The sequence below is a fragment of the Halichoerus grypus genome, chromosome 6, assembly GCF_964656455.1.
Source record: "Halichoerus grypus chromosome 6, mHalGry1.hap1.1, whole genome shotgun sequence".
Taxonomy (NCBI): domain Eukaryota; kingdom Metazoa; phylum Chordata; class Mammalia; order Carnivora; family Phocidae; genus Halichoerus; species Halichoerus grypus.
This window is the reverse complement of record NC_135717.1, coordinates 95915592-96203949: the sequence shown is the minus strand read 5'-3', so window position 1 is coordinate 96203949 and position 288358 is coordinate 95915592. Positions and strand designations below refer to the sequence as shown.

General features: G+C 38.9%; 2 protein-coding genes, 1 non-coding gene and 2 pseudogenes across 3 annotated transcripts; 2 read left to right on the top strand and 3 right to left on the bottom strand.

The window, feature by feature from the left end:
• Positions 1-3256: 3256 nt before the first annotated feature.
• LOC118552660 (ferritin light chain pseudogene) lies at positions 3257-3850 on the bottom strand (annotated as a pseudogene).
• A 42061-nt stretch (positions 3851-45911) lies between these two features.
• On the bottom strand, positions 45912-46379 carry LOC118552659 (small ribosomal subunit protein uS13 pseudogene; annotated as a pseudogene).
• A 35507-nt stretch (positions 46380-81886) lies between these two features.
• ST8SIA1 (ST8 alpha-N-acetyl-neuraminide alpha-2,8-sialyltransferase 1) lies at positions 81887-226268 on the top strand. Its single transcript, XM_036119223.2, has 5 exons — positions 81887-82776; positions 134072-134216; positions 168166-168275; positions 174609-174701; positions 225258-226268. Exons 1-5 carry the CDS (start codon positions 82541-82543, stop codon positions 225742-225744), a joined length of 1071 nt encoding a protein of 356 aa, XP_035975116.1. The 5' UTR covers positions 81887-82540; the 3' UTR covers positions 225745-226268.
• Positions 226269-258520: 32252 nt separating this feature from the next.
• On the bottom strand, positions 258521-258627 carry LOC118552661 (U6 spliceosomal RNA). The gene has a single exon (XR_004925632.2). It is a non-coding gene; the product is annotated as a U6 spliceosomal RNA (small nuclear RNA).
• Positions 258628-260214: 1587 nt separating this feature from the next.
• On the top strand, positions 260215-272661 carry LOC118552635 (sulfotransferase 6B1-like). Its single transcript, XM_036119168.2, has 6 exons — positions 260215-260359; positions 262729-262913; positions 265362-265488; positions 269751-269845; positions 269995-270181; positions 272543-272661. Exons 1-6 carry the CDS (start codon positions 260215-260217, stop codon positions 272659-272661), a joined length of 858 nt encoding a protein of 285 aa, XP_035975061.1.
• The last annotated feature ends 15697 nt before the right edge of the window (positions 272662-288358 follow it).

The following is a 288358-nucleotide window of genomic DNA, read 5'->3' as shown; positions in this document are numbered from 1 at the left end:
AACATGTCCTGAATTGCTCTCATCTTGGTGGCTCCCCACCGAACTTGATGCCCTTCCTTATTTCTTACTAGATAAATGCCATCACATTTAGTCAGTCTTAGCTTGAGCCAGATACCTGAGGGAGATTCAAAGCCTATAGCTTTTGCACTACACCACCCAATTTCATAGAACAAGATGCATAAAAGTGTGGAGGCATGAAAATGCATGTTATATGAAAGTAACACATTATTTACAGTTTTGTAGTTTCCCCCCTTCCACCCCCCCACCCCCCCCCCCGGGGAGAGGCTTTCACAGAGTACTTTGAGAATCTGATCTAAACTCTGCAACTTTTCCCCAGAAAAATAAGGAAACACTTGATATTCTGCATACTACCTCAGGAGGTTTATTGAAACATTGAAACCCCTAGTATAGGGGCGCCTGGGTGGCTCAGTTGGTTAAGCGACTGCCTTCGGCTCAGGTCATGATCCTGGAGTCCCGGGATCGAGTCCCGCATCGGGCTCCTTGTTCAGTGGGGAGCCTGCTTCTCCCTCTGCCTTCCCCCGTCTCATGCTCTCTCTCTCTCTCCTTCTCGCTCTCAAATAAATAAAATCTTAAAAAAAAAAAAAAAAAAAAAAAGAAACCCCTAGTATAGAATCAATGGAGGGGAATAAGGAACCAGGCCGAAATAGAGATTAGGAATAATTGGGTAAATGCTATCTAAAAATTTGCCTTTTCCCCAGTAGGAAAGTCAAGATATTTTTAAGATTAGATTTTTAAATATTAAAAAACCTAGGGGTGCCTGGCTGGTTCAGTTGGTGGAGCACATGAGTCTTGATCTTGGGGTTGTGGGTTCAGGCCCCACGTTGGGTGTGGAGATTACTTAAAAATAAAAGATCTTTAAAAAAAAACCACACCAATATATCTATGGTAGGCAGAATAACCCCACCCCCTGAAAGATGTCCATGGCCTAATTTTCAGAACCTGTGAATATATTACCTTACAGGACAAAAGGGACTTCACAGATGTGACAAAGTTAAAGACCTGGAGATGGGGAAATTATCTATGGTTATCTGCAAGGGTCCTAGATTCTAATCATAGGAATCCTCAAAAATGGAAGAGGAGGGTAGAAGAGTAGGTGAGAGAGATTCCATGAGAGATGGACTCAAGCTGCCATTCCTGGCTTTGAAGAAGTTAGAAGGGAGCAACAAGCTGAGAAATATGGGTGGCCTCTAGACTCCAGGAATGGCCCTCAGCTGACAGCTAGCAAGAAAACAGGGTTCTCAGTTCTATAACTGCAAGGAACTGAATTTTAACAACTCAAACCGGCAAGGAGATGGAGTCTTCCTTAGAGCCTCCAGAAAGGAACAGAACCCTGCTAGTGGCTTGATTTTAGCCTTACAAGACCCATATCAGATTTCTGACCTATGGAACTGTAAGATAATAAACTTATTTAAGCCACTAAGTTGGTGATAGTTTGTTATGGAAGCAATAGAAAACGAATACAAAGTTCTTATAAATTTAAACTATGGCCATGTGTAAAGTATAAAATTACAATATAGTGCTATTTATGGTAATATGAAATGCTTCACAAACTCAGGATATAAGTACAGTCATATCTCTTTTATTTTTCTAATTAATTTTTTTGAATACCCACCCAACTAATTAGGATAAATCCAGAATCTCTCACCTTTGAAGTCGTCTCCACTTCTAAAATTGTCCAAGAACTCTAGGGGCTCAATGCAGTCCTCAGGACTTTAAGAGCGGCTTCCCCACCCAAGCTTTAACGTTAAGCCTCAGGAAGGTTTGTGGAACACTGTTGCGTTAGCTTCTCACTGCCACATGATGTCGCTGTTGGAATGGGTTCCGCACAGTAAAACAGTCGATGCTGGTCTCCTGCGGTGATGACGCCAAGATTCCTGCAAAGGTTTGCATGATTCTTTAGCAGGTAGTCCTATTTCCTCCAGGACAAGGAAGCTTGCCAAGTTTCAGTTCCTAGTGCTCAATCCAACTGTCAATGGAGTTGTGAGAGCTTCCTATAAATTCTGGATATCAGAGGTTGGTTGGTTGGTTTTTTAATACGTATTTTGCAGACATTTTCTCTCAGTCTGTGGCTTTTCATTCTTCAAACATTGTCTTTTGGGGAACAGAAATTTTTAATTTTGATGAAGTCGACTTTTTTTTTTCTTTTGTGGTTTGTGCTTTCTGTGTTCTTAGAAATTTTTGCCTAACCCAACATTGCAAAGGTTTTCTAGAAATTTCAGTTTTTGGCTTTACTTTTAGGTACATGATCATTTCAAGTTATATTTTGTATATGATGTGAGGTATGGGTTAAGGCTTTTCTCCCCCTTTCCCTCTCTTTTTTGCACATGGATATCCAATTGCTGAGCACAATTTGTTGAAAAGACGAACTTTTCTACATTTGATTGACTTGGCATCTTTGCTGAAAATTGATTAATTGGTTGACCACATATAGATGTATGGATTTCTTTCTGGATCTGTCATGTGTTCCACATATCTACCTTTTTTCTAATACTACACGATCTTGATTCTTCTAATTTTATAGTAGGTCTGGAAATCAAGGAATGTGAGTCCTAAAACTTGGTTCACATTCTTAAAAAATATTTCTGACAATTTTAGTTCCTCTGTTTTTTCCATATAAATTTTAGGATAGCTTTATGTTAAAAAAAAAAATCCTGCTTTTTAAAATTGGGTTTGTGTTGAATCTATAGATCAGTTTAGGGATAATTGACAATATTGAGTCTTTTAATCCATGAACATGCTATTTCTCTTCATTTAGGTTTTGTTTACTTTCTTTCGTCAATATTTTGTAGTTTTCTTTTTTTTTTTTTTTAAGATTTTATTTATTCATTTGAGACACAGAGACACAGAAAGAGAGAGCATGAGCAGGGAGAGGGGCAGAGGGAGAGGGAGAAACAGGCCTCCCGCTGAGCCAGGAGCCCGATGTGGGGCTCCATCCCAGGACCCTGGGATCATGACCTGAGCCGAAGGCAGACGCTTAACCATCTGAGCCACCCAGGCGCCCCGATATTTTGTAGTTTTCAATACACAAATCTTGTGTGTGTGTGTGTGTGTGTGTGTGTGTGTGTGTGTGTGTGTGTGTGTGTTGGGGGGGTTATATCTAAGTACTCCATGTTTTTTGGTCCTATTATAAATGGTACTGTTTTAACTTTCTTTTCTCTTTTCTGCTGCAAAAAGCTTTATTGTTTCCATTTGGTCCACAGCTTGGGAGAGGGCTCCAGGGTGGTTAGAATGCTGCCTAGTGGCTGCAGGGAGGGGCTCCGGCTCGAGCCCTGGCACCAGGGGGATGCCCGAGGGGCCCCTCAGAGGCCGCTGGGCTCCGGAGGCTTTCCAAGAGGAAGAGATACCCGCCCAGCCCGGCCTCGGGGCCGGCCGGCCTGCGGAGGTGACTCAGGTGCTCGCCACCCTCTTGAAGAGTTTCATCTCCTCACCCAGGAAGTGGGTCTGCGGGAAGTCTCCGAGATGCGCGTCTGCGCAGACGGAAGCCGGGCACGCGGGGCAGGAGGGCTGGCTTCCGGTTCTTCGCCACGGCTGCGGCAGGTTCCGTCACGTCCGTGGTTTTACGCTACTCATCTTGTCATCTTGGCACAGTTTCTACAAGTCCTAGAAGAGAGCCGGCTTCCGCGCTGGTTTTGCATCTGCTAGAGAAGGTCAGTGCCCTCGCGCTTCGCAGCCAGCTCTCGCTAACCCTCTCCAGAGCCACCTCATCGCCACAGTGGAAATAGAAGCCCAGAGAGAGGTAGATGTTGGAGACCTGCAGGTGCATGTTGACCAGGCGGTTGACGGTGGTCTCCATCTGGGTGGAATAATTCTGAGGAATCCGGGAGCTCATGGGTTGATTGATCAGTAATAAGGAGCTAAGCTCAACATAGAATGTTGGCTGGTCCCAGAGGCAGAGGGTGGCCAAGGAGAGATGCCTCCGAAGGTTGCCCCTGGGGAAAAAGTTTGCAGGGTGGTGGGAGGCTGGTAGAAGGGGCGTCCCTGGGTCTGTTCTGTCTAAACACTGTTGAAGCAAGAGACAGATCCGGGGGACCGCAGGGCACACACTGCCTTAATTTTAATTTTTCAGCAGTTATTTATTTTAGTGTATACAAATAGAATTGATTTTTTACATTGATCTTGTATCCTGCAGTTGTGTATTGATTCTAGTAGCTTTTTTTGGTTATTATATGAGGTTTTTATGTAGACAGTCATTGTCATGATTGTGCATCGGGACTCTGAATGAATATTATTTATTTTTCTTGCTCCTTACCAAAATGGCCTTATTAACAATCAGCTTATTAAAATATCAAGTATAATGTAGAGTGGTTTAAATATTAAGTATGACATAGAATGGTAAGAATGGTCATCCTAACTTTTTCCAGATCTCCGGGGTAGCCATTCAGTCTTTCACTATTAAGTATGATGTTATCTGTGGGTTTTCCCAAGGACTTCTTTGAATTTTGTCAAATGCTTATTCTCCTACTGAGATGATCATATTAATCTTCTTCTTTAGTTTGTTGATATGGTGATTACACCTACTGATTTTCAAATGTTAAACCAAATGTTCCCTCCTTTTCTGTTTTCCTGAAGAGTTTGTCTATAATTGATGCTATTTATTCCATAAATGTGTGATAGAATTTGCCATAAAGCTGGCAAATTTGAGTTTTCTTTGTTGGAATGTCTGTAACCCAAAAATTGGTTTTATTAATAGTTATGGGGCTATTCAGGTTATCTTTTTCTTCTTGTGTAATCTTTGGTAGTTTGTATCTAAGGAATTTGTCCATTTCTTCTAAATTGTCAAATTTACTGGTAAAAAATTATTAATACTGTTTCCTTATTATTTTTTTAATACCTGTGGTTCTGTAGTGATGTGTCTTCTTTCATTCCCAATATAGGTAATTTGTGGCTTCTCACTTTTTTTCTTGATCAGTTTAGCTAGAAGTTCATCTCATTTATTGATCTTTTCAAAGAACCAGCTTTCAGCTTCATTGATTTCTCTCTGTTGGTTTTTCCTCTGTTTTCAATTTTATTTGATTCTACTTTTATCTTTATATTTCCTTTATATGCTTGCTTTTGATTTAATTTGCCCTTATTTTTCTAGTTTCTTAAGGTGGAAACAGATCATTGATTTGAGACCTTCTTTTCTAATATAAGTATTTAATCTGATACATTTCCCTCTATACACTACTTTAATAGTATCTCCAAATTTTGATGCATTTTTAAAAATTTACATTAAATTAAAAATATTATATAATTTCCTTTTAACTTCCTCTTTGACTAATGGTTTATTTAAAAGAATGTTATTTAATTTCCAAGTGTTTTGGATTTTCCAGATATATTACTTGTGGTGAGAACAATTAAGATATAATCTTTTAGCAACTTTGAAGTTTATAGTACAGTATTGTTGATTATAATCACTATGCTGTGTATTAGATCTCCAGGGCTTACTTTATCTACTGTTTGCAAGTTTGTGCCCTCAAGCAACATCTCCCCAATTCCCCCAATGCCCAGCCTCCGGTAACCACCATTCTACTCTGTTTCTATGAGTTCAGCGTTTTTATTTTTAAAATTTCATTATTAATTTTATTAATAAATTGACATGTAACATTGTGTGAGTTTAAGGTGTTCAACATATTGACATATTTATATATTGCAATTTTTAAAAAAGATTTTACTTATTAATTTGAGAGAGAGAGAGCATGGGGGGGCAGAGGGAGAGGGAGAAGCAGACTCTTGCTGAACAGGGAGCCAGGCAGGGGTCTCAAAACCAGGAGCCTGGGATCATGACCTGAGCCGAAGGCAGATTCTTAACCTACTGAGCCACCAAGCGCCCCTATGTATTTCAATTTGATTACCACTGTAGTGTTAGCTAATACCTTCTCACGTCACATAATTATAATTTCATTTTTGTGGTGGGAATAATTAAGATATAGTCCCTTAGCAATTTAATGTTCATAATACAGTATTATTGCCTATAATCACTATATTGTAAAAGTTCGATTTTTTTTTTTTTTTTTAAGATTTCATTTATTTATTTAGCAGAGAGAGAGAGACAGCGAGAGCAGGAACACAAGCAGGGGGAGCGGGAGAGGGAGAAGCAGGCCTCCTGCCCAGCAGGGAGCCCGATGCGGGACTCAATCCCAGGACCCTGGGATCATGACCTGAGCCAAAGGCAGATGCTTAACAACTGAGCCACCCAGGCGCCCTAAAAGTTCGATTTTTTAAAATTAAAAAAAAAAAAATTCCAGTATAGTTAACATACAGTGTCAACAATTCTGTGTATTACTAAGTGCTCATCAAGGTAAGTGTACTCTTAATCCCCTTCAGCTATTTCACCCGTCCCCCCACCCATCTCCCCACTGATAACCACCTGTTTGTTCTCTATAGTTAAGAGTCTGTTTTTTGGTTTGTCTCTTTTTTTCCCCTTTGTTCATTTGTTTTGTTTCTTAAAAACAAGGAAGAACAAGTGTTGGAGAGGATGTGGAGAAAAAGGGACCCTTGGGCGCCTGGGTTGCTCAGTCAGTTGGGCGTCTGCCTTCGGCACAGGTCATGATCCCAGAGTCCCAGGATTGAGTTCCACATCGGGCTCCCTGCTCAGCGGAGTCCGCTTCTCCTTCTGCCCCTCACACTGCTCATGCTCTCTCTCTCTCTCTCACTCTCTCTGTCTCCCTCTCAAATAAATAAATAAAATCTTTAAAAAGAAAAGAAAAGAAAAAGGGGCCCTTGTGAACTGTTGGTGGGAATGCAAACTGGTGCAGCCACTGTGGAAAACAGTATGGAGATTCCTCAAAAAATTAAAAATGGAACTACCCTGTGATCCAGTAATCATCCTACTCGGTATTTGCCCAAAGAATATGAAATCACTAATTGGAAAAGATATATGCATCCCAGTGTTTATAGCAGCATTATTTACAATAGCCAAATTATGGAAGTAACCCAAGTGTCCATCGACTGATGAACGGATAAAGAAGATGTGGTATATATCTATATCTATGCACACAATGGAATATTTTTCAGCCATAAAAAAGAATGAAATCTTCCCATTTGCAACCACATGGTTGGAGCTAGAAAGTATAATGCTAACCAAAGTAAGTTAGAGAAAGACAAATACCATATGATTTCACTCATATGTGGAATTTAAGAAGCAAGTTTGATTTTTAAAAATTTCACATGTAAGTAATGTTATATAATATTTGTCTTTCTCTGTCTGACTTAATTTCATTTAGCATAATGCCCTCAAGTTCTTTCAGATTTCATTTTATCTTCACTATTGGCATATAACTTATATTTATTTTTAAAAAAGTTTTAGTGGTTGTTCTATACTTTTCAATATATACTTTTTTTTTTTTAAAGATTTTATTTATTTATTTGACAGAGAGAGACACAGCGAGAGAGGGAACACAAACAGGGGGAGCGGGAGAGGGAGAAGCAGGCTTCCTGCTGAGCAGGGAGCCGGATGTGGGGCTCAATCCCAGGACCCCAGGATCATGACCCGAGCCAAAGGCAGATGCCCCCCCCCTTTTTTTTTTTAAAGATTTTATTTATTTATTTGACAGAGAGAGAGAGAGAGAGAGACAGCGAGAGAGGGAACACAAGCAGGGGGAGTGGGAGAGGGAGAAGCAGGCCTCCCACTGAGCAGGGAGCCCGATGCGGAGCTCGATCCCGGGACTCCAGGACCATGACCTGAGCCAAAGGCAGACGGTTAACTGACTGAGCCACCCAGGCGCCCCTCAATATATACTTTTAATTTATCACAGTCTATCTTCAAATAACCCAAGTACTATGAAGTACTTAGGTGTGAAACCCTTCTCCCCCTCCCACACACAAAAGTACAGATTTGTATATTGAAAATACATGAAGTACTTAGGTATAAGCTATAGTATTTCTTACTTCAAATAAACTAGCATAACTACTTTGTGGTTGGAGACTATTCTCTGAATGCTTGTAATCCAGTTTATTATTTTTTTCATTCTTCTTTAGGCTCTATCAGCATCTTGGGGTGAATGCTTAAGCTTGTTTATTGTCAGTCTTTCTTAGTTCATAATAAGTGTATCTAAAGTTATAAATTTCCGTGCAGTTGCTCTTTTATCATTCCACAAGTTTTATGCATTGTTTTTATTTCTTTTATATCTGAATATTTATAGTTACTATTGTGATTTCTTCATTAGTCTATAAATTATTTAGGAGTGCATTTCTAGTCTCCAAATGAATGGGTTTCTTTCAGTTTGTTGTTTTCTAATTAAGTTGCACTGTGATAAAATATTGTGATCTGATTGACAAATTCTTTGGAAATTCTTGAAACTTCCTTGTTGCTTTTCTGTTCAATTTGTATAACTGTTTCATATGTACTTGGAAAGAAAATTTGTTGTTTATTTGTTGCATACAAGGTTGTATATATATCTCTGTATCATCCATTCATCACCTATCATCAAGTATCTATAAAATCAAGCTTGTTAATTAATTATTAACTCTTCTACATCCTTAACCAATATTTTTGTCCCCTTGATTTATCAATTTCTGAGCAAGGTAAATGTGGTATATTGATTACATTGATGACCTCTGTGAAACTGATTTTGCAGCTCCTTCCATCAAGAGGTGGAATCTGTTTCCCCGTGTCTTGAGTTTGGGCTGGCCTTCTGCCTTGCACTGGCCAGCAGAATACAGCAGAAGTATTGATGTGCCTACTCTGAGCCTAGATCACAGGTATATTTGTGTGCATCTGCTTTCTCTCTGGAACCTCTATCCTGCCATGCAAACAAGCCCTGACTTATCTGCTAGAAGATGAGAAACTTCATGGAACAAAGATAAGTCATCTTAACTGTTCATCTTGCAGTTGAATTAATTAGCTAATGAGCAGATTCATGAATAATAATGACAGTTATCTTAAGCTAGAGAGGTTTGGGATAATATTTATGGAGCATAACTAACCAACACATAGCATTAACATTTTCCACTGTAATTATGCAGTTGTCAATTTGTCTTTATAATTTGGTACTTTTACTTTTTATATTTTGAGGCTATGAATTTAGGTTTATGTAGTTTTATGATTTCATATCACCTTTGTTGTTTACATCTTTTACCAATGTAAATGTGTTTTTTATTAATGTGAAATGTATTCCCACAAATGCATTTCTTAAAAATCATGTATTTTGAGGAATATGAACATTGGTATGTCAGTTTTCTTTGGGTTAATTTTTGCCTGGTGTGCTTTTTTTCCCAAACCATTATATTTAAATTCTCTGTGGATTTTTGTTCTGATTGTGTATGTGTGGCCCACCATTCCTTTGCTTCTTTTTGTTTTCTCTTTCTGTGTTTTCAGTTGAATTCATCAAGTCCTCCCACTTTTTTCTTTCATTACCAGTTTGAAAATTCAGATTTCAAAAAACTAATGTGTGGTATTTTGTTTTTCCCCATGTGTGTTCTGAAGCAACTGAGAAATAGACAAGAGAGTGAGGCGGGCAGAGGTCAAATGCCACTTTTATTACTGATGAAGGTTTTGGAGAATGTGACTCTAAGTCTGTTGTCTGTGAATTAGGCAGAATTATCTGGTCCCTAGTAGTGCTGAGTAACCACAGAACTCCTTCCTCAGGGACAAGCGAAGTTGAGCAGAGTAGAATGTATGTTCTCTCCTGATAAACAGATCACAAGAGAGGAAGGAGATTAGAAGGCGTTGAGCTAAGTGTTCAGTTTTGTTGGAGGAGGTCACTGAGAGGATGTGACCACTGGTTGACTCATGAGGTGGACCCAGGCAGTCAGAGGCTCTTCACCCCCTTCCCTGTCCTTGGAATGTATGGTCTACCCACCATTCCCACAGTAGGAGCTGTTCCAGGGCCATAGCCTTGAGAGAGTAAGGGGTTGTTGAGACTATCTGGACAGTATACATGACCGAACCCAGCTAAGTCCTAAAAGTCTGGTGGGTAGGTGCAGGGATTTTCTTGTCTTGCAGCAAGCCTCCAATGCAAGTTTCCTTGCTTATTAAAACTGTCACTTGCCAATCTGGAGTGGGCTGCCTCTTTCTTCAGTCTCTCCTTGCCCTCTGTGTACAGGGGCCAGTTTGCAAACCAATAAATTGCCTTTCCCAAACTGTCATTCTGAGAAGTAATTTTGTCTACCGAACAGAGTGAGAAGGAGTAGCCTGAGTGTCCAAGAATATTATTTTAATAAAAATCACCCCTAGAAACACAAGTAGAGGCATACGTATTCTTAGAAAGTAAATAATGTATTCCACATCTGTTCTTTTAGTTATTACGTCCACATTTTTAATGTATTAGTTTCCTATGGTTGCTGTAACAATTACCACAAATTTGATGGTTTAAAGCAGCATAAATTTACTTTTTTTTTTTAAGATTTTATTTATTTATTTGACCGAGAGAGAGAGAGCAAGTGAGCACAAGTAGGGGGAGCGGCAGGCAGAGGGAGAGGGAGAAGCAGACTCCCTGCCAAGCAGGGAGCCTGATGCGGGGCTCAAACTCAGGACTCCGGGATCATGACCTGAGCTGAAGGCAGATGCTTAACTGGCTGAGCCACCCAAGCGCCCAACACACATTTATTCTTCTACAGTTCTGGAGGCCAGAAGTCTGACAGCAGTATCCCTGGGCAGAGACCCAGGTGACAGCAGGGCTATGCTCCTTCCAGGTGCTCTAGGGCGTGAATCTGCTTCCTTTCCTTTTCTGCCTTCAAGTCCTCCATCTTCAAACCCAGACATTTAGCATCTTCCTTCAATCATTATATTGCCTCTGTCTCTGCTCTCATCAGATCTCTTATGTGGACACTTCTGATTACATTTAAGACCCACCTGGACAGTCCAGTGTTGTCCCAATTCAATATCCTTAATCCCATCTGCAATGTCCCTTTGTCATATAAAACACTATTCATAGGTTCTGGAGATTAGGACATGGCTATCTCTGGGGGCCATTGTTCAGCTTAGCACACATATATACTTAATATTTTAGTTCTCTAACAAAAGTCTAAACTCAGACCCTTTCTATCCTTCTCCCACATAAGCCAGGACTTAATGTTGTTGTCTATGATTTTTAATTCTAGCATTTTGAAACATATACAAATTATCGTTGTTTTGAGATTACCAATGTGCTTTTCCGATGTCTACTGACTAGTTTTTGCATATCATTCCTTTCTTCTGGGTTCATTTTCCTTCTTGCATCTCAAGTATATTTTTAAGACATTAGTTTATTCAAATTTTTATCTTTTGATAAAAATTTATATCTAAAATTATTTTTATTCCACCTTCACTTTCCATCTAATTTAGTTGATTATAGAGTTCTGGGTTCTGTGGTGCCTGGGTGGCTCGGTCAGTTAAGCGTCTGACTTTTGATTTCAGCTCAGGTCATGACCTCAGGGTCATGAGATGGAGCCCCACATTGGGCTCCTTGCTGGGTGTGGAGCCTGCTTAAGATTCTCTCTCTCCCTCTCCCTTTGCCCCTTGCCCCCTCCCAAAAAAAGAATTCTATGTTCAAAATATTTTTCCCTCAGAACTGTACAACAATTCCTAGCAGAGTACCAGAACCTCTGGATGAATGAATGAGTTTTACAGATATTAGGAGAACAGAATAGTGAAAATAATCCTGGATTAGGAGTCAGATAAACTGGCCTTAAATGCCAGATCTTCTACTTATTATAATTAGGCTTTGGCAAAGCCATTTAGCATAACAATCTCACTTGAAGATGGGACCCTAATTCATACCATCCTTGCGAGTTTCAAAATAAAAAGAATATAATGAATTTGAAAACTATTTGTTAATTGTCAAATTGTACAATTTCTAAGTAATCGATTAATTATTGCAAGGTAATTAATATCAATTGACAAATGTCTCCAGGATACTGATTTAAATCTGCATGCACTTACTGAGTTTGATATGTGCCTTGCAGATGATTTAGAATTTTTGATAAGGTTAGTTTATTTTTCACTGCTAAACAATAGAATTATTTTATTATGCTTCACAGACATAACTCTTACCTGTAGAGTTTAATTATATCAATTAGTAAAAATATACTGCCACAGCAAAAATGGATATTATATAATTAAAGAATCTCTCCAGTATATCAATATATTTCTTTCATTGTGGTTTTTAAAATAACTTTAAGTATAAATGGTTACTTGGGAAACTTGATATTCCTAGCAGTAATGTTTTCTTGACAGGAAATTATTTATTTGAGATTGTTTAAGTGAATTATATCTGTAGAGAAGATGACAGATGAAGTTTAGAATGAATAATGACCCAGAATCTATGATGGTTAGAAGAGTTTTTCTTCTTTTGCATTGTCACTCGTGCAAGCATTTTTTAAAAATTTTATTTATTTATATTTATTTATTTATTTATTGCATTTTTATTTTTTTTTAATTTTTAATTTTTTTAAATTTTATTATGTTATGTTAGTCACCATACATCATTAGTTTTTGATGTGGTGATCCACGATCCATTGTTTTTGTTTAACACCCAGTGCTCCATGCAGTACGTGCCCTCCTTAATACCCATCACCAGGCTAACCAATCCCCCCTCCCCCTTCCCCTCTAAAACCCTGTTTGTTTCTCAGAGTCCATAGTCTCTCATGGTTCATCTCTCCCTCCAATTCCCGCCCCCCTCATTTTTCCCTTCCTTCTCCTAGTGTCCTCCATGCTATTCCTTATGTTCCACAAATAAGTGAAACCATATGATAATTGACTTTCTCTGCTTGACTTATTTCACTTAGCATAATCTCCTCCAGTCCCATCCATGTTGATGTAAAAGTTGGGTATTCATCCTTTCTGAGGGCTGAGTAATATTCCATTGTATATATGGACCACATCTTCTTTATCCATTCATCTGTTGAAGGGCATCTCGGCTCTTTCCACAGTTTGGCTATTGCGGACATTGCTGCTATGAACATTGGGGTGCATATGGCCCTTCTTTTCACTACATCTGTGTCTTTGGGGTGAATACCCAGTAGTGCAATTGCTGGGTCATAGGGTAGCTCTATTTTTAAATTTTTGAGGAACCTCCACACTGTTTTCCAAAGTGGCTGTACCAACTTGCATTCCCACCAACAGTGTAAGAGGGTTCCCCTTTCTCCACAACCTCTCCAGCATCTGTTGTTTCTTTCCCTGTCCATTTTTGCCATTCTAACTGGTGTAAGGTGGTATCTTAATGTGGTTTTGATTTGAATTTCCCTGATGGCTAATGATGATGAACATTTTTTCATGTGTCTGTTAGCCATTTGTATGTCTTCTTCAGAGAAGTGTCTGTTCATCTCTTCTGCCCACTTATTGACTTATTTGTTTTTTGGGTGTTGAGTTTGAGAAGTTCTTTATAGATCTTGGATACCAGCCCTTTATCTGTAGTGTCATTTGCAAATATCTTCTCCCATTCTGTGGGTTGCCTCTTTGTTTTGTTGACTGTTTCCTTTGCTGTGCAGAAGCTTTTTATCTTGATGAAGTCCCAAAAGTTCATTTTTGCTTTTGTTTCACTAGCTTTTGGAGATGTATCTTGAAAGAAGTTGCTGTGGGCGATGTCAAAGAGGTTACTGCCTATGTTTTCCTCTAGGATTTTGATGGATTCCTGTCTCACACTGAGGTCTTTCAACCACTTTGAGTTTATCTTTGTGAATGGTGTTAGAGAATGGTCGAGTTTCATTCTTCTGCATGTGGCTGTCCAATTTTCCCAGCACCATTTATTGAAGAGACTGTCTTTTTTCCATTGCATGTTTTTTCCTGCTTTGTCAAAGATTATTTGACCGTAGAGTTGAGGGTCCATATCTGAGTTCTCTATTCTGTTCCATTGGTCTATATGTCTGTTTTTGTGCCAGTACCATGCTGTCTTGGTGATCACAGCTTTGTAATATAGCTTGAAATCGGGCAACGTGATGCCCCCAGCTTTGTTTTTCTTTTTCAACATTTCCTTGGCGATTCGGGGTCTTTTCTGATTCCATACAAATTTTAGGATTGTTTGTTCCAGCACTTTGAAAAATGTCATTGGAATTTTGATCGGGATGGCATTGAAGGTATAGATTGCTCTGGGTAGCATAGACATTTTAACAATGTTTATTCTTCCGATCCATGAGCATGGAATATTTTTCCATCTTTTTGTGTTTTCTTCAATTTCTTTCATGAGTGTTCTGTAGTTCCTAGAGTATAGATCCTTCACCTCTTTGGTTAGGTTTATTCCGAGGTATCTTGTGGTTTTTGGTGCTATTGTAAATGGAATCGTTTCTCTAATTTCTCTTTCTACAGTTGCGTTGTTAGTGTATAAGAAAGCAACTGATTTCTGTGCATTGATTTTGTATCCTGCCACATTACTGAATTGCTGGATGAGTTCTAGTAATTTGGGGGTGGAGTCTTTTGGGTTTTCCACATAAAGTATCATGTCGTCTGCGAAAAGAGAGAGTTTGACTTCTTCTTTGCCAATTTGAATACCTTTTATTTCTTTTTGTTGTCTGATTGCTGTTGCTAGGACTTCTAGTACTATGCTGAACAATAGTGGTGAGAGTGGGCATCCTTGACGTGTTCCTGATCTTAAGGGAAAGGCTCTCAGCTTTTCCCCATTGAGGATGATATTCGCTGTGGGTTTTTCATAGATGGATTTTATGAACTTGAGGAATGTTCCCTCTATCCCTATACTCTGAAGAGTTTTAATCAGGAAAGGACGTTGTATTTTGTCAAGTGCTTCTTCTGCATCAATTGAGAGGACCATATGGTTCTTCTCCCTCCTCTTATTAATGTGTTCTATCACATTGATTGGTTTGCGAATGTTGAACCACCCTTGCATCCCGGGGATAAATCCCACTTGGTCGTGGTGGATGATCCTTTTAATGTATTGTTGGATCCTATTAGCTAGGATTTTGTTGAGGATTTTGGAATCCATATTCATCAGGGATATCGGTCTGAAATTCTCCTTTTTGATGGGGTCTTTGCCTGGTTTGGGGATTAAGGTAATGCTGGCCTCATAAAATGAGTTTGGAAACTTTCCTTCTGTTTCTATTTTTTGAAACAGCTTCAGTAGAATAGGTATTATTTCTTCTTTGAATGTTTGGTAGAATTCCCCAGGGAATCCATCAGGCCCTGGACTCTTGTTTTTTGGGAGGTTTTTGATCTCTGCTTCAATCTCGTTACTGGTTATTGGCCTATTCAGGTTGTCAATTTCTTCCTGTTTCCGTCTTGGCAGCTTATAGGTTTCCAGGAAGGCCTCCATTTCATCCAGATTGCTCAGTTTATTGGCATATAGTTGTTGATAATAATTTCTAATAATTGTTTCTATTTCCTTGGTGTTAGTCGTGATCTCTCCGCTTTCATTCATAATTTTATTAATTTGGGTCCTTTCTCTTTTCTTCTGGATAAGTCTGGCCAGTGGTTTATCGATCTTATTAATTCTTTCAAAGAACCAACTTCTAGTTTCGTTGATCTGATCTACTATGTTTCTGGTTTCTGATTCATCGATCTCTGCTTTAATTTTAATTATTTCTCTTCTAATGTGTGGCTTAGGCATCATTTGTTGCTTTTTCTCTAGTTCTTTAAGGTGTAGAGTTAGTTGGTGAATTCGGGATTTTTCTATTTTTTTGAGTGAGGCTTGGAAGGCTATGTATTTCCCCCTTAGGACCACCTTTGCAGTATCCCATAGGTTTTGGACCGATGTGTTTTCATTCTCATTGATTTCCAGAATTGTTTAAGTTCTTCTTTGATTTCCTGGTTGACCCAAACATTCTTGAGCAGAGTGGTCTTTAGCTTCCAAGGGTTTGAATTTCTGCCAAATTTTTTCTTGTGGTTGAGTTCCAGTTTTAAAGCATTGTGGTCTGAGAATATGCAGGGAATAATCTCAATCTTTTGGTATCGGTTGAGACCTGATTTGTGACCCAGTATGTGGTCTATTCTGGAGAAAGTTCCATGTGAGCTCGAGAAGAATGGGTATTCTGTTGTTTTAGGGTGGAATGTTCTGTAAATATCTATGAGGTCCATCTGATCCAGTGTATCATTCAAAGCTCTTGTTTCCTTGTTGATTTTCTGCTTAGATGATCTGTCCATTGCAGAGAGTGGAGTATTGAGGTCTCCTACAATTAACGTATTGTTACCAATATGACTCTTTATTTTGGTTAACAGTTGGCTTATGTAGATGGCTGCTCCCATGTTGGGGGCATAGATATTTACAATTGTTAGATCTTCTTGTTGGATAGACCCTTTAAGAATGATATAGTGTCCTTCTGTGTCTCTAATTACAGACTTTAGTTTAAAATCTAATTTGTCTGATATAAGAATTGCTACCCCAGCTTTCTTTTGAGGTCCGCTGGCACAGAATATGGATCTCCATCCCTTCACTTTCAGTCTGGATGTATCTTTAGGTTCAAAATGAGTCTCTTGTAGGCAGCATATGGATGGGTCCTGTCTTTTTATCCAAACTGCAACCCTGTGCCGTTTTATGGGAGCGTTTAGGCCATTCACGTTGACAGTGATTATTGAAAGATATGAATTAATTGTCATCATGTTGCCTGTGAAGACGTTGTTTTTATAGATTGTCCCTGTAAATTTCTGTTGTAGATCACTCTTGGGGTCTTTCTCCTTTTATAGAATCCCCCTTAATATTTCTTGCAGGGCCGGCTTAGTGGTCACATATGCTTTCAGTTTCTGCCAGTCGTGGAAGCTCTGCATCTCTCCATCCATTCTAAATGAAAGCCTTGCTGGATAAAGTATTCTTGGCTGCATGTTCTTCTCATTTAGTACCCTGAATATGTCTTGCCAGGCCTTTCTGGCTTGCCAGGTCTCTGTGGATAGGTCTGACGTTATTCTGATGTTCCTCCCTCTGGACATAAGGAATCTCTTCCCCCTAACTGCCCTTAAGATGGTTTCCTTGGTTCTAAGATTTGCAAGTTTTACTATTACATGCCGGGATGTTGGCCTGTTTTCCTTGATCTTGGGAGGGGTCCTCTCTGCCTCTAGGACACAAATGTTTGTTTCATTCCCCAGATTAGGGAAGTTCTCAGCTACGATTTGCTCAAATACATCATCTAGTCCTCTCTCTCTCTCCACTCCCTCCGGGATTCCAATTATTCTGACATTGGAACGCTTCATGGTGTCACTTATTTCTCTGATTCTATTTTCATGGATTCTGAGTTGTTTTTCCCTGGCCTCCTCTTTTCCCTTTTTATCTATTATATTGTCTTCCAGATCGCTTATTCTCTATTCTGTCTCAGTTACCCTAGCTGTTAGATTATCTAGATTGGATTGGATCTCATTGATAGCATTTTTAAGTTCTGCCAATTCAGCTTTCATTTCTGCCCTTAGAGACTCTATGTTGCCATTAATTGATTTCTTCATTCTAGCCATTGTCTTCACAATTGCTAGTCTGAATTCCATCTCCGACATCTTGGTTATATCTGCATCCATTTGTAAATCTGCAACATAAGTCATAATCTCTGAGTCTTTTCTATTTTGGGGGCTCCTCCTCCTAGTCATTCTGTTGATGGGTGTTTGAGGGAATGTATAGAGTCCAAATTATTGACCAGAACCCAAGCAAGAGGCACCTGTTTTCTTGGGACCTTAGGGTTGCTGGCCCCTTGTTTTCCCAGCCTGTCTTCTGGGGGAGGGGCCTGCTGCGCTGTTACTCAGGCAACCCTGTTTGGGCGGAGTTGCCCTGCCCCCCTGTGGTGGGGGATGGGCTCAGTGGGAATCAGTCTTTGGGGCTTTTGTTGTCTGGCGGCTTTCCCTGGCGGCTTTCAGCGTCTCTTCCATGAGTCAGAGCAGAAGAGACCGTTTCCAACCCTCTGCCTCAGAGCAGAGAGACAGCAGTCTGCTCTTCAGTGAGCTCTCCAGGCCACACTGTCTCCGTTTCTGTCCGTGCTGCTATAAACTGCAGCGGCCTGGGTTGTGCGCCCCTCCACAGCGCTCCCAGTCCTGCCTCCAGGTCGGGGCACGTCTCTGCCCTTTCTGCTTCTAAAACCGCCAGCCGCCCCCAGTTCGCCCGAGCAACCCCGCCACCCTGGGTTTCCGCCCCGGGGGCTGCCCTAAAGTCCTTTCCCCACCGCTACCGGTTTGCGAGTCTGTGCCCGGGCACGAGGCTGTCGCTCACTGGCGGTGTAGGATCCCCATGGCCAGGCACCGTCCCGCTGCCGTTTATCCTCCGGTATCTGCCCACGGCATCACAGCTCCCCGCTTTGTACCTCGAAACCAACCGCCTGCGATATTCTGCTTGTAGAGATCCAGATCTTCTTACATCTCAGGCTGGTTTCATGGGTGCTCAGAGTGGTCTGGTAGATATCCAGCTCAATTCTGGGGACCAGTTGAAATAGGGTCCCCTACTCCTCCGCTATCTTTCCTCACCCTATTTTTATTTATTTTTTAATAATTTATTTATTTTTATTTAAACTCAACATATAATGTATTATTGGTTTCAGAGGTAAAGGTCAGTGATTCATCAGTCTTATATAATACCCAGGGCTCATTACATCACAGGCCCTCCTTAATGGCCATCACCCAGTTACCCCATTCCGTGCACCTCCCCACCCCCAGCAACCCTCAGTTTGTTTCCTATGCTTGAGTCTTTTATGGTTTGTCTCCTTCTCTGATTTCATCTTGTTTTATTTCTTCTTCTCTTCCCCTGTGATCCTTTGTTTTGTTTCTTAAATTCCACGTATCAGCAAGATCATATGATAATTGTCTTTCTCTGATTGACTTATTTGGCTCAGCGTAACAACCTCTAGTCACACAAGCATTTTTCTCACAGATAAGATTTTCAAGGAAACTACTAGAAATCAGGTCGAGGGAACAAAATGGATTCTTTTTGGCATAAGGATACCCATACCCTACAAGACACAAATGTATACATATATATTTTAATAGCAGAGTCATCTAGTTAAATTATTCTTGTCTGCCTTGGTGGTATTTGCTAAGCTTATTTAGAGAAACTGGTTTATCTGTAGATGTCATCCCTATCTCTTTGTCATTCCCTGAAATTGAGGAGAAATTATCTCTATTTTTACCTGGCCACACTCAGTTATGTTTGATGGGCCTCCTCTGAATTTAAATTGATCAGATTCCTAATCCTCCACTTTGAAATAAAGTACTCAGCTGTTATTGGTTCTCAGTATAGATATTAGAAATGCTTATTGGTCTGTAAGGCTTTTTCCCCCGCACATTGGCACAAACACCTCATTTACCAAAGTGGTTATAATAGTGGAAATAAAAGCTGAAGCATCAGTTCATAATGGGTAGAAGGAGGTGGGTAGCAGCTGGGTTCATCGGGTTGATTGCTATTTGTCCCCTTGGGCGTTTTCCAGAGAGGCCTTTCAGATTTATTCTCATTATGTTGCAGAGGCATGAACCTAAAGGATTGCCACTTAATGGTCCCCACTATAGACCAATTTTCTTTCATACTCAACAGGATGGACACAGGTACAAATTTACCCCTCAGATTTTAGGTGTCAAACTGTTAACCTCTTTACAGTTGCTTTTATATTGCTTCAGCTAATCTTGGCATGTTAAGGGTTCCACCCCCACAAACACAGTGATTAGTACATAATAGGGAAAAGTAAATATTTATTACATGTAAAATGATTGAAAGCTTTTATTTCTTCTTTTTTAAAAAAGCTTGAAATGCTATTTTTTACAGCCCAAGATAAATGTTTAAGCATAAAGATGTTTAAGCTAAAAAACAGTTAATTCCCTAAGTGTTTATGTATCTTTAATAGCTTGTTACCATATTAGTGTCATGCTGTCTGAGTTTTAATCTATCTAGGAGTTACCTTGTGTGTCTTTTTTATTAACGTTTTATTCTTTGATCTCAGTGTTTCAAAGTCTTTGAAAATTTTATCACTTCTTTTGTAGGCTTGTTTTTGGAATCTCAACGCGATATTTAAAAGGTCACTAACCAAGAACGTTTTATTTGATTATAAACACCCTGGTTTTAAATACCTGCTATCTAAACAACAATCAGTCTGGGAAAGAATAAAAAGCCAATGAGGTCAATTATTCCTTTGCCCAAAATCCAAATGGATAATCTTCAATTATGATATTCATTTTGTCTAATTATTTAAAGCTTTGGCAAAAGTATTGATGGATAAGAAAGTTGATGTTAAGCCTGCCTGCCTTCCTTCTTCCTTCTTTTCTTTTCTTTTCCTTCCTCCCTTCCTCCCTTCTTTCCTTCCATCCCTCCTTACTTCCGTCTCTGCATTTCACAGAGATGTTCAAGATTTGTTCTCACAACATGACTTACTTCGTTAGAATTTGGATGTGTTTCATTGCATAAAATACCACCTATCTAAGATAGTTATATTTCCATTTAAAATGACCAGATGAAGTAGTTTGCTCTAAAGGCCACATTTACTTTGAAATAAGAATAATACTACTAGAGTGAAATTTAAAAAATAGGCTTTGGCATAGTCATTAAACCATCATCCAGCCCAGGTATGTTGGCAAGAATGCTGGTATTCAGGAAACTCTTCTGGTCCTGGCTCTTCCACCCATCTAGTATGAATACTTCTTCAGCTTAAAGTCACCTCCTTGAGGTGAGAAACTTGATCATCTAAAGCCCAATTCTAATTCTGTACCTAGCACTTACCACTCACTAGAGATTTTCTGTTCAATCTAGTCTTAAAGGGTTCAAGGTCCAGGTCAAACAATAAGACTCCCACCCAGCCGTTCTTTAGATAATTGGTGAGAAGTGCAAAACCTCAGATCAGAAGATGTGTTATGTGAAGTCTGGGGATTTTTGCCACATTTAACTGGCCCTTTTCTCTCCCTGGTTCTAGCTGGTTAGTGTATAGTACATAGAACACTGTCATCAGAGAGAGAAAAAGTAATCAGTGAGAGGATTTACACACGGGAAGAAATGTATGTTTAACCTTTATATAGCTTAGTTCCCAGGGCATAGGGAAAGGAGGGCCTCTGGACTCTTTGCAAGGTTAGAAAATATTTGGAGGGGCCAAGCAGAGACTAGACCTCCAGCTGCAGCCATGACAGACCCGCCAACCAACATGGGAATATCTGGCCTAGCTGCAGGTGACCCAATGGGCAGAAGTTAAAAAATCTTGGTTTTCAAGTAAGATCTGTCTGTCTGTACACAGCCCTCAGAATCCTATCTCTAGATGTGGCTGAACTGCCACTTTGTAAATACAGAATTGCTCCTTTGTAAGCCTGAAGCCAGCGCCTACAAACTGGGGGAGTCACTCCACGAACCCCCACATAACCTGTATATATGCACATTGTCCAGCTAAAAATCTCTATAGGCCGTGCCCAGCATGGCTACTTACACCCATTCATCTCCATGGCCTTAAACTTACTATACACCTCACTGTGTTTCTGGAGGCCTTGTCTTGGCTACAGTGACCTCTTGCACATCAGTCAAAGGACTGAAAGTAGAGTCAGAACATCAGGATTGGTTTCTACTTTGTTTCTTCTATTACTGAAAGTATCTGACTCTATTGTAATTAATTGCTTCCTGCCTGTTTCTTTCCCTGGGTTATGAGATACTCCCCAGAGAACTGAGGAAGAACAATGGAGTGCATTATTAACTAAAATCAGTGCATTACTTTTTTTTTTTTTAATAACCGTTCTGGAACAGATAATTTATCGTAGTTTGATGCCTCAGGAAACATTCCATTTTGGTTACATGGCACAGAGAGAAGCTGTCTTAAACTTCCCTCACAGACTCCTTCATATACTTGGCATGAGGCTAATGCTTCACACTGGTGTGGGAATCTTCTCTTCCCAGCAAAATTTGAATTTCTACTTCTAGATTAGAATCAAATAAAGATTGGAAAGAAGTCCATTTTAATATTTAAAGACCATTTTAGGAATACTTATATCCTGCCAGTTATGAATGTATTGCATTTACTAAAAATTGCTAAGTACACTGCCAAATTTTTGTTAATATTATAGTCAAAGTTACTTAGTTACTGGTATTTCTGCAGCCATGAAAAATGCCATGCAATTATATACAGAATATATTTTCTCCTTTGAAACGGCAAAGCCCCCGAGGTTCAGCCTAATGGCCATGCTCTTCCAGATACATTATTCATTGTAAACTAGCTTTCCAGAGTCCTACATTATGGAAAACTAATTACCTGTCACATTTTAAAACACATGTAAGCATTTTGAACGATCTTTCACCTGGTCAACTGCTTTTTTTTTTTTTTTAATCATGAACATTTTTTGGTAAAGTTTAAAAAATAGAAAAATAACAAATTAGGGAAATTTGACTAACGAAGAATTTGCCACAATTCATTATTAGATGAATGATAAGTAAGTAAACTGTAGGATGGGTAAGAGATTTATGTGCTGAGTCAACTATTAAAATGTAAGTCTTCATTGCATTTGATTCTGTGTAGGTGTTAGCCCTGAAATAGAAGTGATAAGAGATGTGTCTCCCAATTGAGGACATGAAAGACACCACTCACCAGTCGTGGGCAATACCTTTGAGAGGATTAAATTGGATGCTTTTGCTAGGTGCCCTGCTCCCTGTATATGGAGGTTTCCCAAAGCATGATATATTGAATTATATGCCTGGAGGGGGTTTTCAGGTCACCCAGACCAGTCTTATGTCCTTAAGTTCATCCTTTGCTATAGTTTTTAGGGAAGGATATTCAAAACTAGTCTCAAGTACAAGTGGTCAGAAACCCTGGGAAGTCCTGAAATAGTACCATCCACAGAACAAATATAGAGAAAAGTTAAGCAATAACAACAAACCAGGCACAATTTTTTTGAAAAGATTTATTTATTTATTTTCGAGAAAGAGAGCATGAGTGGGAGGGACAGAAGGAGAGGGAGAGAGAATCTCAAGCAGACTCCACACTGAGCATGGAGTCTGACATGGGGCTTGATTCCAGGACCCTAAAGATCATGACCTGAGCCGAAACCAAGAGTCTGACGCTTAACCAACTAATGCCACCCAGTCACCCTGAAACCAGGTACAATTGTATTAGCAATATCTAGAATACAGATCTCCTCCAGTCAAGCTCTCTCCATTAACTCCACCACCCTGCATTGATGTCTCATTAAATTTAGAATGCATTTAAAATCCGGCAAGATTCTATATGAATTGTCTCCTGCCACTCTATCTGACACTAGCTCTTATCACACTCTCACAGTGTTCCTGGCTTCCTCTGCTTCACCTACCAGAAGGTAGCTGCAATCACTGCATCCCTTACATATTATTTAATAAATATTAGGACTCCTGGGTCCTTTAGTTGGTTAAGCATCTGCCTTCAGCTTAGGTCATGACCCAGGGTCCTGGGATTGAGTCCTGCATCGGGCTCCTTGCTTACTGGGGAGCCTGCTTCTCCCTCTGCCTGCCACTCCCCCTGCTTGTGCTCTCTCTCTCTCTCTCTGACAAATAAATAAAATCTTAAAAATAAATAAATATTTAGACAAGTCTACAAAAAACGGAGAAGTTTCAAATATGCATTTGTAGGTGTATATATATAAATACATGTTTGCATGTACATATATGTATGTGATTGGTGCTTTATAGTTTTCAAAGTACTTGTTTCCTTTGATTTCTATCTTGTTTCCAGAAACTTTCTGACAGTTTCTATCAGTTCTCTAAAAACTCCCGTATTCTCAATATTAGATTATTAGGATATTAATTATTAGGACATTAGCAGTTGGTAGAAGTAATTATAAAAAAAACCCAAGTCAATCAACGTGGCTTGTTGGAGGCATTGAAAAAATAACTTAGTACAAAATAGATGGGAAAAGTTCATTTATTGCTGTCAGAAAATACATGAAAAAGTCAGTGACTCCAGTTAGAAAAGTCAGACAGAAAGTGAGATTTTTAGCACAGTCCTGGAAGCAAGGTAAGATCAAGTGCACAGATATAGAGTGGAGTGACAGCTGACCAAGATTCAATTAGTGTACGGTGAAGAAACTGCATTTAGGGGAAACCTTGTGTATCACAGACAACAGCCTCCAACCAGAGCAAAAAGTCATGGATCCTTAGACTGAAAAGCCTGTTGTGTCTTTAAGCCTCTCTTGTATGAAGACGATGATAGCACTTTCCATCATGGCACCACTGTATGAGAGTAGAAAACCTGGGCTCATGTGCCCTCCATAGGAAGAATAATTAACATATGTGTTCAGATTCTGTTTATGCTTCTGCCGTAATGGAAGTCATTTTCTAGGTCGAATGAGAAAGGTCGAATGCTTCGCCCTAGCCCCAAGCTCAGCCTACGGCACGAGCTGGCCGTTGACTACGCTGGCTGTGCTCACTTGCTCAGCTCTGAGCTTTCCCTCCCTCACTCGTGCCATGACAAAACTTCAACAGGAAGTGCTTATGTGTTACAGATCTCTGAGGTTCAGGTGTGAAATTAAATGTTTAATTTAGGTTTAAAAGCTGGACCACTTTTTGAAGAATGTTGAATGAAGGGACTATAAACAAACAGGAGGGTGATACAGACTTCTCCCTCCCCCGCCAAGTATTTATCAGTAAGTTTTTATTTATTTTTTTTAAGATTTTATTTATTTATTTATTTAATTTATTTATTTGAGAGAGGGTAGGGGAGAGCACAGAGGGAGAGGGAGAGGGAGAAGCAAACTCCCCGCTGAGCAGGGGCCCGATGTGGGACTTGATCCCAGGACCCTGAGATCATGACCTGAGCCAAAGACAGACGCCTAACTGACTGAGCCACCCAGTCTCCCTATCAGTAAGCATTTAAAAGACATAATGGTCCAGCTCACAATGGGACTAATTTGCCATGAGTTATTGTGTGGCACGTTGTATTTTCCAAAATTGACAATGCAGTGTTTTGAGTTCCACATGCTGTCCAGACCTTGCCTTTCCCCACCAAGAGGTGAAGTAGTTGTTTTCCATTTGAAATTGGAAGTAGAATAAAAGCAGTAAAGAAGTACAGGAGATACTACCCAGCTTCAGAGGCTTCATCATAAGAAGCTGATATAGTCAGTTCTCTCTCTCTCTGTCAATACTCAGCCTTGGGATCTAGCCACCATATTTTAAAGAAGCTCAAATGGCTAATGTGAAGAGACCACATGAAGCAGTCATCACCAGACAGCCAGCATTACTGCCAGACATGTGTGAGAGTGAGTTTTCCCTTGATTCCAGCCCTCAGTTTGTTATGAGGCAGTTGATAAGTAATATAGATTTCATGTTCTTTGTGCATGTTCTTTGCTCATTTGGAGGCTTACCATAACCATGTTCTATATGATTTACTTTAGGCTTCTGCATGTGTCATGCACTTCACTTGGAATGCTCTTCTCTTCTTCTAAGCAAATACACGTTCTTCATTTTCATTTCCCGGCATAATCCAAAATCTCTTCTCCAGAGTCTAATGCTATTCACCTTACTCTGCATGTTCCTTCACTCAATGAACTCATTTATACTGTATTCCTCTTCATTCATGTGTGTTTTGTTTTTCTTTCTCTTTGCTTTTTCCATGAGGGCCAAGTCCTGAATATTCAATTAGACCACCGATGACTGGAAATTACAGGGAAGCAGAGTCGGGTGGTGGGTTAAGAACATTGGTTCAAGGCCCAGACTGCCCAGGTCAGGAGAGTGGCTCTACCACTTATCAGCACTATGCCCTTGAATAAGCTACGAATATCTGTATCAGTCAGGGACCTACCAGAGAAACAGAACTACTAGGAGATCTATACATAAGTATATACATACACACACATACAGAAAACAGATTTATTTCTAGAAATTACATGATTGTGACCTGGCTAGGAAAATTTGAAATCTATTTTCTTGCCACACCAGTTGACAAGATCCCAACCCTGGGCCAGGCTAGCCATCCACCCTTTTCTTGCAAATTGGTGCTGGAATAATCTCAGTTGGACAGCAAGCAATCCATAGTAGACTTCATCCTGTCTCTGGCAGGCTCCCTCTCCCGTTCCTCTCAGTAGCTATTTCAAACCTTATTTATTCCTCCCCACTCTGCCAGAGGATGGAGGAGCCCTCCTCCTTTCTCTGGCTAGTCCCTTTGCTGAGTTTTAAATCTAAATCTCCCAATTCTAGTTCATCTCTTTTATTTTTAAGCTTTCCTCTCTTCTTATTCTTGATCTTAATATATAAACTTGTTCCTGCTCTTTCCTATGTCAGTCTTTAGCTACTGGGCCTCCCTTCTTCAAACAAACTTATTGAGAATGTAGTCCTCTTTACATCCTCACTCGCTATTTACTCTTCCATCCATGGAAACCTGCTTTCCACCAAAACTCTGCTTACAAGGTTGATGACCTAAACCATAGATCTGAGAGGTGACTAAAAAGCATGTTGAGCAATCTTGTTCCAGTCTCAGCAGCTCTGGACACTGTTTACCACTCCGCTCTGCGTGGACCCATCTTCTCTGGGCTTCTGTGGCATTGCTTTCTCAAATACTCACCTCCTTTGATATTCATAGTAATAGCTCAGCCTCCATTTGCTCAAGTTCTCATGTCCTCCAACCAAATGTGTAAGAACCTGGAGGCTTACTTAGTGCAGAGGGGCCTCTCCGTTGTCCAGGTGCCGGGGGAGGAAGGAACCGAAGACTGACAATCCATTGGGAGACTCCTTTTTCAGCTGCTATTACTTCAGTCACTGCCACTCAGCATTCCTGTGGGAAACCTGTGAGACGTGGAGCCTTCAGGGCTCTTTCTTGAACGGTGAAAATGCTGACCAAATTGAAAACATGGGTTTATCTGAAAAGAAAAGAATTAGGGAACTTTAAATGGCCAGTTTTAAAAAATCCTGCCTAATTGGGCATTATCATATTTCACATAGATTCACTTCTCAGTTACATGAAAATTTATTTTTTTTAAAGATTTTATTTATTTTTTTGATAGAGAGAGACACAGCAAGAGAGGGAACACAAGCAGGGGGAGTGGGAGAGGGAGAAGCAGACTCCTTGCTGAGCAGGGAGCCCGATGCGGGGCTCAATCCCAGGACCCTGGGATCGTGACCTGAGCTGAAGCCAGACACTTAACGACTGAGCCACCCAGGTGCCCCCAAATTTAAATATTTCTTAGAATATAGTTGCTTCAAGTAGTTTGGACATCTAAAAAATATATTTTTATATTTTCTTGGAGTTGTCAAATTAATTCTATTACCATTAACTCTCTTGGTTATTATTTATTGACTCTGTAATTTGGCCAATTCCTGGCTTATACAATGTTATTAGTGTTAAATTTGTAGGCTATATATAACCTTAGGGTATAAATTTTATAATCCTCCATTTACTGTGAAAATATATGAGATGGGTTTTAGGGATGTCAAACTGTCAAGTGTAAAGTAAAGAAAGCTAAGGGACCATATAATAATTGCCTCAATTGGCTGATTGTTAGCTATCAGAAAAAGCAATCATTGAAAAGAGGACCTGAGTGCCTTGAGGTGAATTGAGTGAGTCAGTAGTTTTCCTGAAGACCAAATCAGAAGAAATACACTGAAATCATAATAGAACGTAGGACATCAGCTCCATGTTTGTTGTCCTTTGTTTCCACCTGAACAAACCACAGCAAAAATAGCGGACATTTATATTATGCTTGTTATATACAGATGCTACTCTGAATGCTTTACATCTATTAACTTTTCAATCCTCACAACTATCCTGTGAGGGAGGGGTTATACTCTCCTCATTTTTTGTTTCATGTTCTCATGAAACACAGAGAAATGAGTTATTTTCCCCAAAGTCACACAGCTAGTAGTAGAAAAACTATCATTTCAATTTAAACTCTGAGTTCATTGCAGTAAAGGCTGGACAGAGCTCTGTGGCTCCATTTTACCAACACGAGTGACCACAGCTGCTTCTGTTTTTCATTTTAATATCTTTTATATTGCTTCCTCTTCTGTCACAAGAAAAAGACACAAAGGGCAAGTGATATTATAGAACAAACAAGTGCTTTGCCCCTGGGGTACTTACTATAGACCACAAGGCAACAAGAACAAGAAATGACTGATGTTACTCACTGCAAGGCATCAGGTAGTGAGAGAGGAGGCAGTGGCTGGCCTTGGAGCTGGGAGAGGGACATGCAAAAGTGTAGGAAGGTTTTGAGGGCATCTGCAGTTCTCCTGAGTCAGAGGCATTTTGGATATTTATAACTTTTTCAAAAGATGTGCAGTGGCTTCTATTCCACTTTACATCACTGGAAACTGCTAAAATAGAAATTACTGTGAATGCTCAGCAGATGTGGGAAAAAAAAATTTGATGGCCCTTTACAGGCTACATATAAAGTATTATCTTGCTGATACTCCTTGTGGAGGCTGAGGTGTTTGATATTTGTGTTGTTGAGGTTATAGAAATAATTATTGAATATATTTCCATTTTTTAAAAAAGATTTTATTTATTTATTTGTCAGAGAGAGAGAGCACAAGCAGGGGGAGCAGCAGACGGGAGAAGCAGGCTCCCTGCTGAGCAAGGACCCCCCCCCCACACACAATACAGGGCTCAATCCCAGGACCCTGGGATCATGACCTGAGCCGAAGGCAGATGCTTAACCGACTGAGGCACCCAGGTGTTCCTATATTTCTGTTCTTAAGAGCACAACATTTTTTTGAATGAGATGATTTTTCATCCCCAAATTCAAAGGACTGATTTTGTCTCTTTGCTCTTTTGGACTGAGATTCCACAGGACTTTAGGTCTTGTCAAATGTAAATTAACAAGGAATTTATTTTCATAATTTCAATGATAAACCTCAGCAGCCTTGACTTGAATAGTTCCTGTGAAAAGAAACTTACTACTCACAAGGCAGCTTATTCTATTTTTAAAAAGACAAATTGAAGTATCAGAACACTGATATTAGGTAATTGTCAGACACTGTTTTCACGATCTGTAAGTACAAAATATTCCTCATAGTTTATGGCTAAGCAAATGTCCGTCTGACAGAGGTGTAACCAGGATATGCTTTAAAATCTATAACTACTAGTTTAAAGGACTCTTTGTCTCCTCCTTCCTCCCCACACCTGGGTTTGGACCCAAGGTTGCCCAAATGCCGGTGCCCCACTCTGTGCTCCCCGGAGACAGGGACCTGAATCTAGGGACTCACTTCAGTGCAGTCATGTACCCGGTGTCACCACCCTGCCGAGTTCTGACACAGAGCAATTCTTCATGAAGAATGTTTAGAATGGGGGTGGGGTGGGGGGATGGTTTAGCCAGGTGATGGGTATTAAGGAGGGCACGTTCTGCATGGAGCACTGGGTATTATACACAAACAAGGAATCATGGAACACTACATCAAAAACTAATGATGTAATGTATGGTGATTAACATAACATAATAAAAAAAAAGGAAACAAAAAAAAAGAATGTTTAGAATAGCAAACCTCTGTGATTACATTTCCTAATTTTCTACTTGAGACAGTTTTTAGTTTTTCTGACCTTAAGAGCCAGACTTCTAACACAAAGAGCAGCCTTGTTTCAGAAATCCCATTGAAAAATTATACTGGTAGTCGAGAAAAGTTGCCCTTTTACTTATAATACTGACATAAACAAGTTAAAATTCTAAAAGACAAGGGATTTCTTTCTTTCTTTCTTTCTTTTTTTTAACAAAATAGCCACATTGAAGTTCCCAGTGTGGCTCTAAGACAATGGATACTACTCAACACTTATCGGGAAAAAAGGGCCAGAGAAGTGATTACTGGAACTGGATTGTGTGATATTGGATATGAAAGTCATCCAAGATATTAGCATTGTCCTAGAGAGGAAAGTTATGATACCCCAAATACCACAAGGTAATATTCGTTACAAGTGGTGCTGGAGAAATGTGTGGGAAGGAAACATTATCAATATCTTTAGCAGTTTTCCTTTAAGAATGGGAGTGTGACAGATACACATTGGAAACAGTGAAGTGATGTATTTTCTTTCCCTTTAAATTATGATGTTCTGGGACTTTCCACCCAATGAAACAGTAGGTTTCAGGGCATTAGAGAACATGCTGTTTCTTGCATGGATGCATTTAGGGCTCTTGTAAAAGCAGGCTTCTGAGAAGCAAAGTTTGTTGAGAGAGAAGAGGATTTCTACATTCCCAAACTCCTTGAAGTCTTCAGTTTTTACTAGGGAGCACAGGAAGAGGGAGAACACAGTCTATGATAGGGGTAGGCCTCTCTTGGTGTAGGGAAGGATGGGAAATCTCCAGGAAAAGAAGTAAGTGGAGAAGAAGAAAGAAGGGCATGTGGTCACATCTATGACTTCTTTTTCCCTGCTCCAAGTCAAGTTCTAGATAAGCCTCAGGTATGTGGGAGCAGATGGACTTTCTCACTTCCCTGGGCACAGGCTGGGATTTCAAGTCCCCTCAAAGGAGAACAACCAACAAGGTGCATCCCAAGTGATAGGTTGGAATGGTTGAGGGGATGCTCTCAGCAGAGGAGAGGAAGAGTCAGCTCCTCTTCTATCCTACCAAGGCCAAGTTCAGATCGTGGAGGGACCAGCCCAAGGATCTGGTCAGGACAGAGAGAAGACTACAAGTTTCCAGGGCACCTGGGTGGCTCAGTTGGTTAAGCGTCTGCCTTCAGCTCTGGTCATGATCCCAGGGTCCTGGGATTGAGCCCCACATTGGGCTCCTTGCTCAGCATGGAGCCTGCTTTTCCCTCTCCCTCTGCCTGCTGCTCCTCCTGCTTGTGCTCTCTCTCTCTCTCTGTCAAATAAATAAAATCTTAAAAAAAAAGACTACAGGTTTCCCTTCCTGCGGGTTTTAGCAACAGCTACCAGGAAGATGCCCGGTGTCCAGGCAGGATGAGAAATAGCCTGGCAGAGTTCAGGGATGGCCAGGAGCACAATGCCGGACCCAACCCCAGAGCTCCAGACCCCAGGATCCTTTTCTCCTCACGTCTACACTCAGATACTCTCTGACAGGAGAGACACTGATCAACTGAGCAATTACCTGAAATAAACAAAGCTAAACCCAAATAGGCTTTTAAAAAATAAGGGAGCCTAAGTTACCTTAATTGGCAAGTTTAATTCCCCTTTTGCTTCAAGCCTTTACAGGATAAGGGTCTCAGATCAAGATGAGAAGGCCTCCTTTATTTTCTAGAAAAATAAAGAATGCTTATTTTTTTCTCATCTCGTAGTATTGTAGAAATGCTGATTCCTCCACAAAAAACATGACTCTAGATGTATTTGTTAATTTTATTTTGTGCAGGCGCGAGTTCCCACTGAGAAAATTCTGGTTCCAAAAACAGTTTCATATTTTCATGATCACACCAGCATGATGGTCAGTGGCAAGGACATTGCTATATCCTCTACCCAGCCCTGTTTCCTTTTTTCTCCTGGGCACAAAGTTAAATTACATTTAAATTACATCTCAGCCTCCCTAGTAGTCAGGTGAGGTCATATGACTACATTTTAGTCAATGGAATATGAGTGGAAGTAATACAGGCCACTTCCAGGCCAGGCCTCTAGAACTTCTTATGCAGTCCATGTTGGTCCTTCTTTCACCTGTCAGCTACATCTAGCTGAGGATGCTGGCTGGAAGAGCCACTGGATGGAATATGCCTGGGCCCCTTGAATGATTGTGTGGAACAGAGCCCCAAACTCCACCTGTCAAGAATTGTGACGGGTCTGGGATTTTACCCTACTTGTAAGATAGCAAGTTAACCCCTTACTGTTTCTTGGATCCTGGCAGAACACCCAAAGCTCCTGAGTCAGAGACAAAGGACTTCATTATTCCTGGCAAAAGCAGTAGCCCAGTGCTTCATATTGGTTTGTGTCTATTCTTGTCTCCCAAGTTCCATTCAGGCAGCACAGGACATATGAGGGATGTATACACATGCAGTGGAAGACTTGAACACTGAGTTTGGGGAATTCACCACTTTGATAGTAAGGAGAAGCAAGACTGCACTTTGCCATGGGGAGGACATTATGTCATTTTTCAAGATTGCTCATAGCAAGTGTAACTCTGAGAATAGCTCTGGTAAAGAATAGTTGGGATCTTGACATGACCAATAAAACTGGCAATGATACCCAGGGCCCCTGCAGAACTGGGCAGGAAATAAAGCTTTAGTAGGTTAAGCCACTGGATTTTGGGTTGCTGTAGTAATTAGCCTATCCTACCTGATACATAGACTCATCTGGGAAGAACCAACCTTGCTCATCCCAGAAACTGAGAGGTAATTCCTTCTTTTCTTCTGCCTTGTGCTTCATTTTCTCTATCTACAGCTGATAAACACCCAGGGGCTAGATTTTTAGACTGAAGGAAGCATCCGTTTTTTTCTAAGGTAACTTTTTTTCCCTCAGAAATTATGACTAGAATTCAAGTATCAAGGTTTCAGTTTGTTTTTTTTTTAAGATTTTATTTATTTATTAGAGAGAGAGAGAGCACAAGCAGGGGGGAGTGGCAGGCAAGGGAGAGGGAGAAACAGGCTCCCCGCTGAGCAGGGGGCTTGATCCCAGGACCCCAGGGTCATGACCTGTGCTGAAGGCAGATGCTTAACTGACTGAGCCACCCAGGCACCCCTCATGGTTTCAGTTTTATTAGATTCAGTGTCAATGTTTTATCTAAATATACACATTTGAAAAATTTGGTCAGTGGCAATTCTGAGAAATAGGCAAAAATTTTCAAGGTGTCCCAATTAATGAGCCATTACTAAGCATAATACATATTATTACTTTTATTATACTAGTGTTTATATACTAGTAGTAATAATAATTATACTATTACTATCATTAAGTTTTTAATAGCTATTTCTTTTACTCACAATGGAAAAGTCAAGTGCTAAAAATATTGTAATAATGGGTATTGTGCAAAAGAACTAGCAGTATGATGTTTTGCAATATCCAGGGAAGCTAGCATGAACGTTAGAATGTATTTCTTCTCCATGAGCTACTATGGTGAGTTCTTTTAATGTTTAATGCTGAACTAGGAAAATTCACAAGAAGACACATTTTTCTGTGGAAAATAGTGTGAGTTAAGTTGTTACTAGGTCTCATATGGTATAAAAGTACTTTATCTCATATCAAGAGTGAAACAATGGGTTACATTGCTTGAAATAATATTTAAGATTTTCCACCACTGATAGGAGTTACAAGTATCATTTGTGTTCATAACGGTTGGATCTCTTTCATTTTAAAGATGATACTACTGATCTGCCACCTGCAGAATAAGCCCTTTGAGCCCTTTGGGTAATAGAGATAGATTCATATAGACCCACTCCTCCCACCCCCTTTCTGTCCTATTAAGGGCAAATTGTACAATATAACCTGAAAACAAAACAAAACAAAACAAAACAAAAAATTGGCCCACCAGGGGATATGAACATACAACTTTGACCTCATTGCTGTACGTTGGCACCAGTTTCTACTCAAAAGAGCAACCCTGTCACAGATAATAGGTCCCTGCCCTGCAACAAGTATGGTTTTTTTTTTAAGTTTTTTTTTTTTTTTTGACAGAGAGAGACAGCAAGAGAGAGAACACAAGCAGGGGGAGCAGGAGAGGGAGAAGCAGGCTTCCCGCGGAGCAGGGAGCCCGATGCGGGGCTCGATCCTAGGACCCTGGGATCATGACCCGAGCCGAGGGCAGGCGCTTAATGACTGAGCCACCCAGGTGCCCCTAATAATATGTTCTTAATCAATTTTCTATTTTCACAGGGTTTCAAGCAGACTGCACTATGAATGCATCACGCTGAGTTATATTTCTGTTCAAATATAGAGACATAATATATATTTTTCCTCCTAGAATTAATCTTCTGGGGTTTTACATTTTGTAAAAATAAGAATTTCCTATCTGGATTTCTGGATGACTTAATTTATGACTATCCAACCAACTTTGATGTCTGATACCCACTGTGGCAAAACTAGTGACTGTCCATAATGATATATGGATAGATGCTATTTCCTGAAGTGATTTGTTGATGTTTGTTTCTCCAGCAGATTTATGTTGTCTATTAAGTCTTTCACCACCATCTGGTATAATTAATGACTTGTGAAACTTGCCTCTTGTAGAAGAAAATCCGTCACATGGCAGACAATGCAGATGGGCATTCCATGAGATGAGCCAAAATTTCTAACAAAAAGCCTTCCTCAGCCCATTGGGAGCAGATATATGAAGAGCCCTTGCCACCTTGAATTTATTCTCCTTCCCTATTCATTGTCCCAGAACATGGGGCAGCAGCTAGACTTTGATTGTGGCTGAAATGGAACCTTTGGTTAGCAATAGGGTGAGCCTAGTCCAAACCCGTGTCGTCATCCAAATGTTTTCTTCAGACTTCACTGATATTTGCCAGTACCTTTGTTCTTCATTCACAGCTCTTTCCTTTACTCAGTATTTTATGAAATTCTATTTATTATGTGTTAGGTTATTTCCTAGACATTTAATAGTTTTATTGCTATTGTTCAGGGTATCCTATTTCCTAGTACATTTTATAGTTGGGTGGTGCCGCGATAGAGGAATGTTGTCGATTTTTACATATTGATCTTGTATTGAGCAAACTTGCTGGACTCCCTTATTCTCTGCACCAGTATTGGTTATTTTTTCTCTTTCCTTCCAATTCTTATACCTATTATTTCTTTTTCTTGCCTCGTTATGTTGTCCAGGACTTTAATACTATTTATAAAATAAATGAGATAGTAGAGGATGTCTATGTGAGTTCTCTTTATGAAATCAGATAATTGCTGTGGGCTTGCAGTAGATAGTCTATTAAATTAAGAAGTTCGTTTTCTTACTTTCCTAAGAGAAACACACTTTTTAATGGCTGTGTAGTATTCTTTTGCACAAATACATTGTTATTTATTTGGGCAATGTCCTATTGAGAAATATTTAGGTTATTTTCAGGAATGTATTTTTGCTATTACAAAAAATCCTACAGTAAAAATCTTTGTACATACTTCTTTCCACATTTGTGTAAGTATGTATGTAGGAAACTTTTCTTTTCTTTTTTTCTTTTTAAGTAGACTCTATGCCCAGCATGGAGACCAATGTGGGGCTCGAACTCAGGACCTTGAGATCAAGACCTGAGCTGAGATCAAGAGTTGGCTGCTTAACTGACTGAGCCACTGACACCCCAGTAGGAAACATTTCTAGAAGCATAACTGCCGAGTGGAGGATGTGTTCTTTAAATTTTTGATAAATGTTATCAAAGAGAGAAAGAGCTGAGCATTTATTCATCTTGTTCTGTACATTATTTCAAGTTAACTAAAGACCCTTAGTTGATGAGAGTAAGTTGGTTTTATAGAATCCCAAATGAAAATATAGGTAAGGCGATAACATTATAAATGCATCATTTTGTGATTTTCAAAGCAGTAATTGATTCAAAGAGTGACCATTAATGGATGTCAAAATCTTGAAGGGAAAAGTTGATGATTATAACAGAAGGATCGACAGCCACTGTCTGAATATACTTGTTAGGGTTAACATTGACATAGCCCAATAACCAGACTTTATGAAATACACATGAAGTAGTCTCACAAAAAAGCTTGAACCTGAATCTAGGCTTCTAATATCTAATTTCCAGTTTAATGGGAAGAGAAGGGAAGGAAAAAAATTTAAATAGCACCAGGAGGAAGCAATCAGACAAATCCAATATGGGGACACTCTACAGAAGAACCATCTTATTTCATTCACAAGTCAGTGACATGAATATGAAAGGGAGAAGTGACTTCTAAATTAACAGCTTTAAAAAATGTAACAATGAAATAGCATGTGTGGACCTTGTTTAGTTCCTGTTTCAAATGAATCTGTGAAAGATTTTTAAGACAGTTGAGGAAATATTATTACAAACAAGGTATTAGATGATACTGAAAAATTACTAAACTGTTACAAAAGAAAATAGAATTACAGTTATGTAAGAACATGTCCCTATATTTTAGTGAAACTTATGGAAGGTACCTATGATTCTAAATAAAACAATACCAGGGATTTTCTCAAAAATACTATAGTACCACCCCTCAAAAAACAAAACAAACCAAAACTAAGCCAAACCCAAACAAAAAACAACAAAAAACAAAAACAGAAAAAAAAGGAAGGACGAAAAGAAAAAGAGTAGTTGAAACAAATATGGAAAAATGTTGATAATTGTTTAATCTGAGGAATATGCAGATCAGTTACACGGTTCTCTGTACTTCTCTGTGCACTTTACAACTTTCATCTCAAGTCCTTTTTTTTTTTTAAGATTTTATTTATTTATTTGTCAGAGAGAGTAAAGCAAGGGGAGCGGCAGGCAGAGGGAGAAGCAGGCTTCCTGCTGAGCAAGGAGCCCGATGCAGGACTTGATCCTAGAACCCTGAGATCATGACCTGAGTCAAAGGCAGACGCTTAACTGACTGAGCCACCCAGGCGTCCCATCTCAAGTCCTTTTAATTATTACAAATTAGCTAAAGTCCACAGGGTTTAAAAATCTGAAACCAAATTATTTTGTTTTTGTGAATTGCAAAATACAAAAAAAAAGTCATAATAAAATTTTCTTGATCTTGGAAACTCCAAAGAAATTATAATCCAAATGTCTTAAATTACTCCCCCCCCATCCCCTGCCCGTCCTCCCAATTCTAATTTCCCAATCTCTTTTCTGCCCAGTCTCAGCCAGATGATTCTCACTCCAGTGTCTGCGTAGATTCAGGGATTCTTTAATACAGTGATTCTGAATCTGATGACCAGACTCCTTGAGTTTCTGATTTCATTTGCTTGAGATGAGCTAGGGCAGTGGTCCTCAAACTTTACTGTGCCTTAGAATCCCTGTGAAGGTTCACTAAAACAGATTGCTAGACCCTACCCCCAAGTTTGCATTTCTAACAAGTTTTCAGGTGATGTTGTTCGTTCTGGTCATGGTCTGGGGACCACAGTCTGATAATTATTGGGCTATGGAACTCACAGTTTTTAAAGGCTTGAAGTTGATTTTAATGCCAGCCAATGCTGAAAATCAAAGCTAGAGAAGCTTCAGTGGGTACTGCCTTTAATGGATATGGTTCTTTTGGGATCTCAGGAAGTTAATTTAAACATGCTTCCTCTTTAAACAACAGGCTACTCAACACAATCACAATTTCAGCCCCCTGCACCTACCCCACCACAAAATTTAAAAAGATAATATTCCCAAACTCCTAGAGAAGAGCTATCCCAAGGAAAATGATGTTCTCAGAACATAGTACTCGGTAAACTCCAAAGTTGGGAACTCTGGTGACTGAAGGAGATAGACTGAAAAGAGAAAACTTTGATTTCAGGTTCATCAGAATGTCCATCTAAGTGAGTTGTTTGAATTCCATGATCTATGAACGTCGATTCACCAGAGGTAATTATGGTACTGTGTGTTTGCACGTGAGGGGGGAAATATCCACCTGTGGATACTGTCATCTCTCTCAAGAACACAGACATTTCAATGATAGCAGACCCAGTTAGGAGGTCTTTTGTGGATCTCTACTTTTGCCTCAACAAGAATATTCAAAACCTCTTCATTTCCATTTACCCTTTGAGTGTGGGCATTCTTTGGCAGCCGCTACCATCCTTTTGTAAGCCCCCAAATTCAGGTCATGCTACAGAAGCCACTTCGATGTCCTCTTCCTAAGGAAGTGCCTGTGAAATCTGCTTCTCCTGGAAGATTTTCACATAGTCTCCACTTATGTTCCAACTGGAGAATCAGCCTCAGCAGATTCCTCAACTGAGGCTCCTCTTGTTGAATCTCAAGGGTTTGTCTCTGGGAGCATAGGATGGATGGATGCTTCTGTTATGTGCTCCTCAAGACATGTTTTCCTCAGCCTTTGTTTCAGGACTTGAGTAGCATTTCTTACTCTTATATCTTTATTTTCCCAGTTGTGGGATATATCTCAAGTACTTCTTTTCCCACTGCTCTTCCTCTACTCCTTTCAGAGAGGCTCAGCTGAGTTTTTCACATTTAAATCACTTTTAAAAATCATACCATGTACTTTTCTACTGTAGAAAATTCCAAAAAATTCCATTTTTGTTTTTAATTCTTCTTTCTTCCCAGCCTCAGTGATTTTTTTCTCATGTACTCTTTCAGAGTTTGTTTTGTGGGGTCTCCCATTGTAAGAGAAACGAGTCATTAAGGTATGGATCTACTAAAACATCAACTATTAAAGCAAACCTCACCTATCTTTCCCTTTTAAAATTGGCTAATCTGACATAGGAGGTGTTTTTCCATCAACAAAAATCTAATGCAGGCCTACACTTGATCTATTGTTATCCTGCCTGGCTCCCTTTTATCTTGCCTCGTCTTGGTTGTGTCTTTCCTTAAGAGTCCCAAATTCCATGCATTTCTTGGCATGTCCCTACAGGGCATGGTTAATACTTACATTGTCCACTTATAATAAACTTTGTGTTACTTTGAAACTCACCCAGTAATTCTTTGAATATTTTCCTCTATCCTTGGTCCCCCCCACCGAGTCTGTCCAAAAATTTTATTTGGCAATTTTGCATACTTTTCCCAGTCTTTAAGGGTGATTCCCCCAGTTGATCTCACCATGGCCTCTCTACACCTTTAACCCTGTCTCCGGTGGAGGACATGCGGTGGGTCATTTCAGATGACTATCGGAGACCTCATCTCTCTGTCTTTGTCAGATTTTTTTGGGTTCTAGTCACCCTTTATGCTATAAAACTTGTACATCTTTCTCTTTTCCAATACCTAGGGTATTGGAAAAGATCTTTTTTTTCATTTAAATATATCTATTCTGGTCTCTAATATCTCATTTTCCCTTTTGTGTCTCTCTAGTTTGCCTTCTGTCCAACTTCTTAAAAAATCTTTCTTCCTTCGGTTTAATCAACTTGTTTTCCTTTATTTTGTTTTAATTTTTTTGCTGTTTTCTGTTCTGATGGTAAGTTATTCAGACTATTGGTTTGAAACCTGTGTGTGGTGTTTATGTTAAGGACATATCCATAGATTCCTATTTTATTGAATTTTAAAAATCAAGATTAGGAGTAAATTTTTCCACTCCGCCTTGCTTTCTGAAAATTCACGGTTCCTGTTATTTTATGTTTGCTTCTATTGTTTGTAAAGATATTCCCAATTTCCCCCACCTAGTACCTTCTTTTCCTAACTCCTTTTTATATTTCAAGCCATCTTTTACTTCTTTCTTTTTATTATATTGTGTAGTCCTTCTTCTCCATTTTCAGTAGACAGTTTTACTTTTCTTGTCATCTATTTCCACTATGATTTATTAATTGGACCATGACTCATAGCTGAAATGATACTTCTTTATTTCCAAACATAGAATATTCCCGTGTTATTTTTTTATTAACTGACCTCTAGGGTAACTGAATTATGATCTTTATTTATATGACTTTAAAATTGTCTGAGAGTAGTTTGGGGGCCAACTCATGGCAATTTATGTAAATAATTGATATGTATTTGAGAGAATGTGGTTTGCAGTGTTTGTGCAGTGTTCCGTTTCGCTCCATTAGGTCAGGTTTGTAGGGTGTGCTATTCAGTATTTTATAGCCTTTTTTCTTTTTGTCTGTATTCTATCAGATACTGGGGAAAATGTGTTAAAATTTTTTCCATTTTGATTGTGGATATATTAACTTGCCCTTATAGTTATGTAAAATTTTCCTGTCTATATTTTGTGGTTATATAAATAGACACATATACATTTAAAATTGTTACATTTTCTGATATATTAAACCATTTATTTTTGTAAATGTTTCTCTAGAATCTTAAGTGAAATGTTACATAGAAGTGGTAAAAGTAGACATCCTTTTCTTGTTAACGATCTTAGGGGGAAGGCATTCTTTCACCATTAATTATATTAGCTCTGTGGTTTTTGTAGATGACTTTTATCAGGTTGAGAAATTTCCTTTTATTTCTGGTTTATTGTATGTTTCATTATGAAAGAGTATTGGATTTTAGCAAATGATTTGTGTATTGTGTGTGTGTCTATTGACTTGATTGTGTAGGTTTTGTCCTCTATTCCATAATATGGTGTTTTCCATTGATTGGTTTTCATGGTAAACCAACCTTGCATTCCTCAGATAAATCTCATTTGGTCTTGTTATATAATCTTTTATGTTTTTCTGAATTCAGTTTGGTAGTATTTTGTTGAGAATTTTTGCATCTCTATTCATAATGATATATTAATCTGTAGTTTTCTTTTGATATGTATTTGTCTGATTTTGTTATAAGGATAATACTGGCCTCATGGAATGAATGAGTTGGGAAGTGTTCTGTACTGTTCCATCTTTTGGAACAGTTTGTGAAGGATTGGTGTTAATTCTTTGTTTGGTAGTATTCACCAGTGAACCCATTTAGTCTTTGGCGTGTGTGTGTGTGTGTGTGTGTGTGTGTGTATGTGTGTGTGTGGTGGGGAGGGTTTATTACCAATTAAATCTTTTTGCTTGTGATATGTCTATTCAGATTTTCTTTACTTCTTGAATCTATTTTTTTTTTTTAAGATTGTGTTTATTTATTTGACAGAGAGAGAGACAGTGAGAGAGGGAACACAAGCAGGGGGAGTGGGAGAGGGAGAAGCAGGCATCCTGCTGAGCAGGGAGCCCGATGTGGGGCTTGATCCCAGGACCCTGGGATCATGACCTGAGCTGAAGGCAGACGCTTAACAGCTTGAATCTATTTTTTAATAGGTCATGTCTTTCTGGGAATTCATCCATCTCACTTAGACTATCTAATTTGTTGCCATTTAACTGCTCTAACATTTTTTGGGGAAATTCTTTTTTTCTATAAGTTCAGTAGTGATGTCCCTGCTTTCATTCTTGATTTTAGTAAATTGAGTATTGTGCCTTTTTTTTGTCAGTCCAGCTAAAGGTGTGTCAATTTTGTTGATCTTTTCAAAGAATCACCTTTTGGTTTTATTGATTTTCTCTTTTATTTTTCTATTCTCTATTTCATTTGTTTCCACTCTAATTTTTATTTCTTCCTTCCTTCTGCTTACATTTTGTTTAATTTATTCTTTCCTAGTTTCTTAAGATGGAAGGTTAGCTTATTAATTTGAGCTTTTTCTTCATTTTTAAAATATAGATGTTTATAGCTAATTTAGCTGTAAGCACTGCTTTAACTGCATCTCATGATTTTTGGTGCACTGTAATTTTGTGTTTATTTATTTAACAATATTTTCTAGTTTTCCTTTGATTTGTTGTTGGGCCCATTGGTTATTTAGTATTGTGATGTTGAATTTACACATTTTTTGGAAAATTCCCCAAATATGCTTCTGTTACAGATTCCTAATTTCATTCCACTGTGGCCAGAGAATATACTTTGTATGGTTTAAACTCTTATAAACTTACTGAGGCTTGTTTTATGGCCTAACATATGGTCTAAGGTGAAGAATGTTCCATACACCCCTGAAACAAATGTGTATTCCGCTGTTGTTGAATGGAGTATTCTGTGTCTGTTAGATCTATTTGGTTTATAGTGTTGTTCAGATCTTCTGTTTCCTTGTTGACCTACCTTGTTCTTCTATCTAGTATAGAAAGTGGGCTATTGAAGTCTCCAATTAATGATAGTGAATTGTTTATTTTTATCTGTCAGTTTTTGTTTCATGCATTTTGGGGCTCTAGTGTTAGGTGCTTATATGTTTATAATTGCTATATTTTCTTGATGAATTGAATCTTTTATCATTATGAAAGCCCTTCTTTGTCTCCAGTAACAATTTTTGTTACTAAGTCTAAATTTTGTTTAATATTAGGATAGCACTCCCAATTTTCCTTTATTTACTATTTTCATGGTGTATCTTTTACATTCTATCAATCTGTGCTGGAAATTGCAATGAACATCTTAACTTAAAACAACCTAGTTCATATTAGTACCACCTTAATATGAAAACTTTGACTCAGTAAAGTTCTGTTTCCTCACTGCTCCTTTGTGCTATTATTATCATAGAAAGTACATCTTTATTCATTATAAGCCCTTCAGAACAGTTTTATAGTTATTATTTTATGCAATTGTCTTTTAAATCAGATAGGAGAAGAAAAGAGTTACAAATTATAGTACTTATAATGTCTTTTATATTTCTAAATGTAGTTACTTTTATTGATGCTTTTTATTTTTTTATATGGATTTGAGTAATTATTGTCCTTTTATTTCAGCCTGAAAAATTATTATTAGTGTCTCTTGTAGGGTGTATCTACTAGTGATAGATTCTCTGTTTCTATTTATCTGGGAATGTCTTAATTTTTCATTTATTTTGAAGGTTAGTTTTGTTGGATGTAAAATTGTTGGTTGACAGTCTATTTCCTTCAGTGCTTTGAATATGTTGCCCACTGTTCTTTGGCTCTATGATTTCTGATCAAATGTGTGAACTTGTCAATCATTATTTTTCAAATATTTTTTCTTCCCCCTTATCTCTTTTCTCTCCTTCTGGTATCAAATGTATGTTGATATACTTAATGGTTTCCCACAGGTCTCTGAAGCTCTGTTCATTTTGTTTATTTTCTTTTCTTTCTATTCCTAAGTGTGGTTAATCTCGATTAACCTAGGTTTAACTTTTCTGGTTCATAGCTATGACAGTTGTGAGGCTCTTGGTTTTCATGGCTACTACAGAGCTGGCGAATGCAGATGAGACTAGAGAAAGTTTAAACATCACAAGTCTCACTACTGTTACTGTGATTCAGCCTTGAGTAAATGTCCCATGGATTGTTGCAAGCCAGTGGCTAAATTCCAGAATACTGAAAAAGTTGCTTTGGACAATATTTTATTTTATGGAGGACCTGATTTTCAGAGATCCTTATCTGACAATCCTGAAAGTACTTCCCCATGTTTTAAAAATATTTTCAAAAAATGTTAAATTTGTTTTTCTCAGTGTGCAGCTTTCTAGATAATTTCTTCTGACCTATTTTACATTTCACTAATTCTCCCTTTAGCTCTGTCTCATTTGCTATTAAAATTTCCCAATGAATTTTCCTCTTCCTCCCCCCTTCCACCTTCTTCTTCTTCTTCATAGTATAGTTTCTTTCTTAGTCCCTTTCTTTCTTTCTTTCTTTCTTTCTTTCTTTCTTTCTTTCTTTCTTTCTTTCTTTCTTTTGTTCATTCATTCGTTCATTCGTTTCAGGATCTGAATGCGTTTTCATTTCAATAACTATGTTCCTTTGAGTCAATATTGCCATTGTTTGTAAGAAAGTTTTCAAATAAGGACGTAATAATGAAACAAATAAGTACATCTTATGTTCATGAAATTCATGATTACATTTTCTAACTCTGGAAGTTCTGTTTGCACCCTTTACAAATCTGCTGGTCTTTCTTCATAGTTTTCTGATTTCTGCAGATGCTTTCACATGAGTCATTTATGTTTTCAGCACAGTAATTATAGAATTATATTTCTGATAATTTCAGTATATAATCTTTTTCATGCCTGTTTCTGCTGTTATTTCTGCTGTTTTTGCTCATTCTCCCCTGTTTCTTCCTGTTTCCAGTGATTTTGGGGTGTGATCTGTACATCTTCCCTTTAAAATTATTTGTGGAGGGGCACCTGGGTGGCTCAGTTGGTTAAGCGACTGCCTTCCGCTCAGGTCATGATCCCGGAGTCCTGGGATTGAGTCCCACATTGGGCTTCTGGCTCAATGGGGAGCCTGCATCTCCCTCTGACCCTCTCCCCTCTCATGCTGTTTCTCCCTCTCACTCTCTCTCCCAAATAAACAAATAAATAAAATCTTTAAAAAAAATAAAATTATTTGTGGAAATTCCTTGATGCCTAAGGTGAAGATGAATTCTTACAGAAAGGATTTATGTTTGCATTTGCCAGACTCCAGGGAATACTACAATCTGAGATAAGTTTAAACTAAATTCTTAATTTAAGATGTTTTCACAATCCAGGAAATATGAATATGATCTAGTGATCCATGTGTGCACTTATTTGTGTTTCTAGTTTTTCAGAATCATTCTCACTGCTCTCCTTTTCTTTCAACTGAGATGCTGTTCTTTATGAGTGTTTCCTAGGTTTGGGCCAGTAGAGTGGGTTGACATTGTTTTTACACTTATAGGGCTTAGGGTTTCTTCTTAGTTTCCTGAATTTCTCAGCATAATGACCACAAGCTACTATAGCCAAAATCCTGGTGGCTTACAAAAAATAAAAATGTACTATTTTGTTCATGTCACAGTCAGATATAAGTCAGATGGCTCTCCTGGGTTTATCTCCTTCACAGTCTCTCAAGAAATCTTTCACTTTTAGATAAAGAAGCTGAGGATCTTACAGATTACCTTAAGGGCCAGGACTGGAAGTGGTGTACAGAAGTTCCATTGTCCAAAACTAGACATGTGCCCACAAAGAAACTATGCGTAGGAATAGGAACAGCAGTCTCCCTGTGGGTTTGAGAGGAAGAAAGAGGATCTGTGAGCACATATGCTTTAACTCTCCATCCAGGACCATAAACATCCCTGAAGGCAATGAGGACAAAATCACAAGTTCTCCAGGGTCAGCAAATACTCTTAGGGCAAAAGTAGCCTCCTTGCTTGTTTTCCCTCTTGGTTCCTATCTTCACCTAAATTTAGGCCTTGGAATTGCTTACCATCTCCCCTTCTCGTCAAGGCCTTTAAGATGAGATGAAAGCATGTAAGCTGTACTCAGCATTTACAGTTGTTTTCAGCTGGAGTGATGGCTCAGAAATCCAGCCAGCCTGTGTTTCAGAAATGGAAGTCGTGAAAACATTTTCCAGTGCTTGGGCTTTTTAGGGATACCCTATTCATGTGATTCCCAGGAGCTTACGTACCCAAAATTAATTATTTGTTTGGAGCTGATAATTATTAGGTTCTTGTTTTGCAAATCTAAATAATACATGTGTGAAGATAGAAGAAACAGCATTACATAAGTTTTAAGTGATCCTACCTCTAAGCCTCATACCAGCAATTTCAGGAAGGGCCACTTTGTCTTTCTAGGTGAATGGCAAGACCCTTGGCCTTATCCTCTATCTACTTGGGGCAAAGATGATCTGCTTTTTTTTTTTAATTTTTTTATTGTTATGTTAATCACCATACATTACATCATTAGTTTTAAATGTAGTGTTCCATGATTCATTGTTTGTGCATAACACCCAGTGCTCCATGCAGAACGTGCCCTCTTTAATACCCATCACCAGGCTAACCCATCCTCCCACCCCCTCCCCTCTAGAACTCTCAGTTTGTTTTTCAGAGTCCATCGTCTCTCATGGTTTGTCTCCCCTTCTGATTCCCCCCCTTCATTCTTCCCCTCCTGCTATCTTCTTCTTTTTTTTTTTCTTAACATATATTGCATTATTTGTTTCAGAGATACAGATCTGAGATTCAACAGTCTTGCACAATTCACAGCGCTTACCAGAGTACATAGATGATCTGCTTTTTGATGAAGCTAATCAAAATTACAGATGATTTCCAATTTACCATGATTCGACTTAGGATTTTTTGACTTTATGATGGTATGCAAGCGATACACATTCAGTAGAAACTGCACTTCAAATTTTGAGTTTGGATCTTTTCCTGGGCTAGCGATATGCGGTGTAATCCTCTCTGGTGATGTTGAGGAGCGGCAGCAGCAGCTCCTGGCCAGCCACATGATCACGAGGGTAAAAAACCGGTACACTGACAACCATTCTGTACCTGTACAGCCATTCTGTTTTCCACTTTTACTACAGTATTCAATAAATAGCATGAGGTATTTCGACACTCCATTTTATTTTATTTTTTAAAAGATTTTATTTGGATGCCTGGGTGGCTCAATCAGTTAAGCGTCTGCCTTCGGCTCAGGTCATGATCCCAGGGTCCTGGGATCGAGCCCCACATCAGGCTCCCTGCTCCGGGGGAAGCCTGCTTCTCCCTCTCCCACTCCCCCTGCTTGTGTTCCTGCTCTCACTATCTCTCTTTCTCTGTCAAATAAATAAATAAATAAAATTTAAAGATAAATAAATAAATAAATAAAAGATGTTATTTGTTTATTTGAGAGAGAGAGAGTACGAGTACGGGGAGAGGGAGAAGCAGACTCCCTGCTGAGCAGGGAGCCCAATGGGGGACTCAATCCCAGGACCTGGGGATCATGACCTGAGCCAAAGGCAGATGCTTACCTGACTGAGCCACCCAGGTGCCCCAACACTCTATTTTATTTTATTTTATTTAAAAAGAATTTTTTTAGGTGTATAAACTATTTATTAACAGACAAAGCCTACAGATTTATTTCTTCTTAGACATACCCACGATGTGGCCACGGCACTCTGTGGTCTTGGTGTGCAGGCGTTGGACACCAAGTCTCCAGAAGTGGTGCAGCCCTCTGTGGGCCCTAATCTTCAGTCACTCCAGTTCTTCACGAAGTTTGTTGTCTAGACCTTTGGCCAGGACCTGGCTGTACTTTCCATCCTTCACATCCTTCTGTCTGTTCAAAAACCAGTCTGGGATCTTATAGTGGCGAGGATTCTACATAATGGTGATCACACGTTCTGCCTCATCCTCAGTGAGCTCTTGGCCCTCTCAGATTGATGTCTGCTTTCCTCAACACCACGTGAGCATATCTTCACCCCACACCCTAATTGCAGTGATGGCAAAGGCTATTTCCTGCCGCCCATTGATATTGGTGTTGAGTACTTGCAAAATGTGCTGGAACTTCTCAGGGATCACTAGAGACATGGCGGCGGCCCCAGCAACAGCGTGTAGACCTCCTGTGGAAGAGCCCAACAGTCTTTTTAAAATAGGTTTTTGCGTTAGGTGATTGGCCCAACTGTAGCTAATGTAAGGGTTCTGAGCACATTTCAGGTAGGCTAGGCTAAGCTGTGATGTTCAGTAGGCTAGGTGTATTAAATGCATTTTTGATTTATGATATTTTTATTTTGTGATGAGTTTATCAGGATATAACCCCATCATAAGAAAAGGAGGAGCTGTACTCATTCTAGTTTGCATTTTCCTCTTACTCTTGGGCAGTGCTCTGTTTCTCCAGTTTTTTCTGACATTCTTTTTTTAAATTGGTTCTGTCAACTTAGGCGTGTCCAAGCTCTACATGTGCAGGGATGGGGAGAACTTCTGTCTTGTTTGAGTTTGGACATCAAAGTGGAGAGACTTGAGACCATTTTCTTTATAGTAAGAGGCAGTATGTCTCTTGGATGCAGACTGCCTGGTGTGACCTGATCCCTTTCCTCACCTGCCATGTGTACACCTTGGGTAAATCACTTAGCTCTCTTGTGCCTTGATTTCCTTGTCAACAAATTGGGTTAAAGAACAGTAATCCATTTCATAGTGTTGATGTGAGTGTTAAGAGAGTTAATATATGTAAAGAATTTAGAACAGCTCTTTGTGCATAGTGAGCATTAAGTGTTACCTGTTATGATGGTTGACATAAAGAACATTTTATTAATCTCATTGTTTCATTCAAGCAAGTTATTATTACTATAATAAAAGTAATTAAAAAAAATGTTGTGTTCCCAGAACCATAGGTCTCAGACTTTTTGATATAGTGACTTTTCTGCCACTTACTACCCTGCCAACCTGGGTAAGCTACTAAACCTCTCATTGTGTTAGCTTTTCCATTCACAAAAGTGGATATCACAGTAGTGTCCATTTAGAATGTTGTTCGGAGGACCAGTTGAGTGAATATGTTAAACTCCCAGAAGAGGGTATGGTGTACATTATGCATATAACAAATGTGAACCATCCCCACATCTTTGTCACCACCATTGTAAAAGTCCATATGTCTCCTTTCATCTAAATCCTAACTCTCCTGGACCCATTTGAGTACTAAACAGAACTCAGGTATATAAATTATGTTTTATTTTCAACCCTGTAAATTTTTGTATTTGTGAAATGCACTAATATAACAGAATATTTTACTAAAAGTAACTGTGCTTTTTTTTTTTTTTTTTTTACAGTTCGGTGAAGTCAGTGATAAATTTCAAAAATTTTTGGCCAATATCCCTTCTGATTTTCAGGATTGGGTCTCTAAAATGTAATAAAAACCATTAACTATAGAGAACAAACTGCTGGTTACCAGAAGGGAGGTGGGTGGGGGAATGGGTTAAATAGGTCATGGGCATTAAGGAGTGCACTTGTCGTGATGAGCATGGGGTGATGTATGGAAGTGTTGAGTCACTATATTGTACACTGGAAACTAATATTACACTGTATGTGTAATTACTAACTGGAATTTGAATTAAAACTTTAAAAAATTTAAAAAGAAATGTAAAACAACCAAAACCAAACCAACAAACAAAAAACCCTATTCTAGGGTATAGAGAGAAGGGTTTCAGTGTTTAGAGTAATATGATAATGTTATCCATCTTTCATATATTATGCCAAGTCCTTAAAAATGTTGTCTCACTTAATCCTTATAGCAACATTATAGGGTAGGTGCTGTTGTTATTCCCATTTATTAATGAATATAATGAATCAGAAAATGATTAAATAAATAATTTGCCCAAGATGACACCACTATTAAATGGCTAAAGCACAAAAATTGAATCCAGGAAGTTTGGTTCTCAAACATGGACTCTTAAACAAAACGCTATGATTTGGAGGGAGAAGGATTTTACTTTATTTGTTTTTTAAAATGTTAAATGTTATATATATATGTATATATTTATATATATTAAAAAAAATTTTTTTAAATCTCTCCACCCAACATGGGGCTTGAACTAACAACCCCACGATCAAGAGTATATGTTCTACCAACTGAGCCAGCCAGGCACCCTGGGAGAAGAATTTTTTAATCCTGCTTTGAACGTCTTTGACAATTGCTTTCTCTATGGATTCTTTCTTTTCTTAGGACAATATAATCAGATAGACCTAAAGTAGGGGCAGACACCATGTGATATTTCATAAAGCAAGCAGTTTTCTGGAGGACCTTTGTGTGTAGAGGAATCCTCACTTTTATTTGTATGTCAGTTAATGTCTGTTTAATCCTTAATACAAATTTTTTTCAAGTATTCACATATTTATACAACTATAAATAAAAACTTATTTATGTAGCCAATTAAAATTTCTAAATATTTTAATATAGATTGTAATCATATTTTCATAAGTCTAACACAGCAAATTTTCTTAAATGTTTTAAAGTCTTTTAAAAATGAATATAAAGCAACACAATGATTACAAATTTTTTCTTTACTTTTATATGCAAACCAGTTTTTTAAATTTTATTTTTATTTTTTTTAAGATTTTATTTATTAGAGAGAGAGAGCACACACACAAGTGGGGGTGGGGGTTGGGGGGACAGACAGAGTGAGAGGGAGAAGCAGACTCCCTGCTGGGCTCTATCCCAGGACACTGAGATCATGACCTGAGCCAAAGGCAGACACTCAACCATCTGACCCACCCAGGCTCCCCACAAACCAGATTTTCAATGATGGATATCATGACTCAAAATTGAGCATTATCATTTTTCTCTTACAGAGAGGGCTGGGTCCATGCAACCTAGAGAATTTTTCAGCTTCACTCTTTCTCCCTCATCTACTTGAATACTTTTGTCAGAGTAAGAGTTTCACTCATTTAGATTTTCTCAGCTTTAAAAAATAGCTTTCTCTGTTTTATTTCATATATAAATTATCTGTCCACTTAACAAGGTGAACCTAAGTTTGTACTTTCTGTGCCTCTCAAAGGTGAACAATATTACCTGAGTTTAGAGATCCATTTAAAAGTAAATTCAATTTACTAACTTACTATTATTGCAGGTAAAGAAGTACCAACTTCCCAAGTATTTGAAAATATAATTCTGCTGGTATTTCACACTTAGAGCTGGTCCCCCCCCTTTCTTTTGCTATTATTTTTAATAAGTGCCACAGGAATATTACTACTTTCCTATGGAGACCAGGTGTGCAATCCTTAGAACTGTGGAAGTTTCCACTCCCAGTCACAGGGTCTATTCCTCTTCAGAGTTTATGTGGCTACAGAAACCAGGGCTCTGCAGCTTGACTCAGAAACCAACTGCAATGCTCAATATTACTAAAAACATCTCTCTTAGGTCTCTGAAGAGTCTGCTAATGGAGCCTGTGGTCTCTTAACACAGAACCAAACATCCTTATCAGAAAACCCCAAATATCAAAACTACAAAAACAAGCAGAAACCCCAAATAAGTACTTGATATAAAAACAGGTATATTTTTATAAGGATGTGATGTTAAGAGTTACAGATAGCAGTTTCCCAACCTTGGCACTCTTGATATTTTAGACTGGATAATTCTTTTTTGTAGAAGGTGGTCTTGTACATTGTAGGATATTTAGCAGCATCCTGTGCCTGGCCTCTACCCACTAGATGCAAGTAGCACCCTTCCCCCGGTTATCACAGCCAAAAATGTCTCCATCCGAGCATTGCCAAGGGTCACCTGGAGAACAAAATCTCCTTGGTTGAAAACCCCTGGTACATCATATCATAATCCAAATGTATGCTGCTATACAGAAAATCAGACCCAAGTAGAAGCTTTTTAAAAAACTTCTCTTACTTTGATATTGCTGAGTAGAGATGGAGAGTGGAGGATTCTCAATACTCCTCTTTCCTCTTTCCCTACTTTTGCAATTAACTACCACATCTACTGGCCCTTCACTCTTAATTGCTTTTTTAAAAAAATAGCTTAATTGATTAATGTAGAAAATGACTAGCTTATAAATTTTATAACCTGGATGCTTTCCATTAGATTTGGCTGGATCCTAACTCAAATGGTCTAATAAACATAGTGAATTTATTCGCTCAAAAACTGAAAAGTTCAAAGGTAGATCTACAGAAATAGATCCAGAGACTTCCATTAGGATACTATTAGGATGCAGTCTCTCTACACCCATTTCTAAGCTCTGCTTTCTCTGTGTTGGTTCTTTCTTAACTCTGTCCATGTGGTAGTAAGATGGACACTAATATCTTTAGATGTACACTCTACTAGTTCAACTTCAGTACAAAAATATTTTCCATTTACTAATAGTTTTTAAAAATCCTAAAATAGAGTCTTATTGGCTCTGAGTGGCCTGGGTTGGGTCAGGTGCCCATTCCTGAATCAATCACCGTAGTAAGGGAGCCGCAGTGTTCTAATTGCCCAAGTTTAGTTCACAAGCCTAATCCTGGAATGGGGTGGAGTCAGTTCCACTTGCATTGCATGGGCAGCTACTACAGGGGGGTTGGCTGTCACTGTGCTAGGACCAAAAGGAGGGGATTAGAGGCTGCAACAGAAAAAAACCTAAGATGTCCATTCTAAGTGTGCTCATTGGGAATGCCAGGAAGAAGATTCTGCCATGCTTTGGTTCATACATTGGAAAATAAGATGTACAGTTCAAGACTCAGCAATTCATGGAAATTCTCAGATTTTGATATATTGTCTTCTCTTAGCTTTAATTTATAGCATACTGGGAAGTCTCTGTGTATTTTCATTGGCATTTTAATAAATACAATTTGATTCGAAGGGTTTGGTGTTTTATTTTAATGAAAGAAGTTATTTCTCTATGCCATGAAGATATCCATGGCACATTATACTGTTATAAGTGTGAAAGCACCACATAGTTTATTGATAACTTTATGGTAACCTTTATCTGGCTGATAAAGTTGATTTCAATGTTGTTTTACGCTTAACATCTTTGGAGAAAGTAGTTTTCCTACATTTAAAGGATATGAGAACCAGCGTCAGACATACGCAGAAGAGAACATTTAGATAATTTCATTTTCTGAGATAGTTGGTGATGTTTTATATGCAGCTCTAGGGGAAATAATTGACAATATTTTTGTAAGGAAGAAGGCTTTAATAAATCTGTTTCATTGTGTGAGAAAGTTAATACAACTTAGTAAAAGGCAGTAACATTTAGTACCCAGTTGTATTTGTTTTCACTTTTATATCTACATTATGGGAAATGCATGCTGGCTAAGAAAGATAGAAAAATTTCATACACTCTGTTTCTTCCATTGTATTTTTTCTCTCTTTATCTTGTCTTTCCTTTACAACTCTCTTTTCTTTCCCTTTTTGCACTGTATTATTCTTTTATCCTGTCTTTTACTTTTCCTTTCTTTTCAATCCTTCAACCCTGGTCCCTTTGGGTTAGTTTCTTTAGCTCTTAATAGTTTATTGAACAGCCTACAATGGTTTTACCTAATTTTTATATGGATATGAAATTGCTACAATTAAAAAAAATCCTATCACTTAAAAATTTTTAAACTTCTCATCATTTCTCTGTATAAAAAGGTTTTTTACTAGTGAATAAGCCCATGCAGAATTAAACTTTCTATGGTGGATTGTCTTCAAGAGTCTGTTCTCTCCCTTAAAACAATTATTGCTGGATACAAGGCTGAAGCACTCTGGCATAATAAAAAGCACATAGACATAGGATCTAAAATAATGTTTTATTTTAATTTATTTTAAAACTTATTTTTGTTATAACATTTTAATTTTATATACAGTAAATTTTATGCTTTTGGGTGTCCAGTTCTATGAGTTGTGAAACACATGTACAGTCATATAATCACCACAGCCACAGTCAAGATATGTAACGTTTTCATCATCTGAAAAAAGTTTCTCATGCTGTCTTTTTGGTTTTGTTTTGTTTTGTTTTGTTTTTGTTTTTTTCTCATGCTATCTTTTTGTAATCAGCCCTGTCCTGTCCCAACTTCTGGCAACCACTTACATGTTCGTTATTCCTATAGTTCTGGCTTTCCCATGATGCCATATATTTGGAATGGCTTGGTATGTAGCTTCTTGAATATGGTTTTTTAAACTTAGCATGATACATTTGAGATACATTTCTGTTGTGTATCAGTAACTCTTTTTTAAAAAATTACTGAGTAATATTCCTTTTTATGGATGTATCAGAATTTATCACTCACCAGTTAAAAGATATATGGGTTGTTTCTAGTTTTTTTATTTTTTTATTTTTTTTTAAAGATTTTATTTATTTATTTGAGAGAGAGAGAGAATGAGAGACAGAGAGCATGAAAGGGAGGAGGGTCAGAGGGAGAAGCAGACTCCCTGCCAAGCAGGGAGCCCGATGTGGGACTTGATCCCGGGACTCTGGGATCATGACCTGAGCCGAAGGCAGTCGCTTAACAACTGAGCCACCCAGGCACCTGGGTTGTTTCTAGTTTTTGGCAATTATAAGTTAATGCTATAAACATCCAGATACACATTTTTGAGTGAACATGTTTTTATTTTTCTTGAGTAAATATCTAGGAATGGGATTGCTGATTCAGATAGTAAGTGTATATTTAGCTTTATAAGAAATTGCAAATTGCTTTCCCAAGTGACAGTACCATTTTGTGTTCCCATCAGTCATGTATGAAAGTTTTAGTTGCTTTGCACCCTCATCAGCATTTAATATTGTTAATGGCTTTAAATTTAATTATGCTATTTTAATTGTCCAGTGATACTCACTGTAGTTTTAAATAATTACTCATTATTTATAATGAATAAAGATGAAAAGCATCTATTTAGGTGCTTATTTTTCATTTGTATATCTATTTTGTTGAAGTGTCCATTGAAATTTTTTTTTTTTACTGAGCGATTAATTTGCTTATTGCTGAGTTTTTGTTGTTGTTGTTGTTGTTGTTTTTAAAGGCATCTTAGTCTTTTTTTTTTTTTAAGATTTTATTTATTTATTTGACAGAGAGAGACACAGCGAGAGAGGGAACACAAGCAGGGGGAGTGAGAGAGGGAGAAGCAGGCTTCCCGCGGAGCAGGGAGCCCAATGTGGGGCTCGATCCCAGGACCCTGAGATCATGACCTGAGCCGAACGAAGGCAGATGCTTAACTGACTGAGCCACCCAGGCGCCCCTGCTTATTGCTGAGTTTTGAGAGTTCTTTATCTATTCTAGATACAAGTCCTTTATCAGTAATGTGATTTGTAAATATTTTCTCCAAGTCTGTGGCTTCTTTTTTTTTTTAATTTAATTTATTTTTTATTTTTAAGAAAGATTTATTTTTCTTTCTTTTATTAACATATAATGTATTATTTGTTTCAGAGGTACAGATCTGTGATTCATCAGTCTTGCACAATTCACAGTGCTCACCATAGCACATACCCTCCCCAATGTCCATCACCCAGCCACCCGATCCCTCCCACCCCCCCCCCCCCACTCCAGCATCAAGTCTGTGGCTTCTAATTTCATTCTCTTAACAGTATCTTTCAGAGGCCAAAATATTTTAAACTCAATGAAATCCAGTTCATCAACTTAAAAAAATTTTTTTTATGGCTTGTGCTTTTGCTGTTATATCTAGGAAATCTTTGCTTAACTTGAGGTCACAAAGATTTTCTCTTGTATTTTAAAATTTGTATACTTTTGTGTTTTATATTTAGGTCTAATTTGAACTAGTTTTTGTTTTAAGTATATGTTATGTATTGAGGTTCTTTTTTTTTTTGCATATGGATGTCCAATTGTTCCACTACCAGTTGTTGGAACCGCTGTTCTTGCTCCATTAAATTTCCATTATACCTTTGTAAAAAGTTATTGTCTGTATTTTTGTTGGCCTACTGTAGGCTCTCTCTTCTCTTCCATTGATATATATGTCTATTTTTCATCAATACCACACAATTTTCATTAGTGTAGCTTTACATTAGATCTTTAAATCAGGTAGTATGAATCCCTAATGTTTTTTTTTCAAAATTGTTTGACTATTATAGTTCCCTTGTCTTTCCATATACATTTTAGAATCATTTTATTTCTATTTATACAAAATGCTCCTGGGATTTTTTGGGGGGATTACTTTAAATTTGTAGATAAATTTTGGGGGAATTAGCAATTTAGCAATATTGATCCTTATAATCTATGGACATAGTATATCTCTCCATTTATTGAGGTCTTTTTAAATTTCTTTCACCATTATTTAATATTTTTCAGCATACTGATCCTGCACATATCTCCTTAGGTTTATATTTACTTCATTTATTTTTTGGTTTTATTTTAAATGGTACTTTTTCCTCTCAAATTTGATTTATAATTGTCTATTGCTTGTATATAGAGATATAATTATTTTTTATATATTGATCTTTTATCACCTTGCTACATTAATTTATTAATTCTAGGAGCTTTTTTGTACTTTCCTTTGGATTTTCTATATAGATAGTGATGTGGGAAACAAAGGTAGAAGAAAAATTATTAAATTTCTTTACTATCTACGGCCCACTGACAAGTCCTTGAAACAGGCAGAGTGGCATTCCTCTGGGACTCAGCTGCCTCGTCGTTAATACTTTCCTAAGGGCAGCAGGCAATCTTAGCCCAACCCCGAGGGTCCTGTAAGTCTACTTTAACATATAAAAATTCCTTTAGAAATTTCCTTTATCTCTAACCCCCCAAGATACGTGTTGGCAATCATCCCCCAAGCATGTGGCCCACCGATATACATCTGAAGGATCTCATGACTCAGGTTTTGCTAGACGGTAATAAATGACCTTTTCCTAACAATAGCTAGTCCCCTCAGGGTCCTGGAAATCTTGTTTCCAAAAGTCCTTAGAGACTTACACTATCCCTAACCCCCCTTCCAATTTATAGGTATATAATCACCACCCCTTATGACCCCATTGCAGCTCTTTCTGCCCACGGGTCCTGTCCCCATACTTTAAAAAAATCACCTTTTTGGGGGCACCTGGGTGGCTCAGTCGTTAAGTGTCTGCCTTCGGCTCAGGTCATGATCCTAAGGTCCTGGGCTCTAGCCCCACATCAGGTTCCCTGCTCGGTGGAAGCCTGCTTCTCCCTCTCCCACTCCCCCTACTTGTGTTCCTGCTCTGGCTATCTCTCTCTCTCAAATAAATAAATCAAATCTTAAAAAATATATAAAAAAAATAAATTAAAAAATCACCTTTTTGTGCCAAAGACGTCTCAAGAATTCTTTCTTGGCCTTCGGCTTTGAACCCTAATGTCTTTCCTACATCAGATAGTACATGTCATTTGGAAATAGAGACAGTTTTATTTGTTCCTTTTCAATCTGTAGGCTACTTACTCTTTTCTTCCTTTATTACACTAGCTAGGACTTCCAGTATGATACTGAGTATGAGGGGTGGAAGCAGACACTCTTGCTTCATTATTTTTTTAAAGATTTTATTTATTTATTTGAGAGAGAGAGAGAGTGAGAGAGAGAGCATGAGAGGGGAGAGAGTCAGAGGGAGAAGCAGACTCCCTGCTGAGCCGGGAGCCCGATGGCAGGACTCCATCCCGGGACTCTGGGACCATGCCCTGAGCCGAAGGCAGTCGCCCAACCAACTGAGCCACCTAGGTGCCCCTCTTGCTTCATTATTGATCTTAGCAGGAAGTTTTCAGTCTTTTATTAGTATGTCTTAGGTAGGATATAGGGTCTGGGGAAGTATTTTTGTAGATTTCATTATCATGAGAAAAGCATTCAGTCTTTCATCTTATTTCTAATTTGCTAAAGATTTGTATCATGAATAGCTGTTGAATTTTGTAAATTGCTTTTTTTTGGCATCTACTGAGATGACTATCTAGTTTTTCTTCTGTTAATATTGTGCAGTACATTAATTGATTCTACATTGAAACAGCCTGGAATTACTAGGAAAATACCCACTTGGTCATGATTACTGTCTGTTTAACATGTTACAGATTCTATTTGCTAATATTTTGTTGAAAAAAATTATCATATTCATGAAGGATAGTTTTTATTTCTTGTAATGTCTGTGTCTGGTATTGGTATTAGAGTAATGCTGGTCTCATAAAATAAGTTGAGAAGTGTTCCTTTCTATTCTATTTTCTTGAAGAGATTATGTAGAATTGATATTATTTCTTCTTTGAATGTTGGTAGGGCATGGGGTTTTTATTTTATCTGTTTCTTCTTAAGTGAATTTTGGTAAGTCCTTCAAAGAATTATTCAGATTCATTTGAAGAATTATTCTATTTTATCCACATTTTCATATTATAGGCATAGAGAAATAGGTAGCATTCTCTTATTACCTTTTCAAAGTCTATGTGGTCTGTAGTGATACTCCTTCTTTCTTTCTGGTAATAGTAATGTGTGTCTTCTCTCTTTTTATCCTGATCAATCTAGTGAGAGTTCTATCAATTTTATTAATTTATTCAAATAATTGGCTTTTGGTTTCATTTATTTTTGCCATTTAAAAAATTTCAGTGTCATTGATTTTGCTCTTATTTTTGTTACTTCCTTCCTTCAACTTGCTTTGGTTTCAATTTGTTCTTCATTTTCTTGTTTCTTAAGGTGGAATCTTTTTTTTTTTTTAATTCTATTTAGTTAACATATAGCATATTACTAGTTTCAGGGGTAGAATTTAGTGATTTGGGCGCCTGGGTGGCTCAGTTGGTTAAGCGACTGCCTTCGGCTCAGGTCATGATCCTGGAGTCCCTGGATCGAGTCCCGCATCGGGCTCCCTGCTCGGCAGGGAGTCTGCTTCTCCCTCTGGCCCTCCCCCCTCTCATGTACTCGCTCTCTCTCATTCTCTCTCTTTCAAATAAAAATAAATAAAATCTTAAAAAAAAAAAAGAATTTAGTGATTCATCAGTTGCATATAACACCAAGTGTTCATTACATCAAGTGCCCTCCTTAATGCCCATCACCCAATTATCCCATCCCCCCCATCCACCTCCCTTTCCACAAACCTCAGTTTGTTCTCTATAGTGAAGAGTATCTCTTTAGGTGGAATCTTAAATGATTGATTGAGACCTTTTTTCTTTTCTAATACAACCTTTTAATGGTCTAGATCTATCTATCTATCTATCTGTCTATCTATCCATCCATCCATCCATCTCCCATAATCACTGATTTAGTTTCCTGCTACAAATTTTGATATATTACATTTTAATTTTTATTCAGTTTAAATGAGTTTCTAACTTCCCCACAACTTTCTGTTTGCCCCATGTGATATTTAGAAGCAAGTTGTTTAATTTTCACTTAGTTGGCTATCTTCCATTTATCTTTCTATTATTGACTTATAATTTAATTCTGTTATGGTCGAGAAATAATTTGTATAATATAACTTCTTGCAAGTATGTTAAGGTTTGTTTTATGGTCAAATATATGGTTTGTCTTGGTGAGTGTTCATGTAAACTTGAAACAAATGTGTACTCTACTTTTGTTGGATAGAATATTCTATATTCTATAAACATCCATAAATGTCCACTAGGTCAAGTTTGTTCATAGTGTTGCTCAAATCTGTATCCTTGTTTGGCTGTCTTCTTGTTCTGTCAATTACTAAAAGAAGACTCTTTAAGTCTCCAGGTATAATTTTGGATTTATTTATTTCTCTAAGTTGTATTAGTGTTTGATCCATAGATTTCAAAATTCTACTATTAGGTGAACACAAATTTAGGATTCTTGTGTATTTTTGGAGAGCTAATCTTTTATAATTATGTAATGCCCCTCTTTATCCATACTTATCTTCTTTAATATGAAATATCCTTTGTCCCATATTAATATAATAACTCCAGTTTTCTGTTGATTAATAATTGCATGGTATATTTTTTCCCTCCTCTACCTTTTTTTTTTTAAAGATTTTATTTATTTATTTGACAGAGAGAGAGACAGCGAGAGAGGGAACACAAGCAGGGGGAGTGGGAGAGGGAGAAGCATGCTTCCCGCCGAGCAGGGAGCCTGATGCGGGGCTCGATCCCAGGACCCTGGGATCATGACCTGAGCCGAAGGCAGACGCTTAACCACTGAGCCACCCAGGTGCCCGTCCCTCCTCTACTTTTAACATATCTATACCATTGTAGTTAAAGTGAATTTCTTGTAGACAGCCAATAGTTGGGCCTCATTTTTTTAAATCCAATTTGAAATTCTTTGTCTTTTAATTAATATACATAGATTATTTATATTTTATACAAATATTAATCTGTGGTTCAATCTGTCATTTTATTATTTTTTCCATCTGTTTCTCATTTTCTGTGTTCTTTTGGATTGTTTGATTTTTTAAATATTCCATTCATTTCATATTATTGGTTTATTGGATATATATTGTGTGTGTGCAGGTGTGCACATGCTGTAGGGATTACAATATACTAACCTAACCTTTCACAGTCTACTTAGAGTTAATATTTTGCCACTTCACACAAAATTTAGAAATCTTTTCTTTTTCCTTTCTTTTATGTTATACTTGTCATGTTTTAAACATAAATAACTGAAAACCCACATCAGAAAATCTTATAATTTTTGCTTTCAATGACTATACATATTTAAGGAACTTAGAAGAAAATAATTAAAAAATGTTTATCTAAATACATACCCATTTTTGTTGTTCTTCCTTTATTCTTGAAGTTCCAATATTTCCCTGTTATCATTTTCTTTCAGCCAGAAGAACTCCTTTTACCACTTATTTTAGAGAAAATCTGTGGGCAAAAAATTTGCTTAGTTTTCTTTCATTTGAGAGTATATGGATTTTTGTCATCATTCCTGAAGGTTATTTTCGCTGGACATAGAATTGTGGGTTGATAGTACTTTTCTTTCAGTACTTTTAAAGATGTTGTTTCACTGTTTTCTGGCTTCCCTCGTTTCTGATGAGAAATCTGCAGTCACTCAAATTGCTGTTCTTCTATATGCAGTGTGACTTTTATGGCTCCTTTCAAAGCTTTTCTTAATTTTTGGTCTTCAGCAATTTTATTGTAATGTGTTTGGGTTTGATTTTCTTTCAATTTATCTGAGGGTTGTTCTCTGAGCTACTTAAATACATAGATTTAGGCCTTTCTTCAAATTTGGGAAATTTTCAGTGTAATTTCTTTAGATTTTTTTTCTTTACTAGTTGTTTCTCATTTTCCTCTGTGGTGACAATGGTATGACTATTAGACCATTTAATATTGTCTCACAAGTCCCTAAGGCTCTGTTAATTTATTTTCTATTTCTTCCCTCTGTTCTTCAGCTTGGATAATCTCCCTTAATCTATTGTCTATACTCTTCCCAGTTTCATCTCCATTCTGCTATTGAGCCCAAGCACTGATTTTTTTATTCCCAATATTGTATTTTTTGGTTCTATAATTTTTATTTGATTTGTTTTTATAGTTTCTATTTCTGTGCTGAAAATTTCTATCTTTCCATTCATTTCAAGAGTTTTCACCTTTGCTTCAGAGCATAGTCATAACATTAAAGTATTTTTCTGATAGTTTGGATATCAGAGTCATCTAAGGGTTGTCCTCTCTTGATTGTTTTTCCTCTCAATAATTAGGTACATTTTCCTGGATTTTGATATTTTGAGTAATTTTAGATTGTATCCTGGACATTTTGAGTAGAATGACATGAACAGAGTTCTGTTAAAATTCTCTGAAGAAAGTTGATTTGTTTTGTTTTAAAAGACAATTAGGTTGCAAGACAAGATGGAGTAGACAAACTTTTCCTTAGGCTTTCTAATAAGTACAGCTAAAAATCCTGGACAGAATATATAAAGCAAACATAGAAGACTTTGGAAGGTAGAGAGAAGGCAGAAAGATTAGGGACATGGGACATGTGGAAAATCTGGCAGAGTTTCTCTTTGTTGATTTTGTTGTTGTTGATGATTTGTATGCCGGGACTAGATGCTAAAGAGCAACCCAGAAACATTAATGGGCGTAAACCAAAAAAAGCCCCAGGGAAAACTGCCTCTCTCTAGCTAAAAGAACAGAAAAGTGGCAGATTAGCAAGAAAGATATCTTTTACATGCTAACCACCCTAATGCAACCATTACAACCCACAATAAATAGTGGTTATATCTTCTTCAGCAAAGGCTGAGTGAAGAGGCTAGACTTTCCCTTCATCTAGCTGTGATGATACCCCTCCCCCAAACTCTGCTTGAGGTGCAGTAGAAAATACCTGGGGAGCCTGGATTTCCATCCCCACCTGGGAGTAGTGAGAAAGTATCCCTTCTCACCCACCAGCATGGTGTCAGAAAAGGTCTGCTAAATCAGAGGATTGATTTATTGATTTTTATTTTTTTTAAGATTTTATTTTATTTATTTGACAGAGAGAGACACAGCAAGAGCAGGAACACAAGCAGGGGGAATGGGAGAGGGAGAAGCAGGCTTCCTGCCGAGCAGGGAGCCCGATGTGGGGCTCAATCCCAGGACCCTGAGATCATGACCCAAGCCAAAGGCAGACGCTTAACCACTGAGCCCCCCAGGCGCCCCTGCTAAATCAGAGGATTTAGATAAGAGTCTCATAACAATATTCAAAATGTCCAGAGTACTATCAAAATCGCTCATTCTTCTAAGAATCAGGAAAATCTTAACTTGAATAAGAAAAGACCATCAGTGCCGATACTGAGATGATACAGATGTTGGGATTATCTGACAAGGAATTTATTATTTATTTATTTAAAATGGTTTTCTTTTTTTTCTTTTAAGATTTATTTATTTTAGAGCGAGAGAAAGTGTGAGTGAGCAAGAGAGGGAGGGGCAGAAGGAGAGGGAGAGAATCCTCAAGCAGACTCCCTGCTGAGCCCAGAGCCCCACACAGGGCTCAGTCCTAGGGTCCGGGGATCATGACCTGAGCTAAAATCAAGAGCCAGCTGCTTACCCATCTAAACCACCCAGGTGCCCCTCTGACAAGGAATTCAGAGCAGCCATCATAAAAAGCCTTCAACAAACAATTACAAACATATTTGAAATAAATGAAAAAATAGAAAGTCTCAGAGAAAATAGATAATGTAAATAAAAGCCTATTTTTCTGGTCCTCTGGCAAGAAAAAGAGGATTTCTCTTTGAGTTTTTGTTAGCTGTGCCTACTGTGCAGTGGGCCACCCTTGGGTTAAAGCTGGGTGATAAAGGAGGGAAAAAAAATCAGAAAACTCACTGCATTACTGGTCATCACAGTTGTTTTAATTTATTTTCCTACTCTGCCTGCTATGATTTAATTTTCAGAGCTCTCAGGTGGTTGCTTTTTGTATCATCCAGATACAACATCCAGAGTTGTAATTACATAATAGTAGATTTACTCCATCTTGGCCAGCATGGGAATCTAACAACATTTTGAAGTTAGGGTGGTTGCTGACCCACCCTGGGTTCAAAGTAGTGAAAGGAAAATGCCTGAAGAAGGAGAAACAAAATGAGGAAGAAACGGTCAGAAATACAACCCCCTGGTTATAACAAACTGCTTTAGTAAAAGTTAAATCACTGATGGGGCCAGAGAAAAATAAAGTGAGACAACATAAAGTTAAAGCAGGTATTTGGAAACAAAAGAAAAATGTGTCCACTTTGCACATTGCTGGGTGGCACAGTATTGCTAGCTAGAAGGAAGAAAAACTACTTCAGCACAGGTGAGCACCTTGCCTAAAGGGTTTTATTAAATTGACAACAAAATTAATTAAAAAACCCCAAATGCAAAATTTTGCAGTGGCATTCTCTATACCCAAGTGCACAAGTGGAATAATTGTGTTTATGAATGGAGGGCTTTGCCATTGCTGGCAATTCTACTTTTTGCTTGATTTTAATTGGTCATATTGATTAGGAATTTTTAGATTTGCCTAAACCCTCCTCTGTCTCTGGCCTGTGGAAAAAAAGTGGGTGACTCATGGAAACTAGCTGCTGCTTATTGTGCTTAAAGCAAGTAATTCTGAAACTCCCAGCATGTCAGACATGGGGAAAGCTGTTCAGGAAATCCAATAGGCTAAGATGACTGGGATGCTGTGGTTGTCTTGGTTAATTCTTTTCCCTCCAATCTTAGAAGCAAGTCAGGCAAAATCTCCTCTTTCATGAGAATGACTGATATACATTCACCATCCTTTCCTAAGGGTAGCTGAACTCTCCTGTATATTTTGACAACCTGGCAAGGTGAGGTTTAGTCTCAATCACAGTCAAATGCAAGTTCATATATGCATTAATGATAGCATGAAAGTCTCCCTCTCAGAGGAGGAAGTCCAGAAAGATTTGAGAATAACACTGGTACATTGACTAGTTGAAGATGGTTAATCTGTCTGGGCTAAGATACAAGGCTGAATTCAATTAGTTAAACATTTGAGAATGACTTGGGTTGGAGGCCACAGGATACAGTCCACACAAGGCAGGGATTACACTGATATATTTGCCAGGCCCTGCTAATAAGAAAGAGACACAATACTTTGTGGGGCATTTGGCTGTGGGGAATACCATACACTGTTCCTGGGCATCTTGTTAACCCTAATATATTGAGTGGCAAGAAAAAGAAATCTGAATTTGAATGAGATCTAAAACAAACAAAAAAATTAGGCTTTGAGAAACTTGCAGAGGGCTATAGCCCCAAACAGTATCATTTGGGTTGGCCTAATGCACAGATTGCTTTGGAGGCTTTGACTGTCTAGACACATGTAGACTGGAGTCTCTTGCAAAAGTCTTTAACACTATCCTCTCTTCCCCAAACAGCGACTTCTGGAATATTGGATTTATAGTTACATGATGCCAAGAAGAGATATGGCCCTTTTGAGAAACAATTACTGGCTTCTTACTGGGATTTAGTGGATGTTGCTCCTACTAATCAGGGATTTAAAATGATTCTCAGATCCAAAATACCTTTCTGTCTTGGGTAATGTCAAATTCTACTTCCCATAAGGAAGGAGCATTTCAGAAGAGCTCAGTGTTAAAGTGGAAATGGTATATGGATATAGGAGTACCCCACCATATACCCATCCATATACCATATAGTCCCCACTGGCCGTGGCCCTGGGGATTATAGTGTATCCATAACTATATTGCCTCCCTGCCCTTAGAACTAACAACAGGAGCTTCCAAAAGTGGCAGCTCTTAGTGCTGAATGGTTTGAATCATAGGTTTTTCTCCTTGGTTTTTTCTTTCTTGCCTTTTTTTTTTTTTTAGATTTTATTTAAATTCAAGTTAGTTAATATATAGTATATTATTAGTTTCAGGGTAGAATTTAGTGATTCTTCAGTCACATATAATACCCAGTGCTTATTACATCAAGTGCCCTTCTTAATGCCCATCACCCAATTACCCCATACTCCCACCCACCTCCCCTCCAGCAACCCTCCCCTCAGTTTGTTCTCTATAGTTAAGAGTTTCTTATAGTTTGCCTCTCTCTCTCTTTATCTTATTTTATTTTTCCTTCCCTTCCCCTTATGTTCATCAGTTTTGTTTCTTAAATTCCACATATGAGTGAAATCATACGGTATTTGTCTTTCTCTGATTGACTTATTTCTCTTAGCAAAATACCCTCTAGTTCCATCAATGTCATTGCAAATGGCAAGATTTCATTCTTTTTGATGGCTGAGTAATATACCATTGTGTTTATATGTGTGTGTGTGTGTGTGTGTGTGTGTGTGTGTGTGTATATAACATACACCACATCTTCTTTACCCATTCATCAGTCGGTTGACATCTGGGCTCTTTCCATATTTTGGCTATTGTGGACAAGGTTTCTCTCCTTGTTAAAGCAAAGTGAATTTCCTGGTTTACTAATAAAAGTTCCCCAATTGCCCAAATATAGAATGAAATACAATCTAGAAGTTTGCCGCATTTGATCACTGGCTCATAAAACCTTGGCTGAAGAAGCAAGGGTAAGTTTGAATAATGGGTCAAAATTGAGGGTAGTGTATGCATAGTACTGCAAGAACTTGACCTTGCCAAGGTCTTGATGTATAGTCACGCAATGCTTTATGGGGAATGCAATTATGGAAATACCTGTAGGAATTCCAATGGTGAATTGAAGTGGGCTATGGAGATGCCAACCAGAAAGGCCCAGCTGATGGCTCAGAAGGGGACCAGAATGTAGAGGTTGTCCTTATCCTGCCCCTGTCCTTGTCCTGTAACCACCTAGTTACTTGAACTGAGCAGCATGAAGATGCTCACGTTACGAAATATTGGGTGGAAAAAATGACAAATTCCTTTGCTTCCTGTTGAAGCTTCTAATAAGGTAAAAGACTGTATAAATGTCAATAAGAAAAGAACTACCTGAAGATGGCTTTGGGTAAGAGTCTCTGAAGACCCAGCATTTAGCTGGCAAGTGAATATATAGAACTCTTACTAGTAGTCGCGGCTGGTTTCAGTTGGGTCCTGCTTGGAGTAGACACATAATCTACTTTGGTTGGTGCTTACCCAGTGACCTAAGCAGTGGCTGAGAATACCATTTATGGTATGGAGTAGCAAGTTATACATTAATCGGTTCCCTAGATTTCACTGGATCAAGGCGTGCATTTATTGGCTGGCAATGTACAAAAATGAACTATAGAGAGTAACAATGAATGGACAGATATCATTGACTATACACAAAGTTTGGTTGAGAACTGGGATGAGCAATTAAAACATCTATTAGTAACCTGGGGGATGATAAGGCAGGAAAGATGTTTGACTCACTTTGGTGAATATATCTTTCATCTGACTACATGGGTAGTAAAGGGGAGACACTTTTGGGCAGGTTTCTAGAATGTGGGATGGGAACAAAAGGAGTGGGGCTTGATGCAATCACAACAATCCTGCATTCTTCCTATCTCACAAAATTTTTCTTTGTTTTTCTGTATCCATATTTGCTGTCTCTGGGACTGCCCTTGTGTGTCTGGAAGAAAGAGATAGTATTCAGAACACTATTTTAATTTCTCTGAATTTGGCTCAGTGCTATCTCACTGGTTAGTGGTAGATATAGTTTCATCATCCTTAACCTTTCTTAACCCTAGTCCTGTTTCCTGGGCAAACTCTGTCAAGGCTGTGCCTACTGCCTATGCCGTGGTTGGGCAGAGACTCCCACCCAGGAAGGCTGAAACAAGGTAATAAATGGAAACTGTGGGAAAGAAGTATGTAACTGGGTAATGATGCTAGGAAAGGGCATCATCACATCTTGAGAGAACATCTTAGAACCAGGAGAATCATACTTTTCAGATGTGGTGTTGAATCATAGCCAATGCTAGGAAAAGCCCCCAGATTTGTTTTCTCCTGACAAGGAGAACTGGATTAAAGCCATACTACAAGATTCACCCAAAGAATGTACTTGGGAAATTTAGAGAAAAGATACTAATCAGCATCTCATGGTGACTCATTTGAATAAGAGCACTTTGCAGTTGCCATTATGGGTATGTTATGTTGGTTGTGTTTATTGTACTGGTTCTTTTGCAGTTTCTAGAGAAGACCTATCCTTGAACTGGAGCATATGTTGCAGATTTGGCATCTGTAGCTGATTTGGTACCTTGTTCAGCTGAGTTGACAGCGTGTTAAGGCAGTTGGGCATAATGGGAGATAATTTGAGGCATCACTGCCTTCCTTGCGTGTCAGGGTCTACTTTGCTCTTTTGACAATATCAGATGTGAACACAAATGCAGTGCAATACAAGTTTGTTTTGATGGAATCAGGATGGTGCTCCAAAAGGTGAATATTGGCTTAATAAGATTATCATATATCACTGATAGTTCATTCCTGGAATTTCAAGAAGAAAAATGGCACACAGTGGCAACATTTGTTGTGCCTTAAATAATATTGGCCAAGATGTACTAAGAGGGACTTGTGGGTTTTGGGAGGTGGACTTGACATGTGAAGACAAGTGGAGATAGCTCTTATGGAGGCTTATCATCAGGATAGGAAAGAGCTGTTAAGTTGGACAAGGGTAAGTAGTGGGACCACTGCAGTCTTGACAGTTGATCTGAAAAGATGATGAAGCAATATGAGAATGGGCTTATGTAGTACTAAATTGATGGAGGATCAGGCTTGCTAACATCTCTGTGGGAAGGCATGAACCTTGACACATTGCTTGCAATAGAATCTGATATACTTAAAAGGGCAGTGCCCATGAGTAATGGAGGCTCAGTCTGGAAGAATCCATTTGTGGGAAAACTATGGCCAGCCTGAACTGGCAAGATGTCATTAGGAAGTGTGATCTTTATTTTGGTTCCATCACACCCACAGTGCCACCAATTAAAAAAAGTATTTATATTTCCTGTAATTGGTTGGGTTTTGACAAATTAAGGATCATTGCTTACCATGCAGAACAGCCTAAATCTTCTGAATCAGAATCTGCATTTTAAGAGATTCTCCCCCCCCCCCCCCACTGGTGAATCACAAGTACATCAAAATTTGAGAAACACTGAAATAGGCTTTCTCTGTCCTACTCATATTGTAGGATTGTCTCTATTTTTTCAGTAGATCTGGAAGAATCACTAGGAACTTAACCAGTTTTGATATTTGCAAATATATTATCTTGCATAAGAGAGATTTTTCAAATGCCATATATTTACCCAGAACTGCTAGGCTAAGTTTTTGTTGCTCCATTTGCACCCAAACATTTCTATCAGTAGGTGGTATGGTGTTTGTTTTAGTAAGTATAATAGGAGTTACATCTAAATCCCCATTCTGGCTTCTTTGACCTTATCTCATTGGTATTTTACAACTTTGCATTAGAGTTTTCCTGCAAAACAGAACCAGTAGTGTGTGTGTACACACATGCACGCATATACATTTATTATGAGGAACTGGCTCACGTCATTATGGAAGCTGAGAAGTCTACTATCTGCAGGCTGGGGAGTTGGGAAAGCCAGTGGTATAATTCCAGTCTGAGCCTGAAGCCTTGAGAATGAAGGGAGCTGATGGTGTAAATTCCAGTCCAAGGGCAGGAGGCCAATGTTTCAGTTTAAGCAGGCATGCAGGAAGAAAAGGGGCAAATTTCTTCTTCCTCTGCTTTTTGTTCCGTTCAGGCCCCAGGTGGATTGTGAGAGACCTACCCACATAGGGGAGGGTTACCTACTGAGTCCACCAATTGAAATGATAATCTCATCCTGAAACACCATCACAGACACACCCACAAATAATATTTAATCTGGGCACCCTGTGGTGCAGTCAAGCTGACAAATGAAATTAACCATTATACAACTAGAGAAAATTTTTTTTGTTTCTTGTCCTTACTATTCTAGCACTCTGATTACACGTCTAGGTGGTATGTATATAATTGTAGAATTCTATAACTGGAAAGACCTTCAAAATTCTCAAGCATAATTCTTTGATTTTAGAAGAAACATGTGGCCCAGAAAGATTAGGTGACTTTGTGATCACTGTGGATAGAATTTGGTATGGTGTCCATAATGACATTTGGAAAGAAATGAATATATTATGCCAGATGAAGTAGGTATTTAGTCTCCACCAGGCCTCATAAAATAGATTAGTTTACAAAGTGCACAAAAACATGACCCTGTTCAAAATTTGTTTGAACATGACCCTGCTTCTATATATCCTTACTGACAAGAACAAAGATACTTGGGTATGGAAGAGCAGGGAATTTCTTTGCTTTAAACTGTGAATTTGGGAATACAGACTTGTCTTGATAATTCTTTTTTTTCATGTTCCATGGGCACTTTGTACAATGTAAAAGTCTATTTCATGGTACACTAGTAGGAATCATGGGTAGGCATAATCACTGAATCCAGCTTTATCTCTACTAACACACAAAAGACTGGCCAGTGCTAAAAAAAGATGAAGACTGTAAACACTGTGTGAACAGGGACTGTCTGTCTTGTTTCATAGTTTTATTTTTATACCCACCATAGTGGTTTGGCTGTAAAAATGGCCTTTTATTTGTATTTGATTGGTGCCTGCTCTTAAGTAGTTTAAAATCTAATGAGAAGGCAAATCACGTAAATCTAACAGGCAGATAAGAAACAAGGTGAAAATTCAAGCCAGCTTGCAGTAGTTCTTGGGGCAATGCTAAAAGAAGTTTGTAGATACTGGCATAAAATCACAAGGGGAAAGATGACTGGCCTGGAATGCTGTGGAGGAAAAATAAACGTTTATGAAAAGGATGGGATTTTGAAGTTGGGTAAGATCTGGCTAGGCAGAGGCAGTGACAGAATTTCAAACTGATGAGGGAGCAGAAGGCAAGCTGAGGATGAAGCACAAACTGACACCCCGCAACCTCCCTGCCGGCCCCCCCCATATGTGTGACATTCCTCCCGGAAACTTCTAACTATCTTAATGTTAATACTTCTCTAGAGGGAAAACAAATTTAGCTTGATAATTGCAAGGCCTCCAGTATCCGGAGGGTCTTTTTTAGCATATGAAAGTCCTTTTGCAGACCTCCTTTTTCCTTACCTCTCCTAACCCCATAGTATATAATCAATTGCTCCTCACTACCCCAGTGCAGCTCGTTCTGCCCATGGGTCCTGTCCCCCTGCTTTAATAAAATTACCTTTTTGCACCAAAGATGTCTCAAGAATTCTTTCTTGTCCTTCAGCTCCGGATCTCACCTATATTCAAAAACTACGTCAAAACGAAGGGACTTAATGAATGAAGCAAGCACAAGAAAGGTAGGGACACGGAGTAGAATGACTTGGCTGGAGGCAATTGTTTATATGGGGATCTAAGTCTGAGTATAAAGGTTGGTGAGACTATGGTGCATCTTGCCTGCTCGGCTTTGGATTTTAAGCAACAGATGTATGTAACTAGGAGTCCTTTTTTGATTGCGGATGATGGCAATTAAAAGTTTCTTAGGTTAATATTTCAGTGGTATGCAAGATGGATGAGTGAGACGATTGCATGCAAAGAGAATGATAGGGAACAAAAAAAAATCAGAAGCAGAATTGAGATGGTAGCAGAATGGGAAACTGGATTCTAAAGACACACAAAGAAAAAATTGGCAGACTTTAGTACTAATTAGATGGCATAAGTTCACTAATGGATCATTCTTTCTACCTATAAGCTAGGATTTTCTTAAAGATGAATATTTACCATGCATAAATTTATTTATTTTATTTATTTTTTTAAAGATTTTATTTATTTATTTGACGAAAGAGAGAGAGAGCAAAAGCAGGGGGAACAGCAAAGGGAGAGGGAGAAGCAGGCTCCCTGCCGAGCAGGGAGCCCGATGTAGGGCTCAATCCCAGGACTCTGAGATCATGACCTGAGTGGAAGGCAGACGCTTAACCGACTGAGCGACCTAGGCGCCCTTATCATGCATAAATTTAATAATCATTCTTTTCGGTGTAAGAATGTTAACCCACTTTTATTAAGCAATCTCTGAATGTATATAGGAAGAATAATACCTCAAGTCCCTTCAGTTCTGTTGCTTAGGGTTACTCCCTAAAAAAGCCTAACCATTTTTAAAAAGTTTGTTAAGGTGTTTCTAGGCAGACCTTGAATAAGAATAAAATGATGTAAATTGTTTAACTTCTACATGCTTCCGAATGCTCCTTTGAAAAATAGGAATAATATATGTAGTAAATCAGAGAACTGTTGTGAGGATTAAGCGAGTGAAAATGTGTTTAAGTGCCATACTTACTATCTCAATAAATGTTAGATCCCCTTCTACTCTTTCTCCACCTTATATTTAATGCATCTGAAATATCTTGTTTTGAAATCATGGAAACTGTTGCTGTATACCAATATGGCCATTTCTCTTCAAAACTATATTTTTATTTTTATTTTTTTTAGTCGGGGGAGAGGGACAGAGGGAGCGGGAGAGAGGGAATCTCAAGCACGTTCCATATGCTCAGCGTGTTATCCTGACGCAAGTCTCGATTCCACAACCCTGAGATCATGACCTGAGCTGAAATCAAGAGTCAGATGCTTAACTGACTGAGCCTCCAAGGTGCCCCTAAAACTGTATCAACACACAGAATTTTGATACTACAGTCATGCCATGAGCAGTCTTCCTTGAATCACCTAAAAAATACATTCCATATGAACAGAGATACATTTTTTTTTTTTTTTAAGATTTATTTATTTGAGAGAGAGAACACGAACGAGCACAGGGAGGAGCATAGGGAGAGAGAAACTTTAGCAGACTCCCCACTGAGCTCAGAGCCCGACGAGGGGCTCAGCTCAATCTCACGACCTGAGATCTCAACCCTGAGATCACGACCTGAGCCAAAACCAAGAGTCTGATGCTTAACTGACTGTGCCACCCAGGGGCCCCGAAGGGAGATACATTCTTATACACCATTGATCATGTCTTTATTCAATACTTTATTCCTTTGCCTTCAGTGATACTCTTTGGATTTTCATTCCACCTCTTCGGTCAAGCCTTTTCCAACTCTTTTACATACTCATTCTCTTCTGTCTGCCCACCTGTAGTTGGGTATTCATAGCTCATTCCTAGGTACTGTTCTCTCCCTCCCTTTTTTCTCCACTAAGCAATTTCATCTTTGTCTCCATCTGTGATTCCAAATAAATATCATGCCCAAATCTCTCTACTGAGTTTTAGATACAAATAGATAGATCCCTGTCTAGATGATATCTCTATTTGGATGCCTCAAAGGCACCTTAAATCTACACATCTAAAACCAAACTCAGGTCCTCAGACCCAAATTGCTCTGCTTCTAGTGCTTGCTATCTTTTAAGAATAGCGCCTTTTGTTATTTAGTCAGAACCTGTGAGTTACCCTCAATACCCACATTTCTCTCATGTCTTTTTCAAATTCATCTCCAACTCCTGTAAATTTTATCCCCTAAATATTTCTTTAATCAACTTTATTTCCTTAATCTCTACTGCAAGCATCCCACACTTAATGATCTTCCTGAATATACCTTGGCTCCCCCAATTTTCTTTCTTTCTTTTTAAAATTTATTTTTCATTTTACAAATTGAATAAACATATTTCAAAAAGTCAGGTAGTAGCTTCAAACAGTAAGTAAATAAGTAGATATGTAAATAAACACATAAATAGTTCTCCCTGCTCCATCTTTTGTTCCCTATTCCACAGAGGCAACACTTTCAGTTCTTTTTGTTGTTTCTTTAGGTAGTTACTCCATAATTTTAAATAATGTGCTTATGTTGCCTTTTCTTGATCTTCAAAGATTTTATTTATTTATTTGACAGAGAGAACACAAGTAGGCAGAGTGGCAGGCAGAGGGAGAGGGGGAAGCAGGCTCCCCACTGAGCAGAGAGTGCTCGATCCCAGGACCCTGGGATCATGACCTGAGCTGAAGGGAGATGCTTAACCGACTGAGCCACCTAGGCACCCCTATCTTTTCTAGGCACCCCAATCTTTAAAAAAAACATTGTGTATTGTATTCTTTCTAAGGAAAATGAAGATTTTGTTATCTTATACTGCCATCTTACCCCACCCTTACTCAATATCATTTATCCATTTTTTGTTAAATTAGCATCTATTATTCTTTTATTAATAATATAGATTTAATGTATCAAAGTTTTTCTTTTTTTTTTTTAAAGATTTTATTTATTTAGTTGACAGAGAGAGACACAGCGAGAGAGGGAACACAAGCGGGGGAGTGGGAGAGGGAGAAGCAGGCTTCCCGCTGAGCAGGGAGCCTGATGCGGGGCTCGATCCCAGGACCCTGGGATCATGACCTGAGCCGAAGGCAGATGCCCCTCAAAATTTTTATTTTTAAAAAAAGGTTTTATTTATTTCTTTATTTGAGAGAGAGAGGGAAAAAAAAGAGTGGGGGGGCAGAGGGAGAGGGAAAGAGAGAATCTCAAGCAGACACCAGTGAGCACATGACCTGAGCTGAAATCAACAGTTGGATGCTTAACCAACTGAGCCACCCAGGTGCCCCCAAATGTTTCTTTTCTTGCACAGTGTTTTGTTTTATTTGGAGTTCATTATTGCCTCAGTTTTATAATGATTTAGTCTTTTATATACTTACTAGTACTGCATTCCAACGTAACACAAGTGTCTATTCTCAACACATTCAAACATTCTGCGTGGTCTCTCAGTTTCATCCTGGGAGAAGTCCTTTCTCAGGTCCTCTGTTTTCCTGTTCCAATATAGAATTGGTTGCTCTTTTTTTTCCTCTTTTCCAGCAATTTATATGATTTCATTTTTTCTCCTCTCTTAGCATATCAATTATACTTATTTCTAAACATTCTTTAGTGGCTACCCCAGAGATTGCAGTATACATTTTTAGTTAGTTTAAGTCCACCTCCAAATAATGCTATACTGCTTCATTTGTAGTACAACTACCTTATAGCAGAATATTTCTAATTCCTTCCTCTGGACCCTAATGACATTGCTGTCACTCATTTCACTTATCCATATGCTATAATCACTCTATATTATTACTATTATCTAAAGCTATTATCTTTTTTTTTTAAAGCTTTTATTTATTTATTTGAGAGAGGGAGAGAGAGAGAGAGCACACACAAGCAGGGGGGAGGGGCAGAGGGAGAGGAAGAAGCAGATTCCCTCTGAGCAGGGAGCCTGACAAAGGGCTCCAGCCCAAGATCCCAGGATCATGACCTGAGCCAAAGGCAGATGCTCAAACCAACTGAGCCGCCTGGGCACCCCTAAGCTATTATCTTTTAGATGAATTAAGAATAAGAAAAATAAAATATTTTTATTGTACCTTAATTTATTCCTTCTCTGATGCTCTTCTCTTTATGTAGCTCTGGGTTTTTGACCTAAACCATTTCCTTCTCTCAAAGAACTTCTTTTAACATTTTTCAGAGGATAGATCTGCTGATGATAGATTCTCCCAGTTTTGCCTGGGAAAGTCTCTATTTCTCCTTCACTTTTGAAGGATATTTTCACTGTACATACAATTTTAAGTTGGTTTCTTTTCTCTCGGCACTTTAAATATTTCACTCCACTATCTTCTTAAATGGCTTCTGATGAGAGATCAGTTATAATTCTTTTTTTTTCTCTCTGTGAATAAGGTGATTTTCTCCCCTTGTCCCAGCTTCTTTCAAGATTTTCGCATTGTTTTTGGTTTCTGTAGTTTGACTATGATATACCCATGAGTAGTTTTTTGGTATTTATCTTGCTTGGTGTTCCCTGAGCTTCCTGGATTTATAGTTTGGTGTCTGTCATTATTTTTGGAAAATTCTCAGCTATTTTTACATTTTTTTCTTTCAAGATTTTACTTAAATTCAAGGTAGTTAACATACAGTGTAGTATTAGTTTCAGGAGTAGAATTTAGTGATTCATCACTTAAATACAGCACCCAGTGTTCATCTAAAGCCCATCACCCATTTAACCCATCTCTCCACCCACCTCCCCTCCAGCAACCCTCAGTTTGTTCTCTAAAGTCAAGAGTCTCTTATGGTTTGCCTCCCTCTCTGTTTTTATCTTATTTTTCCTTCCCTTTCTCTGTATTCATCTGTTTTGTTTCTTAAATTCCACATATGAATGAAATCATATGGTATTTGTCTTTGACTGACTTATTTTGCTTAGAATAATACTCTAGCTCCATCCACATCATTGCAAATGGCAAGATTTCCTTCTTTTTGATGGCTGAGTAATATTCCATTGTGTATATATACCACATCTTCTTTATCCATTCATCAGTTGATAGACATTTGAGCTTTTTCCATAATTTGGCTATTGTTGATAGTGCTGTTATAAGCATTGGGGTGCATGTGTCCCTTCGAATTAGTTTTTGAATCCTTTGGATATCCTTTGGATAAATACAATTGCTGGGTCATAGGGTCGTTCTATTTTTAACTTTATGAGGAACCTCCATACTGTTTTCCAGAGTGGCTGTACCACTTTGCATTCCCACCAGCAGTGTAAGAGGGTTCCCCTTTCTCCACATCCTCATCAACATCAGTTGTGTCCTGAGTTGTTAATTTTAGGCATTCTGACTGGTGTTAGGTGGTATCTCATCATGGTTTTGATTTGTATTTTTCTGATGATGAATTATGTTGAGCATCTTTTCATGTGTCTGTTGGCCATTTGTCTTCTTTGGAGAAATGTCTGTTTATGTTTTCTGCCCATTTCTTAACTGGATTATTTATTTTTTGGGTGTCGAGTTCGATAAATTCTTTAGAGATTTTGGATACTAGCTCTTTATCTGATATGTCATTTGCATATATCTTCTCCCATTCCATAGGTTCCCTTTTAGTTTTACTGATTGTTTCCTTGGCTGTACAGAAGATTTTTATCTTGATGAAGTCCCAATAGTTCATTTTGCTTTTGTTTCCCTTGCCTCTGGTGACGTCTAGTAAGAAGTTGCTACGGTCAAGGTCAAAGAGGTTTCTGCCTATATTTTCCTTTAGGATTTTGATAGATTCCTGTTTCACATTTAGATATTTTATCCATTTTGACTTTATTTTTGTGTATGGTGTAAGAAAATGGTCCAGTTCATTCTTCTGCATGTTGCTGTCCAATTTTCTTAACAGCATCTGTTGAAGAGACTTGTCTTTTTTCCATTGGATATTCTTTCCTGCATTGTTGAAGATTAGCTGAACATAGAATTGAGGGTCCATTTCTGGGTTCTCTGTTCTGTCCCATTGATCTCTGTGTCTATTTTTGTGCCAGTACCATGCTGTCTTGATGATTACAGCTTTGTAATACAGCTTGAAGCCTGGAACTGTGATGCCTTCAGCTTTGGTTTTCTTTTTCAACATTACTTTGGCTATTCGGGGTCTTTTCTGGTTCCATACAAATTTTAGGTTTGTTTGTTCTAGCTCTATGAGAAATGCTGGTGTTATTTCGATAGGGATTACACTGAATGTGTAGATTGCTTTGGGTAGTATAGACATTTTAACAATATTTGTTCTTCCAGTCCATGAGCATGGAATGTTTTTCCATTTCTTTGTATCGTCTTCAATTTCTTTCATAAGTATTCTATAGTTTTCAGTGTTCAAATCTTTCACCTCTTTGGTTAGATTTATTCCTATGTATCTTACAGTTTTTGGTATAGTTGTAAATGGGATCCATTCCTTGATTTCTCTTTCAGCTACTTCATTATTGGTGTATAGAAATGCAACAGATTTCTGTATGTTGATTTTATATCCTGTGACTTTGCTGAACTCCTATCAGTTCTAGCAATTTTTTGGTGGAATCTTTCGGGTTTTCTATATAGAGTATCATATGTCATCTGCGAAGAGTGAGAGTTTGACTGCTTCCTTGCCAATTTGGATGCCTTTTATTTCTTTTTGTTGTCTGATTGCTGAGGCTAGGACTTCCAGTACTATGTTGAACAACAGTGGTAAAAGTGGATATCCCTGTCGTGTTCCTGACTGTAGGGAAAACGCTCTCAGTTTTTTCCCCATTGAGGATGATATTATCAGCTATTATTACTTTAAATATTTTTTTCTGTTCCTTTCTCTCTTTCTTTTCTTTCTGATTTCCAGTTACATGTATATTACCTTTTGAAATTGCCCCACACTTTAATTTGGGGCATTTCTACTGACATATATTCAAGCTTGCTGACTCTCTTCTCAGCCATATCCAGTCATTAATGAACTCTTCAAAGTGGTTCTTCATTTCCAATATAGTGAATTTTTTCCTAGTACTTAAATTTGATTTTTTATTAGAGCTTCCATCTCTCTGCTTATTAGCAGTCTCTTCTTGCATGTTGTCTACTTTTTTCATTAAAGCCTTTACATCTTAATCATAGTGACTTTAAATTCCCTGTCTGATAATTCCAACACCTGGGTCATATGTTGTATGCTGTGTCTGATTCTGATGCTTGCTTTGTCTCTTCAGGCTGTTTTTTCCCTTGTCTTGTAGTATGCCTTATCATTTTTTGTTGGAAGCCAGGTGTATTGAATAATAGGAAAAGAAGTCAGTAGGCCTTAGTATGAATTTTTATGCTAATTTGGCTGGGAGTTCATCTGTGTTCAGTGTTTGCTTTATCTAAAAGTGCTGGAGACTTCAGATTTCTCTAATGTCATTGGTTTTGTCTTATTATTGATTTTGGGCTTCCATAAGTCCTTTTCAGAGAGAATCTGTTGTAACTCATTTAGATGTAATCTACTGATGTTCTGTTGGAGCCCTAATAGTGTGGTGGTAAGATGTGGGAGAGGGAAAGTGTTTTATTTTCTTATGAAATTTCAGTCTTTCAGTGGGCCTGAGTCCCTGGGCTGTGCACCTCACAAGTAGATCATAGTTTGTTTTTTTCTTTTTCCAGCTTAAGTGAAACAGGAAGGCTATTGGGGGTTGAAGTGAGAGAAATGCCCTTCCTTCAGGTAGGATAAGGTTATGATAAGGTCTTTTTCCCTGGAAAGTAGGACTTTGTTATGGAGAATCCTTTGGGCATATTTCATAGTGGTTACTGTTTTTCTCTATCCCTGCCAGAGCACCAAGAGGATCTTTCTCAGTTTTTCACCCTGAAAACCTGGTGGGATTCCTGGCAGTAAAACTCATAGTAGTATGGAGGCCCACCTGACTCCCAGGAGTTTCTCATCCCTATGCTAGTTCACCCTCAGCTTCCAGCAATTCCACTTTTACTAATTCCAAATTATCATTGAGCTGTTCCCACCAATTTATGACTCCAGCATCTCTTGCTCTAGACAGACAGGCCTCAGCTCAGACTCTGGATTTGCCTGTTTCTCCAGACTGGAGATGGTAGTTTGCTTTATGACCTCAGTTCTTTGATGAGTACAAGAAAAGCTGTTGATTTTCAGCTTGTTCAGCATTTTTGTAAGGATGGGAGTTACAACTTCCAAGTTATGTCTGAGTTGAAACTGAAAGCTGTTAATTGCTCTTTTGATCTGAGGCACAGCTCTCTCCCTAAGAATTCCCTTTGTCTCTCTCCTGCATGAGAACCATGGACTTCTGGATCCCTAGCTCCCTCTTTTTGGTAAACCTATTATTTGAGTGGAGTATCTCCAGTATCTTCCCAGTGCATGGGAGTGAAGTTCTTCAGACTTTGCATTTAAAAAATGTCTTTACAATTATCATATGGTTTCACTCATATGTGGAACATAAGAAATAGTGCAGAGGATCAGAGGAAGGGAGGGAAAACTGAATGGGAAGAAATCAGAGAGGAAGACAAACCATGAGAGACTCTTATTAATCATAGGAAACTGAGGGTTGCTGGAGGGAGAGCGGTGGGGGAATGGGGTAACTGGGTGATGGAATTAAGGAGCGTGCGTGATGTGATGAGCCCTGGGTATTTACGCAACTGATGAATCATTGAACACTACATCAAAAACTAATGATGCACTATATGTTGGCTAATTGAATTTAAATAAATAAAAAAAATATTTAAAAAATTTTTAAAAAGTCTTTATTTTACCTTCACATTTGAGTCATACTTGAGCTGGGTGTAGAATTCTGGTTTGGGAAAAATTTTCACTAAATATTTTGATGGCCTAACCTCATTTTCCTCTCATTTCCAATGTTGCTTTTGATGAGTCTAACATCATTATTATTTCTACTTCTTTGTATGTATGTGTTTTTAAAAAAATCTTTCACAATTTTTTTTTCTAAAATTTCACTGTTATATATTTTGGTAATGGCCTTTTTAATTCATTTTATTGAGTCCTTAATGGACTCTTTAATTTTAGGATTTTTTTTTTTTTTTTTTTAGTATGACTGTGAAAATTTTCCCCTTTCTGTTTTCTTCCCCTATTGGATTCCTATTAATTGGATGTTAATTTTTCTGTTTGAGTCTATAATTTATTACCTTAAAAAGAACCCTCTTTTATCTTATTAGAGCCTACTTTCTGGGATACTTCCTCAATTTTGTATTTCAACTCTTCTATGAATTGTGTATTTGTGTGTTTACCATATTTTTAATTTTAAAGGACTTTATTTTTGGTTATCTGAATATTCCTTTTGTTCTTGCTTCATGGATTGTCTCTTATTTCTGTGAAAGTATTAATTACAGCCTTTATTGAAGATTCCTTTTGTTTTCTGCATTATCTTTCCCCCTTCTGGGTTTTTTTGCGTGTGTTTCTTGTTTATTTTGTCTCTGTGTTCATGTTGGAGATTCCCTTCAAATGTCTGGGGATCCTGGCTCTCTACTCATATCTAAGAATGAAGCTCAAAAAAGAGGATAGAAACTCCGTGAATAGAGCTTTCCTAGTGGTGGGCTTCCCCATAGGGTGTTGGTCAGGGATATTGCTGTCTGATTGGAGAGCTGCACATATCAGAATCTGTAGGTCTTCTTACTAGTGCTGTTCAATTTCTCTAGAGAGGTAACCTTGTGTTCTAAGCCAATTTAGAGGATAAGATCTAGAGGCTTCACTGCTCCTTTTAAAGACTTTCAAACAAACTCTTATTTGGTTTCATCTATCACTTCCACCTCCAGGAGTGCCTCTAATTTCTGAGCCTTTCAAGATTACTGTAGTGCAAATTAGCTTGATTCTTTTGACTTCTGTCTGTACTCCCCCACTCTGTGCCAACACACACACACACACACACCCCATCACTTGAAGGCTCAGAGCTTTCTACATTCTGATAAACCAGTTATCACTTGTTCAGTTGCTTACCTGAGTGTAAATGTTTTGACATCATTTGTCTGCTTTTGTATCTCTTCCTTTGCTTTTGTCCTTTTGAGTTTATGCCTCTTTTATTCCTTTATTGTCCTTTTAGTGGAATCACAAGAGGGAGTAGAAATAAGCAAATGCATTTATTCAGATAAACTATATTTATAGCTCTTTTAGGGGGTGCCTGGGTGGCTCATCCAGTTCAGTGTCTAACTTTGGCTCAGGTCATGATGCCTGGGTCCTGGGATCAATCCCTGCTTGGGGCTCTGCACTTTGCTGGGAGTCTGCTTATCTCTCTCCCTCTGCCCCTCCCCTGCTCATGCTCCCTCTCTCTCTCTCTCAAATAAATAAATAAAGTCTTAAAAAAAACCCTGTATTTATGGCTCTTTTCATTCTACAACCCTATTTGCTTTGGTGTTGTAACTGGCTATGAAAAGCCATATTTTTATGCTTTTGTCTCTCCATTCCAAGCCATTTTGATGAGATAATGAGAGGAGACTGAAGAAAGGATGCCATTTAATTTTTTTTTTTTACCTCAAATCATTGACAATTTTATTTAATATATTTTTTAAAGATTTTATTTATTTATTTGACACAGAGAGAGAGAGAGAGAGAGAGAGCACAAGCAGGCAGAGAGGCAGGCAGAGGGAGAGGAAGAAGCAGGCTCCCCGCTGAGCAGAGAGCCTGATGTGGGACTCAATCCCAGGACCCTGGAATCATGAGCTGAGCCGAAGGCAGACGCTCAACCGACTGAGCCACCCAGGGGCCCCTTATTTAATCTTTTAGTGAGAGATTTCTATGTGACTATTAGTATTTGTCTTCATACCCATTAGCATCCAAGCTGGCTTGTAAATTGTGTCCCATTTACTCTGATCATCTTTCCACATCTTGGTCTCTCTTGACTTCTCAATGAGAGTTTTTCTTTTTCCTCTTTTCTCCATGGCTTCAATTCTGTGGTGGTTTTGTCCCTTATACTGGCTTCCACTACAATGCTGATGTCACAAAAGTGCCCCCCATCAAGTTTACATATGGCATAAAATAGCTTTGCACATCATGTTTACTGGTTCAGTAAACAAACATTTATAGAATTTTAAAGTTGTTTAGTTCCTGTGCAAATTCTATTGTGTACTCAGATGCAGACATAGAAAATAATACCTAAGCTACCTACTAAAAGTTATTTGGATCAAGTCTGGGCTTGCCATTTGATATACAAGACCAAATACTGTTACTGCCCAGTTGCTACGACAAAGTTACATATGAAAAATGCTAGCAAAACAACCCAACACATCTGAGTGTCTTATTTGTTGGAGTCAGCAAATACTATAGACATTCAGAGCAGGAGGTCAAAGGGAATAGGAGCAGAAACCACAAACATTTACTGAATTCCTATCCCATGACGCCTGTATTTTAGATGGTTTGGGAACACATTGAGGGGGAAATTTCTAGCCACTTGGGTTGGCCTTTAATGATGTGTTGAATTTGTATGGAGGGAGAAGAAAAATACAACCCATGTAAGAAGAAGGTGGACCCCAAAATACAGTGCCAAAAATGATGCCTGTGTGACTTGGAAAGGTGAGGGCAAGGCCTGTCTAGATTTGGTGTTCATGCTAAGGAAAAGCAGGGAATGCGATTGGATTGTAGGGTGAGGCAAGAGCCAACAAATGTAAGAGAACCTTAGTTTTCAGAAGAAGGAAAAGTAGCACATTGCATTTCAGAAGTCTCTCAATGTAAGACACGACTTTGATGCATTTTTATGATGTTAAATGTGGGTACATTTATATAGCCCCTTCAGAACTGCAGTGTCATATTTTTGGTTGTTGGTTTATTTGCTATTGCTCTGCAAGTATCTCTTTTACTTGGGGAAGAAGAGAGAAAACGGGGTGGTTTGTGTTCTATTTATATTGTAGGAAAAAGGATGACAGGTGATTTATCCATAGCTCTGGCAACTATGGGAAAGATCCCTGGCCTTTCCAGAACAGAAGAAGGTGGGTTGGTTACTTCGCAGGACTTCAGGTGATCTTCATTTCAAACAATCTTTATTAGGCTTGACTATGTTAAGATATAACTTTGGAATTTCACAGTTTCCTGTCTCTACTGATTTACCTAAATAGGAGAGATTTCTGGGGCATACCTGGTCATGGAGGGCAGTGGGTCATTCTCCTAAGAGGCCTTAGTAGTGTTGGAGTATTAAGACTATGGTGGTCGTTCGGTCATTTTTGGTAAATAACTTTCCAGCAACTTCTCAAGTTTCACCTCTCAGTGGAGAAAGATGCTGGAGAAAGATACCAGGCCTCTTAGCAGTCAGCAGAGATTGCGCTGGGGCGCTGCAGCCTGGTCAGCTGAGCAAATGGAGCTATGGCCCTGGATTTTGGTTTCGTGATGACTAAGCTGACCCGGTTAGTAGGCTGCTGGGTTTCTTTGTCCCTGCACTTTCTGCTTGATGAGATGCTTAAGCAAATGGATTAGACAACCGCTAGGAGGTACCCGAGCTATGCGTCGACCGCCGGGGCGAACAGAAATGGCTAACTGTGGGTCCCTCGGCTCCGCGGGTACAGGCTGGTGGCGCTTTTCCAGGGTCGGGGTTGGGATTAGCTTGTGGGTGGGGCGAAGAAGAGGTCTAAGAACAAACGGCCCTTTAATCTAAAAGGCGGAGGAGGTGAACACCCCTCCAAGGCATTATCGTCCCCGAGGTCTGCGAGCTTGGGCACCAGCTGGCTGCACATCTGGGTGCAGCAGCGCCTTTCGATGCAGGGCGGAGTCGAGGCTGAGGATCCCGGTGTGCACGCACCTCGTCGTGCGCGCGCGTGCGGGTCCGTGAGCATTGGAGTGTATCTGAGTGTGTGTGTGCGCGCACGCGCGCACGAGTGTCGGCTGGAGCCGCGGCTCCAGGATCGGGTAATGGGGCTGGGGGCCCAGGAAGGAATAAATCTCTGCCGGCCTCCTCGCGCCTCACTGCGGGTTAATAACCAACCAGTTATAGAGAGATGAGGGTGACGGCGGCAGGGTGACAGCCCCGGCGTGCCGGCTGCGTGTGGAAGGGTCAGGTTATCAGCCAGTCTCTGCCACACTCAAATATATACATACATTGGGGGTGGGAGGTTATTTTTTATTGTTTGCCTCTATCTCCAGAGAACAAGGGCGGGAGGAGAGGCGCGCGCTCCAGGCGAGCGTCGCGGATCTGAACGGGTCGAAGGAGGCAAATTTGCGGGTGGGGGAGGGCGGGGGAGACCTTGATTTCCACCAATCCCCGGGCATTTGTCTGCGAAGTCCGGGGCGCAGCGGAAGGCTGCGGCGCGCCGCTGAATTAACTGATGAGAGCGAGTTCTTTTCTTTTTCGGGAGGGGTGGGGAGCGAGGGTCCTGGCGGGCAAGGCGGAGAAGCCCGGGGCAGGATAGCGGTCCCGGGCTGCCGTGGAAATTTCCAAGGACTTGGTGCGTCGCGGAGAGCGCGTCTGGGGGGTGCTTGGCGGTGCAGCAGCGCAGGAGGCGGGGAGAGGCGGCGAAGGGCGCAGGAGCATCTCTCAGAAGGGGACGCCGCGGACCAGTTGTCTGGGAGGGAGCCGAGCCTCTCCCCGGACCCGCGCCGAGGGCGACAGTGATGCTGCAGAACCGGCGGGAGCGACTCACCGCGGCCGCTCTCTGCGCTCTCGGAGACCCCAGCGCCCGCCTTCTGCAGGGGAAGAGACCATGACCAGAGCTCGTGACTTGCCCCCCGGCCACTTCCCCTAGAAAGAAACCCTTGAAAAAGTTGCATTTAAAAAAATCCTTGCGCTGACCTTTGGGGCCGTGGGGGCTGAAGAAACGTGCGTGCGAGTGCAAACAAGAAAACGAAAGGTGTGTGTGCATGGGGGGCCGGCGGTGGGGGGACCCTCCGCTGCCGCTTTGCCTGACGCTGTGCTGAGGCCGCCCCCCGGGACCCCGGGGCTGCGATGAGCCCCTGCAGACGGGCCCGGCGACACACGTCCAGAGGGGCCATGGCAGTACTAGCGTGGAAGTTCCCGCGGACCCGGCTACCGGTGGGAGCCAGTGCCCTTTGCGTCGTGGTCCTCTGTTGGCTCTACATCTTCCCGGTCTACCGGCTGCCCAACGAGAAGGAGATCGTACAAGGGGTGCTGCAACAGGGCACGGCGTGGAGAAGGAACCAGACGGCGGCGAGAGTCTTCAGGTACTCCTCCCCTCGCGGCTCCTCCCAGCTCGTGTCCTTTACTCCCCGTGCGCCGAGGACAGGGTCACTGGCTAGGACGGCCTTGCAGAGGCATCTCTTTCATCCAGTACTTCTTGTCCTACTCCCTTTCTTTGCCATTTCTAAACCTGAAGACTTTATCTGGGGTCCTTCCCCACCCCTTACACCAAGACATGTGCAGACACCTGCTTTGCCCACATAAAGCCTGTAAGCATTTCTTCCCCAGCCTAAGTTATAGTCAATGATTCGTCGGTAACTGGTGGGAAGGAGAATCCAGGCGAACTTTGTCCTTTGCACTTAATGAGAATTTATCTCTTGGGCTCTGCAGATGTTTGAAGCTATAGAGAACTAGAAGAAGGTAAGAGGCATCTTCCTGAGGTTAGGTGAGTGGTAGGTAACATAAATCACTAATGAGGGAGTGATGGGCAAATCTTGGGCAGGAAAAACATGGACACCTATCCAGGATCCTTCTGCTTTGTGCAGTGTGCCCATGACAAAACACAAAGCACTTACTGATCGCCTACTAAGAGCCGGGTACTGTGTGATTTTTATTGAAGACTCAACAACTTTTCCAGTAACAGATATTATTATTCCCATCTTACCAACCACAAACTGGGTCTTCAGAAGGAGGAGTTACTTCCCCGAGGTCATGACATGTCCCTTTGAAGTGTGGGAGCTGAAATTTTCATCACACAAAGCTCTACAGCTCCCAGCTTTTTTGGTGGGGGGGCTTAGACTGTAGAGGCCTTCTGGAGGATGGGAGATGGGCTTTAGGTAGATACTTGAAATCAGAAAACAAACAAAAAACTCAAGCCAGGTTGGAAATTAGAATGCTGGGGCTCAGAGGTTGTAATTTTCCTTCCTTTCTGTGAATTTCAGCTCAAGTGTCTAAAAATAAGTTCTTGGCAGCAGGGTTTGTGTAGTTAGATTGGGAGGGAAGGTAATTCTCCTTCCTCACTTCCCTGGGCATGTTGAGGGGGACACACAGGGGCCTCCACAAGGGCCAGATGCCCCTTTCCCCTTCAGGCCCTGGGGCCAAAGATGCTGCAGTTGGCTCTTCCTGAGATTGTAGTGGTCTAGGTGGGGAGTGCTTTCCTTTGCTCTGCCTAGGATCTTTGCAAGCAGTATAGATGGGCAGCTGAGAGCCAACTTAAACATTTTCACTACTGTTGGTTACAAATGTTCAGAAACATCGATGAATTACCAAAAACTTTTTAAACAGATGGTTTCCTTCTCCTCCGTGGTCGGGCCTGCTCCTGGAAAGAAGGTCAAAGAGATAATAGCCAATTCTTTCAGGGGAAGGCAGATGAATTCTTTGAACTGGGAGGGAAGACTTTCCTTCTCTTTTTCTTTAGAATTCAGTTATCATTAAGTTAAAAATAACCCTACACCCCTTAAAAGTATGTAAGGGCTAATTTTCTCTCGCCTTCACAGTATTGATTGTTGGACTCAAAAGCACCGCAACGGCATAGCATCCAGCAATTCTTTTCTCTAAAGACAGAAAGCACTTTTATCCCAAGTAATATAAGGAAATGAGTTAAGAACTTCCCATTGATTTGCAGTGAAAGAGTCCATTTTTGGTATAGGAGGAAGAATAAGGAAGCTCTTTTAGAGCATAAATTTCTTTTGCAGGACATAATCAAGTGGAAAATGCTTCATATTCTGAGAAACACAAACTGATCATTTCTGAGACAACATTTGTCCCTTGCTGTCTGTAGCCTGGAGTAATCTTCAGTGTGGCTGTCATTTGGTCTAGTCTCTATGTGCAGAGAATTACTAATTAAAATCCACACAGTATAAAAAACTGCCTAAACACATATCCCTCAAAGTTAGTGTCTGTAAAAGTGTGTAAGATGCACCATTGCTTGTTGAAAAGAATTTGGGCTTTGGAGTAGAATTCTAGACTAGTAGAATTTCTAGGCTGTGTGTGCCATGACTAGATAGATAAGGAACAGAGTATCTTTGGCAATCCACTCTATGTCTTTGAGTCTTAGTTTCCATATATTTTATTTAAATTCAATTAATTAACATATATTATTTGTTTCAGGGGTGCAGGTCTGTGCTTCATCAGTCTTATATAAGTCTTATATTACCCAGTCTTATAATACCCAGTGCTCATTACAACACATACCCTCCCCAGTGTCCATCACCCAGTTGTCCCATCCCTCCACCCTTTTCCCCTCCAGCAATACTCAGTTTGTTTCCTAAGATTAAGAGTCTCTTATGGTTTGTCTCCCTCTCTGTTTTGTCTTGTTTCATTTTTTCCTCTTTTCACAGGGATAATAACATTTACCTTGCAGGGTTGGTATAGGTTTAAATAAAAAAAATGATGCCAAGTGTTTGGCACATTTACCCAGTCAATGGTGTTATTATAATTGTCATGAATTATAATTTTCTGTATATGTTACAACTTAAATAAGGACTTCTGGCCAGCCCATAAGAATTTGGAACATTTTGCCTGCCAAATATGCAGAGAAACATTACAGGTCAATATACTACCCCCACCCCCCAGCTTCTTTACATTGAACCTAATAAATAGGGATGAGGAGTTTTATTTATTTTAATTTTATTTTTTTTTAAGAGAGCGAGTTTTTTTTTTTTTTTAAGATTTTATTCATTTATTTGACAGAGACACAGCGAGAGAGGGAATACAAGCAGGGGGAGTGGGAGAGGGAGAAGCAGGCTTCCCGCTGAGCAGAGAGATGTGGGGCTCAATCCCAGGACCCTGGGATCATGACCCCAGCCGAAGGCAGATGCTCAACAACTGAGCCACCCAGGCGCCCCAGGGATGAGGAGTTTTAAAAGATAAAAGTATCATGCTTTGTTAAGTCAAAAAAATTTTTGTATTCTGCATCTATAATAAAATCTGTTGTTTTAAATGTGGATTTTTAGTTTGTGGGTAATAGTGTATGTTTTTAAAATATTAGACAGGTCAGCCAGAGGCCTTTATTATGTTAAGAAGGCATAACTTTTGCAAACCGGTGGCTGTGTTTTCCAGTCTAAAATATCTTCTGCACAGGGGCGCCTGGGTGGCTCAGTTGTTAAGCGTCTGCCTTCGGCTCAGGTCATGATCCCAGGGTCCTGGGATCGAGCCCCGCATCGGGCTCCCCGCTCTGCGGGAAGCCTGCTTCTCCCTCTCCCACTCCCCCTGCTTGTGTTCCCTCTCTTGCTGTGTCTCTGTCAAATAAATAAATAAAATCTTTTAAAAAAATATATCTTCTGCACAAATAGAAATATATGTACACAAATATACAATATGCACTTATGTGTGGAGATAAATGCACATTCATAAACTATGGAGTGATGTCATGTATATGTGTAAATTTATACACATATTCATATATACACATATGTATATAATTGCAATCAGTTAATTGACCAATATTTAATGAATGACTGTTATACACCAGATATGAGTTAGGCCCTGGGAGATAGCAGGGAACAGGATGGACAGATTGCTTTCTCTGAGACAACTTACCTCCTACTGGGGGGTGACTGACAAAAACAAATGAGTAAAGCAATAGGATGATTTAAAGTACCGTTAAATGCTATGAGGACAAAGGAAAGTGTTTTGTTATGTGTATAAGCATTAGAATTTCAGATTACATTTTGCCCTCTGTGCTTTCATTTACTTTTGTGATTTTCTTCTCTTGGGTCAGACCTTAAGTATGACTTCTCAGGGGGGAACCTTGACAAATCTCATAGGAGAAGGCAGCAAGAAAGTCACAGAGCTGCAAGAGTTTTGAACTAGAGAGGAGGTTTTCGTAACATCCACATGGCAACAGAAAGATAAGGAATCAATTGACCGTATCATAGAAATATTGGAGAGTTTCTGTGCAACTCTTGTTGCTTCTGAACGAGTAGTCAAGCAGTGTGGGGAAATGCTGAACCAAAGTGGCATTTGTCTCTTCCATCCGGGCCTCAGCCACTTCATTTGCTTCTCTGAAAGAAACTTCAGCTCACAATTTATGCTCAAGACTTTATCCCTGGTGTCAGACATAGTAATAATGACAACAGTAACAACAACAAAGCTGACAAATTATTAGGAGCTTATAATGTGCATGACACTATGCTAAGTGCTTTACATGTACTGTCTCATTTAATTCTCCTAACAACCTTGTATAAGTGGATACATTATCATCCACATTTGTAGAGAGGAACATGCCCAGGTCCCTGCCATCACGGGATTTGCTGTAATCCCAGGGATGGGCATGTGTGTGTATAGTTAACTAACCAGCTGGACATAGGGCCATCAAAGAGAGGCAGCATAGCAGAGAGTAAAACTGATGGACTCGGGAGTTGTCAGAGCATGGTTGGAATCCCAGCTGTATCCCTTTCTGGTTGTATGATCATTGGTAAGTTCAACCCTCAGAGCTTCAGTCTGCCCATTTGTAAAATGGGGTGTGTAATAATTTCTTACAAGTTCGTGGTGCAAGTTACATAGTGGCATATTGAAAGCACCTAGAACGATGCTTGCCATATACTTCTGTTCAATGCATGGTCGTTATAACAAGAGAAACATGAGCAAAGTGCTGGGGAAGTTCACAGAACATGGCTTTTAATTCTGCTGGAAGGAGGGAAATCAGACAGGAGGTGGTGTTTGCACTAATCCTTAAAGGATGGTAAAATTGGGTGGTAGTAAGAGGTGAGGGCAGAAGGATATTCTAGGCAGGGAGAACAGCAAAGGCCAAAGCAGGGAGATGTAGAAATTCTTGATGTGCTTCCCGTATGGAAAGGTATTAATTTTCCCACAGAGAATGTAGTAAGAAGGTAGACTGGGAGGTAGACGGAGGCCAGATCACCATCTCTGAATGGGCTTGAGGTGTGGTTTGTGAAAAATGAACAAACATCAAGGAAGTATCCAAGGGCACGGGCTGTGTGTCAGCTGTCAGCAGAGTTGGCACCTCACCGTTACTGGTGGACTGGGGGATAGAGGATAACACACGCAAGTGCTCTGAAAATTCTGTATATTCACTGGGTGCTAGCCATTACTCTAAGCCACGATGTTCCTCCTTCCTTTCCCAAATTCTGAATGAAATACTACTCTAAGCATTTCTAGCTTTATGTGCCTTCGTTTCTGTCCATATTTTTGAATCTGTGGATCCCAGAAGCTTCAGATATTTCCACAGCTGCCCTGGTGGCCGCAGAAGGGCCCTGGGGGGAGGGGGAGGGGAGGGAGGCAGGTGCAGCACTCTGTGTATATGGGATGTAAGGCCTATGTTTGTTAAGGTGGAGATTTATGGAATTCACTTTAAAAGTAGTTTAGGAAAAAGAGAGTTTAATACATTTTGGTGCTTAAGAAAATAAGCTTCGATTATGTTGTGGATTTACAAATGTGAAAAAACTTCATTAGCAATAACCACAATAGCAAGAATAAATCATTAACACCAATTGGACACATAAAATATACCAGGCCTGGTTCTCAGTGCTTCTTTTTCTTGTCTTTTGTTCTCATAGCTACTTTACAAAGTAGATATTTGTATGTTCTTTGTTTTATGGATGAGGAAATGGAGATTCAGAGAGATCCATTAACGAAATGATGGTCACGTTTCCAACCCAGAGCTATTTGACTCTAACTAAGCCTTATGCTCGTTCCCTGATAATCTTAGATAAATGAGGCACTGCTGCCTCTATCCCTTAAGATCTGGCCATGAATCCTTCTCCAACGTCATCTTTCATCAGCATTCCTCTTTAGGTATAGTAGTACTGGTGAGGGTTCTAGTTGCTGAAACAAGCCAGGCTGTGTTGGTTTTGCTTGGCATTCCCTCTGCCTGGAATGTCTTTCCTTCAAGGCCACAACTTCTTGCCCTTCGCCTGGCCAATTCTTACTCACCTCTTGATGGTGCATTTACTGGTTAAGAGCAAAGGTCCCAAAGTTAGTTGTGCTAAAATTCTGATTCTTCCATTTGCTGTGTTCTTGAGCAAATCAGCCTTCACTGTCCGTTTCCTCATCTGTAAATGTGACTTTTTTTTTTTTTTTAATGTGGCGTCTTGTAGGATTGTTCTGAGAATTAGAATAGATAATGTGTTGAAAAATGCTTCTGGCATATAATTAGTGCTTAATCCATGTTACCTCTCTTCAAGGTAGCCTCCCTTAACTCCTTTCTTCCTTCCCAGGCTGTGTTAGAAGCTTCTCCTCTCTCTTTTTTTTATTGCCTTGTGCATATTACTGCATTTCTGTAATTATCAAAAAACATTTACTACTATGTGTCTACCACTATTACCATAGAAGACGCTAGAACTATAGCAGTTAACTTAAAATTTACTTTCTTGAAGTTTATGGGCTAATGAGGGGAGACATAATAAATAGATAAATATACAAATACAAATATCTGGTAGTGACAGGTGCATTTTTCATGGTGCTATATTAAAAGTATTAGTTTATTTGTCTGCCTTTTCTGCTGGCTCATTAATATTTGCATTCCCAGAGCTGAGTGCGATTCCTGGCACAGTAATTTTTGTTGAGTTACTGTGTGAATGAACGTTTCAGCAAGGTGTGGGACCAGATAGCTAATCAGTCAGTCAACAAATACTTAATGAGGTCCAATATTCTGCTTGGCCATGTGGGCATCAAAGGAGGAAATGACATCCTCTCTATTTTGAAGGAGTTCTTACTCTAAAGCAGAGTTTTTCCTCTCAGCACTACTAACATTTTGGGCTGGAAAATTCTTTGTTGTGGATGGCTGTCTGTACATTGTAGAATATTTAGCAACATCCATGGCCTCTGTCTACTAAATGAAACAAATAGATATGTCTCCAGATTTAGCAAAATGTCTCCTGGGGGGCAAAATTGCCCCTCTTGGAGAATCACTGCTTTAGAGAAAGAAAACCAACCCAATTGACAGGATTTTTTAAAATCCCAGAAAATATGCAATGGAGAGCTAAATCTGGAAACTACAAACCGTAAATGCTTTGACTACTGGAAGAGGAGTGGATGAATTATACTTTGGTAGATGGCCAGGTCTTGGTTAAAGAAAGGTAGCAAGAGGAGATGCATTTTGGGAAATTTACTTTAAGCAGCTATCTTTATTGAAAGCTTGTGTGAGAGTTGGCTAGGGTTCTCACCAGTGCACCACTTCGACCCTGGCAAAAGGAGCCAGGGGGGCCTCGCTCTGTTCCGCCTTTGGTCTCAGCTCTTTGCAAAGGGACAAGGCATCACTGGGGCCTTTGTAGACCCTGGAATTCCCTGCCCAAATGACCCAGGCCCACTTCCACAGCCTGCCTGCTTGTGTGGGGAGTTTCCCCCCACCCCCCATCCTCAGGGTGGCTTCTCCCATTGCTGTGTGCACTTCTTGGCCAAGGGATGGCCAAGGAACAGCTCTTTGTGGGAGGCGGAGGCTGTGGAAAGAACTTGGATATGGGACTGGGGGTTCACATGGACACGTGGGGGTGCCCTCCCTGTGTCGCCCTGTTCTAGTATCAAACTTCCTGGAGTTTGAGAAGCCTAAATTTGAACTGGCATCCCAGTTTGTTATGCAGGTATATTTGTTCAGGGAAAGGGATAGGAGGTTGGAATATATTTTTTATCTGTTTGTTGATTTGATTGTAACTTTTAAATATTTAGATACATTTGTGCTTTTGTCCTCTGCCTTGCAAATTGAGGTTGTTTTTTGCAACTTGGATGTCTGTTAGTCTTCATTTTGGAGAGAATATAAGGAGCTAGTTGGATCAATCGAATAATTTTATATATTAGTGTAGAGTATGGCCAGTTTGTTTGTTGACAAAGTTGTGTTAGGAAGCCAGAGCTGGTGAATTAAGAACATACAGAGTATAACCCACTGAATGAGAAGGTACAAGCCACTCATGTGGAGGTGGGATGGTGGTGGTGGTGGGGTGGGTGGGGGGAGCAGGTAGTCCCCTCAGCATCTGAGCTCCCGCTTTGGGGAAGGGAAACCCATATGGGGTCATTTTGATTGAGGATGCGGTTTTCAATAAACCCCCACAAAGGAAGTAGAGTCACAAGATTTATCAGATCCTAGAATTGAGGGGGTGCAATGAGCTGGAGGAACGGCAGCCTCTGGCCTAGGTCATGAATGAGCAGGAGATCCAGAGCAGGGTAGCAAGCACCTATTACTTTTAAGGTGGTTGGAGGAGAGGTCACTAACATTTCTCGGGCTTGACTGTAAGCGTTATTTTAAAAGGTTCCCCGGGAAAAGTAAAGCAGGAACTTATGGCAGGAATCCTAAACTTAAATTCTTATCTAAATGTCTGGACTGTGTGTGTGAGCAGGGTTATTACACTCTAAAATGTTTAGGCAGCAACTCAGAAAAACAAGTTTTTTTTTCTTAAAAGTTGTTTTTCTCATCACAGTTATAAATCATCTTGGAAGTGATGCTGACTATGTATAATTAATGCAATTTCTTTGAGGGAGTTGATAGATTTCTAGTAAAATACAGTACTTTTTAGCTTTTCATTCCACTTTGGATCTCTTGGGAGTTGTGTGACCTTGGGCAAGCTGCTTAGCCTCTCTGTTCCTCTGTTTTGTTATCCAAAAAATGGTATATATGCTAACCCACTTTATAGGCTTGTGATGATAATTGAGATAATTATTGTAGAATCCATAGCCATCCTCACCTAGCTGGTGAGATGACAGAATGCTTGTTCCCACCTAGAAAGAGTCTAGATTTTGGGGCCCCAGAGAATCAGGTTTTGATCCTGGTTCTGTCATTTATTAACTTTGTGACCTTGAAAAATTTTCCTGGCCTCTCTGAGCCTTAGCTGTGGGTGGCAGTACTTACCTTAAGAGGATTAGGTGTTGAATTATTGCTGATTATTAAGCCATAATGATGAGAAAAGCCGCTTCCTGGGACACATCTGATGCCTATTACTTGTACTTTCAGTAATGGAATATCTAATGAAATGTGACCTTATGACACACCCTCTTCTTCCATAGTGTTAGTACTAAGGATGCTGTAAAATGGCCAGTAGAATTTTAAGGAAGAGAACAGAGCCCAGTCATAAATCACCTATTCATTCATCTGCATTTACTAAATGCATGTTGTGCACCAGGTACGGGCTGGGATACAGCAGTGAAAGTTAAGACATGGTTCCTGATTTTATAAAATTTACAGTCTGGTCTAGTGTCATTAGTTAAGTTAGTAAGAAATTGAGTAATGTAGTGTTCCAAGGGCTACGGTTGGTCTGTTTCAGATAATTACGCGGAGTTTCAAAGTGATTGATTTTCTCCCTCTCTGTTGGACTGTCTTCTCGCTATGGCATTGCATGAGAGGGAAGCAGCCAAGACCAGAGGAGCTGTGTCACTCTTTTAATTAGGTGCCAGGAGGAAGCTGAAGTGAATTCAGAGTTACACATTCTCTACTATTCAGGGCTTAAGTAACAGAGTACACTACCAGAGATTTCCAAGTGAGTATAATGAGAACGGGCTTTTGGGGAACAAATTGCTTGTTTCAGTTATTGATACAACAAATATATGCATGATTTTATGTCCCCTGTACTTATTTAAAAAAATCTATAGTGTTCATTATTTGTCTGATTTTGTAAGTAATAGACACTGTAGGAAAAATTTAAATGTAGTAAAAAGGAGAAAAAAACCACTCATAATTCCGTCCCTCAGAAGTACTTCATTGTGAACACTGTTTCTTTTGTGCGTATTTATTTGCATATGTGTATTACTAAATTGTATATTTGTATATTTAGTTTTATATTCTTTTATCCACTCAGTGTTATAGCTTTAACATTTTCTCATATAATTAAATAATTTTTAACTGCCAAGCTTGTGATAAAATAGCTTTATGATTTTCATTTTGGAAAAACGTTATTTACTGTAAATTTTTTAAATGTTACCAATTTGGAACAAATTACTTTCTTCCAAAGGATCCTTATAAAGGATATCATATTTGCATGTTAGATTTTTTTTTTAAATATTTCTTCATACATTTGGTAAATACTGAGCATGGGAAATCAAAAGCCTCTTTAAAGAGTTCTGCTTTCTCAAAGTTGGCTTTTAAGTGATAAGAGCAGCACTTTGTGAAAGTAATTGACATTTAATCACCTAGAGACAAACATTGCTAATATTTTGGTATATGGTTTTCCAGAACATTTAGTGCTTCCTCTGTGTGTGTTTATAAAACAAAAATATAATGAATTTGACAGTATATTGTAAAATTTTTAATAACAATATATGTAGATCTACATCATCCCTTTTTATTTATTTATTTTAATTATTTAAATTCAATGTAGTTAACATATACTGTGTTATTAGTTTCAGGGGTAGAAGTTTAGTAATTCATCAGTTGCATATAACACCCAGTGCTCATTACATCAAGTGCCCTCCTTAATGCCCATCACCCAGTTACCCCTTCCCCCCATCCATCTCCCCTCCAGCAACCCTCAGTTTGTTTCCTAGAGTTAAGTATCTCTTATGGTTTGCCTCTGTCTCTATTTTCATCTTATTTTATTTTTTCCTTCCCTTCCCCTATGTTCATCTGTTTTGTTTCTTAAATTCCATATATGAGTGAAATCATATAGTATTTGTCTTTCTCTGACTTATTTCACTTAGAATAATCCCTTCCACTGCCATCCATGTCGATGCAAATGGTGGGTATTCATCCTTTCTGATGGCTGAGTAATATTCCATTGTATATATGGACCACATCTTCTTTATCCATTGAAGGACATCTTGGCTCCTTACACAGTTTGGCTATTGTGGACATTGCTTCTATAAACATTGGGGTGCAGGTGCCCCTTCTTTTTACTGCACTGTATCTTTGGGTTAAATACCTAGTAGTGCAATCGCTGGGTCATAGGGTAGCTCTATTTTTAACGTCTTGAGGAACCTTCACACTGTTTTCCAAAGTGGCTATACCAACTCGCATTCCCACTAACAGTGTAAGAGGGTTCCCCTTTCTCCACATCCTCACCAACATCTATTGTTTCTTGAGTTGTTAATTTTAGGCATTCTGACTGGTGTGAGGTGGTATCTCATTGTGGTTTTGATTTGTATTTCCCTGATGCTGAGTGATGTTGAGCAATTTTTCATGTGTCTTTTGGCCATTTGTATACCTCAGCCCTTTTTAATGGCTGTAAGATTTTCCTTTGTTAGAATAGTTAATGATTTATTTAACTAATCCACTATTATTAGATATTCATGTTGTGGCAGTTTCTCACCTTTGTAAATAATGCTGTGATTAACATCTTTGTGTATACATCTTAAACATTTCATCTGTTTATTTTCTTAGCATAAATTTCTAAAAGTAGTTTCTTGGCAGTTTTTTTCCCCCCCTACCATCAATTCTTATAACTGGCTTCTTTGCTTGTTCATAGAATATCTTCAGCTTTGGCTAAGGGCAGATTTGAGTTTTCCTCCATTTCAGTGTGGAAAGTGATTGCGTAAATAGAAAACATATAATGATTGTTAACATTAAATGATGAAATTCTCCTTCGGGAATTTTAAAGAGGTGGAAGCATCTAGGAAAAATTCCCATACAACGGGATGTGTACAGTAGCAGTCCCCTCACTGAGCACTGTGGCGACCTCTCTATGAGGAATTTATTTAGTGCCCTGGAAGATGTGCCTTTGTCTGTCATGATTATTCTCTTCATTACAGAACAGATGATAACTAGCTCAGTGTTTCATTCTTGTTTAAAAAGAAATGCCTTTACAGGACCATTTGTACTATTTTCTAGGATTGAAGCAATTAAAAACTGTAATTTAAAAAGAAAGTTTACTTTCTCCTCATGACAAGGTAGAGATTTCAAGGAAAATGATTAATGTCTTAAATAAAAAAAATAAAACAATTGTATGTTATGACTTATTTTAAGAGTCACTTTCCTATATACTAAAATTGGAAGTCTTGGGGGGGGATGCTTGGGTGGCTCAGTCAGTTGAGCATCTGCCTTCAGCTCAGGTCAAGGTCTCAGGGTTCTGGGTTTAAGCCCCGTGTTGGCTCTGGGCTCAGCGGGGAGTCTGCTTCTCCCTCTGCCCCACCCCGCTGCTTGTGCGCTCTCTCTCTCTCAAATGGATGAATAAAATCTTTGAAAAAAAAGTAAAATTGGAAATCTTGGGCTTGAAACTAGAACAGATCATATCCACCTGTGCAGAGGGTGAGCGTACAGTAGAAAGGCACAAAAATCCCATGATGATATTTTGTTAGGTTGGTTTTTTGGAAGTTGAGTGTTGGTGATTGGTTGTGTTGATACTGGACTAAATCATCTCTATCCTGTGTTATTCTCCTCCTTTGCACCTGTTTGAAGCAGCTATACGTACTGTTGCTTTGGTGCTTTAGGGTCAGACGTTGAGTCTTGTTTATATTTGTCTGCCTCTGATCCTCCCTCATAGTCTTACTGACCGTCTAACAAGTACTTGTTTTATGAATGAAAACATTACATTTTCTGCAAGGCCTGTACATAGCTGTCTGAATACCTTTCAGGAGTAGTTTCATTTATTACCTAATATTGAGACTCCGTGCTATTAATATTCACTACCAATTCATTTGTTCACTCCTTCACTCGTTCCTTTTTTCAACAAATAACTATCCAGAGCCTTCTGTGTGCCAGGTACTCCTATTAGGTGCTGAGAATCAAGTAGCTAGCCAAGAAGACATGGGCCTTCCCCTCGTAGAACGGATAAGCACACAGCATACATTGTAAGAAGAGCAATATTCTCCAAAATAATCTCTCAACTCCTTTTTATGGAGGAAAAACAAGCCCAAGTTTAACTTCACTTTCAGAATTTAGCTGTGTCTGTGTTTGGGCCAAAATCCTTCCTCTGGTCCACTCTGTTTCTGGCCTGCGTAGTGATTGTGAGGCCAGAGGGCTTTGTATAGTTTAGTGGTATGACATCTTTTGATTCTGGTTAACCTATGCAACATGTGAAATACTAAGAGAGGAAAAAGCCCTTTAAAACATTGCTAAAAGATACGAGTCCATGGGGGAAAGCAAAGCCCAATTACTGGTAGAATGAAAGAGAGCTAGAAGCAGGCTGGCTTGGATGGGGATTGTTTACTTTGTTTGCAACTGATCCTTTTTAAAGATTTTTTTTTTTTTTTACAGATTTTATTTATCTATTTGAGAGAGAGAGCACGAGAGGAGGTAGGGTCAGAGGGAGAAGCAGACGCCTTGCTGAGCAGGGAGCCTGATTCGGGACTCGATCCCACGACTCCAGGGTCATGACCTGAGCCGAAGGCAGTCGCTTAACCGACTGAGCCATCTGGGTGCCCCTGTATGCAACTGATCTTGACTTAACCTAGCCACCCTGCCATAATAAAGGAGAGGGAGTTTGACAGAAGGGGGAGGGGCTGGAAATAGAATGCTGTGGTTTAAGGAGTCTCAATTTGGGGTAAAAACACAGTCATTTTATTTTTTCCTAATCACTGCTCCAATACCATGCCATGGTAGCCCTAACTCCTGACTCCCACTCCCCGCCCCACTTAGCTGGCTCTAATGGGTCTTTGGGCCAATGTGGTCAAATTTTATCAATTTTTATCCATCTTGATTACTGGGACAGTCTATTCTGGTGCTTAGCTCAGTTTTGTTTATTTTAATTAATTCTTTAAAGGTTTATTTATTTTAGAGAGTGAGAGAGAGAACATGAGCGGGAGGGGCAGAGGGAGAGGGAGAGAAAATCTCAGACTCAACGTTGAGTACAGAGCCCCATGTGGAGCTTAATGTCATGACCCTGAGATCACAACCTGAGCTAAAACCCAGAGTTGGGGGTTCAACCAACTGTGCCACCAGGAGGCCCTCAGTTTTAGTTTATTTTAAAGCACAATGAAAACTCCTGTGGCTACCCTTCCTGCCTGCTTTGGCTCTACCTGAACCTCCAGGAGCATGTAGTGGAAGTGTGAAGGGCCTTTTCTGAGGTAGAGCCCTACTCCACCCCCCTCTGGGAGCTACCTCTTCCCCATTGGGTAGGGAGGACATTCACAGTCCTTTTTCTCTGTTAATGATTGTGGCTTCTCAGGTGAATCCTAACAGGCTGCCCACCTCTTCTAAGGCAAACTGGTCTGGTTCCTTCACGTGGTGGGCAGCCTTCATAGGTGGAATACCAGTAAGTGCTCCATCCACAGACAGCTCCCCATTCTTGCCACCCTGAAGGGATTTTTTACAGCCCACCGCCTCCCCGTCTCTTTCCATTTATGTTTCTTCTTTCCAGCATTGCCCTTAAAAATAAAAGTTATTTTACTAGCAAAAATGGGTTTATTTGGGGATAGTGGAAAATTGCAATTTGGAAAAAGCAACGGTTGGCTAAAACCATAGGCTAGGCCAACAAAGGAGAGGAACGTTATTTTATGAAGAAGGAGGAAGTTGAGAAGGGTTGTTCTAAAGGAAAGTCCATTGAAGGAAGGCAAAAGTTCAGGGTGATGATGGTTTCCCATTGGCTGAGTTGCAGGGGTAGTTGATTTCTTGTAAGAGATGCAATGTACATCTTTTCTTGTTGGGAACTGTAATTGATGATTCTTCCTTGTTGGTTCTTCTGGGCGGGGGGGTGTATATAATTGATAATTCTTGAGGTAGAGTGGTACGGTGTGAGGGCTCCCCCTTCTGGCCTCCTGACTCCCATCGTAGTGAGGTTTTCCTTGGTTAATTTTCACAGGAGATAGCGCAGAGCCAGCGCAGGGCCAGTGCCGCAAACAGCCCAAGCATAACATGCCTGTTTCTCTTTATTGAAGACCCTCATTGTCTTTACAAGTGATTCTATTTGAACATACCCCACCCTTCTTCTTCCTTTGTTGGCAGGGAGAGACGGCACTTGCTCTACATGAGGCAATAGCCTCATGAAAAAACATGGCACTCCCAAGTCTGTGCCTTTCCCCTGGTCCTACTCCATGTGAATCAGCTGTGTGGCGAGAGGACTGCTTCACAGTCTAGTACTACTTAGAGAACCTGTGGGGAGGCGGTTGGCTCCAACTTCTGGCCGCTTTCTGAACCTAAAAAATAGGGTAATTAGCACATGTTGGTCTTAATTCTGGCTTCTGACCATAACTCCCAGATAAGAGAGAAAAACCTCATATTTTGTTACATTTATTTCCTGGGTACGTTTCTGTACTGTCACAAAATTCAGTCATACTGTTTCTTAAACGATCCCTGTGGGCCCCAGAAATCGGGAAATGCTCAGTGGGTCAGTTCACTTTCATACTGAACAGGTGATCAGGGTTTCTTATCACAAACAAAACATTCAGTGGGGCACCTGGGTGGCTCAGTTGGGTAAGCGTCTGCCTTCAGCTCAGTTCATGATATCAGGGTCCTGGGATCAAGCCCCACATTGGGCGCCCTGCTCGGTGGGGAGTCTGCTTCTCCCTTTCCCTCTGCCTCTCTCCCCTGCTTGTGCTCTCTCTCAAATAAATAAATAAAATCTTAAAACAAAAAAACAAACAAGGCGTTGAAGAACCCCCAGCCCCCTGTTTTGGGGGCTTACCACAAATGTCTCCAATTGTCACCATGCCATTTAGAGTCACTCTTCTGCTGCCAGTTCTTCCTCATTTCCTTTTCTTTCTGCTCAGGAAGCTTGGGGGCAGACTGCCAAGTATGCTGGCTAAGCAGACTCCAGCTGGGGAATGTTATCCCTTTGGGCAGGCACTCCCAGTCTTGATTTTCTTGAGTGCTCCCTCCTCTTCAGGAAAGGGAAGCAGGGCCACTCCTGAACAGGTTCCTCTCACTCCTAATTTCCCTTTATGTTGACCAGGGTTGGGGGGTGGTTGTGTGGTGGGGCTGGATCCAGATCACCCCCCCAAACTCTGCTAGGGGTCTGGCCATATATCCAGTAGCCCTCTCAAGTCAGTGAAGGGTACTTAGCAGCAGTGTCTCCAGATTTGGATGTAAACCATGATTCCAGCATAAAATCCCACTGAACATCCTGTTACAAGAGGAAAGAACCAATAAAGAAACTGGAAGATTGCTCCTAAAGTATCAAATTTCAGGATTTATAACTTTTAAGCAGTCTAAAAAAATTCCCTTTGGGCTTTTAGAGTAGAGATAATCTATGGAAACTTAAGTTCATGTTTAATGAACATTTATTGAGCACCAATTATGTGCAAGTACTATGCTAGATGCTTTCATGTGCAAAATAGCAGTCCATCTTGGTTTTAAAAACTCTTGGTTTTAAAATCAGCTCCATTTCTGGGGCGCCTGGGTGGCTCAGTCGTTAAGCGTCTGCCTTCAGCTCAGGTCATGGTCCCAGGGTCCTGGGATCGAGCCCCACATCAAGCTCCCTGCTTGGCAGGAAGCCTGCTTCTCCCTCTCCCACTCCCCCTGCTTGTCTTCCTTCTCTCACTGTGTCTCTCTGTCAAATAAATAAATAAAATCTTTGTAAAAAAATAAAATCAGCTCGATTTTTTAAGCAATAATGATATTTTTAGTAGCATAGTTGTTATTTATTTTTTATCTGCCATATGCTAGGCACTATTTTAAGGACTTTACACAGTGTTATCATTTGGCATTCACAAATACTCTGTGAGGGAGGTATTATTATCCTTATTTTACAAAGAATCAGGCTGTGAGTAATTATTTCTTTAAGGCCATTTAGATTGTAGGTGGTGCTGACAGCTAGCATTTAAAGAGTGCTTACTATGTGTCAGACCCTCTTTTATTTATTTATTTTTTTTAAAGATTTTATTTATTTATTTGACAGAGAGAGACACAGTGAGAGAGGGAACACAAGCAGGGGGAGTGGGAGAGGGAGGAGCAGGCTTCCCAAGGAGCAGGTAGCCCGATGCGGGGCTCGATCCCAGGACCCTGGGATCATGACCTGAGCCGAAGGCAGACGCTTAACGATTGAGCCACCCAGGCGCCCCTGTCAGACCCTCTTTTAAATACTTCATGTATGTTAACGTCATGATAACAGCCCTATAAGATAATCTGCCCCCCCCAATCACACAAATTTACTATTTTATCCTTTTGTAGGATAGAAGTTTAACATGAGTCCCAGTGGGTTAAAATCAAAGTATCAGCAAGCTGCAGTCCTTTCTGGAGGCTCTAGAAGAGGATCCATTTCCTTCCTCATCTGGGTTGTTGGCAGAATTCACTTCCTTGTGGTTGTATGGTGGAGGTGGCCATTTCCTGGCTGGCTGCTAATTGAAGGCTGGCCTCAGCTTCTAGAGGCTACCCTCATTTCTTGGCTCATGAATCCTTTCCTTCTTAAAAGCCCCCAGGAGCAAGTTGGGTCTTCTTTTTTTTTTAGACCTAATTTTTCTAGAGCAGTTGTAGGTTCACAGCAAAATTATGAGGAAAGTTCAGGGATTTCCTGTATACCCCCAGCTGCATATTTACATAGCCACCCCAATGATCAGCACCTTCCCCAGAATGCTGCCTCAACTGATGAACCTACATTGACACATTATAATCACCCAAAGTCTATAGTTCATCTTTTCAGCCTTGGCGTTGTTCATTCTAAGTGTTTGGACAAATGTGTAATGACACGTATCTATCATTATAGTAACATACAAAGTGGTTGCATTGCCCTGAGAATCCACTGTGATCCACCTATTCATCCCTCCTTTCTCCCTCAATGCTGGGCTGATTTTTTAGTGTTTCCATAGTTTTGCCTTTCCCAGAATGCCATATAGTTGGAATCATATAGTATGTAGCCTTTTCAAATTGGCTTTTTTTCTCTTAGAAATAAGCATTTATGTTTCCTCTATGTCTTCCTGGCTTGATAACTCACTTCTTTTTAACGCTGAATAATATTCCATTGTATGTACCACAGTTTTTTTTATCCATTCACCTACTGAAGGATGTCTTGGTTGCTTCCAAAGTTTGGCAGTTATGAATTATAAAAAACCACAAACAGTTTGGCCTCACAGATTTAAGGCATTAGCATACCGACTCAATAAATGTTAAAGAGGTGGATGCCCAGCTAAGTGAATATACAGCTGAATAAACTCCTTCAGGTAAATACCAAGGAGTATGATTGTGGATTGTATGATAACAGTATGTTTAATTTTGTAAGCAACTGCCAAACTGTCTTCCAAAGTGGCTATACCATTTTGCATTCCCACCAGCAATGAATGAGAGTTCCTGTTGCTCCACATCTTAGCGAGCATTTGGTGTTGTCATTGTTCTTGATTCTGGCCACTCTAATGGATATGTAGTGGTATCTTATTGTTGTTTTAATTTGCATTTCCCTGATGACAAATGATGTGGAGCATCTTTCACATGTTTATTTGCCATCTGGTGAGGTGTCTTAAGGTCTTCAGACCATTAAAAAAAAATCAAGATGTAATTAGCATATAATGTTATATAATTTTCAGATGTACAACATAATGATTTAATATTTGTGTATATTGCAAAGTGATCACTATAGTAAGTCCACTTAACATCTGTCACCACAGTCACAATTTTTTTTTTACTTGTGATAAAAACCTTTAAGATTTACTCTTTTAGCAACTTTAAATATACAATGCAGTATTATGAACTACAGTCACATTACATCCCGAGCACTTACTTATTTTATGATTGGAATTCTGTACCTTTTGATCATCTCCATCCATTTTGCGTACCCCTTACTTCTGGCAACCACCAGTCTGTTCTCTGTATGTATGAGTTTGGTATTTTGTTTTTTTGTCGTTGTTGTTGTTTGGTGGGGGGCCCATTTTTAAATTGGATTGTTTTCTTATTATTGAATTTTAAGTGTTTCTTGTGTATTTTGAAAAGCAATTCTTTATCAGCTGTGTCTTTGCAGATATTTTCTCCCAGTCTGTGGCTTGTCTTCTTGTTCTCTTGACATTGTCTTTCACAGAGCGAAAGTTTTAAATCTTAATGGAGTCCAATTTAGCAATTATTTCTTTCTTAGATTGTGCCTTTGGTGTTGTATCTAAAATATTGCCATACCCAAGGTCATTTAGGTTTTCTCCTATGTTATCATTTAGGAGTTTCATAGTTCTGCATTTTACATTTAGCTCTGTGATCCATTTTGAGTTAATTTTGTGAAGGTATAAGGTCTGTGTCTAGATTAATAATTTTTTTTTTTTTTTTTTTGCATGGGGATGTCCAGTTGTTTTAACACTATTTGTTGAAAAGACTAAGACAGTCCTATTTTATTGATGGAGAAACTGAAGCAAAAGGAGCTTTAGGATCTCACTCAAAATTATGCAGTTAGGAAATGGTCTTTCTGGCTCTAGGGCTCATGGGCGTTAGGGTTCTAGGGCCCCTTATTGTGCCAGACTGTTCCTTTGCAGTAAGATCAACATTGACATTCAGGGCTTCAAGTTAAATCCTGATGCCTCCTTATACTGTAGTGTCTTATTACAAAGGAAAGAATCTCAAATGGAAAAATTTCAGTCTATGAAAGTGAATTAATTCTTGTTGTATTCGACTATTGTTAATATCCAAGACCACTTTTACTATTTACTCCTCAATGATCCTGCAAATAAAGCAGTGTGCTCAAGCCTTGGGCAAGCTGTCTCTTTCCTTCTTTCTGCCTGGCATCTCTGATTCATCCCAGTGGCTTAATTTTAGAGGTTTTTTGGGCTCTCCTATCTTGCTGTCATAGCCCACTTGGTTATTTCCATTTATATCTGTGAGGTGGATGCCAAGAAATCATACAAACTATGCCATGGTCAGGGAGACTAAAACCTATACAACTGTGAGAAACAGGAGTGGAACAGCCACTGTTTGGAGACTTTTTCTGTGTTACCTAAAAAAGGAAGTTATTCTTTGTCTTCTCTCCATTGTGGAAATCCCCAGAAACTTCTTTCGAACTCAGTCACTGTCTCTGAAATTGAATCTGTGTGACAATATTTTGAGTTATTCTGAAGGATTATCTAGACGTCTAATTTCTTTTTTTTTTTTTAAGATTTTATTTATTTTTTGACAGAGAGAGAGACAGCGAGAGAGGGAACACAAGCAGGGGGAGTGTGAGAGGGAGAAGCAGGCTTCCCGCTGAGCAGGGAGCCCGATGGGATCATGACCTGAGCCGAAGGCAGACGCTTAACGACTGAGCCACCCAGGCGCCCCAGAGGTCTAATTTCTGTTAGAAGTGCAATTTCTGTCTTTTGAAAATTATTTATAAGGTAATGCATTTTTATTGTAAACATTAAAACTTTATACAGGTGTATATTAAGCAAGCATAAAAGTCTTCTCAGTCTCTTTCCCTAGAGGTAAACAGTGTTAATGTTTTGATACTATCATTATTCCAGGATAGTAGGTGTAAACTAGGACTATTTCAGACTAACCAGGATATATAATTCCCCTACTGTATATGAGTTTTTAAAAATTTAAATCTATAGAAACATCTAACTACACTCCATATACATATATTACACATAGTGATAGCTTCTAATATGGCTCCTAATGATCCCCACCTCCTGGTATTCATGTGTCATCCCCTCCTTTTGAGTGTGGGCTAGATTTAGTGACTTACTTCTAGAATTGAATGGAATACTGCAGAACTGATGGTATGGCAGTTCTGAGATTAGATTTATAAAGACGGTGGCTTCCATTTTGCGTGCTCTCTTTCTCTATTGGGTCGCTTGTTCTGGGAGAAGCCAGCTCCCATGTTGTGAGGACACTCAGGCAATTTGGAGCTGTGGTAAGGCACTGGTGAGGAACATGTGGTGAGAAACTGAGGTGTTTGGTCAACAGCCAGCAAGGAACCAAGGCCACCAAGAGCCACATGAATGAACTGAGAAGTAGACCCTCCAGCTTTAGTTGACTGCAGCTCCCGGCCGATAGCCTGACTGCAAGTTCACGAGAGACCCTGAGCTTATCTAGCTAAGACACTCCTGACCCTCAGAAACGGTGTTAGAAAATAAATCTTTATTGTTTGAAGCTGCTGAATTTTGGAGTAATTTGTTATATAGTAATGGATAACTGATGTATTTATTAAGTAATAATCAAATCATATAAAAATCATTTTTGACAGCATCTTCTTTTTGCTACCCACAACATATGGGTTAGTGGATACCTCATTTAGTATGTGTGGCACAAAGCAACATTATCTTATTTTTTAAAAAAGATGGAGAGAATATGAAATTGCATTTTAGGGTTGACCATAGTATCTTTCTTTTCTTTATTTTTTAAAATGAGAAATGGCTTAACAAACATCCTGGAATACATTTTTCTGCTTCTGTAATTATCTCTACAGGATAGCTTCTTAAAGGGAAAATTTCAGGGTCATGAAATAAGACATTGAATTTTAAAATTGATATTTATGAATTGTCTTCCAATTGAAGTCATCTTTTTTGTGACCAAGAGCCTGTTGGCTGTTCCAATACGGAATATAATTAACCTTAAAATGTTTTGCTAGGGCGCCTGGATGGCTCAGTCCGTTAAGCATCTGCCTTTGGCTCAGGTCGTGATCCCAGGGTCCTGGGATCGAGCCCTGGGTTGGGTCTGGCTCCTTGCTCAACGGGGAGTCTACTTCTCTCTGTGCCCCCACCCTGCTCTCATGCTGTCTCTCACTCTCTCAAATAAATAAATAAAATCTTAAAAAAATGTTTTGCTGGAGTGCCTGGGTGGCTCAGTCGTTAAGCGTCTGCCTTCAGCTCAGGTCATGATTCCAGGGTGCTGGGATCGAGCCCCGCATAGGGCTCCCTGCTCAGCAGGAAGCCTGCTTCTCCCTCTCCCACTCCCCCTGCTTGTGTTCCTGCTCTCGCTATCTGTCTCTGTCAAATAAATAAAATAAAATAAATGTTTTGCTAATATATAGGTGAAAAATTGTAATCTTAATTAATGAGACTGAGCTTCATTTTACGTTTTTTTATTACTATTATTCCTGAAGATTTCCTCTCCTATGAAGGGCACTTCTAGGTCTTTTGCCTATTTTCTTCTTGAGTTGTTCATCTCTTCCTTTTTGATACCCAAAGTGTCCTTTGTTAAAGGACTGTGGCTCTTTGCCGTATCTGTGGCATATACTTTTCCCAGTTTGTCTTTTGTCTTATGTTTATGTTTATAATTTTTTTTGTGAAGACTTTAAAAATAATTAGCAATCAACTTCATCAGTTTTTTCTTTTATGGCTTTTGAACCTTTGTGTCATGATTCCTGCAGCCCAAGATATTTTCATCTAGTATATTTATGATTTAATATTTTTACATTAAAATTTCTGACCTATCTATGATTTATTTTAGTATAATGAGGGAGAGATATCCAGTATTTTCCCTGTATCTTCTAGCATCATTACCCAACAGCAAAAACAAAAATCTTACCTCCTTCCACTCATTTGACATACCAAGTTTACCCATGCTAGATAATCCTATCTGTGTGGGTCTATTTTGGAAGTCCCACTTTTCTTCCATAGCTTTATCTGATTAATTCTATTCTACAGCCATACTGTATCAATTACTGTAGCTTTACAGTATATTTTAATATCTCATAAGGCCAGTTATTGTTTTTTTTGCCAGAATTTTCTTTGTCATTCTTTCATATTTTTCTCCTAGGTACAATTGAGATTGCTTTTCAAGTTCAGATGATTTCTGTTGATATTTTTATTTGAATTTCATTAATTGATACATTATTTTAAAATTGAAACTTTCTATCCAAGAGTAATATATGTTTACTTATATATTTAATCCTTGTTTTATTTCCCTAAGCAGAGTATATAGTTTTTTTCTTTTAGATTTTGCTCAGTTCTTATTGAGATTACTCCTAGATATTTTGTTTTTGATGCTATTTTTTTTTTACCAAGAAGTATCTTGTTTTCATAATTATTTCTGTGATTATTGTTTATATATAGGAAAGTTATTATTTATTTATAGGAAGCCACCTTATTTAAGTTTCTTAGTGTAGTTTTTTTTTGTTTTGCTTTGTTTTTTAGTTTATCCTCTTGGGTTTTCCAGATATGCACTTCTATATTTATGTATCTTATACATAATGGTAATCTGTTCTCTTTCCTAATATTTACTTCTTGTGTCTTATGTTCTTTAATGGGCATGCTTTCAGCATTTCTTCAATGAATTCAATGCTGGATTTCTTTTGTCTTCCTATTCTCTGTCTGTCTTCTGTTGAATCTTAACTTCTCATCAGTTTTTAGCTCTGTGATTTGGGCAAGTTACTGACATGAAGAAAAGTGGAGCTTAGAGAAGTAGGGAGTGGCTGAGCCAGAATGCAAACTCAGGAGTTTCTGGCTTCAGGGCTCACACTCATCTATTTTCTCTGTTTATTCTTCTTTTCCTCCCCTCCTCTCCCCTCCCTTTCCTTCCCTTCCCTTTCCTCTTCCACCCCCCTTCCTTCTCTGTCTCTTTCTCTCTCCCTTCCTTCCCCTGCTTATTGTTTATGGATCCTCTAAATCTAGTCACCAAATTTCATCCCAAAATGTATCCTGTCTTAGTAGCTTCGGTGGAAATCTGCGGTTGATATAATAAGCATCTAGATATACCATTATGGTGATTGGAAGCAAGGTATGATTGGATGTCTGACTTTAAGAACAGTAGATTTCATCATTGCCTTTCTATGAGAGGGTTTATTTTTTGGAGGCAAGGGGCTTCCTGAATTGGTTTATTTGTTTGCCCTAACCACTTTCATCTTTTCCAAATTATTGAAACTTCATAATTTCTTCACTACTTCAAGACCTCTTGCTGCATATTCTCTTGTCCTTCACTACCATAAGGTCCTCAGTTTGACAGGAAACACAGATCACTGAGAGAGGCTTAAATCAGATGACTCTGGTTTCTGGAAATGTCATTACTTTAGAAAGGAGCACAGGAGGAAGGGAAAGAAAATAGTTCAGATTTTTGTGGAAAAAAGGAAAGCAAAAGGCAAACAGAAGTTCTCTTCAGAAGAGAGGAAACAGTGATAGGTTTAAAAAGTTGATATGTGTTAAATTTGCTATATTTTCTCTGCATGAATCTTATTTCAGAGGAAGATTCGTTGCTCTAAACTAAGTCTTTTGTTAGTAAGGCGCAGGTCTATCTTGGGTGGTTGTGATAGGGATGGATAAGGAGTAGGAGAAATGTCAAAAATAGGAACCTCTTACTTGCAAGTGGTAGTATTTGCAACTCTACTTAGCACATCTTTTTTTATTCAACAGATCATTGTTGAATTCCTACTATGATGATAGCTTTGATGGGGGGAGACAAAGAAAGGGTAAGGCATTGTCCCTGATATCCAGGTGCTTTTAGCTAGTGGGTCAGACAACTAAGTAGTGGTGCTTAGGAGTAGAGAAGAGTGCTGAACTTACTCCTGAAGGATGAATGGTATTTGAATCAGCAGGGAAATGTAATGGCACATTGTGAGCCTGGGAAAGACAGCATGAGAAATGGTTTTGTTTGTAAGTTAGTGCTGAATGGCTGGCTTCAGCAGAATTATGTGGGTATGAAAATGAAAGAAAATCTTGAGCAGTTAGGACGAGGTTCAATAAAAGTTTGTGAGCTACTGGAAGTTCTTTGGTGTGGAAGTAACTTGATAACTGTGATTAGGAGTACAGATCTGGTATGGCATGGGGCAGATTGGCAGAGGCAGGGACAGGAGCTCAGAGGCAGTCATGCCAAGAGCCCCATGGAGAGTGCAGACAATGGGATTAGCATAGAATGGGCAGATCTAGGAGACTCAGCAGAAAACCCTCTAGATTAAAAATGATTTAGTAGAGTTAATGGCAAAGAAGGAAGATATACAATAAATATGGTTTGAGCCTCAAGTGCTACTATTCAAAACTAGACCGACAGGCAAATTTGACATTATCTATGTACTCTCATCCTGAATACATCCATCAGTCATGGAATCTGGGCTGAAATGGCATTTTTTTTTTCCTGCCAGTTGAGCTAGTTACCATTTTACTTTTTTATCCTTAAAGTTTTTTTCAGTTGTTAGATGGGATTCTTGATGTGTTCCCGTAATGCTTTTATCCATTATATGTTGAATTATCTTCAAACGATCCTCCAGTAGATGCTCCAGTGAGTGAAAAGCCAAGGCTATCACCATGATGGCATAAATAGAGGAAGAGGTTAAAAGCCTGTTAGAAAACATACTGGCCGGCTTCCTTCTCTTCTTGATAACAGGAGATAACTGTATTTGAGCTTTTTTTGATGACTAAAGATCTATAATGAATGCTGGTACTAATGAGCATGGAGGAAGGAAAGGGAGGGTGTAAGGCTGGGCTACTTTGTCGGTTCCTCTGTTTTAGCCCATTTTGCAGTGGATGTTTATGCACCTGGTAGGATTGAGCTAGTAGGGGTCTGGATAGATGGGGGAGGCATACTCCCTGACATACATATTCTCTTCCTTTATTCTTCTCAGATAAACCAACTCAGTGCTTTAAGGACCACAGAGTGCTTATTCTAGGTGTCCCCCTTGCCCTGCAACACACCAAAACATAGACACATACACACATGGAGCAAATACAACCAAGTACTTTTTCAATAGACAAACTTTAAAAAAATAAAAATCTCTAAATTTGCATTATGAGCAACTACCAAGGTATAAACAGAGCATATCTACTTGTGCCAGGTATCTGACCACCAACTGATCAGCCCATATGGCCTAAGATACCTTCCCACTGGCACCACATGCCTTTGGCTCCATGGACATCCCAGCATATTCCAGATATAAAAGCACCTGTTGAGAAGTTTAAAGTGTACTTACCATAAAAATTGTCAAATTGAGCTTATGCATAAATTAATCAATTCTGGTACCATTTGTGTATATTCCAATGATTCTGTTTTGTTGTTGAACATCAAGGGTATTTGGCTTAGTTGTCTAGGTTCACTGAAATAGGGTGACCTTTTTTTTTTTTAAAGATTTTATTTATTTGACAGAGAGAGAGACAGCGAGAGCAGGAACATAAGCAGGGGGAGTGGGAGAGGGAGAAGCAGGCTTCCCGGCGAGCAGGGAGCCTGATGTGGGGCTCGATCCCAGGACCCTGGGATCATGACCTGAGCCAAAGGCAGACGCTCAACGACTGAGCCACCCAGGCACCCCTGAAATACGGTGACATTTATGAACAAGTGGTTACCCAAACTCTTTGGCACAGGCTGGAATTCTCTTGCTTCTTATTTTCAGCTCCCTTGGATATTATCCCATTTCTATCCCTGATGCTTTATGTGTAGAAATAACTCCTTCAGCATGTGTTCTGTGCTTTTCCTATTTTCTTTGTTGGCAAACTCAAGTGTGTTTATTTGGTGATTTTAATGCACTGAGTTTTGTTGTCCTTCTATATCACCTAGTATTACTTTATGTGGAAAGATAAATTCAAATAGTAATGACAGTAACGATGGCTAACTTTGAGCAATGTGACAGGTTCCATGCAAAAGGACTTAAATGCATGATCTTATTTAGTTTTCTCTGCTAATCTATAAGATAGATACTATTTTACTCTTATTTCCAGTTGAGAGAACTGAGGCTTAGAGAGTTTATAGGAACATATACAAAGTCTCTTATGTATTAAGAGATAGGACCAGAATTCAAATTCAGGTTAGCTTGCTTCCAAAGCTTACTAACCATGGGCTATTATTATACCAGCACATTTATGGATGAGTCATATTTGAATTGTAAGTAATACAGATAGGTCTCAAATTAAATTTTTCGAAAATGATGGCATAAAATACTGTCATGCAAATACTGATCTTGACATGCCAAATGGTTAGTCCAATAATTCAATAGAAACTAAAGTTATTTGCTAAATTAATCAAAAGTTCTGATTAAGACTTTTAGAGAACCTAAGCATTACAAAGAATATGGGATGCTTGGTTTAGCAGAGTTTTTTGAATTTGCGCATATTGACTACAATGCTTTTTAGATATTCAAGTATCAAATTATTTTTTAAAATTTGCTTTTTTCCCCCATTTCTGTGATGCCCTTACTTGTTTGGCACACCAAATACAAACATAGTCTGCCTTTTAGTTAATTCAACAATGACTAAGGTAATTTATATTTACAAACAAGAGCAGTAGCAATTGAAAATTACAGCCAATTCCCCACAACACTGATGATGCACTGATAAAACATGTCTTTTCTAACAATTGTGGGAATTTCAAAACTGCATGTGTCAGGCACAAAGGAAGCGTTGTTACGTAGCCAAGTGTTGCACAGAAGCCAGGCCTCTTTGTAGAATTTTGAATGACATCCTTGGTAAACTCTCAAAACGTGATGATTCTAGTTCTTGAATACTAAATTTTAATAACTCTTAAAAAATGAACTTTGTAGATTGTTAGTAGGTGGTCCTTTGTCACAAATAAAAATCAAAATCTAAGAGACATGCCGTTCATTGGTTATAACTCAAAATCTAAGAGACATGCCTTCGAACAAGTCAGAAGTGTCTGACTGTCTGCATCATCCCTTCATGTCCTGTCAATAGGACCTGTTGGTCCAGTATCCTGGCCAGAAGCAATCAGGGAAATAGAGGAGGGGGAGTTTTAAAGCTGGTTGGTTTATCTATGTATTTAGAGGAAAGGGAGGATCTTATTAACATTAACCCATTACCTTTGGAGTATACATTATAATTTACGGAGTATTTCAGTTCATCTTGATTTTCATTTAAGTACTCAAAAGTAGGTGTGGGATCTTTATCAGCATCAGCATTTTACAAACAAGCACCAGAGAAAGAGAGTAAGTGACTTGCCCAGCATCATACTTGCTAATTCTTCACTTTTTTGAATGTTACTCTCTGCCTTTTTGCCTATGGGATAAAGTTTAAACCTCTCCTTTTTTAATAGATTTTATTTATCTGAGAGAGAGAGAAAGAACGCACAACCAGGGGGAGGGGCAGAGGAAGAAGCAGGCTCCCTGCTGAGCAAGGTGCCCGACGCGGGACTTGATACCAGGACCCTGGGATCATGACCTGAGCTGAAGGCAGATGCTTAACCGACTGAGCCACCCAGGTGCCCCTAAAGTCTTAAACTTCTTAACTAGCCACATAAAGCCCTTCATAATCTGGTCTTTGCCTACTTTCCAAATTTAATCTCCTGTGTAAACTATGGCATATTTATTTGCCACGTGTATTCTGCCTTTCTAATCATGCCAAGTCTTGTGGCTCTGTTAATCGTGTTCAGGATTTCCCGGATTTAGGATTTAATGGGGAAGAAAGTCATCAAATAACCAAATAAATGGACAGTCCTGATAATTTTATATTTTGGCAAATAAGGAAATGATAAAATACCAACTTTTCATTAAAGACTTTATATGTTACCTCAAAATGTAGAAAGCACACAATCTCGGGGAAAAAAACTGGCTGCTAATTAAAAATAAAATATAAAAGCCTCATTCATCGCCTGTATTTTCCTCATTTTGCCAGAGACTGTTGAAAAAATTATTCTGGACTGGCACTGGCCTGTGGTGTTTGGGAACTTTGTGCCTTTGTACACGCTGTTTTCTCTGTCAGGAATTCTCTACTTTTTCCCACGCCACTAGCCTTTGGCCTGTCTGACTAAATCCTCTTAGGCCTTCGATTCTCAGTTTACATGTTGACCTTAGAAAATCTTTTCCCGTCTCCCTCCACCTGTTCTCTTCCCCCTCACCACCCCTCCAGTTATCTCTTCTCAGTGGCATTCTGTGCATCTTCTTCCATGCCCTGATAAACTGTGCTGGGGTTTATTTACTACTCTCTCTCCACAAGACCTGAGATTCTAGAAGACAGAAACTGCATCTTATTCACCCCCTTTCCTAAAGTTTAACACATAGTCTTTTGCATACAGTGTGTAATGAATATTTAACAGATGAATTAATGAGTAAATGAATAATACCTGTGTACCCTTCATGCCATTTGTTTGTGTCTTGTGTAACTCCCGTGACCTTCAGTTTTAAACGCAGAGGATCCCTTTGAACAAACACAAACACTCATTGAATTGAATTAATTTATGGGTTTTAACCTCATCAGTTCTTTTATTTTTCTTTGTTAAGGAAAACTAATTATGTTCTCCATTATCAGAGTGTCTGGGAACAGTCTGCAGCTGCTGTCTGAAATATCTTCATGGGCGTTAATGCTTCTTTCGGCCCTTCTGGTCAGGTTGTGTTTTTCTTTCTGTCTGTTCACTTTTAGTTTACCATGATGATGATCACATTTTAATTTATTATTATGGCAAAAGGAATGTTGTGTCCTGCTATAAAGTACATATGGAGAATATTCAGGATTTTTTGTAGTCTGATCTTTCTAAATCTACAGAGGCTTAAATCCTTCACCTTTTTGTTATTGTTCTTTTTTTTTTTAAATTTTATTTACTTATTTGAGAGAGAGAGTGAGTGCACACAAGTGGGGGAGGAGGGGTAGAGGGGAGAGGAAAAAGCAGACTTGAGCAGGGAGCCCGACGTGGGCTCCCCACTACCCTGACCCGAGATCATGACCTGAGCTGAAGGCAGACGCCCAACTGACTGAGCCACCCAGGTGCCTCCTTCTCCTTCTTTTTTTTTTTTTTAAATAATCTCTACACCCAACGTGGGGCTCGAACTCACAAACCCAAGATCAGGTGTCACATGCTCTACTGCCTGAGCCAGCCAGGCGCCACTCTATTATTGCTCTTTTTAAAAAATTTTGTCAAAACAACTTTTTTTTGCCTTTAAAAAAAAAGATTTATTATTTATTTATTTGAGAGAGAGAGAGAGAGCACACAAGCAGGAGGGGCAGAGGAGAGGGAGAATCTCAAGCGGACTCCACGCTGAGCTCAGAGCCCAATGTGGGGCTTGATCTCATGACCCTGAGATCATGACCCTGAGATTATGACCTGAACCAAAACTAAGAATTGGACACTTACCCGACTGTGCCACCCAGGTGCCCCACTTTTTTTTTTTTGCCTTTTAAAAATTTTTGTCAAAATAACTTATCTAGAAAAGCTAGCCATAGCTTCTCATAAGATTCGGTAGTAATACAGACACTCTCATTTGGGGACATATGACCTCTAGGCAATATAAGTTACTGGGTTGAGCATTCTTCCAGATCAAAAGATGACTGTGACTTGCATTTTTCTGATTGACTCTTAGAGGGGAACTGCTTCTTTGCCTTTCTCACAGACATGCCTCCTGTAGATAGGAAATTGCTGAGATCTCTTCCCTAAGGTTGTACAGCCATGAGAAGCCCAGGCTTCAGTCTGGGCTTGGACTTACCTTGGAAGAAACATTAGCTTCTCGTCTTGAAGCTCTTCCTTTGCCTTCCTTAGCATTCCCTTTTGTTATAAAAATAAATTATATTTATAGATTCATAATAATAATAACTACAACTATTTATGAGCACCTCCTATTTACTAGGTACTTTATACACCTTATTTACAATACTTTCAACTAATTTTGTCACCATTTTATGAATGAGAAAGCTGAACAACAAAAGTTTAAGTGGTTTGGCTGAAGCCATGCAGTAGCAAGTGGCAGAGTTAAAGCTATATGACCCTAAAGTTTCTGTTCTTTGCATTTCACCATGCTGCCTTCCTCATCAGGTGACCTGTTTCATAGCTATGTGGTTTTGTGCTGCTGCTTAACTCCTGCAAAGAGAAATAAAATATCTGACTCTTGGGACTGTTTTGAGAACTAAATGGGGTGGCACACATATGAAAGGACCTGGGATAGTGTCTTGTGCATAGTAAGAACGGAGTATTTTTCTTAATTTCTTGTTTTTCCTCTGTGTTGTTCTTTCTCCATTGACCCAACCCTATTCTCCAACCTCAAATTTAGACGTCTCCTGATGGTCTGTCCTACATCTATTCTCTTTTGTATTTCTCTGCAACATAATGTTAGTTCTCTTGGGTCGAGTATAAGGAATGTGGCTATGACTCAATCTTTCATTATTATTAGAATAAAAAATGTTGGGAACCAAAGTTTGAGCCTTGGGACATAACCACATTTAGGTGAGGAGAAGAAGTGCTATTTTGTCAGGAAAGAGAGAAAAAAAAAAAAAATAGGAGGTTGTTGGGTATATTGATACACTGTCATAGATATCCAGGGAGGAGGGGCTTGTTGGAAGGAAGGATTTGGTCAACAATGTCAAATACCACAGTGGTCAGGATGAATAAGAAGTGAGGAAAGGCCATTTGATTTGATTTGGTCATTTGGATATATTTGAAGACCTTGGAGAGGGCAATTTCAGGACAGCAAATGGGCAAATGAAAAGGTTGATGAAGATATAGGGGCAGTAGTGCTTTAATGTGTTTGGTTTGTGAGAATTCTCAGAGAGAACTTATCATATCTTAAAGATATAGCATATTTGAAGGGATTTTTCCTTAACTTAGGACAAGTATAAGTATTTTTATGGACAGAAGTTAAGGATTTAGTTATGAAGGAGACTTTGGGGCACCTGGGTGGTCAGTTAAGCGTCTGCCTTCAGCTCAGGTCATGATCCCAGAGTCCTGGGATCAAGTCCTGTGTCAGGCTCCCTGCTCAGCGGGGAGTCTGCTTCTCCCTCTTCTCCTCCTCCCTGCTCATGCTCTCTCTCTCTCAAAAAAATAAATAAAATCTTAAAAAAGATAAAGGAGACTTTGAGGACTCCCTCTCCTCTTCTCCTGAGGCACTCCTTCTCAGAAGTCACTTCAATTCCATCTCTGCTTCTAGGAAACCCAGCTTAAGACAATTGATGCAAAAGGATCCTTCTTTTCATTCTGATTTTTCAGTTTCCAAAGATGGCAATGTAGGAACTTTCCTTTTCAGTTTCCAAAGATGGCAATGTAGGAACACACCAAATCTACAGCTATGTATGGATCATTTCTCCCTGAAAAAGATCTGAAAACAGATGAACTGTTTCTCCATAACAAAGGATAAAAAGACCACATTAAGACGGTTCTTGACACACCCTCAAAATGGGGACATATCAAGAATGTCAGGTGGTTTAGACAATCACAGAAGTTTGAGGGACAGAGCTAGGGCAAGGTTGAATAAGAAAGTTCATCACCTACCCAAGGCCACTTCAAGACAGAGGTGATTGTTTCACTTAATATATAGAAACAAACACAGAGAGTCAAGCAAAATGAGGAAACAGATAAATATGTTCCCAGCGAAAGAATAAGATCAAAACTTCAGAAAAAGACCTTAATGATATAGAGGTAAGTAATCTACTGGATAAAGAATTCAGAGTAATAGTCATAAAGATGCTCACCGACCTCGGCAGAATGGATAAACACAAAGTGAAAATTTCAACAAAGATAGAAAATATAAGAAAGTACCAAACAGAAGACATAGAGCTTAGGAATAAAGTAACTAAACTGAGAAAATATACTCAAGAGGTTCAACAGCAGACTGGACAAGCAGAAGAATGGGTCAATGAGCTAGAAGATAAAGCAATGGAACTCATCCAGACAGAGCAGCAAAAAGAAAAATAATTCTTAAAAATGAAGCTAACTTAAGGGACCTCAGAGATAATATCAGGTGGAGTAATATTCACATTATAGGGGTCCCTGAAGGAGAAGAAAAAGAAAAAGGAGCAAAAATCGTATTTGAAGAAATAATGGATGAAAACTTCTCTAACCGAGGAAAGGAAATAGACATCTAGCTCCAGGAATACTAGAGAATGCCAAATAAGATGAACTCAAAGAATCCACACCAAGACACATTATAATTAAAATGTCAAAAGTTAAAGATAAAAAGAGAATCGTAAAAGCAGCAAGAGAAAAATAAATTGTTACTTATAAGGGGAACCCCGTAAGGCTATCAGAATATTATTCAGCAGAAATTTTGCAGGCCAGAAGAAAGTGGCATGACATTAAAATTGCTGAAATGAAGAAACTTCTAACCAAGAATACTCTACCCAGCAAAGTTATCATTCAGAATTGAAGGAGAGATAAAGAGTTTTTCTGACAGGCAAAGGCTAAAGGAGTTCATAATTGCTAAACCATCCTTACAAGAAATGTTGACACACCTACAGCTAACATCATACTCAATGGTGAAAAGCCAGAAGATTTTCCTCTAAGATCAAAAACAAGACAAGGATGCCCATGTTTGTCACTTTTATTCAACATAGTTTTGGAAGTCCTAACCACAGCAGTTAGGCAAGAAAAGAAAAAGGCACCTGGGTGGCTCAGTTGGTTAAGTGACTGCTTTCAGCTCAGGTCATGATCCTGGAGTCCCTGGATCAAGTCCCGCATCGGGCTCCCTGCTTGGCAGGGAGTCTGCTTCTCCTCTGACCCTCCCCCCTCTCATGTGCTCTCTCTCATTCTCTCTCTCTCAAATAAATAAATAAAATCTTAAAAAAAAAAAAAAAAGGAAAAGAAAAAGAAAAAGGCATCCAGTTTGGAAAGGAAGTAAAACTGTCACTATTTGCAGATGACATGATACTATATATAGAAAACCCTAAAGACTTCACCATACAACTGTTAGAACTAATAAATGAAATCAGGAAAGTCTCAGGATAAAAAATATAAAAAAATCTGTTGTATTTGTATACACTAATAATGAACTACCAGAGAAATCAAGAAAACAAACCTATTTGCAGTCACTTAAAAAGGAATAAAATACCCAAGCATAAAATTTAACCAAGGAGGTGAAAGGCCTATATATTGAAAAACTCTAAGACACTGATGAGAGAAATTGAAGAAGGCACAAATAAATGGAAAGATATTTCATGCTCATTGATTGGAAGAATTACTATTATTAAAATGTCCATACTATTCAAAGCAAGCTACAGGTTCAGTGTAATCTGTATCAAAATTCAAATGGCATTGTTTTTTCACAGAAATAGAACAGATAATTCTGAAATTTACATGGAACCACTAAAGACCCTAAACAGCCAAAAAAACAATCTTGAGAAAGGAGAACAAAGCCAAAGGTACCATGCTCCCTGATTTCAAACTATATTACAAAGCTCTAGTAATTAAAACAGTATGGTATTGGCATAAAAACAGACATATAAATCAATGGAACAGAATAGAGAACTCAAATAAACCACACATTTTTGTTCAACTAACTTTAAGACAAAGGAGGCAAGAATATAGAATGGGGAAAGGACAGTTTCTCCAATAAATGGTGCTGGGAAAACTGGACAGCTACATGCAAAAGAATGAAACTAGACTACTATCTTGCACCATACACAAAAATTAACTCAAAATGGATTAAAAATTTGAATGTAAGACCTGAAACCATAAAATTCCTAGGAAAAAAACATAGGTAGTGGGGCACCTGGGTGGCTCAGTTGGTTAAGTGACTGCCTTCGGCTCAGGTCACGATCCCAGGGTCCTGGGATCGAGCCCCGCATCGGGCTCCCTGCTCGGCAGGAAGCCTACTTCTTCCTCTCCCACTCCCCCTGCTTGTGTTCCCTCTCTTGCTGTCTCTTTCTGTCAATTAAATAAATAAATAAAATCTTTTTTTTTTTTTTAAAGATTTTATTTATTTATTTGACAGAGACACAGCGAGAGAGGGAACACAAGCAGGGGGAGTGGGAGAGGGAGAAGCAGGCTTCCCGCTGAGCAGGGAGCCCGATGCGGGGCTCGATCCCAGGACCCTGGGATCGTGACCTGAGCCGAACGCAGACACTTAACGACTGAGCCACCCAGGCGCCCCTAAATAAATAAAATCTTAAAAAAAAAAAACCCAAACTTTAAAAATAAAAAACACAGGTAGTAAGCTCCTTGACATCAGTCTTAACAGTGCCTTTTGGGTCTGACCTCAAAGGCAAGGGAAACAAGAGCAAAAATCAGCAAATGGGACTACATCAAACTGAAAAGCTTCTGCACAGTGAAGGAAACCATCAACAAAATGAAAAGGCAGCCTACCAAATGGAAGAAGATATTAAGATATTTGCAGATCACATATACTACATGTGGTTGATACTCAAAATATATGAAGAATGCATACAACTGAGTAAAAAGAAAAACAAAAAACAAAACAAAAAACCAACCTGATTAAAAAAAAAGGCAGAGTACCTGAGTAGACATTTTTCCAAAGAATATATACAGATGGCCAACAGGCACATGAAAAGATGCTCAACATCACTAATCATCAGGGAAGTGCAAATCAAACTATAATGGGCTATCACTTTACACTTGTCAGAATGGCTGTTGTCAAGAAGACAAGAAATAAGTGTTGGTGAGGATGTAGAGAAAAGGGAACCTTCATGCACTGTTAGTGGGAATGTAAATTGGAGTAGCCACTATGGAAAACAGTCTGGAGGTTCCTCAAAAAATTAAAAATAGAACTATAATATGATCTAGCCATTTTACTACTGAGTATCTTTCAGAGGAAATGAAAATACTAATTCAAAATGCACTCCTTTGTTAATTGCAGCATTATTCACAATAGCAAAGATATGGAAATAACCTAAGTGTCCATTGATGGATGAGTGGATAAAGAAGATGTGGTATATATTTACAATGGAATACAACTCAGCCATAAAATAGGATGAAATCTTGCCATTTGTGACAACATGGATGGACCTTGAGGGTATATGCTAAGTGAAATTAGTCAGAGAAAAGGAAATACTGCATGATTTCACTAATAGATAGAAATAAAGAAACAAAACAAACAAAATAAAACAAAACCCGACTTGTAGATGCAGAGAACAGATTGGTGATTGCCAGAGTGTAGGGTGGTTCGAGGTGGGGATGCAAAATGGGTGAAGGGGATTAAGAAGTACAAATGTCTAGATATAAAATAAGCCACAGGGATATAATGTACAATATGGGGAATATAGTCAATAATATTGTATTCTGTATGGTGACAGATGGTAACTAGACTTTACTATGTTGATCATTTTACAATGTATATGAATGTTGAATCCCTATGTTGTACAACTGAAACTAATATAATATCGTATGTCAATTATACCTCAGAGAAAAAGGAGACTTGAAGATGCTGGAGAGCAGAGATAATTGGTTGGTTAATCTATATAAATTTTGAAGAAATCCTGAGATTATAACATCAAGATCAGAGAGAAAAATCAAATTAATCATATTTTTCTCCATGTGGTTGTATTATTTTTTAACTTTTAATTTCTTCTTTACTCTTTTTAATATTTTCCAGATTTTCTATACCAATCATGTTACTTTTTATTTTCAATAGCTCTTAAAAATCAGATTTAAAATGGTAAGGTAATATAAATTCACAACACTAAAAAGGCATAGAAACACATAAGATGAAAATTAGAAGTCCCCACATACCCTAAAACCCCATTTCCATTTCTTAAAAGCAACCACCATCAAAATTATTCTTGGTAGCACACATTATTTTAAAATCAGAAAATATTGAAAAATCACAGTTAAAGTTAAACTTGAAAAGGATAATACTGCCTGGCCTCTGATTTCCTGACCCCTCTTGAAAGACTAATAAAATTATAAGAGAGGAATATAAATAGGAATAAACTTGTAAAAATGAAGAGAATGGAAAAGGAGACAATAGCAGAGAAAAGACATCAACAAAATTTTAGGAGATGAAAAGCAGATGGCTCAGTGATATCTGACCAGGAGAGTACAGAAATCTAAAACTTGCCTGCTTGCAGCTGGGAAGCCAGCAAGAAGGGAGCCAGTTCATGTTCCAGAATTCCCGAAAGACTCAGCAATTAGAGGTGAGTGCTGATGACACTAAAAACAGGAGGATTGGTTGGAAGTGTTCCAGATCTCCCCTTACCCACAAACACAAGAAGTTGCCCTTGCACATCTGTTAGAAGACTGGGGATGAAACAGAGACTCTGGATGTGGGACATCAGATGAAAACAGGGGAATTAAGAGAAAGGTTGTGTTATGAAGAGTGAGACCTCAGCCTCACCTTTTCACTTAGCTCCCAGAATGTTATCAGTTAGGCTTATATCTTATCAAGAAATTGGGAAGTTCTTCTCTGGGGAAACTGACTAGTGTAAGAGAAAAAGCTGTGGATACTGACATTTGGGGATCCCCTCGTGAAATGTCTGGGTCCCTGCTGGATCACACTCTGATGAGGCCTAGCAGTTGGTAATCACTACCCAAGTATAAAGAACTTTCATTCAGTTGTTTAGTACCTCATTCTTAAATGTAAACAGGCAGCTGTGGATCTGTAAATATTTCTAGAAAGCTTCTACCATGAAAAACAGAGAGCAGAATGAACCAAGAGAAAAAACATACACCAAACAGACAATGCAGGAAGCAAGAGAACACATAAAAAATGTTCTAACTGGGACTCACACACACACAAAATACATTGTATTCACAAAGACTAAAAAGCTATGAAATAAAACTTTTTGAAGATAAAGAAGAACTTTTTGATATCAAAAATGTGGTAGTGGAAATTAAAAGGTCAGTAGACAGATTTGTAAGATAATGTTTAGGAAATCATTTCCCCAAAAGTAGAAAAGAAAAAGAAGTGAAAAATAGAAAAAAAAAAAAAAAAAGTCTGGATAATAGGAATTCCAGTAAGAGAAATAAAAGAAAGGGAGAGTAGAAGTTATTAAAGAAATAATAGAAGGCTGGTTCTATCAGAAGGACCTATTTCCTGGTTGCAAGGGACCACCAAGTGTCCAGCAAAATGAATGCAAAAAGACCTACCTAATGCATATTATTGTGAAATTTCAGAATCCCTTGTTTAAGATCTTAAGAACTTTCAAAGATGAAAAATGATTATAATAAAGTGATTAGATGTCAGTGATGCTAGATTTCTCAGCTAAAACACTGGAAGCTAGGAAACAATGGGTAACAACCTTCAAATCTGGGGAAAAAAAAAAAATTCTAAATTAAGGTTTTGTACCCAGCCAAACTAAGAAGTGTTTTCAATATTCAAAGGCTCACAAAATGTATTTTGCTTTCACCCTTTCTCAAGGAGGAAATAGAGTATATGTTACACCACAATGAGGAAGTAACAACAAAGGGAAAAAATGGATAGAGGAGACTGGGTAATACAAGGCAGAAAAGAGGGAAAGCAGTTCCCAAGATGACAGGTGGTTTATCGAAGTTGTAGAGGAAACAGCCCAAATTAGAGCAGAGCAGAGGCTCCAGAAAAGATGTTTCCAAGAAAAAAAATTGAGCAGATTGATTTCCTGATGTATTTGACCACATTGAGAAAATGTTATAGTTCTTTGAAGAATGAGAAGAGGAATTATTGAAAGGTACATAATACATGAAGCAAATGAAAAAAGTTAGGCAATAACTAACTCCAGGAAGAGCAGATTTTAAAAAGCCTACGAGAAAGAAAACAGAGTGATAGTATATACTGCATGACTCAGCTCTTAAATTATACTTGGAGACTCATTATACTATAGTAATATTTCTTTAACTAAACAGTTTTTAAAGATTTTATTTATTTATTTGAGAGAGAGAGAGAGCATGAGCAGGGGGAGGGGCAGAGGAAGAAGCAGACTCCCTGCTGAGTGGGGAGCCCAATGTGGTGCTTGATTCCAGGACTCTGGGATCATGACCGAAGCTGAAGGCAGACGCTTAACCAACTAATCCACCCAGGCACCCCTTAACTAGACATTTTTATGTAATTCTGTAGGGAATGTGGGGTGAAGAAAGTCTGTGTGTGTCTGTTTGGGGTAGGATTAGAAAGTGCTATCTTCATCTTCCATAGTAGTAAGTCAATAGTACAAAAATTTGGAAAATAAAAACAGCAGTATTTGAATGATAATCAAAATATGAAAACTGTTGCCTTTTTGATCTAGATGTGGGGGTGGGGAATATGAAAGAATCTTATTTTGTTGCCTTGGGGTACTTTATTTTTTATTTTTTTATTTTTTAAAGATTTTACTTATTTATTTGACAGAGAGACACAGTGAGAGAGGGAATACAAGCAGTGGGAGTGGGAGAGGGAGAAGCAGGCCTCCTGCTGAGCAGGGAGCCCGATGTGGGGCTCGATCCCAGGACCTGGAATCATGACCTGAGCTGAAGGCAGCCGCTTAACGACTGAGCCACCCAGGTGCCCCGCCTTGGGGTACTTTAAACTCTGTACATATTTTGCTTTGCTAAAAATAAAAATTTTTTAACAGATGATATAATATCTTCTTTGAGGCAAGGGGACCCTATTAGTATATATCCTTTAACTCAGCAAATACTTTTAAAAATTTATCCCAGGAAGATAACTGTGGGTGTGTTCACAAATCTAAGCATGAGAATGAATGTTTACCACAGAGTTGTTTGTAGCATCAGTAAACTGTAAGCAGATTAAATTCCCATTTCAAGAGGGCAAGCACTGATCTCATCTTGCTTAGTGCTCTATCTTGTTTAGTATCTTGTGTCTCTGGAATTGTATCTGACACATACTAGGTACTCAATAAATATTTGTTGAATATTTACTAAGGGAATAGTTGAATTAATTCATAGGAAAAATGCACACAAAACAGTCCATTAACAGTGGTTATCTCTGTCAGGAGGGATTATCTGTGATAAATTATTTTTGCCTATTTTTCTAATTTTATTTTTGAAAATTTCAAAAATTAACAGTTTAAAGTTATAAATTTCTAAAATTTAAAAAATGGTACATTAACATTTTAAAAGCAACCACTAATAAAGAGGAGAGTGTTGGCAGTCCATGGAGGTGAGGCTGAGATTGTTTTATAACTATACTGTATTTACTTCTGAACTTTCTGGTGACTCAGACCAAAGGACCACTTAAAGCGTCAAAATAACTCTCATTGTTTGATAAGTGAAAGCATACATTTTTATGTGATTAGAAAGAAATCCTCCTGACACTAAAGTCAAAGAAGAAGTTATGTAGATAAACAAGACCACAGAAACTTAATAGACATTATCTTCAACTTCAGTTTTATGGAAAATTAAATGCTATTCTTGATGTAGCTCTTTCTTACACTGACCCTCAAAAAAAGCGTAACTTTGTATGGCTTGGTGAAGGCATTTAGACAGGTTGATTAGTTAATTCAGAGACTTCTCAAATTTTTTTTAAAAGATTTTATTTATTTATTTGACAGAGAGAGACACAGCAAAAGAGGGAACAAAAGCAAAGGGAGTGGGAGAGGGAGAAGCAGGCTTCCCGCTGAGCAGGGAGCCCAATGTGGGGCTGGATCCCAGGACCATGGGATCATGACCTGAGCCAAAGGCAGACACTTAACCACTGAGCCACCCAGGCACCCCAGACTTCTCAATATTTACATAGGTTACAGTTCCAAAAGAGTTTTTTAAGGCCAAAATAACCAATTTTTAACCTTTTGTTCCCCAATACATTTCTACCCAGTGGAGTGTGGGTTTGTCCTTCTACTTTTTGTTTTATAGCCAATTTGGTACATTTTCTCCAAATGGTTAGGTGTTGTATTCATTGAAGGATTTTGAGGCAACTAAACCATTTCCTTCATGATCTCATGTGAAGGATTCCTTAGCAGGTCATCCCTCAGCACTTGCCCCTGTACCCTGTAATGGGCAGGTTCAGAGTGGTCTTGAACATAGGCAGGCATCCCTGGCTTGCTGCACATTTTCATCAGCAATAGTTGAACCATTGCTTTCAATTTTTTTCAGAATGCCCTACCATTACCCTAAACTGTCATTGGGTTAATAGACATTTGGCATCTGTGCTTTTTCTTTAGCAATAAACGCAATCATTTCTGACTCCTCCAGTTGTATGCAATCTTGTTAACCCCTAAGCCCTGAATACATCATAGTATGTTTATCTGGTCTCTAATTTTCAGCCTCTGCTTATCCTTTATCCACAAACTAAAAAAAAATTCCATTTCATCTATTATTTTCTTTCTCTTTTGCCAATTGTTGTTTCTTTATTCGCTCTTTGTCAAATGACTCATTTCATCTATATTTGTAATATCCTTTATTTTCTCAATGCTTTCAGTTTTAAAAATCATCTCTACTCTTGTTTCCATTTCCAAGCCTACGCTTCTTCTGAACTGTTGCCATCAGCTCTCTCAATACCTCTGTACTTTTCTGTCATGATGGGGGTCAATGATATTCACAAAACAATTCAAAACTAAGTACAAGTGTAGTGAACATAGCAATAAGGTGAAGGATAATGGGTGGATGCGATGAAAATGCCTGCCTGATTCTTCTCACAATATGTTGGTGGTAAGCTAAGTTGACACGTTTGACCTGGAAAATATCTCTGTCCCCACCTATGAAAGTTTATAGGGTGGATATTTGAAAATAGTTGCTTTATTTTTTTTTTAAAAGATTTTATTTATTTATTTGACACACAGAGAGAGAGCACAAGCAGAGGGAGAAGCAGGCTTCCCGCCGAGCAGGGAGCCTGATGCGGGGCTCTATCCCAGGACCCTGGGATCATGACCTGAGCCGAAGGCAGTTGCTTAACCAACTGAGCCACCCAGGCTCCCTGAAAATAGTTGCTTTATGTAATGTGAACAGCTGACTTGCTCATCACTTGACTTCATATAAAGACTCTAGCTCCGAGTAGCAAATGAGTTAACAAACACATCCTTTCATCGCTCCCAAATACCTGTTCCTTTAACCACACATTTAATGGGAACTAGGTGACAGTCAAAGGTTGTTGACCACCTGAAATGCTGATGTTGTGCTGAGTAAAGAGAGACCTGTATGTTTTAGAGAAGCAGGTGGTACCGTTAATATTCTGTTAAGAAAATTGAGAATTCCTGGCTGTGTTGTGTTGTTATACAGACTTCCATCCTGTGGAAATGGGTCATAGCACAAAGCCAAAATTTTTCTCAGAAAATAAATTTGAATCTGTTCAAATACTGGAACAGTTACTCACAGAAATAACAGAAGTGTGTGCCTTAAATCATAAAAGAGACAATTAGGGTCGGGCATAATTTCAGGACAAATGTTCCAGTCCTGCATCTAATAGGCAGTAGAGCTGAGGTGAATTCAGGGAACTTGACTCCTGAACTTCACCCCCTAGAATTTACTGCTCCCCTGGTTATCTTAATGTTTGTTGATTCAGTTCCCGAGTTTAGAAAAATCTGTGTTTTGGAAAACCCGTAATGCAGTTGTCTCCTCCTTTTTGTTTGCTTTGCCTTCCTATAACGTTCATCTTTCACAGAAATAATCTCAGACTTAGGTGTCATTAGAAAAAGAAAAGATGTTTCTGAATAGAATTCTTATATTTAATACATAATGGCTGGCTTCCTAGTACAATTGAGGAGCACCATTGACCATGATTACATAAAGAAATCCCTCCTGCATTCCATCCTGCTGTGTAAACCTGTACATTGGAGAAATAACCCAATTATAAATAGTGTAATTTGTAATTTGGAGTATTTGCCATTTGGGCAAGTTTAAAACTCGGTGGAGTATGGGGGTTTATGTGGACTGGTGGCTGTGATCTGAATCTTATTTTCAGAATGCCATGTTCTCCTGGACAACTGCTCAGCTGCCATCTGGAGTGGACACACCTGCCCTTTCCTATGCTTCTACCCAAACCTGCCGAAGTGAATTCACTGCATTCCTCCTTTTAGATTTCAGGCCACTGAAAACATACTGTCCAAATTTGGTGCATATCCATTTAGCTATTTTGCCATGATCCTGCTAATAGACTAAGAGAGAAATAATTTTATTTATAAAGATTAAACATATATAATAGGAAAATTTTCTTTGTCTTTCAAATCCCTACATTTTTCAAAAGGGGAAAAAAAACCCCAAACAGTACGTATAATGGTTTTCTCATTCGTAAGTATAATGGTAAGTGATTAGAGGAGAGTGAAAATTGGAGAGCCGAAGGGTGAAATTGCTCTGGATAAGAGAGAGAGGTGATGGAGAGAGGATGGCTGGGTTGGGGTAAGAGGGAAGGATAGGATTGTGTCTGGGGAGAGACAGGCATCCACTGGAAGATTTATGAAGTTCCGTGGTGTGGTGACCCTGCCCCCTCCATTACAATTTCAGTAAAATCCAAATGTCTTTGTATGATTTTGGAATTGGATTTATTCTGGAGGATCTGTGCTTGATGCCACAAGAAGGTTAGTGGTGCAGGTAAAAGCCACACGTACACCACCTTACATGATCCTCTCCCCCTGACGTGCTCGCCCCATGCTATCTTTATTAGAGCTTCACTGGTTTCCTCCATGTTTTTGAACATACCGGGTGGATCCTGCTTGAAGGCCTTTGCACTTGCTGTTGACTCTACCTGAGCGCTCTTCTCCCAAATAACCACATCCTCACCTCCTTCTGTTCTTTACTCAGTTATCCACTGACAGTGAGGACTTACTTAGCCCCCTGTTGAAAACTGCATCCCCTGTCCCCAAACCACATCTTTTATCTTGTTTGTCTAGCTTCTCCATTAGAATTTAAGAAGGCAAGGTATTCCCTGTTCCCCTTCCCCAATCTGTCCCTACTGCCCAGAATAACACTGGGCACATTGAAAGTGTTCAGTAAATATTTGTTGAGTGAATCGAATAATGACTGCTGTCCAAAGGAGCCCAGTTACTTCCTGTTACCAAAACAGCAAACAGGCGATTCTCAAAGATTAATATTAGAATCTTTCTAGCTATATAGATAAGGGCATAAGTAGGAAGACTGAAGAAAAGCATTCATTGAAATCCTTCCTGGAAAAAAATTTATGTGTTTTAATTCAAATAATGATGTGTAGATGTTAAGTACATTACAAAACAAACATGTATTAGGGAAAACTGGATCATCCTTGAAATATTTATGTTCCAAAAGTTCCTCCTTTAAGTCTGCTGTTCCTGTTTTAGAGAAATGCAAATTACACATGGCAGTAATCTACCTTTCTTTGGAACACTTTTCCCTTCTTATGCAGTCATTTCAAATGTGAAGAATAAAATGCTGCTAAATAAAAGATTATTTGCTGTCTTCAGTAGTATACAAGAGCTGTTTTTCTGTTTTTGTCATCCTGGCAAATTGTCTAGAAGATTAATCTTTGAAGAGACTTTTTATTATATCTGTAGAAAACATTATTTTAAGCAATAATCTAATGAAAGTATTTCTCCTCCACACCATTCAAGACAATTTTACAGAAAGATAAGATGAATACAAATCTCTACCCTGTATTGAGTGTGTATTTTGAGTCTCTTGGGTCAAGGATGTAAGCTATTATAGGGGTCCATACTGTGAACAGAAGGTATTGCCCTTGTCTCAGAGAGGGGCCTGTCACCACTTGCTCTCGCTCTCCTGCCGTGGGTAGGGCTCTGCTGCTCGTTTGGAGCAACTGCTACAAGTTCTTGTTCTATATCCTGGACACTCAGTCATAGTGACTCCTGACTTTTAAGCTTGCTTCAAAACTGACCATTTAAGACAAAGATTCCTTGAAGTTAGGAGGAAAAAATAACGATGTTGGCTCAAACCCTACCTCCCATAATCTTGGTGAAATCTGCCGTTTACTTACCTAGAATAAGAAATATCTCTGATTTCTCTGTAGGCCACCAGATTCTTCACTTAAAGAAAAGCCCTCTTTTATTTGATGCTAACTGTTTAGCTTCTAGTTTTAATAGAGTGAACATATAGTTTATCCAAATAGGGACATGTTTAGGAATGGAAGGGAGGTGACTATTAATAATTATAACCTAGGATTGTGTGAGGCAAGCTGAGTATTATGGTTCCTAACTATGAGGGAGAGTGAAATGAATACTTATTGAAACCATGATATGTGCTAAGTGCCCTTGCGGGTGCGTGCTCTCTCTCTCTCTCTCTCTCTCTCTCTCTCTATATATATATATATATATATACATACATACATACATATATATATAAAATCTCACTTTCAAAGCCATCCTCTGATGTGGACCTTGGGCACATTTTCAACCATGAATCTGAGGCTCTGAGACACTAACTCAAAGAGTTAACATATAATAGTCTAAAAGGAATTTTAGGAACTCGATTCAGGAGAGTTTACAATAAGGACTATTGATTTAGCTATCTGGAGGAAATACATTAGATACATTTTTGGACAAAAGCCAGGCGGTAAAATCAGTAATTGACTGAAGTCAGATATCACTAGAATAGAAAGAACTTTTTGAAGACAAGATTAAACCTGAAGCCTTATCAAATATTTTAAAAGTCAAATTTTGAAAGTTTGATGCTACAATGAAGGAAACAGACTTTATCAGCACCATCAACTGGTGGGCCACTCCTGTGGTTCCCGTGCTGTGGGTCAGTGATCCTAAGGGGACACTTACTGCAATCAGACTAACCTTTAGTGCACAGGATAAGGAACTTGGGATTCACCACTCAGCAAATCTCAGAAATCTTTGGCCTGTTATTACTGAGCAATGTTTACCAGTCTACAGCAGTTATTTTGACAAGCTTTTGTTTTTTTGGTCTCCATAGACTAAAACCATAAGGAATTGACTTCACTTTGAGTTTTGGTTAGTGAGAACAAAATGCGCCTTGAGATTCTCTTGTTTCTGTAATATTTTCTTCTTTTCTTCCCACTTGTTATTTATTCATTCAATCAACATTTATTAAGCACCTGTTCAGTGTATCAGCCATTGTTTCAGGAGATGGGGATACAACAGTGACTCGAAGACAAAAGTCTCTCTCCTCACGGAGTTTACATTCTGGGACTTGGGGAGACAGACAATAAGCAAAACTTTAAACATACAGCATATAAATAGTGTTAAGTGCTGTAGAGAAGAATAAAGCAGGTAAGGAGGACGTAAAGAATTCTCTATTATGACTGGGTCATGATGCTTTCTCATGATGTCAGTTTTGGGAGTTTTTCTTTCTCATGGAATTTTTTAGGGGCAAATTTGGCATTTAATTCCTCATGATAAGATACAAAGCTTCCAACTAGGACTTTTTTTCTTGAACAATTCATTGTCTAAATGGAATTAAGTAACTGAAAATTACATATAGCTCCTAAAGTTTAGCTTGTTAATATTTTGAATGCTAGCACATCGACTAATTCTACAAAGATTTGAATTATCATATAATCTCAACGCTGTTATTCTGCCTCACATTATTATTTAAAACTTCATCAATATTTGTTGGCAGAAAAATGCTATAGTATTTTTCCTAAAGTTATCTTCCAAACACACTTTTCTCTCAGCATATGCTTTCACTGACAATTTGTTCTCCTATGTAGTCAATAATGCTTCATAATTCAAAAGTACATAAAATTAATAAATTTCACAATAAATTTATTATCAGCACTTTCTTCTTACAGAGATACATTTAAACTTCCTCTGACTGATAGAATTTCAATATATAAAACAGATAAAGAGATTTTCACTCTGGTTACTTCTAAATTGCTCATCAGAATTTTATTTTGTTTTTACTTTTTTATTTGAGTGTAGTTGACATACGGTGTTACATTAGATTACTTTCAGGTGTACAACATAGTGATTCAACAACTCTAGATGTTATGCTGTGCCCATCACAAGTGTAGCTGTCCTGTGTCACCATACAATGCTGTTACCATTCCATTGATTCTATTCTCTGTGCTGTACATTTTGCTTACCAGATTTTTAAGTTGCATACTTAGTTATAAACTGTAAACTCCGACAACACTTCCTGTGTGTATTGCTCACATCAGTACCCTGTTTAGATATTATGGTGTTATAAATGTTTACACAAACAGTTGTCACACGCACATTCAGGGATGCAGAAATGGCATTGAATTGGATGTTTGGCTACTTGACTATTCAGCCTTCCAGTAGCTGGGTATGAAGCTGAAGTAGAATAGCAGCTTTTGGCCAAACGTGAAACAGCAGTGGAGCTCCCTTTCACCCCTACTTTCTCAAATTTAGTCATTCCTCAGGAGGGGCCCAGTAGGGAGAGCCATTGGACTGACAGCTTCCCAGCCTTCTTCATCTCTGGTGACTAAAGTGTTGAACATGGCATCTGAGAGAGTCTCAGCAAGGTTCATTTTGATACTGGGCATTATTAACTGAGTGAGTGGGTTTTCACCCTTATTTGCCTGTTTAGTTTCCCCAGTACCTTAGTCTTCCTTGCCGGTGGACACAATCAGTGAAGGTGGTTCTTTTGGCTTAGTTGATACGCAGGGCTTTCATTAGAAGGGGATGAGAACCTGAGTGAGTTTTTAGCAAGTGGTTCCCAGGCTTCATATTTACCTTCTCGATGCAACTATGGCATCATTTGATATGAACTCTGCTGAAGCTTGAATTCGAATAATAAAGAGTATTTAAATTTTGGCTCTGCTACTCAACTTACACTCATCCGAAACTTAATAATCTGCAAATTTAAACCTGAACATAAAAATGGATTTACTGGGGCGCCTGGGTGGCTCAGTTGGTTAAGCGACTGCCTTCGGCTCAGGTCATGATCCCAGGGTCCTGGGATCGAGCCCCGCATTGGGCTCCCAGCTCTGCGGGAAGCCTGCTTCTCCCTTTCCCACTCCCCCTGCTTGTGTTCCTCTCTCGCTGTCTCTCTCTGTGTCAAATAAATAAAAATCTTTAAAAAAAAAAAGGATTTATTTTTGCTTTTTTTGACCCTGTGATTTTATTGTCTGCTGCAAAACAGAAGCAAATAATGAATAGCATCAGTGCAAAGCATGAGAAAGGGGATGGGGACCAAACTGACTAAAAATGCTAAGAGCTGGTGTATGTCTTCTCTCCAGGATCACCGGCGGGTTGGATGGAGGTAAAATCCAGGATTCAACTGTCAACAGTTTCTTAGTATTTGTGTTGTGTACTCTGATGAAGAAATGTGTCTTGCTGTCTCATACCTCTGTAACAGCTTCCCTACCTCAGATGACTTGCTTCCTCCTTCTTCCTGCCTGCTCCTCCCAGGCTACAAAACTCAGAGCAGGAAGTCCTTCCTCGAGCCCCGAGTGTGACTTCATGCCCTCTTCTTTCTGAGCAACCACAGCTGTCTGTGCACATCTGCAGTGGTGCTGGTCACATCCTCCTGCCTTCATAAGTAGTGACATGCTTGTTGGTTGCCCACCTCTTGAGCATGTTTTCTGAAGACAGGTCTGGTTTTTAATTCAATTTTTATATCTGAAGCACCTAGCACAGTGTGAGGCGAGGACTCTGTAAAAACCATGACTACTGCTTCTACTATGGCTACTCTTACTACTGCTGGTGGTACTCTTCCTACCACTGTTGTTGCTGTGATTGCTGCCGTGGCCAGTGCTGCTGGTGAGCTAGTGGTACCCTCCCAGGCCTGGGGAGTGCACATGCTTTCACACTGTGATCCCTTTTGGGCACCTTCCAGAGAGGGCCATGGCAAGGGACGATGAGGAGGCATGCTGGATGGAGGGAAAGGTTTGAGAGTTATGATAGGAAAAGCACTCCCATATTGCAAATGGTGATATGATTATTACAAATTTGCTATAGCTCTTGGATTTTTAAAAATAATTGTACACATGTGACATTTTCATTTTCTGTTGAGTATTTGGTTTTCCCACTGATTGCTCTGACCATAGTGATGCTGCAGGAAGAGATGTAAATTTGAGTCCATCTAACACACATTTTATTAATAATTAAGCAAACACTTATTAACCTAATGAACTTGAACAAGTCTCTTGGCCTGAGCTTCAGTTTCATTACAAGTTTATGATAATGTAATTATCTCTTAGTTTTTTTGAGGATGAAAAGAGGAAACCAGCGTGAAAGGGATATATAAGCTGCCAGACAAAATGAGGTGTTATTATATGGCTGTGGCCAATTTTTCCTCTTTGTAGCACTTTGTACTGAATGGCAAGTTTAGCTTGGTTTGGAGGTGAGAGCTATGGTCTGGTTGGAAGTACCAGACATGAGGTTAAAAAAAAAACAAACCAAAACAACAGAACTGGGAGCAAAGCCATGCCCCACCACTTCACTAGTTATGTGACCCATGATAAGTTCCTGAAAAAAGAATCTTAAAGCTATTTAGCTCCAAGGTCATTCACTGTGAGGATGAAGTGGAAAAATATCTGTAAAGGCACTGGGTACATTGCAAGTGCTTGGCCATTGTTTAGAAAGTATTCCTTCAGGGCAGAGAATGGTAAAGGTGAATCAAAAAGGTTCTGAACAGGCAGCATGCAGAGGAAAAAGCCTAACTCGTACTGATGTGACCTGAGTAAGTCCTGTAATGGCCCTAATTCCATTTCCTCAGATATGAATTGGGAGTAATAATAGTTTCTTAATTATCTCTTAGGGTTATTGTAAAAACTGAAAGTGGTAAAACATCACCAGACCTGTAAGAGTGGCTCAAAGATTTAGTTTAGAGTCATGCCTCTGGTAATTCTCTTTATTTCCAAAGATTGTCTTTTTTTATTTATTTTTTTAATCTTTTTTTTATTATTATGTTAATTACTATACATTACATCATTAGTTTTTGATGTAGTGTTCCATGATTCATTGTTTGCGTATAACACCCAGTGCTCCATTCAGTACGTGCCCTCTTTAATACCCATCACCAGGCTAACCCATCCCCCCATCCCCCTCCCCTCTAGAACCCTCAGTTTGTTTCTCAGAGTCCATAGTCTCATGGTTCATCTCCCCCTCCGATTTCCCCCCCTTCATTCTTCCCTTCCTGGTATCTTTTTCTAAGATAGTCTTTTTTTAAAAATAGATTTTATTTATTTATTTGAGAGAGAGAGGGCATGAGCAGGGGGAAGGGAAGAGGGAGAAGCAGACTCTTTGCTGAGCAGGTAGCCCGATGTGGGGCTTCATCCCTGGACTCCAGGATCATGACCTGAGCTGAAGGCAGATGCTTAATGGACTGAGCCACCCAGGCACCCTCCAAAGATAGTCTTAAGCCATGTCTAATTTTATATTGATGGAATATAGTGTCTAGGATACTCTTTTGACAAAATGCAGGCAAGTCACTGTAACTTGACTGCCTCCATTTCCGGCCACCTTTTGGGTGATGAAACACTGAGAAGAATCAATGAAGATGAAGGAGGAGGGGAAAGAGGCACAGCTGGTAAGAAATGGAAAGATGATGTCAGAGCAAGAAGTGATGAAAATTCTAGCAATTTTTTTTTAAGTAGGCTTCCATGCCCAGCATAGAGCCCAACACAGGGCTTGAACTCACGACCCTGAGATTAAGACCTGAGTTGAGATCAAGAGTCGGATGCTTAACCAACTGAACAACCCAGGTGACCCACAAATTCTAGCAACTTTGATAAGATAAAGGCTTTCTTCCTGAGCCCCTCTCCCCTGTCCTTTCTTTCTTTCTTTTTTTTTTTAAGATTTTATTTATTTATTTGACAGAGAGAGAGGGAGACACAGTGAAAGAGGGAACACAAGCAGGGGGAGTGGGAGGGGAGAAGCAGGCTTCCCGTGGAGCAGGGAGCCCGATGCGGGGCTCGATCCCAGGACCTCGGGATCATGACCTGAGCCGAAGGCAGACGCTTAATGACTGAGCCACCCAGGCGCCCCTCCCCTGTCCTTTCTGTGGAAACCCTTGTAAAGAGGAAGCAAACCAAAGCACGCTGGAAAAGCCCCATGTGGTGAGGAGAGTACCAGGGCCCCTGCCTGAGGAGGCAGGCCCCGGACACTGACTCAGTGTATTCATTTCGGCAGCGAAGTTGGGGCTATGTAATAATGACATGTATTGAAACTGTACAGTGTGTGCCACCTGGACATTTTTAGTGAATTCTCAAAAATAATGTCAGGCCAGTTGTGAAGCTGAGATGTTCCCCAGTTATGGAGTTAGTAGGTGGCCGAGCCAGGATTTGAACCCAAGTACTCCACATTACCTCCGCCTTTCAGCTTTAAGCTTCTACACCATGGTGGCCAAAGATGTCTGAGCAAGCAGGTCTGTGGGGGCACCACTCAGAAGTGGTTTATGTTAGCAGTTTGTTTTATTGGTCCTTCTAAAGGTAGAGCTGGGGAATAAGCTACTTTACTCCTGAGAGCTCAGGGAATAAACAGAGTTGGTTTCTGACAGGTTTTTATTTTTTTTATTTTTTTATTTTCTGACAGGTTTTTAAATCGAGAAGAATGTAAATATTGGCTTGTAGACTAGTAACAGGGCTTCCATTGGAGGGGCAAGCAGAAGAGCAGCCTGTGAACTAACCCAGAGGAGTGAGGTGACCCAGGAGACCCTGGTATTTCGGATGCTAAAGGAGTGGGGATCCCTTCTCAAAGGTCATGGTGCTAAACTGTGCCCAGTACTGCTAAGAGGTCAGACCAAACAAGAACCAAAAAGGCCCATGAGATTTACCAGTTAGAACGCAGATGGCTTCACTAGTGTTTGAAATCAAATCACTCATCTCATTCTGTTTCTATTTAAAAGGATTTCCCCCAGGCGTCGTTCTTTAATTTTGTCCCCAGTTTTGGGGATTGTGCCTTCTTTTGGGCCACTCTGTGCATCCGCTACTTCATACAGCTCATGTAAAGTGGCTTGTCAGTGAAATTATCCCCCTGATTGTTAAATTACCATGAAGATACACTTCTGCTGCAGCTGCATAGCTCAGCAGTCTCCAGAAGACCCTCCAAATCTTTTCTGGACCAGGTTGTTAAAGTCAATCAACAAATCTGCAATTATAATGATCATGTTTGCCTTCAAACATATTTTAGCTGCATCTGAGAGCTAATGTTTTTTTTTTTAACTTTTTTTATTAAAAAATATTCCAGTCATGCATTTTGATGGCTGGAAGAGTGAATTAATAGTAGTCTAATCACCCTGGAGACACAGATGCTTTTGTGAGCTGGCACTGAGGTAAGGCTGCACATCTCGGTGGGAATGGCAAGTGAATGCGTCTGCCGCTCGCTTAACCTGCTGTTCTTTTCTCTCTCTATTTTCTCTCCTAGGAAACAGATGGAAGACTGCTGTGACCCCGCCCATCTCTTTGCTATGACTAAAATGAATTCCCCCATGGGGAAGAGCATGTGGTATGATGGGGAGTTTTTATACTCATTCACCATTGACAATTCAACTTATTCTCTCTTCCCCCAGGTTAGTATAGTTTGTTGTTGCCTTTCAATTTAGTTTCCTGTGTATCTTGATATCATAGGGAAAAGATAATTGAGTTTGCCTAATTAATCAGATCTCCTTCCTTTCATCTCCTCTCTTCTTTTCTTCATTATAAATGTTTTTCTTTATAACTGTCACCTTCTTTGGTGAAGAAATCACATAATGTTTCCATGCAGGGGCAGAAGTAATAGTTTTCCTAGCCCTTCTGATTTGAGAATATCAGGGCTCATATGAGCCCTTCTCATATGAGACTGAAGGGAGCGAGCAGAGAAGGAAGCAAGATCAGGAATTGTGGAATTCTCGTGTTTCGAGGTTGGCTGTGGAATGATCTTGAAGATTTGCAATACTGGAATATTTTCTTAGGACTGGTGTTGCTCTCGGGGACTGGGGACCATATGGTCAAAAGTTTGCTTCTTAGAGCTCTTGGATCTTAACCCTGTGGTTAGACACTGTTCTGAAGTGGAGGAGTGGTGGATAGGGAGAGAAAGGATTCCACTGCTTTTGAAGTGGTCTAAATCAAGCCTTGTTTACTTAAGGTTTTTCTTCTTGGTTTCCTGAGCAATGAAATCAAATGTTTTACTAAAATATATGCAGTGAAAGGGAAGAGTAGAGAAATCGTTATTTCTAGGGAGCCCTAGTTGGAGAGGGGGATGGTTCTTAGGTGCCATTAGGGAGAAATGGAGAAAGGAAGCTTGGCCTCACCAAGTCTTCAGGCCACTCCTGGTTTGGCCAGATGATTAGGCAGAAAGGGAATTCACAGTTAGGGTTGGCAAACAGAGCTGGACCTTTCATGTATCTGTATTAATAGCGATGAGTCTTCAAAGGAGGGAGCCGATGAAGCTGAGACCCAGGCCCTGCCAAATCCAAAGACACGTTTTCTATGAAATAGCCTATCTCTGCTAGTTCATCTCTAGATGTGTTAGTTGAACTTAATGGTCTTAGTGTGTAATGATGTTTTTAAAAAAATTTTTATTTTAAAGTAGGAAAATAGAAGGTTGCATTCATGGCCATCATCCATGTGTTTTCTCTCTCTTCTCCATTTGCCCTTGGGAGGCTTCTCAGTGTCAGAGGAAATGACTAAGAATTATAAAGTGTGAGATTGAATTTCTTCTCCATTTCTTACTAACCAAATGCCCTGCTAAGTCACCTAACTCTTCTGAGACTCAGCTTTCTCACCTGTACAGTGGAGAGAGCAGTACCTGTCCTCCCACCTCACCGAGTTGTGGTCAGGATCAATGTGGATAATGCATGTCCATGTACTTTGAAAGTACACAAAGCATGATGTCAATGTCCTGGTTCATATATCGCATCTTCAGATTGAGGAATGAAGGATATGATTGCATTAGTCAGGGTTTAAGGCAGGGAACAGGAATCTACCTAGGTATTTTTTAGCAGAAAAATATTTCTTATTGGGAATTAGGTGCTTTAAAAAGCATTAGAAAGAATGGAGAAGTGGTAGTCAAGAGGTGGCTCCTGGAATTACTTAGTTCAAGAATTTACTGCCATAACTGTGGTTAAGAGATCAGAAAGCCCCGGCTGCCGTTGCCATTAACATGGTCACAACAGTCTGTGACAGAAACAGGGTCAGGAAGATGGGTTCCTATTCATCTTCTTCCAAATCTCCCTCAAGTGCATCTAATGGGGAAGATTAATTTGCATCTGGAACATTAGTTGCAGAGAAATCCAGGAGAGGCAGTTTTTAAAACAATCAAGCTTCAGGGCGCCTGGTGGCTCTGTTGGTTAAGCAACTGCCTTCGGCTCAGGTCATGATCCTGGAGTCCCAGGATCGAGTCCCGCATCGGGCTCCCTGCTCAGCAGGGAGTCTGCTTCTCCCTCTGACCCTCCTCCCTCTCATGCTCTCTCTCTCTCAAATAAATAAATAAAATCTTAAAAAAAAAAAAATAAAATAAGACAATCAAGCTTCAGCAGGAAGCTAGGAAAAAGATGGAATAGAGGGTGAACAGGCCAATCCATGGTACCCTTTATGTACAAAACCTGATATCAACTTGCTATGAAGTGAAGAAGAGATAAGGAAGCAATCTTCTTTAAAGCTCATCAATAGAAACATTTTTAAAGAAATCCAAAATAGTCTTTTTATACACAAGGGCTTTCAGTCATCCCAACTGACTTCTAACTTTGTGCTAGCAAATAGATTTGAAGAAAAAGATGATTAAAGAAATACAAACTAGCCTCCTATCTTATCTGTCAGGTGCAGCAGTAAGATAGCAGGAAACATTTCCTTTTTAAAGCGTGTGCACATGAATTCTGTGCTTCTTTGTGCTGGTTGCAAGACCAAGGAACCATCCCTGAATAATAAGGAAAAATGTTTTCTCTTAGGAAGCAGAAGTCATTACATCATTGTGTGTGTGCAGTCATGACAAAGAGCTAAACCAATTCAATGAATAGATGTTTTTTTTAAAGTTACACATGTATTTTTCTGCTGAGATTCTGAAGTGACTAATTTATAGAAATCCCGGAAAATCAGTTTGCAGCAATAAAAAGGATGGTATATATCCCTGTGCCCTCACTTCATTATTATTCCTTAGTGAAATATTCCTACGTTGTTACCAGGAAGCTAAGTTACCGGTTAATTGATATGCTTCATTCATATTCCTGTGGGAAGAAAGTTGTGTGTGCTAGTTAGGCAGAAAGGCAGCTAAGTGGGCTAGGCTCAGTGTTGTTGGTTGAACAAAGCATCCCTTCTTTCCCTGAATTTCAGCAAAATAATGCCAAATCACTCATTCTGTAACTCAGATGTATAATTCTACATCACATTTTAAATTATATAGTTTAAACTGTTAATCTTAATTTTATTACACTTTCCTCCTAAATGCTCAATATATGTTAGCTGTCATCATTATCGTTATTCTGTTGCCTACCTTTATCCACTGTTTTTTTCTTGCTCCTGGGGTTGTTGCCAAGAAGCAATACAAGGTCCTCCATGTATTGTGCAAGGCCCTGCATCAAGGCTGGAGGGTCCAAGGAGGGTCCAAGGAGAGCCAGTGTGCATTTTATTTATTTATTTATTTATTTATTAAAGATTTTATTTATTTATTTGACAGAGAGAGAGAGTGCATAAGCAGGGGGAGTGGCAGGCAGAGGGAGGGAGAGAAGGGCTCCCTGCTGAGCAAAGAGTCCAATGCAGGACTTGATCCCAGGACTCTGGGATCATGACCTGAGCTGAAGGCTTGAGTGGCTTAACTGACTGAGCCACCCAGGCGTCCCGCCAGTGTTCTTTGAGATGCCAGAGTGAATCTCCTTAATTACAATTCTTTCTTTCTTTTCTTTCTTTTCTTTCTTTCTTTCTTTCTTTCTTTCTTTCTTTCTTTCTTTCTTTCTTTTTCTTTCTTTCTTTCTTTCTTTCGTTGTTTCTTATTTGGACCTCTGTAACTTCCTATAGTGTTATTATCAAATTCATTCAGTTCCACCTCATATACAGTTATCTACATAACTACATATCCACATGTTACAGTTTTCTGAAAGTCCTTATCTGCTGATCTCAATACCATCTTGTGAGCTTTTGAGGAACAAGATTATTATTTCAGTGTTGGGCCTAGTGCAGGATTTCCCACTTGATAGAGATATTCATTTCCAGCTGCTTGTGTTTGCCTAGGGCTCCCTGTCTTTATCCTGCCTGGGGTGATCCACTGCAGTGCCCTGGCTTGAGCAGTTGGAGACCAAGCAGGACATTTTGATGCAGCTATTTCCAATGGCTCTATAAATGTATTTTCATCAAGTATTGGTTGAACATTATTAGGCTTAAAGGGCTGAATTTTAACTCTTACATAGATTTTTCTAGAATATATAGTGTGTGTGTGTGTGTTTGGAGGGGACATTGTTTTTTTTATAATATATATTATTTTTATCTTTTTTTAAATTAACATATAATATATTATTTGTTTCAAGGGTACAGTCTGTGATTCAACAGTCTTACACAATTCACAGCGCTCACCATAGCACATACCCTCCCCAATGTCTTTCACCCAGCCACCCCATCCCTCCCACCCCCACCACCCCAGCAACCCTCAGTTTGTTTCCTGAGATTAAGAGTCTCTTACGGTTTGTCTCCCTCTCTGGTTTTGTCTTGTTTCATTTTTCTGGAGGGGACATTGTGATGGTGAGTGTTCCTACTTTGAGAATACTCCCATCCCCTGGGTCCCCACTTCCTTCCTGCTTTGCCAAAGACTGTCCCTTTTAAGTATGCATGGTCCCATGTGTGTAGATATTACTTAAATAAATACTCTTTTGACCTAAAACATATTCATGCCCAGAAAAAGCATAAATTTCCTTGGAAATGAGCGAGGGAGCAGCAGGAATGTTAGAAACCACAAGTGTGCAGTTATAATCTGAAAAATATTTCCTTTTAGTGTAATAAAAACACAGTCAGCTCACTATTGTCTTATATTGTGCTGAATAGTCATGTGATATAAATCACAAGCCAGACTAGCCATTTTTTTTCTCAGAATATCCACCCAAGGCCATTTGTAAAGAATCACAAAGCATCATTAATGCACCCCAGACACACTCATTTCCAACTCCTCTGGTTGCCATAAGCTCTCTGACGCGTTCCACTTGGCCTGGACCTGCATTGCCCTTGGCCTGTGGGAAACCCAGCAGGACATTTTGAAGTAGTTTTGTCTAAATGGCTTTGTTAAAATGAAAATACACATTTTTTTTTTTCCTTTACAGTCATGTGCTTAATAGAATCATCTGAGCTCCTGGATATCCCTGAGTCTCACAGCAATTTTTTTTTCCTGCTAATGAAATTTGGATTATACTATATAATCTACAGCATTTGGTAACTTGTTTTTTTACTTATCAATATTATTGTGATAATTTTTCCAATCACGTACCTTTTTGACTAGAAGGAAACTAAGGGGACTAATGTTTGGTGGGCATAGATCTTTTGCCAAGTCTGTGTTAGGTTCATGTTGTCAGGCTTATGTTTGCCTCCTTTATAATAGAAACTTGGCATAGAAGCTTAGTGGAATAGGTGCTTATTTATCTCCCCAAATAAGGAATTAGCAGGTTGGTAGTTGAGGGTCAGATGATGGCTATACAGTGCCATCAAGCTCCCAGGCTCCTATCTTGATACTTGAATGTACTTAGTTGATGGCCAAGGGACCTTCCAGTTTTGGTGCAGGATCCCGCTAGGAAGAGGGAGGAAAGAGAAGAGGGAATATGGAACATATCCTGCTGATGTGTCAGTGGTCAGGATTCAATCACGTGGGCATGTCTAGGTGCAAGAGAGGCTGGGAATTTTAGTATTTCAGCTCTAGGCAAATGTGCTACATGTGCTGGCCTATCCTCTCTGCCTCAGTTTCTTCTCATGTTATCTGCCTCAGTTTCTTCTCATGCTATCGTTATGGCAACTCCGTGTGGACGTTCTTATGGTCTTCATTTCATGGATGAAACAGACCCAGAAGAGTTAATAAACTTACTCAAGGTTCCAGAGCTGGCAACTGGAAGGGCTGGGACCTGAAACCTGGCCTATCTGATTTCAAAGCTTCCATTGTTTATTATCTTGCTTGTTTTTATTTTCTTAAAAAGACATTGGTTCTTGTGGATTAGTTGTTCATTCTTATCACTCAGTCACCTTGAAACCATTTAAAGGTATTTCACTTCCATTATATGAATATTCTTAGAAGAAGTGGAGAAATTTCTTTTGTAGATACTTGAGAGAGAAACATAAAGTGTAGATACGCAGGTTGTAAGATCCTATACAGTACTGTAGCTTCCCTTTGAAACTAGTTTCCAGTATGGCACTGTAGTTTCCCTTTGACTTTGAGCTCCCTAGTGGTCCCTAATGAAAGGAGAAATAAGACCAGTTACATTATTTTGATTTTTATAAAGTGGGTTCCTGGACCCAGTTTCAACATGTGTGTGGAGGCTTCCCACATTACCAAGCAATTCTCAGACACCAGCTGGGTGTCTTCCAATTCAACTCAGTTCTGACACTATCTACCCAGTGATAACATCACGTTCCATAGACAAAGGTCTCAGTCCCACAAGACCACCCTCTACTTCAGACCCCAGTTGCTAAGTCCAAGTTGTTACCTATGCTTCTGACTGAATGGCTACAGATCAGAGGTTCCCATGACCTCTCCCTGAGTTTGATTAATTTGCTAGAACAGCTCACAGAACTCAGAAAATCCGCTTACTCACTATATTACCGATTTACTACAAAGGATATTAAAGGGTACAATCAGCTGCCAGATGAAGAAGGGCGATGTCCCAGACAAAGGAGCTGCTGTTCTTGTGACGCTTGGGGCCCTTCATGGTGGCAGTTGGAAGTCTTCAAGTCCATCAACCTGGAAGCTCTCTGAACCCCATCCTTATAGGGTTTTATGGAGGCTTCAGTACATAGGCATGATGAAATGATTGACCACTGGTGATTGATCCAACCTCTAGCCCCTTTCCCTCCCCAGAAATCAGGAGGTGGGATTGAAAGTTCCAGTCCTCTGTTCATGGTTGGTTCTCTGGCAACCACTGCCACCCTTAGGTGCTTTCCAAAAGTCACCTCATTAAACCTCGTTGTTGTGGAAAGAGGCTTGTTATGAATAACAAGATATCCATTTCATCTTTATAATTCTGAAGGGATTTCAGGAACTGAGGGCAAGAGACCAAATATTATGATAACAGGTGCTACCAATGCTCTTATCTCTCAGGAGATTCCAAGGGTTTTGGGAGCTGTGAGCCAGGAACTGTGGATGAAGACCAAAATATATGAGAAATGTTTTTTGATCATCTGAATGATGAAATATATATATATTTCTTATAAATCACAATGTTGCATCTATAATAGAGAAATCCAGGTTCTCAAAGGGAAGCAAGTTAATCTTTGCACATTGCTTCTTTATTAGAGGAATCATTTTCAGATCATTTACTCTATTGCTCTTGGCCAAGTGCCAACATGAGAGAACTGTGTAGGGAATGGAATTTAAAGATCTGGGTTCTAGACCTGTCCTTCATATGATGACATTTATGATTCCAGACAAATCATGTGCCTGTTGTCAGCCTGAATTTTATTCAGTTCAGGACTAAAAATACCTGGTCTTCATATTTCAGTGTTATGAGAAATCAAGTTAAAATGAGATTATGGATGTAAAAGTGCTTTGTAATGAAGGCGCTATACAAACATATAATACTGTTACTGTTATTATCTGCTAAAGCTTTTATGGCATGCAAGCATTTCTTTGGCATTTTGGTAATACTAGAAACCAATGGGGAAAAAAAACACTACTAGAAAAGGAGTGAAGTTAATTTTCCAGTCCGGTGAGTAGTAAGAAGAGATAAATCTGTTGAGTCGGGGACTTAGGGAAATAGAAGGTAGTCATAGACTCTACCGGTTGTGCTTTTGTGTCATTATAGTTGGATAATAATTATGATAAACTGAAAGTGCAGTATGAGATAAGTTATTTAATTTTTAGTGAATTAAGATCGTGTATCTAAATGAATTCATACCCAGTATTCTTCAAATTGCTGTGTAACTGAGGAGATGAGGAGAGTGGATTGTCACAGGACGTCCAACTATCTGTTACCTTCGTAGGAAAGGAAAGCAAAGGATTAGAAGTGAGGTAGTACATGGAGTTGCCCCACAGTGGAGCTGAAGGGTAAACTCTAGGTTTCCTTCTTCTGCAAATGTAGAAATAATTACAAATTAAGACCTTTCTCTAGTGAACATTCACAGATTTTCTATGGTTGAGAACAAAGTGAAAATTAAATGTAAGGTGCATTGTGTCAAGGTGCAGAACCTTTCTAAAATATTTGACAGTGTGCAAAATTTAGTACAAAGATTGATTATGGCTCAGGCTTCTAGCTTCCTGGGAACAATTGAAAAGGATGCATGATGCCAATTACCACTGAGTCAAATCTCATTCAGTAGGTCTGATGGGAGTGATAACTTTTTTCAGGAGGTGTTATTGTTCCATATAACATTTTCTCCTTAGGTTTGGTGACATGACAGGGTTTTCCTGTAGAAAAAGCTTGTATATCCTCGTTTTTCTTTTTTCCAATTGGTTTCTTCATCTTCGTCCTTCTTATAGGCAAAGGCCTAGCTGTAGAAGGGAATTTACATCCGATTTTGCTTTAGTTTTGAGCATTTGAATGCTAGTAGGCCTCTGTTTCATTTCTGCTATTGATATGTTTATATGCACTGCTTACTTATATTAGACATCTTTTTTAGATTTTATTTACTTATTTGACAGAGAGAGAGCGAGCACAAGCAGGGGGAATGGCAGAGGGAGAGGGAGAAGCAGGCTCCCCGCTGAGCAGGGAGCCCGACTCAGGACTTGATCCCAGGACCCCGGGATCATGACCTGAGCCAAAGGCAGACGCTTAACTGACTGAGCCACCCAGGTGCCCTATATTAGACATCTCTTAAATGCATAAAGATGCATTTGATTAACTTATAGAGAGGTATCATATCAACACTGACTTTCTCTGGCTTAATTAATTTGGTCAGGGAATGAAAAGATACTAGTGAGTACAGAGAACATTTTCTTAATGTTTGTATTTGTTCAAATCAGTTCACTCTCTGTTCTGCTAATTGGCCTGTAATTTTCACACGGGAGATAGCACAGTATGCTTGTCATCCCTCATGGCCTGACTGGTCATATCCTGTGATCTGTAGGGTTCTGAACTTCTGGGTTGACTTGCCCAACAGGATGGGGGAATTGGTGGGGTGAGGATAGCAACGGACTTCAAGTTCCCACCCTCTAGTCTGGAGATTTTAGTAACTGGCAGCTTCCAAGAGGTAATGGCCAGAAGAAGAGAGGACCCACCCTTCTAGAGGCTTGGGAATGGATCATTTAGTCAAGACAGAAACTCAAGGGAACAAGGTGGGGGTCCCCAGCATTGGGTTCGTAATTAGGGACTGTTTTTGAGAACAGGCTGAAGCACAGTTCTGAGACTGTTTGTGAGCTGGGCACTGATTATCTGGAAGGGCACCCTGGGGCTGTGTTTTGAAAATAAGATGGAAGCCAAGTCCCCAGAGCCACACCTCAGGGTCCAGGCTAGAAGACCGAAGGCATAACTTGATGGTGATTTCCAAAGCTGTGGCTGACCACTCGCCAAACCATTCCCCTAACGGCCAGGATTGATCCACATTTCCCTGGGCTCAGGCTGAATATGCAGTGGCCCCAGATGTGGGTTTAGGATGTATATAGAGGCTGAGAATGAAGCCTGATAAAGCAGAATTTTTCAGACAGAAACATAAGGTTTTCTCCTATGCCTAGCTCTGTGGAGACTGACAGAATGGAGGGAGCAGCAGCTAAGTAAAGGAGAGAATCTAGGCGGATTGTTAATTAAGACATTGTATTGGCAGCTTGTCAGAAAAATAGGTGAGAGGATAATCGTGGTGGAGAAATGTAGGTGGTGAGAGGGTGGGGGTGTGGGTCACTTCTGCTGACCGTAAAGGAAACAGTGTGCTTTTGGGGGATAACCAACATTTTATATTCTGAAAACCCCCCCTTTTTTAAAAAAAGATTTATTTATTTTAGAGAGAGAGAGTATGCATGAGCAGGGGAAGGGAAGAGGGAGAGGGAGAGAGAGAATCTCAAGCAGACTCCCCACTGAGCATGGAGCCCCATGTGGGGCTTGATCTCACGACCTTGAGATCATGACCAGAGCCGAAATCAAGAGTCGAACGCTTAACTGACTGAGACACCCACGTGCCTCTATTCTGAAAACTCTTATGCATAGGATTTTTCCCCCCTAAATGCTATTTTTTTTCTATCTACCCAGCCTTAGAGTTTTAGCTCTTTGCTAAGAAAAAAGAAAAGGTGCTGAGAAAAAGGCAATTGCAAATCAAATTTATTCAATAATCTTTTTATCTGAGGTGTTCTGCTACTAATAAAGCACTGGTTAACAGCTGCTTGTAAAATATACATAATCTAATTATTTTGCTTAAATTTTCTTTTCCTAGGGTTCTGATTTTATATACATTTTGGGTCTAATCAACTGTTCAGATAATAGCCTATATTCACCAAGTATTGTTAATTCCGAAGCCATAACTTAAATTTGCCAGTTGTTTCTTTTTTTGGAGCCTGACATAGACTTTGACAGCAGCACGGAAGGTCAACAAGAACTGAAATGACTATGGTTCACGGGTCTTCTAGGTGACTGAGATGGGGAGTACTGGGAGATTTCTTTAAATCCAAAGGCTTGTGCATTAGTGGACTCGGGAAAAAATATAGTGCTTCTATATGACCCATGAAATTTAGAACAAATCAAGAATCTACAAAATAAAGTCAGAGTTCAAACTAAATGTAAAAATAAGGCTTTGAAGCATCCGAAATTCCCTTTCACATTTGTTGGACTTACCACCTACGTGAATATGCCCTGCTGCCAGCAAAACTGTGCTTTCCTAAAATTTTGATGATTCTATATAGAATAAATGTTCAACCATTCCTTCAGGTATTTACCGAGCAACTACTACTGAGTGCTAAATACTGTGCTAGTTTCTGGGGAAATAATGGTAAAATGGAGTAAAAACAGACTCAGTCCCTTCTCCCATTGGGTACTATCTTCAGTGGCCCATAGGTTCCCTACCTTTCACATGTTCAGAATTCAGCTCCTGCGCTCCCCATCCTACTTCTTTTCTCTATTCTCTGTCCCAGGTAATGACCCATTCAATCACTTAATCTGGACACCTGGGTCTTAAGTTTGAATCCATCCTCCATACTAACCACTATCCAAATCCAGTTTTATTTTGTGATTATCTCTTGAATTTATCCCCATTTTTCTTACTTCTCTGCCACTGTTAGTTCAACGATTATCAGCATTAGATGGACTAATTCAAGAACTAATAGTTTCGCTACTATGAACTTGCCTCCCTGCAATATCCTTCACCCTGCTGCCAACATTGTCATTATAAAATGTGAATCTGTTTACTTCTCTCCTCACTGCCCGCCATGGAAGCAAGAGGAAATGGCCACACAACACACTCACCAAGCTTGTGAGAGCAGTTTTTACGGGAGAAAACTCATGGAGAAGGATAAGTAGCAGCTAGCAAATACCCTGTTATCTGATACATCAGATAATCTGTGCCTTTTTATGATTAGAAATGATGAAATTCTAGATGTTCTAGACTCTAGAAAAGGGAACCTGAAAGTGAGCCAGGCTTTTTAGTTGTCTAATTAGGAATAGATGCACTAACGCCTTCCCTCGTGTGATTCAAATACTGATGTGATATAATAGTACTAGGATAGTAGTAGAACCTTGTCTTGGCCTGATTTATCAGCTCAGTGTTTATGGGTAATGGAAAGTCCTCTGTAGCCATGACTGGTAGCTAGGGGACAAACCTTGCAGATGAAGGTGAATGACATAGCTTGACCAGAAGAGGATGTATCAATCAGCTCATGGTTGGACAAGAGCTGTCCTCTTTCCAGGGATCCCAGCCTTGCTGTTCACTATCTTTATGTCTGTAAAACCTTCCCAGTTCCCTCTCCTAAATCTCCATTACCCTGCCATCGTAATTTAAAATCTGTTCTTTTTAACCCCCATAATTTGTATATCTCTGGGTTACTGTACTGTTGAATAACAATTATTTGTTCACATGCTTTCTGCTTAGCAGACTATGAGCCCCTCGAGGGCAGAACCTTAACAGTGCCTGGCACATAGCATAGCAGGTGGTAAATGAAAATGTGCTGAATGAGCAATAGAAAGGATGTCTAATCTTTCAAAACCTTTGCAATCACATGCGTCAGCCTAATTCTTTTGGAAGGAGGTGTTCCTCACTAAAATGACCCAGGATCAGTTGCTCATAGACAACAGCATTAGAAGAAGGGGGGTCTGGTGATAGCAGTAATGCAGAGTGTTAGATGGTGTGTCCACAGTCACCCTGTTGGTGCTCAGAACTTCATCTTAATCTTGAGATGACAAGGTCATACAACTTTAAGCCACAGCTTTGGGGCTGGATATGTAGTTACTTTGCTTTTGTTTTGCTATTCTTATTCACTTTTAAAACATATATATTTTTTTATTATTTTATTTACTTATTTTTTTGATGAGGGTTTATTTATTTATGTATTGTAGTTTCAAGTTTTTATTTAAATTCCAATTAGTTAACATGTAGTGTAATATTAGTTTCAGGAGTAGAATTTAGTGATTCATCACTTATCATATAACACCCTGTACTCATCACAACAAGTTCCCTTCTTAATCCCCATAACCGATTTAACCCATCCCCCTGCCCACCTCCCTCCAGCAACCCTCAGTTTGTTCTCTATAGTTAAGAGTCTGTTTTATGGTTTTCCTTTCTTTTTTCTTGTTTACCTATGTTCATCCATTTCATTTCTTGAATTTCACATATGAGTGAAATCACATGTGCTTTCTCTAACTGACTTATTTTGCTTAGCATAATACACTCTAGCTCCATCCATGTCGTTGCAAATGGCAAGATTTCATTCTTTTTTAGGGTTGAGTAATATTCCAGTGTGTGTGTGTGTGTGTGTGTGTGTGTGTGTGTGTGCGCGCACGCATACACCACATCTTATTTATTCATCAGTTGATGGACATTTGGGCTCTTTCCGTAGTTTGGCTATTGTTGATAATGCTGCTCTAAACATTGGGGTGCATGTGTCCCTTCAAATCAGTATTTTTGTATTCTTTGGGTAAATACCTAGTAGTGCAATTGCTGGATCATAAGGAAGACATATATTATTAAGAAGTTGTTATTGAGGGACGCCTCAGTGGCTCAGTCAGTTAAGCGTCTGCCTTCAGCTCAGGTCATGGTCCCAGGGTCCTGGGATTGAGTCCCGCATCAGACTCCTTGCTCAGCGGGGAGCCTGCTTCTCCCTCTGCCTGCCCGCTCCCCCCCACCCCTCCTTGTGTTCTCTCTCGCTCTCTGTCTCTAATAAATAAATAAATAAATAAAATCTTTTAAAAAAAAGAAATTGTTATTGAATAGAGCTGAAGGACATTTTGAAGTTTGTGAAGGTCATTTCTTTCTCTTTCTCATATCTATTTCTTTTTTTCCCCCATTGCCTCCACCATCCTATTCCAGATGACAATGATCTCTTGCTTGGAATTTTGCAATAGTCTCTTACTGGCCTTCTTGTATCTAATCTGGCTTCTTCTCCGGTCCATAGCCTGAGTTATTATTTTAAAATGCAAATCAGATAATGCCGTCACTTTGCTTAAAACCCTTGATTAGCTTCCCCTTGATTTCAGCATAAGACTAGCTCTTTACCGCCCACAGGGCTCTTCCTTATCTGGTCCCTGCCTATGGCTCCAGCATGCAATTCCACAGTGTTCCTCTCACCTTTTACACTGTGTCTTAACTTGTCTTCTTTCACCTCCTCAGAAACACTAGACACTCTCTTTCTCTAGAGGTTTTCAACGCACTGTCTCTTTTTCTGGGAGACTCTTGTCTACTTTTACCTGGTTCACTTATGTTAATCCCTTAGATCCTGTTTGAGTATCATTTCCTCCAAGGGGCCTTTCTCCCAAGCACCAGGTACCTCTCATTTGCAACTTTGTAGTCAATTGTTTAAGTATTTGATTCAAGGTTCTGTCTCTCTCTCTCTCTCTCTCTCTCTCACTAGCTGGGAAGCTCCCCAGAAACAGTGTTTAATCTGGGAGGTTAATACCTGGGACATACAGAGATTCAGTAAATTTTAGTGGAATGAATGAATGAATGAATGAAAGAAAGAAAGAGAGAGAAAGGAAGGAAGAAAGGGGCTGCTTGGTTTTGCTATAAAATCACGGGCTGTAATTCTGGTAGACCCCACAGCCTACGTTTTGGTATAAATATAGAGAGACTTGGAGTGGAGGGGAAAACCCCCACATTGGAAGCAATCTGTTTTGGGAAACCTGAGACAGAAGGACTGTCTCAGACTGGGCCTTAAGAGAAGACTGTGGAGACGGTCAAATAGGGTTACAGTGAGCCGCCTTTGTCACTGCAGCTATGTTTTGCCCATGTGTGGTTATTTATCAATACCAGCCTGAGGTACTGCAGTGAAATCAATCTTATGAGACACCACACTGGAGAAATTGCTGCTCTTTCTGAAGATTTAAAATCATTATCAGAGATGTCAACTTGGCCAGTCTCTGCCCTCTGTCTGATGAGAAATAAATGGCGGAAGCAGGGATGGAGCCAAGAGCGGGGTGACTCCTGGGTCTCCTCCCTGTCGTGAGCTGGCGCCCCCAATCTCCAGGCCCCTGTGTTGAGACCATGGTGCTCTCTGTTTTCCTCAGTCTTTCAACCATCAGATATTCCTGCACCAATTTCCCCACAAAATGAATGTGTGGGATTTGTATTTTGAAATCATGGATATTATAATACCACCATCTTTTAAATTAACATACTGCTTCCCTGCTTGTTTTCAAGTTATCTTGGCTCAGCTACTGAAGGAAAACATTTTTTAGTCTTTGTAGCACTGTGAGCCAATAGGTTTAGGAAACAAGCCAATCAATATGGCTTCCAGACAACCTCTTGCCAGAGGCAGTAATAATATTTTAACCTCTTGGAAATTTAGAGAGGAAAAAAAATTTCAGCCAGATTATAGACACTAGATTACTCTGTAGTGTAGGCAGTTGGAACAATCATCCTTTGACTTGAAAACTTCGTGACTGTTCTAGAAATTAGTAAAGGACATAAATTAATCCTCTAGAACTTCTTTTTTTTTACATTGTAATCACATTTCATGGAAATAGCCTTGTAACAGAAAGAGTGAAATGCTGTGCAGTATTCAGAAGGAAGAATGGAACAGGTCAAAAATTAAAAGTAAATGTGACAATCACTAAATTCTTAAGGCATTTTATAATGTTGTTGCTGACCTTTTCTATAATGAACAAATAGAGGCAAGGAAAGATTTAGAAGATGAAGATTTATGTTTAGGGAAATAAATAGTGGTAACGATTTATAAGATGTGAGGTAGATAAAGTAAGGGCTAGGAAACTTTGTTGGTAAAAGGCAAATTATTATCATTTAAATAAAAATAGTGGCAACAAGATGTCATAGATAATGTCATGTCCTTAAAAAGAGAGTGCCTGAAGGAAACACAAATTTTGTGTTTTAGGTTGTATTATACCATGGGAGTCTTGGTGAATCATGTTTCCAGATGGTTGAGAGCAGCTGTAAGAAGAACAGTGGAGGGGGTATATAGTGAATGGAGACAGGAGGGGCAGATGTGGGGAAAAGGGCACTGAAAAAATTCTAGAAAACCAGGAAAGAGATCAGAGCAATATGGTTATTGGAGCTTTCATACTTTAAAGTTATTAATAGCTAATATTTACTGAGTGATTTCTAAGTGCCAGGCTTGGCACTTTTTATAATTATCCCTTATTTAATTCTCTTAATGCCTCCATGGAGGTAGTTTCTTTTATTTACCCTCATTTTAGAAGAAGAGAAAGCTGAGGCTAACAAAGGTTCCTTAACCATCTTAAGGTCACATGGTTAGTAAGTGGCAGAATCTCTGCGTATATAATTTGTATGCTTAACCGTATGTCCTCCATGACTTGAGAGCTATTTCCACGACCTGGGCACTTAGAAGATGACTGACAAATGATTTGATGTATTATGTTATATATATAAATATGGAATCTGTATTGTTATTGTTCCATCTGCAAAGTGTTCTTCAATTAAGATGTGCTTGAGAAGTGCTGAGGATTAGATTGGCCAACCCCGAACTTTCTATTGCCAGTGCTTCCTTGGGGCTTGGCATTATGTTTAGTACACTTGAAAGGGAATCATTCTAACCTCGAAAATCACCCTGTGAATGTACATTTTTTTCTCACTCAGTCAATTATGGCATATGTGAGCCAAATGGTCCATCAAAGCCACTGCTGTCAGAACAATCCTACTCGTAAGTGCAAAAAAGAAAAAGGAAATCTCTGTATGCATGGGAAATGTAGACATCATGGACTTACCTGATAGTATGTGAAAGGCTACCAAAATTCCAAGAGGGACAGGGTGTCTAGGAAGAATGGATGCAAGTGAATATGGCCAAATAAATTGAAAAAAAGATATTTAAAATTTTTTTATTAAGTTTTTAATTCTAATTCCAGTATAGTTAACATACAGTGTTATATTAGTTTCAGGTGTACAATATAGTGATTCAGCAATTCTATACATTACTCAGTGCTCATCATGAGAAGTGTATTCTTAACCCCCTTCACTTATTTCACCCATCCCTCCACCTGTCTCCCCTTTGGTAACCATCTGTTTGTTCTCTAGAGTTAAGTCTGTTTTTTGGTTTGTTTCTTTTTTACTTTTTTTTTTAATATAAAAAAATAAATAAACCAAGTGCTAAAGGCTAGTGCTGCTATGGGGGCCTGTAACACTCGGGGGGTAGGCCCACTCTCCGAAGAGAGCAGTGGTGGGGGTGGGAGCCACCTTTCCCACTGGCCTTCCCAGCCGTCCAGGAGCTGGTTGCGGCACACCGCCGTCTTTTTTACTTTTTTTCCTTTGTTTCTTTGGTTTGTTTCTTAAATTCCACATAAGAGTGAAATCATATGGTATTTGTCTTTCTCTGACTAACTCATTTCATTTAGCATTATACTGTCTAGCTCCATCCATGTTGTTGCAAATGGCAAGATTTCATTCTTTCTGATGGCTGAGTAACGTTCCATTGTGTATATATACCACTCTTCTTTATCCATTCATCTATCGATGGACACTTGGCTGCTTCCATAATTTGGCTACTGTAAACAATGCTACAATAAATATAGGGAGGCATATATCCTTTTGAATTAGTGTTTTTGTATTCTTTGGTAAATACCCAGTGTTGGATTACTGGATTTAAGGTAGTTCTATTTTTATGTTTTTGAGGACCCTCCATACTGTTTTCCAATGAGGCTGCACCAGTTTGCATTCCCACCAACAGTGCATGAGGGTTCCATTTTCTCCACATCCTTGTCAACATTTGTTGTTTCTTGTGTTTTTGATTTTAGTCATTCTGACAGGTATAAGGTGATATCTCATTGTAGTTGTGATTTGCATTTCCCTGATAATGAGTGATGATGAGCATCTTTCATGTGTCTGTTAGCCAGCTGTATGTCTTCTTTGGAAATACGTCTATTCATGTCTTCTGCCCATTTTTCAATTGTAGTATTTGTTTTTTGGTGTTGAGTTGTATACAAGTTCTTTACATATTTTGGATACTGACCCTTTATTGGATATGTCATTTGCAAATATCTTCTATTCAGTGGATTATCTTAGTTTTGTTGAGTGTTCCCTTCACTGTGCAGAAGCTTTTTATTTTGATGTAGTCCCAATAGTTTATTTTTGCTTTTATTTCCCTTGCCTCAGGAGACATATTTAGAGAAATGTTGCTATGGTTGATGTCAGAGAAATTACTGCCTCTCCTCTCTTTTAGGATTTTTATGGTTTCAGGTCTCACATTTAGGTCCTTAATCCATTTTGAGTTTATTTTTGTGTATGGTGTAAGAAAATGGTCCAGTTTCATTCTTTTGCATGTAGCTGTCCGTTTTCCAGCACTGTTTGTTGAAGAGACTGTCTTTTTTCCATTGCATATTCCTGCCTCTTTTGTCAAAGGAAAAAAGATATTTTAATGACCTTTTGAAGATGTTTTAATTCACTAATTATTATCCTATGATAAGCACACATACAAATAAAGCAATAAATATAAACTGCTTAAAACTATTATGCTATGCGAAATAAGTCAGTCAGAGAAAGACAAATACCATATGATTTCACTCACAGGTGGATTTTAAGAAAACATTTTTATTTTAAATTAGAAATAATAAAGTTTAATTCAGTCTCTAAATATGTAACATTATAGATAAAATGTTTAAGCAATATTAATGAAAATCAAATATATTAGAGAAAATAAAATATTAAAGAGTGGGTTCATTATATTTTGGTAATTTGATAAGGTTTTGTGGGTACACTCTAAAGCTGTAGTTTGCCAAGAACTTACAATGTGCCAGGCTTTTTGCTATGTGTTTTATATGTATTATCATATAAGGTTTATTTTATTGTTTCCATTTTACATGTAGAAACTGAAGCTGAGACATGTTAAGTGACCCGTTCAGATCTCCCAGCTAGCAACTAGTTCCAAGCTGAGATTCCAAACTGAGTCAGAATTTGCACTCAGACCTGTTGAACCAAACTCTGAATTTACCCACTTAAGCCGCATTGCCTTTCCTCTCAGATTAAGTAATACATCATAGAATGATTACAGCACTATGAAGTTTCTCCCCTGGTATGTCTGAAATAGCTGGCATAGTACATACGGAGATTCCCATTGTGTTTTTCTTATGGAAATGGATGAATGTGTACTCAGCTGCTTTTATTGATAGGACCCAAGTTGTTTCAAGGTCGCTGGATAGGGAGGTTGAGACATAGGTGCTCTCAGGCACAAGAGGTGCCAGTGAACCTGGTACAGTTTTCTGGTAGGTAATTCAGCAATGTAGATCAGAGGCCTTAAATATGTGCTTATTATCTGACCCAGCAATTCCACATCTAAGGATTTATTTTAAGGATGTAACTGGACAAATGCTCAAGATTACATGTGTCGGGTCAGTGACAGCATGAGGAAGCCTATGTGGATGGGTTAGGGACAGCAATCTTGTTGAGAGGTGGTCTTTTTTTTTTTTTTTTTTTTTTTGAGAGAGAGAGTGAGTGAGGGAGAGCACAAGGTGGGGGAGGGGCAGAAGGAGAAGCAGACTCCCCACTAAGCAGGGAGCCCGACGTAGGACTCGATACCAGGATCCTGGGATCATAACCTGAGCCAAAGGCAGATGCTTAACCGACTGAGCTACCCAGGCGCCGGAGAGGTGGTCTTGAAGAGGCTCTTGCACAGTGCTTTAATAAAATTAAGCAAGCTTTATTTTTGTCCAAAGGGAAAAATAGAGTGGGTTGGTCCTTCCTTCCCTATTCACCTTCCTGGATTTGCCACAATTCAAAGATGTTTATAGCAGCATTGTTTAACATAGTGACAAATTGGGAACAACCTAAAATATACACAGTAAGGAATTGGTTAAATTTTGAATCACCTATCCAGTGAAATAGTACACTGGTATTAAAATAATGATGGAAAGATGTCCATAATATCATGTTAAACCGTATGAGTAAGATGATCCCATTTTGGTTAGAAAGTAACAAACAACTGTTTAGGATGAGAGGTCTCAGTCATCAAGGGCTGAGAAATCACTGTGGGTAATATCTGACTATCTCTTAATGTTATTTTGAACTGAGATTAGGGAGACTTCAAAAATCCTGTGGTCTGTCTTCTGTGTCTTAGAATCATGAATTTTCACAAACTGCCTTAAAAAAAGACCTATTATTTCATTTTGGGCCTGGCAAGAAGAGAATCTTTCCCCATCTTTGGCTAAAAGTTTCTTAAAACATATATTTTTCTGAATAAGATTTATACTTCTCTTTAACCTCCCATCCTGAATAAATATAAGATGCCTAAGACCCTGCCTGGGTTCTAGAGTTTAAAATGCAAACTGGGTACAAGCAAGCCAAGTGTGGCTCTCAAATGTATTTTATTCAGCCTTTACAATCAAAAAAATTATTTAAAATATATTGCCAACATTAAAAACTAGGAGATTTCACATAGAATTTAGTAGCACTTGGATAAAAAATTAGAATATCTGGCAGCACTGGGTCCTATGCCCATCAACAGGGTCTGAGGAGTTCCTGATCTTTTTGGTTTTGTCATGTATCCTTTGTTTACCACAGTCCTTAGCATTCCCTATTGCCTTCCATCAACTTCTCTTATGCTCCTTGCCTGGATTCTGTAGGCATTTGATTTTGGAACTCCTGTGTGCTAGACTGTGTTAGCTCAGATGTGTATCCTTAACCTTTACACCAGTGGTCTGAAATTGTTAACAGATTTGCTTCATTTGCTTATATTCCTGGCATTTCTGGATCAATCAATTAATCAAAACATCTTTGTACTTACTATGGCCACTATATAATGTCAGAGGTTCAGATTTACAAGACATGATTTATACCTTTGAGCAACTTATTCTCCACTTGTGGGGGATGAGTGTATACATAAAATGGCTAGCAGATAGTACTAAATGCTAAGTGTCTAGAGTGTCAGTTAAAGGGAGTGACATTGCTGTAGGGTTCTTTTTGTGACAGTGGGTAGGACTGTGGATGCTGATCCCTGAAGATAAGGTTGGTCAGGGAAAGTTCTGGAGAAGGAAGACATTAGGTTGTATTTGAGAGTTGGTAGGATGTGGTGGGTTACAGACTTCATTGTTCACATGAATTGTGTAGGGGAACTTCAGCTTCTCCAACTCTACCCAGAGCTGAAGTGGGACCAAGAATATGTATCTTTTCTACGCATTTTAGGGTGATTCTGTTATATGTGGGCCACATGATAAAAAAAGGGGAAAAGATGACTCAAGCAGATAGGGTAAAATAAGCAGAGATAAGAGTGTGAGTGGAGAATTTAGAGACTATAAAATTCAGCTGATTCGAGGCTTATATGTGCAAGTCCTGGGAGATGATTGAGGGAGCAATGCAGGGAAGAGAGGAATGCTCTAGGAACAAATTCTTTTCCTTTTTCTCACAAGAAAGAATGACAGATACTTTTTGTTTTTGAGGGAGACAGAGACAGAGACAGAGTGCACACATGGGCAGGGATGAGGGAAGGGGCAGAGAGAGAGCCCAACGTAGGCTTGATCTTACCACCCTGAGATCATGACCTGTGCATAAATCAAGAGTTAGTCACTTAACTGACTGAGCCACCCAGGTGCCCCAACAGATACTTTTTTATAAAGGGGGGTGGGGTGGGGAGAAAGCAGAAGGAGCCAGTTATTCTCAAAGAAAATATTCTCTGCTTGATTTCTTCATTTTGTCATGGAATAGTTATATATGAGACAATACTAGGTTTGCTTTTTTAAGAAATTAATAATTTAATAGTTAATTAGCCAGCAATTGATCCTGGTACTGTTGTTAAGGTGCTCAGTCAGTTAAATTGGATTAACAGTTTAATAGTCTGCTGCATTACTGAGTAATTGCACACTCTTTATGGTTGAAAACAAAATAGATGTCTTAATTTACTCCACATTTTAGTGCAACAAACATTAAGCTGGAGGTCAGGGGTTTTGCCCCAGTACTTCATAAAAGGCCTAGTATATGGTTGTTTGGAACCCAATAAATACCTGCCAAATATCTTTAACTGAAATGTGCTTGATATTTGTAGTTCTTAATTTCCAGGTGAGGGGGGAGTTTGATTAGATTAGTAGTTTTCTGTACCATCAATTTCCTTGGCGTGTCTAAGTGTCACTTTCAGAAATAAGAGGCACCAAGAGAGGTGCCCACCTGCACCTCAAACAGCATCTTCTCTTTTGTTTTTCTATTTTTGTTTTTTAATGGAGATTTTCTGCATAAATCTTATTTGAAAAACAACAGAAGACTTCCATTGTGAAACAAAAGAACATCAACAATAATAAGTTTGAAAGTCTCTGAAGTACTGAAGAAATGATTTGATTCAATTTCACATATATTTACAAGCTGCTATGCACAGCTTTAACACATAATTCTCATGACTCATTGAGCATAAATGAATTCTTATGTTCCTCTGATCTGTTTCAGTTTTTGAGCAACCCTTGAACTTGTAGAAGATCTTATTGGACATAATACCTGCAGACACTTCATGGTTCTTAAGGGTGAAAAATGACTTGGTAGGTAGATAATAGGGTAGGGAGAGTGGGGGGAGGTAGGGGAGGAGGCATTGTAGCAGCCTCAACAAATGTAGGGAGACAAGAAATTCAGGCTATTTTGGAGGAGAAGCACAGTAAATAAAATGGTGTGGAGGGAATATGGAGTGTGAGCCTAGGTGATGTGGTGTGAAACAAGAAAGAACAAGGAGTTTGGGGTGTTGGGTTCTGAGTGCCTCAATGAAGATCTCAAATGTTTTTGTCTATGGATGGTGGGGCAAAAATGGTACATTTTGTACGTTCTTTGTAGGGGAGTGACTTGCACTAGATTTTGTTTATTTAAAGATTTATTGAGGGATAAGCAATATAGAAAGAACTGTGCATATTGAATGTGCATAATTTTATGTGTTTGGACATATGCAAACACCTGTGATAGCATCACTTTTGTTTTGGAAGAAAAACTAGTACATGAGAGTGAAGGATAGATGGTGGACAAGAACTAGAATCCGACAATAGTAGTAAGCCGTTACAAAATTTTTGCAATGAGGTGAGGCGCCAGGGTGGCTCAGTGGGTTAGGCTTCTGACTCTTGGTTTTGGCTCAGGTCATGCTATCATGGGTCATGATCTCATGGGTCATGGGATTGAGCCCTCCCTTGGGCTCTGCCCTCAGTAGGGAGTCTGCCTCTGCCCCCATGTGCACATGCTCTCTCTCAGTCTCTCTCTCAAAGAAAATAAATCTTTAAAAAAAATTTGCAATGAGGATGGAAAGAGGAGAGTAGAAGAACCTCTGCAGAGGTAGGTGATAGGGTGATACTGAGAGAAAATGACTCCCAAGATTTCTAAGCCGTGTTCCTGAGAAAATATCGGTCCGTTAAAAATATGGTAACAGTATTGATCACTTACTTAGTGCCAGATGGAGCTCATTTAAGCCTCACAACTGTCTGAGGTGGGTACAAATGAGAACACTAAGGCACTGAGGTTAAATAAGTCACCAGTGGTCATAGAAGAAACGTTAAGTCAGGACTCAGATATGGTCAGGCAGGGCTTGAGGGCGATGCTTCTCAATAGGAAGATGTACTGTATTTGCAGAGTAAGATTCTTGCGGTGGTACTTCTACCTCAGGAGTTGAGAATGCAGTCTAGCAATGAATGGCATGAACTAGGTTCCTGCTGCTGCCGCCGCCATTTTGTGCTCTACTACTAAGAATCACTGGAGGCTACCTTTGAAATGTTGTGCATACCCTTCGTAGTCCTTTCCTTTCCACCATGAAAAATCTCCCCTGTTTGAGAACTGCGGCCAACCTCTGGCCTAAAGTAGAGGTACGGGCCTTCCTTGCTGCTTTGGCATTCATGGGTCAGAAACAATGTCAGTAACAAATTTCAGTTAACTGGGAATTGATTATGAAACATTTAATGAATCTGCTTAATGGTCCCATGAACTGATGTAATATTTGGCTTCTAGGGGTTGTGTCCCAACTATAGATTATATGTGAAAAATACGTAATACTCCTTGGAATGCTTATGTATTATTTTTTATAATGGATTGAATCAAACATTTTAATGGAGAAATAGTACCCAACACATAAATATATCACATTATTCAATTTCCAGAGATGCATCCTGTGTAGAAAGAATATTAACACTGAGTTTATCTTTTTTAAATCACAATTTTATTAGTGGAATGGGGAATACAAATCTTAGCATCAGCTTTCTGGAAATTCACTTTCATATAATTGAAGGACAATGAAAGGTCTTTGAATGGTATGGATGTGCAAATATTCTATAATTAGTACTTATATATCCCCAGGAAAAGTTGTGGGTAATGTTTTTTAAGGGTTCAATAATTAAGTATCTATAATGAGAAGCATTAGTCTCTGAAATAAATTAACTAATTACTAGATATTTTCATCATAAAAATGCTTACACATGCAAAGTAAGAAAATAGCAGAAATTTTAATTTGGATTTCCAAGGGGCTAGTTAAATGACTGAAAAAGCAAATACATATTTGCTTATTTACCAGAAAGGACCAAAGCTGCTTTTGATTCAGCTGCATCTTGTCATTATTTTGCCTGTTAGCTGGATGCCATACTTACTAGGAATTTGCTTGGGGGAAGTTGTCAGTCCTTAGTTGAAATAAGAAAGTGGGGTACAGAGATAAAGAGATGTGCATCTGAAGAATATTGTTGGAGGGTTGGGGGCTTAATTGATGCACTGGTTAGAATGTAGTTAGGTCCTTGAGCGGACAGTGCAATTAAATATGTCAAGGAGGGCATAATTAGATGGGTGGCTGAATGGTGTAATTACATTCATAAGAGGGGGGCTGTAATTAGATGTAAGACAGGGGGTGTATTTAGATGCCTCAGTCGAGGATATAATTAACATATGGGTGAGAAATTAAATTATGTGTGTGGGTGAAGCATAATTATGTGTGGGAGTCCATGTGGATATGTGGGTGAGGGTACATAGAAATGAATGGGTTGGACTATAATTAGAAGTACAAGTTCATATTCCTATGGACAAAAACTTGAGATTTTCATCAATAAGGGCAAGCATATGTTTTGACATAATGAGTAATAGTCGCTGGCATATAGCAACAGCCTTTCAAGCCACTTCAAGGGTTGCAAATCAAAAGCTCTGCTTTTCTGTTAAGATTTGAGACCCACATCTAACATTGATAGTGATTCCTCTTCTTAATAATGGCACTTGGTAGTGTTCTGAATACTGAGTGGTCTGGTAATATTTCTAGCTTTAAAACACAACTGCATGACATGGAAGACTTGTTCCCCTTCCTATCAAAGAGAAGTGTTTGGAGGGGGTAGTCGGGCAAAACAAACAAACAGACAAACAAAGAGTTTTCCTTTGAATTGTGAAGCGTGAAAATAAAAGTCCAACTTTTTTAGCTAAAAGAGTATCAGCATAAAGTTCCACGTGTAACAAAATAAGGAAAATTTAGCTTGATAGCTTCACTTATTTTTTTAGTTATAAAATAATACTTATTTAGAAATATTTATGGCATTCTCCCTTTCCTCTCCTCTCACCCCCCAATATGAAAACAACCAAGCAAGGAATGTAGGTTACAGGTGAAACAGGAACAGAAGTGGTAGAAGGAGGCTAGAGAAAGAAGAATCTAGAGCAAGGTAGATGCAAAAGTTATTTGGTGCATCTGGAAACTTACATTGAAGCAGTGAGAGTTATGATTGTTGTCATTAACGCTGAGTTTATCTTTTTTATCTGATATATCTGAGGTATCTTAAGTTTAAAACAGTGGACTATTTTGTTGCCGTCTTCAAAAGCAAGAGAGTATTTAAAAATACTACTTTGTTGCTTAGATAAATTCTTGAAATTAAAGATATTTCATTGGCCATTAGTTTGCTTAATCTGATTCAATCTATTACTCAATTCTCGTGTCTGGGCACTGCAGAGCCTCCTCTTGTTTGTTCAGAGCTTAGATTGTTTCTGGCCGAGCTCCACTATGGATAGAATTGTCAACCTTAAAAATAAAGTAGCCAATTATTTTACCAGGAAAATGAGTTTATTTAGGAATAGCAGAGCACTTGCAATTTGGGACATGCAAACTGTAATCAACCCTAGACAAGTCTGGAGAACAAAGGAGAGGGGGGTTTGCTTTTAGAGAGGAGAGGAAGGAGTTGAGAGGGGTGGTTCTGAATGAAAGTTCATTGGAGGAAAGCAAGAGTTCAGGTTTGTGGTAACTTCTCATTGTCTGGGCTGTTGCTGGGCTAGGACAAAATCTTCTTTTTCCTCCTGCTGGGGTAGGAAAATAAGCTTCCTCCTGCTCAGGTAGGTAAAGTATGCTGCAAGTAGTGGTACAGGCTTGAGAGCTCCTTCTTCAGGACTTCTCAACTCCATTTTGAATGAGGTTTTCCTTTACTCATTTTCACAGAATCCAAGTGGGTCACCTCTGGGATTTTAAACTTTTTGGCTTCCTGGTACTCCTAGTAGAAGCCTAGATATAAGGTTAGTTTTTTTTTTATAACTTGGATGTAGGGACATTATAGCCTGCCCCCAATATCTGGTTTTGCCCTATAGTGGTTCTATAGAACATTTTTTATTCTTCAATTTTTATTTCACATCAATGCATGATGCTAATTTTTTACATTGTAGACATGCCTCAAAGACTATTGTAAATTAATTTGTATCAGAGGTGTTTTTACTAAAGTGTTGTGTATTCCTGTAAAAATAGTTACTGCAGCATTGTTTAATCCAGTTCTCTATCTGCTAAGTGGTTAACAGTTTTTCTTTTCTCCATGTGCCTCCTCCCCTCCCCGCAGGACAAGCTCAGACTCTAAAAGGGTTAGTGATTGACGGTGGTTAACTCACTTCCTCGTAGAGATAGTGTAATTATCATTCAGGACATCTAGTTATGTCTATGGGATAGAAGATGAGTAGGCACAGAGTGTCCTCATGTTAGTAATTGAAGTCACTGGCCCTTAGTGCTTTGTTGTCTTGTGTGATTGCACATGAAGAGGAAGAAGTGAGGCATCTTGCTTTGGAAATGACTTTGGTAAATAATGCTTCATTCACTTAATTAAAAAACCATTCTGGGATGCTCTAGAGCTATTTACATAAGGCACAAAAAACATGGCTTAAATTCTTCAGATTTTAATAGCATTCTTCCAGAAGTCATATTGTAAGCCAGGAATAATTTATCAGGTGGTATTTGTAATTTGCTTCTGAAAATGTCTTCTAGCCTGTAATAAGTCTCTTCACCTTCATTTATGCCATAAAACATTAAAGACCCTAATTTTTGTCCTTTTTTTTCTTTCAACTTTCTTAAGATTATTTGATGGACCAGAAATCTCAACTACTTTTCTTATGCCTAAAAACTTGAGATCTCAGGTCTCAGGGTCACTTCCTCATAAAGATGTCCTATAACTATAGCACTCTGTACTTTCCTATTGTATTTATTAAATTCTGTTTTTCCTGTTAACATGTTAGCTCCATGAATGGGGTACATGTCTATTTTGTTCACCAGCATATTCTCAGTATACACAGCAGCTTCTGGTCCATCAGAGGTGCTCAACAAATAGTTGTTGAGTGAAAAGGTAAGTTGGACATCAGGCTATTTAAGAAGAGACCCAAGCAATGTAGGCCATGGGCCATGATAAGGATAAGGGATAACTCAAAAAACAAAATTGGCGATGGCTTTATTCATTGGCTCTTATTTAGAGAGTGGCAGGGCTCATGTCTGTTCTTGCAGTTTGGAGATTAAATTATATATCCATTGTGACACGAAGAAAATTCCACTTTAGGGGTGCCTGGGTAGCTCAGTCGTTAAGTGTCTGCTCGATCACGAGCCCCACATCAGGCTCCCTGTTCGGCGGGAAGCCTGCTTCTCCCTCTCCCACTCTCCATGCTTGTGTTCCTGCTCTCGCTCTCGCTCTCTCTCTCTCTCTGTCACATAAATAAATAAAATCTTAAAAAAAAAAAAAAATTCCACTTTAGGTAAGGTACCGGTGAAAACAGATTAGATGTTCAACAAAAATCTGATTAAATAATTAACATATTAAACAAATAGTCGATTATCTGCTCTGTGCTTACTTGGGATATAGAGTGTTGAGCAAAAAAGATAGGCTCCTTGCAATGATTCACACACAAAAAATGTACATTTAAAAATTCATTAAATTCGGGTGCCTGGCTGGCTCAGTTGGTTAAGCGACTGCCTTTGGCTCAGGTCATGATCCCCAAGTCCTGGGATTGAGTCCCGCATCAGGCTCCCTGCTTAGCAGGGAATCTGCTTCTCCCTCTGACCCTACTCCCTCTTATGCTCTCTCTCAAATAAATAAATAAAATCTTTAAAAAAAATTCATTAAATTCATTGATTCATAGAAGTAGTTGATATATCCTCAAAGGCCAATGATAAAAAATATTTTGTTCAAGACCAATATAATTCTTTGAAGTTGAAAGTATCTCACCCAAAGATAAACTACATATTATAGTAGTCTAGCAATATACAGATACATTTTTTCCTAGAGAATTAAATTTTTTAGTATATAGTAATGTACTAATGCCATATATAGGACTTCAGAGTTTCTGATGATGTTCAATGCCTCACCTTATTTTAATTCTCCTAATCATACTGGAAGACAGATGGGATAGTTATTATCATGCCTGACTTCCTGTGAGGCACTGAGAGTTTGAGGGGACTGGCAATCCAGAATATGAATTCCAGATGGTTAATATAATATAGTCATTAAGAAGATGGCCATTAATAGATGGGACAGTGATAGGCAAAAAAATTTGGACAAAGATCCATCAGGTGAATTAGTGGTCCAGCAATATTTTGAGCTCATCCATATGGTTGATCTGCCTAATTCATTCTTTCATTTAGAGAATATTTTTTTGTTGTTTGTTTTTTTTTTAATTGAAGTACGGTTGACACACAGTGTTACATTAGTTTTAGGTGTATAACATAGTGATTCCACAAATCCATCCATTATGCTATATGCTCACCACAAGTGTAGCTACCATCTGTCTGTCCCTATATAATGCTATTACAATACCATTGATTATATTCCCTATCTTGTACCTTTTATTCCCATAACTTGATCATTCCATTACTGGGAGCCTGTATCTCCCAATCCCCTTTACCCATTTTGCTTATTCTCCCAGCTTCCTTCCCTCTGGCAACCATCAGTTTGTTCTCTGTATTTATGGATCTGTTTTTGCTTTTTGTTTGTTTATTCATTTGTTTTGTTTTTTAGATTCCACGTATAAATGAAATCATATGGTATTTGTCTTTCTCTGTCTAACTTATTTTCACTTAGCATAATACCCTTTAGGTCCATCCATGTCACAAATGACAAGATCTTATTCTTTTTTTTTTTATGGCTGAGTAATATTATGTTGTGTGTGTATGTATAGGTATATGTGTGTGTGTGTGTGTGTGTATACCATGACTTCTTTATCCATTCATATACTGATGGACATAGAGTAGTATTTTTTAAGGTTAGCAGGAGGAGTTTTATAGTATACTATATTCTCAGACCCAGTAGACATTTTCTGGCAGGGGTACAAGGAGATACATTTGAAAAGAAAGGATGCAATGCCTTAATAAAAAAATAGTCTTTGCCAAAATAGTAATATTCATGTGGAAACAGATGACCAAAAGTTCTTTCTAGGTACTGTACCCCAGAAGGAGAACGTTGCATTCACATATTCTGGTTGGCACTGATCATTGCCAAGCTGAGATATTCTGTATTTAAAATAGCACAATGACAGTATTATATCAATTAGTTAAAATTCCACAGTGCTTTCTCGGTTAAGTTTTTCCTCTCTGTAAAGCTTTGGTGAGCTGTTATTGTGCCCAGAAGAGTGTGTATGTAGGCACTTGAGAAATATTTATTGAAATGAAATTGCTTGTGTGAGGGCCAGCAGTTGACCAAATGGAGAAGTAGCAAGCAAATATTAACAGAAAAAAAGAAATGGCTCCCCCCATCCCTGGCCTTTAGTTCAAGAGCTTTTAAAAAAAAATTTTATAGTATATGAATATAATAGTTACATTTTACAATTGTTAAGGTAGAGTTAGACAAATCACTCTATTATCATGTTTCCCCAAGCCCCTGGAATCTCAGTATTTTGTGGCTTGAACAAGTCAGTAAACTGTGCTAGAAGGAGGAAAGGGATGAAAGAAGAAGGGAAGGAAGAAAGAAGAAGGGAAGGAACACCGTACCAGGAGCTCAAGGAGATGTATGTACAATATCTCATATAATCCTGTGATATTAGCCCTCTTTGGAGACAAGAAATGGAACACTGAGGGGTTGGACAGCCTGCCCTGTAGTCCCACAGTCCTACAACCTGGAAGTTAGGAGGTAGGAGGCACCAGCTTTTTTTTTTTTTTTAAAGATTTGTTTATTTATTATATATAGGGAGAGACTGCACATGAGTGGAGGGAGGGGCAGAAGGAGATGGGGAGGGAGAAAATCTCAAGCAGACTCTCTGCTGAGCACAGAGCCTGACACTGGGCTTGATTCCACAACCTGAGATCATGACCTGGGCCAAAATCTAGAGCCCATTGGCCAACCGACCAAGCCACCCCAGCGCCCCTGGAGACACCTGGCTTTATGTTGCTGCTGCTACTTCTGCCCTTTCCCAGATATGCTGCTTCTGTGCCCAGATTCTTACCTGGAAGCCTGGGGTTGCTAGTCAGTCTGGTTCAAGAACTCTTTTTTTTCTTTTCTCTTTTTTTTAGATTTATTTATTTTAGTGGGGGAGGGGCACAGGAAGAGGGAGAGAATTCTCAAGTAGACTCCCTGCTGAACATGGAGCCCAACACGGGGCTCAATCTCAATGATTTTAGAATCATGACCTGAGCCGAAACCAAGAGTTGGATGCTTAACCAACTGAGCTACCCAGGCACCCCTCAAGAACTCTGACAACAATGAGGGAGGGTTTAAGTTGGCTTTTACAAGGCAAACTAAATATTATTATTATTGTTATTGTTATTATTAATTATTATTATTATTTTATTATTTGGGGGGGAGGTAGAGAGAGAGGGAGAATCCCAAGCAGGCTTCATGCCCAGCACAGAGGCCAGTGCAGGGCTTGATTTCACAACCCTGAGATCGTGACCTGAGATGATATCAAGAGTCCTATGCTTAACTGACTGAGCCACCCAGGTGCCCCACGGCAAACTAAATATTAGTTGAGGATGAATGAGCCCACACTCTTAAAATAACTATATAAAAATAGATATGCAAATAAACATGTATAACTCACTGAGCTCAGATCAGGCTTCTTCTTTTTTTTTTTTTTTAAGATTTTATTTATTTATTTGACAGAGACACAACGACAGAGGGAACACAAGCAGGGGGAGCGGGAGAGCGAGAAGCAGGCTTCCCGCTGAGCAGGGAGCCTGATGTGGGACTCGATCCTAGGACCCTGGGATCATGACCTGAGCCAAAGGCAGATGCTTAACAACTGAGCCACTCAGGCGCCACTCAGATCAGGCTTCTGTCTACACTGTGAACCAAATCTATCCTTGTTAAGGTTACCAAGTGACCTTCACGTTGTTAAATCCAGGGGGCAATTTTTAGCTATTATTTACTTTATTTATTAATCTCTTTATTATTGCAAATCTATTGCATTTGCTACCATTTTTCCCCTTCTTTTTTGAGAAACCTTTTTTTTTTTAGCTTGTCTTCCCAGACACACTTTCCTGTTGTTTTTTTTTTTCTGCCATTTTATTGGCCACTCCTTAGTCTCCTTAGTGTCCTGACTTCTTGTTGGAGTGTCCCAGGATTCAAGTCTTTGACCTCTTCTCTTTTCCGTCTACACCCATTCACCATCTAGTCTCCTAACTTTAGTTCCCTACTGTATGCTGATCACTCCCAGCTTTCTCCAGGAAAGACCAGTTCCCTGGATGTATTCTCATATTTCAGTTGCCTCCTTGACACTGCCATTTAAATGTCTAAAGGAGATGTCACACATGACATATTTAAAATTGAACTCCAAATCATTTTCCCCAAAACCTGCTCCTCTGTAATCTATACCTCAGTAAATGGCAGGTCCATCTTTACAGCTGTTTTAGCCAAAACCCTTGGCATCATTCTTAATTCCTCTTTTTTCTCTTACTCTATTTCCATTACCTCAGCAAATCCTGTCAGCTTTCCTTCAAAATTTCTCCAGAATCTGCTCACTTCTCACCATCCCCACTGCCATCACCCTCATCCAAGCCACCAGAATCTCTAGTCCACTGTTACAGGAGACTCCTGACTGGTTCCTTTCTTTCTACCCATGACATCTTGTAGCCTGTTCACACAGAGACAGAGTGGTTGTTCCAAAATATGGCATAACGTCACTCCTTTGCTCTCCCTACCTTGACTTGATGTTCACCTTGGAACAAAACCCAAAGTCTTTATCATACCCTTCAAGGCCCTACAGAATTTGTTCTCCGGTCTCTCCACCAGTTAACTCTGATTTTCTCTTCTACTTGTCAATCCCCTGCTTACTCATCTCCAGACACAATGGGGTCTTTGCTCTTCCTTTTGTACCCCATGAATGTTCCTTCCTCAAGGTCAGCAACAGCAGTTCCCCCTGGATGTCCATAATGCCCACCACCTCATTTTCAAGGATTTGCTCGCATGTCTCCTTTGAGGTCTTCCCCAGCCACCCTATTTGAATTGCAGTTCTTCAAAAGCCATTTCCTGATTGTTTCATGCCAGTGATTTGTTTCTCTGCACAGCCCATATTGCCATCTGACATACTGTTCATTCCACTCATTTGTCTTTACTCATGAGAATGTAAGCTCCATAGGAACAGGGATTATTACATATGTCCCTGTCACCCAGAACAGTGCCTGGAACATAGTAGGCACTCAGTAAATACTTGTGGAATAAATGAATAGCTAATTTGAGCATATAAACTTAAATCTGCATCTAACATAGATCTAACCAATGTATTTCTTTTTTTTTGCACTTTTATTTTTTTATATATAAATATATTTTCTTTTTTAATTTAAATTCAATTAATTAATATATAACGTATTATGTTTCAGGGGTACAGGTCTGTGATTCATCAGTCTTATATAATACCCAGTGCTCATTATAACACATACCCTCCCCAATGTCCATCACCCTGTTCCCACATCCCGCCACCCCTTTCCCCTCCAGCAACCCTCAGTTTTTTCCTAAGATTAAGAATCTCTTATGGTTTGTCTCCTTCTCTGATTTCATCTTGTTTCATTTTTTCCTCTCTTCTCCTATGATCCTCTGCCTTGTTTCGGTAGATCTAACCAATGTATTTCTAATGACTTCAAACCCTCCTTAGGACTGACTGAGGAAAATGCCACATATAACCCTGGATCAATCTGGACGTGTTAGAGTGCTGGCCTTTGCCTGTCTTTCTTCTCTGTATCCCGCTCTGGAGTTCACTAGACTGTTCTCTGTTGTAGTCATGCAGGGAATTCTTAATTGTCTGTGGGCAAATGCTTAGACCTTACCATTTAAATACTGTATCTTTATCAACTATATTTTCATAGCACTGGCTGTTCCTTTCACATACTAGAAATAGAGGAAGTAAAATTTTTTCTTGTGCTGCATTAAGTGCCAACCTCAGCTCCTAGTGATCACACAGACTCTTGGAATTTTATTTTTCTGGTTTAATTACTTTGGGCCTATGTGAAGCTCTTAGAGTATATATTCATGTATTTCATTTATTCTTCTGGTATAATTCATATTTGCTTCAAATTCATGCAGAATGGCCTACTTAATATCAGAATGGTTATTTTATGTACCAGTTCTATAGATGTAAGTTCTTCCTCCAAAGAACTGCAACCAATAAGTATTGTTTCAGCAAGCAGGAGATTCTGTACTTCGTGGTTCTTGCTGACCCAGCTAAAAGACACTGAATGACGCATTTCACTTCCAGGGGCTATTGCTAGGTTTTGATAGTCCCTGGTACTATAAATAGCACTTCAGGGAACACTCAGGTACACTGGACATTTTCTTTGCAGTTCAGTTCAATGTTTGCAGAAAGAAAGTCACATGCTGTCTGGTTTGCACAAGTCCCTTGCCCCTTAGCGCCTCCCAAGTTCTAGACAGACCCACCCAGAGTGTACATTTTCTCATAAACACAGCATTTACTTTCAGCATACTTTATGCCTTTGTTTATACTGCTTCTCTGCCTGGCAAAATCCTGTTCATCCTTTAAGATTCATCTCGAGTGAGAAAGCTTTCCCTGAGTTGGCTTGGCAGAAATTTGCCCTTTTCCTCCTGTGTGGGATTCTCCACAGCACTTAGAGCATACGTCTTCTACAACAATTTCAGCATTACGTTAGAGTCTGTTAGATAAGTTTCTATGTTCATAGTCCCCCTACATCCCAAACTGTGAGTCCTGAGGCCTGTGACTTTCGGTATCTTTTTGTATTTACCCCTAACAGCGTAGGCAACACTCAGCCACTGTTTGTTGAGTGAATTGCAGATTGTAGGAATGAATGAAATTGCATTCAGATAGGGAGATAGAATCCATTTGAGCTTGTTCCCAGTTTAATACCTTTAAAACTAATCTATGCTTAGTATGGATTTTTCTCTTTTCCCTAGCAGCCACTCTCTACAATGTACATGGTCAGTTTGATTCAAAATATGTTATATTTAAATACACTTCAGGGAATTAATTTTTTTATTATTTATTTATTATTTTTTTTTTAGTTTCAAAGGAACAGGATAGTTTATTCCTTACAGACTTCTTGGCATCTTTCTTTCTCCATGCTCTTTTGGTCTGCCCAGTCTTCAATCAAATTCTTCCAACGGGTCTGCTGTAAACAATGATTTTGTGAGCGGTTGTGTGTTCTCTGCAGTGAAAACCCGCCTTGTTTTCTGTTGCTAGGCAACCCCATTCCAGCTGCCCTTGAAGAAATGCGCGGTGGTGGGAAATGGTGGGATTCTGAAGAAGAGTGGCTGTGGCCGTCAAATAGATGAAGCAAATTTTGTCATGCGGTAAGAGAGAGCACCCACAGCGCGGCCTCTGCCTTCTCTCCTTTTCCCTACCCCTTCCACAAGCCCTGGGGCCTTTCAAAGCTAGTCACTTGTGATTAATCAGTTGTAACTGCTCTTTAGCTTCCCTTCAAGTTCATATACAAGTGAGTGTAGGAGAGGGCCAGGGAGCAAGGGAACATGCCCCAAGAAAGTACAAAACCAAGAAGGGCTCAGACGTCCTGGGGAGACCCAAAAGTAGAAACACTTAGATTTTGCTTTAGATTTTGCTTTAGATTATATAGTCGGGTGATAAAAACTTCAAAGATTGTTTATAAATAAACGTTTTCATTTATTCATTTCACTCTACACCCTTTTCATCTTTGTTTTTCACAAAAGCATTTGTGAGTAGCAAGTGGGATTTGAAGACAGATCTGATCTGTGTACGGCTGGGACAACTGGAAGGAAGGTGGGGGCAGAACTTTTGAGCAGCGAGGAAGTTTGGTTGAAGGACTGAGCAGAGTGGTGACATGTATGTCACTTGAAGGGGAACACAGGAGGCTTCTGCAGGGGTGTGTAAAAAACCGCTAAGATGCATCCAGCCAGGGGTAGAGACCATCTACCTGTAGTGGCATCAGCCTGCTGTGTTGGGTGATTTTGACCAGAAGTGAAGACAGCAAGTGATTGGATTGACATGGGTTTGGGATTGTCTGGGTAAGAGGGAGGAAGGAGGGGAGTGACAACACGGAGAATCCTGGCTAGAGAGAGTGTGAGGTGACATACCTTGAAGTCTGGGCTGGATAGGAAGTGGGCTCTGAGAGGCATGAACAAGAGAGGAAGGGCACCAAATGGGGCCCAAGGACGGTGGGTTTTAGTCTGCTGCCTGCATCTACCTGGGAGTGGTAGCCTGCCGGGAACTGTTCCTCTAATTGTTTCAGACCTGTGGGGCCCAGATACACAAGTTGCCCTTGGCCCAGAGACAGGTGTTTAAGGGGCATCCCTTGTGTGTTCTGAAAGCACCTGCTGGTTTAGGCAGCATGGATCCACAGGAGAGTGCCAGACTGGGGCATACCCTTCCACAGACTTTGGCAGGGCAGATGAGTGCTAGGATGCTGGCACATACACCTGCTGAGTTTGGCATTTTACATCTTTTAAAGGGGGGAATGGGAGCACCATTCCAGGGCAAGCAGCACCAGCAAGGTAGGAGAGTGCAAAAATGGTGCCAGCACCTCCATCCCTGGAGAGAGTTCCAGCAGACCCTTGCCCTTCTGGCAGATGCTTTAAGATTAGCCAGTGAATTTCTTTCGCATATGGTCTAGGTGCTTTTCAGCTTGCTGTTTTTGCACTGGGACCCAAGGTAATGAGCCTGTGCATGAGCCCTTTTAAGATGGGAGTCTCCGTTTCCTACAGTCCTTTGGGTCTTCTAGGTATAAGCCATGCTGGTTTTCAAAGCCAGATGTTTCAGATCCTGTCTCTCTGGTGCAGGTCCCAAGGGTTGGGGTACATGATGTGGGGATCAAATACCTTGCTCGTTAGGGATATGCTCTGTATTTGTGAGATCCCTCCTACTTGTGGCTTGCCGTGCCAAGAATAGGGTTTTTGACAAGACTATGTCTCTGCCTCTCCTACCTTTCTTGATTTGGTCCTTTTATCTTTTGTTGTGGAGTTGCTATTCAGCTTATTTTCAGGTCTTTTCCAGGGAGAATTATTCTATAAGTAGCTGTAGATTTGATGTACCAATGGGAGGAGGTCAGTTCAGGGTCTTCCTATGCCACCATATCGAACCCCTGCAAAGAATAGGGCCATTTTCATAATATATTTGAATTTCTTAAAAGCCTCATTTAAGGTTTACAATATGGGAGTAATTAAGTGTTTTTTTTTTTTTTTAAAGATTTTATTTATTTATTTGACAGAGAGAGAGACAGTGAGAGAGGGAACACAAGCAGGGGGAGTGGGAGAGGGAGAAGCAGACTTCCCGCTGTGCAGGGAGCCCAATGTGGGGCTTGATCCCAGGACCCTGGGATCATGACCTGAGCTGAAGGCAGACATTTAACGACTGAGCCACCCAGGTGCCCCAATTAAGTGTTATAAATTGTTTATAAATTATTCTTATTTGACCACTTATGGTTCTACTTATAAATGGTTGCTTCATACATATTTTTTGGGTGCCCTGAGAAAATTCGGGTAGTATCATACGTTCAAGTTAAACATTTAGTGAGTACATATGATTAGAAAGCACGTAGTATGTCTGATCTTAGACTATAGGGTGCATGGAGAGTTACAGTGAGAGAACAGATCCAAAAATAGCCTTACCTGCACACAGTGATATACCACATTACAGTTCAAAGTGTTTTTCAGTATTAGGATATAACAGTATTATAATTTTCTTTGCTTAGACATTTTCAAGTACATTTTCTTATCTTTTTTTTTTTTTAAGATTTTATTTACTTATTTTAGAGAGAGAGAGCATGAGCAGGGGGGAGGAGCGGGTAGAGGAAGAGGGAGAAGCAGACTCTGGATGAGCAGGGAGCCCGACGCAGGGCTCGATCCCAGGGCCCCAGGATCATGACCTGAGCCAAAGCCAAATGCTTAACCGATTGAACCACCCAGGCACCCCTCAAGTACATTTTCTAATGCTAAACATCTATTTCTTGTTTTTCAAAGTAAACATTTGCTCTATAGTCCAAAGTAACACTTTAAAAAATAATATTATTGAATACAATTTATCTGGAAGGTCTGCAAGACAAAGGTAACATGCTTGCATCTTGGAGATGATTTGTGTGGCTCAGGGATATAAGTGAGGGCAACATCATTTTGGTGCGGTAGAATTATGCTCAAATGTGTGTTTTACATACTTAAATATGCGTAACACTTTTAAAGTTTTTATTTAAATTCCAGTTAACATGCAGTGTAATACTAGTTTTAGGTGTGCAACATAGCGATTCAGTACTTCCAGAAACACCCGGTGCTCATCACAACAGGTTCACCCCTCAGTCCCCATCACCTATTCAACCCATCCCCCTTGCCTGCCTCCTCTCTGGTAACCGTCAGTTTATTCTCTATAGTTAAGAGTCTGTTTCCTGGTTTGCCTCTCTCTCTCTCTCTCTTTTTCCCTATGCTCATTTGTTTTGTCTTCTAAATTCCATATATGAGTGAAATCATATGGTATTTCTCTTTCTCTGATATATTTCACCTAGCACAATACTCTCTAGCTCCATCCATGTCACTGCAAATGGCAAGATTTTATTCTTTTTGATGGCTAAGTAATATTCTATTGTCATGGAATGACACTTATCACTTCTTTAACACTTCTTTATCCGTTATATATCACTTCTTTATCCATTCATCAATCAATGGACACTTGGGCTGCTTTCCTATTTTGGCTATTGTAAATAATGCTACTATAAACATCAGAGTACATGTATCCTTTGAATTTGTGTTTTTGTATTTTTTGGGTAAATACCTAGTAGTGCAATTGCTGGGTCGTAGGGTAGTTCTAGTTTTAACCTTTTTTTTTTTTTTTCAAAAAAATTTTAAAAGATTTTATTTATTTGAGAGAGAGAGAAAGTGAGAGCACAAGCAGTGGGGGGAGGGGTAGAGGAAGAGGGAGAAGCAGACTCCCTGCTGAGCAGGGAGCCTGATGCAGGACTCAATCCCAGGACCCTGGGATCATGACCTGAGCTGAACCCAGATGCTTAACCAACTGAGCCACCCAGGCGCCCTATTTTTAGCTTTTTAAGGAACCTCCATACGCTTTTCCAGAGTGGTTGTACCCGTTTGTATTCCTACCAACAGTGCAAGAGGGTTCCCCTTTCTGCACATCCTCACCAATACCTGTTGTTTCTTGTGTTGCTGATTTTAGCCATTCTGAGAGGTGTGAGGTGATATCTCATTGTAGTTTTAATTTGTAGTTCCCTGATGATGAATGATATGCATAACATTTAAAAAGTAATTTTATGACTTTTTTCTATTTGAAGATTCCTCTTCACCAAGCCCATTCCCCTGCTACCTCTATGCCCCAATTCAAAGAATATTTATCTTTCATCAATTCTGTGATCACATCTTTTAGGATCATGAGCACAGTTACTAACACACATTAGCCATTAATATCTGTTAATTGTGCCAATGAGCGATAATGCAAAGTTTGAAACACTTTTACACAATTATGCCTTATTAGAAACAATTTGTATTAAATGTGCCTTTTCTATAAATCTATGTTATTATCAATTTAGGAATCGAGGAACTAAAATTACAGTGTGCTTTTTCTAAGAGCTACAAGGAAGTGTCATAGACATTTGCACTTGAAGAACTTAAGACAGATATTTACACCAAAATGCAGTATCATTATTTTCCAGAAATGCATTTATAAAATATTATCTTAATTACTTTAAGCATTTCCTTGTGTTGTAGGATTTGACAATCAGTATCCAGAAGTTTTTCTTGAGCTTTTACTGTGATAGAAGGTATGAAGGAACCCAGGCATATGAGCCATGGATCAAACTACAAGGAACACACAGAAAAACAAAGTATTTGTTCATTAAAACTGACATGTTTCATTAATGACAAAACAGGTTGACTGCACTCTCCAGCAGTATTCAGAGGTTACAGTTTTGGTATAATGTGTTTGATTCTTGAATGTTATGAAGGACCATCAAGATCAAAGCTTCCTTAAGACATAAATGCTCAAATTTTAGCTTATGTTTTATCCTGAAAGTCACCTTCATCTTTGCAAAGATCAGTTTAATCACAAGACCGTAGTCAGCACTCCTGCCAGATGAGCCTGGTTGGTAACACTGAAGCTCACTCCCTCACAAGGGTCTTCAGAAACTACACGGGATATGGTGTGACCATGAGACTATAGACACCTCAAGAGGAGGCCCTGTGACTTGGCTCTCCCTGCTCCCCAGACCCTTACAGTGACCACTCAATGGGCACTCAGCAAAAGTCACCAACTTGCTGACTAAATAATCTGTGGGTAGCTGCCTGAAGATCCAGCATCTCTTTACTGTAGAGCAGATGAAAGGAAGATTCCAAATCAACTGAGACAAGTTCCGCCCAAGATGCCCTGATGTGGTAGGAGTCACAAGACAAATACAAGACAACATCAAGGAACTTGAGCTGATCAGCTGAGTGGGTGCATGGACAATTCCATGTCCTGGGGAAATTTGTGGGGTAAATTTAATAGTTGGGGGATGGCAGAGACCTTAATGTTTATATCTCTTTACCTACAAATAAATGATGTTTTAGTTTAAGTAGGCAAGAGTTAGAGATGCTCTGATATGGTAGGAGTCAAGTTAGAGCTAGGGGTAGAGAGGAGAAATTAGGACAGAGTAATAAAAGAAAACCTAATGGGATCTACAGACTCATTTAGGGTCTTCATAAAAAGTATATATTTGATTATAAATATATTTCTGATACACGATATTTTTGAGTTTTTACTATGTGTGAGGTATCAAGGTAGGAACTTTTTATACATTTCTTACTGTAATCCTTACAACAACCTCATTAAAGAAAAGTTATTATCCTCATTTTGTGTCATGAGGAAACCAAGGCCAGGCAGATGAATTAACTTGCCTGAAGTTCCAAGGGCAGAAAGCCATGGGATTTGGATTTGTAGTTGCCATATTTTCCATTGTAAACATTCATAAGACATTGTGGCCAAGGAAAGCAATCGGGGCTGGGGTGGTGTGTGTGTGTGTGTGAATGTGTGAGAGAGGGGAGTTATTTTTGTCACCAGGAAAACATCACCTGTACTCTTTCCCTTGGCTGAACTGGGACAGTGGAGAATCAATGCATTTCTTTAGATAACAAATCATTGTGTTTCACCAGTAGTCAACCCATACATTGATCATGTACACAGAAGCTGGACATGCATTGATTTAGGTGGCAGAGTTTGCTCTGAATGTACTGTTATAATTTAGAATTTGGGAACAGAAAGAAAACCACAAGCAAATACAATTCTTCCCTGTGTCTTGAAGTTTCTGGGTATACAGAGAACACTGCAAGCCCTGTGTCCTTAGTGTACCACACCCTCCTGAGCTCTAGTTTCAAGCCTAATACTTCCTGTCCTACCACCCCCAAAATATTTTGAATGGAATAAATTCATTCTAGTTAATGTCTCCTTTTTAATAGATTACTTAACTCTGTAGTAGTTGACATTTTCTTCTAAAACAGGACTTGTTTTTATGACTGCGTTTTGAAGATGGTTATAGTTAATCATCTAATGACTGTTAAAAGGGAGAGGTGATAAAAATGATTATTTGTGAGTTGAGCTAGATCTAGTAAAATTCCTATTTGTCATGATAACTGACTTGATTTAAAAATTGTAAATCATTCTAAAATGTTTTGTTTCTCTAGATGCAATCTTCCTCCTTTGTCAAGTGAATACACTAAAGATGTTGGATCCAAAAGTCATTTAGTGACAGCTAACCCCAGCATAATTCGGCAAAGGTAAGAGTTTATGACTTCTGTTTGTGAAGAACTAAAGAGGAAGGCCTTTGAAGTATTTAACATCTTAAGGCAATGAACATAATTCAGTTTGAGAAACAAAGAAGAAAACCATCTGGACAGGCAGGAAGGATGAAGGAGGGAATTGTAAATAAACTTAGCAGGATTATGGGAATCTAAACACTATTTTATGCTTCTTCTGGGATTCTGTTTCTTGCCTTTAGAGATGGTAGAAATAACATGAGAATCCATTGTTTTACTCAAAGAAGCAATACAGTCACCTGCTTACTCATATCTACTACTTTCTAACATGTTGGCTTTAGTCCCAATTCATTGATTGGCATTGATTGGTGAACTGAATTAATATTAGTTTTGTTAAAGAATAAAAAAAAGAAATGACCCATCTACTGCATATGTATGCATGAAAATAGCAAAATTGTCAGAATATACAGGAATGATATACAGGAAGGATGATATTACATTACCTTATATTGCGTTCAATCAGATTTGGGAAAGCAGGTGGAAAATTCTTGCTCCCAAATCAGTTCTGGAGATCTTAGACAGCTGCTGTGGAAGCTTTTGGGGGTTGGTCTCTAGTTGACAAAGCCCATCAGTAAACTATGGGTTGTTTCTCCAAGGATTGCTCATTGTAGAGAATGACTCAATCTCTGTGAAAAGAGAAGTGAAACATTGCCTTATACTGTCCTGCATAGCTAGCAATTAAGACTGAAATACCCAGACGTTGTGGGCTCAGGCACTTGTCATCTAAGGGAATCTTATTCAAGTGACCAGCACATATGTGCTATAAGCAATGTTGCACTACTCATTTTGGTTCATGAGTAAGCATTCCCATATAATAAATGTCTCGAAATACAACCAAACAGTTCTTAATTTTGGCAGATACTGTGAAATCACCTCTCCAAAATGTACCATTTACTTTCTCTTTTGTAAAGGATAAGACTGCCTGTTTCCCAATACTAAAAACAACATTATGTACTATTAATCTTTTAAATTTTTGGCAATTTATTGGGGGCGAGATGATATATTATTTTTTACTTCATATGCATTTTTTTTTCTGAATACAGCAAGGGCTGAGTGAATATTGACTGTTAGTATTTTCTCTGTGAATTGCCTTCTTGTATTTTTTGCTCATTTTGTGCTATTTTTCTTTTTAAAAAATATTTTCCTGTTGGTTTATAGGAACTGTTTATATTATAGGTGTTAACTGTTTATATTATAGATATGTTTGCTGTATATGTAGCAAATATTTTCTTCCAGCCTATCATTGATCTTTTAACTGATGTCCTTTCAAAATTTAATATGTTTTATGCAATGAAATTTGTTAGTCTTTTTCTTTATGGCTTCTTTAAAAAAAAACAATCTTTCTTTGGATGATCTTCCTTACCCACATCCCTTCCATTGAAAAAAATATTGTCCTGTATTTTTCTAGTGCATTTATAGTTTCATTTTTCATATTTAAGAAATTTAACCCAGGGGCGCTGGGGTGGCTCAGTTTGTTGAGCGTCCAACTCTTGATTTCAGCTCAGGTCATGATCTTGGGGTTGTGAGATTGAGCCCCACATCGGGCTCTGAGCTCAGCATGGAGTCTGCTTGAGATTCTCTCTCTCCCTCTTCCTCTACCCCACCCCCTGCTTGTACACACTCTCTCTCTCAAAATAAATTAATAAAATATTTTTTTTTTAAGATTTTATTTATTTATTTGACAGAGAGAGAGACACACAGTGAGAGAAGGAACACAAGCACGGGGAGTGGGAGAGGGAGAATCAGGCTTCCCACGGAGCAGGGAGCCCGCTGCGGTGCTCGATCCCAGGACCCTGGGATCATGACCTGAGCCGAACGCAGATGCATAATGACTGAGCCACCCAGGCGCCCCATAAAATCTTTAAAAAAATATTATTTTAAAAATCCATCGTTATTTCCTTGATCATTTTTAAGTTATCTAATTTTTTTGGCATAAGCTTAAATTGTCACCAAGTATGTACTTTCAGTGTATTCTATATTGTGCATATGCTTTAAATATATATTGCCAAAATCTCAAAAGTGCAGATTTAGCTCTTTGGATGTTACACGTCCTCAGTGTTCTTTGTCAAAGTAATTCGTAAGTTGAGCTTTCTGTCAGAAAAAGGCTGACCACCTTTTAATTCAAATAAGTGTTAAAATCTGACCCATATAATCATTTTACTTCTGAATTCTAATTATTCAACATATAAGTAAGGTATGGGAGTTGCCAATAGTTTATCCCCTGGATAAAATGAGGTATAACCTCTTTGTATTTCTTATAAGGATCTTTTTGCTTTTTCTCAAGGGACACTCCGTTAGACACTGTGTATCTTGGAAATGTTTTTTTGCTGGCCGGAGTGGTTTTTACACTCTGGGACAATGCGTCATTGTAACATTTGGGTGGTAGGAGGTATGCCTTTTGTGAAGTGGAGGAGGGAAAATTATGGAAGTAGAGTCTGGAAAAGAGATAGTTGCCTAGACTGTCAGATTAGGCTTCAGCAAGTAAGTTTTAGAAAAGTATGTAAGTGGAAGTTGAGGATTTGGAAGTTTTGGGAGGAGAGGGAAGTAAAAATGGAAGCTTCATAAGGACAGTGTTGCCAAGGTGCTCATTCAACAATACTTTTTGAAATCTGCTCTGGGACAAGGAATACTAACTTGAATGAGACACAACTGAAGTTCACACCCTGAGGTTGCTCACAGTCAGCAGACATTCCCGTGGTCCTATTGAATGGTCTATACCAGGGTCTTGGGGGTTCCCTGCACCACTTCTGAAATTTATAGAAAAATTTCATATATGTGCATGTATTTTTTTTATCAGATTTTCCATGGGTTCCATTACTCACAAATGCTTAAAATTTACTGGCTGAGCCTGAGTCATTCTACAGTAGCATGATGTAAAAATAGAGATGAGAGTTCTCAAAGCTTGCTTTCAAAGAGTTTTTCAGTAGAGTTGAAAACTCAATTAGCCATTTGCCCATACCAGGAGTTCAGTATATATTGGAGCAAATGATTGTTAAAGATAAAAACTGAAACTTAATTGATTGTCCTATTATGACATTAAGAATTCATTTTTATGCTTTGAGGCCCCAACTTGGGAAATGATTATTTGCTGCCACTAACAAAGAGCAGCAGAATTCTGAGTGTGTGTGTGTTTCCATGTAAGCATATTAGGGTGTTAGTATAGGTGTGAGCAGCTTGGGGTCAAGACTCCTTCATCTGTGTTCCTGAGACCCCAGCATGTTGTTTGGCATACAAGATGTGCAGACCGAATGTTTATGGAATGAATAAATAAGTGAATAAATATATTTTAAAATCTCCTTTAAACCAAATTTTACAAATCAAATTTGAATGATGTGGTTTGAATTGTCTTATAAAAGGAGATTTTTTTTTCCATTGGTGTCAGTTAAAATACTTATGGTCTTAAGATGAGGAGATGACTTTTTTAGTAACAGAGATTTCAAAAGAGTATTAGTGGAATACTCAGGTGGGAAAACTTACTCTTTTTTTTTTTTTTACAGTTGACGTGAATTAGGAAACAAAAAAGTTTTTAGGACAAATGGAGTGTAAATCAGTGGTAGAATTAACATTTTAAAATTTGTAAATGCATAACTTTTAATTCATTAGGATGATATGAAACCCCAGTATTTATGTTGAGGTTCTTAATATCAAATAGGGCCTGGGTAATCCCTTCCCATACAATTGGAACAGACTTCATCCAATGATTATTGCCTCTGATTTTGCTAAAGACAACTGGGACTGTAGCGATATTAGCAGGGAGAACAATTATTTATTTTATTTATGTACCTTAAAGATAATGTGAGAATTCAGGAAAATAACTTTGATCTAAAGAAGGTTATAGCAGTTTCTCTTTAAAATTCTATATGACTCACGTCTCAGACTGTGTTCCTAAAACTTCTGTATCTGTTCTGCTGGATGACTTCTTTTTCTTTTCTCTCCAAACTCGGAGCAGCTTATCGGTGTTTGCATCAAGGCTTGGCATTCACTGATAGCCGTTCAGTCTAACGTCTGTCATGATATAAGAGAATTAAAAAGCAGATACTAAAACTGGAACTAGGGAGAGCAAGTAAAAGATAGGGAAGAGATGCCTCTAAAAAGGTACAGATCTTCATGAATTTGTGTCTGAGAGACAATATTACGTAGTGGTGAGGAACACAAGTTTGGCTTTAAACGGATTTGTGTTCAAATTCTGGTGCCAGTACTAATGTGCTTCTACTTACTGGCTGTGTAACATTAGTTTCTTAACCTCCCATCTGTCAAGTGAGAATAAAATTGTCTTGAGGATTGCTGAGAAATAAATGAGATAATATAACTGTGTCCAGTAGAAGCTGTTCTGACTGACATCCAGCGTCGCTACTCAAGAGGATTCTCCTTTTGGAATACATTTTGTTCTTGGATAAAACATATTTTCAAATGTATTATTGGGCTTATCAAATTCAGGGACTCTCCAAGGGTATCTTCACACTTCTCCCCCAAACTAAAAAAACCCTAAAAAACAGAAAATCAGGGAACTAAAGCCAACCGTGAGATATAAAACTCTGATCTCAATGCTAAGATCAGGAGACCAAATCCAGGACCTACCATACTAATGTGTGTCCTGGGAGCAGTGGAGGTGAGCGTGGCACCAAGAACCCAGCTCCTAACACAGAATAGTTATTACATCAAGTGTCCGTTTATTTCCTTCCTCCCTCCACCCCGCCCCCCGTCATCTTCTAATCCTTAGCATTAAATAGCAGTTCAGAGCAACTGTTACTCTAAAAGCATTGGTTCATAATTAGTAGATAGATATTGGAGTAGCCTAAATTCTCCTGGTAATTTCATGCAGGTCCATTGAGAATGGGTTACATCCCAGTGATAAAACATTAGGGGTGGACTCAGCAAGAGTACCAGTTTAGGAATCTTTACACAGGATTTATATTCACACCACCATACCAAAAATTTGTACCTGCTCCTCCTCAGCCTCCTTTTTAATATGTACTTCAGTTGTATAGTTTTCCTAATCAGCAGAATGTCAGTGAGTTTCAATTAGAGTGGAAGGAAAGGAAAAAGTGAAGGTGGATTTCTGAAAACCAGTGGGATGGCATTGGCTGTGTGATCTAAGATAAGTTACTCAGCCACTCTCTGCATATAGCATGGCAGGAAAAATGTTGTTAACAGTTGGCACCAGAATTTTGTTTAGCAAGTGTGCTGCTGTGTATGGAACTCTTTCTTGCAGACTTCTGGGAGTTAGGGAGAGACTCGGGAGCATGGTGTTGATTCCAGAGTTGAATGTGAGTAGTAGAAAAGTATAGAACCACTGGGATGAGCCAAAAGAGAGGAGATAAGGAATAAAGAAGGCTAGAGAAGGGAGAGGTGGTGAAGGAGCAAGAGAGAAATCTCTGGGAACCTTAGGCAGGTTGGCTAGAAAAGAACTGAAATGTCTAAAATCAGTTGTAAATGGTTTTCCGGAAACTATGTGTTCTGATATTATTTCCCCGTGACCTCCCTCTCACCTTCTCTTACTCTTCAGATTTCTAATATATCCAGGCATTTTTATATATGGTGTGTGTGTGTGTGTGTGTGTGTGTGTATAAATGGTGGAGGGACTGTTTCATCTGGGATCAATATGGTCTGTGCTCTGAATGATGGCACTTAGGGGCAGAGAGGGCCTTGAAAATGTAATTCTACTAGGAATATTCAGATTGAAATCCTGGCAAGTGCTACACTTGTACTGACTGCATGCCCCTTTGGAATGTGGAGGCACCCTCTCGACTCACAAAGATATTCAGTTAGAGCCAAGGCATTTGTGCCCCAGCTTAACTGTGGGAGGCAACCTTAAATGTAAAGTCTGAAACTGGCTAATTATCTTACCAAACTCCATATGTGCTAAGAGCTTCTTTGGGGAAGATGGTGGGGGTCCATCTGTGAACAGTTCCATTTCGTGGAGTTCATTATGTATGCAGTGATTCAGATTGTTCAGCTATTAATGAACTTTACTAATTATCCTCACACAAAAGGCCAAGATGGTAGTAATTATTAGTATGTCTGTGAATGTTGCTATGGTCTCTGTGAAAATTACTTTATTGTTAAATTTATATTTGTAATTAATTTTACTGGAGCATATGAACCATGTGGATTAAATAGAATGTAGTTTTAGAAATTATTAATTATAATTGTATTTGATTATATATTGGTTAAAATAATGTTATATATTCTTATTGAAAAATGTTTGGCTTTCAACTTGAATTATAAGAACATGTCTCTAGAAGTTTCTATTACTAAATTGCTTTAATTTGTTTAATAGAAGGATTTTTTTACATCAGAGTTTTAGTGTTTGGCTGATCTATAAATCATGATATGCATTTTGGCTTACGTTTCCATTATTAGCTCTCATATCTGGATCTCTGTGACACAGGGACGCACACCTGCACACACAGCAACAGCCAAGGAGGAGAGCATCTTAAACATCAGAGTTGTGGTGTAAGTGATGGACAAGGGCAGAGTATAAATTGATAGGACAGATGGCATATTTGATAAATTACTATTGCAAGTACTAGTGAAGGGAAAGGCAGAAGGCAGGCATGCCCACAAAATAAAATGATGTATTTTATTGATTATGAGATGTACCATTTTTTGTATTTTAGTATCTCTGAGACTGAGCTGCCTTTTATAGCCTCTGTTGAGCCGGTGGGAGCTGAAGCATAGTTGACACTGGCTGAGGGAGGAGGCCCTTGGTCAGAGCTGCTCCTGTCCTGTCATCCTAAGTGATGTTTGTGCATCATTGGCACTGCACATATCAAGTTTGATTGGCATCTAAAATATCCCTGAAAAGTTGGAATATCTACTGGGTATTAAAAAAGACATGAAAACAGATTTATAAGCGAACTAATATTTCGGGGAAACGATGGAAACAATTCTATATTTTCTTGTAAAGCAGCAAAATAAGAGGGAAGAAAATCACCCACATAGATGCAACTGTATTAGAAGTGGTTGGTAAGCTGGACGCAAAGTGATTCTCTATATCACATGCCAAAGGGTGCAAGTGAAAGCAGAAAAAAATCTCTCGAGGATACTGCGGGGCGATCCATAGCACTATTGTAAAAACACTGAGTCCTGGTTTCTTTTTCAGTGTTCTTCTTTTCTGTATTATTGGAAAATAATATGATAACATCTTCTATGTGATGAAATATAATGTCTTTTATTTTTATTTTTTAAAGATTTTATTTATTTATTTGAGAGAGAGAATGAGTGAGAGAGAGCATGAGAGGGGGGAGGGTCAGAGGGAGAAGCAGACTCCCTGCCGAGCAGGGAGCCCAATGTGGGACTCGATCCTGGGACTCCAGGATCATGACCTGAGCTGAAGGCAGTTGCTTAACCAACTGGGCCACCCAGGCGCCCAAAATATAATGTCTTTTAAATAAACGATACCTGCTAGTTACTCAGAAATTTAAATGATTAGATAAAAGAGATAGGAACCACCCTTTGGAGGAAAAGAGCCACGTAAAAGAGAGCATCCAAAGCCCTGCTTAACTGTGAGGCATATGGGACTGGCGCGAGGAGAGGCAGGTGGGGCAGGGATTCACGTCGTCCTGATCCTTCAGTGAGAACATTGGTGACAGACAAGTTGAAAGATACGCTTCAGGGCGCCTGGGTGGCTCAGTCGGTTAAGCGACTGCCTTCGGCTCGGGTCATGATCCCAGGGTCCTGGGATCGAGCCCTGCATCGGGCTCCCTGCTCTGCAGGGAGCCTGCTTCTCCCTCTTTCTCTCCCCCTGCTTGTGTTCCCTCTCTCGCTGTGTCTCTCTCTGTCAAATAAATAAATAAAATCTAAAAATAAAAAAAATAAAAAAAAAGAAAGATACGCTTCAGTCAGATATGAAGTGGCCGACTTGGCCCCAGCCTAGGTCTTTGGACTCTCTTCTCTTGGGAAGTAGTTGGAGATGCCACCTAGGGGTGTGTAGCTGGTATTGCAGCTCAGAGAGTTCTGAATAGGAGAGAAAAGAAAACTCTAAGAGGCCCATAAATGACTTGACCATTTATTAAAAGGGAAAGGGAGGATTTATTAATTTAGAAATAATTGGGTGAAACTCCTGGGGAGGCAAAAAAAAAAAAAAAGGAGCGATTTCTGACTTTGTAACACTATATTACGATATTCTGCCAGCAACAGGAGATATAAAAGAGTAGAAGAATACATGTTCAGTAAATGTTAAAAAACACCACAGGAAGCCACAGGATTACTACTTAAACATGATGAACCAGCAGGAAAAAGACCACAGGCTGCTACAAGTTAATACAGGAAACCTTTTTATGAAGATGTAATTCACAGTATCTCCTATTTCCAGTTGTTTTTTGGAGCTGTGGAAAACAGAAGCACCCCATCACAAAATAATTGCTTGTAGTGGTAGCTTTAACTAACCCCTAACCATTTCCCATCTGGATGAAAGGCAATTACTTGTTTTCAGGATAAACTGTGATTACCCCTTACCATGTTCTCTGCTTCTGTTTTCCTCTATGCTTTTACAGTCAATTCTCACAGCTAAATTATCTCATGATATTTTAACTGTGAGATGTTCTTCTTTAAATTCTTCAAATTACTTTCCTTCAAATGAGGCCAAGTCATTGTCCTCCCTTTCAAGCCACCTCTCTAACACTATGGGGCCCCTTCTCCTCTCGACCGCTCCTGCCATTTCGCCACTAGCGTGGACCTTCACTCTTCATAGTGACTACATGAGGCTCATGAGCCACACTCTCTGCTTGGTGTCTTTTTTTTCTCATAGTGGAATAGTTTCTGCTCTTTACTGCCGCCATCACCCCCTGTTAGATGTGTTTACAATCCAAAGAGGGGGCAGTTAGCTAGTTCTTTCACATACCACCAAGAATTGCCCACCAGTGGATGAGCAATCCCACAGCATTTCTCAAGTCCATTTACTTGCCCACTTCCAGATGACTGTACCATATCTTCCCCTTCGTCGAACCCCCAGCACATCCTCCTCATCCGTCTCCTCCAGGTAATAACCTTGCTTTCTACTTCCCTGAGAAAACAGAAGTGATGAGAAGGAAGCCTGCTCTCACCCTAGAATCCCAGTTCCCCCTGTGAATACAAGTACATGTCTTGTTTCTTCTTTTCCTTGTCTTTTAAATGTGTCTCTTTGTAGTAAAACTTTCCAAATCTTAGCCAGTTGTTTAAATGGCATTCAGCAGTATCAACCATGAATTTCAGTCCTGGAATCTTATATGTTCTAATATTTACCTGATGCAAGGTTGTTAACCTGGAATCCTCCTTTACCATCATTTTAAGAATTCCCTTCACCTTTTACCTGTATTGGATCTCCTAATTCATATAACCTGTATCGTCTTCCTTGGATTATTTTTTTCATTTTGGTGGTGCCCATTCTCCCATAGCTTCCTAGGGAAAGGTACGAAGTTTTGGGATCTTGCATGTCTGAAATTATCTTTAGTCTACTCTCATACATGATTGGTATTTTTGCTAGGATTTTATTTCTAGTTTGGAAATCCTTTTCCTTTAGCATTTTGAGGATATTCCTCCAGTGTTTTCTAAATTCCAGTGTTGTTTGAGAAAATGGATGTCATTCTCATTCCTGATCTTTCATATATGACTTGGATTTCTATTTCTCCCTGCATTCCAAACTGGTCTTCTCTTTACTCCCGCTCCCATACCCTTCTCCCCAGCCCCCCACCTCAGTATTTTGAAATTTCATAATGGTGTGCCTCGTTATTGGCCTGATTTATTCATTGTGCTAGTACTCAGTGGATCTTTTCAGTCTGCAAGTTCATGTCCTTCCACTTTGGAAAAAGTACTTAAGCTGTTTCTTATCTTCACATTGTTAACTGCAGTGTCAATTGTCAGTTCTCACCTTACTTTACCTGTTAGCCCCACATGATATATTTGATCCTTCTCTCTTTCTGAATTCACGTTTCTCACTTAGCTCCCAAGTCAATACTTTTGATTCTCCTGCTGTTTCAAAAACCACTACTTCTTGGTAGATTTCTGGCTTCCACTCATCTCTTAACCCTATAAACACTGGAGTGAAGGAATCGATCCTTTAACTTCTTTTTTTCTCTGTTTATTCATTCCCTACAGGATTTTTTGCAGTCTCATGGCTTTAAATGCTATCTATACTCTGATGACTCCTAGATTTGTACTGCATCTATTCTTTATCTCCAGACTCCTAGGATATATTTCTTTATCTCCAGACTCATATACCCAACTCGCAGCTTGGCTAACCTATTTGGATACCTAATATGAGTATCAAACTTAATGAGTACAGAACTCCTAATTTCCCCTCTCTAAAGCCTATGTGTTCTACCATTTTCCTCATCTCAATAAACGGGAACTCGATTTTTCCAGTTGCTCAGTTCAAAAGCCTTGGAGTCTTCCTTGGCTTATCTCTTTCTCTCACACCTCACATTTTATTAAATCCAAGACCAAATTATGAGGAGCCTCCTTTCAAGCATTGTAACCATTTCTCACTTTCTCCACTGTCACCACCCTCGTCCAGGCTGCCATGATTTCTCTCCTGAATTATGGCAATAGTTTCCCAACAAATTTTTATGCTTCCACCCTTACTACTTGTGCCATTTAGTAGCTTATTATGTCTCAGCTACAACCTTCCTATACCTTGTTTTGTGATGCTAGACCCAAGACTGTACAAATCACATTTTTCCTTTGCCAGTTGAGTCCCTGTGAGGCTTTCCAATAGTGCCGGTGGGGCACTAGACAAAGGCTGGAGAAAGAAGAGGGGCCTTTGTTCTTCCTGTTGGCATCCTGTGGTTTTCCTGTCTTCTTGTGGTTCTTGTGAGTATAGCCCTAGCAGCAGCTCCTTTCCATAGCAGTAGCTGATTCCAGTTGGCAGTTTTTTCCAGCACTTTCAAACCAGTCAACACAGATAAAAGATTCTTATTCTTGACTTTTAGTCATTTGGCATTTGGAATACTACAACCCAGTCTGAACAATGTAGCCTGTTACGTTTCTGTGTGGCCATCCCAAATTCTTATGCTTCCTTCCTCTCTTTTCAGGCATGTTCTTCCTACATGGGCTTGTTTTTCTACCTTGAATTTCTGTTTCAGTCTGTAACAACTATTTTTTGGTGATGCTCTTTCAGCTCAGGGAAAAAATGGCTTATGTTAATTAATTTGATCAGTTGTTTGCCTCTTACCTGTCAAGGTGTGAAGGTGTTAGGGACAGCAGTGGTGATGGTGAAGCAGTTGGAATGTCAGGTCAGGATCCCCAGCAGGGCATGAGGTCTTTGGAAAAGCATATGCTAATTATATATTTAAATATTTATATTTGGAAAATTTGAGGGATTTCCCTTTTACTTTCACAATTCAAATTATAGGAAGCCAAGCCCAGCAATTTTGGTCGGGGGTTTAGTATTTGTAGAAGATCTGTGATTCTTAGAGGAGGTCACACCCACCTTGAGAAGAACATCAGAATCTGGAAAGGCAGTGACCCAAGAGATCTTAATGCTTGTTAAAGAGGAATTTGGGTTAAAAAAAAAGTCTGAGAAATTCCGCTTTACATTGACCCTTTTCCCCATTTTGATTCCCTTCCTCCTGTTTCGGGTGATGTGGTGTTCCTTGGTTCCAAGAGTCCTGTCCCCAAGGCAGAGCCCTACGATTCAGATCTTCTCAATGCCCAGTCCTTATCTTTTCTTCTTAAGATGATAACAAGTCATTTGATTAGCAGTTCTTTGTTGAAGTATTAATGGTTGATAGTGTGTTAATGTGCCCCCCCCACAGTGGTTTTACTGGTACTACCTGGAGGAAACAAGTGCTTTAGCAAATTAGAATAATTCTCTCCCTAAGGAAATGCAGACACCTTGACTATTTTGGAGGGGGTGGTGTTGGGGAGGCATTTTAAGCAAAGGATTAGAAAGAAATCTTTTTTTTTTTTTTTAAGATTTTATTTATTTATTTGAGAGGGAGAGAGTGAGAGAGGGAGAGCACACGAGCAGGGGCAGAGGGAGAGGAGAAGCAGACAGACCCTCCTGCTATGCAGGGAGCCCACACGGGGCTCGATTCTAGGACCCTGGGATCATGACCTGAGCTGAAGGCTGACGCTTAACGACTGAGCCACCCAGGCGCCCCTAGAAAGGAATCTTTAGTATTGTTTCTATCATACCATTTGTATGGCTAGTTATTCCTAGCTGCCACAAGATTAATGACAGCTTATGGGAAACAGACTCTATTTTTCTGAATTGCAAAGCCCCATCTACTTCTGTCCTCTAAGACCAGAGGCTCTTAGAAGGTTGTCTCCTTCCGGGGTTCCATCTCAGCTCATCGTTGCAGCAAATTCTGTGAAACAAAAAGCCTGCATTTCTCAAATATTTGCTAGATAATACCCGTGCCTGATAGCAGTAAAAAGCCCAGAAGGCAGAGGTTTCATAATACAATTTCTCATTAGATGAAAAAGTTTTCTGATTAGAAGCATTGTGCTACCATGCAAGAGCTTTCAGTTATTATTTGTTTGAACATAATTCTTCTTATTAAAGAAATGTTTGCAGATAGAGGTTTAAAGCCCTAGAAGATTGAAACTAGTGGTTATTAGTATTTACATTACTTGACCTCTGTTGCACTTAACCCTGTGGTTTTTGGCTTCCTTGAAATTCTTTTCTCCCTTGTGTCCCCACATACCTCTTTTTCCTCTTTGTCGCTAGCTTCCTTTGCTGGATTTCCTTTCATCTATCCCCTTAATGTTGGTGTTCCCCATTGTTGCCTCTCAGCTCTCTTTTCTCGCATTGGCCTTCCCTTGGGGAAAAAAAGCATGTTTTTTGGCATTTATAATACCACAACAACCCAGTCTGAACAATGTAGCCTGTTACATTAGCATAAAGTAGAGGAATTTATTTCTATGTGGCCATCCCAAACTTTTATTCTTCACCCTCAGCTGTAAGGACCTCTGTCCAGATCTATCACGGGCCTTGGTCCTCTTCTGTGCTTCAGACTGCCATGGGTCTACCAGCTGTCTCTATTTAGAAGCTCCTCACATTCAATATATCCCCAAAGTGAATTAATTATCTTTCCCATCGAATCTTCCTTGTCCCTGTAGCAGTGATTAGCACCACCCATCCAGTCAGAGGCGACTGACCTTTAAGTCACCCTTGCATCCCCTCACTCCGTCATCTGTGTCTACTCAGCTGTCACTATTACTTTCACGTTATTCATGAACTCTGCCCTGTCTCATTATTTCCACTGTCATTGCCCTGAGCTGAAATGGTGTCTTAAGATCTTCCTTCAGTCCATTTTTTCCCCTACCATACAGATTTGTCTTCTAAAATCCAAAATTAGAAGTTTGCCTGGCTCCCCATTACTTTCTAAATAAGCCACGGCTGACCACCATCCTCCACTGCTTCTATCCATTTGTCTCAAACTCCACCATCACTCATCACTCCCCAAAGACCATGCTCACCAGGGCCTCTGCACACATTCGTGATGCCTTCTGCCTAAATTGTCCTCCTCACGGTCCTTTACAAGGCTTAGTTCTCAAAAGGCTGGATTCTGCCTTTTTTATCTTTTTGTTCACACAAAGTCAGTCTTCAGCAAGTAACTGGGTTATTATGTGCCATTCTGGTGAAATGCTTTATTCCAACTTAAAGTAAATCACCATAAATTAAAAAAAAATAGACCAAAGAATCATAAGAGAACTGAAAAATAAGGATAAGAGAAAATCAAATGCTGGAATCTGCAGGGAATTTCCACTAACTGCAGTGAGGAGGGAGTTGAGTCAAGAGTCATAATCCTAAACTAAGACTGCTGAACCAGAATAGCACAGAAATCTGGGAAGAAGATGGGAAAAGACTATGAGTCAACCCCACTCTATCCACTGGCAAAGAAACACAGAAAATCCCAAAGCCATGTGAACCCTTCTTAGCTTGATAGTGTCATGCCCATCCTTCTCCCCAGCAGTTCTTCTCTTTCTTCATCCACTTGGGAACCATACTTCACAATATTACAACTGCCATGGGTAGAGAGTGACAGGGAAATGCAGTGGTACTTTGCACGCTGTGGTGTGTAAGAGCTTTAGGAAGATGTTCAAGGAGGAAAGATATGAGAAAGAGCCCTAAGAATAGTCTAGCTGGAGGTGCAATTTTTACCTCCATCACTGACTGAAGAAGAACTGAAGCCTATATATGACTCCCTAGCAGTCAAACCAGTTGGAGTAAAAGATCCTCCCTTGATCCAGCAGAACCATGAGATGAATGCTTGCAAGACACTGGAAACCAGGCTCAAAGCTCAACGGTTTGGTGTTCTCTGTCGGTCTAGATCCAAGAGAGAAAATGTAGAAACACCTGAATGATTAGTAACTGCGGGTTAGAAGACACCATGCACCCATTCTGTAGTCAGATATTATTCTGGATCAGGTTTTATGATTCTCTCTCTCTCTCTGTTTACTGTTTAAGAAAAATAAATTTAAATTTTAAAAATTTGGTATAGATCCCCCAAAACATTCTGCAACACGAGGGAAAGCAATTTAAAGACCCAGAGGGAAAAAAACAAATAAAAATTCTTTTCCAGAGGGAATAAAAGAAAAAATTCCAAAGCCTTAGCTTGATATACTCAATATGAATTGACCTACTCAAGGCAAGGAGCATTTAGGAGAACTGAGAATGAGCTGAAGGTGGAGATGCAAAGGGAGATGGCTAGGAGCAGGCAGAATTGCAAAGAAAGGAAGAAATTTCACATTGGACACAACAAAGAGCAGAGTTATAGTGCAGAAAGTAAAGTTTGTAATATTTCAACTTTAAGAATGTAGAGAAAAAAAAACAAAGATGAATATAACAAAACATAAGATGGAGGAAAAAGAAAGGAGACCCAACATGTAGGTTACAGGTTTTCCAAAGAAAAATCAAGAAAGAAAAAAATTAAGCCATCATCAGACCCAATTTATTTATTTATTTTCAAGATTTTATTTATTTATTTGAGAGAGAGAGAGAGAGCATGGGGAGAGGGAGGGGCAGAGGGAGAAGCAGACTCCCTGCTGAGCAGGGAGTCCAATGCGGGGCTCGATCCCAGGACCCTGAGATCATGACCTAAGCCGAAGGCAGACGCTTAACCCACTGAGCCACCCAGGCACCTCCATCAGACCCAATTAAAAAAATATATTAAAAAACTAAAAAAAAAATTTTTTTTAAACAGGACCTGAAACAGGTCCACAGATTAACATCACCTATCACATTCCAGGTCAGATTAATGGGGGAAAGACTCACATTAGACATATTCTGACAACATTTTTACATTCCAAAGATAACAAGAAAAATTTTATAAATATTCAGTCAAAAAACATGGTTTACTTATAAAGGAATAAGAATCAAAGTGGCTTCAGACTTTTTCCATATCATTAAATTCCAGGAGAAATGTCACAGTAGGTATAAAGATTTGAGAAGCCAAATTCTTTATCCAGTCAGGTTGTCATTTATATATAATACAAGGGTTCACAAAATATTTTTGTCAAATACCCTTCTCTCTCTCTCTTTTTAAGGTTTTTATTTATTTGAGAGAGAGTGAGAGTGCACACGTGTGTGGAATGAGTGGGGGGCGGGGGCAGAGGGAGAGGGAGAAGCAGGCTCCCCACTGAGCAGGGAGCCTGACGAGGGGCTCGATCCCAGGACCCTGGGATCATAACCTGAGCGGAAGGCAGACACTTACCCAACTGAGCCACCCAAGGTGTTCCTGTCAAATACCCTTCTTGAATTACTTGGATATTAACATGTTATATGTGTATCTCTATTACAACTAAGAGGCAACTATACAGAATAAGAAATTTGCAGTATAAGGACTAATAATTCAAAAATAATTAAAAATGCAGAGACTTTAAAACAGTAAATGTTTTAAAACCAGCTCTAGGGATAGAGAGGAAAGACCTGATTTGTAGTTTGATGGCTTCTGCAGTGTAAGTACTGCCATCGTGGCCGATTTCAAACTACCAAAGTGATGTCAAACGTGCAGTCGGAAAGAAAGGTGTGCAATTGACTTCTCACATGCCTTTAGGGGCTGGCTGGCTTCAGTTGGATCAATTAGTTCACAATTTGGGGGAAAAACTTTTCAATTTCATCTCAGACCGTATACCAAAATCAATTCTGTACTCATTGTATTAGCTTCTCAGGGCTACCACAACAAATTACCACAATCTGGGTGGCTTAAACCAAGAGAAATTTACTCTCTTACAGCTCTGGAGGCTAGCAGGTGGGAATCAAGGTATCGGCAAGGCCATGCTCTTTCTGTGTCTCTAGGGAAGTGTCCTTCCTTTCCTCTTCCTCTCATCTGGTGAGGGCCTGCAATCCTTGGCGTTTCTTAGTTTGTAGACTCATCACTCCAATCCTGCCTCCGTTGTTATGTGGCATTCTCCCTGTGTGTGTCTATCTCTGTTTTCTCTTATAAGGATACCAGTCATTGGATTAGGCCACATCCTAATCTGCTATGACCTAATTTCAATTTAACCTAATTACATCACAAATACCCTATTTCCAAACAAGGTTACTTTATTAGGTTGTGGGTGGACATGGATTTGGGGGTGGGGGCAACACTATTCAACCCAGTATAGGATTAACATAAAATAAAACATAAGAAACAGACCACACAAAAAGTAGCATTGATGTGAATACTTATTTTTTTCTGAGGATGCACGCAGTACTTTCTGCTGGAAGAAATCATAGGAGGATGTTTTATACATTTGAATCCAAAAATTTTAAATTTCTTCTGTTCAAAAACATGAACAAAATTGAAAACCCAACAATAATTTGGGAAAATACTCATCAGATATAAAAATAAAAAGGGTAGGGGCACCTGGGTGGCTCAGTCGTTAAGCATCTGCCTTAGGCTCAGGTCATGATCCCAGGGTCCTGGGATCAAGCCCCACATCAGGCTCCCTGCTCCGCGCGGAGTTTGCTTCTCCCTCTCCCGCTCCCCCTGCTTGTGTTCCCTCTCTTACTGTGTCTCTCTCTGTCAAATAAATAAATGAAATCTTTAAAAAAAATTAAAAAGGGTAAATCTCTTGCATATATAAAAATAGTGTATAAATAGATATAAAAAGCACAGTCTCAGGAGATAATTGGATATAAAGGTGGAAAAGTCACAGAGGAGTAAATACAGATAGCTGGCTTATGAAGTTAGTAAGTGTTCAACCATATTAATAATGAAATACATTTACATTAAAACAGCAGCGTGCTATCTATTTTTAACTTTTGAAGTAGCAAAAATAAAGAGAAACGATAATAATGATGGTGTATATTCTCATGGGAGAATAATGTGAGAGTGAATTAGTGCAACCTTTCTTCTAGAAAAACAAAAGAATTGACATGTATCAAGAACCTTAATAATGTTCCTACCCTTTGAATTCATAATAACATTTCTAAAAGTCAATCCTAAAGTAATAATCTTCAAATGTATAAAGCATAAAGAAGTAGAAATCAAAAAAAGTATCAAAGAATTAAGTATTATCTTGAGCAATTAGAAGTGCTCTATTGAGGATTTATTCCCGAGAATGTAATCTATTCTAGCTAGTTTAAGCATAAAGGGATTTATTTCAATAGATTTTTGAGTTGTCGGCAGGATGATGAAACACGAGGGAGTGGAGAACAGCTCCAAAGCCCCGCTGTTGAACTTGCTGCGCTCAGGAGAGTGCAGAATCAGGAAGCCTCCCACCACACGGTGCAGCCCCAGCTCCAGCAGCTGGCTCCAGACTCCTGCTACTTGAGCCAGAATCTCACTTTAAAAATGGACCCCATCTCTCCCCTCCCTTAACTCAGTTCAGAATTCAAGACAGACAGGTGCCTCCTTGGCCGAACCTACATCACAGCTAGAACCCTGGCTGTAAAGAAGTCTGGGAAGTGCAGTTTTAGCTTTCCAGCTTCTGAGTAGAGGAAGATACAGAAGAAGGTTGGAATGGATAGTGTGTGATCCAGTCCATATATTTGCCACACTCTAAACACCCAAAATATAGGAAATGCATTCAGTGGCTTTCAGTGACTTTAGAGGGGCGCCTGGGTGGTTCGGTCTGTTGAGTGTCTGTTTTCCGCTCGGGTCGTGATCCTGGGATCCTAGGATCGAGCCCTGCGTCAGGCTCCCCGCTAGGCAGAAAGCCTGCTTCTCTCTCTCCCTCTGCCACTCTGCCTGCTGTGCTCTCTCTCTCTCTCTCTGTCAAATAAATAAATAAATAAAATCTTTAAATGACTTTGGAAATACTTCTTAATTTTTTTATTTAAAAAAGCATGAAATATTATACATTAAATATATAATCTCAATTATGTAGAAAATATTTGGAGAAAAAACACTCTAGAGAAGTATGTCAGTGTGTTAAAACTTGCATGAGATTATGGGAGATCTTTTACTTAAGTATACCTTTTACTTTTTCTACAGTGATCATCCTCCATTAAAAGAAGCAAACAAATGTTTGTTAACTAAGTGCAGGAGTTAGTGACACGAATGGACAGAAAATAAATGTCCATTGTTATTTATTATGTGGTTTTAAGGTTTAAAGCAATCCAGAAAAGGACTGTTACTTTCACTTTAAACTTGGCTCTTTTACAGCAGTCATGAGTTGTGGTGCTGGTAGAATAGTACAGAGCACAGTTTAGCCATTTAGATATAAATTTAGGTGTGTATGTATTTGTCTATGTAATAAATAAATAAGTAAATAGATAAATACATATATTTTATATATATAGTATTTAAGTATTTATGTTCAAGTACATAACTTTTGTATTTGGGTTCTTTAGAGAAACAGTACCAATAGGAGATATAGATATATTTTATATATATATATTTTATTTATTTATTTATATATAAATTTTTATATGAAGAGATTTATTATAAAGAATTGGCGCTTGCAGTTATGGAAGGTAGGAAGTCCCAGCATCTGCCGTCTGCAAGCTGGAGACCCAGGCAAGCTGGTGGTGTAATTCCAGTCCGAGTCGGAAGGACTGAGAACCAGGAAAACCGATGGTGTAAGATCAAATCCAAATCCAAAGGCCTCAGAACTGATGGTATAAATCCCAGTCCGAAAGCAGAAGGCTGATGTTTCTGCTCAACTAGTCAGACAGAGCCATATTCTTCCTTCCTCTGACTTTTTCTTCTATTCAGGCCCTCGATGGGTGGATGATGCCCACGCACACTGGGGCTGGCAACCAGCTTTACTCAGTCTACCATTTCAGATGCTAAGCTCATCTGGAAACATCCTCACAGGCACACCAGAAATCATATTTTAACAAATATCTGGGCACCCTGTGACCCAGTCAAGTTGATACATAAACCACCATAACTATATAGAATCTTTTTCATATTAATATATAAAGAAACTAATTTATCAATAATAAGTCAATAAGTATAATAATTGCTTGCAAAAAAAATAAGACTCAGACATACAATACATATGGTATTTTCCTAAATAACTAGCAGTAGTATTACTTTTCTTTCACATAAAGTGCTACTTTTAATTAAAAATCCATTGGTATTTTGAATGAAGAATTTTTACGGTTTGTCAGCTGTAACAAAAATCATTTAAGTTCTTCAGTGTCTTTTCTTTCTCTTCCTTAAATATTAGAGGTTTTGTTTTTAGAGACCTAAAGCTTTTCTAATGTAAATCAGTTCCTGAAATAAAACTACGCAAGTAGAACAAAAGGGGTCTTTTGTACAATTCTCCCTTGGGAGGAAGCTTCTCTTACGAAATATCTATCTGGACCCTGCTTTCCAGCTCAGCATATGACCTAGCACAAGACTTTCCTCAGAGAGTCTGACTTAACTGCCCCCCCTCATTACAGCACACCTCTTTCAAGGCGATGCTAAAAGGGACAGACTAACATGTGAAAATAAAATTAACCCAATAACATATAAACTAACTTTTTCCTCCAAATTCATCCTTAATGTAAATATATTTGGTCTCTTATCCTAACACATTGTGATTATAGGGCCTGCTATTAATGATTCCAATATATGCACTGTTCTGCTTTTGTTTTTGTTTTTTACTTTCTTCCCCATTTTTGAACAATGGGTGAAGAATGGTGGTATTAGCTATATTTTAGAGAGGAGACCAACTGCTAAAATTTTTTACTCAGAATACTTTGTTAGCATAGGCAGTGACTGAAGACAGAAATGGAAGAAATTGCTATTTGTCCTGCATCTAATATAGGTGTAAGTAGGGAAAATGGTTTACTTTAAAAGCTGATATAATTCACTAACACGTGAATCACAACATGAAATGAAAATAGATGTTCTCTTTTCAACAATTTGTAATATAATTAACTCTTAGGCTCTGTTTTTACCTAACCACAGAATCAACTGTTTTTGCAGTTTACTGAGAGGTTTTGTTTGGGGCTGTTTGCAGTTCATGATTTGAAAGAATTTGGAGGTGAGGTGAAATGAGTGTATAATTAGTTCTTGAAGTTGAAGAGAGCATGTGAGACACACCTTCTCACCTCTTCTTCTTTGTTATTTTCTTCGCCTTGCTATTTCTCTCTCCATCTTTGTTTAACATGGCAGATAAATAATGGGATCAGTACTAGGGAGGGAAGTGATTTTTGTTCCTTTTCTCCTTTTGCATCTCAAATGCTATGTCACACTAGCTCTTGATTGCCTGATCTTATCTTTCTATTTGTCTTTGGCAATATTTTTTATTCCCCTCCTCTTATTCTTGTCTGTTCTCCATTCTCCTGTTCACTGTCTTTTTTTCCTTTATTCACCATCTGCCCTCTTGCTTCCTCTTCTCTTTTCCCAGAGATGGTATAAATTTGAGAGTTAGGGTAGTAATAGCATGGGTGAGCAGTATGTGTGTCTGAAAGGACGGTGTGCTTCTCCAGGAATACTGGCATCCTGAATGGAACCCATCTTGATGCTGGGAGGTAAATTAAAAATGGCTGAATGTAGTTGTGCCTGCACGTGATATTTTGGGAATCATGCCATTTTCATATTTCCAGTAGGAAGATACAAAACACTAAAGGTACTAAGAGAAGAAGGGGCCCAAGGTTGGGAAAAAGCAACTATGAATTACTGGGACACCAGAAGGAATCACAGACTTGAGTAGTGGTGGCCATCTTGGTGTCCAGAAGAACCAGAAGTACCAGGCTGGACCCCAAGGACCAGACAAAGATCAACCACACCACCTTAGAGACAGCTAAAGGACCCACCACTTCTGTGGGGATCCAGAAGGGGAGAGGCCTTCTGAAAGGGGAAAACCGGCTCTGAAGGAATTTTGCATTTTAAATGGATGGAATATTTACCCCAAAGACTATTTTACTTCCAAAGATACTTAATTACTTTTAAATGATAAATCTAAGGTTTTCTCTTGTCATTAGTAAGAATGGGAGCCTCAGAATAAGATGAAGGCCAGGTGAGGGCCAGTCGCGGGAGGGGAGGGAAGCCAGACTTTCTGAATTGTGCACAAATTTCTATCCTGCTGTTAGAGGTGTACGTGAAAGATGGAAATCATTATGTTAATAGAGGCCAACTCTGAATGGTGAAATGGTTGTGTGACTATTGTTTTATTTTTTCTTCTCTATCTCTATCATTCAACATGTATTTATTGGATATTTACTATATATCAAACACATATTGCTCATCTTTGTGTTCATCTGTATTTCCTAATTTATCTACAATTATATAGTTACTCTGTTTTGCTTTTGTAGAGAGGAAAAAAATAGTTAAATACTATTGTAAAATAAGTCTGTCCGATTCACCCATTGTGGTATTTGAATGATACATGTCCCACCATGTGAGTTGTAAACCAGATTTTGGAGTTGACTCTTCTTTTTCTGAATATATGCTTCAAGGTTGGTTAATTGTAAATTCCAGGTTTTTCAGGACTCATTTTGTAGAGCTTATGCAAAGCTTAATTCCCAATAGAAAATCTTTCATTCACAATTTTAGATCTACCATGTTGTGATTATATACTCAGCATTCTGTTTTGATCTTAAGAGCTAGAACAAGTTTGCGAATAGCGTGATACCCTAGTACTCAAATGATCATACCCAAAATAGGTTAAAAGGGTTCATGTGAAAATCAAGTCTGGTCGTTGATTCTAATTTTGAGATAATAATCTCCCTATATAGGACAGATATTTACCACACCAAAAACAGTGGGTGTTCTTTGCAGATGGATTGTGGACATCTTGACATGGTTCTGGCAGCCTGCAAAAGTAGCCTTTGCAAGGTACAAGGTACAAGTGGCACATAATAGTTAGATCCTTTCATTTGCTTTCCCAGAGCTATCAGATACACTCTCTAGTGGCTCTTGGGCTTTGTAAATGATTAGTTAATGATGATTTCATTTTTAAAAATTCTCATAAGAAGACTCCCCAGGGATGCCTGGGTGGCTCAGTCAGTTAAGCGTCTGCCCTCAGCTCAGGTCATGATCTCAGGGTCCTATGATTAAGTCCCGCATTGGGTCCTTGCTCAGCGGGGAGCCTGCTTGTCCCTCTGCCTTCCTCTCCCCCTGCTTGTGTGCGCTCTCTCTCTCTCTTTCCCCCTGACAAATAAATAAATAAAATCTTAAAAAAAAAAAAAAGAAGATTCCCCAAATTAGTAGCATTATTTGGCTTGCAATAGCCAAGCATTCAATCTGCCAAATCACCCAACTAAAGATAGGGTAGGTAAAACATTAAGTCTTCTTTTGTTTCTTCAGATTTAGTCATGGCTGCACAGTGATATCAAATGTTTGTCCTGGCCATTAAGTGTGGCTGACCACCCCCTCACTCACATAGATACTGAGGGTAGAAGGATCCCCACCTTCATACCCTTCTTGCACTTTTGGTTTAGTTGAGTTTATGTCACAAAAGAGAAATTCGACTTATTTTCTAACATTTGAATTGAGAAATAACCAAAGAAATAGACTCTAACTCTAGAAATACAATAAAATTAAAATACTACATGATTTAGATTTAGGACAAAGATTTTATTGGCAAAATTTTTTAATTAAATAATAATTGAATAATGGAATCTATCATTAAATGTTATAGCTAGAACAAACAAATGTGTAGTATATTAAAAATGTTCGTGGAAATGCAAATAGTTCCATTAATTGCTTTATAAATTACATTATGGAGGACATAAATTCTTTATGATAAAATAGAGATGATGCATTTTATAATATTTTGGAGAGATCTAATTCTCTTATATTTAGCTTTTTTCTTTTTCACTATAGAAAAGAGAGATTCTTTGATATTTCTACTCTAAATAAATCTGTGATAAACTACATGAAATTGACCATTTTCACTGACCTCACATTTATTCTTTCCTTATTTATAAGTGTTCACTGACAGTTTGGAATATCAGTAACATATTTAGATTTTTTTCACAAAATAATGACAAATGAGCATACAGTTACGTGCACCTCCGTATTCCAAAAATGTCTGTGTAAATACATGTTAGGCATATCCTGCCTTGCAAGTGGCTAACTTGCTTCCTTGGAGATAGTGTTCATTTTTCTAGAGTTTTTTTTTTTTTCCAGTTTTACTGAGGTATAATTGACATATAACATTCTATTAGTCCCAGGTGTACAACATAATGATTTATGTATATATTGTGAAATGATCACCACAATAAATTTAGTTGACATCAGTCACCTCAATACTTTTTCCATTGTGATGAGAATTTTTAAGATTTACTCAGCATCTTTCAAATATACAATTCAATGTTGTTAACTATTATCACCATGCTGTACATTACATCCCCAGAACTTACTTATCTTATAACTGTAAGTTTTTAAAAAATTTTTCATTGTTATGTTAATCACCATACATCATTAGTTTTTGATGTAGTGTTCCATGATTCATTGTTTGTGCATAACACCCAGTGCTCCATGCAGAACGTGCCCTCTTTAATACCCATCACCAGGCTAACCCATCCTCCCACCCCCCTCCCCTCTAGAACCCTCAGTTTGTTTTTCAGAGTCCATCCTCTCTCATGGTTCGTCTCCCCCTCCGATTTTCCCACCTTCATTCTTCCCCTCCTGCTATCTTCTTCCTTTTTTTTTTCTTAACATATATTGCATTATTTGTTTTAGAGGTACAGATCTGTGATTCATCAGTCTTACACAATTCAGAGCGCTCACCATAGCACATACGCTCCCCCAGTGTCTATCACCCAGCCACCCCATCCCTCCCACCACCCCCCACTCCAGCAACCCTCAGTTTGTTTCCTGAGATTAAGAATTCCTCATATCAGTTAGGTCATATGATACATGTCTTTCTCTGATTGACTTATTTCGCTCAGCATAACACCCTCCAGTTCCATCCACGTTGTTGCAAATGGCAAGATCTCATTCCTTTGTTGGCTGTATAATATTCCATTGTATATATATACCACATCTTCTTTATCCATTCATCTGTCGATGGACATCTTGGCTCTTTCCACAGTTTGGCTATTGTGGACATTGCTGCTATAAACATCGGGGTGCACGTACCCCTTCGGATCCCTACATTTGTATCTTTGGGGTAAATACCCAGTAGTGCAATTGCTGGATCGTATGGTAGCTCTATTTTCAACTTTTTGAGGAACCTCCATACTGTTTTCCAGAGTGGCTGCACCAGCTTGCATTCCCACCAACAGTGTAGGAGGGTTCCCCTTTCTCCGCATCCCCGCCAACATCTGTCATTTCCTGACTTGTTAATTTTAGCCATTCTGACTGGTGTGAGGTGGTATCTCATTGAGGTTTTGACTTGGATTTCCCTGATGCTGAGCGATGTTGAGCACTTTTTCATATGTCTTTTGGCCGTTTGGATGTCTTCTTTGGAAAAATGTCTGTTCATGTCTTCTGCCCATTTCTTGATTGGATTATTTGTTCTTTGGGTGTTGAGTTTGATAAGTTCTTTATAGATTTCGGATACTAGCCCTTTATCTGATATGTCATTTGCAAATATCTTCTCCCATTCTGTCGGTTGTCTTTTGGTTTTGTTGACTGTTTCTTTTGCTGTGAAAAAGCTTTTTATCTTGATGAAGTCCCAATAGTTCATTTTTGCCCTTGCTTCCCTTGCCTTTGGCGATGTTTCTAGGAAGAAGTTGCTGCAGCTGAGGTCGAAGAGGTTGCTGCCTGTGTTCTTCTTTAGGATTTTGATGGACTCCTGTCTCACATTTAGGTCTTTCAACCATTTTGAGGCTAATTTTGTGTGTGGTGTAAGGAAATGGTCCAGTTTCATTCTTCTGCATGTGGCTGTCCAATTTTCCCAACACCATTTGTTGAAGAGACTGTCTTTTTTCCATTGGACATTCTTTCCTGCTTTGTCAAAGATTAGTTGACCATAGAGTTGAGGGTCCATTTCTGGGCTCTCTATTCTGTTCCATTGATCTATGTGTCTGTTTTTGTGCCAGTACCATACTGTCTTGATGACAGCTTTGTAATAGAGCTGGAAGTCCGGAATTGTGATGCTGCCAGCTTTGCTTTTCTTTTTCAACATTCCTCTGGCTATGCGGGGTCTTTTCTGGTTCCATACAAATTTTAGGATTATTTGTTCCATTTCTTTGAAAAAAGTGGATGGTATTTTGATGGGGATTGCACTGAATGTGTAGATTGCTCTAGGTAGCATTGACATCTTCACAATATTTGTTCTTCCAGTCCATGAGCATGGAACGTTTTTCCATTTCTTTGTGTCTTCCTCAGTTTCTTTCATGAGTATTTTACAGTTTTCTGAGTACAGATCCTTTGCCTGTTTGGTTAGATTTATTCCTAGGTATCTTATGGTTTTAGGTGCAATTGTAAATGGGATCAACTCCTTACTTTCTCTTTCTTCTGTCTTGTTGGTGTATAGGAATGCCACTGATTTCTGTGCATTAATTTTATATCCTGCCACTTTACTGAATTCCTGTATGAGTTCTAGCAGTTTTGGGGTGGAGTCTTTTGGGTTTTCCACATAAAGTATCATATCATCTGCAAAGAGGAGAGTTTGACTTCTTCTTTGCCGATTTGGATGCCTTTGATTTCTTTTTGTTGTCTGAGTGCTGTGGCTAGGACTTCTAATACTATGTTGAATAGCAGTGGTGATAGTGGACATCCCTGCCGCGTTCCTGACCTTAGGGGGAAAGCTCTCAGTTTTTCCCCATTGAGAATGATATTCGCTATAGGTTTTTCATAGATGGCTTTTATGATATTGAGGTATGTACCCTCTATGCCTATACTCTGAAGACTTTTGATCAAGAAAGGATGCTGTACTTTGTCAAATGCTTTTTCTGCATCTATTGAGAGGATCATATGATTCTTGTTCTTTCTTTTGTTAATGTATTGTATCACATTGATTGATTTGCAGATGTTGAACCAACCTTGCAGCCCAGGGCTAAATCCCACTTGGTTGTGGTGAATAATCCTTTTAATGTACTGTTGGATCCTATTGGCTTGTATTTTGGTGAGAATTTTTGCATCCGTGTTCATCAAGGATATTGGTCTGTAATTCTCCTTTTTGATGGGGTCTTTGTCTGGTTTTGGGATCAAGGTAATGGTGGCCTCATAAAACGAGTTTGGAAGTTTTCCTTCCATTTCTATTTTTTGGAGCAGTTTCAGAAGAATAGGTATTAATTCTTCTTTAAATGTTTGGTAGAATTCCAAATGGTCTTGATTTGGTAGAGGTAGAGGAAGCCATCTGGCCCTGGGCTTTTGTTTTTTGGGAGATTTTTGATGACTGCTTCAATTTCCTTAGTGGTTATAGGTCTGTTCAGGTTTTCTATTTCTTCCTGGTTCAGTTTTGGTAGTTGCTACATCTCTAGGGATGCATCCATTTCTTCCAGGTTATCTAATTTGCTGGCGTAGAGTTGCTCATAATATGTTCTTATAATTGTTTGTATTTCTTTGGTGTTGGTTGTGATCTCTCCTCTTTCATTCATGATTTTGTTGATTTGGGTCATTTCTCTTTTCTTTTTGATAAGTCTGGCCAGGGTTTTATCAATCTTGTTAATTCTTTCAAAGAACCAGCTCCTAGTTTCGTTGATCTGTTCTACTGTTCTTTTGGTTTCTATTTCATTGATTTCTGCTCTGATCTTTATTATTTCTCTTCTCCTGCTGGGTTTAGGCTTTATTTGCTGTTCTTTCTCCAGCTCCTTTAGGTGTAGGGTTAGGTTGTGTACTTGAGACCTTTCTTGTTTCTTGAGAAAGGCTTGTATTGCTATATACTTACTCTTAGGACTGCCTTTGCTGCATCCCAAAGATTTTGAACAGTTGTGTTTTCATTTTCATTGGTTTCCACGAATTTCTTAAATTCTTCTTTAATTTCCTGGTTGACCCATTCATTCTTTAGTAGGATGCTCATTAGCCTCCATGTATTTGAGTTCTTTCCAACTTTCCTCTTGTGATTGAGTTCTAGTTTCAAAGCATTGTGGTCTGAAAATAGGCAGGGAATGATCCCAGTCTTTTGGTACCGGTTGAGACCTGATTTGTGACCTAGGATGTGATCTATTCTGGAGAATGTTCCATGGGCATTAGAGCAGAATCTGTATTCTGTTGCTTTGGGATGGAATGTTCTGAATATATCTGTGAAGTCCATTTGGTCCAGTGTGTCATTTAAAGTCTTTATTTCCTTGTTGATCTTTTGCTTAGATGATCTGTCCATTTCAGTGAGGGGGTGTTAAAATCCCCCACTATTATTGTATTGTTGTCGATGTGTTTCTTTGCTTTTGTTATTAATTGCCTTATATAATTGTCCACTCCCATGTTAGGGGCATAGATATTTACAATTGTTAGATCTTCTTGTTGGATAGACCCTTTAAGTAGGATATAGTGTCCTTCCTCATCTCTTATTACAGTCTTTGGTTTAAAATCTAATTTGTCTGATATAAGGATTGCCACCCCAGCTTTCTTTTGATGTCCATTAGCATGGTAAATGGTTTTTCACCCCCTCACTTTCAATCTGAGGGTGTCTTTGGGTCTAAAATGAGTCTATTGGAGACAGCTTATCGATGGGTCTTGGTTTTTAATCCAATCTGATAGCCTATGTTTTTTGATTGGGGCATTTAGCCCATTTACATTCAGGGTAACTATTGAAAGATAGGAATTTAGTGCCGTTGTATTGCCTGTAAGGTGACTGTTACTGTATATTGTCTCTGTTCCTTTCTGGTCTATGTTACTTTTAGGCTCTCTCTTTGCTTAGAGGACCCCTTTCAATATTTCTTGTAGGGCTGGCTTCGTGTTTGCAAATTCCTTTAGTTTTTGTTTGTCCTGGAAGCTTTTTATCTCTCCTTCTATTTTCAATGACAGCCTAGCTGGATATAGTATTCTTGGCTGCATATTTTTCTCGTTTAGTGCTCTGAATATATCATGCCAGTCCTTTCTGGCCTGCCAGGTCTCTGTGGATAGGTCTGTTGCCAATCTAATGTTTCTACCATTGTAGGTTACAGATCTCTTCTCCCGAGCTGCTTTCAGGATTTTCTCTTTGTCTCTGAGACTCGTAAGTTTTACTATTAGATGTCAGGGTGTTGACCTATTTTTATTGATTTTGAGAGGGGTTTTTTGTGCCTCCTGGATTTTGATGCCTGTTTCCTTCCCCAAATTAGGGAAGTTCTCTGCTATAGTTTGCTCCAATACACCTTCTGCCCCCCTCTCTCTTTCTTCTTCTTCTGGGATCCCAATTATTCTAATGTTGTTTTGTCTTATGGTATCGCTTATCTCTTGAATTCTGCCCTCGTGATCCAGTAGTTGTTTATCTCTCTTTTTCTCAGCTTCTTTATTTTCCATCATTTGATCTTCTCTATCATTAATTCTTTCTTCTGCCTCATTTATCCTAGCAGTTAGTGCCCCCTTTTTTGATTGCACCTCATTAATAGCCTTTTTGATTTCAACTTGCTTAGATTTTAGTTCTTTTATTTCTCCAGAAAGGGTTTCTCTAATAACTTCCATGCTTTTTTCAAGCCCAGCTAGTGTCTTTAAAGTGATGATTCTGAACTCTAGGTCTGAAATCGTACTAATGTCTGTATTGAGTAGGTCCCTGGCAGTCGGTACTACCTCTTGTTCTTTTTGTTGAGGTGATTTTTTCCGTCTTGTCATTTTGTCCAGAGGAGAATAGGTGATTGAGAGAACAAAATGCTAACAGGGTAACAACGTCCCCAGAAAATATACTCTAAACAAATCAGAAAAGACCTGAAGCCGGGGGAAAAGAAAGGGAAAGAAAGAAAAAAGAAAAAGAAAAGAGAAAAAGATAAAAAACAAACAAAAACAGAAGAAAACAAAAAAAACAGAATATGATCAAATATGATCAGGCTGGTGCATAGATCGGTGCCATACACTAGATTTTGGGTGTATTTTGGTCTGTTAGAAGAAAGTGCCTCCCAAAATTTTAAAGAGAGAAGAACTTGTATATGTACAAAAATAAGGGTTGATATGATGAAGGGATGGAATATGACTGTAAAGATGAAAATTATAAAAAATTTTATAAAAGGAATTGATAAGAAGTTGTTTGAAAAAAGAAAGAAGAGGATTTAAAAAAAAAAAGGGAGAGAATGTGATCAGGCAGGAGAGTAGAACAAAGCCATACACTAGAGATTTAGGGTATATTTTGATCTGTTAGAAGAAACTGTATCTCAAAATTTTAAAGAGAGAACAACTTATATATATGTGCCAAAAATAAGGGTAACTACTATGAAGGGATAGAATATGACTCTAAAAATGAAAAATAAAAATGTTTTTTAAAAAAGGAATTGATAAGATGTTGGTTGAAAAAGGGAAAAAGAAAAATTAAAAAAAAAGACAGTTAAAAAAAATTAACTTTGAAAGACTAAAGAATCATGGTAAAAAAGCCATGGATTCTATGTGCAGTATTCCCCTAGCGCTGGAGTTCTGCCGTTCTCATTGATCGGTAAACTTGGTCTTAGCTGGCTGTTCTCGCTGATCTTCTGGGGGAGGGGTCTTTTGCCGTGGTTCCCAAATGTCTTTGCTGGAGGCGGAATTGCCCACCCTTGCTGGTCCGGGCTAAGTCATCTGCTCAGATTTGCTCTCGGGAGCTTTTGTTCCCTGCAAGCTTTCCGTACAGCTTTGGAGGAGGAGAGTGAAAATGGCGGCCTCCTAATCTCCGCCCTGGAGGAGCCGAGAACTCGGGGACCACTCCTCAGTGAGCCCCCAGAGAAAAGCAGTCAGTCACACCTGTCTCCCCAGTCTCCGGCCGCACTCCGTGCTCACCCGGCCTGTGACCGCGCATTTCTATCTCTGGCACCTGACCCCGTGTGGAGTCTCCAAACCCTGCAGATCCCTGCGGTGCGCTCCTGCACCACTCCTCCCGGGGGGAGGAAGGGGAGTCTGCCGCTTGTTGGGTCCCTGCTGGAGGAGCAGTGGCCCGACTGTGCTGCGAATCACGGTTTATGGAACCCTGAGCTGAGAGCCTACGCCTCGGCTCCGTCTCTGCAGCCAGCTTCCCCACTCTGATACCTGGGAGCTCTGCCGCACTCAGGCAACCCCGGACTTTCTGTGACCCCGAGGGTCCTGAGACCACACTGTCCCACGAGGTTTCCACCCCCCACTTAGCCACTGGATCGAGGTCCCTCTGCGGAGCAGACTTCTAAAAGTTCCGATTTTGTGCTCCGCGGCTCTATCACTTGCCAGAAGCAGCCAACGGAGGCCCCCTTCCCCGCTGTCTATCTTCCTGAATATCACCTCGGATTCCCTTCTCCGCACGTCCTACCTTCCAGAAAGTGGTCGCTTTTCTGTTCAGAGAGTTGTTGCTATTCTTTTCTTCGATTTCCTGTTGAGTTCGTAGGTGTTCAGGATGGTTTGATCCCTATCTAGCTGAATTCCTGAGACCAGACGAAATCCAGGTCTCCTACTCCTCCGCCATCTTGCTCCGCCCCTCTAGAGTTTTTTAGGAACTGGTTTCTCATCACTTGTTCTTACAAAGAGAAGAGGAAGGATGATGATGATTTTATGATGATGTTGTTGGCGATGATGATAATGGTGATGGTGATGTTGGTCATGATGATGGTAATAGTGATGTGATGATGAAGATAACGATAATGGTGATGATAGTGTAGATGGTGATGATGAAAGCTAAAAATTATAAGAATTTTTATGTGCCAGGTACTATTCTAAGTGCATCACACATATGAACTCACATAGTCTTCACAGTGACTCTGTAACTAGGTGCTCTTTTTATCTCCATTTTATTCAGATAAGAAAATTGAGGCATAAAGAGATGAAGTTACTTGCTTAAGATTGCACAGTTTACCTGTGGAAGAGGCTGAACATGCAGTTTTCTCAAATTACCTTCTCTATAATTGGAAGTCACATTTGAGACCATCATCTGTATCAGAAATTTTTGAAAGATACAATTATAGCAAAATCAATGGGCTTTTCAAATATAATCTGTTTTTTAAAATACAAGATTATTGCTTTGCACCAACATTGGCATAATTTTTTTACTTAAATGGTGATATTCCACAAAGTAGAATATAACTCAGTTAATCTTATATGTCTCAAAATGAATCAATATCTGTTTTTAAAGTTCAGTGTGGCTTTTTTTTTTAAAGGTTTTATTTATTTATTTGAGAGAGAGAACGAGAGACAGCATGAGAGGGAAGAGGGTCAGAGGGAGAAGCAGACTCCCCGCTGAGCAGGGAGCCCGATGTGGGACTCGATCCCGGGACTCCAGGATCATGACCTGAGCTGAAGGCAGTCGCTTAACCAACTGAGCCACCCAGGCGTCCTAAAGTTCAGTGTGGCTTTAACTTTACATTGAAATTTAGAGAAATAAATATAATTGCTATTATAAGAACTACAAAAGGGAGAATCATAAAAGAACACTTATGGTCAGAAAAACAAGCACAGTTTTATTTTTCTGGAAAAAATGGATTTTTCTAAATGATTCCTGAGATTAAAAATGATTATATGATTGTTGGAGGGTTGAAGTTTGTCAGAAATTTCCACGTTCTGTTTTCAAGAAAGTAAACTAGTGTCTAATGAGGGATGTGTAGTTAAGAATGCTATTCAGTTCCTAATTATCCATTTTCTGATCTAAGGCAGGGGAATAGTTTGCATAAAAACCAGTGAAAAAATGTTGACGAATATAAACACAATCAAAAGTATCTTTTATATTATCTTAGTATTCTTGAAAGAAAAAGCATTTTGTGTTTTTTTTTCTATAGCATATTTTGGAGTGAATTAAATGCATTTTGTGGCAAAGATGCAAAAATGCTTAGAAATTCACTCATTCCTGTATGTATTTATTCATTAAACAGTGAGTGCCTACACTATGTCAGGCATAATATTAGGGAACCCAAAGATAAAGGACATTCGCCTTTTCTGAAAGAATTCAGTAAAGAAGCCATGAAAATTAAAGAGATAATTTCATGACAGGGTGATAAGTACCTTGATAAAAATGAAGTGCTGAAAGAATACAAGTTGGGTACCTAATCCAGGCTTGGTACTATAGAAAACTTTCTATAGCAGATGCCATGAGTTGAGTCCCGAAAGATTAATGAATTAGGGTGAAGGGGGTTTTCACATCAGCGGAAGTAGCATGCGGAATGGCTTAGAAGCATGGGTGGGCATGACCTGTTCGAGGAACATCAAGTAGTTAGGTGGGGCAAGGGTAGAGAGTACTGATGAGCAATAGCAAAAAGAGAGGCTAGAGTTGTAGGACCAGGATTATGTCACAAAAGGTTTTGAAATCCAAACTGCTTGGATAAGCTGAGGACAGGCCATTGAAGAACTGCCCTTTGATGGGTAGTGACATGATCAAATTGGGGCTTGAAACAGTTATGTGGGAGCCTTGAGAAGAATGTTTCGGAAACTAAGAGATCAGTTTGGATGCTGTTGCTATGATACAGAGGAAAGTTGATGATCTGAAATAAAACTGTGGCACTGAAGATATGTATTAGTTAGGGTGGGGTAACTGTTGTAACAAACTACCACAAACCATGAAGTATTCTCACTCAAATCCAGTGATGGTGTATAGGGAAGGGCAAGAGTTTTGCTCCATGCTATCATTTATGAACCCAAATTTCTTCCATCCTGTGGTTCCACCATTCTTCGAGGGCCAAAGAATCCTAGACTGTATCCTCTTTATTCTGTGTTGCTGTCAGAGGAATGACTAGAGCAAATATGGATTTTGGGGAGAGATTGTAGGCTTTAGGCTGGAGGTGTCCTACAGCAGTTCTGCCCAGAACTTAGTCAAATGGCTCTACCTAACCAAAAAGGAATCTGGGAAGTAGCCCTTCTGCATGCCCTGGAAGAAAACAAACTGGGTTTGGTAAGCACATGCCAATATTTAACTGTTTTTGACCTGCAGAATAGCCATTTCATGTAGCTCAACCTATAAATAATAGGGAAAGTGGACTCAAAATGTTATAAAAGGGTAACTTAGTAACGAACTTGGTATAGAAGCAGCAAGAAAGGGAAGACTCGTAGCTGGGTTGAGTCATTGGTGGATGGTTGTCCTATTTGTTCAGATAAGGAATGTGGTTGTTACAAAAGATACTGGAGGGAAGATGCTGAGTTTGAGATGCTTCCCACAGTTCTCCACAGTACTTGCTCCCTTGTTTTCATAAGACTTCTGCTAAAATGTAACTCTTAAGTAGCAATGTCCCCACCGTCTTGTTTCCTGTTACTCTACTTTATTTCTTCATGGCCTTCCCCATATATTGTCCTTTTTTGTTTGTTTGCTTATTGGTTGTCTCTTCTCACCCAAATGAAAGCTCTAAGAGGGCACAGACTTTGTCTATATTGTTCACTTGCTATATCCCACAGTGTGTAGAACACATAATAGGTACTCAATAAATAGTTGTTGAGTGTGTAAATGAACCAAAATGGAAATTGCCAGCCGTCTGTGGTTATAGTAAGTGTTAATATTTATTGTGTGCTTACAATGGGACAGATACTGTTCTGAATACTTTTTAAAAAATATTTATTTATTTGAGAGAGAGAGAGAGAGAGCATGGGGGAGGGGCACAGAGAGAGAAAGTCTGACGCACACTCTGTGCTGAGTGTGGAGCCCTCCTTGGGGCTCGATCTTATAACCCTGAGATCAAATATAACGCAATCAAAATGGAATGAGCCATTTGACCTGAGCCAAAAACAAGAGTCGGAGGCTTAACCAACTGCACTACCCAGGTGCCCCTTGAATACTTTTCAAGTATTAATTCATATAATAAAACATTCCCATGGACTAGATACAACTAATATCTCTATTTTACAGATGAGGAAACTGAGTACATAAAACTTGAGAAACTTGACCAAACTCACATTAGTAAATATTAGAGATGAGATTCAAAGCTAGGTGTTAAAAGGCTTCAGTTTTAACCATGGTGCTATTCTGCCATGTAATTTTGGAATGTTAAAACAGCTAGACTGGGCATGGAGATTAGGAAGCCATCAGTATGAATTTAGATGTGAACAGAGGTTAGCCTGTCCCTTCAGATTTTTTTTTTAATTGACTTGGAACTCTTATTCTGTATCTGCCATAGAGTTCAATGTTCTTTACAATCTTTTGGGAATTTCCATTAACTTAAATTTACATGATCAAAATTTATTCCAGTTACCTTTCCTTAAATTGCCTTCAGATTCCTTGTCTCCTCATCTCCTGTGACTGCTCCCCTCTCTCTGCTCCACATCAAGGCAGACATGGATTAAAAGTCTCTTTCTTTGATTTTTCCAGAATACCAATTTCTAAAGGCATTACGTATATGTAGCAAAATTTATAGAAGGTTTGAGGTGGGAGGGGAGTGACTAAAAAACTAGCAAGCAAAGAACATAAAAACTGCACATCAGGCATTTCTTTTCTTTTCTTTTTTTTTAAAGATTCTATTTATTTATGTGAGAGTGAGAGAGAGAGAAAGCACGAGCAGGGGCAGGGGGAGGGGGAGAAGCAGGCTCCCAGCTGAGCAGGGAGCCTGATGCAGGACTCGATCCCAGGACCCTGGGATCATGACCTGAGCCAAAGTCAGACGCTTAACTGACTGAGCCACCCAGCAGCCCCTGGGCATCTCTTTTCTTAAAAGTGTTTTCACCACCCCATCATTGAGAATGTCCCACTTGTGTTCCATCTAGTTTCTAACCTCCCAGGATGTCATTACCCCTTCTCCCTTCATCCCACCCCTCTGTTCTCCCTGCCCCCAAATTCCTCTTAACTACTTATGCAGAAGAGGTTAGTTATCACTTATTTCCTTTTCTGCTACTGGGACGTGATCTTAGGACTTCACTGCCCACACCCAGAGCAACCACTACACCTAAACAAAGAGAATTCTTTTTCCACAAGGAACTCTAGTGTCTGTTGTTAAAATATTTTCTACTCCATTACCAGTTTGAGTCCTAGTTTAGGTAATGAAAGTGAACAAATCTCCCAGACCGTATGGGAGAGTTAAGAAGAGTTCAACTATGGATGGAAAGAAAGAGATCAGGAAGTAGCTACAGAAAGATGAAGAAATTTTTGTTTGTTGTCAGTTTTTTTTGTTCCCGGTTAGGGAGACTTGGGCAAGAACCCATGTTGGGGGAAGGGCCAGTGAAAAGGAGTGAATGAAGGTAAAGGCAGTAAAAGAAGGATAATGTGACCAGATCTCTAAGAAGGTACAAAGGGTTGGAACCCAGATCACAGGTAAATGAATTTATATATGACAGGAGAGATCTGTCTTCCCCTCAGAGGAGAGCTACACGGTATAACTGAAAGAGCGTTAAATCGACAATCAGGTTGAGCTGAGCTGGACTTGGGAACCCACATTCTGCATTGTAGCTGTGAAGCTTGGCTTGAGGACATAACCGCTCTTATCCTCAGTTTCCTCAACTGAAAGAGCGTTGAATCGACAATCAGGTTGAGCTGAGCTGGACTTGGGAACCCACATTCTGCATTGTAGCTGTGAAACTTGGCTTGAGGACATAACCGCTCTTATCCTCAGTTTCCTCAACAGCAGAAAAGGGACAATGCTCCTCTGCACAGAGTTACTACAAGGCTTAAATAGGATAACCTGTGTTAAGCAAGAATCTTATAATAGAATTTACTTATTCCTGTGATTTGATTATAGATCTTCTGGTTCTTATCTCATACTATCGCTAATGTCCGAAATAAACAAATCTACTACATATTTTTTTTTTTATCTGCTTCAAAGGGATTTGTGATTCCATGGTCTAATCTTCATTTGGAGTTTGGAATAAGTTTGCCATCAAGCTTGTTGCCAACAGGCCAAACCTGGCCATCGTAATTGTGTTGCTTGGCTATTACTTTTTTTTTTCTTTTTACTCTGAAATACTTTAGATGAGACATGTACTTTCCATTTTCAGATCCACACTCTCTTGTGGTATGCCTGGCCCCGTCACATATTTTTCCAATCTGCTTGGCCCCTGTGCACAACTGAGTTTTCAACCCATGATCTAGATTGATTCTTACTGAAGTAGCACATGCCACTGAAAATTTCCATGTTACTAAATGTTCCAGGAGTATCTTCTGTCTTTACTTCACTCGATCTCTCCTCAGCATTTATCAGTTAATAAACTTCTGTAGCTCTTTATTCCTTCTGTTATTGAAGATTCTTCTGGTTCTCTCTCACCTCTCTGCCAACCTACCCTTTGCTACAACTCTGCCTCCTTTGCCCACCATTTAAATGCTATAATTTGTCAGTGTTTTGCATGTTGGCACATGGCTCTTCTGGGTGACTCATGTCTATGGTTCAGCCTGTCCAAAATTGGGTAATAATATTTTCCTTCAAACTACCTTCTCCTGTTGTGTTACACATCATCATGAAAGGAGCCACCAGAAGTCCAAGCCACCCAAGCCCCCAAACTAAAATCACTCTCACACCTAGATGGGATAGGTATTTAATAACTGGTACAGAATTCACACCAAACTAGAATGGACACTGTCCTCTATTTCTCACCATTGCTTTCCAGCTGAAGATCAGCCCTGCTTGTCCCATTCACCACAGTCAGCTTTTCCTTCCTCCCCTATAGCGTGAGTGGTGAGACCCTCCCTCACCGTTTCCCCCATGGACTAATGAATGTTAATTAGTCTCTCTTTTTCCAGATGGGTAAAATCTCAACCTTGATTGGCAATAGATGATTCTTTTATCCTGTCCTGTGCCTCATCTCTAGCTATTCCCAAGGCTCTAAAGGTTCACTATATTAAATTGTTTGCATTTCCCTGAACACCACCTTTCTCACCTCTGTGCGTTTGCCCACACTGCTCTGTCAGACAAGCATACTTTCCCCCTCAGCTCTGTTTACATAGCTAATTCTACTCATTCTTCAAAATTCGGTTCAGATATATCCATCTCGGAAAGGCCGGTCCTAAATTTCTCTCCTCTTAGCAATGTGCAGTCTAGGTTTGGAACCCCCACTTTGCAAATATTTTAAAAGTTTGCATTCTTGGGGCATATTTTAATATGTACTATGTTTGAATGGAATAGCTTGATATAATGTGTTGTTTGCAATCTGGTAAAATATTTTCCTGTGGAAGAGCCACCCCCATAGGATGAGAAAGTACAGAGGAGAAAAGTATTGTGGATCAACACAAAATTAATTTTCACTGACAAAGGAAAAGGAAGCAACAGCTGGGTAAACAAACAGCTGCACAAAGAGACAGAAAAATGGCAGTGAGTGACCATGAACACGGCAAATGGTCCAAAATATTACAAAAGCAAGTAAATAATATACGGAAATGAGTTAACCTACTGGAAAATTGCTGGAACATTTGAACAGGAAGTAAATAATAAGGAAAGTGTTCAAATAAAATTATTATAGAGAAAAACATTGAAACAAATATTCTATTTAAAATAAATGACCTTTTAATGAAATAAACTTAAGAGAAATTAACTTGAACATTTGTGGCTTTTTTAAATAAATGTGTTTTATACTGCAAGGAGTACATCAAAATATTATTAAAAACTTAATGAATAAAATTACCACACTTCTAACTTTTTGTTGTGTTGGAAAGAGTGAACTAGAAATTCATGATTGTTTTACTTTGCATTTATGTGAACACTGAGGAGACTGACCTTTCAAAAGGAAATATTTAACAACACAAGTAGCAACATAAATATATCACCTTCTAAAGAATGAGAGCATTCCAGACAAGGTTAAAGTTTTCCTTGACCTTCTACCTGCACCCTCATACCCACTGCTGTCCCTAGAGATAACCATTGTTTTCAGCTTAATGTGTATCCTTCCAACATTTCCCATGCATTTACACACATACATGTAAGTATAGAAAATATATATCTTTATCTTGTGTGATAATACACTACATAAATTTCAGTAGTAATTCTGAAACTTTTTTGTTTTTTATATAACATTTTGGAACTATTTCCATATCAATACAAATGGAGCCATGTCATTAAAAGAATTGCCATAAATTATAGTATAGATATAACACTATTTGTGATGGACATTTAGGTTGTTTTTAATTTTCTGCATACTTCAGCAAACATTCATGAATATTTACTTAGTGCCATATGCCAGGCACCATTCTTGATGTTGTGGATTTATCAATAAACAAAACAAAGTCCTCCTTGTGGACATTCAAGAAGATTGACAATAAAAAAAGACATGCATATATGATAAAATAGGTAGGATGAAGAAATGCAACAAAGGTGAGAGATGGGGTGGTCAGGAAAGGCTTCTCTGAGGTGCAGTTATATGAGCCAAGATCTAAGAGAAGTAAGAGGTTATTTTGCAAATATCCAAGGTACCAGCTGAGAAATGGAAGTGCTGAGTCAATTGGTGTTCATATTGAAAATGCCAAAACATCTTCTGAACTGTTTGTAATGATTCTTGCTCCCATTTGAAGCATAAAAGTACGTATTTCTCACACTCTACTATTTATTATTATGTTCCCTAATTTCTACCAATTGGATATGTGGAAAACTGTAATTTTGCTGTAGCTTTAATTGGTATACTTTAAAAAATTGGTATAAATGTATAACTTTAATGCTGGTGAGATTGTACACATTTTAATATGTACATTGGCCCTTTGAATTTCTTCATCTCAGACTTGATAGTTCTATGTCATTATCTGTTTTTCTCTTGTGTTATTTGTTTTTATTTATTTTTTAAAGATATTTATTTGAGAGAGAGAGAAAAAGAGAGAGAGAGCATGAGCAGGGGGTAGGGGTAGAAGGAGAGGGAGAAACAGGCTCCCCACTGAGCAGGGAGCCCAGTGTGGAACTCAGTCCCAAGACCCTGGGATCATGACCTGAGTCAAAGGCAGACACTTAACCGACTGAGCCACCCAGGCTCTTGTGTTATTTGTATATTATTATTTTTTAGTGGTATTATTTACTTTAATCATGCTAGAAAAGAGAGTCAAGGGAATGGTACTTAATAACCACCTCTCTTTTGTGCATATGTTTTAGACATAATTGACTTTTTCTTTTTTTTTAATTTTTCTTTCTTTATTTTTACTTTTGTCCAAATTTTTTATTTAAATTCCAGTTAGTCAACATGCAGTGTAACTCAGTTTCTGGTGTAGAATTTAGTGACTCATCACTTTCGCACAACACCCAGTGCTCATCACAAGTGCCCTCCTTAATGCCCATTACCCATCTAGCCAATCCCCCACTCGCCTCCCCATCTCACTTTCTTTATTTGTACCTACTTTACATTGGTTTTAAGGCATATATGTATGTTCTCTAAATATCGCTTTTCTCCCATTCACTCTATTTTCTTCTTTGGGAACTTTCTATACATGTTTTGGATCTTTTTATTCTATCTTCTCTCTTAATCTCTCTTATATTTTCCATCCAGGTGTCATTCTGGGTAGTGTCTTTAGATTTATCTTTCAATGCATTAATTCTCATTTTGATTCTATCAAATCTACTATTTAATCTTTTCATAAAATATTTATTTTCAAAGGCTATCTTTTTCAGTTTCAGAATTTCCACTTGGTTCTTTATCAAATCTGCCTGGTCTTTTTGTATAGTGTTTTGTTTTATGATTCTGATTTGTTCATGTTGTCAATTTTAAAAATTTTTATTCAGTTTATTTAAACTAAAAACAAACAAACCAACAAACAAACCATTTCTCCCATCCTGACCCCTCACCTCTTGCAACCACCACCAATCTGTTCTCTGTATCTATGAGCTCGGGTTTTTTGCTTTTCCTTAGATTCCACATATAAGATCATATGATATTTGTTTTTCTCTGTCTGACTTATTTCACTAGTGTAATGCCCTGGGGTCTCTCCATGTCTCAAATAGCAAGATTTTATTTTTTATGGCTGAATTATATATATATTATTATATATAATATAATTACACAATCACTTTATCCATTTATCCATTGATGTATACTTAGGTTGTTTTCATATCTTGGCTACTATAAATAATGCTGCAGTGGACATGGGAGTGCATATATCTTTTTGATAGTTTGGTAGTTCTGTTTTTATTTTATTTTTTTTTTAGGAACCTCCATATAGTCTTCCATAGTGGTTTCACCAATTTATACTCCCACCAACAGTGCACAAGAATTTTATTTCCTCCACATTCTCACCAACACCTGTTATTTCTTGTCTTTTTGATAATGGCCATTCTAACAGGTGTGAGGTGATATCTCATTCTTGTTTTGATTTCATTTCCTTAATAATTAATGACGTTGAGCGTCTTTTCATGTATGTACCTGTTGGCCATCTGTAAGTCTACTTTGAAAAATGTATATTCAGATCTGCATATTTTAAAATCAGATTTTGTTTTTTTCTATTGAGTTTATAAGTACTTTATATATTTTTGTATATTAGCCCATATCAGATAAATGATTGCAAATATGCTCTCCCATTCAGTAAGTTGCTTTTCATTTTGTTGATGGCTTCCTTTGTTGTGCAGAAGCTTTTTAGTTTGATGTAGTCCTACTAGTTTATTTTTGCTTTTGTTGCTTTTGCTTTAGGTGACAGATTCAAAAAATCATCACCAAGACCTATGTCAAGGAGCTTATTTCATGTTTTCTTCCAGGAGTTTTATGGATTCAGGTTTTAAGTTCAAGTCTTTAATTCATTATCTGTTAATTTTATGTATGATGGAAGATAGTGATCCAGTTTTATTCTTTCACATGTAGCTGTCCAGTTTTCCCAACACCATTTATTAAAGAAACTGTTCTTTCCCTATTACATATTCTTGATTCCTTTGTTGTAAATTAATTGACCATATATGCATGGGTTTATTTTTGGGCTCTTTATTCTGTTTCATTGATCTATGTGTCTGTTTTTATACCAGTACTATACTGTTTTAATTACTATAGCTTATCTTTGAAATCTGAGTGTGATGCATCCAGCCTTATTCTTCTTTCTCAAGATTGCATGGCTATTTGGGGTCTTTGATGCTTCTGTACAAATTTTAGGATTATTTGTTCTATTCCTGTGAAAAATACCATTAGAATTTGATAGGGATTGCATTGAATCTGTATGTTGTTTTGGGTAGTATAGATATTTTAACAATATTAATTCTTCCAATCCATGAGCATGGAATATTTTTCCAGTTACTTGTGTCTTCTTCAGTTTCTTTCATAAATGTCTTACAGTTTTTGATCGATCGGTCTTTCACCTTTTTGGTTAAATTTATTCCTAGGCATTTTCTTCTTTTTGATGCAGTTGTAAATAGGATTGTTTTTGATATTTTTCTTTTTAATAGTTTGTTATTAGTGTAAAGAAATGCAACAGATTGTTGTATATGGATTTTGTATCCTGCAACTGTACTGAGTTTATTTATTGTTTCTAAGTTATTTGATGGAGTCTTTAGGGTTTATATAATTTCATGTCATCTACAAATAGTGTTAGTTTTTCTTCTTTCTTCAAAAATTTGATGCCTTTAATTTCTTTTTCTTACCTAATTGCTCTGGCCAGGACTTCCAATACTAATTTGAATAAAAGTGGTGAGATTGGACATCCTGTCTTGATCCTGACCTTAGAAATCAGGATTATTGGATTATTGAGAATGATATTGGCTGTGAGCTTCTCATATATGGCCATTATTATGTTGAAGTACATTCCCTCTATACCTGCTTTGTTGAGAATTTTTATCATAAATGGATGTTGAATTTTGTCAAATGCTTTTTCTGCATCTATTGAGATGATCATATGATTTTTATTCTTCATTTTGTTAATGTGATGCTATAATGTTGATTGATTTGCAAATGTTGAACCATTCTTGCATCTTCCACTCAGTGGTATGCACTTAAGGTTCCTCCATGTCTTTTCATGGCTTGATAAGTCATTTCTTTTTAGTGCTGAATAATATTCCCTTATACAGATATAATACAGTTTCTTTATCCATTCACCTTAGCAAATCATCTTGATTGCTTCCAAGTTTGGGCAATTATGAGTAAAACTGCTATAAACATGCTTGTGCAGGTTTCTGTGTGGACATAAGTTTTCAATGCCTTTGGGAAGATACAAAGAAGCAGGATTGCTGAATCACATAAGAGTGTTTAATTTTATAAGAAACCACTAAACTGTACCATTTTGCATTCCCACCAGCAGTGAATGAGAGTTTCTGTTGCTCCGCATCCTTATAGGCGTTCAGTGTTGGCAGGGTTCTGGATTTTGATCATTCTCATAGATGTCTAGTAATGATACCTCATTGCTGTATTAATTTGCATTTCCTTGATGATATACAATATGAACATCTTTTCATATGCTTATTTGCCATCTGGTGAGGTGTCTGTTGAAGTCTTTGGCCCATTTTTAAATTGAGTTATTTGTTTTCTTATCGTTGAATTTAAAGAGTTCTTTGTATAGTTTGGATAATAGTTCTTCATCTGCTGTGTCTTTTGGGCACGTATTTCTCCCAGGATGCAGTTTGTCTTCTCGTTCTCTTGATATTGTCTCTCACAGAAATGTTTTTAATTTTAATGAATTCCAGTTTATCGATTATATCGTTCATGGATTGTGCCTTTGATTTTGTACATAAAATGTTACTGCCACAGCCAAGGTCACCTAGGTTCTCTCATTATTTATCTTATAGAGTTTTACAATTTTGCATTTTACATTTATGATCCATTTTGAGTTAATATTTGTGAAGGCTATCAAGTCTCTGTCTAGATTCAACTATTTGCATGTAGATACCCACTTGTGTCAGCACCCATTTGTTGAAAACATTATCTTTGTTACATTGTATTGCCTTTGCTCCTTTGTCAAAGATCAGCTGACTGCATTTATGTGGGTCAATTTCTGGGTTTTCTGTTCTGTTCCATTGATGTGTCTATTCTTTTACTAATACCACATTATCTTGATTACTGTAGCTTTATAGTAAATCTTAAAGTCGGGTAGAGCCAGTCCTCCAAGTTTGTTCATCTCCTTCAATATTATATTGGCTATTCTACATCTTTTGCTTCTCCACATAAATTTCAGAATTAGTTTGTTGATATACACAAAAGAACCTGCTATGTTTTTCGTTGGAGTTGCATTGAATCTATAGTTCATGTTGGGAAGAACTAACATCTTGACAATATTGAGTCTTTCTATCCATGAACATGTAGTATCTCTCAAAATCTCATTTATTTAGTTCCTTGATTTCATTCATCAGAGTTTTCTAGTGTTCCTCACATAGGTCTTGTATATATTTTGTTGGATTTATGCCTAAGTATTTCATATTTGGGGGGTGCTAATATAAATGATATTGTATTTTCTATTTCTTTTTTAAAAAATATTTTATTTATTTATTTGACAGAGAGAGAGAGCACAAGTGGGGGGAATAGCAGAGGAAGAGAGAGAAGCAGACTTCCCACTGAGCAGGGAGCCCAATGTGGGTCTCGATCCCAGGACCCTGGGATCATGACCTGAGCCAAAGGCAGATGCTTAACCAACTGAGCCACCCAGGCACCCTGTATTTTTTATTTCAAATTCTACTTGTTTATTGCTCATATTTAGGAAAGTAGTTGACTCGGTATATTAATCTTATATCCTACAACCTTGCTGTAATTGTTTACTAGTTCCAGGAAGCTTTTTTTTTTTTTTTTAATTCTTTCAGATTTTCTACATAGATGATTGTGTGAAGATGATTGTCTGCAAAGACAGTTTTATGTATTCCTTTCCAAACTGTATATCTTTATTTCATTTTCTTATTTAGATGTATTAGCAGTGACTTCCAGTATAATGTTGAAAAGTAGTTGTGAGAGGGGACATCCTTGACTTATTACTGATCATAGTAGGAAAATTTCAAGTTTCTAACCATAAAGTATGATGCTAGGTGTAGATTTTTTGTAACTATTCTTTATCAAGTTGAGGAAGTTCTATGCCTGGTTTAGCTATGGATTTTTAAAAGCTATGCTTTTCTAAGTTATTATTAGGTCCAAGAAATCATTTTCCAATTGGTTCTCTTATATATATTCTAGACAGGTAATTATATCATCTGCAAATATTGGCAGATTCCCCCTTAAAGACATACTTGAAATACATTTTAAAAAATTTCTTTTTCAGGACACCTGGGTGACTCAGTCTTTTAAGCATCTGCCTTCAGCTCAGGTCGTGATCCCAGGGTCCTGGGATTGAGTCCCACATTGGGCTGCCTGCTCAGCAGGGAGTCTGCTTCTCTCTCTGCCCCTCTCCCCACTCCCCCGCTCCTGCTGTCTCTCCTTCCCCCTCTCTCTCCTTCAGAAATAAATAAATAAAATCTTTAAAAAAATAAAAAATAATTTTCTAGTGCAGTGTGTGTATCTTTGTGTTGTTGACTTTTCATTTTAGATCAGATGTTATGGCCTATATGATGATAATTGTTTTTATATATTTTTTTTTTCTTTTGTGATATGTAGTCCTTTTTAGAAATTTTTAATTTGTGTTTAAAAATAATAAACTTTTTAATTGAAGACTCTCTATGATTATGGATTTGTGAGTATCTAAATTTTAATCAGTTTTTGCTATATACACTTTGAAAATCAAATAGTTTGGCAAAGGCAAAGCTTAAAACGGCAAGAAGTAAATTCTTGTCTCACATTCCCCCAAGTAATGTTCTAAGATGTTCAAATTCTCTAGTTGATTTTTCTCTTGTTGCATTTTAAAGCAGCATGCTTAATTACAGTTTTAAACTTTTCAGTTTATCTATTGATTTATTATGGAAAAATAAAGGTTTTTGTCTCTTAAAGTGCCACTCACAGCACTCCTCCATACACACTTATACTTTCCTAACTTCTCAATTAAGATATATCACAATTAAATTAATAGTGCTTACCTTATTGTCTACATAATAATTCACATCTGAGACAAAAAGTCTATTTTATGAGTACTTGATATCCTGTTCAACTCTTAATTTTTTTCCTATTAATTTTCCCCCAGAGCAAATAAAGGCTTTCTATGCAATAGTCACTAATTCATCTCCAGACTCCCAATTAGAGCTGCAAATCTTCTTTCATTACTGTCAACATCTATCAGATGACTATCAGAGGCACTTTTTTGTTGTTGTTGAGACAACTCTCCCGGAAGTGCCCTTTTCCTTTCACTAGAATCTGACTTATAGGTTTCTAGGCCTGCTTTGTAGCTCTTTAGCTGGAGATTTCCTTTACCAGAATCCATCAATTATCTTCTTAAATCTCCAGTAGCTGTTTCTTGTAACCTAAATGTTCTTTTTCTTTTTATAGTATCCTACTCTAAGTGGATACAGTCAACTATTAATATTTCTAAACAAGCTAATTATAGATTTTAAGATTTTTCTTCTGGCCCTTGAATAACATTGGTTTCCTCTGAGTTCTTTTATTCTTCCACTTTGTTCTCTGACTCTCATGGTGGAGGCTTTCCTTCAATATCTTCTGATCTTGGCTCTCTGTTCTTGTTTAGTAACTGGAAGCTCTGAAGACTAGACCTGTCACGGGTAGACTTTACTTTTGGTCGAGAAGGTAGGAAGGTGGCTTTCTTTTGGGTGACTCCCCAGTGTCATTATCTGTATCGTATCTTTTCTCTTGGGCCAGCGTCAGTATTCTACTTGGGAACTATAAGCTTGGCTACCAATATTGTACAAGTTGAAAAGAATTTCAGTTTCCCCTCGGGCTGGGCCAGCTCTGGGCACATAGTCACTGTTCCTCCATAGAGGCTGATATTCTCTCCCTGCTACCCACAGTGATAATTGATCAGTGCAGGATTTTAGGGTTCAGTCCACTTGAATGTCTCTCCTGCCCCATAATGTAAACAATCACCTTGTTGATTGTTCCAAGACACCCAACTTCTCAGTATCTTCTGCCTTTAGGCATGGGGCACTGCTACATTTTAGAGCAGTGCTCAACAAATAAGCTTATATTCTGGTTTCTTTCTGTAAGCATTCTCTTTTTCAGAGGTAACTTAGATTTGGGGATTCATTGAGGGTTTCCCTTCTTTTCTTTTTTCAGGATGGATGTAGATCTTTAAAAATATTTTTTCTTTCATTTCTAGGAATTTGCTGGAAGAGGGGAGAACTGGACCCTTATCTTTCTTTATTCTATTCAGTTTGCATCTTGACTGGCATTCTGAAGCTGAACATTTAACACTTTTTATTACTTGCATCTGTGTTTTTGTCCATTATCTGTGTTTTTGTCCATTTTCATATCATTATATCAATATATTTAGACTCTATAATGTTATCAATATTGAGCTTCTATTTTTATATTTGTTGAAAATACTTTTCAGAGTCATTCCCTTTTTATTTTAGTTATCTTATTTTCGTGGCAATGAAATTTTGCATCTTGATGTAATCAATTTTGTCAATATTTTCCTTTATAGAAAGATAATTTGCAAGTGGCTGATAAATTCACACAGTTGTTTTCTTTAGTTTTTCTTGTAATATAGACTTTAAATATCTTATCTTGAAATTATTTTGAAATCTTCTTGTCAAATATAAATCTATTCCCCCTCAAATTTTCATATTGTTAAATAGTTAGCTTGAATGTAACTGTTTAAAATTTCAATGATTTTTCTCTTTATTATCATGTATGAAATTTATTTGTGAAGTGTGCTATATTTCTGTGCTTTCTGCTATTTTTATTGATATATTTTTCTATTTCATGCCCATATTCATTATATATTAATCATTTCTATTTTTAATAATTTCACTTGCTGATCTCACTTCATTTTCTTCTTTTTTCAGTTTAATAGTTTTCCATTTGTATAGTATACAACTATTCTGAGCTAAGTTGTAAAAATTAAAAGACAAATAAAACTTGTCCTTTGTCTTCAAGGAGTACACAGTCTTGGATGGTTGAGATAGTTCATCCTGAGAAGTTCCAAGAAGACTCCTTTGAAAGCTTAAGTTGAAAGGAAGGAATAAGCTTTAGAAGGAGAAGCCTGAGTCTTGATGTTTAGGCAGAACTTCACCAGGGCAATGAATAGATAAGCCAAAAGGAAACTATCAATGCCAAAAGATGAGGACAGATGCACATACAGGGATGGCTGGAGTATTGGGTGAAGATAGAGAGAGTATCTGAGAATGAGGCTGAAGAGATAAGCTGGAGCACTACTCTTTTACAATTCTAGTTGAATTTTGTAATAATTTAGTAAAATTCAAACCACCCCTATTAAGCTCTTGATCAGAGTAACAGTAAATATATTAGGTGTGCCATAAATAAGCATTGAATTGATTTGAGTTCTTAAATAATGTCATTTGTTGAAAAATGGGGTAGGTAAAAATAATAAAATTTTATATATAGGCTGGTTCTTTAACAGTATCAAAAAATTAAGGCTATAGTAAATCCAAGATGTGTGTTCCTTTTCAAAGTTAAAACTCAAGGAAGAAAGACTGCCCTCTTCAAGAATAATCAGTCAGCTTTAAGACAGGGAACATAAAATCAATTTCCCTGATTTTATTGGAGCTGTCTGTAATTCTCATTAGTATGTAGTCCACTACAAAAATAAGGATAAGTTCCGTTGACCAGCAGAGTGCTGTGGAATAGGAGCCATTCTGCACAGCAATAAGGAGGAAATGGAAGCAAGAAAGGGAACAGATAGAAGTAGACTAATTGCTCTAGAATGTTGATAGTGAAATGAAAAAACTAGAATGTAGCTCAGGGAATGGTATGAGCATATGAAGAATTGCCTCATACTAAGTTCTAACTGTGCTTAGAAGACAAAAAGGAATAATTCAGTAGAGAGGGAGAGGTTAAATGTTTGTGTTTTTAAAAAGATTTATTTATTTTTGCGAGAGAGAGAGAGAGAACACAAGCAAGAGTAGGGGAGCGGCAGAGGGAGAAGGAGAAGCAGACTCCCCACTGAGCAGGGAGCCCAGTGCGGGCCTCGATCCCAGGACCCTGGGATCACTGAGCCACCCAGGCACCCTGAGGTTAAATGTTTTAAAGAAGCGATACCCACTTTAGAACATGAATTTTTAAGAAAATATGAAATGGTTTGTTCCAAGACACAGGGGAAGAGGGAGCACTTCTTCCTGTTAGAATTGCAACAAGGATAAAATTAGAAGATGTAAAGAAAGAGATGTTGAGGGATAGATGGCAGAGAGCTAGACAGCTTACATGGATGGCTTTGATCTTCTAAATAAGTCTGTCCACAGGACCCCTGCACGAGAATCACCAGGGAGTGCTGGATACAAAGTCAGCTGGATTACTCATTGGAACCCAGGAAGCTGTAATATCAGGATATTCTAACTAGAGTTTGAGAACCATGGTTCAAAAGAAGTAGGAGGTTACCTGCAGGGTGTGTTTACATGATTGGGAAAGCATTCATGTTTTAGGAAGACAGCAGAAGATATGGGTGGGCAACAGGGAGAATAGAATTATTAAGCATGGGCTAGTGGAGTTGAGAGGTAGGAGTTTGTGTTGGCGAGGCTGGTCCAGCCCCGGAATATGGGTAAATGTGCTTCCATGGCTTCTTCTAGGATAAAGTGATTCCACTTACAAACCCTGTTACCACTATTTTTATTTGTTGCAGCCCAGAGAAAATTGCTAAAGCAGGCTGCTGAGTCAAGGACATGAGGAAACCTGGAGCAATTTTCCTTCTTTGGGGCTCAAGGAACACACCTTTCTTGGCAGGCAGAGTTAATCACACTGATTGCTACACAAAACCCTGTGGATTTGTTTATTCAGAGTTTTAGTTTCACATATTTATGATGAACGCTGCCAACGTGTCAGGCCAGACTTTCCTCTGTGAGTTGTGGCTCTGTTGCATTCTTACGGGCCTCTGCTCCACTTGCACGTAACCTGACGCAGGTGACGGCCCTGTGTGAAAGAACAAAAGTTGCAAGAGCCGAGTGTAGTTCATTGTCTTTCTTCTCTTTTTATACTTGACCTGTAGCAGCCTCCTCACTGGTCTCCAGGCGACCGGCCTCTTCCTTCCCCAGATCACCAGGGACCTTTTTTGGCACAGACTGACCACTAAGCAAATGAGGAAATAGCTGTAAGGTAAATACTAAGTGCTGTGAGTACTCACGGCGGCTGTGGAGTTTCCCCATCCCCACAGGCTGAAGTCCACGAGCAAATTAGAGACACTCGAGGTTTTTTGCAACATGTCTTATCTTCAGCCACTGCCTCCCGCGGCCCAGGGAAACAGGCTCTTCATGATTGTTTCAGTGCACTGTGCACCCCAGCCTGTGACCAAAGTGTTTCTTACTTTGTTGCTGTACTTCCTGTTGTTGCCCCATAGGAGCTGTACTTAAATGCCATCCCCTCTCTGAAGCTTCCTCAGACTCCACTCCTCTAAGGCAGGATTATTTTTTCATCTGTATCCCACAGTACTTTATACAGATATCAACTGTTGCATTTAGGACATTATGTTGTACTCATTTATATTTTTGTTTCCACAATTGGACCTGAATTTCTTAAGAACAGAAATTGGGTCATTAAATTTTTAATTCCCCAGTGCCTGACACATAGGATGTACATCATCAATTTTAGTTGAATACACTTGAACCGGAGATCCTCTTTTTATGGAATCCAAATGGAAAGAACAGAGGAAAGTAGAGTTCTTTGGAGCAAGCAATACGGGCAACTCTGTCAGCATCATTTTATAATAATAACAAGTGCTTCTTTTTCCATGTAATATTATAGTTATAATATAGTATCAGTTAATCGGAATACTTCTAGGATCATAGAATTTGAACGGGAAGAAGTATCTTCCAGGTGGTTCCTTTGATTTGCAGATGAAGAAACCAGTCCTGTGCTTATATCAGACTGCAGAAGTAGTTTTTATCAAAATCCTATCCAATGGGATGCCTGGGTGGCTCAGTCGGTTAAGCATCTGCCTTCGGCTCAGGTCATGATCCCAGGGTCCTGGGATCGAGTCCCGCATCAGGCTCCCTGCTCAGCAGAGAGCCTGCTTCTCCCTCTCCCTCTGCCGCTCCCCCCTGCTCATGCTCTCACTCGCTAGCTCTCTGTCTCAGATGAATAAATTAAAAAATATTTTTTAAAAATCCTATCCAACAACCAACAACCTTTGTGAATTCATGAGATTTTTACATTCCAGGCAAATAATTCTGGGAGAACAAAATGTACAGTACATTTTAGTTAAAAGGGAATTCCATTAAGGAAACTTAAGCTGAATTTAAGATTGTTGGGGTTGGGGAAAGCCAAGCTACTTGATGAGAAATAATTGGTAAGTTCAAGGAAGATTTTAAATATAAGTGAAGCGGTTTTCATGTTCTCCCCACCCCGCCCCACCCCCGAGATAAATGTGAACTAGGAGGGCCATCAGACAAACAATAGAGTGGGGTTTGATGAGTTCCTTTTCTCAGGGTTTAACTGAGCCTCTTTTTCTCTATAATAGGTTTCAGAATCTGCTGTGGTCCAGAAAGACATTTGTGGACAACATGAAGATCTATAACCACAGTTACATCTACATGCCTGCCTTTTCTATGAAGACGGGAACAGAGCCATCTCTCCGGGTTTATTACACACTGTCAGATGTTGGTGCCAATCAAACAGTGCTCTTTGCCAACCCCAACTTTCTGCGTAGCATTGGAAAGTTCTGGAAAAGTAGGGGAATCCATGCCAAGCGCCTGTCCACAGGACTCTTCCTGGTGAGTGCGGCTCTGGGTCTCTGTGAAGAGGTAGCTATCTATGGTTTCTGGCCCTTCTCTGTGAATATGCATGAGCAGCCCATCAGCCACCACTACTATGATAACGTCTTGCCCTTCTCTGGCTTCCATGCCATGCCAGAGGAATTTCTCCAGCTCTGGTATCTTCATAAAATCGGTGCACTGAGAATGCAGCTAGACCCATGTGAAGACACTTCACTCCAGCCCACTTCCTAGGGACCATGGAAAAAGAAAGAACCGAGACAGGGTATTTTTGTTAGGTTTTCTACATGACTCCAAAAGGAAATGGTCAAGTCATTTCATGGATTCACATGGGCCACTTGGAAAAACAAAACAAAACAAAAACAACTATAAAAACCCAAGAGAAACTCTACTTTGGATGTTGGCTTGGAGGACAAATAAGAAATGAAACATCCTCTGAAATATTTTGTAGCACATTGTGGATTTGCAACCAGTAACATGCTGATGAGATGATGTTGGTAAAGCACATTTAGGTGGTTCAAATCTAGAAGATGCAGTTCACAAACAAGATAGAACTCTGGTTGTTGAAGGTGAAGAATTAATCAAGGTAGAATAAAGGAAATGCCAGCACAAAGTGTTACTGATTACCAACACAATATGGCTTTAGGAAAAAACCTATCTTATATCTTAGAACCATAGGTTTTTAAAAAATGATTATTTATTTTTGCCCTATTTAGGGGCAGTGAGTGGGTGATGAGGTAGCTAAAAAAAAAAAAGAATCCCTTACTGAGTAATAAAGATACAAAACACTACAGCTAATTATTGTGATTTGTTGAACCAAGTCTATGTTAACTCTAGTCTCCTTCCATTTAAAAAATGTTAAGAATTGCTTCCTCCCCTTTTATCAGGTCTACTTAGATGATGTGAAGCATTGTTGAATTTAGACTGTGTTGATTCATAGTCTGGATAACATGAGCCACTTTCCCTCCTTCTCAGAATTGAGGGCATAAACTCAATTTTAGATCTGCATTATTTAAGCCTGTTTGTATTATGTTATTTTAGTGCAAAAAGACTACAAATGTGAGTGCATTATTTATTTGCAAATTGGCATAATTGTCTTCATAATTTAGTACTCAGAGATAAAGTAAAGCACAATGATGTTTTAGTCTGGAAACAGACTAGAAGGCACATCCCTTTTCTATCTACCATGGTATATTCACTCCAAGATACATGCACACAAATAAAACACAGACTCATGTACACACACACTCACACATACACACAGTTAAACAAAGCTCATTCCCATGCAACTCCGAAGGCAGAACCCATATGACTGAGTATGGCAAAAATCTGTAACCATTGTTGAAGAGCTACGATGAGTGAACTACCCACTACCCACTACACCTTGATATAAGACAAGCCAGCTTATTGGTTGCTGCTCGTAATGCTCACACCAGCACGACCCCCAAATGCTTACCCAAGATGAGAATTGTTTGACTCATTCTGACTCTGCCTAATATCTCATGAATGAACCCTGTGTTGAGCATGGTCACACACGCATGGTTCATACAAGTAAAGGGATGTGAATTCATAGATGTTGATTCCCTTGGTAGTAGCAAGTAAGGCTACTTAGAAAGCTTTTTACATAAGCTTTGACAAACTGCGAACAAACTCTACTGACAGATTATAAGCAGTTAAATGTGTTTACATGTGCAAGGAAAGTAAAGGAAGCCTCTCACTGTCTTTGTGCTTTGGAATGCCTTAATCTAAAAGGAGACACTAGAAATCACTGTTTTTATTCTTTTAAATGTTACCAAAATGTAGGTAAATTATGTCAAAAAGTTCTGCTTCATTTTTAACAGTTGGCAGTTTTTGGTGGGTTCATTTAAAAGACATTGAGACAACAAAGCCCTTGGAAAAATTCTATATCACTACCAGAATAGGCAATTTCTAAGTAAGATTAAATTTTGAGGTTATTGTAGAAATCAGCAGTTAAGAAATGACTGGTTGACATAACACAAATTAAACTGATGCTTGGAAAGTTAAGAATTTGAGAGTACTGATTCTGTACAGAACTGACTTGTTATTTTGATCCTATATGGCAGCAAAAATGTAATGAGAATGTACTATGAGTTAGCTGTGTTAAATACGCACTAGATGTGAAACCCTAAATGTATTTCCTTTTTAGAACCATTGTTATTATTTAATAATTACCTTAAAAAGGAATACATTTTTACTTATACACTTCATCAAAGATGTAAAAGGGCTAATGAAAAACATGTGTCACACAAATTAGTACTTTTACTGATAAAGTTGTTAAAATGTAACTAAAGAGCCCCATAAAGCCTGTGCCTCACATTTCCACTGAAGCTGCTATTTGGAAATTTAACATCTTGTTATGATTTCTGGGATAGATTTATACAATAAACTGTGCAATTTTTAGACTATAAACTTGTGGCTTCTGAAAGGCAGAACAGAAATGGCCCAAGATGATAATGTTTAATTAGACCAGTACTTCTCAACTGGGGTGATTCCCCTCCCTTGTCTGGTGACATTTGGCAGTGTGTAGAGACACTTTTGATTGTCGTGATTTGGAGGATGCTACTGTCATCTAGTGGACAGAGGCCAGGGATCCTGCCAAACATCGTACAGTGGAGAGGTGCCCCCCACAGCGAAGAATTATAGTCTAAACTATCAATAGTGTCAAGGTTGAGAAACCCTGGATAAGACCAAAAGAATGCTTTGATTGCTCCAAACTGTCTTCACTTAAGGATAGCTATACATGCTCACATCATCTGAAATACGACTACAATTGAATGAGAATGGTTTCTTAGAGTAGATTGCAGTTGGCATTATTTTATATTGACTCATAGATATGCCATACATATTCCCTTTTTTATGGTTAGATAGATGTATCTAAACTAGGAGTGTGACTGTCCTTGTATGTGTGTGTACACGTGTGTGTTGTAGCATAAAGTTATGCATATCTATCCTTATTGAAATATGTGTGTTCCTAAGGGAGGATCTCTCCAGAATTATCTTGCAGAGTAGACTTCTTACTACTAAGAAGTTGAATTCTAAGCGCCTATTATTTTATTCTGTTTATCTGGAATTGGGCCTCATACTTTGCCAAATTTGGTCAATTACATTTTAATACTACTGACCCTTAAGATTAGCTCAGAAGATATTCAGGTTATGGTAGACACACTCAGTAAGAAAATATTTCACTGCTTTCAATGCATCTGGCAAGAGAGGGCATCACCCTCTAACATCGGTCTCATTTTTAAATTGCTTTTTATTGACAAAAAATTAGCTTGCTCCATGGGAGGAAAAGAGGGATAGATTTATACAATAAACCGTGGGTACCTGGGTTTATACGATAAACATGGGTACCTGATACGATTTTTACCTTTTATCAGCTCCATCAGCCCCAGTTTGAGAATTGCACTGATGCTAAGGATCATGAATAAGGGTGACCTCTGTTTAATTTTAATTACACTAGAGTAAAATTAAGATAGGTGAAGGATTAAGTCATTCTCTAAGATAGAAAAGTGATTTTTTATATGAAAGATTTTTAAATGGAAGAGGACAATGGATACATATGCTTTAAGTAGAGTATTTGACCAGCAGTTTATATAGCACTGTGCATCTCAGCTGCAACCAACACATGAAGTTAACAAGTGCCCATGGGATTTTGTTTCTATATAGTTCACTTTTATTTTAACAATATTCCAAAATGATGCAAATGACCCCAAATGGTAGCTATTCTGACAATACCTGTTTGGCTTTGTGATGTCTCATGTCCTTCTCTTGGCTACAGACTTCGTTTAGGTTATATGTAACTTGTACCTGAAGCAATGGGCAACATAGCTTCACAATCTACAGGGAAAATAATGGAAGAAATCCCAGGATTCCGAATCTGACAAAAATATTCTTAGATTAGTCAGAAGCTTTATACAGAAGTGTTAGCGATGATTCCCAAATAGAAAAAGATATCAAGAACATTTCTCTGGTCAGCAACTATCACAGTTTTTATGATGTATTATATACAGCTTTCTATTTCTTTGAAAAATCAGCCATCTATAATTTTAATTTTTATGTTTAAAAGTAGTGACTTTGTGAAATTTTTAACTGAAAAATCCTTGTTAGGAGGGACCTAAGAGGAAAAAATGTCACAGTCCACCAAAAACTTTAGGGAATTCTGATTGTGTTGTACAAAAACGTTCCCACCAGAACCAGGTAATAATATCTGCTCCCTTTATAGAGTTCCAGGGGTCAAGAGCTGTAAAGACTTTAGTGAGAACCCGAGGACAAATATGCGGAGGCATAAGGACTGAGAGCAATACTATGCTTTTTATTTCTTCATCTTCCCAGCATGGAGGTCAACTCTCAGATGATGACTTTTAGTGAGCACACATCAGGAACAAGGCACCTGGAACCTAGGTCAAGCCTCTAGCAAAGTCTGTGGTAACTAACTAAATATGACCAGCGACTTGGGTCTGTGTGTCAGGGAGAGATGAGGCAAGTGGAAAGGAGGAGAAAACCCTACTCCCAAGCTCTCAGAGTATGTTAGGGTCAGAAAAGTCTCTGCCCTTGACCTTGGCTTTACAGCACTATCTATTTCTGTCTTCTACCAGGGAGGCTGGCCTGTCGGTGGAGTCAAGCTAGTAGCCTTGTGACTGGAGACTTGGTGTGGAAATTTGCTGAGAAGCTTAAAATTTTACACTGCGTTAAACAGTTTTTTTTTTTTTCCCTTAAATTTGTGCTCTCTAAATTTGGGTGTCCTGTGACAGAATTCCGGTCACCCTGACCTAATTATGGCCCTGTCAGTGATGATTAAAAATGGACCTTTTTTTCCCACTCAGATGAATTTTCTGAGTTCTCGAAGCTAGGGAGATATCAAATATAGTTGACCCTTGAAGGACACAGATGAGAACTGCACGGGTCTGCTTATACACACATTTTTTTTTTTTTTTTATAAATATAGTGCAGTTCTGTAAATGTGTTTTCCTTATGATTTTCTTAATGACATTTTCTTTTCTCTAGCTTACTTCATTGTAAGAATACAGTATATAATACAAATAACATACAAAATATGTGTTAATCACCTGTTGATGTTGTTGATAAGGCTTCCAGTCAATAGTAGACGTAGTAGTTATGAACTAGTTATGTTTTGGGAGAGTCAACAGTTATATACAGATTTTGGACTGCATGGTGGGGTTGACGACCCTGATCCCCACATTGGAGTGGACTGTATTCCATCAGTTCTTGTGTAGTCTCTTTAAGAGCCGGGGAGACTGATCCAAAAGAATCCAGAAGCCTAGAATGTTTGTTTATGACTCCTAAACATGAGAGCAGAATATTTAGGTTGAGCCCTGTAAGATTGCTGTCTTGTAAGTGGAAAGAGACTTACATGAAGCTACAATGGCTGTAGCCTTTTTTCTTCTATCATAAGAAAATGGATACTGTTGGCTTTAACCCCAGCCAAGGCGTGTCTCTTGCATTTTTTACATACCTCCTAGAGGCAAAAGATTGAAACAAGTCATGAAAGGAAAGCTCATTCAAATGTAAGACAACCTCTGCTCATCATCACAATAAGGAAAAACTACATGTTTCTGTCTCCCTCTGATTTTCTTCTTTCTGGTGCCAACATTTCTGATTTCTTCTCTAAGAAATAAGGAATAAATAACTTATAAATTGACATATAATACCTGTGAACATTTGTGTGAAAACCTAAGCCCACAGCTATGAATTTTTTAAAGCACGGGAGAGGAATTATATTTTGTTCATGGTCATTTATGTGCCTACCTCCTCTGTGTTCTTACTGATCTCTGCATTGTGCTAAAATCCTTTCTCATTTTGCTTTCCTGTTAAAACTGTAGGATATAATCAATGATGCAAAACTGTCTGGGAGTTTTAGAGAATAATATTCAAATATATTGATCATGTCTCTTTCTGCTTCTATATAATTAGATTTTCCCCAGTTATTTGTCATTTTAAAAGCATATGTTTCACATGATACAGAAAACATCTAAGAGATATGAGTTTATCCAGGGCAGAGAAAATTGGGAGTCAGATATGTCTGTTTTTCCCTGCATCATAAGCGAAATGAAAAATGGTAATAAGAAAGGGTTTAAGCAAAATGAAAAAGAGAAAGATAAAATCAGGGTTTTAATTGTGAAGGACCCCTGGGAGGGATCTTAGTATGAAGCTAAGCACAGAGCACAGAGGCTATTGTCCTTGAGTGCAGTCCCAAGAATAGAACCTTTCAAAACATTGTAAAGGAAATATACTGTTATGCAGTTCTGACGGTTCATGATGAAAAGACACTAGAGGAAGTAACGTGAGAGCCAGATGGTGAGACACTTAGGGAAGAAAATGGAAGAGCGGCACCAGTTTACTTACTTGGCCCTCCTGCCCCCCCTCTGAGTCATGCTTTCCTTGGTGTCTGAGCTGGGATATGCAAACACTGCCATTTTCATGGCCCCTTTGTATCTCCACTTCGACGCATACACAAGATTATTATTTAGATCTCCTGTCATGATGAGGCAGCAATGGTAGGAAGTGTCACTTTGAACTTGACCCTTTGAAACATGGTCACCGTACGCTATGCCAGGTGACAGTTGGAAAGATTTAGATGTGTTTTCTCCCCTCTGTTCTAGTGTAAACACACACACACACACACACACACACACACACACACACACACCCTGCATTATTTATGCCCATTGAAAAGAGAAAAATGGCTGACCAGGTGGGGGTGACAGAGGGTGCCTTAACTTTTTCTGGCTTGGCTCTCACTTCCTTCTGTATTTCCTTCCTGTGCCCCTGTGACTTTAGAGGTGTAGCCATGTCTGTTCCAAGTTGTATCTTTACCATCAGCAAGAACTCTTATAAGTGTAGGGAATGTGACTATTTTATATAAATGCACAATAGAATATAGGCCTTGGAGATGTCTGATAACGGTATGTAAATATCCTTTGTTGAAGTAGTAGAACCTTCTCGTAGAGAGCTCCTTAGGTGATAGCTACAGGAAATCTAAAAATGATTAGATTAAAAATGTTTTTTTCTCCAGCAAACAGTAGCATTCATGGAAGCAAGGAAACAATCTGTTTCTGTTTCTCATTCACTCTTAAGCACTAATTCTTTGTGCTTTCTTATCCATGAGTTACTATAGACATCCCTCTCATAATATACAGGATTCCACAATTTGTGGGGATTGATGGTCACAGGGGTACATCAGAGTCAGAGACACTAGAGGGAAGGGGAGAGGACAAGGAGCAGCTCCATTGAAAAGCTTGTTTAATTTTTTTAAAAGTCTGGAACATTATTAGAACCCTAGTTACCACACAGCAAAATTGGTCTGAAAAACTTTGAAAAAAGAAAAGTTTCTCGTTGGTCTCTTTAAGTTGATGATTGCACCCTTCTGTATCATTCCACGTGTGTGCAAGCTGTTTTTCAGCAAATTTGCAGACTGGAGGTAAGAGAAAAATAGAAAAGTTCAGATATTCTTTCTCACACAGTGTAGTTTGACTACCAGTCCATGGATGCAATAATTCTGGAAAAGACTTTTTAGATTAGATTATAAAATTGAAATCACCTTTGAAGTATATATGGAATTACTTTTTCCTAATAAGGCTAAATTCCATTGGCAGGCGGTGTGGGGGAAAATCAATGCTCTTCATTTCTTCGTCGTCTTTTTTTTTTTTTTTTTAAGTTTCATATAAAATGTAGCAGGTAAGAAAAAACCTTAATTGGTACTTTTTATAGTGTGACTTGAGAAAACAGTATCTATCTTGGTTGGTTCTGCTGAGTGGTTTCTACGGAATCTAAATGCAATGTCATAGGAAGTTTGCTGTAAAAACATGTCTTTTTCTTTGGTGTGTTCATTGTAATTATGGCTGGTAGTGAGAAGGTTCAGTAAGTCTCAATTTCTCTACCTCCCTTACTTGGAGAAAATTTGGAAATGTACCCTGTGAATAAAATGATTTTTTTTATAGCTTGTGAAGTCTTTTTATTTCCCAGAAGCGTATGGGTAATTCTATTTCCTTTTCTATTCCTCTGTTTTGTATCCATATCAGCTACACTGATTTTTTTTTTCCTTCTGGATGAAAACTCATGCTGCTTGGTGAGAAAATTATTTTAGAAATACAGAACTCTAAATGCTATGAATAGAATATAAGAACACTATTGTTACTCTTATGCAGGTAAAAGGCCTTATCTATTGAGCAAAGTAGAAAGAAAATTGAGTGCTTATTTAATGTGATATATGTACATGAGCCTATTTTTTCCAGCGATAAAATCTTCCCTTTATGTAATGAGTCGGTATCGGTGTATGTGTCCTAGAGATACTTTAACAAATTCCTAACAAGTTTCAAAATATTTAGATTCCCCTTCTGTTACTATGGGTGACTTTGACAAGCCTGAGTGTGCCTTCTTGTCTAAATTATTTAGATAATTGCTTCAAACTCCCATTTCCCTTGGGGTCTAGTGGCCCAGATCTGCCAGACACTCTCTCAGCAGGAGGGACATCAGGAAAAGTGACCTTGGTCCATCCTTTATCATACATTTCACCTCAGGAATTGATCAGTGTGCTTCGTACAGATCTCCTTATTAATTCTCTGCATTCACTGTCACACAACGCCTTTGGGGCTACAGCTATTTTAAGAAGGTCATTCTATTACCTAATGTTAAAACTTCATGGTGTTTAGCTGAATCATTCGGGGGTAAAAAAGGCAGACCTCTAGTATAAATGTGGGTTACTCTAACCTATTCTCAGACCATATGAGGAAAACAGATTTAACTTGTTTTTACCAACTATCATTAAGAAAAAAATCTAGATATTACTGAGTTCAAGAACATTCAAAAACAGATATTAAGAATCCAAAAGCATTAATTACTCAAGAATCTCTAAACCTAAAAAGAGGGTAATTACAAGTCACAGACTAGATTTTTGCTTGAAAACTTATTATTTTGGATATACAGATTCTTGATGATACGAAGAACTAAAGATGTAGGACTATTGAATTGAATCTTGTGGGATTCATTGTGAATGATCTGGAGAACATGGGAAGAAGTTGAGACCGTATCTGATTATGCTTAACATGTATAATTCTAAGACATATCTAATTTCTAGGATTTTGAAAATATGGGAAAACAAAAGCCCTTTATGTTTTCTTTTATATAGATAGAATTAAAATTACTTCTTTACCGCACAAGAGTCATGGTTTCCAGGCATGGATTTAAAAAATCAATATTTGGGAACTTTTTTGTGATATGCAAATGCAATCAAAAGATTATAGGGCAATCGAGAGTTTATTGGTCTCAAGATAGATTTAATCAGGAAGATTCCGACTTTTGCATGTGGAGGAAGAGTGAAAAGTAAGAATAGGAATGTTCATTTGGTGGGTCACTTTCATCAACGTCCCACCAGGTGGATTACCGATCTCCTGGGAAATGGCTTTCTAACTGAGTGTTCAACGTTGGCCTTTGCTATTACTGGCGGGGCACTCAATGGTTGGTAGAAGCCAGGTTAATGATTCCATGCATCAACCTCCATACCCGCTACCAAAGCCACTTTGTATAGAAGCTCATTGACAAAGTAGTGGGGTGATTGAGAAAAGAGATTAACTGGTATCCATTTAGCATCCTGTTTTGTCTGGACTTCTTATAAAGGTAGGGTGGTTAATGCCTGGAGAGGCCAAGAGTGATTACCAGCACTTTCCATCATGGAGCATGGGGCAATTTGTTCTCACTGAAATAGCTATTTATTTTGGATTTGCCTTTTCTGTCCTCAGTGCTTCTGCCAGTACCACCATCTATGAACCTACGTAATGAATTATTTATCATATAGGTATCATATACAACATGGAACATCCTTTTGGCCAAGAAGCACATTTTACAGCAAAAGAGTGTAGACAGGAGCTATGCCTATGGAATTACCAGGTCTTACTCTTTACCGTGTTATATAGAACATTCGTTCTCAACGGGAGCAATATTGCCTCCACAAGAGGCAACAGTTGGTTCTAAAGGTCAAAAAAAACCTTAGATATTACAATGATTAGAGGGAAAAAAAGTCTTAAAAGTTTCCTTGGGCACAGGGACGGGGGTTAAAGAAAAAGGTTAGAGAAATGCTGATCTAGAAGCTGTTGCCCTACAGAATGTTGGCAGGGCCTAATAGAAACTCATCTTAAGAACCATCTGAGAGACAATATCTTAGGGGTTGTGGTACCATCTTATAAGATGTGCTGTGTGTTTTGGATAGTGACCAGTTTTTCCCATATTTAGATACTTGGATCACATTTAGAATATTTGGATCTGGGGACTAAGGGATGGAAGTAGGAGTGACTCCCACAAATAGTAGTACATTGTGCTTCTGTCATGGTTTAATTCAAAATACTTTCCAATTACCTTGTGATTCTTCTTTCACCCATGTGCTTTTAGAAGTATATATTTAATTTCCCAATAAATGGGGGGAGGGTTTATGGTATCTTTTGTTATCTTTTTTAGCTTTAATTTTGTCATGATCAAAGGATACACTATGATTTTAACTTTTTGAAATGTATTGAGACTTGTTTTATGGCTCAGCTTCCACAATTACTTCAAAAAGAGGTACATTTTACAGTTGCTGTCAGGAGTATACTAAAAATGTTTATTAGGTCAAGTGTATCTTCACTGACATTTTATCTGTTTGCTCTATCAGTTACAGAAAAAGAAGTCTTAAATTCTCCAAATATGATATGCCCACTTCTCCTTTAGTTCTATAAATTTTAGCTCTATGTGCTTTGCAGTTCCATAATGAACTATATAAAGTGAGGCGTGTGACTCCAGGCCAAACAACTATGCTGATCCTTTGTACCCAACCATACGAAATTACAAGGCTTTGCCCAGCAAAGGGCAAAGCAGAAACTGTCCTGCCCGCGCCATATTTGTACACAGCCAATGCATTGGTCTTCTGGAGTGGGTTGCAGTCAAGGACTCAGGACCCTTGGGACAGCTACCGTCATATGCGTGTCTGCATTCCTAGCCTAACACCTCAATCTGAAGGCCTCATCAGGTCTACGCGAAGGAACTTTTTTCCGCTTTGACTCAATACTTTTCCACTTCTAGTTCTTCCCTTTCTTCCTTCTGGCCCTCAGGTCAATAAAGAGAAAGAATCCTTTCATTTAGGGCTCCTGGGCAGTGAGCAATTCCCCCACCTGTACTGCATCTCCCGACTCTCCCCCGGTGCTATTTCATGAGGAAAAATGAAACCCTTAGGAACCAGGGCCTGTTTTTTGCCTCCTGTTTGTAATGTCACAGTAAGTGAATAAAGGCTTGATTGTTATTTTTAATTTGGCTCATTATCCTAATTGACCACCTCGATGATACCTGATTACTTGAAAGATGCATTTATGACTATTATATTTTCTTCAGGAATTGACCCTTTATTATTACATTTATAAAAACCTAAATATTATGCTATGAATAAATATCAAGATAAATATATAAAATTTCTTTTGTTATTTCTGGTAACACTACTTGTTTTGAAGTCTACTTTGTCTGACATCAAGAAAGCCTTACAAGATTTCTTATGCTTAATGTTTTTACGATATATCTTTTTCTATCCTTTTACTTTCATCCTAGTGTATTTTTAAAATGCATCTCTTCTCCCCCTCCAAAAAAATAAATAAATAAAATAAAATAAAATAAAATGCATCTCTTGTAAACAACATATAGTTGGGTCTTGGTTAGCTTTGTATATATTTTGACCGTCTCTTCCCTTTAATTGGAATGTCTAACCCCTTTATATTTAAGGTAGTTGCTGATATGGCTGGACTTAAGTACATCATCTTGCTTTTTGTTTTCTCTTTATTCACTGTTCCTTTTTCCTTTCAGGCCATTGTCTTGCTTGCTTTTAAATTAATCATGTATTTTATTAGTATCTTATTTTATTTTCTCTATTAGCTTTTAACCTATGCTTTTATTGCAGTTCTTGCTCTAGGGATTATAATATGCATTTTTAATCACTGTATAACTTGAAGTAATATTATACCACCTTACATAAAATAAAAGAAGTTTACAACAGGATAAGCCACTTTACTCTGGCCCTCCTGTCCTTTTCTCCTATTGTTATATATTATGGACTGAATGTTTGTTTCCCCCTGCCCCTGAGTTCATATGTTGAGACCCTAACCCCCAATGTGATGATATTGAAAGGTGGGGCTTTTGAGAGAGAATTAGGATTAGAGGAGGGTCATGAAGGTGTAGCCCTCATGAATGGGTTGAGTGCCTTTATAAGAGTGACCAGAGAGCTTGCTTCCTCTCTCTGCTCTCTTCCTTGGGAGGATACAAGAAGTTGGAAGTTTGAAACCTGGAAGAAAGTCTTCACCAAACTTGACCATGCTGGTACCCTGATCTTGGACTTAACGACCTACAGAAAGGTGGGAAATAAATTCTGTTGTTTATAAGCCATCCAGTCTATGGAACTTCGCTATAGGTGCCCAAACTGACATGAAGATTTCGTGTATATTACTACCATGTATTTTATAAACCCCATAATATAATATTGTTTTTGCTTAAAGTAGACAGTTATCTTACAAAAATTAGGATATTAAAATATACTTTTTTAAATTAAAATATACTTTTTCATATTTACCCCATGTCCTAATTTCATGCTTTATAATCCTCCCTGTCGAACTGGTATAATTTCTTGACAGCCTGATGAAATTCCTTTAGCTTTCTTTGTAGTGCTGATAGGCTGACAGTAAATTCTCTCAGGTTTTGTTTGTCTGAAGATTTCTATAATTCATCTTTATTTTTGAAATATGTTTTACTGGATATAGACTTCTAGCTTGACAGTTTTTACTGTTAGCATTTTAAATATGTCATTTCGTTCTCTTCTGGTTTGCCTTGTGTTTGATGAAAATTTTGCTACAATTATCATTGTATTATATATTATGTTTGTTTTTTTTTCACTCTTTAGGATTTTTTTTTTTCATCTTTGGCTTTCAGCACTTTGAGAGAGATTTCACCTTTGGACTTAGCAGTAGCAGAGTCCCTAGTTCTAGGTATCACCAAAATGTGCAAAACTATGTGAGTTCTTGTGTTTTTCAAGTCCAGACTTACTAACCTTTTCCCATCAAAATCGGTGGTGGTGGTGGTTTAGTAGGGAGGGGAATGTACCTGAGGATTTTTCCAGTCTCTTCTGTTCCCATTGCCAAGAGCTTGAATGGCTTATTATTATTATTATTATTTTTATTTTTATTTTTATTTTTATTTTTATTATTATTTAACAAACAAGCTACCCAATATCTATGTGGGAGATGAACATTTGGGGAGTTAATACATTTTTAACAACTTTATTTAGGAATAGTTTATGTACCATACAATTCACCCATTGTAAATATACAGTTTGATTATTTTTAGTAAAATTTATGGTTGTGAATCCATTACTAGAGTACAGTTTTATAACTGTTCTATCATCCCTCAAAAGTTCCCTAGTTCCACTTTATAGTCAACCCCTGCTCTCAGCCCAACAAATCTGGATCTGCTTTTGATCTCTATAGTTTTGTCTTTTCTGGAAACTATGTAATTGGAATAATAATATATAGTAATTTGTCCCTTCTTTCATTTAGCAAATGTTTTTGAGGTTCATCTATGTCATTGCATGTTTCAGTAGTTTGTTCCTTTTTATTGGGTAGTAGTATTCCGTTGTATGCATTTAACGCAGTTAGCTTATTAATTCAACAATTAATGTGCATTTGGATTTAAGTGATTGCCTATTTTGAATAATGCTTCTTTAAACATTTGTGTGTAGATTGCTGATTCACGTGGTAATATTTTCCTTTTAAGAAACTACTAAATTGGGGGCGCCTGGGTGGCTCAGTCGTTAAGTGTCTGCCTTCAACTTAGGTCGTGATCCCAGGGTCCTGGGATCAAGCCCTGCATTGGGCTCCCTGCTCCATGGGAAGCCTGCTTCTCCCTCTCCCACTCCCCCTGCTTGTGTTCCCTCTCTCACTGTGTGTCTCTCTGTCAAATAAATAAAATCTTAAAAAAAAAAAAAGAAAGAAACTACCAAATTGTTCTGCAAAGGAGCTCTACCATTTTATACCACCCAATGTAAATGTATGTTTCTTCACATCCTCGACAACACTTGGTATTATTGGTTTTTTTAAAAAAATTATCCATTTTGGAGAGTATGTAATGGTGTCTCTTTGTAGACTTAATGTTCGTTTCTTAATGACTAACGATGTTGAGTATGTATTTGGTGCTTATTAGCCATTTATATATCTCCTTTAGTAAAATATCTATTAAAATCTTTCGCATTGCACATTTGGGAGGGTTCCTCTTATTATTGAGTTCTTAGATTTAAAAAAATACATTTTGTATACATTTCTTTTCTCAGGTATAATATTTGCAAATATTTTTCCTTGTCTATGAATTGTTTCTTAATTTTCTTAATGGTGTCTCTTGAAAATCAAAAGTTTTTCATTTTGATGAAGTTCATTTTATGTTTTTCCATGAAGTGTTTTTGATATTATCTGAAAATAAAGACACATGTATTTCTTTCTTTTAAATAAGTATGCCTTTCACTTCTTATTCTTATTAAACTGGCTAAAACTGCAAACACAATGTTAAATAGAAATGCTGAGAATGGACATCTTCACCTTGTTCCTGATCTTAAGTAAAAATGTTTTATCTTTCTGGATTAGTATAATGCTAGCTGTAGTTTTTTTTTGCATATGCCCTTTATCCAAATGAGAAATTTGATTTCTATCCCTAGTTTATTGACAGTTGTTGTCATGAATGTTTGTTATTTACTAATGCATTTCTGTGAATTTATTGAGATGATCTTCAGTTTCTTTATTCTGTTAATGTGTTGTATTAAAATAATCAATTTTAAGGTATTAAACCAATCTTGCATTATTGTAATAAACTCTGCTTTCTCATGTTATTTAAAGTTTTTATGTATTTCAGGATTTGGTCTGCTCATACTTTAGTAAGGATTTTGTATCTGTGCTCATGAGGCATATCGGTCTGTTTATTTTCCTTGTGATATCTTTGGCTTCGATAATAGGGTAATACTGACTTCATAGAATAGATTGGGATGTGTCTCCTCCTCTACTTTGTAAAAGAGTCTGCCTGAGATTCATATTATTTCTTCACCAAATTGTTGATAGAATTCACTAGTAAAACCATCTGAGCCTTAGTGTTTTTTTTAATGGGAGGAATTTCAATTAGTCATTCATATTTCTTCCCTTAATATAGGTATTCAGAATTTACACAAGTATGTTTTGTTAATTTGGGTAATTTGTCTAATTTCTTGCCATAAACTTCTAGATGATATTCTGTCATTATCCTTTCAATTTCTCTAAGTCTGGAGTGATATCTCCACTTTTACTTCTACATGTATAGTTTATGTCTTTCTTTTTTCTTCATGTTTAATCTGGTTAAAGTTTAGCAATTGTTTTTCTCTTTGCAAAAAAGAAATTTTTGGTTTCATACATTCTTTTTTTAAAATTTCATTTCAGGCACCTGGGTAGTTCAGTCGGTTAAGCGTCTGCCTTTTGCTCAGGTCATGATCCCAGGGTCCTGTGATTGAGCCCCACATCAGGCTCCCTGCTCAGTGGGAATTTTGCTTCTCCCTCTCCTTCTGCTCCTTCTGCTCTCAAATAAATAAATAAAATCTTTTAAAAAAATAAAATAAGATTTCATTTGTTTTTGCTTCAAGCTGTGTTACATCCTTCTTTCTACTTTTCTTCAGTTTGATTTGTTCCTGGAGGGATAAAGATGAAGTACTATAGTTGTTTAAACAATGATTACTTCTCACTCTTAAGTCTGGGAATCATTGAGGAGAGAGTGGAATTCAGGCTGGATCTTGAAGAGGAATAGTACGTTGTAATTATGTATAGATATAAAAAAATAAGAGGTGATGAGGAAAGACATTCCAGGAAGATGGAGTAACACAAGGAATCCAGGCAAGTGCAAGGTATATAGGAAACAATGGATAGTTCATTTTGTGAAAAGTACCAAAAGACCAAATATACCATCTATAACAATTAATGTAAATGTACTAAAGTCTCCAGCTAAAAGACAAATGTCCCACCTTTGTGTTGGATTTGTCAAATTGGAGTTTCGTCTAATTTGTCTAATTTATTTAATATAGTTTGAAGCTATGTTATTAGGTACATTTAGAACTGTTATATCTTTCTGGTGATTGAATATGTTGAATTTATTCCAAAATACAAGGAGACTTTAATATTAGACAATAATATACTGAATCACATTAACTTGATTACATCATGAAATGTTATGATTGTATCAGTAGATTAAGAAAAATCATGAGGAAAAATTTAACAATCATTCCTGATTTTAAAAATTTTTTTTGTCAGATTAAGAATAGAAGATATGGGACACCTGGGTGGCTCAGTCAATTAAGTGTCCAACTCTTGATTTCAGCTCAGGTCATGATCTCAGGGTTGTGCGATTAAACCCCCTCATTGGGCTCCACGCTGGGCATGGAGTCTGCTTAAGATTCTCTCCCTCTCTCTACCACCCCTCCCCTCCTCTCTCCCTCTCAAAAAAAAAAAGAATAGAAGATAATTTTCTTAACTGTATAATGGTATCTACCTAAAAAAGGCATAGCAAAAGTCATTCTTAGTGGTGAAACATTAGAAACATGGCTTTAAAAATAAAGAGTAAGAGTAGGATGTCATATCATTCAACATTGTCCTTGGGGATCTAGATGGCACAATAAGGAAATAAAAAGAAGTAAACATAAAAGAATTTGAAAGGGAAATGCAAAACTCTTCTTTATGAAAATGATAGGGAACCCAAAATTATCATCTAATTCACCTATCAAAATTTGGCAAATTTGTAAAATTAATGCACAAATTTATCAAAGTTACCAGACATAAGATCAACATATGGAAAGTCAATTTCATTTTATGTCACTAATAAGAGTTATAAAATACAAAATGAAACTATTTACCATAGTAACAAAAATAATGACATGTCAATCTATATTAAACAACAACATCTGCACAGATCTCTTATGGAGTAATTATAAAATGTATTGAAAGACAGTAAAAAAGATGTACATTAATGGAGAAATGCACTATATTCATGAACAGAAAGATTCTTAAAGATGTCATTGCTCCTAACATTGATCTAGGCCTATAGAGTTTGTTGTATAACTTAACTTGTAACTTATATGGAAAAGGAAGGAGTCAAGAATAGCCAAGATACCCCAAGTTACTATAGTTTCAGTGAGCTTCTCCTTTACTATTAAGGTACATTGTTAAGGTACAATGTTAAGGTACATTGAAAATCAAATTACAATGTGGGTTATCGGAGGCTGTTTGATACCAATTCCAAGTGACTTTCAGCCAGTCCACCATTAACTCAACCATGATCATCCAATTATTTTGCCAATTTCACACAGTGGCATTTTTAGAGAAGATCTTCTTAGATTTCATGTTGTAGCTTAAAATTATGGAGACAATTTTCAGTTATCAGTAATTATGTATATTATCAGAGTGATAAGCTAATTTTTATCACTTGTGCTCACTCTCTTGATCTCTTTAACACCATAAAACTGTCAATATAATTTTGAAGAACGTTTCTACCTTAACGGTTTCACAAGGATTTTCAATTTTCCATTATTACCATTTCTATTTTTCCTCAAATGAATCACGTAGCGTTGCAAGTAAACAGCTTCTATTCCAAATTATCCTGAAGGTACTGACAACATAAATCTTATCGACGGTCTTGTACAATGTATGAATAGATCACACCATTCTCTTATTACTTTAAAGTGTCTGTTATCTATTCAGAGGGTCACCTGCAAATTTTCTCTGGTTGCATTTCTTGACACGATGAGCAATCTTTTTGCGTAAATCTCAGTAATAGAATATAATATAGCTCTATTGACCTTCTCAGGTCTTGTAGAAAATTAAGTTGTTTTACAGCACAATCTGGAGATATGATCATTCTTCCAAAAAATATCCAATTCACACTAATCAATGTACAAATCCACTGCATAATTTTCCTGCCTTTTTGCATACATAATAGCTGTTTTTATGCCAAATTACGGCTCTCTCTATATATGTGTAGATATGCAATTGTTAGTGTATTTTAATATATATCTTTTTAAAGTATCGAAATGACAGTTAAATTTAACAAAAATGGGACACGCAAAGCCCATAATAGAGCTGATGTGGAACTGAGAAGTGCCCTAAGCGAGTTTGCACCTGGGTGGGCAATGACGCTGTCATGAGGACCACACAGCTAGGAGTGATACGGAGAGGCATCAAGTGTAAGATGCGGTTTGATTTCAGAAATGTCAAAATGTGAAAAGATGTATCTTGGAACCAATAAAACACTTCATCCTCCGTTCCTGGGGTGAAAGAGAAGACAATTTGGAAAGAGGCAGAGGCACAAGTCAGTGCTGCAGCCGTGGAGAATTCAGAAGTTCTCATATTCTGCAACTTGTCTTTCCCCTCAGAAGAATACATTAGGGAAATAAGAAAAGGGCCGTGAATTAAAGGAGTCAGAGATCATTCCCTTGAAAGCTTGTTCAGTAAATTCCTGGTCATCTGGGCTCCTTCAGACAGCTGGTTTTGCACACTAGGGGGCTCTAACACACAACGTGTCAAATGAAATGCCGGTAGCCTGTTTAAAAAAAAAAAAAAAATGTTTTCTCAATTGTTAGGCTCAGAGTGAGGAAAATAAAAACGAGTATGTTCTGTACTCAGCCTATAGGAGATTTACAATTTGGTACGGGAAATGAAGCATGTATGAAAGTTAAAATAAAGGGAGGCATGAGACAGTGCTGGAAAACAAAAACAAAGAATTATAAACTGTCAAAAGAGTAGTGAATCCTTCCTTAGATCAGTTTAAATTTCTTTGACTTGGTAAAAAAATGTAAACATCTCCCTAATGAAGTGGCCAGACCCTGTATGGGGTTTGTGGGAAGGGTGAGAGCCGAGGCAGCTGCGCCCGGCAAGTGCCCTCGAGGGGGCGCGCTTGTTCACATCACCAGCACTGGCTTTTCTCCTGTCTTCCTCTCCCTTCTTCCCGGCTCTTCAGAGACATCCCTTCTTTCTTCGTCTTTCTTGGAAGATTCCAGACTATAATGACCTGGCAGCGACTCTAACGTAACCTTAATCTCGCGGGCAAAGCAAATTCAGGGACATCTTTTTTTTCTCCAGAAAATTTTGCTGCTATCAAGACCACTTACTAATATGATTTCATTTTCCAATGTTGCCAAAATTGCAATAGGATGTTCAGAGCCCTCTGAATTAGGGAGGCGCATTTAGTAGAGCAGAAGAAACAGGGCTGCAGAAATACTGACCTCCAACCTTTACCATCACACATACACATTTTTGCCCACTTCCTATTCCGGCTTCTTTCCTGTCTCACTTTCTGAACGCCTAGACCACCCAAAGTTACAATCTCGGGGACATTTTGAAGTTTCTTTCAACAATCTGAGAGGTCTACCTCCATTCTAGGAGGCCAAGGCAAAAAAAAAATTATTGGCTTTCTCATTTTGGCTTACCCTCTTAATGGAAAAACAGCTATTTGAAGATTTATCTTATTTATTCAAAATGTTTAACTTACAAGAACCATCAAACTTAAAAAGTTGTAAAAATTGTACTCCCATATAACCTTTACTCAGAACAAGCAATCATTAATATTTTGCCGTATGTGCTTTATTTATCCCTCTAATCATTATTATTATTATTGCTGAAACATTTGAGCATAAGCTGCAGATGCCATAATCCTTTACTCTTTTCTTTTTTTAAAGATTTTATTTATTTATTTGAGAGAGTGAGTGAGAGGGAAAGGGAGAGAGAATCTGAAGCAGACTCCACACTGCGCTCAGAGTCCGACCCAGGGCTCAATCTCACAACCTGAGATCATGACCTGAGCCAAAACCAAGAGTCTGATACTTAACCGACTGAGCCCCCCCGGGCTCCCCAATCCTTCACTCTTAATTACTTCAGTATTCATCTCCTAACAGCAAGGACATTTTCCTACATAATCATAGTACAAAAATAATTTCAGAAATTTAATGTTGATGTAATAGTATAATCCAATCTAAGCTCATATTCAAATTTTACCAATTGTCCCAGTAATGTCCTTTATTTTTTTTTTTTCCTGTTCTAAGATCCCATCTAGGATCACATTTTGCATTTAATTGTCATGTCTCATTATTCTCTTTCAACCTGGAATTATGCCTCTGCCTTTCTTTATCTTTAACATTGAAATTTTTTAAGAGTTCAGGTCAGTTGAATGTCTCTGAATTTGGATTTGCCTGATATATTCTCATGATTAGATTTGGTTAATAGATTTTTGGCAGGAATACTACATATTCTGAGGTGTTAGATCAATAGGCATAAGATTCCCCTCCTTAGGGATTGAATTATTTTTAATCCTCAAGCAATATGAGTAGGCATTTCCCCACTGCCTGCCCAACAGAGTGTGTTGTCAAGCTTTTAAATTTTTAAATCAGTGTGATAGGTGTAAATGGTATCTTAATATCATTCTTAAAAATAATGTTTATTAAAGTAGAATTCAAAAGGAATAACATGAATCCATTTTAAGTGCACAGTGTGATGAATTTGACAAACAATGTAAGATCTAGACTATGCCTGTGGCCCTAAAAATTTTCTTGTTACCCTTTCCAGCAAATCTCCCCAAATCCTGGCCCCCCGCAATTGCTGATCTGTTTCCTGACACAATATATCAGGTTTTTGTACTCTAGAATTTCATATAAATGGAATCACATAGTGTGTACACATTTGTGTCTGGAAGGAAGAGGATACTGGTGGTATTCTTATGATAGATTAGACAAAGAAAATGAGATTTATTATTTTTAATATAGTCCCATTTGTATATACAGGCTAGATGGTCTGTGCATACAAATAGGTTATAAATTTAGATTATAAACAAAGCTGAATTCCTCTAATTTTAAATAAAATACACTCTCTAGTCTAAATTTTCTTTTTGGTCTTACTATGCCAACATACTAGGCCCAGCCCAGAAAGAATGATAGAAATATAGTATCTGTGGAAATCCCAAGAGATCATTTTTGTAAGCTCTAACCTTATTATTAAATAACTTTTTATAAACCTCTGTGACAAAGATTCTATATCTTCCAAAGGAGTTACTCTCCATTTTAGAGAAAACTTCTGTCTCTTTTGGAAACTATAGTGGAATCAATGGTTAGTTCTTAACTTTTCCCTGTGTGATAGATGTCTCTTCCAAGGCTCATGAGAAACAAAAATTGCATCTATGTTGCTGTATTTATTACTGACTTCACTTGGTGTTAGTGCTGCTTTTTGCAGATTTTAAGTCCGAGTGTGAGCGTGGTGCACAAATGGAACTGATACAATAAAGCAAGATCTGCTGAATTCACACATCTAATCACCCCTCCCAAATCAATCTCTACAGTACTTCATATTCATAACTAAGCTTCTTGGTAATGATAATCAATACATGTTTGGGGTTCAAAAGGAGAAAAGCAATTAATTTTCAGTACTTCAGAGAAACACCCACAGTGTGGGTATAAAATAGTTTCCAAAACTGAACTTCATCTGCATGAAGTATGTCTCTGATTCAACAGCTTAGTGAGAAAATAAAGCCCTGATATTTAAAGTCAGTAATACTTTGGTTCAGTTTGCCTTTTGATTAGACAGATTTGCGGGTTGATAGGAAATGACACACTGAGAGGATATGGGGTGGATGTGTGAGTGGCAGGCAGTGAGGGTGGAGAAAATGATGGCGTTTTGCTACCAAGACGATAAATGCACAAAATAAATGACCTTAGCAAGAAAGACACAGACATAATTACATGATATTTCCAATAGTTTTTTTTAAGATTTATTTACTTTATTTAAAAATTTTTAAGATTTATTTATTTATTTACTTGATGGGTGGGGGAGGGGGCAGAGGGAGAGAGAGAGAATCTTAAAGCAGGCTCCCTGCTGAGCATGGAGGCTGTCCTTGCGGGGCTCAATCCCGCAACGCTGAGATCATGACCTGAGCTGAAACCAAGAGTGGGGTGCTTAACCGACAGAGCCACTCAGGTGCCCAGATATTTCCAATAGTTTCATATTATTAATTGAAAAGTTACGGGGGCAGCTGGGTGGCTCCATTGGTTAAGCATCTGCCTTCGGCTCAGGTCATGATCCTGGGGTCCTGGGATCGAGCCCCGAGCCCTTAACAGGGAGCCGGCTTCTCCCTCTCCCTCTGCCCCTCCTCTGCTAGTGCTCTCTCTCTCAAATAAATAAATAAAATATTTTTTAAAAAAAGAAAAAAAACTATGAATTGACTTGCTGATTGAAAAGACTTCTAACAATTTCTAAAGATAAGTGATTAATCAGGTAATTTCAGCAGCAATGTTCAAGACCCACCTTATATTGAACACACACACGCAGTAAGCAGCAAAGAGTGTTGCAGTAATCCTTGATCCTCAGTTTCTGGGTACTGAAATATTTTCCTCAATAATTTTAACAGCTTCATTGAGGCATATTTGGTATACAAGCAACGGCACATATTTAAAGTATACAGTTGGCATATGGACACGCCTGCAAAGTCATCACCTCAATCAACATAATGAGCACATCAATCACATCCGAAAGATTCCTTGCGCCCCTTCACAGTTCTCCTTCCTGTCCCTCCCCACCATCTTTGAACCTCAGGCAACCCCTGAACCGTATTCTGTCATCCTGGACACATTTATATTGTTCAGAATTTTATACAAATAAAATCACACGGTATATACTCTTTGTTTTCTGGCTTCTTTTATCTAGCGAAACTCTTTTGAGATGCATTCATGTAGTGGCATGTTCACTACATTTTATTGAATAGTATTCTGTCACGTGGATGTTCAAATTGTTTATCCATTTACCTGCTGATGGACATGTGTTCTTGTTGCCTTCACTTTTTGGCTATTACAAATCAAATTGCTATGAGCTGTTGCTTTTCTTAGCGTGGAGAAATTTTTCTCTATCCTCATCTCTCTCTCAAACCTAAGAAAACGAAAGATAGCCCGAGAAGCTACGTATTGAAATGATAAATGAAAGGCAACATATTTGCTTAGGGAAGTCAAGATAATTTCTCAATGTTTAATATAAAAAAGAAAGCATATGTCTGTGTCTTACACTTGGCCCTCTTCACTCATTTATGTCACCTCCCCGGCCTCTGTGGGTGTGACTCTATCCTGTAACATCCCTGACTGAGAACAGACCCCTCACTCTGGACTCCAGGATTCTGCACCGCAGAGACCCAGTCTGATCTTTTAGCCTCACCTTCTGCTGTTCCGATTCTATCTTCAACCTAAGCAGCTGAAATTTCCAGGCACTGTCTCTGTCCTGCAGCACCCCCACACCATTTTCAGAAATCATGACGCACCTCCACTTAGTGAAAATCTTCCCATCTCCAAATCCTTTGTCAAAGGCCACTTCTCCTCAGAGCTATTACTAATCTGTTCATTAACTTCCACAGCACTGTGTTTCTATCTCACTCTGGACCCTGGATTCTGCTCTAGGTTTTTGTTTCCCACTGGGGATTATGCCCAGGTCTCTGGAAGACCTCAAAATGCAAATAACATTTTTAGAAATGGAGGAGAGTGAAGAGAATGCATTTATTAGGACAATAAATAGCAGATATAAAATTCTGATATTTAAAGATTTATTACTCAGGACATTTTACTCCCACACGTGTACACATGTGCGCACACACACACACTCTTGCACAGATACAACCAGGAGGACATCACAAAGTGATTAAGAACAGGGGCTTTCAAGTTAATATTTAACACTGACTGTGGTAGTCTAGCTAAGTGTATTCTTAAGTAAATTACTTAATCCCACTGAGTCTGTTTTTATCACTAAAAAAAAATGAGTTTAATAGTATTTCTTTAATAGTGTTGTGGGGAGTATTAAATAAAGATAGGCACATAGAACATTTAGCACTAATGCCTGGCATGTAATAAGTACAGCATAAATGGTACCCGTTGTGAGGTTGGCACTATGTTTAACATAATATACTTTCCTCTTTTGACTTTCCAAGCACATGAACTTTACTTCAGAACTCCTAGAGATGGGGAAAGGGAATTAGCAATTATACAAAAGAAAAGCAAATAAAAGATCATTTTCCATACTGAAAGTAGAATTACGCATCAAGACATGTTCTTGTAAACCAAATTATCATTTTGAAAGAGGATTTGAATACTTCCTTGAACATTCGCTCCCCTCCCCTTTTAATTTTCTTAGCACATCAAGGCTAGCCTCTTTAAGGTCCTAGCCACACCTTCAAGGTTAGTTACTCTTCTGGGGGTCGGGACAGTAAGATGATTGGGAGAGTCCGCCCCTTTCTGGCCCTGGGGGATTATGGCAGGGAGGGAGGAGTTCTGGATTTGCATGACTTGCTGATGGCACTTGTCATTTCTCAGTCACCACTGTCACCCATGCTAAAGCCCAGCGCTGTTATCGGCTCGGTGGCCACACCCATGAGGGTCCCCAGCTCTCCTTCAGAGAGGAGAAAAGCACTCCTCGGCAGGGGTGCTGGAAGGGGCTTCCTGGGGCGTACAATGAGAGAGATTTTTTTTTTTTTAAGATTTTATTTATTTATTTGACAGAGAGAGAGACAGCGAGAGAGGGACCACAAGCAGGGGGAGAGGGAGAAGGAGAAGCAGGCCCCTCGCTGAGCAGGGAACCCCATGCGGGGCTCGATCCCAGGACCCTGGGATCACGACCTCAGCCGAAGGCGACGCCCAGACTGAGCCCCCCAGGCGCCCCACAATGAGAGCGATTTTGGCCACCATTCAGTTCTTGAGCTACCAAGTCTCACAGGACCATCTGGTGTTGCTTCTAAACACATTTCTTTCTTTCTTGATCAGGCATCCTTTCAGGCCTCTTCTATCTCAAGATGTGTTCACTCAAAAAGTTTATCTAGCCCTCATTTCCCCGCTCCATTTTCTACAATGAAAACAATTTCTTATTTGAGGATATGAATAATACATGTTCCCAGTAGAAAAAATGCAAGCAATCATCAACATGTGTATAAGCAAGAAACTGATACTTGAAATCCCTCCATCCTGAGATAACCACCATTCAAATTTAATGCTTCTCCTTTCATATATCTCTTTATGCATATAGACATGCATAGGCATCTATTATACATATGTGTAACTTTGCCTAGTTTATATCATATCATGCTTGCTATTTTGTCAGGAAGAATCCTCTTGTTCTCTGTTTTTATTGCCTCTTTCTTCCTTTCATTCTTTGCACACTTCTATAGCATTCACATGTGATAAATATTCATATCTTTCTCTTGCTCTATCATCATAGACACCCAAATACATAGCGTGCCGTACATATAGAGAGAGAAATTGAGGCTCTAGGGCTACTGTTTGCTTTATAAAAACAGGATCGTATTGTGTATATTTTCTTTGTATGTTGCTTATACCTTCAATGCATCTTTTTAACGGTAACATAACATTTCATAGTATGGCTGTATCCAAATTTATACAAGCATTTCCTTATTGACAGAAGTAAGACATATGGTAGTAAGACATAGTCTCCAACTTATGATGGTTCAACTTACGATTTTTCAACTTTATGATGGTGTGAAAGCAAGATGCATCCAATAGAAGCCACACTTGGAATTTCAAAATTCGGTCTTCCCCTTGGCTAGTAATATGCAGTACAAGACTCTCTTGTGACTGGGGCAGTGGCAGTGAGTGGCCCCAGGTCAGCCGCGCCATCACAAGGGTGAGCAACCGGTACTGACAGCCATTCTTTTTTTCCCTTTCAGTACAGTGTTCAATAGATTACATGACATGTTCAACACTGTATTATAAAACAGGTTTGTATTACATGATTTTGCCCAAGTGTAGGCTAATGTAAGTGTTCTGAGCATGTTTAAGGGAGACTAGGCTAAGCTGTGATGTTTCGTAGGTTAGGTGTATTAAGTGCATTTTCAAATTCTGATATTTTCAACTTATCATGCATTTATTGGGATATAGTCCCATCATAAGTTAAGGAAAATCCTATGTACTTATTTTCCGTTTGGATCTGTAGTTTGTCTCAAACCTTTTGTCATTTTTTAAAATTTTTAAAAATCAGTTTTTAAATCTTTTTCTTAGAGATGATGTCATAGTGTTTGGAAATATTTTCACAACTTTATTCATTTTTTGATTTATGATATCTTTTCCCACTAAATACTTATTTTCTATCCAGTCAAATATGTCTTTTTTTATGTCTTATATTCAAATGTTAAACCTCCTGGATCTGTCTTCCATTTATATTATTTTTACCTTATTTCTTTAATTTTTGCTCTGTGTTTTGTCATCTTTCCTTCAGTAGTTTTTATAGGCTACCTAGTGGGTATTCATCAGTAACCAATTTTTCCTTTGATTCATTTTTTGAATTTTGAATTCTAAATCTTTTGTTTTAAAAGGTCTTTTTCTAAAGGTTTTAGTAGAATCTCCTTAAATGTTCTTATTATTTATTTTCTAAACTTACATCGTCACTTGTCTCTCCCAGCAATTCTAATTCACTAAATCCTTCCAAATCTGGGTGTTCTGTTCATTATTTTTCTTTCCAGCTGCTGGCTGCGGGATTGTAATTATCAGTCACTTGCTCATGGTTTTACACCCTAAGAGCTCAATTCTGTTCGGTACCCCACGTGGCAGCAAACCTATCAGTGGTGGGAGATACAGCATGCTCTGCTCCTATGGCCCAGAAATGCACCCCCTGACAAATCGTCTACACCTGATCCAGACACCAGGCTAAGGCCTCTCTCCTCCCAAGTGTCCTCACTAAAAAGACTAAAAGTCTCAAAGCATCAGAGGGAAAGGGGGAAGAAAAGGAAGAAAGGAAGGAAAGAAGGGAGAAAGGAAGAAAGAAAGACAGACAAAGACAGATGGAAGAAGGAAAGAAAGAGCAGAAAGTTAGGAAGGTTATTTGGTGGATGGCCCCAGCCAACAGTCAGCATCATCTCCTCCTCATTGTAAGTAAGTCACCTTGGAGGACCAGCTCAGTCCTCAGGTTCCTCCAGCCCTAGCTATCATGAGAGACTCTAAATGAGAATTGCCCAGTGAAATCATAAAACTGTGACAGACAATACATTGTTGTCTTAAGACACTACATTTTAGGAGTGGTTTGTTACGGGTGCCTGGGTGGCTCAGATGGTTAAGTGCCTGCCTTCAGCTCAGGTCATGATCCCAGGGTTCTGGGATCAAGTCCTGCATCGAGCCCCACATCAAGCCCCACATCGGGCTCCCTGCTAAGCAGGGAGTCTGCTTCACCCTCTGCTCCTCCCTTCCCAGCTTGTGTGCTCTCTCTTGCTCGCTCACTCTCTCTCTCAAATAAATAAATAAAATCTTCTTTTTAAAAAAAAGGAGTGGTTGTTGTTCAGGAAATAGATAATAAAATGGAAATTGGTACTTGCACGTGAGGTGTTTTTGTAACAAAAACCTAAAACATGTAACATTGACTTGGGGACTAGACAGTGAGAGAAGCTTGATAGGCTATCAGGAAACTGTTAACAAATTCTTGGCTAAGTGACTAAGATAATGAGTAAGTGATTATTGGTGGCTAAATGAAAGAGGATGTGAATCATATATGGAAGAACAATTAGCAACACTATTCCCTGAGTAAGTATGGAAAATAGGAAGAGTACTTAACAAACATGTGGCTTTGTGAAGGAGACTATCAGGCAGAATGCTGAAAGTGATAACTGGTATCTTCTATTGCCTGTAATAAAAATAGGACAGGAGTTGAACTAAAGAATTAATTAGAATCTAATGGAAATAGAGGGGGTCATGACAGTCTTTCCAGCTAGCAAAATGGTCTCAAAGTAAGGAATGACCCCAGAACAAAGATCATATCCATAGCACTACCAGCAAAATATGTTCTCAAGGTAAAAATGAAGTTAAGGATGTGGTCATAAGATCCTTTTATGACACCTCAGAAAGATTAAAACGTGTGTGTTTTAATCTTTAACAGACTTCATCGGTAGGCGACAGGCTTTTAAGAATCTTAAGGGCTTAATTGAATTTAAATAAAATAAGATTTAAGGGAAAGAAAGAAAGAAAATCTAAAGGGCACATGTCTCAAACCTTACCTGCTAGACAAAAAGATTTCCAAGAACCTTAAAGACATCATCTCCAAACATCCCCATGCTCATCCTAAAGGAGAATGCAGCCTATCCTAGAGATATTTATGGATGTGGCTTTTGTCTCATGGAGGAAGCACCAACAATAATCACAGAAAACCTACATACTGTTTTTTAAGGAAATGAACAAACACAGCCCCCTATGTGGATTTAAAGGGACAGAGGCAGTTTGACAGGAAAAGATCTATAGGCCCCCAACCTTCTACAGGCATGAGTCAGTCTGAGAAATCAGCTCAGCTGTTGAAGTGTTATTTCTTATGGAGAGGGAAGATGGCTCGGAACCAAGAGCCTAGATCACAGAGCCCAGAGCCTTTGAGACTCACTTATAGGAAGGAGGACCGGACTCAATAAAATTTTTATAGTTCTCCGACAGTTGTGCTTCCTGTCCTTTGCCTTTTTAAGTGAACGTGTCTCATACCCTTGTTACTGTCTTAACCTGTTGTATGGTGTGTGTAGAAGATAACTGGTCTCTTTAATTCACAAGTCTAAAGTTTGAGAGAATCATACTCTAGAAGTTGCGCTCAAAGAGCTTCAGCAAAGGGAATGGCCCCAAGAAGCCACATTGATATCTGGACCTGATTTAGGTAATGGGATCATAGACTGGAAGCCTGACCCTGACCACTAACAGAGTGGGACCTTGGAGGCCTTGCGAAGGTTGCAAGAGCGTTTTGCTGCCAGGAGGGAAATGAAACATTGGAAGTCAGAGAACCCGGTAAGAGCTAGTTGCCACCAATGGCCACAGTGAACTACACTTCCCAATGTTCATCCCTGTGCAGTCCTCTCCCACACTGAGTCTGAGCTGACCCTGTAATCACCGGTAGAATGTTGCTGAAGTGATGTCACACAACTCCCAAGACTAGGTCATAAGAAACCTCGCAGTTTCTGCTTTGGTCTCTTGGAACACTCCCTCTGGGAATGCTCCCTTTCAAAATCTGGCCGCCATGCTGTAAAAAGCCCAAGCCAGATGGGAAAGCCACGCATAAGCACTCTGATAGAGAGCCCATCTAAACTCACAGTAAACAGCCAGAATCGACCCCCAGCCATGTGATCAAGCTGTCTTCTATGTCAAGTCCAGTCAAATCTTCTGAAAAATCCAGTAATTACTACAGTTTGACAGCAACTGCCTGAGTAGTTTTTTTTTTTTAAAGATTTATTTATTTATTTGAGAGAGAGAGCGAGTGAGAGAGAGAGCACAAGTAGGGGGCAGGGGAGAGAGGGGAGGAGCGGAGGGAGGGGGACAAGCAGACTCCCCACTGAGCAGGAAGACCCACACGGGGCTTGATCTCAGGACCCTGGATCATGACCTGAGCCCAAAGTAGATGCTTAACCGACTGAGCCACCCAGGTGCCCCCTGCCTGAGAGGTTTGAAACAAGAACAATTAAATTGAACCCAGTCAATCCACAGGATTGTGAAAGATAACAAATCAGTTGCTTTGAAGTCATTACATTTTATGGTGGTTTGTAACCAGCAACGGACAGATAGAATACTGTCAAACACCTTTCCAATATGATTATAGCCAATTTATACTCCTACCAGTGAAGTATGAAAATATCATATGTAAGCAAAGATATGAATCAGCTATACTTCTTAATAATTTTGCTGGTCAGAGATTCTGGTGAATATACCTGTGAATCTATCATAAAAGTAAATGAGGGCTATAAAAAAAAAAAATGTCAAATGGCTTAGGAAAATGATGAGGTCATGTTTTATGATCCTTTGTTTTTCAGAGACTTCAACGCAGTATTCTAAAGCATATTGGCAACCTGGCTTACTTAAAGTGCCTCAGTTTACTCATCTGTAAAGTAAAAGTAATCCTAGATTCCTGCAGTGCTGCAATAAGCATTAGAAATCCGACGGGGAATTTAGTAGATAATATAGCTTCTCAAGCTTTTCAAGGCATCTGTGAGAGAAAAAGTCTAGATTCTTCCTCTTTTCTTGATTTTCCTGCAGAAAATCCAATAGAGGTCGGTAAAAGATGGGGGGTGGGGGTGGGGTAGTGATTGGAGATGGTGGCAGAGCCAGTATGAGACGGAGGAATGAAGTCACCTTGCCCCACTATTCCTTAATCCTTCCTCACCCATGTGTCTCCTCACAACCCCAGAATAAGCAAACATAATAAAAAAAAAAGACTGTCTAGAAAAGTCATTCCTTCAGAAAGCAGACAGGTAAAGCCCAGCAGGGCCACAGGGAGGAGGGAATGGTGAGGACTAAAGCAAACAGGAATGGAATGGCAAAATAAACACAAAATACGCAACCTGAATCCAGCCTGTGGGATTGCCGCTTTTGTGACTTTACTCGCTCCTTCTTCCACTGTGTCTAACTGGCCACTCATTCCTAGAGATTCTACCTTGGAGGCACTGTCCGCTCTGCTCTTTTCTTCTCATCCCCATTTGCATCTGCTTGAGTTTCTGTCTTCAGTCTGGATGAGCTGCAACCCGCCTCCACACTGCTAGCAGGTGGGTCTTTTTAGGATGTAATCTGAGCTCCTCACTTGATGCTTCAGATCTTTGGTGGTTCCCTTAGTTCTCGGACAATGGTCAGACTTCTTGGTTTAGTGCAAAGACCTTCCAAGATACAGCCCATTTCTTTACCTTACCTTTTCAGCCTTTCCCTGGGCCTGTGTTATACCTACATTCAACAATGAAGACTTGGCCCATTTTTTAATGGGGTTGTTTTATTATTGAGTTGTAAATGTTCTCTACATATTCTGGACTCAAATCCATTACCAGATATATGACTTGCAAATATTATCTTGAATAAATGTATCTTCATTTGCTTCCTGATTTTGAATCATTACTAGAGATTTTAAATGTTTATTTTTTTTTAAAGATTTTATTTATCAATTTATTTTAGAGAGAGAGTGTGCACATGTGCGCATATGAGTGGGGGGAGGGGTAGAGAGGGAGGGAGAAGAAGAGAGAATTTGAAGCAGACTCCGTAGTGAGCCCAAGACCGTGGCAGGGCTTAATCCCATGACGGTGAAATCGTGACCTGAGCTGAAACCAAGAGTCGGACACTTAACCACTGAGCCACCCAGGCGCCCCTAAATGTTTATTTTTAAAATAATTTTCATTATTTATGGCTGTTTCATCAGGGAGTGGGTCCACAGAGTTTCTCATGCCAACATTGTGGGATTGGATCTTCCCATAATGCTAATTTTAATTTTCATTTCCTCAACAACTAATGATGTTGAACACTTTTCCAAAGGCTTATTCAGGTGTATGCTCTTTTGTTGTTGCTGTTGAGTTGTTTGATTTTTATGTTATTGATTACTAGGAGTTCTTTAAAGAGTCTGTAAATGAGCATAATGTTGAATATATGTAATTAGAATATTTTCTTCCAGTGTGTGGCTTGCCTTTTACTTTCTTTCTTTTTTCCCTAAAGATTATTTATTTATTTGACAGAGAGAGAGAGAGACAGTGAGAGAGGGAACACAAGCAGGGGGAGTGGGAGAGGGAGAAGCAGGCTTCCCGCGAAGCAGGGAGCCCGATGTGGGGCTCGATACCAGAGCTGAAGGCAGATGCCTGACGACTGAGCCACCCAGGCGCCCCTACCTTTTACTTTCTTAATTGTGTCTTTTAATTGACAGAGGCTGTTAATTTAATCAAGCCCAACTATAATCTTTTTCTTTAATGGTTAGTGCTTTTGTATATCATATTTAAGAACTATTTACCTGCCAAAAGGTCATGAAAATATTCTTCTATGTTTTCTTCTAGAAACTTTTTTTTTTTTTTTCAATTTAATTCTATGGCCCATCTTGAATTTTTCTTTGCATATGATGTAAGGTAAGATTTTTTCCCCCCCATATGGATCCAATTGAACAAAGCAACATTCATTAAAAGGACCATCTTTTTCTTACTGAATTATACCTTTGTCATGAATTAAGTGACCATTTATGTGTGGGTCTTTTTCTGTACTCTTTATTCTGTTCCATTGATCTATATATGTATCTTTGAGCTCAGGCCACTCTGTTTTAATTAGTGTTGCTTTATGATAAAGCTTAAAATTTGATAATCTAAGTCTTACAAGTTTGTTCTGTAAGATTTCGTTGGCTATTTTTTTTATTATGTTATGTTAATCACCATACATTATGTCATTAATTTTTGATGTAGTGTTCCATGATTCATTATTTGCGTATAACACCCAGTGCTCCATGCAGAACGTGCCCTCTTTAATACCCATCACCAGGCTAACCCATCCTCCCACCCCCCTCCCCTCTAGAACCCTCAGTTTGTTTTTCAGAGTCCATCGTCTCTCATGGTTCATCTCCCCCTCCGATTTCCCCCCCTTCATTCTTCCCCTCCTGCTATCTTCTTCTTCTTCTTTTTTTTTTTTAACATATAATGTATTATTTGTTTCAGAGGTACAGATCTGTGATTCATCAGTCTTACACAATTCACAGCGCTTACCATAGCACATACCCTCCCCAATGTCTATCACCCAGCTGTCCCATCCCTCCCACCCCCCACCACTCCAGCAACCCTCAGTTTGTTTCCTGAGATTAAGAATTCCTCATATCAGTGAGGTCATATGATACATGTCTTTCTCTGATTGACTTATTTCGCTCAGCATAACACCTTCCAGTTCCATCCACGTCGTTGCAAATGGCAAGATTTCATTCCTTTTGATGGCTGCATCATATTCCATTGTATATATATATCACATCTTCTTTATCCATTCACCTGTCAGTGGACATCTGGGCTCTTTCCATAGTTTGGCTATTGTGGACATTGTTGCTATAAACATTGGGGTGCAGGTGCCCCTTCAGATCCCTACATTTGTATCTTTGGGGTAAATAGCCAGTAGTGCAATTGCTGGATCGTATGGTAGTTCTATTTTCAACTTTTTGAAGAACCTCCAAAAAATATGGAATGCTTCACAAATTTGCATGTCATCCTTGCACAGGGGCCATGCTAATCTTCTCTGTATCATTCCAATTTTAGTATATGTGCTGCCGAAGAGAGTACTTCGTTGGCTATTTTGCTGCTTTTGCATTTTCATATAAATGCTTGTCAGTTTACACACACACACACACACACACACACCTCCCTGTTGGGATTTTGATCAAACTGAATTGACTTTGTAGATCAATAAGGAGAATTTTGACATTTGAATAATATTGAGTCTTCTGGTCCATGGACATGGTACATTTCTCCTTTTACTTAGGTCTTCTTTAACTAGTTTCAGTAATACTTTGTGGTTTCAGTGCCTTGCACATCTTTCGTTAGATTTATTTCTAGACATTTGAGTTTTCATATTATTGTAAACAGTAGGGTTTTTCAAATTTTATTTTTCAGTTGGTTTTGCTAGAATGTAGAAATACAATTTGTTATCATCATCCAGCAACCATGCCCAATTTACATGTTTATTCTAATTGTAATTCTTTTTTTTTTTTTTTTTTTAAAGATTTTATTCATTTATTTGTCAGAGAGAGAGACAGAACACAAGCAGGGGGAGAGGCAGGCAGAGGGAGAAGCAGGCTCCCTGCTGAGCAAGGAGCCCGATGTGGGACTCGATCCCAGGACCCTGGGGTCATGACCTGAGCCGAAGGCAGCCGCTTAACCAACTGAGCCACCCAGGCGTCCCTATTCTAATTGTAATTCTTTAGAATTTCCCATGTATATAATTATTCTGATTTTCATTTCTGCCACTATCATGAATAGGTTTCTTCTTCAATTATTTCTTCCACAGTAGACCTCTACTTTTTTATGTTTAGTAAAAATGCTGATCATTTCCTGGTTGACATACATTTCTTTTGATGGTTAGACAAACAAACAAAAAGATTCCACTGTGGTTCACTGAAGTTATTGGGCACTTTGTTGCCATATCCAATTGAATCCAGAATATAACAATTTAGTGAGAAAAGCAAAGAATGACTCAGACAAGAATTTGTTTAATTCAACCATAAACTTCCCATATACAGCAAAGCTCGAGATATCTCTTTTCTGGCTTGGGTTTCCTGAGTCCCACGTTATCTTAAAGTATTTCCCGTGAAGTTCATCTTTAGTCACGGATTTATCTGCCAATTCTAAGGAAAAATTATATTTTCTCACTCCATTCTCTCCTCTTCCTGCAACACAATACGTATTAGCTACTTCCTCTAGTATGTGTTAATATTAACAAGACGTTCAACTTTTCTAGTCCTTTCCACAGTGACATAATCCTTTATAGCCGCTAATTCTTTTTTTATTAAGGCCAAAGGATTTGATTAACTCTAGTCCCTTCAGATAATAATTACATCCTGATAGCTTGATAGCCTTGTATGTAAACTATCTTGAATGTCAAGTTAGAGGAAATATTTTGTATTGCGTTATCAAGAAAATCCAGATGACATCATTTTCACAGTAGACTTTGGCTTAGTTATGGTTTAAAAATTACTCTTGTGAAGAACTGCAAAACGTATATATACATATATTCTTCTAGTTGGAACACCAGCTTAGTGATTCTAAGATTATCCTGCCACTGAGCTAGGATTAACATCAAGGACCTTACTTGGTCTGTGCCTTGTGTAAAGTTAGTGTTTAGTAAATACTTTTTGATTCATTTGAAGAAAGATGTCATTCCAGAACCAGTCAAGTGTTCTTCATAAATTCAAGGGGATCCTCTTTTCTACTATGTCTTCAGAAGAACTTCTAAATTCCCTGGATTTTTTCAATGCAAGAGAAGATGATGTGTTTCTGGTGTCCTATCCAAAATCTGGTAAAGTTTATTTTAATGTATTTTTAAATGTATAAGTACATTTTAAAATGTGTGAAATGTAAGAAATAAGAAGTATAATATTCTACTATATAGAAATATAATAATATAATAATGTAATATACTCCTCTATAGAAATATAATAATTTTTACAAAACATTTATTTTTCAGAATTTATCCATAGGAAATTTAAGTATCATAAATGCTTATTTTAATGAAAAAGCTTGACATTAGAAAGCTGAAAACTGTATTTCGAGAAAATTCGACTGGAGGAATTAGAGCTTTTACTCCAGTCTTGTTTCTCTTTTATTCATGAAAGTATACAGATGTTGATGTACATAATAAGCATAATATCTGTAACATTATAAAGTTCTCTTCCTACTTGTACCAGGCATGGCAATAAGCAATATTTGTTCAATTCATACTTTATGATTGATTTATAAATGAATACTTCTTTTTTCCCGGGCTAATCAAAAAAACATAAGTATTTTTAGTGTTCAATTTTTTTTAAAGATTTTATTTATTTATTTGAGAGTGAGAGATAGAGCAGGAGCAGGGGGGAAGGAGCAGAGGGAGAGGGAGAAGCAGACTCCCCACCGATGCGGGACTCGATCCCAGGACGCTGAGATCACGATCTGAGCCGAAGGCACACTCTTAACTGACTGAGCCACCCAGGCGCCCCTTTAGTGTTCAATTTTATGCCTTCTTATGCAAAGTTTATTTCCACATATAGTTATACACTCATGAAAGGACCATTATGAATAATGTCATTCTGGGGATAATCTAAATTAATTATAGATTCTTTTTAATTTTGAGAGGTGGCCAGGATATATAATATCCAACTGCCTGCTGTGATTTCCAGAAGAGTGGACATGTGTGAATGAGCATATGCTTGCTAGCATGATTCAGTAACTAAGAGCTTAGCCCCTTCAAATCGTGTTTACATTTTAGTCCCTTTATCTGATTGTCAGTCAGGCCCAAAAGGCCATCCCCATTAAAAGACACGGAGTTCATATAGATCTTCCCGGGTGTTTCTTGAGAATAAATATAAATCACATACGTAATTCTTCTATTGGAAAATGGTGTTGCAAATGGAAATTAAATGATTGTTTCCAGAATACCTCAGTATTCTCTCTATGTAGTAGGTTGCTCTGAGAATAAATACACCTTACCCTAAATTGATATGTTAGTTCAGAAAGTAATTTATGATACTTTTAAGGTTCTTTGAGCAGGTGGCTAGTTTATACCATATATAAGCAACCATATATAAAGCTTCCACTGTACATATTGATGCCTATAAATTGATATCACCCACCAGCTCTGGAGGTCCCCTGAATACAGCCCAAAACTGTATTCTCTCTTCTTCACCAGAATAAATCAACACATCTTGTGAACATAATAGAAATGTCATTACAATATTAGTCATGTTTATATGAATATTATAAATAGTTGACTTATGAGCATTATAATTTAAAATAGTCTTAAATTTAAAACATCATGCAAATGAGAGCACTGTTTAAATATTTATTCAGCTATAAATTAGTGAATATTGTTAACAAATTTCGAATTGGAATTACAAATGAGATCAATGGAAAGGAAATAGGCCTGATTAAAACTTTTTAGGAACATTGCTTTCAAATCAGCAAAGCATCGTCCCCATCCAAACTTCTACTGCCCTGCTCCAGTTTACTATTGTCTACAACACTGGAGCATACCCACATTTGCTTTATGTATTCCTTCTAGACTTCATGGTAGCAGAGGATTGTATCTTTACGCTGTTTGAATATAGCATTTGTTCATTGATCAAGTGCTTTGTTTGCACGCCTACTCTATGTTTGCACACAAACAAAAATTAGATCCAGTGGCTGTCTTCCAGGGGGAATTGGGGAGGTACACATAAATACAAGCAATAGCAACTAGACTCTGGTGTGTGCTACTTGGGAGGGACAGAAAGGGTAAACAATTATGCCATGGGAGTGGGAACTCAGAAGACAATTTATAAAAGAGCAAGATGCATGAGCTTGCAGGACCAGTGGGAACGGTGTATGGCAAGATCTGTGTATTTGTGAATTGGAGAAGGTGTTAGAGGTGAGTGTAGCACGGAAGAGTATTTCAAGCTGAGGAAACAGCATAGACAGTTCTCAGTCCCTTCACGCTCTTTAAAATGTGGTTCTTCCTGTAAAATGAATTAACGTCTCTAGCGTTTCAACGAGTGTCTCAGGTTTCAATGGGTGTCAAGGGGTAATAATAACTATTTATAATAAAATTAATGCACTCCTTGCTATTATAACCTCATGCTAATTTTCTATATTTATTTCATCAAGAATTTTGTTTAATTTAAAAAATGCATTTTGTTTTATTTTTATGTGAAGGTACTCACTGGATTGCAGAGGTCATTGGGAACATTCCCAATGCTCGAATTAGTCTAACGTCTCCTATCGAGTTGGGAGACATTTCTAAATTTGACGAGCTAAAAATGAACCGTAAGAGAAGAGTTATTCCCACGCATTTGAGCTACAACCTGCTACCAGCAAATATCAAACAAAAACAATGCAAGGTGAGTTCAGCGGTTAAGGGCAAAGGCTTGGGAGGACCAGAAAACCGGGCTTGAGTTCTTGCTCTGCCACTCTCAATCTGTGTGACCTTGAAAATTTGCTGATGCTCTCTGAGCCTTGGTTTCCTCATTTGATACAGAAACAACAAGATCCATCGAATACAAGGTGGCAAAGATTAAGCTATGTTTTATCAACACATTACAACCAAGACAAGAATAGATGTTTTTCCTTTCATTGGCAAAGCAACTGAAGCTCAGAATGGGTAGGGGGCTTCTTAAAACCACCACAGTAAAGACAGAACCTTAAGGTACAATCCTAAACGGAAGTGAGACTCTCTGGTTGCACCTGGTTTCCCAAGATGATGACCTCTTCTCTGTTTCCCCCTGCCTAGCCCTCAGAGCTTAGGGGCTACTCGAACATTCCCTGCTCCAGTAGGCCTGCCAGATGGTCCATTCCTCTTGCCAGCTTTCCCTACCGGCCCTCAACCCTACTTAGCCTCCTATGTTTTCTTCCTCATTTTGTCTCCCTGCCTTTTTTTCTGCTTCCAAACTCTCTTACATGAAATGTCTGCTCATTTCATGATATTTAGTTAACATTTCATTTTCTTTTCTCAGGGTACTATTCTGCCTCCTCTTCACATCTTTCAACCATCCCCTAATATTTCTTAGAATATTGTATGTGTGTGTTTACTGAGTATCACTGACATACAACATTGTATCAGTTTTGGATGTATCACTTAACGACTCAATATTAGTATATATTGTGAAATGATCTCCACAATAAGTCTACTTAACATGTCGCCACACATAACTACAGAATACTTCTTTTAACCTCTTTCGTCAAAATATGTATTAATGCATTAGTAGTTTGCATTGTCTTTCCCAGGGGATGATACGGACATGTAACGTTGGGTATTCTCCAAAGGCCCTAAAGCATGCTTCTGTCTACCAAAACGAACAGACAAAAAACTCCAATTGGATGGCTAAGGCTTCACATTCTGCCACTTTATCCCTTTTTGTTAAGACAGGGAGTGGATATTTATTTATTTCTTTTTTTTAAAGATTTTATTTATTTATTTGAGACAGAATGAGAGAGAGAGAGAGAGCACATGAGAGGGGGAGGGTCAGAGGGAGAAGCAGGCTCCCTGCCGAGCAGGGAGCCCGATGTGGGACTCGATCCAGGGACTCCAGGATCATGACCTGAGCCGAAGGCAGTCGCTTAACCAACTGAGCCACCCAGGCGCCCGACAGGGAGTGGATTTTTAAACCGCTTTCAGAGCCCTGGGGTTCTGCGAATCTGCTCAGGATGCAGAGAGCAGCTAGAGAAAGCCTGAAGTGTTGAGTTACTCCATAATTTTCTCTTGAGAGGAAGAGAGGATAATGGGGGCAGAACAGGGGGTAAACGTGGCTTTTCACTTCTGAGCACAGTGGCCTTTTCACATCTCTCAAGAGGAACAGGTGCTGTTCATGTGGGTCACACACACAACTCCTGGACTATGAACATCGTACAGAAAGATAGTTATGTATTAAACATGACTCAGTTAACGCTTTCTTACCTACATAACATGTGTCCACCTGATTATCGATTTAAGAGTAAGTGGAACATCTGGTCCTCATGCAACACTGACTTGATCGAAGATAGTCCTATTATATCCAGCTCCTCGCACTGGTTTCCTGAGGTTTTTTTATATGCTCTTACTGCACTCCATACGTCCTTATTATAACCTTCATGACACTGCATTCCCTTACCTGTTTTGAGAGAGCTGGTAACGTTTCTGTCTTGCTCGTCAGATTTCTCAGACCTGGAACATTCCACTCTGCCTGGTCTGCGGTAGGTACTAAACAAAAATGTATTAAATTGAATCCGATTGCAAGGGCAGTGTTTGTGTAAATTGGGAAGGTGGCTCAGATTCCCTACTCTGGGGGATGCAATTATAGAAAATGAAATTCCAAAACATCATTCTTCCTATAAATAAGAGTAGGCAATTTACAAGAAATCTTAGTGTATTTAAATCATGCGTTATAACATTAAAATTATTTAGATTTTATTATGTTAAAATATTTCATATTACAAAAGTAATCTTGTCCTCCAAATGAATAGACAGTTTCTCGAATACACCGCTAAAGAGATAGAGCCACATTTAGGGCCTAAATTGAAAAAGTGTGGTCGGTGGACTGGCAGTACCAACCTCCCCTGGGAGCTTGTTAGAAATGCAGAAAGCTAGGCCTTATCCTGGACCCCTTGCACCAGAATCTGCATTTTAGCAAGATCCCAGGCGATTCTTGTGCGCATTAACTTTTGAGAAACACTGGCCTGAGTCTGTGCTTGATAATCAGTATAAGCTGCCAAAAAATCGTGGCATGTACAGGTTAAGTCCGGTTGCTTTTTTTTAAGAACATGTTTTGTGTGGGGGCTGTTTCCATCTAAAAATAAACTGATTTTTTTAACAGATTATCTACATCGTTAGGAATCCAAAAGATACGGCTGTTTCTTTATTCCACTACTACAGAGATAACCCGAATCTCCCTGGCATTGAAACCTGGTCTGCATTTTTCGAGCTTTTCCTAAGAGGAGATGGTAAATATAACAATGATTTCTATTCATCATATACAGTTCCCCTCCAAATGAAAGCATTTTCCAAAAGTTTAACTGGATCCTAAAGGCCCACTTTCAGAAATACATTTGAATAGATCTTTTTTTTTTTTTTTTACTTCTAAGCCATTCTTTCTCACTTTGCTTCTTCACAGACTTTCTTGTCACCTGTAGATAGTACAGATTTGCAATTACTCATTGAGCTGGTTGCAGTGTTTTTAAAACAGAGATTAATTCCGATCAAGCATCACTTTTTTTTCATGTCATATCAGTTTTGTCAGTGAAATAATTATGCATTGATTGGAGTAGAGGAGGATACAGTTAAAACCTGCACAGGCAGCCTGAAATATGTCTTATGTAGGCCTAGATGGAAAGTAAGACAAGACCAACAAACAACACACACACACACACACACACACACACACACACACACACATTCTCCCTCCCCCTCCCCCAAAAAAGGGGGAAAAAATTCCCCAAATAAAAGAAATGAAAGAATTAGCCATCCTCACACTTGGTTTATAGCAATGAACAAAAAGGAATTTCTCCTGAAAATACTAAAATGATACATCATTTGATTGAGCTGTGCAGCGCACGCATATTGATCCTGCATAACCATGCATGACCTTTGGATTTATTACTTTTTCCCTGACTCACTGGTACCTGGAGCACTTAAAAACGAAAAACAATTCTCAAACCTGAGTTCCCAAGCCTTTCATTAAACAAAAATAATGTACCGAGACGATGCAGAATTTAGAAGAGGCATGATTTAGAAACGGGATCTTATCTCTTACAGCGGTTAGAGGTAGACCTGCTTAATTGTTAGTTTCACTATTTCACTTGCAAATGATTAAGCTTTTACTTGTTACTTTCAGAGAGGCCACAGCAAGTATAACCTTAACAGGACGGTATTGAGAACTCGCTAGCAACAGAGTTTAACACTTTCTTTTGCCGTATTCCCTATGGAAAAATATGCTATGCTCATAATATTTCAGCTCCTCTTTTACAAACATTTAGTAGAGTCATAAAGTTTCAGGGATGACAGGTCTATTAAAGGTCAGCTGGTTAAAATCCCCCACCTGATGTTTGAATCGCCTTTATAACATTCCCAAGAATTGGACCGGCTAAACTTGAACTTCTTAACTTTGACAACAGGTTCACACCCCAGCTCCTGCCCCCAAAACGACACATTCCATCTCGGTACTGCTAAGATGTTAAAAAAAACAAAAAACAAAAAACAACTTACTATGTGATATAGACACTTAGCTAAGAGCTATGCAAACACGATCTCATATCATCCTCAGTAGAGCACACGAGCCAGATGTTATCCTCATTTTACAGGTGAGGAAAATGCAGACGCTGGCAGGCCAAATAACCAGCATAACCCATAAGGAGCCAAGGTGTAAATTCAGGTGTCAGCTCCACAATCTTTGCTCTTAGCACTGTGGCATAACCGGTCCAGCAAAAAGCTGTTCCTCTGATCACTAATGCCTCTTCCACATGATGGTCTTCTAAATATTTGAAGATGGTTAGCATGCCTCACTCTGCCTCAATTCCATTTTTGGAATGAACCAAGTTTAAATACATAAATTATTTTAAAAAAACAGATCTTGAGTCTGCTTTTCCTCAGGAAAAGCCATGTTCGTCTCCAATTATTACACACTGGGGTTCACTACCCCTCCCACTGCTGCATGAGCTCTCATTTGGCTACATCTCTATTGTGTTGCAGTGCCCAGAAGACAAAAAACATCCTCTGGGTATGGTCTGACTAGGGCAGGGTAAAGCAGGCCTGTTAGTGCTCCTGTTCGAGAAGTTACTTTTCTATGAATGTAGTCACAAAAAGGGCAACTCAGTCCATAGGCAGGGAAGCAAACTATCTGTCATAGGGCATTCACCACCCCATTATCTGATGTCATAGCAGAGTATCTGGGAACGGCAGTTAGTTGGAGATAATATTCCAGATGATTCTTTTATACCTTCTTAGGTGTGTTAATAGATTTTTAATTGCAAAGGGATCTGCTGTGTATTATACAATCAGGTAATCTAGCCCGGGCAAACCCTGCTGACACCGGGAGTAATCAGTGAATTGCTAAAGCTTTATAAAATTTACTTGAGTGGGAACAGTATTTGTAAGATAAGGTTGTTTGTTCTCCTGTCAAAGGTAGGTGACTCTTTCAGGGATGTTCTTCGGTGACTTTTTGAAGAGAGGATTTTTTCTCTTGCCAACGACAACATGAAAAACAGGCTATGGAGACAGAAGAATCAAGGGATCTTGATTAAAATTAACCCAAAGTATAATTCTCTACATGGGTAAGAAAGACCCAGGCAGTCTATTTCTTTAGATTCTTTTGTCTTTTTGGAACAAGACGGAGTATAAATTAATTAGTTAATAAGAGAATAGCTGGCTCTCAAATGATGATCAAATGATGATCAGGTTATGCTCCAAAAGATTATTCTGAAATCTCTTTGGGGTATGTTGGAATGCATTTCCCGAAGCAAAGCCACAATGGGCCGAGTCAATCACACCTAACCACCGGCTGTGACTCTGTGACTCAGGGCCTCTTCCTCAGCCCAGCCGCGGGGGGCACAGAAGTCTGGGCTTCCTGACACTATCAAGGGCTTCCGTTGCATCAGCAGCTCTGGGTGGTGATATTACCCACCGGGGCTGGGCTGGATGCCGCTGCCCAGGGGAGGTGGTGATGCAGGTGGTGACTGTGAGCCTCACTTGAGGCAACAGACTAGTTCGCTGCCTAAATTCCTAGGAGAGAAAATCAGCGCTCTTTGCCACCAGGTGTTTGTTCCTGGGAGCGGAGTGTCTGTTCTTAGGTCAACTCCTTATCACTGATAGGTAATTTGGGTCGTTCCAAGATAAAGTATTATGTAAGTCACTGAACTGGCAGTGAGAATGCTGGGAACTGGAGACCTATCAGCGCTTCCAAACACCTGTTCTTACTCTACAGCCGTCTGGGTCCACGCGGGGGGGGGCACACCGGGCTCTGTGATGATGCTGTCACAGTCCCGGAAGTTCGCGGTTCACAGCTGCCTTACGGTTACTGTCTCGCCCCTCACTTCCCCAGGGGCCGAAGCCGTGAACAAATGCAGTTAGTTAGGAGGAAATTATACGTCAGTTTATTCAGAACTTTAATGTTCAAAAGTTATATGGCACAATGTCTGGCAGACACTAATGGCTTCATAAATGCTTATTAAATGGATCAATAGCATATCTTCAGAAAATTGCGAGTGGAGGAGCTCTTTTATAATTTGGGCATTAGCTAGTATTAAGTCTGTGGATAATAAGGATGCATGGAAAGATGCATACCCAGAATTTTAAATTACTCTGTTTTATGCTTTAGATTGTCAAGCTAATCAACTCTCTGTGGCACAAGAAGTTGCTCACTTTTTGTTTTTTATCATCATGGTTGATAATTTATTTCACATGATAATATTTTACTTCAAGCCCTGGACATTTTTGAGATCTGTCAAATTAACAAAACAATAAAAGAGATAATATCAACCACTGGTAAAGCCCTAACACTGTATTTTTCAGCCTAAGATAATGAATAGAATTCTTTTCTCTTTTCTCTCCCCCCCGCTTTTTGAGGAAGTTTATTAACTTTTTATGTTGAGAACTTAGAAAAAGCATGTCATTTTACCGGAAGAGAATGATAAATTCTCAATGTTTCTCTGCTTCTCCCAAGATCCAAAGTAGTTATCAGAACACAATTATTGGGAAAATGTGTATCTCTGTATTTCTGCTGTCATTCTGATGATGATAAAAAGATGTTTACCAAAATAAGAAAAAAACAACACAGCCTTATTAAAAAATACAACCACCCAGCTTCATTTCACAATATTGTATTTAGTTGAAACGGTAGTGTTTTAAAATTGAGCTCTTCTAAGGAAAACTCTTTTTTAAAAATATTTAAAAAAAAAATATTTAAGATCTTATTTCATTTTTAATTATTGAGTTCTAGTAAACCTAACTATAAGTTTCTTCATAGATAATGAATGACATGGTATTAACATATGTAATTAACATTTTCTTTCTTTTTCATTTTAAACCCAGTATAGTTAACATACAGCGTTATATTAGTTTCAGATGTGATTCAACAATTCTTAAGTAAAAGTCTTTCACTCCAGAGTCTAATAACGTGTGTGCCTTACTTTGCCTACGTTGGTGAAGTGGGAAGAACCGTGGGATGCCAAGCCATGATCTTGAATATTAACACAATTCACTTTCCTTCTAGTTGTATATGGATCCTGGTTCGATCACGTTTTAAGCTGGGAAGAGCACAAAAATGACAAAAACATTCTAATTATATTCTATGAAGAAATGAAGAAAGTAAGTCCTTCCTAACATTTCAACAATCCAAATTTAAGTCAAATTAAGTTAAAACAGAAAATCAATAAGTTCTGTTTTCAGGGTTGAGGGAATGAATTTGGTGTTTTGATGAGTTACACTTTAAAAAAAATAATTTTTCTTTTGCTCAGGATCTTTCTAAAAGCATCAAGAAAATAATTACTTTCCTCGGCATAAATGTGAGTGACAGCGAAATTAGTAAGATTGCTCGGAAAACATCATTCAGTGAAATGAAAAATAATGCAGCCAAAGAAAACTGTGATCCAAATCATACTATCTGTGCCCTCACATCTAATAGGAACCTGGTATTTAGAAAAGGTAAGTCAGAAAGGGATGTGGTACTTTGCTTGGGGCTTATATTTGGTAGTAGTTCCATTTTACCATTTTAAAATCTCTCATTTCATCATCGTGCCCCCTATCTCTTGCACAATGGATTGCTCATTGTCATCCCTCAGTGAATGTTTATTAAACGAATTTCTTAAATTGCATTATTTCCAGACATTGAGATTTCCATGCCCAGTTAGGAACCAACTGAGAGAAAGACACGGGTGTCAAACAGGTGGAAATGATAAAACTCCTTGGAGAATGGGCCGCAGGTCTGCAGCCTGGCGCATTTGCTAATAACTTACCCTCAATTTTGCATACGTGCTTGCTTAGTCACAATCAAATGCAGTCCTGCCCCTGCACTGAGGCAGCCCACAGAGAACATCGTGGAGAGAGGTACATGACACATGCTTTCTTCGGAAGAGAGAAGGGAGCTGATGAGTGTGGATAGTGCACTTTCCCAGAATCACCAAAAAACTCACCGCATAGAAGTAAGGCGTAGACAGAGAAGCTAGGAGAGCTATCTCAGGGCGCTCCTCTGTGTGAAAACCCAAAGAGAAGGAAATAAACCTTCTCTACTACTTCCTAACATTGAACTTAGAAGCAGTTTGGGTACATCTGGATATAGAATTGTTTCGAAATCCGTGTGAGTTTTAGTCCACATCCGGGGGGGAAAATGTTTGAACATTTTTCAAGTTTTTCATAATTTACAATGACAAAATTTTCTACATTTAGGTACTCAGGATTCCTACTAAAAAACACACCTTTGTTTTCATTTTTTTGGCTCATCTGAATAGAATTCCTCCCCACACCAGTATTTGCTAACTCATATGGATCAGATAGTGTCTTAACTTTGCAAATTACTTTGGTCTTTTTTGGTGGTTCATTTTTTATTTTCTTACAGTTGCAAAACCAGGGCTGGGAGGGAGGAGAGAACTCAATTCGGCAAATATGTATTAATAAACTATTTTCTAAGAACTGAGATTCAAAAGTTGGATAAAATAGTCTTGTCCTTCAGATCATACTGGAGGCAGTAACACAAGGTGATGACAACCCTACTGGTAGTCTGAGCAAATGTGAGCGGCAACATGAGTAAGGGAGAGAGAATTTTTTCCTAGCAAAGTAGGTGAGGAGATGACATTGGATCTGGGACTGGACACATGAGCAAGATTTTACCGGAAAAATGACAGGGAAGAAATACATTCCAGCAAGAGCTAACAACAAGAAGAAAAGCCCAGAACCACCACGGAATTGGATTAGGGTTTCTTTTAGAAAGAGCAGGTAGTCTCCTGTGCTGGAGGAGTATATGACGTGTGGAGCAGAATGAGGGAGATAAAAATCGGAGCCAGAGAACAGAAGCTCTGATGCACATTATGAGGGGGTATTCAGTTTTCACCCATCATATCTGACTAAGTTGGGAAATTTTACTCTCATGAGAACAGAGGTAGTCTTTGACCTGCTCTATTAGTGATCATAACAAATACCTCCAGGTGAAGCCATATCAATATAACCGTCACTAACAACATTAATTCTAATGAATTTAAATTCTATCTAAAAGTGGTTTCCTTATATAGGATCTGACAAAACACAGAAGGTTAACACTGATACTAGTCACCATGAGTGCCTATTGCTAAATTTGGACTATATGAGGAATTAAACACTAGGATGGGTCCATTCACTTTATTCCTCTATTAGCAACCTGAACTTGCTGTAACATTTGAAATTATACTCGAATCAAGAAGAGAGACTGACTGCCCAGCCCTGTGATATGTTATCGGCACAGTTATTGCTTCACAGGTGCGCAGCAGGGGAGTAAGTGACATCGTTATGTCTACTTTGTCTGCTTTTATGGATTTTTTTTAAAAGATTTATTTATTTATTTGAGAGAGAGAGAGGGAGGGAGCACAAGCTGGATGAGCAGGGAGAGGGAGAGAGAATCTCAAGTAGACTCTGCACTCGAAGCCCCAAACAGGGTTTGATCTCAGGACCCTGAGATCTCAACCTGCACTGAAACCAATGGTCAGGGGCTTAACCGACTGAGGCACCCAGGCACCCCGGCTTTTGTGTTTTAACTAAGTTTGGGTGAGACATTTCTTTGCCTGCTCTCGTAAAACCTAGGACCTTTATATATTTGAATCTTCTTTTCAAGAAATAACTTTTTAAACTGTACATATTAATATGCAACCATTACTGAGGAAATTAGAAGCAACAAATAAGCAAATGAGGAAAAGAATAACCCCTCATCATCTTATCACCGAAAAATGAAATCATTCACATTTTATTGCAAATCTGACAGATTTCTTTGGTGAATACTATACATTTAAATTGGTTCTTGTCTGTTTCCAATTTTTCCAGGAGCAGTGGGTGATTGGATAAACTACTTTACTTCAAAGCAGAGGAGAGTATTTGATGAACTATTCACAGAGAAAATGAAACACAGTGAACTAGCAAGACGCTTTGAAGATTACTCTTAATATAACTGGGAAATGAAACCACTTTCCAGGGGCACCTGGGTGGCTCAGTGGGTTAATCATCTGCCTTCGGCTCAGGCCATGATCCCGGGGGTCCCCTCGGGGAGCCTGCTTCTCCCTCTCCCTCTGCCCTTCCCCCTCACTCATGCTTGTTCTCTCACGCTGTCTCTCCCAAATAAATAAATAAAGTATTTATTTTTAAAAAAGACCACTTTCTATTTTATGGGATGCAGTACTTGGGGATTACATAAATATTTTTTTACCAATATGAAAAGCAGATATTTCTTTCAGTGAGAAATGGACACTTCATGAATGTGTCAAAAGTGTCATGTATGAGAGACTGTTTTTACTATATTTGGTGATAGGAGAGAATTATTAATAAAAGGAAGTATGCAATTTTGAAATGACCAAATTATGTATCTGCTTTTAGGATATTCATAAGGCAAGGAGATTACTTCTATTCAGAGAGAGCCTATTACTGCGGGTGTTCTATAAACTGCATTAACGGACAACAAAAGTGGTGAGGGATTATCTAAAATAGGAAATGTCTGAGAAGAATTTATTTTCTGCCTATTTGGACACGATGACCTCTAAACAAACATTTTCATTTCAACACTCCCTGGTGTCTGTGTAGAAATCTTCTCCATTGTCATAACAATGACAAACATAATCTTACTAAGGTGGAACACTTAACAGGTAGATCATATCAAATGATCACAACCCAGTACACTGGTGAAAATGAAGAATGAAAAGATACTCTTTCACATTAAAGTAACACTGGTATGGCATTGCAGTATTTTCTTTATCTTTTATAAAGTCAATTAAATTACAGAATTTCTTATTTTCCAGTTGGTTTTCCTTGGAGTGTTTATGATTTTTTTCCAGTATTTCAGAATGTGTTCTTTCTTCCAGTAGCATTTCCAGGATTAATTCAATTTCTATTTTTCTCTCTCTCCTGTAATGAGCATTATTCTGCAGCTTTAGTCTAGAAGACGTTGTCATGAAATTTCAGTGAACTTATAAGGTTCAGGATTATTACCTAAATGACAATACACCATTCATGAGCATCTACATCATATTGCTTACATCTGTGCCATAGTATCTAACTCAAGGCTGCCAAAGCGATGGGTTGAGTGAGTTAACTCAACCAAACACTCTGCTTTTGTACCTCAGTGTATTGCGAATCTTATTTCTAGTAATAAATCTATTGGGGGTCTTCTGTATCAGGTTTATCACTATTCAGGAAGTATGAGATCTTCACACATCTCCTATATATACATATTTGTTACAAATAAAATGTATTCCAGAAAGACAATCAGGTGTGATCTTGGTCAAGTGTTCGTCTTCACGTTGGAGCTAATTTCACACTTAACTCTCCCTGCAGTAGATGTGTAGAGAATGACAAAGCCATCACGGTGAGACGAGGACATCTGACGAGAAAGCAAGCCGAGAAGACAATGACGGCTGGTAAAGGCTCCAAATCCCATGAGACTATAGCATCTTCTGGCGAGATCGACACGATCACTGAGAAGGAAAGAACTGACGTCAGACTGTATAAGATATCATAGAATTTTAGATTTGTAGGTAACTTTGGGATCACTGTAATCCAGTTTTGATGGAAAATTGCTTAAGGTTAATAAGCTAGGGGTGTAACCAAGAGCCTTAATTCCCGGATTATTATTAGTCAGTCAGAAATAATTTTTGAGCACCTTCTACGTGCCAGGCCTTAGACTGTAGGGATACATGAAGAACTTGAGAGAGTCCCTTCTCTCAAGATACTTACATTGTAGTGCGGGCAAATATATAATTTTTTTTTTTTTAAAGGAAACATTTGAGATATGGCAGGCACCAAGAGGTGCGGTAGAGAAGGTTCCCTGGGCTTGGAGGCGTGGCGAGCAGTTCAGATTTCGCGCTGGCTGGGGGTTTTCCACGGGGGAGTGAGACGTCCTGACAGACGCTTTCCCCAGCATGACCGCTGGCTGGGGACGGCCCCAGGGGTCCAGGGAGGAGGCGGGGAAACACGGCTATTACAGTGGCCCGGGGGAGAGAAGAAGAGCACGTGGACAGCGACAGTGTTGTGGCAGAGATGAAATGGTGAGACAGGGCCAGTTTCAGTCTCTAATAGGGCTACTGAGCCAGCTAACCTACTAATGCCGGAGTGAGAGACAGAAAGAAACAGAAGTTGAAGCCTCGATTTTTGGCTGATCAACGGAGTATCTGCGGGGAGCATTTATTCAGATGCAAGGCTTGGCAGCTGAGTGAGTTGGGGGGCGGGTTGGGGGAGGGCGCGGGGCGGGGGGGCTATGGACCGAGACTTCTGTTACGGCCGCGCCGTGTGAAGCGTCTGTTAGACACTAGGTCATTGGTTGCATAGAAGACTCTCCGATGGCTGGGGCGTTGTTCCCCGGGGCCCAGCGCGAGTGTTCAAGAACGTGGGGGGCGCGGGACGTGCAGCCAGTTCAGGGGGTTTACGGAGCGCCGTGGAAAGGAGCGTCTGCGTGGTGACAGCATTTGCTGGGGACCTGCTGCAGGCTAGCTGGATCTCCCCGCCTGAACTCTGACCTGCCCGCCTTGCTTTTTCACTTCCTTGGAGCTGACAAACTTAACATGCATTTCCTCCTCCAAATTGCCTCTCGCTATTCCCCCGTTGATCCCCTGGGCACTGATTTTTCACTCTTCTTCCTTCTTCTCTCTCTGCCCCTCCTCTCTAGTCAATAAATAACTGCTAAATCCAACGATTCTGCTAAGGTTTTCTAGGCGGCACTTTTTCACTTCCATCTATTTGTGCCTCAAAGGCATTCCACCCCGTAACTGGTTTAACACCAGCCCTAGGAAAGCGTGCTCCATAACTCTGTCCCATGTCCCTGTTGTTCTCCATTGCCCTTCACTGGCCCTCCAGGGACCCTTCCCTTCCCACTCTTACTCATTCGGGCCTTGTATTAGGAGGTAAATATCTGTCTCCTATTCTAGTCTGTAAGGTCCTTGCCAATTAAAGCCCATGTTCTGTTCATTTTGGGATCTTGCACCACACACAGCCCGGGACAACCCTCATAATGGGTGGTTCACAAATGCTGGCTGTGAATTGAGCTCACGGACCAGTTTAATGCTACACGTTCTAGAAAACTCAGTTCCAGGACTGTCCCCACTTTGCCCTTATTTTTGTATTCTGCTAGTACTTCATGTCTGCCTTAGTCAGTTCTGTTTTCAACCTGATGCTATATTCTCTTCTATTATTACTTAACTATTCACAGTATGTGAATCTTTTCCTCCCAATTTTATCATATCCTTACAGAGAGGCTGTCGGCGTCTTCTTCAGTGACCGATGCAATGTATTGCCCTCAGGAATTGTCCATCAAAGATGTGTTGAATGAAAGAATGAGTTAGTGAATGACTGATTTGAAGAATGAAGGAACACATTTCTGTCTCTCTACCTGCTTAGCTTCTTGGTCCTGTGGGCATGAGTGCTTACAATTATATTTAATTCCTTGTTTTCCCTCCACTTTCCAAATCAAACCAGTCACAAAATACTATTGATTCTTGCTTTTTAATATCTCTTCATTCATTTAGTGTGTAATGAAAGACCTTATCCATCTTCCTTCAGATATAAAGGTAAGCAAAGATGAATCATAAATGTTTGTAAGGATAGCCTGTAACTGTCACCCACCTACAGGGTAAATAAATCTGGTGGGGAGGTCTGTGGGGGTTTGCATAATGTCTGTGTGCTTTTAACCTTTCCTTACTTTGTTATAGTTTTTCCTTGTAATGTGTAAGATTATAAAGTAGAGATGCTTTTTTATTTTTAAGCAGCTCATGCGCACATTTAGGAAATATTAATTACCAGTGTCAAAGAGGAATAATGCAACATTTAAATAATATTCACATTGGTTTTATTTATTTTTAATTTAGTTGAATAAAAGAATTATTGGTCCTTTTTCTAAATACACAGACCTACATGGAATTTTCTAAAGAGTTAGCAGGGGAAGAAGTGGGAAACGGGGCTTCAGACTATTTTGGATGAAAAGCTACAGGAAACAGGAATAAGTAAGGAGTCATCTATCCACCTAGCAGCCCCGTTGATAATTAGGAAGCGAATTCTAGAGAAACACCATGTCTCTAAACACCATGTAAGTAAGGACAGTTTGGATTATTATCCTTCCAAAGCACAAGGAGCATAATCTTAAGCTATAACTAAGCAGATTTGGGTAAATAAATTTGGGCATTTTTGTTGTTGTTCATTTGTAATGTAATCATTAGTAGCTTAAAATCTTCATGACTACTGGTATAACAGTTATGAGGGTTTGCTAATCCTTAATTGTCGACTGGCTGGGTTATCCTTATCCCTGGCATGATAAGGAATATCTCAAACTACAATTCATGAGAAGGGTACAAATCTGAGCCAATGTATGTCTGTGACATACATGTATGTATGTACATTTCTGAACATGTAATTTTATTCAATTCAAATGTGGTATTTATTTCAAAGGTTTATATTAATTTACAGTATCAAGTTTTATCAACTAGAGATGAGAAAATATAGGTCTTTAGATGTTGTCAGTTTTTTAGATGGCTCCTTCATTTTGTGAAAGTCTCCTAGTCTATGGAGATCTGGATAAATGACAACTGAAGACAGATGCAGTCATTCCGAAATGTCCTTGCAACAACTAGCCAGATTTGAGGGACAGAGGGCGTATTTCTGGGTCATTGACCCAAAGAGAATTTTAATTAAAATAAATTAGTGAAACCAGCTAAGTCCTGCTAGGTAGTATACAGTTGAGCTAGAAAAGGATCCAGAACCATCGGGTAAATATACAAGTGAATAATGTTAATAGTAATTTTGTTCCAGAAGGTCATTCTAGTCAATCCAATAAATATCTCATTTTGTTCTTCTTTTGCTTCCACCTGTACCCTGTTTGGTGAGTGGTTAGCTTCTGATTTATAACTGAGGGTATTAGGCTTCTGTCGCCCATGGGGTGAAGTCATGTTTCTCCTCTGAGATTCATGTAACCTAAGCAGGAATGCCCTGGGCCCTGTAGGGAGTACAAACAAAACTGAGTCCCGAGGGTGATGAGGCTGCGGTGACAGGCTTCGTCACCGTGTTCTTTCTGGGGTGTCAGCCAAGCAAAGGGCCCGATGTGCAGAAAGGGCAAGCAAAGGCAAGGGCCAGTGAGCTGGGCAGGCCTCGTTTGATAGCCACACCGTGAGGGACAGCGGCTGCTGGCTCAAGGAAGCTCCTGGCTTCTATCAGAGATGCCGGCTCCGAAATTCAAAGAGAACTTGGCCAGTAATTCTTATTTCTATAAAATGAGGAGAGTGTACAAAAAGACCCCCGAGGGCCCATGTAGGTCAGACCTTTCCCTTGCTCTGAACTGCTTCCCTCGGGGGCACTGTGCCTGAGACGTAGGAAGGATGAGGGGTGCAGCTGCAGGGAGCAGGCAGAGGAGGGGAGGAACAGGACTCAGCCATGGGGTGTCATTCCCCTGCTCACACTGGGCCCTGTTTTCACTCGGATTCCTACCTCTGTTGCTCTCTTCCTGCCAGGACTATAGGCTTTCGGCTAAGCAGACATAACAGGGTTTCCTTCAGGAGAATTAGCCCACTACTTTTTTGTGGGGGGAGGGAGAGAGAGACAGAGAGAACACACAAGTGGGGGAGTGGCAGAGGGAGAGACAGAATCTCAAGCAGACTCCACGCTGAGCACCGGCCCTGACGCAGGGCTCGATCTCACGACCCTGAGATCATAACCTGAGCTGAAATCAAGAGTCGGATGCTTAACTGACCTACCCAGGCGCCCCAGACCACTACTTTTATACTGATGGAAGAGGGATAGGAAATCCCTTAGAATAGACTCCTGGTGTTGTCCCATACCCTGAAAATACTGAGGAAAAAGCCAGAATGTGTTGCTTCTTCAGAAGTTACGTCCAGAAGTGGAGGGTGAAAATTCCACTTGTGCAGTTATCCAAAGTGCAATGGCAGAGCTCTAGGGGCCTAAATCTCTGCGTGGAATCAGGAATGGGGTCCAAAAAGGAGCTGCAGGGATTGCCATTGGGAGACAGTGGTCCCTCAATACATGATGGATCCACCTGCCATGCAGCTCTTCTGGTGGCAGTGAACCTGGAGTGCCCACATAGCCACGTAGCCAGTTGGGCTGCGTGTTTTGCAAAATGCAATCCTCTGGCTGTGTGGTCAGGCAGGAGGAGAGAGACGCTATGGCTGAACTTGCTGGCCCTTGACAGACTCCCTCCTCCTCGGTCTCTCACATGGGCTTTAAGACTGGTTTCTGGATGCCCCAAATCAATCATACTTTAATGCTGCCTAGAAGGGTCTCAGTCTAACTTAAAAATTTTTTTTTCCTTGAGATTCTTTTCCCCGCCCTACCTTCCTATTATTTAAGACAGTTTCCCAAAGAGTATTTTACTGAATTTGCATGAGAATCACCTCCAAGTTATTTGCTTAAGATTCTGTTTGAGAACTGTTGCTCAAAAACAGGAGTTATGCACTCTGGCTGCACATGAGAATAACCTGAAAAAAACCTTTTTCAAAAAAATCTCTCTTCTCTGGGCCCCACACCCAGAGCTTGGGATTTGATTGGTCTGGGTTAGTTCCAGGCATCTGTTTGATTTTAAAGTTTCCCTCAGTGATTCGAGTACGTAGTCAGGGTTAGGAAGCCCTGAGTTAGCGGGGCCCTCCACAGATGAACAGGTGTGCATGGGAGGGGGAGGGGGACGGGGGGCTGCATGAGAGGGGAACACTGAGCCTGCCGGTAATCAGGAAGAAGGTCTCCAGTGTGCGTGAAGTATCTGTTAAAGATGTATGGGCTGGTTCCTGAACTCAGATTCCATCCCTGCTATACTTTCTGAGGCACATTCTCTCTCTTCCCTTTCCAGGGAAGGAGGTCTTCCCGATGTCACTTCTCTCAAGGATTCTCAAAATTTAGTGCGCACAAAAATCACTTGACAGAATTTTACTGAAATGCAGCTTCCCAGGCCTTATCCCGGAGGTCCTGATTCAGTAGCTCTGGCATGTGGCTGGAATATATATGTTACCAACTATTATATTTAATGATGATTATATAGCATTTTGATGAAGATGGTCAAGGGACCACCACACTTTGATAACACTGCCTAGTCCTTCACACCAAAGGTATAATCTGCTACTCTTGGGGAGGTCTCTGTCTCAAATTCTGTCTCTCTGTCACCTCGTGTCTGATCTCTCTGTGCCTCAGTTTCTCCACCTGTAAAATGGAGGACATAAAAGTCCTTGCTCCATAGAGGTTGTGAGGATTCAAAGAAGTTAAAACAGAGAGAGGTCATTTTTATGGCCTGAGTTAACCAGATGACCGAATTGGGTAGCTTTGGGAGTATGTCTATTTAGTTAGCTCTGGTCCTCTAACACAGCAGTAAATCAGCCATTTCCAGATCCTCATTAGGCCTTAGCCTTCCTCCCCCATTTCCACATTCACTCAAGACCCCCTAAACATGGTTAGAAGAAACTTTATTTCTATATGACTTGTGAAGAAAGACTAAAAAATACTGAATTGTACTTTGTACAGTGGATATTAATGTTCAAAGTATGAAGGTTGAATGGTGAAAATATGTTATTAAATCTTCTTAGGCTCCATTACTTGCTTCCAATCAGCTGGTTAAAGCGCCATCTTTTTTTAAAGTTAGCTCTGTGATGACACCCAGTGGTCAAAATGTTAACCTGCTCAGTGGGGAGTCTGCTTCTCCCTCTCTCTGTCTGCCGCTCCCCCGGCTTGTGCTTTTTCTCCCTCTGTCAAATAAATAAATAAAATCTTAAAAAAAAAATACATGAGGTATTTTTCTCAGTATACAAATACTTAACATTGCATCTAATTTGTCTTTAAAATTTCAAAAGCATGAAATAGTCCTGCGTTAGGAATATCATCAATGAAGCGTGGGCAAACCAAAATACTTTAGTAGTATTTTTAGTAGTAGGACTTTCCCCGACCAGTTCAGGCAGACAAAGCACAGCAGGTCGAGGAAGGTGACATTCGGAACCGGAACTTTCAGACTCGGAGAAAGGGATTCGTAGCAGTAGGTAGTAAACAAACAAAAGACACGGGAGAATTTAACAGAGACTGTTAAGATGCCACAATAGTCACACCTGGCACTTTAAATAATGAGGAAATAATGAGCAATTCAGGTAACAGTAATTACTTTACCTAGCTCTCATCCCACATTGGCATAGGATGTATTCTGTTCATTCATTTATTCACTCGGGAAATATTTCACAGAGAAGCAGACTCTAAAAGGGAAACCAGTGCCCGGCAGGTTTATGAGGGGGTGCTCTGGGGATAATTCTTGTAGAAGGGAAAGGGAGAAAGGAGGAGGAGGCAGAGGGGGGAGAGGGGCTGCCACGCAGTCTCAGCAAAGGCTTCAGCTGACCCCACAGGGAGCTAGCTCTGAGGCTAGCGTGGCCCTTCAGTGTCACCTCTTATTGGAGCAAAAAGGCCATTTACCCTCTGTCTAGCTACTATGAAGATATGGGCTATCCTGGGAAGCCGGTGCCCATGGCTGAAGCAGCTGTCTTTGAGCCGAAGCAGTGCTGCACAGGGCTGACAGCCGAGGCTTGTCCACTGACCATCCGTCCTCCCGGCAGTGGGGGCACTCAGTCCTCCAGGCTCGAGGGGGATCTGCACAGCCCATCCCAACACCCACGACGCTGAAGCTGCACGATGCCAACAAGACAATTAGGCTTTCTGACTTTTGGGGAACTTACAGATACACATTAAACCAATGAGCCACCCAATAAATACTCAGGGCTATGAAGGAAGCCTGGGATTTAAGAGAATACTTAGCGAGGACGGAATAAAGAGAGGAAGGCTAGTGCTTCGCTGGTTTCCTCCCCAGAGTAGAGGCGCGGGGAGGATACAAAGGAAAGTGATGATGCTTGGACTGGGAAGCTTTTCCTGTAGGCCGTGAGCAGTTTGGCATCCCTTTAAATTTTTACAAAGGGAAGAGCGAGCGCAAGTAGACAAGTAAGCTGTTCATATTATAGACTGGATTCCAAAGACATTGGGTATTTCAAAGCCGACACAGGGATCAAGCATTTTCTTGAGAAGTCACTCCTCATTTGGTCCTAAAGTTCTGGTCTCATTTCTCACTGTTTCCCTCTGGATCCTGTAGGTCCCCTATACCATGGACCTCTCCCATTCTCTGAACACATTATGCTAACCCCACTTCTCTGCTATTATCCCTTGACACCAATGACATTTTCTAAAGTCCTTCAGGCCCAGCTCAAGTTTCACCTCCTCTTGAAAAGCTTCCCCCGTTTCAAGCCCTTTAAGGGGCTCTCTACCTTTATTCTGAGAAGAAAGTTAAAAATCCTTAATGTAACTCACAAGACCCTGGTTTCTGTTTATTTACCTCTCATCCTATTCCCTTATATTTACCTGCTGGCCTAGGTGGTGAACTAGGGTCTTGTTTATCTTTTTTTCTTCAGGGACTATCACAATGTCTTTAACATGATAGAGCCTTCATTGTTGAGTTGAAAAAAATGTAAATAGTCCTCCCAGAGAAAGTTACTTTATTGAAAGTTGTTCTCTTTCAAAGAACTATAGAGTCTAATCAAGAGTACTTACTTCTCAAGTTCATTGATGTACAAAGAAATTTAAAAGACTTCTGCTTTATGATTTTGTAGCCAATTGTTCCCAGAGCCCTAAATACCTATATTTATCATAAATATGGCATATATTTCTTCTATGTGAAACATTTCTTCTTCTAAGTGAAACATCAGTACATCGGGCAGCTAAAGAATTAGAAGAACCATAGAGGCAGTCTATTATAAACCCCTTAGTTCATAGTCAAATAAACTAGCTTGGCGGTGTCAAATGATTTGAAAAATGTTACTTAGCTAGTTTGTGACAAAGTTGAAGCTAAAATACAAATGTCTTAATTGCTAAAGCAATCATCATCATCCTCAACAACAACATTTAGAGAACTTACATTAGCCAGGTACTCCTCTAAATGTGCTACTTGTATTAGCTGTTTTAATGTTCACAATACCCCCAGCAGTAAAGATGCTAAGACACAGAGAGGTCGGCTAACTTGCCCAAGTGCAAAATGCATAATAATTATAACAACAAGCCTCAAACAGATCTTTTTCCAGCTTCTCCAAATCCCAAGCCCAGACATAGGACAAATACAGTAGAATAAAAATAGAATTCCTTCGGGGCTCCTGGGGCACAGTGGGGTAAGTGTCAGACTCTTGATTTGGCTTGGGTCCTGATCTCAGGGTCATGAGATTGAGCCCCATGTTGGGCTCCCCATGAGCCCAGAATCTGCTTGGGATTCTTTCTCCAGCTGCCCCTCCCCCACTCCCCATGCTCTCACTCTCTCTCTCTCAAGTAAATAAATAAATCTTAAAAAAAAAAATAGAGGGCCCCTTGGTGGCTCAGTTGATTAAGTGTCTAACTTTGGCTCTGGTCATGATCCTTAGGTTCTGGAATCGAGTTCCACATCGGGCTCCCAGCTCAGCAGGGAGTCTGCTTCTCCCTCTTCCTCTGCCCCTCGCTCCGCTTGTGCTCTCTCTCTCTCAAATAAATAAATAAATAAATAAATAAATAAATAAATAAATAAAATCTTTAAAAAAAAAATAGAATTCCTTCTATTAGGAAGTAGACTCTATCTCCTGATGCCTCGATCTGGATTTGATGGTCAGCAACTTGCCTCATTTTGACCATAATCACTGTGGATAGATCATCCCAACAGAAAATCAATAAGGAAACAGCAGACCTGAATAATGCTCTAGGACAAACGGACCTAACAAATATATACAGAACAGTCCATCCAGTAGCACAGGATGCATATTCTTCTCAAGCACACATGGAACATTCTCCAGGAGATTTACATGTTTGGCCACAAAGCAATCACTAACAAATGTAGGAATGTTGAAATCATGTCAAGTATTTTTTCTGACTACGATGGTATGAAAGTAGAAATCAGTAACATGAAGAAAACTAGAAAATTCACAAATATTTGAAATTAGGGAACACATTCCTAAGCAACTAATGAGTGAAAAAAGAAATAAATATCTTGAGACAAATGAAAATGGAAATGGAACATACCAAAACTCATGGGATGCAGCAAAAGCAGTTCTAAGAGGGGAAGGGTATAGCATATAGTGTATAAAGTGTTTCTTTATATAAATAAATAAATAATAAATAAATAACCTAACTTTATGCTTCAAAGAATTAGAAAAAGAAGAACAAAGCCCAAAGTTAGTGGAAAGAAGGAAATAATAAACATTAGAGCAGAAATAAATGAAATACGGATTAGAAAGACACTAGAAAAAAATCGACAAAACTAAGAGTCGGTTCTTTGAAAACAAACAAAATTGACAAACCTTAACTAGACTAACCAAGAAAAAAAGAGAGAGGACTCAAATAGAATCATAAATGGAAGAAGAGACAGTAAAGTTGACACCACAGAAACACAAAAGATTGTCAGAGACTACTCTGAACAACTATATGGTAACAAATTGGTCAACCTGGAGGAAATGGATACACTCCCAGAAATACACCTTGTAAGACTGGATTCTCAGGGAGCAGCTAGTAAAGTAAGTAATATGTCTTCTGGGGAGAAATTGTGAGCTGGGCTCCGGGGATAGCCAGGACAAGTGTTTGTATGCCTATGAACAACTGCTTCTTTGTTTGCTATATGTTGTCTTTTAGGTCTCATGGACACCGGCTTCATTGGCTTTCAGAATTACGTGTTTTGGGGGCCTTTGCCTTTGGGTATAAGTTTTAAAATTTGGGGCACTCAATATGGGGTCCAAATCCTTTACTCCTATGGAGAAGTTGGGAGTTGGGAGTTTCTGATTGTATGGCGCTGTACTGGGGATGGGGCTTATGACCGGGCCGGGGGGCTCAGCCTTTCCTAATGGTTTCAGTGTGAGTATATTCTCATTTGCCTGATGTACGGGAGTTGCTCACTAGTTTCTGGACTTATTTCAAAGAGAATTGCTCCACACTACATTTGATGTAATAATGGAATATTATATATAATGGAATATTATTCAGCCATAAAAAGAGGAAATCCTGCCATTTGTGACAATATGGTTGAAACTTGAAGGCATTATGCTAACTGAAATTTGTCAGATGGATAAAGACAAATACTGTATGATCTGACTTAATGTGGAATCTGAAATAACGGAGAGTACATTGGTGGTTGCCAAGGGCTAGGGGGTGGGGAAAATAGCTGATGGTGACCAAAGGGTCCAAAGTTTCAGTTATGAGTCAATTCCACATACATCTTGGTGATTATAGTTAACAATACAGTGTAATTACATACTTCAAAGTTGCTGAGAGAGTGGAATGTGAAATGTTCTCAAAACAAAAAACCAAAGAAAAGGAAAAAAGAAAGGAATGGTGGGTGTATGAGGTCATGGATGTGTTGACTAACTTTATTGTGGTGATCATTTCCCAATGTCTATGTATTTCAAATCATCATGTTGTACATCTTAAACTTACACAATGTTTTATGTCAACTCTGATCTCAATAAAGCTAGAAAAAAAAGTAACATATGTAATTCAGATGTATAGAGAAAAAATAAAATGAAATAGGCCAATACTGAAGCTCACCCATTCTTTCCTCGGCTGTTTCAAGTCTACTGATGCACCCATCAAAAGCATTCTTCATTTCTGTCACTGCATCTTATTTCTAGCATTTCATTCTGATTCTTTCTTACAGTTTCTGTCTCTCTATGGGCATGACCTATCTGGTCTTTCATGTTGTAGACTTTTTCCATCACATCCCTGTACACGTTAATCACAGCTTTTTAAATTGCCTGTTTGATAATACTAACATCTGTGTCATGTCTGAGTCCGGATCTGATGATTGCTTTGTCTCCTTGGACTCTGCTTTTTCTTGCCTTTTGGTATGCCTTAGAATTTTTTTCTTTTTGAAAGCCAGATATGTTTCGAGTAATAGGTACCAAGACAACCAGGTCTTTAGTGTGAAGATTTGTGTTAATCATGCCAGGAGTTGGACTGTATTTGATGCTTCTTGTAGCTGTATGTACAAGACTTCAAATTCCTTCAGTGTCCTTAGCAGCAATGTCCACAATAGTCAAACTATGGAAAGAGCCAAGATGTCCATCAACGGATGAATGGCTAAAGAAGACGTGGCATATGTATATACAATGGAATATTATGCAGCCATCAAAAGGAATGAAATCTTGCCATTTGCAATGACGTGGATGGAACTGGAGGGCATTATGCTGAGCGAAATAAGTCAATCAGAGAAAGACATGTATCATCTGACCTCACTGATATGAGGAATTCTTAATCTCAGTGTCCTTGTTTTGGCTTTGGGACTTCTTTTGGTATTGCTTCTCAGACAGTCTGTGTTCTGCAGTCTGTTCAGCTGTATTAAACTGGTGACTTATCGGTGTGCTGTAGCATGTGGAAGAGGGGGAGCATTCTAAAATCTTCTACGTCTTCCTCTTTTAGTGGGCTTGAGTGTATGGCCTTCACAAGTGGTTCTGGGCTTCGTCGATGGGTACAGCTCTTCTCCCAGTGCTCCTACTATTCTTCTTGCCTGTGGTGTTCATGATCTATTTCCTTCATGTCCTCTCCCCTGTTGACTATGGAGTTTTCCTCCTTGTAGGTGACACAGGAAGGCTGGAAGGAGCTAGAGTGAAGTGGAATTCCCTTCTCCCAGCTGGGGTAAGCTTGCAGTATTATACCAAAGCCTTCTCCTGTAGAGTAGACCTTTATTAGGGAGAAGGATCTGGGAGGGTTAGAAAGTGGAAGTATGAGACTATCAGTAGAAGTAGTAAACTATTCTTCCATTCCCGCCGGGGTCATAGGGGTATCTTTCTTGGATCCTCAGATCCATCCGTGAGAACCTGTTGGCATTCCTGGAGGGCAAGTGTGCCCACTCCCACCTCCACCCTCACCCCTGCTCATGACTGCGACCTGCAGAAGTTTCTCACTCACACATTAGTCCATACTCAACGTCCAGCAATCCATCAAAATGACCACTTAAGTGGTCTTCTTCATTTAAGGCACCCAGCAGCTTCTGCTCCAGGTTAAGTGTCAGGTGTTGTATCTCTGGCTGTGTCCATCTCTTCAGATTTTGGAGTGGTTGTTGTTTGACCTCAGTTCTCTGAGAGGTCCAAAAGAAGTCACTGATTTTCAATTTTCCAATTTTTCTCTCTGTAAGGAAGGGATTGGTAATTTCTTTTTTTTTAATTTTATTTTATTATGTTATGTTAATCACCACACATTACATCATTCGTTTTTGATGCAGTGTTCCATGATTCACTGTTTGTGCATAACACCCAGTGCTCCATTCAGTACGTGCCCTCTTTAATACCCATCACCAGGCTAACCCGTCCCCCTAGCCCCCTCCCCTCTAGAACCCTCAGTTCGTTTCTCAGAGTCCATAGTCTCTCATGGTTCGTCTCCCCTTCCGATTCCCACCCCCCTTCATTTTTCCCTTCCTACTATCTTTTTTTTTTTTTTAACATATAATGTATTATTTGTTTCAGAGGTACAGGCTGTGATTCAACGGTCTTACACAATTCACAGCGCTCACCATAGCACATACCCTCCCCAATGTCTATCATCCAGCCACTCCATCCCTCCCACCCCCCACCACTCCAGCAACCCTCAGTTTGTTTCCCGAGATTAAGAATTCCTCATATCAGTGAGATCATATGATACATGTCTTTCTCTGATTGACTTATTTCACTTAGCATAATACCCTCTAGTTCCATCCACGTTGTTGCAAATGGCAAGATTTCAGGTTTTTTTGATGGCTGTATAATATTCCATTGTATATATATATATATATATATATATATATATATACACAATCATCCATCATCCATATATATATGTGTGTGTGTATATACACATATATAGGGATTGGTAATTTCTATGTTCTTTACATGTCAGAACTGAACATGTATTTTCTTGACCAAGATTCCCTCCTATTGGGAACACAGGAAGTAGTTCAGTCCTCACTGAACTGTCCTTACACTTAGCTTTGGGTCACTGAAATGAAACAAGATTCCAGTATAATCATAGTACTATAGCCAAATACTGTGGTATTTTTACTCATGTGTAGCATTTACTTTGGGAGGCATTTTGGCAGGAGTTTTTTGCAGAATGAATGATTAGTGTGGTGATTAAAGGAAGAACTTGGGAAGAAGAGGCTAATAGAGGCATTGCTGAAAAATTACACAGAATAGTTTGATTGGGGTGGAGGGATCCACAAGAATCAGTAGGAACTGAGGCTGGAAATATTAGGATATGTCCAGAGTACCTTTGGACTGGGAAATGTTTTATCAAATTCTGTGGCCAGCATGGAGTCACTAAAAGATTTCAAAAAGGGTAACAACAAATGTGAACAGTTAATCTAGCAAAAGTACTGGATAAGCTAAAAGCTTATCCAAAGTATCAAGCTCAAGCTCAAGATTTGGTATCTGACAAGAGATGAAAAGGTGAAGTTGAGAAGGTTGTGATGTCTCAAAGGTCAGATCAGACATTTGAGAGGTGAAGTCCAAGAACCGGGCTTATAACGTGAAGAATTTGAGATGCAGTCAGAACTTACAACAGAGACTAGATTCTGGAGTCATTGCATGGAGGCTACAGCTTAAACTTTGAATATAGATGTGGTTCTGGGAAGGACAAGAACTGGGGTTAGAACCTTTGGGAATGGGTACACTTAAG

Bases quoted from the DNA above. Each gene is read 5' to 3' on its own strand.
- ST8SIA1 (XM_036119223.2), top strand. From the start codon at position 82,541: ATGAGCCCCTGCAGACGGGCCCGGCGACACACGTCCAGAGGGGCCATG. The intron at 82,777-134,071 runs GTACTCCTCCCC...TTTCTCTCCTAG, and splicing joins ACGGCGGCGAGAGTCTTCAG to GAAACAGATGGAAGACTGCT. The intron at 134,217-168,165 runs GTTAGTATAGTT...TTCTGTTGCTAG, and splicing joins CTTATTCTCTCTTCCCCCAG to GCAACCCCATTCCAGCTGCC.
- LOC118552635 (XM_036119168.2), top strand. From the start codon at position 260,215: ATGTCATTCCAGAACCAGTCAAGTGTTCTTCATAAATTCAAGGGGATC. The intron at 260,360-262,728 runs GTAAAGTTTATT...TTTTATGTGAAG, and splicing joins GGTGTCCTATCCAAAATCTG to GTACTCACTGGATTGCAGAG. The intron at 269,846-269,994 runs GTAAGTCCTTCC...TCTTTTGCTCAG, and splicing joins TCTATGAAGAAATGAAGAAA to GATCTTTCTAAAAGCATCAA.